At 46.9% G+C, this 243,793-nt stretch overlaps 7 protein-coding genes, 1 long non-coding RNA gene and 1 other non-coding gene across 32 annotated transcripts; 4 read left to right on the top strand and 5 right to left on the bottom strand.

Moving 5' to 3' along the window:
- Window positions 1–252: 252 nt before the first annotated feature.
- Window positions 253–42,244, top strand: LOC105498124 (eukaryotic translation initiation factor 2 alpha kinase 1). 2 transcript variants are annotated; one of them, XM_071095334.1, is made up of 15 exons: window positions 253–412; window positions 6,082–6,240; window positions 12,531–12,664; window positions 14,079–14,116; window positions 15,853–15,952; window positions 17,104–17,184; window positions 18,700–18,799; window positions 20,409–20,466; window positions 22,210–22,537; window positions 24,813–24,924; window positions 25,954–26,054; window positions 36,996–37,110; window positions 37,332–37,414; window positions 39,112–39,345; window positions 41,599–42,244. In XM_071095334.1, the coding sequence occupies exons 1-15, from the start codon at window positions 295–297 to the stop codon at window positions 41,728–41,730; spliced, it is 1,893 nt and encodes a 630-aa protein (XP_070951435.1). In that variant the 5' UTR covers window positions 253–294; the 3' UTR covers window positions 41,731–42,244. The 2 variants fall into 2 exon arrangements, with proteins under 2 accessions (XP_070951435.1, XP_070951434.1); XM_071095333.1 differs by having other exon boundaries at window positions 254–412; window positions 20,406–20,466.
- On the bottom strand, window positions 27,836–33,367 carry LOC105497862 (ankyrin repeat domain 61). Its single transcript, XM_071095339.1, has 3 exons — window positions 33,152–33,367; window positions 31,504–31,601; window positions 27,836–28,942 (listed from the first exon to the last, which is right to left on the bottom strand). Exons 1-3 carry the CDS (start codon window positions 33,365–33,367, stop codon window positions 27,940–27,942), a joined length of 1,317 nt encoding a protein of 438 aa, XP_070951440.1. The 3' UTR covers window positions 27,836–27,939.
- A 638-nt stretch (window positions 42,245–42,882) lies between the features above and the next one.
- LOC105497877 (aminoacyl tRNA synthetase complex interacting multifunctional protein 2) lies at window positions 42,883–59,062 on the bottom strand. 4 transcript variants are annotated; one of them, XM_011769408.3, is made up of 4 exons: window positions 58,935–59,062; window positions 51,695–51,901; window positions 48,675–48,906; window positions 42,883–43,409 (listed from the first exon to the last, which is right to left on the bottom strand). In XM_011769408.3, the coding sequence occupies exons 1-4, from the start codon at window positions 58,947–58,949 to the stop codon at window positions 43,021–43,023; spliced, it is 843 nt and encodes a 280-aa protein (XP_011767710.1). In that variant the 5' UTR covers window positions 58,950–59,062; the 3' UTR covers window positions 42,883–43,020. The 4 variants fall into 4 exon arrangements, with proteins under 4 accessions (XP_011767710.1, XP_011767705.1, XP_070951441.1 ...); XM_011769403.3 differs by having other exon boundaries at window positions 58,815–58,949; XM_071095340.1 differs by lacking the exon at window positions 58,935–59,062 and adding an exon at window positions 58,577–58,594.
- Window positions 50,038–50,173, bottom strand: LOC112429510 (small nucleolar RNA SNORA42/SNORA80 family). Its single transcript, XR_003021810.1, has one exon. It is a non-coding gene; the product is annotated as a small nucleolar RNA SNORA42/SNORA80 family (small nucleolar RNA).
- A 35-nt stretch (window positions 59,063–59,097) lies between the features above and the next one.
- Window positions 59,098–99,802, top strand: LOC105498115 (PMS1 homolog 2, mismatch repair system component). 2 transcript variants are annotated; one of them, XM_071095318.1, is made up of 15 exons: window positions 59,098–59,315; window positions 62,616–62,755; window positions 64,595–64,681; window positions 64,860–64,962; window positions 66,048–66,231; window positions 69,680–69,847; window positions 71,516–71,613; window positions 74,088–74,187; window positions 77,910–77,994; window positions 80,608–80,763; window positions 82,907–83,768; window positions 87,887–88,054; window positions 92,215–92,315; window positions 93,120–93,289; window positions 97,234–99,802. In XM_071095318.1, exons 1-15 carry the CDS (start codon window positions 59,110–59,112, stop codon window positions 97,375–97,377), a joined length of 2,772 nt encoding a protein of 923 aa, XP_070951419.1. In that variant the 5' UTR covers window positions 59,098–59,109; the 3' UTR covers window positions 97,378–99,802. The 2 variants fall into 2 exon arrangements, with proteins under 2 accessions (XP_070951419.1, XP_070951420.1); XM_071095319.1 differs by lacking the exons at window positions 87,887–88,054; window positions 92,215–92,315; window positions 97,234–99,802 and having other exon boundaries at window positions 93,120–93,266.
- Window positions 99,803–99,850: 48 nt separating this feature from the next.
- Window positions 99,851–144,561, top strand: LOC105498107 (radial spoke head 10 homolog B). 14 transcript variants are annotated; one of them, XM_071095320.1, is made up of 21 exons: window positions 100,039–100,109; window positions 103,160–103,280; window positions 103,397–103,735; window positions 105,336–105,411; window positions 106,485–106,553; window positions 110,170–110,343; window positions 112,082–112,167; window positions 113,287–113,407; window positions 114,813–114,989; window positions 117,604–117,748; window positions 119,367–119,488; window positions 122,261–122,450; window positions 125,474–125,588; window positions 126,670–126,749; window positions 127,187–127,335; window positions 132,161–132,268; window positions 133,049–133,192; window positions 136,334–136,462; window positions 137,808–137,901; window positions 142,497–142,695; window positions 144,301–144,561. In XM_071095320.1, exons 3-21 carry the CDS (start codon window positions 103,482–103,484, stop codon window positions 144,479–144,481), a joined length of 2,613 nt encoding a protein of 870 aa, XP_070951421.1. In that variant the 5' UTR covers window positions 100,039–100,109; window positions 103,160–103,280; window positions 103,397–103,481; the 3' UTR covers window positions 144,482–144,561. The 14 variants fall into 14 exon arrangements, 12 of the variants coding, with proteins under 12 accessions (XP_070951432.1, XP_070951424.1, XP_070951421.1 ...); XR_011622616.1 differs by lacking the exon at window positions 142,497–142,695 and adding an exon at window positions 140,311–141,048 and having other exon boundaries at window positions 100,043–100,109; window positions 144,301–144,377; XR_011622615.1 differs by lacking the exon at window positions 144,301–144,561 and adding an exon at window positions 140,311–141,048 and having other exon boundaries at window positions 100,043–100,109; window positions 142,497–142,631.
- A 295-nt stretch (window positions 144,562–144,856) lies between these two features.
- LOC105497847 (vacuolar fusion protein CCZ1 homolog B) lies at window positions 144,857–173,565 on the bottom strand. 4 transcript variants are annotated; one of them, XM_071095335.1, is made up of 15 exons: window positions 173,351–173,565; window positions 171,886–171,983; window positions 171,700–171,793; window positions 171,331–171,408; window positions 170,570–170,617; window positions 168,911–168,994; window positions 166,391–166,566; window positions 161,175–161,256; window positions 159,391–159,452; window positions 158,334–158,445; window positions 151,868–151,905; window positions 150,806–151,009; window positions 147,289–147,447; window positions 146,856–146,983; window positions 144,857–145,201 (listed from the first exon to the last, which is right to left on the bottom strand). In XM_071095335.1, exons 1-15 carry the CDS (start codon window positions 173,468–173,470, stop codon window positions 145,146–145,148), a joined length of 1,539 nt encoding a protein of 512 aa, XP_070951436.1. In that variant the 5' UTR covers window positions 173,471–173,565; the 3' UTR covers window positions 144,857–145,145. The 4 variants fall into 4 exon arrangements, with proteins under 4 accessions (XP_070951436.1, XP_070951437.1, XP_070951438.1 ...); XM_071095336.1 differs by having other exon boundaries at window positions 150,806–150,923; window positions 151,872–151,905; window positions 173,351–173,563; XM_071095337.1 differs by lacking the exons at window positions 158,334–158,445; window positions 159,391–159,452.
- LOC139362953 (uncharacterized) lies at window positions 173,510–192,178 on the top strand. Of its 2 annotated transcripts, none has more exons than XR_011622617.1 (3): window positions 173,510–173,644; window positions 190,067–190,116; window positions 192,043–192,178. It is a non-coding gene; the product is annotated as an uncharacterized lncRNA (long non-coding RNA). The 2 variants fall into 2 exon arrangements; XR_011622618.1 differs by lacking the exon at window positions 173,510–173,644 and adding an exon at window positions 173,654–174,195.
- Window positions 189,967–195,943, bottom strand: LOC105497839 (putative oncomodulin-2). 2 transcript variants are annotated; one of them, XM_011769295.2, is made up of 4 exons: window positions 195,881–195,943; window positions 193,880–194,012; window positions 192,175–192,284; window positions 189,967–190,102 (listed from the first exon to the last, which is right to left on the bottom strand). In XM_011769295.2, the coding sequence occupies exons 1-4, from the start codon at window positions 195,939–195,941 to the stop codon at window positions 190,077–190,079; spliced, it is 330 nt and encodes a 109-aa protein (XP_011767597.1). In that variant the 5' UTR covers window positions 195,942–195,943; the 3' UTR covers window positions 189,967–190,076. The 2 variants fall into 2 exon arrangements, with proteins under 2 accessions (XP_011767597.1, XP_011767586.2); XM_011769284.2 differs by lacking the exon at window positions 189,967–190,102 and having other exon boundaries at window positions 192,068–192,284.
- Window positions 195,944–243,793: the final 47,850 nt, after the last annotated feature.

Raw genomic sequence — 243,793 nt, 5'->3', positions numbered from 1 at the left:
GAAGCTAGGCCAGGCTTCACCTGGGCGCCCCTTAAACCCCGCCTCCGGCAGATGAGCCCACTAGACCGCATGCGCAGGGGGTGCGCCCGCGCCGGACTCGCCCAACTCTTCCAATCCGAAAAGGGCGGAGTCTGTTACAGGCCCCGCCCCCTAGTTAAGGTGTGCGCGTGGCTGGGGCTGGTCTTCCGCCTGGTGAGGGGCTACTTCCGGGTCGGACGGCGCTAGGTGCAGCAGCCGAGTGTGGTAGTGCTTGGCTGGCCGGCGGGCTGGGCTGCGGCCCGCGCGCGCTCGGCGATGCAGGGGGGCAACTCTGGGGTCCGCAAGCGCGAAGAGGAGGGCGACGGGGAGGGGGCTGTGGCAGCGCCGCCGGCCATCGACTTTCCCGCCGAGAGCTCGGACCTCAAATATGACGGTGAGGGATCGGATTGCGGTGTCGCCGCTCTGCTCTCTCTGTCCACCCGCGTTTGCGGGCGGTATAGGCAGCCCTGAGGTTTGCCTGAAGACCCGGGTGAATTCGGCTGCCTCCAGGGTTGAACCGGGGGACCAGCCGCGCAGTGCTGGGGGGCGGCGGGCGGGCCGTCGGGGTAAGGTAAATATTGTTTGAAAAGGACGTCTGCTTCTCGCTCCTTTGTTTACATTTCTGTTCCTTGGTTTCCTCTCTGGGGACTGAGGCCATCGGACGGCTGGGGGCATCCCTGAGGTCACCGTCCTGCCCCCAAGCCCTGGGTTTTGTCATTGGTTGAGAACGATCTTCTTTCGTTGCAGCGAGAATTTGCAAACTGTAAGCTGAATAGTTTGGGTTAAGAGTTGTAATTTGTAACTTTTCTTGTCTTTTGCTTAATTGGAAGGAGAACTAAAGATTTCTCATAGTGAGGCAGCGTGGAAATAAATAAACGTCTTTGGTTTAAAGAATAAAAAGGCCCCAATTTTTTTTTTGGAGACAGTCTTGCTCTGTCACCCAGGCTGGAGTGCAGTGGCACAATCATAGCTCATTGCAGCCTCCAACTCCTGGGCTCAAGTGATCCTCCAGCTTCAGCCTCCCGAGTAGCTGGGACCACAGGTGCACACCACCATGCCCGACTAATTTTTAAATTTTTTTTTTTTTGCAGAGATGGGGTCTTGCTGTGTTCCCCAGGCTGGTCTCGAAAGCCTGGCCTCAAGCGATGCTCCCGCCTCGGCCTCCCAAAGTGCTGGGATTATAGATGTGAGCCCCCACTCTCAGCCCCCAAGTTTTCTTGAGGCCTTTGATTACTGGGAGATATGGGGTAGCTAAGTTACTTAGCATAGAGTAAGAGATGCTTAACATTGACTCTAGGTAAAAGTGTCCACTATTTTGATGAAAGTGAAATACAGTCTTTAGTTGCTGCCAGGTGTTTTAGCAATATTAAATATTAAATTGTGCTATTGCAAGACTCCGTCTCAAAAAAAAAAAAAAAATAAATAAATTGTGCTATTAAGAATGAATACATTGGCCGAGTGGGGTCACGCCTGTAATCCCAGCACTTTGGGAGCCTGAGGTGGGCGGATCACCCGAGGTCAGGAGTTCAACACCAGCCTGGTCAACCCCCTCTCTACTAAAAATATAAAAATTAGCTGGGCGTGGTAGCGGGCGCCTGTAATCCCAGCTACTTTTGAGGCTAAGGCAGGAGAATCGCTTGCTTGAACCCAGGAGGCGGTGGTTGTAGTGAGCCGAGATCGCACCACTGCACTCCAGCCTGGGAGACAGGAAACTCCGTCTCAAAAAAAAAAAAAAAAAAGAATACATTGATTCAGGGATTTTTTTTTTTTTCTCTTTTTTATGGAATGCTTCAGGAATTTGTGTTTCATTCTTGTGCGGAAGCTGTGTTAATCTTCTCTGCGCCATTCCAGTTTTTAGTATATGTGCTGAAGTTTTTTTTTTTTTTTTTTTTTTTTTTTTTTTTTTTTTTTTTTTTTTTTTGAGACGGAGTCTCGCTCTGTCGCCCAGGCTGGAGTGCAGTGGCCGGGTCTCAGCTCACTGCAAGCTCCGCCTCCCGGGTTCACGCCATTCTCCTGCCTCAGCCTCCGGAGTAGCTGGGACTACAGGCGCCCGCCACCTTGCCCGGCTAGTTTTTTGTATTTTTAGTAGAGACGGGGTTTCACCATGTTAGCCAGGATGGTCTTGATCTCCTGACCTTGTGATCCGCCCGTCTCGGCCTCCCAAAGTGCTGGGATTACAGGCTTGAGCCACCGCGCCCGGCCTGAAGTTTTTAACTATATGGTAATTCCAACAGAATGACTGCAGAGAATACACATTGATTTGAAGCATGAAACAAAAAAAAATGTGTTGCAATTGAGTTAAAGGTACAAATTGTTTCTGTAAGAGAAAGCATATGAGAAAAAATAAAGATGCAAACTGAGTTGAAATGGTTTTGATTCAGATGGAATAAATACAAGGAAATGTTGTTGCATTTTTATCCTTAATACTACCTGTAATTTTTTTTTTTTTTTCTTAAAGAGATGGGGTTGTCTGGGAGATTGCAGTGAGCTGAGATCGTGCCATTGCACTGCAGCCTGGGTGACAGAGTGAGACTCTGTCTAAAAAAAAAAAAAAGATGGGGTCTTCTTTTGTTGCCCAGTCTGGTCTCAAACTCCTGGGCTCAGCGGATCCTCCTGCCTCAGCCTCCCGAAGTGCTAGGATAGGCGTGAGCCACTGTGCCCAGCCAAGCCTATAATTTTTGACCATAAAGAGAAACAAAAGCAGAGTGTGGTAGTAATTCCAGTAGGCTATTAACAGAAGAAAATTTTAAAAACTATTTTTTAATGGACAAACAACTTTTCTCCCACATATAAGGTGGTATATTATAGCCCAATAATATAGAAAGTGTTATGTCATGGGAAAAGTCCCAGCTGTAAACATGCAAGTGTCTTTTCTGTAACATTGTGATAAGGGTTTCTGCACACTAAAGATTATTCTTGAAGGGAGTGATCTTAGATAAGCTTTTAAAATTTTTCTTTTCCTGGGTTACCGATAATACTGTTGTGTTGACATATGGCCTTTTCTTCCAAAGAGGCCCAGAATGTCCAGCCAGAGTTTATGTTTTTTGGTTTTTTTTGTTTTTTTTTTTTGAGATGAAGTCTCACTGTGTCGCCCAGGCTGGAGTGCAATGGCGCGATCTTGCCTCACTGAAACCTCTGCCCTTCCAGGTTTAAGCAGTTCTCTGCCTCAGCCCCCAGAGTAGCTGGAATTACAGATGCCTGTCACCACACCCAGTTAATTTTTTGTATTTTTAGTAGAGACGGAGTTTCACCATCTTGGCCAGGCCGGTCTTGAACTCCTCACCTTGTGATTCACCTGCCTCGACCTCCCAAAGTGCCAGGATTACAGGCGTGAGCCACCGTGCCTGCCCTTTTTTTTTTTTTTTTTTTTTTTTGAGACTGAGTCTTACACCATTGCCCGGGCTGGAGTGCAATGGCTTGATCTTGGCTCACTGCAGTCTCCACCTCCTGGGTTCAAGCCACTCTCCTGCCTCAGCCTCCTGAGTAGCTGGGATTAGAGGCGCCCGCCACCACTCCTGGCTAATTTTTTGTAGTTTTTAGTAGAGACGGGGTTTCACTGTGTTGGCCAGGCTGGTCTTGAACTCCTGACCTCGTGATCCGCCTGCCTCAGCCTCCGAAATTGCTGGGATTACAGGTGTGAGCCGCTGCGTCCAGCCCACAGTTTATGTTTTTAAACTTATTTTAGAGGCAGAATCTCACTGTGTCACCCAGTGCAGTGGTATAATCACAGCTTAATGCACCCTTGTTTTCCCAGGCTCAAGCTATCTTCCTGCCTCAGCCTCCTGAGTAGCTGGGTCTACAGGTGCGTGCTACCATGCCCAGTGAATTTTTTGTAGTTTTTTTTTGTAGGGACAGGGTCTCAGTATGTTACCCAGGCTGGTTTTGAACTCCTGGGCTCAAGCAGTCCTCATGCCTTGCCCTCTCAAAGTGCTGGGATTACAGGTGTGAGCCCCCGCACCAGGCCCATTTCTTTTTTTTTTTTTTTTTTAGACGGAGTCTCGCTCTGTCGCCCAGGCTGGAGTGCAGTGGCCAGATCTCAGCTCACTGCAAGCTCCGCCTCCCGGGTTTACGCCATTCTCCTGCCTCAGCCTCCCAAGTAGCTGGGACTACAGGCACCCGCCACCTCGCCCGGCTAGTTTTTTTGTATTTTTTAGTAGAGATGGGGTTTCACCGTGTTAGCCAGGATGGTCTCGATCTCCTGACCTAGTGATCCACCTGTCTCGGCCTCCCAAAGTGCTGGGATTACAGGCTTGAGCCACCGCGCCCGGCCCATTTTTTTCCTTTTTATTTTTGCATGTATTTATTTTTAATTTTAGAACAGTAGAATTCATCTGATCGTTTTTCACTCGATGTAAAAATGAATAGGTAAATAATTTCTGGCAGGCAGTCTGCATGATTTGAAGAAGTCACTCTGCCGGCTAATGGCAGAGTCAGAAAATTCAAAACCTAAATGTAACTTTAACATTTTTGGCAATTTATTTGTTTATTTATAGAATGAAATGGAGTTTGGCTCTGCCACCCAGGTTGGAGTGCAGTGGCGCCGTCTCTGCTCACTGCAACCTCCGCCTCCTGGGTTCAAGCGATTCTCCTGCCTCAGCCTCCTGAGTAGCTGGGATCACAGGTGCACACCATCACGCCCAGCTAATTTTTGTATTTTTAGTAGAGACGGGGTTTCACTATGTTGGCGAGGCTGGCCCCAAGCTCCTGACCTCAGGTGATCCGCTTGCCTCGGTCTCTCTAAGTACTGGAATTACAGATGTGAGCCACCACACCTGGCTGGTTTTTTTTTTTTTTTTTTGAGACAGAGTTTCACTTTGTTGCCCAGGCTGGAGTGCAATGGCACGATCTCAACTCACCCCAACCTCCACCCGCCTCCCGGGTTCAAGTGATTCTCCTGCCTCAGCCTCCCGAGTAGCTGGGATTACAGGCATGCGCCACCACGCCTGGCTAATTTTGTATTTTTCGTAGAGACAGGGTTTCTTCATGTTGCCCAGGCTGGTCTCGAACTCCTGACCTTAGGTGATCTGCCTGCCTCAGCCTCTGAAAGTGCTGGAATTACAGGCATGTGCTACTGCGCCCAACTATTTTTTTTAAACCTGTTTAGTAATGTCTTAAGCAGTAAGTGAGAACTTATGACCTTCAGCCTTAGTGCCAACTCGTCTGTCTGTATGGTCTCATACGGCGCAAAGAGGATGGGGTTGGGAGTCAGTCTGATCTGCCTGGTTCACTGGTTCCTCAGCCGCTCTGAGATCAGTGTTTTCATCTGTAAAATGGGAATGAACACGAACACTTACATTATATTATTTTTTGAGCACTGAAGGAGATTGTGCATGTACATAAGTAGCACTGCTCAACAAGAACAGTTTCTATTTTTCCTATCTTTCCCTCTCTCATCTGCCCAACTTCTTTTTTTTTTTTTTTTTTTTTGAGATGGAGTTAAACTCTTGTTGCCCAGGCTGTAATGCAATGGCGCGATCTGGGCTCACCACAACCTCTGTCTCCCAGGTTCAAGAGATTTTCCTGCCTCAGCCTCCCTAGCAGCTGGGATTACAGGCACCCGCCACCACACCTGGCTAATTTTGTATTTTTAGTAGAGACCGAGTTTTACCATGTTGGTCAGGCTGGTCTCAAACTCCTGACTTCAGGTGATCCACCGGCCTTGGCCTCCCAAAGTGCTGGGATTATAGGCGTGAACCACTGTGCCTGGCCGTCTTCTGCCTAACTAATTTCTTTATGCCTGTGTCTTGGCTGTCTTCTCAAAGGAAGGAATCCATTCTAGTCCCACTTCCTTGCGTATTGATTTATTTCTACTGTTGGACACATCAGAAAACTGTTTCTCCTCTGTCTCATGGCATCTTTCTGCTGATCCTCCAGCTTCCAGGATTCAATTCCAAACTCACTTCCAGAAAGCCTTTCTTGATAAACCCAACTCAGCATAACTATTCTTTCGGTTTTTATCTGCTTACATTTAAATAGTTTGTGTTTCATTAATTAGAATACTGTTTTGTCATTTTGAGACAGGTTTACCATTAACTTAAAAATATTTTCCTTTTTAATTTTTAGAATCTGATGTTCCTGCAGAACTCCAGGTGTTAAAAGAACCCCTACAACAGCCAACCTTCCCTTTTGCAGTTGCAAACCAACTCTTGCTTGTTTCTTTGTTGGAGCACTTGAGCCATGTGCATGAACCAAACCCACTTCGTTCAAGACAGGTGTTTAAGTGTAAGTAAGAATAAATTAATCTTGCTTGATAAAGCTTGTAAAGGCTGGGATCTGTGGTTCATGCCTGTTATCCTAGAACTTTGGGAGGCCGAGGTGGGTGGATCACCTGAGGTCAGGAGATCGAGATCAGCCTGGCCAACATGGCGAAACCCCCTCTCTACTCAAAATATGGAAATTAGCCAGGTGTTGTGGCAGGTGCCTGTAACTCCAGCTACTTGGGAGGCTGAGGCAAGAGAATCACTTGAATGGGGGAGGTGAAGATTGCAGTGAGCCAACACAGTACCACTGCACTCCCGTCTGGGCAACACAGTGAGACTCTGTCTCAAAAATAAATAAATAAATAAATAAATAAATAAATAAATAAATAAAATAAATAAAGCTTGTAAAAATACTGTGTTGCTGTTCTCACTTACTTGTGGGAGGTAAAAATTAAAACAGTTTTTAATTTTTTTTTTTTTTTTTTTTTTTTTTTGAGACGGAGTCTCACTCTGTAGCCCAGGCTGGAGTGCAGTGGCCAGATCTCAGCTCACTGCAAGCTCCGCCTCCCGGGTTCACGCCATTCTCCGGCCTCAGCCTCCCAAGTAGCTGGGACTACAGGCGCCTGCCACCTCGCCCGGCTAGTTTTTTGTATTTCTTAGTAGAGACGGGGTTTCACCGTGTTAGCCAGGATGGTCTCGATCTCCTGACCTCGTGATCCGCCCGTCTCGGCCTCCCAAAGTGCTGGGATTACAGGCTTGAGCCACCGCGCCCGGCCAAAACAGTTTTTAATTAATGGAGATAGAGTAGAATGATGGTTACCAGAGGCTGGGAGGATAGTGGAGGATGGTTAATGGGTATAACAATATAGTTAGAATAAATCGAATCTAGTATTTGGTAGCACAACAGGGTGACTACAGTCAGCAATAATTTATTGTACATTTAAAAATAACAAAAAGACGGCCGGGCGCAGTGGCTCATGCCTGTAATCCCACCACTTTGGGAGGCCAAGGCGGTGGGATCACTTGAAGTCAGGAGTTTGAGACCAGCCTGACCAACATGGTGAAAGCCCGTCTCACTAAAAAAATGCAAAAGTAGGCCAGGCCAGGTTGCTCATGGCTGTAATCCCAGCACTTTGGGAGGCCAAGGTAGACAGATCACGAGGTCAGGAGATTGAGACCATCCTGGTGAGCACGGTGAAACCCCGTCTCTACTGAAAATACAAAAAAAAATTAGCCAGGCATGGTGGCAGGCGCCTGTAGTCCCAGCTTCTAAGGAGGCTGAGGCAGGAGAATGGCGTTAATCTGGGAGGCGGCAGAGCTTGCAGTGAGCGGAGATCACGCCACTGCACTCCAGCCTGGGTGACAGAGCGAGACTCTGTCTCAAAAATAAAAAAAAAAAATGCAAAAGTAGCCAGTAGCCAGACATCATGGCGCACAGCTGTAATCTCAGCTATTTGGGAGGCTGAGGCAGGAGAATTGTTTGAACCCAGGAGGTGGAGGTTGCGGTGAGCTGAGATCATGCCACTGCACTCCAGCCTGGGCAACAAGAGCAAAACTCCATCTCAAAAAAAAAAAAAAAAAGAATGGGCCAGGCATGGTGGCTCATACCTATAATCCCAGCACTTTGGGAGACTGAGGCGGGTGGATCATGAGGTCAAGAAATCGAGACCATCCTGGCCACCAAGGTGTAACCTTGTCTCTACTAAAAATACAAAAATTAGCTGGGCGTGGTGGTGGGCACCTGTAATCCCAGCTATTCAGGAGGCTGAGGCTGGAAAATCGCTTGAACCTGGGAGGCGGAGGTTGCAGTGAGCCGAGATCATGCCATTGCACTCCAGCCTGGTGACAGAGCGAGACTGTCTCAAAAAATAAAAATAATGAAGAGTATAATTGGATTGTTTGTAACACAAAGAAGGGATAAATGCTTTAGATGATGGATACCCCATTTATCCTGATGTAATTATTACACATTACATGCCTGTATCAAAATATCTCATGTACCCCCATAAATATATACACCTACTATGTACTCACAAAAATTAAAAATACAAAATAAAGTATGTTGTTTAATGCCAGGAGTCTGGAAAGCATCTGGTATACAAAAACTGGAGGAAATAAATATTAATGGTTTCCCCACTTCAATTCAGCTTACATTTTCCTTTGAGTAATTCCTTATGAATGTATTAACTGTGGATCCCATAATTGCATAAAATTGGATAAATGAAAGATAGTTCTTTTGTATCTATACTATGATAATGCACAAGTTTTTTTTTTTTTCCTCGAAATGGAGTCTTACTCTGTCACCCAGGCTGGAGTGCATTGGTGTGATCTCTGCTCACTGCAACCTCCACCTCCCAGGTTCAAGCGATTCTCCTGCCTCAGCCTCCCAAATAGCTGGGATTACAGGCGCGTGTCACCAAGTCAGGGTAATTTTTGTATTTTTAATAGAGATAGGGTTTCACCATGTTGTTCAGGCTGGTCTCGAACTCCTGACCTGATGATCTGCCTGCCTTGGCCTCCCAGAGTGCTGGGATTACAGGTGTGAGCCACCACCTGGCCCCTTTTTTTTTTTTTTTTTTAAGATGAAGTTTTGCTTTTGTCCGGGCTGGAGTGTGCAGTGGCGCCATCTCCGCTCACTGCAACCTCTGCCTCCTGGGTTCAAGCGATTCTCCTGCCTCAGTCTCCTGAGTAGCTGGGATTACAGGCACCCACCACTACGCCTGGCTAATTTTTTGTAATTTTTTGTATTTTTAGTAGAGACGGGTTTCACCATGTTGGCCAGGCTGGTCTCGAACTTTTGACCTCAGGTGATCCACCCACCCCTTCCTCCCAAAGTGCTGGGATTAGAGGCCTGAACCAGCATGCCCAACTAATTCATACAATTTTTGAAGCTCCGTTATGGTGAGCAGGTAAAAGAAAATCACATAAAACTCATTGTGAACCAATTCTCGACCAGAGAACTGGAACCAACTGCACATTGTGTGGTTGAAAATGTTTATTTTTATACCTGCTGTAGGGTACTTATATGAGAAACTTGAGCACAAAAGTGAGTAGAATCGTAGATAATGATGTTCATGGTTCAGTTTATTGACTGAGACCATTGTGGCTTCTTTAATAGTTCTGGTCACAAGTTGGGCATGGTGGCACGTGCCTGTAATCCCAGCTACCCGGGAGGCTGAGGTGAGAGGAGCACTCGAGCCTAGGAGTTCAAGGTTTCAGTGTGCTTTTTTTTTTTTTTTTTGAGACAGAGTCTTGCTCTGTCGCCCAGGCTGGAGTGCAGTGCGCAATCTCGGCTCACTGCAAACTCCGCCTCCCGGTTCAAGCCTCAGTCTCTCAAGTAGCCAGCCTTCAGTGTGTTTTGATCATGCCTGTGAGTAGCCAGTGCGCTCCAGCCTGGGTGACATAGTAAGAGTCCGCCTCTAGAGAAAAAAAAAAAAAAAAAAAAGAATAGTTTCAGCCAGAGATTCTGAGGTTCTTTTTTTTTTTACCAAAACAGTCTCAAACTTACACTTTTATGTGGTCTTAAAACTGAATGCGGTTTTTGGCCGGGCGCGGTGGCTCAAGCCTGTAATCCCAGCACTTTGGGAGGCCGAGACCATCCTGGCTAACACGGTGAAACCCCGTCTCTACTAAAAACAAAAAAAAAACAAAAAACTAGCCGGGCATGGTGGCGGGCGCCTGTAGTCCCAGCTACTCGGGAGGCTGAGGCAGGAGAATGGGGTGAACCCGGGAGGTGGAGCTTGCAGTGAGCTGAGATCTGGCCACTGCACTCCAGCCTGGGTGACAGAGCGAGACTCTGTCTCAAAAAAAAAAAAAGAAAAACCTGCGGTTTTAGTTAAAGATACATTATCATTTTGGCTGGGCACAGTGGCTCACGCCTGTAATCCCAGCACTTTGGGAGGCCCAGGCGGGTGGATCACCTAAGGTCAGGTTCAAGACCAGCCTGGCCAATGTGGTGAAACCCCGTCTCTACTAAAAATACAAAAATTAGCTGGGCGTGGTGGTGGGCGCCTATAATCCCAGCTACTCGGGAGACTGAGGCAGGAGAATTGCGTGAACCCCAGAGGTAGAGGTTGCAGTGAGCCAAGATTCCACCATTGCACTCCAGCCTGGGCGACAGAGTGAGACTCCATCTCAGAACAAAACAAAACAAAAAGATACATTATCATTTTGATAAACTTGACTGGACATGAAAAATGGTACAAATATCTGTACATTGTATACTTACTGTTTCTTGAATAAAGCAAATAATACACTCTGCATTCCAAGCAGTGGCATATGTGGTGGGAGGTGGGGTAAACAGGAAGTATGTTCCTTAGGTTCTGAAGCGTTGGTACCTGGGGATTATTGTATTAGTCTCATCAAATAGAGAAGCAGATTAGGATAATACAGCAATCTTGCACATAATTAAAGCAATCCTGTGAATTTTACTGATTTAATTTATTAGTAAAATTTACTGATTTACTTTAAGAGAACTTTTTTTTTTTTTTTTGAGACGGAGTCTCTCTCTGTCGCCCAGGCTGGAGTGCAGTGGCGTGATCTCGGCTCACTGCAACCTCCGCCTTCTGTGTTCATGCCATTCTCTTGCCTCAGCCTCCTGAGTAGCTGGGAGTACAGGCGCCCGCCACCACGTCTGGCTAATTTTTTGTCTTTTTAGTATTTTTAGTAGAGATGGGGTTTCACTGTGTTAGCCGGGATGGTCTCGATCTGGTGACCTGGTGATCCTCCCGCCTCGGCCTCCCACAGTGCTGGGATTACAGGCGTGAGCCGCGGCTCCTGGCCTAGATGACTGAATTTTAGAACAAGGTTATTTAAATAAATGTTTTTGATGTGATCAGTGAGTTAATAATCTAAATGGAGAATTTTCTTTTTTTTTTTTATTTTAAGCAACAAATTTGGCTTTCATAAATGTAGAGTTTTTGATGCAGAAAGAATATCCTTGGTGGGGCATGGTGACTCATGCCTGTAATCCTAGCACTTTGGGAGGCCGAGGTGGGCGGATCACAAGGTCAGGTGTTCGAGACCAGCCAAACACAAAAATTAGGCAGTTGTGGTGGCAGGCACCTGTAATCCCGGCTAGTTGGGAAGGTGAGGCATGAGAATCCCTAGAACCTAGGAGGCAGAGGTTGCAGTGATCTGAGATCATGCCACTACACTCCAGCCTGGGCAATAGGGTGAGACTCTGTCTCAAAAAAAAAAAAAAAAAAAAAATTAGCTGGGCGTGGTGGTGTGCATCTGTAATCCCAGCTACGCAGGCGTCTGAGGTAGGAAAATTGCTTGAACCCTGGAGGTGGAGGTTGCAGTAAGCCGAGATTTTGCTATTGCACTCCAGCCTGGGTGACAGAGCGAGACTCTGTCTTAAAAACAACAAAAACAAAAACAACAGCAACAATATCCTCTTTGGTATCTGTATTTGTTGAATGAGTAGGAGCCAAGACACCTTTGTGGAAACTTCTTTTTCTAAGGAGCTTGGTATTTGGTTTATACACGTGTGTACCATGGGCTCTTCGTATGTTGTTTCAAGGTATTTCATGATGACGAATGGTCACTTTTGTTGTAAGTTCTCCTCATATGTTTGCCCTCCTGCCCTTATTCTTCTCTTACTGACTAACAGCAAAGGGTAATGTGTGGAATGTCAGAAGACTTTGTTTACTCTTTTTTTTTTTTTTGCCCTTTTTTTAGAAACAGCTTGGTACTTTACTGACTAGTCTTGGTAAACAAGTGACTGTACAGGGTAAGAGAAGTCATTATAGTTGTGCTTTTCATGAATGCATGTAGCGTACTAGTTACTCCTTTTAGAGAATCATTCCCCAAATTTCTTCGCTTTTAAAAAAAATTCATCTAAGAGCTGGGCATGTTGGCTCACGCCTATAATCCCAGCACTTTGGGAGGTGGAGTTGGGCAGATCACTTGAGGCCAGGAGTTCGAGACCAGCCTGGCCAAACCCCGTCTTTACAAAAAATAGAAAAATTAGCTGGGCACGGTGGTGCATGCCTGTAATCCCAACTACTTGGGAGGCTGAGGCAGGAGAATCACTTGAAACCGGGAGGCGGAGGTTGCAGTGAGTCAAGATAATTGTCACTGCACTCCAGCCTGGGTGACAGAATGAGACTGTCCTCCCCCCCCAAAAAAATGTCTTTTAAGTTATTCTAGAGAACATTCTCAAGTTTAACGTGTTTATAAATATAGTATTTTTCCTATTGAGGTTTTTGTATATATTGCTGTTATTACACATTATTCTCTGTGTACGCTTTAAAATTGCCATTTTATTAAAGATGTTTCTAATAATAGTTTTTCATTTTCTTTTTATAGTACTTTGCCAGACCTTTATCAAAATGGGACTGCTGTCTTCTTTCACTTGTAGTGACGAGTTTAGCTCATTGAGACTACATCACAACAGAGCTATTACTCACCTAATGAGGTCCGCTAAAGAGAGAGTTCGTCAGGTAAGCCTTAAAAAATGTGCTTTGGGTATGACAAAAATATCCTTTAATTTTAAGAGAACATATTTTAAAGCACTATGTAATTCTAATTATAAAACAAGGTTTTAAAAGTATAAACTCTAGGCCAGGGGTGGTGACTCATGCCTGTAATCCCAGCACTTTGGGAGGCTGAGATGGGAGGATCATTTGAGGCCAGGAGTTCAAGACTGCAGTGAGCCGTGATCGTGCCTCTGCACTCCAGCCTGAGCAACAGAGTGAGAACCTGCCTTAAAAAAAAAAAAAAAAGAGAGAGAGAGAGGAGAGGCAAAGGAGAGGGCATAGATGGACTGGGATCTTGAGATGATTTTGTTTTTGTTTTGTTTTGTTTTGTTTTGAAACGGAGTCTTGCACTGTCATCCGGGCTGGAGTGCAGTGGCACAATCTTGGCTCATTGCAATCTCTGCCTCCCAGTTTCAAGCGATTCTCCTGCCTTAAGCCTCCCAAGTAGCTGGGACTCCAGGCACCTGCCACCATGCCCAACTACTTTTTTGTATTTTTAGTAGAGACAGGGTTTCTTCATGTTGGCCAGGCTAGTCTCAAACTCCTGACCTCGTGATTCGCCTGCCTCGGCCTCCCAAGTACTGGAAGTACAGGCATGAGCCACCGTACCCTGCCTCATTTATGGTTTTTACTTAGTAAGATGGGAGGTGGTACAGGATTTTGATTAGAGGAGTGACACAATCTGACTTACATTTTAGCAGGGTCACACTGGCTGCTGTGGTGAGAATGAACTGAGGGGGCACAGGCAGAAGCAGGGTGCCAGGTGCCACCATACACGCAAGAGAGGTGGGCAGGCAGGATGGGTGGGGAGCTCCTGCATGGATTTTGAAGGTGATGTCAGTCTTGTCTGCTTCCTGGTCAGTTCTCAGCTTTGAAATATTTTCATTTGTAAACTCTCAAGTAATGCTGAAAAAGCCAATGGTTTTAAAAATATTGTTTGGGCCGGGCGCGGTGGCTCAAGCCTGTAATCCCAGCACTTTGGGAGGCCGAGACGGGCGGATCACGAGGTCAGGAGATCGAGACCATCCTGGCTAACAAGGTGAAACCTCGTCTCTACTGAAAAATACAAAAAAAAAAAAAACTAGCCGGGCGAAGTGGCGGGTGCCTGTAGTCCCAGCTACTTGGGAGGCTGAGGCAGGAGAATGGCGTAAACCTGGGAGGCGGAGCTTGCAGTGAGCTGAGATCCGGCCACTGCACTCCAGCCTGGGCGACAGAGCCAGACTCAGTCTCAAAAAAAAAAAAAAAAAAAAAAAAAAAAAAATATATATATATATATTGTTTGTGTATTTGGGGTTGTTAATGTGATATTGAATTTTGATAGATTCTTTATTCCATGCAAGTTTTCCAAATGCTTTTAAAAAACAATTTTTTATTGTAGGATCCCTGTGAGGATATTTCTCATATTCAGAAAATCAGGTATGTGTGAGAAACTTTCTTGATTATGCAGACTATTGAAAAGAAATCAATATCAAGAAAATACTGGTTTGAGGTTGAAACATAATATCGTTAGTATTGTTTATAAACATGAAAAACTTGGTTCTCAGCAATTGAGTACTGCTCCAAGACTTACTTTGCTTCTCATTCCCTCCTCTTTGATCCTCTGCCTTTCAGCATTTAGCGTGGATTCCATGGTCACACTCTTAATTCAGATTCCTGATACCCAGGCTCTGCTGGGGGACCATTGAATTTTGGCTAGTTTAAATACTAGTTTAAAATCTAACTGGTCTGACCTAAATATTCATCAGCTCATGAATAGATAAGCATGTGGTCTATCCCTGCGATAAAGTGTTATTCATCTATTAAAAGGAATGAAGTACTGATTCATGCTACAATATGGATGAATCTTAAAAACATCCTACGTAAAAACAGCCAGTCATAAAAGGCCACATATTGTGTGATTTCATTTCTATGAAATGTCCAGAGTAGGTGAATCCATGGAGACGTAAATAGTGGTTTTATGTGGGGTGGTGGGTAAATAGTGGGGTAAGGGAAGGATGGGGAGTGAAAGCCAGTGGATATAGGGTTTATTTTGGGGGTGATGAAAATATTCTGAAATTAGGTAGCGGTGATGGTTGCACAACTCTATGTACTAAAAACCACTGAATTGTACATTCGAGAGAGGTGAATTTGACAATATGTGAATTATAGCTTGATAAAAATAAAGCACTCTACATTAAAAAAAAATCTAACTGGTCTACATCATTAAGAAATTTAAGTAGCTGCGTGTGGTGGCGCATACCTGTAGTCCCAGCTACTCGGGAGGCTGAGGCAGGAGGATTGCTTGAGCCCAGGAGTCCTGGGCTATAGTGCACTATGCCAGTCTGATGTCCGCATAAAGTTTGGCATAGTATGGTGACCTTGACTTCCCTGCAGCAAGGGACCACCAGGTTGCCTAAGGAGGAGTGAACTAGCTCAGGTTGGAAACAGAGTAGGTCAGTACTCTGGTGCTGCCTAGTAGCAGGATCACACCTGGGAATAGCCACTGCAGTCTAGCCTGGGCAACATAGCTAGACCCTGTCTTAGAAGAAAAATAAAAAATACATTTCAGTGATTTTTTTTTTTTCTTTTTTTGAGACGAAGTCTTTCTCTGTCACCCAGGCTGGAATACAGTGGCACAACCTTGGCTCACTGCAATCTCCGCCTTCTGGATTCAAGCAGTTCTCCTGCCTCAGCCTCCCGAGTAGCTGGGATTACAGGAACCTCCCACCACACCTGGCTAATTTTTGAATTATTACTAGAGATGGGGTTTCACCATGTTGGCCAGGCTGGTTTTGAACTCCTGACCTCATGATTCACCCTCCTCAGCCTCCCAAAGTGCTAGGATTACAGGCGTGAGCCACCACACCCAGGTGAAATTTCAGTAAATTTATTTCTGAGCTTAGCTAACCAACTGCGGGCTGTTAGTGATTCTTAGGATTTCTGCTGTACAAACCTGGTAATGATTTCTACTTGGAATACCAGTTACTGGTAAAACACTTGATTGTGTTTTCTTCAGAGGGATGAAAAATTTCATTTTAGCCCATCCTTTCCAAATCAGCACAACTTAGTGATACATGAGGTTTGTGAGGTTAGTAATCCCATGAGCATGAAGTATCCTAGAACGTTTTGATTCTCTCACGTTTTAATATTGATTGATTATATTTAACTTTCAGATCAAGGGAAGTCGCCTTCGAAGCACAGACTTCACGTTACTTAAATGAATTTGAAGAAGTTGCCATCTTAGGAAAAGGTGGATACGGAAGAGTATACAAGGTAGTCTTCCACGTACTTGTTTTGACCTAGTACCCTAAATAATTGTATTTTCAGACATTGTTTTCACTATTCTTTTATTTATTTATTTTGAGACAGGGTCTCGCTTTGTCGCCAGGCTAGAGTGCAGCAGCGCAGTCTCAGCTCACTGCAACCTCCGACTCCCTGGTTCAGGCTATTCTCCTGCCTCAGCCTCCTGAGTAGCTGGGATTACAGGTGCCCGCCACTACACCCAGCTAATTTTTGTTTGTTTGTTTGTTTGTTTTTTTTTGAGACAGAGTCTCGCTCTGTCACCCAGGCTGGAGTGCAGTGGCCGGATCTCAGCTCACTGCAAGCTCCGCCTCCTGGGTTTATGCCATTCTCCTGCCTCAGCCTCCCGAGTGGCTGGGACTACAGGCACCCGCCACCTCCCCGGCTAGTTTTTTGTACTTTTTAGTAGAGACGGGGTTTCACCGTGTTAGCCAGGATGGTCTCGATCTTCTGACCTCGTGATCCGCCCGTCTCGGCCTCCCAAAGTGCTGGGATTACAGGCTTGAGCCGCTGCGCCCGGCCAATTTTTGTAGTTTTAATAGAGACGGGATTTCACCATGTTGGCCAGGATGGTCTTGATACCCTGACCTTGTGATCCACCCACCTCAGCCTTCCAAAGGGCTGGCATTACAAGTGTGAGCCACCGTGCTTGGCCTGTTTTCATTATTATCATATAAAGTACTCAAAGGAAAATTCCAAGAAATCACGTATATTTACTTTTCTTTAACATTTGTCATTTACGGGGAAGTGGGCAGGTTGTAATGTTTTTCTAACTGTGTTGATTCTTTATGTGGGTTTTGGAAACTTTGAATTTTTGACCTATAGTTAATTTTAATTAAAAATGTGTTACTAAAAAAAGTTGTGCCACTGTGTTTTGAGCTTACATAGACCTTTTGCTAACATTCCCATTCTTCAGCCGAGAGCTTCTTCGGAGCTACACTCCCAACACTATCTGAAAAGCTCTTGATCTGGCTGACTTCCCTGAACATAGTAAGGAGACATGTCTTTAGCTATATTTTAACTCTTTGGCTAGTTTGGATTGTTTAAGCTCAGATTAAAAGAACTTCTTTATTCAGTTAAAGTTGAATGACACAATATACTTTGTCTTTTCTTCTACTTTTCAGGTCAGGAATAAATTAGATGGTCAGTATTATGCAATAAAAAAGATCCTGATTAAGGGTGCAACTAAAACAGATTGCATGAAGGTATGATTTTTAAAAATTACTTATTTTGAATAATTGTGTATTTAGTTCTTTTTGAAAGAGTTATACATGTATGTGTGTATATTTGGCAAAAATAGGCAGTGTGGATTTCCAGTTTACTAGGAATGGGGTTACAGTAAAGTGCCAAAATTAAATTATTATTATTATTATTTGAGATGGAGTTTCGCTCTTTTGCCCAGGTTGGAGTGAAGTGGTGTGATCTCGGCTCGCTGCAACCTCCGCCCCCCTGGGTTCAAGGATTCTCGTGCCTTCCAAGTAGCTGAGATTATAGGTGCCTGCCACCATGCCTGTTTAATTTGTGTGTGTATATATACATATATAATTTTTAAAATATATTAGTTTCTTAAAATAAATGATTGATATATAATATAGCTAGTTATGAAAATACAGGAGCCCAGTTCCAGTTCAGTCTTCTCCCTGACATGCTGTGTGGTTCTGGATGAGTTGCCCAGTCCTCTGAGCCATTTCTGTCACCTGCCCTGAAATAGTAGTGACAGTAGTGATTTTACTTACCTTGGAGGACTAGGGTAGGAATCAAAAGAGAGAATGGTGATAAGTGTGCCATAAAAAGTGTAAAGTACTGTATAAATATGTTATTTAGTTGCTATAACAATTGCCATTTGTCTCTCAAAAATATTTCCATTATATTGGCCAGGTGCAGTGGCTCACGCCTGCAATCCCAGCACTTTGGGAGGCCGAGGCAGGCAGATCACTTGAGGCCAGGAGTGTGAGACCAGCCTGGCCAGCATGGCGCAACCATGTCTCTACTAAAAACACAAAAATTAGCCGGGTGTGGTAGTGCATGCTTGTAATCCCAGCTACTCGGGAGGCTGAGGCACGAGAATGACCTGAACCCAGCAAGACTTGAACCCAGCAAGCAGAGGTTGCAGTGAGCCAAGATAGCACCACTTCACTCCAGCCTGGGCAATAGAGCGAGACTCTGTCTCAAAAAAAAAAAAAAATCCATTATTTTAACATAATGTAGATGCCTTGTACAGAGGAGTTTTCATTACAGATGTTCCTCCATCTTATGATAGGATTATGTCCTGATAAGCCCATCATAAGTTGAAAATATTGTAAATTGGAGACAGAGTTTTGCTCTGTCGCCCAGGCTGGAGTGCAGTGGCGCGATCTTGGCTCACTGCAGGCTCTGCCTCCCGGGTTCACACCATGGAGATGTATTTTAATATGCATAACCTACCGAACTTTGTAGCTTACCCTGCCTACCTTAAATGTGCTCCAAACACTTACATCACTCAATAGTTGGACAGAATCATCTAGCACAAAGCCTATTTTATAATAAAATACCACATATCTCATGCACCGCATATTGCAAGCCAGGGAAAAGATCAAAATTCAAAGTATGTCAAAAATTGTGATGTCTTCACACCATTGTAAGTCAGGGGCCATCTGTATTTTGCTCTGGAACAAGAAGTATTGCATAAACATTTAACAAGTTATCAGCGAAAGACAGATCTAATTCCATTTCTTTTCTAGGTCCTACGGGAAGTGAAGGTGCTCGCAGGTCTTCAGCACCCCAATATCGTTGGCTATCACACTGCGTGGATAGAACATGTTCACGTGATTCAGCCACGAGGTAAGCCGTTTTTGATGACGTGGTAGTTGAAGCATTGGCAAACTTCAGCCTGTGGACTAAATGTGGCCTGCCCTTGTTTTTGTACATACCACAAGGTGAGAATGGTTTTTACATTTATTTTTATTTTTATTTTTTTCGAGATGGAGTCTCGCTCTGTTGCCCATGCTGGAGTGCAGTGGCATGATCTCGGCTCACTGCAACCTCTGCCTCCCGGGTTCATGCCATTCTTCTGCCTCAGCCTCCTGAATAGCTGGGGCTACAGGCGCCCGCCACCACACTTGGCTAATTTTTTTTTTTTTTTTTTTTTGTAGTTTTTAGTAGAAATGGGTTTCACTGTGTTGGCCAGGATGATCTCAATCTCCTGACCTCGTGATCTGCCTGCCTTGGCCTCCCAAAGTGCTGAGGTTACAGGTGTGAGCCACCGCACCCAGCCAGTTTTTATATTTTTAAATATTTGAACAAAATCAAAAGATTTTGTGAAATTAATTTCTTTTTTTGAGACAGAGTCTTGCTCTGTCACCCAGGCTGGAGTGTAGTGGCGCGATCTTTGCTCACTGCAACCTCCACCTCCTGGGCTTAAGTGATTATTCTGCCTCAGCCTCCCAAGTAGCTGGGATTATATGTGTGCACCACCATGCCTGGCTAATTTTTGTATTTTTAGTAGAGACGGGGTTTCACCATGTTGCCCAAGCTGGTCTCGAACTCCTCACCTTGAGTGATCCATGTGCCTCGGCCTCCCAAAGTGCTGGGACTATAGGCATGAGCCTCTGTGCCTGGCCCAAAATTTAAATGTCAATAAATAAAGCTTATTAGAACACAGGCTCATTCATTTCTATATTGTCTATGGTTGCTTTTTACATTTATATTTAGCCAGGTGCGGTGGCTCATGCCTGTAATCCTAACACTTTGGGAGGCCAAGGCAGGCGGATCACAAGGTCAGGGGTTCGAGACCAGCCTGGCCAATCTGGTGAAACCCCATCTCTAATAAAAATACAAAAATGAGCTGGACATGGCGGTGAGGACCTGTAGTCCCAGCTACTCAGGAGGCTGAGGCAGGAGAATCACTTGAACCCAGGAGGTGGAGGTTGCAGTGAGCTGAGATCATGCCACTACACTCCACCCTGGGCGACAGAGCGAGATTCTGTCTCAAAAAAAAAAAAAAAAAAAAAATTAATTTTGTTTTAAAAATAGAGATCAGGAATCTCACTGTATTGTGCATGCTGTTGTTAAACACCTGAGCTCAAGTGATCCTCGAGCCTTGGCCTCCCAAAGAGTTGGGATTACGGGCATGAGCCACTGGGCCTATGGCTGCTTTTATACCATAACAGAATTGATCAGTTACAGCAGGGTCCCAGAGGGCCCTAAAACCTAAAATATTTACTATCAAGCCCTCGGTAATGTTTGCCGACCCCTAATGTAGTTGCATGGCTTTGTTTTGATGGTTCCTAACACGCGCCATTTGAATAAACTTTTTGTATTTTGCCAGAAGGTCATGACAGTTTTAGACTTATAGTCTCATTTGACACAGTTTGTATATTTTAACTCAGTCTTTGACTACAAATTGAAAAACTGGGCTGTTTGAAGATGATTGTTTGTTTTTGTGCAGCAGACAGAGCTGCCATTGAGTTGCCAACTCTGGAAGTGCTCTCCGACCAGGAAGAGGACAGGTATGTGAATGGGTATGTCCTGTTATATATTAGGACATTACCTCTTGTCACCTGCATTGGGTTTTGTGTGTGTGACACAGTCTCGCTCTGTTGCCCAGACTAGATTGCAGTGGCGCAATCTCGGCTCACTGCAGCCTCCGCCTCCTGTGTTCCAGCGATTCTCCTGCCTCAGCTTCCCAAGTAGCTGGGACTATAGGCGCCCACCAGCACACCTGGTTAATTTTTTGTATTTTTAGTAGACACAGGGTTTCACCATATTAGCCAGGGTGGTCTCGATCTCCTGACCTTGTGATGCGCCCGCCTCTGCCTCCCAAAGTGCTGGGATTACAGGTGTGAACCATCGCACCTGGCCTGCATTGAGCTATCTTTGTCTTTTGCTACAAGGACCTCAGGAGGAGTGTTTTCGACTTTGCTTATTTTCATTACAAAATGTTAAGTTATTTCTTCCTTTCAGATATTTCCTGTCAGTTTTTTTTTTTTTTTTTTTTTTTTTTTTTTTTTTTTAAATGGATTCTTGCTCTATTTCCCAGGCTGGAGTACAGTGACATGGTCTCAGCTCGCTGCAACCTCTGCCTCCCAGGTTCAAGCGATCCTCCTGACTTAGCCTCCCCAGTAGTTGGGATTATAGACCTGTACCACTATGCCTGGCTAAGTTTTGTAGTTTTAGTAGAGATGGGGTTTCACTGTATTGGCCAGGCTGGTCTCGAACTCCTGAACTCAGGTCATCTGCCTGCCTTGGCCTCCCAAAGTGCTGGGATTACTGGTGTGAGCCACTGTGCCTGGCCTATTTTTTATTATTTTTGTTGAGACAGGGTCTCGCTCTTTTGCCTAGGCTGGAGTGCAGTGGTATGATCTCAACTCACTGCAACCTCCAACTCCTAGACTCAAGCAATCCTCCCATCTTAGCTGCCTCAGTAGCTGGGATTACAGGTTTGTGCCACCATGTCTGGCTAATTTTTGTATTTTTTGTAGAGATGGGGTTTTGCCATGGTGCTCAGGCTAGCCTCCAACTCCTGGGCTCAAGTGATCCTCCCACCTTGGCCTACCAAAGTGCTGGGATTACAGGCGTGAGCCACTGTGCCAGACCTGTACATTGACTTTTTTTTTTTTTTTTTTTTTTGAGGCGGAGTCTTACTCTGTTGGCCAGGCTGGAGTGCAGTGGCGCGATCTCGGCTCACTGCATCTTCTGCCTTCCAGATTCGAGCGATTCTCCTGCCTCAGCCTTCTGAGTAGCTGGGACTATAGGTGCACGCCACCACGCCTGGCCAATTTTTGTATTTTTTAGTAGAGATGGCGTTTCACCATATTGGCCAGGCTGGTCTCGAACTTCTGACCTTGTGATCTGCCTGCCTTGGCCATCCAAAGTGCTGGGATTACAGGTATGTGCCACTGCACCTGGCCAACTTTTGTTTTTTTTTTTTTTGGAGACGGAGTCTCACTTACTTCGTCGCCCAGGCTGGAGTACAGTGGCACGATCTTGGCTCACTGCAACCTCCACCTCCTGGGTTCAAGTCATTTTCCTGCCTCAGCCTTCCCAGTAGCTGGGATTACAGGCGTATGCCACTATACCCAGCTAATTTTTGTATTTTTTAGTTGAGATGGGGTTTTACCATGTTGGGTAGGCTGGTCTCTAACTCCTGACCTTAAGTGATCCACCCGCCTTGGCCTCCCAAAGTATGGGATTACAGGCATGAGCCCCTGTGCTCAGCCCATTGACTTTTATGTTTACATTTTTTTTTTCAGAGAACAATATGATGTTAAAAATGATGAAAGTAGCAGCTCATCCATTGTCTTTGCTGAGCCCACCCCAGAAAAAGGAAAACGCTTTGGAGAATCTGACACTGAAAATCAGAATGACAAGTCAGTGAAGTATACCACCAATTTAGTCATAAGAGACTCCGGTGAACTTGAGTCAACCCTGGAGCTCCAGGAAAATGACTTGGCTGGTTTGTCTACCAGTTCAATTATGGAACAGCAGCTGCCACTCAGGCGTAATTCCCACCTAGATGATAGTTTCACATCCACCGAAGAATCTTCCGAAGAAAATGTCAACTTTTTGGGTCAGACAGAGGTAGATTACTTTCCTAGACCTTCCTAGTTCGTCCAGTAGTGATTGTATTGAGGACTGTGCAGGTGTGTGGCCTTCTCTCACCCACTCTCACCTCCGGCACTTCTGCCCTGCGTTCGGTCTCTTTTACTGGCCATGTTCCCCTTGCCATGTGACCTTTGTGTTCGGTTCTCCCTTCTTCACTTAGTTAACTCCTCCACATCCCTTTCTGGCCTCTCCCCCGGCCATTTTCAGCTCCAGATCATCTTGAGTGTGTACTCTGGAGTTAGTGGCCTCACTCACACTCTGTTTCTGTTGTATGTTAGCATCATGCTATAAAGATATATTTATGCAAGAAAGATTTTGTAGCATGACTTTAGGTGAGTCCCAGTAGGATTACCAGGTCAGTATTCAGGATACTCTTTTTCATTTTAAAATTGATTTTATTTTAGTTGTAGTTTTCAGGATGCTCTTGTTGAGGGTTATACTGATATAACCCTCTTTCCATGGTCATGTTGCCACCATGCTTTCACGAGTATTTTAAGTAGTAGTATTAAAACCATGAACATTGGGCCGGGTGTGGTGGCTCACGCCTATAATCTCAGCAGTTTGGGAGGCCGAGGAGGGCAGATCACCTGAGATCAGGAGTTTGCGACCAGCCTGGCCAACAAGGTGAAACCTCGTGTCTACTAAAAATATAACGATTAGCCAGGCGTGATGGTGTGTGCCTGTAGTTCCAGCTACTCAGGAGGCTGAGGCAGGAGAATCGCTTGAACCTGGGAGGTGGAGGTTGCAGTGAGCCAAGATTGCGCCACTGCACTGTGGCCTGGGTGACAAGAGCACGACTCTGTTTCAAAATAAATAAATAAATAAAAAAATAAAACTAAAAACATGAAAATTAACAGGGTCTACACATAATCTGTCTTGTTAGGATTATAAAACTGTGTATACCATCTACATAGACACAGTGCAGAATTAATTCTTGTCCCGGAATATGTGTTTCTGAGCCTGTGTTTTTTTTTTTTTTTTTGAGACAAAGTTTTGCTCTTGTCACCCAGGCTGGAGTACAGTGGCATGATCTCAGCTCATTGTAACCTCTACCTCCTGGGTTCAAGCGATTCTCCTGCCTCAGCCTCCCGAGTAGCTGGGATTACAGGCACCCACCACCTCGCCCAGCTAATTTTTTTGTATTTTTAGTAGAGACGGGGTTTCACCATGTTGGCCAGGCTGGTCTTGAACTCCTGACCTCAGGTGATCGCCCGCCTCAGCCTCCCAGAGTGCTAGGATTACAGGCATAAGCCACTGCACACGACCAAGCCTGTGCATTTATTTTATTTATTTATTTTTTTGGAGACGGAGTCTTGCTCTGTTGCCCAGGCTGGAGTGCAGTAGTGGGATCCCTGCTCACTGCAACCTCCACCTCCCAGGTTCAAGCGCTTCTCCTGCCTCAGCCTCCTGAGTAGCTGGGACTACAGGCGCCCACCACCATGCCTGGCTAATTTTTTTGTATTTCTAGTAGAGACGAGGTTTCACTATGTTGATCAGGCCGGTCTTGAACTCCTGACCTCATGATCTGCCCGCCTTGGCCTTCCAAAGTGCTGGGATTACAGGTGTGAGCCACTGCGCCTGTCTGAGTCTGTGCTTTTTTATGAAACATAGAACTTTGAACACTTTCACCTGAATCTGGATGATTTGAGTTTGGGGGACTTTTAATCAGAATTGATTCATTTCTCTGTATTTTATTTGGAAAATTTTGTTAGGTGCCTCAATCAGATGGTATATACAGTGGGCTACAGTAAGCTTAATGTTTGCTTACCTTTTTATTGAATAAGTTATTAGTTGTGTACAATGTGAAGCCAGACAAAGTATATATACTTTGTAGAAATATATAGAGTAGTAGAATATCATACAGCCATTCTTTGTTGCTTTCTCTTAGCTTTAAAAACTGTTTATGTAGCAAGCAGCCCAGTTTCAGGACCAGTTACTCCGGGTCACAGTTGAGAGTTTCTGCCAGTGGACTCCTGCCTGACTTCAGCCTGACCCCCCCTTCTGCTGGTATTACAGCACCCTGTTTTAATCATCGCCCTCTTTATCTGTTGCTTTCATTAGACTTTGGCCTTCTTGGGTAGGCCTGTGTCCTCAGCAGTTCTGTCTTGCAAAGGGAAGTCCACACAGGTTAAATGACTTCCCTAGAGGCCTACCGTCTTGGCCCAGAATAGGCAGATGAGTATTTGTTGGCTAAATGAATAATGCGAGTGAATCGTGCAAAGATGGGAGCCGGCACTACCTCCTCTCCTAGGCCCAGTACCACCTGATGCTGCACATCCAGATGCAGCTGTGTGAGCTCTCGCTGTGGGACTGGATAGCCGAGAGAAACAAGCGCAGCCGGGAGTGTGTGGATGAGTCTGCCTGTGAGTACCATCTGGGTCTGCCGGGCCAGGAAATAGACACAGTCACATCTTCCCCATCTCATGTAGGAGTTGCCTCCAGGTGCTTTGTTTTTCTTTTTTATTTATTTTGTTTTATTTTTTTGAGACAGAGCCTTGCTCTGTTTGTTGCTCAGGCAGGAGTGCGGTGGTGCATTCACTGCTCCCTATAGCCTTGGCCTCCCGGGCTCAAGCGATCCTCCCACCTCAGCCTCCTGAGTAGCTGGGACTACAGGTGCATGCCACTATGTCTGGCTGATTTTGAAAAAAAAAATTTTGTAGAGACAAGGTCTCATTATCCTGCCCAGGCTGGTCTCCAACTCCTGATCTCAAGCAATCCTCCTGTCCCCGCCTCCCAGAGTGCTGAGATTATGGGCGTGAGCCTCTGTGCTTGGCCAGAATTTTTTCTTTACCAATTTTTGTGTGAGTCCTATAAAACCTCTCCATCCTCTAAATGTATGTCATCATATTAATAGATGAATTAATGTACTTACATTTTTGCGGCCATATGCCGTGTCATTTTTGGACAGTGAGGCATTCCAGATGATTGACTTGTACTCCTGGAGCTAACATATTTTATCTTTTTTCTTTCTCCATTATTTGTAATAATATCTTTAATCATCTGTGGTTAGGATACCAGATTTATTAGCATTAAATCCCAGAATGTCAAGAGTTGAAGGGAACCTAAACTTTATCAAATCTAGTTGCCTGATACCCAAGAATTGTTTAAAAAGTCATCAATACAGGGGAGGGCTCTGAGTGAAGTTAGAGGTACTTTCTTTCTGGTTGACAGAGTCCATCAACTGTTGAGTGCTGCTTTGTGATGGTTTGTTTGCTAGCTGAGGAACCCTTTCTGCTTATTTCTAGGTTTTAGACCATTCTGCCTTGACTTTGTTGAAAATCTGATTGTTCTTAAGTGTCAGATGTTAATGTATTTAGAACGACATTAATATTTAAATGCCAACGTAATGAGTAAAAAAATTACAGAAATAAAACTATTTTTTTTACTTCAAGGTCCTTATGTTATGGCCAATGTTGCAACAAAAATTTTTCAAGAATTGGTAGAAGGTGTGTTTTACATACATAACATGGGAATTGTGCATCGAGATCTGAAGGTAAGTGGGGGCGATGAAATCATTGAAAGCAGTGGTAGCTTTGTATCAGGGATGACTTGACGATGGTTCATTGAATTAAATAAGATTACATGTCCTAGTTCATTTGTTTAGGAGGTTATAATTACTGTCAGACAAATCATTGTTCGATAGATCCAGAGTGAGAAAACATTAGGTTGAAATTTTTTTGTTTTTTGAGACAGCGTCTCGCTGTGTCACCCACGCTGGAGCACAGTGGCGCGATGCCTAGGCTCCAATGCCTAGGCTCACGCGATCCTCCCACCTCAGCCACCCTGGTAGCTGAGACTACAAGCATGCCCAGCTAATTTTTAAATTTCTTTTTTTGAGATGGAGTCTTGCTCTGTTGCCCAGGCTGGAGTGCAGTGGCACAATTTCGGCTTACTGCAAGCTCTGCCTCCCGGGTTCACACCATTCTCCTGCCTCAGCCTCCCAAGTAGCTGGGACTACAGGCACCTGCCACCATGCCCAGATAATTTTTTGTATTTTTAGTAGGGACGGGGTTTCACTGTGTTAGCCAGGATGGTCTCGATCTCCTGACCTCGTGATTCGCCCGCCTCGGCCTCCCAAAGTGCTGGGATTACAGGCGTGAGCCACTGTGCCTGGCCAATTTTTTTGTAGAGATAGAGTTTTGCTATGTTGCCCAGGTTGATCTTGAACTCCTGGGCTCAAGTGATCCTCCCATCTTGACCTCCCAAAGTGCTGGTATTGCAGGTGTGAGCCACTGCACTTGGTTGTAAGTTGACTTTTTTAAAGTAGTAATTTTTGGGCATTTGAAAATCCTCTGTGGAGTATAAGTACTTTTTTTCAGGTAGTAAGTGTGCTCTGAGTACTGATAAAATCAGTGGTGCTGAATGTTACTTAGTGCTGACAGAAGTACTCATTTATTGTTGCAGACTTAGAGGTAAACTCTATAATTACTCATCTTAAAGTTTAACAAAATGGGAAGTTTTTTTTTTTTTTTTTTTTGCTGTTTTAAAAAAGTCTGTAGGCCGGGTGCGGTGGCTCAAGCCTGTAATCCCAGCACTTTGGGAGGCCGAGGCGGGTGGATCACGAGGTCAGGAGATCGAGACTATCCTGGCTAACATGGTGAAACCCTGTCTCTACTAAAAATACAAAAAAACTAGCTCGGCGTGGTGGCAGGCGCCTGTAGTCCCAGCTACTTGGGAGGCTGAGACAGGAGAATGGGTAAACCCGGGAGGCGGAGCTTGCAGTGAGCCGAGATCAAGCCACTGCACTCCAGCCTGGGAGACACAGCGAGACTCCGTCTAAAAAAAAAAAAAAAAAGTCTGTAATGACTATTTGGTTCTCATCCACAAAAGACTATCAAGAAAGAGAGAAGGCCGGGCGCGGTGGCTCAAGCCTGTAATTCCAGCACTTTGGGAGGCCGAGACGGGCGGATCACGAGGTCAGGAGATCGAGACCATCCTGGCTAACACAATGAAACCCCGTCTCCACTAAAAATACAAAAAAAATTAGCCGGGCGTGGTGGCGGCGCCTGTAGTCCCAGCTACTCGGGAGGCTGAGGCAGGAGAATGGCGGGAACCCGGGAGGCGGAGCTTGCAGTGAGCCGAGATCGCGCCACTGCACTCCAGCCTGGGCGACAGAGCGAGACTCCGCCTCAAAAAAAAAAAAAAAAAAAAAAAAAAGAAAGAGAGAAAATACATTTGTGTCTTTGGCTGAAGAGATTGACATTAATTTGCTTACTTTTCAGCCCGAAGTTAAATCATGGAAAGGGCATGAAAAAACAAATCTAGAAACAAAAATTTTAGTAGGCAAATCACTTTATTTTTTGGAAAGTGTTCAAGAACCAGTAGTTTGTACATTTGGGATGTCAAAGGTGATAGGTTAAGCATTTTCTGGGACATGTCTAGCCAGAAAATGCAGTTTGAGTGGCTGGAAGTCCCTGCTGCTGTGAAGCTGGGAGGTCTTGTTTCAGGAGGTATGCCAGGTCGTAACAGCAGTAGACAGAATTCCATATCGTCACCGGGAGAAGTTGCTTCAAGTGCTGTTTGTATTTCTCCCCGTAAATATTCCTGATGTTTCTTTTGCAGATACCCTGTAGGGATAAAGGTTTTTGCGATTGCTTTATTAGGGTGTCCCTTAAGAGGCGGAATTCTGGTAGCATGATTCCTGCAGGGAGAATTCCTTGGTTATTGGTCATTCTCAGAGGATAAGTGTGATAAAGTAGCCTGGCCAGAAGTGCCGTATCTCTTACATTGAAACTGCGCTGAAGGTACATATAAATTGGAGATTCCCCGTTTCTTGTTAAAATGTTAACATTTGCTTCAAAGTCAAGCAGGAGATTGATGATTGCCTCTCTGCCTCCAAAGCATGCCTCGTGGATGGCTGTTTGGCCTTTGTAGTCCTGGGCATTGACTTTGGCTCCATGAGTGAGCAGCAGACGGATGCAGCTGACCCCCGCCCCGAGCAGTCGGCCTGCTTTGCTTGATGCGGTGCACACTGCAAGCTTCAGGGGCGTGTTTCCCGTGGAAGAGACAGCACAGTTGACGTTTGCTCCACAGGCAATGAGCATTTCCATCATCTCCTTATTCAGCATGTTTGCGGCCATGTGAAGGGGTGTCATGCTGGCTTCATTAATAGCATTGACATCGGCACCATTTTGGGCCAAAATGGAGAGAACTGGATAGCAACCATATGCTATGGCCAGGTGGAGTGGTGAACGTTTGTTGCTTTCCCCTTGAGCGTTAACTTGAGCCCCGTGTGCACACAAGATGCGGAGACACGTGATGGCATTATTCTGAATGTCTGTCAGGATCCTGTGCATTCTGTTGCCTGGTTTTGCCCACGTGGTGGAAGTGACTGGCCAGTGCAGTAGTATTAAGTTGAGTGTGGTGAGGCCTGTTGTGTCCCTAGAATGGGTATTGATTACACATTACACTGAATTCACAGTGGGAATGGCTCTACGTGAACAGTTAATGCTTAAGAAACCAATATTTATTTGAAGTCAGACCCTTTAGTTACCTTAAGGATGTGTTTCACAATCTGTATTGCTGGGTAGTTTCTCGCTATCCCAGGGTTTTTCGGGGGATGTGGTGGGATGTATCCCTATACAATGGGGCCTAGCTTCATTTTTTATATACATAAATTTTTTTTTTTTGAAAAATTCTTTTCACTTTTCTACAATGTCGTGAAGGAGGCCCAGCTTCTTGGAGCGGCCTATTTTTACCCGTGCTGCCCCCACTAGGGCTGTGTCCCTCCAAGGCTGTATCTTAGTGATTTCTGCAGCCTGGCACCTCACATAGTGCTGGGCTGGGTTACTGGCTTTCCGTGAAATTGTGTGGACTTGAGTGTGATCTGTTATCACCATAGAAGTGAGCCGTGAAGGCCCAAACTCCTGTTGACTCCTTTCTTAGTGGCTCTGTCTCTGCTCTCCTACCTGACATTTTTATGCGTGAGTGTGTAGGGAGCAGAAGAAGTGACAGGGGTTGAATCTGAAGACCTGTGGTCATTCTGAAGTTCATTCCCTGCTCCAAGCTAGGTGGAATGAGCATTTTACAACTTGGCCCTCATCACAGAAGCGCTTCCAAAAATTCCTTTGTTTTGGCAGAGAAAAGGGAAGGTTTATTATGTAAATCTAACTCCTCTGCTGAAATTAGAAAATGATTTTAGTTCACATATATCTGTTCAGCGTGAGGCCTTAGGCTATGGATATGGTGAAACAGCAGGTGGCCCCTACCTTTGTAGGGCTTACAGTCTAGCAGGGAAGATAGACGTGAAACAGTGAAACAGCTCAGTAAATACTGGAAGCTGGCAGAGTTCTAGAGGGGTGCAGAAGCCTCACATAGCGCATGCGGTATGCAGGGTAGGAAAGGGTCCCCTGAGGAGAATGGGGCGAGTCTGTGATGGTTGAGATGTGGAAGGGACTTCGAGAGGACTTGCAGAGCTGGGGTGGGGTGCTAAGGGAGAGTCTGGGAGCAAGACAGGTCGGGTGGGTTTTTCTGGAGCGTGGTAAGGATTTGGGGCAAGAAGTTCTATTATTATTATTATTGGGATGGAGTCTCGCTCTGTCGCCCAGGCTGGAGTGTGGTGGCGTGATTTCGGCTCACTGCAATTGCCGCCTCATGGGTTAAAGTGATTCTCTTGCCTCAGCCTCCCTAGTAGCTGGGATACAGGCGCCTGCCACCATGCCTGGCAAATTTTTGTATTTTTAGTAGAGATGGGGTTTCACCATGTTGGTCAGGCTGGTCTCGAACTCCTGACCTCATGATCCACCCACCTCGGGGTCCCAAAGTGCTGGGATTACAGGCATGAGTCACTGCGCCCAGCCTATATACTACTTAATTCTTTCATTCACTCAGATAGTATTACTGGGCACTTGCTAAGTAATTGATTTGGTTGAGGTGGTGGAGATACAGTGGTGCACAAGGTGAACTTGTCTTTCATGCGACTTACCTTCTAGTGGAGAGTAATAAACAAGAAAATCCATTATCAGCTGGGCACGGTGGCTCACGCCTATAATCCCAGCACTTTGGGAGGCTGAGGCGGGTGGATCACGAGGTCAGGAGATCGAGACCATCCTGGCTAACATGGTGAAACCCTGTCTCTACTAAAAATACAAGAAATTAGCCAGGCATGGTGGCGGGCGCCTGTAGTCCCAGCTACTTGGGAGGCTGAGGCAGGAGAATGGCATGAACCCGGGAGGCGGAGCTTGCAGTGAGCCAAGATTGCGCCACTGCACTCCAGCCTGGGCGACAGAGTGAGACTCCGTCTCAAAAAACAAACAAACAAAAAAGAAAATCTATTGTCTACCTATATTTTATTTTTCACACCTAACTTTGGTGGTTAAACTTATTGAGGGCTATGGCAAGGACTTTACTGCATTCCTCACAACACCACCATTGAGCACTTAATCCTCAGAATGTGCATTGATTTGGCAAAATGTTTGTGATGTTGGATTTTTCTCAGTGTTTCAGATTATCTCATCTACTCAGTAAAGACATTGGTTCATTCATAACATGATAATGTGTAGTCTGTCACCTTGAAGAACGAACAAGTCCAAACCTAAGTGGAAAAAAATGTATGAACTGAAAAAAATCTATATCAGGTATATCCTCACTTAGAAATGATTGCCAGTGAAGCTGGGTGCTGTGGCTGAAGGCTGTAATCCTAGCACTTTGGGAGGCCGAGGCAGGTGGATCATTTGAGGCCAGGAGTTCAAGACCAGCCTGGCCAACATGGTGAAACCCTGTCTCTACTAAAAATACAAAAGTTAGCCGTGCATGGTGGTGCATGCCTGTAGTCCCAGCTACTCGGGAGGCTGAGGTGGGAGAAGCTCTTGAACCCAGGAAGTAGAGGTTGCAATGAGGCAAGATTGTGCCACTGCACTCCAGCCTGGGCGAAAGAGCGAGAGCCCTGCCTCAAAAAAAATAAAGAAGAAAAAAAGACATGATTTTCGGTGGAGTTAACTTACCTGACTTCTGGGTCAGCGCCATGCCGTAACAGGCAGAGCAGACTCTGGGCCTTGTGGTACTTGGCAGCCAGATGGATGGGGATGATGGACTCTGTCTGCTTTGGAGGGAAAACAAAACACATTGTGTGGTTAAAAATACTGTTTGTGTTAGCTTGCCATTTCAAAGGCAATACATTTATTTACTGTCTCATTGGCTTACTCTTTTTCTGGTATGTGCATTGAAAGTTTCCTTTTCTACTACCTGTTTTAAATGATCAAAACTCAGTGGATTCCCTACTATAAAATCTGTGTTTTACAGAAACGCACATTTACTGAGGCAACAGAAATAACACTCGAAAGCTCTGGAAAGTTTTGAAAGTTGATTCTTCCAGAGAGCCTGTGGTGTGATATTAATGGTACTTGCTATGAAGTCACTTAGTCCTTAAATTAACCCGCAGGGTGATGGACAAGTAGGTGCCGTGTTGTTGCCAAAAGTCGTATTATCAGCAGTAAAACCTGAATCTTAAGGGTTTTCAAATATAACGCAGCATATGTTCTGTCTATGATTAGTAGAGCTGTTTGTGCCAACTCTCTTTTTTTTTTTTTTTTGAGACGGAGTCTCGCTCTGTCGCCCAGGCTGGAGTGCAGTGGCCGGATCTCAGCTCACTGCAAGCTCCGCCTCCCGGGTTCACGCCATTCTCCTGCCTCAGCCTCCCGAGTAGCTGGGACTACAGGCGCCCGCCACCTTGCCCGGCTCGTTTTTTGTATTTTTTTTTAGTAGAGACGGGGTTTCACCGTGTTAGCCAGGGTGGTCTTGATCTCCTGACCTTGTGATCCGCCCGTCTCGGCCTCCCAAAGTGCTGGGATTACAGGCTTGAGCCACCCCGCCCGGCCGCCAACTCTTAAAATACACACATGTAAGTAGTGGTTTTACACCATGGCTATAAGATAAGACAGTAGGGTACAAGAGAGGGTGACTTCCTTTTTGGAAAAAAAAAATTTAATTGTAAAGGTAATAATCATTGTATAAACATTTAGAAACTGAAAATGTATATATTAAAAGGGAAAAACTATTTTTTGTTTGTTTGTTTGAGATGGAGTCTCGCTCTGTCATCCAGGCTAGAGAGTGCAGTGGTACGATCTCGGCTCACTGCAACCTCTGCCTCCTGAGTTCAAGCAATTCTCCTGCCTCAGCCATCTGAGTAGCTGAGATTACAGGCTCCTGCCACCGTGCCCGGCTAATTTTTGTATTTTTAGTAGAGACGGGATTTTGCCATGCTGGCCAGGCTGGTCTCAAACTCCTGACCTCAGGTGATCCACCCACCTCGGCCTTCCAAAGTGCTGGGATTACAGGTGTGAACCACCGCGTCTGGCCAAAAAAGGGAAAAACTAATTTGACCACTCGGAGATTAGCACCATGGGTATGTTTGAAAGATGACATGAATGGTCTTCCAGCCACACAGGATCTGGTGTTTTCTCGTGTTGGTTTGTGTGTGACATGTGCAGGGGAGGCTTTGAGGGCTTTGGGGAGCACTGCAGTGTGTGTGGAGTGAGCTGGGGTCGTGCCTCGTAAGGGCTGTGAGCTTAGCAGGTTCACCAGCTTTAGATGATGCTCGTTTCTAAGCAGCCTGACTTTTTTCCAGAAGTGACCGAGCAGAAAAGAGGGTACCTGGCTCAGAAGTAATCTGCTGCTGGTGGAGTTGGGCAGAATGGTGATGGGCTGGTTGACAGGGTGATTTCTCAGGAGTACCTCGATCGTAGTGCAGTCTTCTCTCATGATGGCTTCATAGAGTTTCGAGTGAAGTGCTGCGGATGGGCCATCTTCCAGGGACGTGGCACTGTCAACCACCAGGTCTCTGCTTCCTTTCCTGGGTATATTCCCCATGAGAAAAACGTTAAGACTTCAGGGGAAAATGTTGTTATGGAATTGGTCAGTTTCAGTCTCTTTATGATGATTCTTTCAGTTCAGTTCTATAACTGTTCTAGAATTTGTCAAGAATTGTATCTGTGAAGGCAGTCCATCAAAGTTTGGAACCAAGCTTTGGTCCTTGATCCAGACTTTGTTCCTTGATCATATAATGTCAAATGTCAGCAGTTTTTAGGGTTTTCTACTCTATCATAAAGACATATCCAAGCTATTATCTTACACCTTTATTTCTGATTTCTCTCCAGTTCAAGTGTAGCTGAAACAATGATCAAAGCTAAAAAAGAGGAATTTATACATTAAAATACAAAGTTTAAATTATTACTTTTAAAGTAAGAAAAGTTTTAACCTATTTTTTAGTTTTTATTATAATAGAATCTTCCCTCTCCCCATTACAGGTTCCGTTTTTCTCTGGCATAGGAATAGTTTGAGAGATGTTTTGGGTCTGCACTCGTTGCTTAAATAAAGCCATTTAGTGTGATTTATTAGTTCCTAACCCTGGCTAATACATATGAGTTATCTGGGAGCTTTTAAGAAATATTCAAGTTGGCTGGGCGTGGTGGTTTATGCCTGTAATCCCAGCACTTTGGGAAGCCAGGGCAGGCAGAACACGAGGTCAAGAGATTGAGACCATGCTGGCCAACATGGTGAAACCCCGTCTCTACTAAAAATACAAAAATTAGCTGGCTATGGTGGCGTGCGTCTGTAGTCCCAGCTACTCGGGAGGCTGAGGCAGGAGAATTGCTTGAACCTGAGAGGCGGAGGTTACAGTGAGCCAAGATGGCGCCACTGCACTCCAGCCTGGCAACACAGTGAGATTCTGTCTTTAAAAAAAAAAATCGGCCGGGCGCGGTGGCTCAAGCCTGTAATCCCAGCACTTTGGGAGGCCGAGACGGGTGGATCACGAGGTCAGGAGATCGAGACCATCCTGGCTAACACCGTGAAACCCCGTCTCTACTAAAAAAATACAAAAAAATAGCCGGGCGAGGTGGTGGGCGCCTGTAGTCCCAGCTACTTGGGAGGCTGAGGCAGGAGAATGGCGTGAACCCGGGAGGTGGAGCTTGCAGTGAGCTGAGATCCAGCCACTGCACTCCAGCCTGGGCGACAGAGCGAGACTCCGTCTCAAAAAAAAAAAAAAAAAAGGCCGGGCGCGGTGGCTCAAGCCTGTAATCCCAGCACTTTGGGAGGCCGAGGCGGGCGGATCACAAGGTCAGGAGATCGAGACCACAGTGAAACCCCGTCTCTACTAAAAATACAAAAATTAGCCGGGCGCGGTGGCGGGCGCCTGTAGTCCCAGCTACTCAGGAGGCTGAGGCAGGAGAATGGCGGGAACCCGGGAGGCGGAGCTTGCAGTGAGCCGAGATCGCGCCACTGCACTCCAGCCTGGGCAACAGCGTGAGACTCCGTCTCAAAAAAAAAAAAAAAAAAAAAAAAAAATCAAAGTTTTTTCATAGTGTAAGAAGCATGCTCACCCATCCAAACCCAAAGAATGAACTTGGAGGCACAAAGAACAGTGAAAGTCAGACTTTTAATAGCAGTCTTGTAAAGTCGTGTGTCTGGTAGGCAGGTACACCCAGGGCAGTTACAATAGGTAATTTATCTCCTAGCTTGCAAGTCCGTACCTCGGTTCCTCATTGGTCAAGGACTACAGGGTTACGATCTTCCCGGAAGTCGCCTGAGTTGCATTATCCCCTTAGAAGGTTATACCCTGGTCCCTTCCCCACTTAAGTTTGGATTTCCCAGTAATGAAACTGTCTTCCCTTTTATGGGCTGACTTCTCCTTTACATCCTGTTTGCTTATTGTGATCTTCTAGGTGGATGAGCCATGCGGTTTGTTACATTCACAGGCTAGCTGCCAGTGCTTAGATTTATCATGCCTTGAAAAAGCCATTTAAAATGTTTTCTCACACATAGAAAATCACATCTCTGGATGCGACAAGACAGTTCTTTTCCTTTCCTTCCCTTTCTTTTTCCCTTACCTTTTTTTTTTTTTTCTGTCTTTGAGACAGTCTCATTCTGTTGCCCAGGCTGGAGTGCAGTGGTGTGATCTTGGCTTGCTGCAACCTCTGCCTCCCAGGTTCAAGCAATTCTGCCTCCACCTCCCGAGTAGCTGGGATTACAGGCATGCACCACCACACCTGGCTAATTTTTGTATTTTTAGTAGAGGCGGGGTTTCACCATGTTGGCCAGGCTGGTCTTGAACTCCTGACCTCAGGCGATTCACCCACCTTGGCCTCCTGAGGTGCTGAGATTACAGGCGTGAGCCACCATGCCCGGCCGAGGACAGTCATTTCTAAGAGCTTCTTGGGTAATGATGTGCAGTAAGGGTTGGGAGGCATTTGTGTACAAAGCATGCTCTACATTAATATTCTCCAAATTTAGAATAGCCTTGGGACTTTTAGGAATACTGATGCTTGTGTCCACCCCCAGGAGTTCTGATGCAGTTGGCCTGGGGAATGGGTTGAATGTTGATTTTTTTTTTTTTTTTTTTTCCTTGAGGCGGAGTCTTGCTCTGTCACCCAGGCTGGGGTGCAGTGGTGCAATCTTGGCTCACTGCAACCTCTGCCTCCTGGGTTCAAGTGATTCTCCTCCCTCAGCCTCCTGAGTAGCTGGGACTACAGGCGAGCACCACTATGGCCAGCTAATTTTTGTATTTTTAGTAGAGATGGGGTTTCACCATATTAGCCAGGCTGGTTTTGAACTCTTGACCTCAAGTGATCTACCTGCCTCGGCCTCCCAAAGTGCTGGGTTTACAGGCATGAGCCACCGCGCCTGGCCGAGGTTTTTGTTTTTTTTTTTTTTTTTTTTTTTTTTCTTTTTTTTTTTTTGAGACGGAGTCTCGCTGTGTCGCCCAGGCTGGAGTGCAGTGGCCGGATCTCAGCTCACTGCAAGCTCTGCCTCCTGGGTTCACGCCATTCTCCTGCCTCAGCCTCCCGAGTAGCCGGGACTACAGGCGCCCGCCACCTCGCCTGGCTAGTTTTTTGTATTTTTTAGTAGAGACGGGGTTTCACCGTGTTAGCCAGGATGGTCTCGAACTCCTGACCTCGTGATCCGCCCGTCTCGGCCTCCCAAAGTGCTGGGATTACAGGCTTGAGCCACCGCGCCCGGCAAGGTTTTTTTTTTTGAGACGGGGTTTTGCTCTTGTCGCCCAGGCTGGAATGCAGTAGCATAACCTTGGCTCACTGCAGCCTCTGCCTGCTGGGTTCAAGCCATTCTTCTGCCTCAGCCTCCCCAGTAGCTGTGATTACAGGCACGTGCCACCACGCCTGACTAATTTTGTATTTTTTAGAGATGGGGTTTTACCATGTTGGCCATGCTTGCCTCGAACTCCTGACCTCAGGTGATCTGCCTGCCTCAGCCTCCCAAAGTGCTGGGATTACAGGCATGAGCCACTGCACCCGGCCGGATGTTGAGATTTTTAAAACTCCTGGATGATTCTGATGTGCAGGCAAATTTGGGAACTATTCCTCAAATATTTAACTTTTGAGGGGCTGCTTGCTCCTGAGTTCCAAACACTGAAAAACATTTACAAGTTTTTACTATTTGTTTTAAGAAAGCCAAGGAGTTGACTTGTTTTGTTTGTTGATAGCCAAGAAATATTTTTCTTCATGGCCCTGATCAGCAAGTAAAAATAGGAGACTTTGGTCTGGCCTGCACAGACATCCTACAGAAGAACGCAGACTGGACCAATAGAAACGGGAAGAGTAAGTTTTTTGTTTTGTTTTGTTTTCTTTGCATAAGCAAAAGACATGGTTGCACATGTTAGTATTTAAAGAGAATCATAAAGATTTAATAGCAAAGGTGAGATAAAGATAAAAAGAACCGTCGTTACCTTAGGAGCTACACTGCTTGCTCATAGTAAATGTTATTTAATGTTGACAATGCTAACACTGCAATGTTTAATATGTGACTTTTGAAATGATAGGAACACCAACACATACGTCCAGAGTGGGTACTTGTCTGTACGCTTCACCTGAACAGTTGGAAGGATCTGAGTATGATGCCAAGGTAGTATTTGTTGCTTTCTGTCCTTTCATCCAACTTATTTGGCAGTCGTAAATAACAAACAGTACAGGGCCGGGCGCAGTGGCTCATGCCTGTAATCCCAGCACTTTGGAAGGCCGAGGTGGGTGGATCACCAGAGGTCAGGAGTTCAAGACCAGCCTGGTCAACATGGTGAAACCCTGTCTCTACTAAAAATACAAAAATTAGCTGTGTGCGATGGCACATGCCTGTAGTCCCAGCTACTCTGGAGGCTGAAGCATGAGAATCGTTTGAATCCAGGAGGCGGAGGTTGCAGTGAGCCCAGATCGTACCATTGCACTCCAGCCTGGATGACAAGATCAAAACTCCGTCTCAAAAAAAGAAAAAAAACAAACAGTACAATGAAATGCAGAAGCTCTGTCATAGAGATGTTTTTGGAGATAACCAAGTACTCTAGATTATTAAGTGGCTCAAATTGCCCTAAGAAGAAGCCTCACTTTTCAGTAGAGTCTGTGTTGCCTACTTTACCATTTCAAAATCCACAGGTGTCACACATTGTTTTTGTTTGTTCATTTGTTGTTTTTGAGACAGGGTCTTACTCTGTTGCCCAGGTTGGATTGCAGTGGTGTCATCATAACTCATGGCAGCCTCCAACTCCTGGGCTCAAGTGATCCTCTCACCTCAGCCTCCCGTGTAGCTGTGACTTCAAGAGTTGTTCCACCACACCCAGCTAATTTAAAAAAAAAAAAAAAAAAAAAAAAAAATATATATATATATATGTAGAGATGGGGTCTTGCTTTGTCCAGGTTGATCTCAAACTCCTGGCCTCAAATGATTCTCCTCCCTTGGCCTCCCAAGTGCTGGGATTACAGGCATGAACCACTGCACCTGGCCTAAATCGATTTTGAAATGAGCTTTCCCTTTAAAACATCACTGTTCACCTCAGGAAGCTAGAATTCATGGAAGCCTGTGTTCAGCCTTTCTTCTAATTGTTTTTTTTTTCAGGCTTCGGTGAATAAACGCCGAGGGGAAGCCTGCCCCTTGACTCCCCTTGAAATAGAATGAACATGCTGTAAAGTTTGAATCCCCATTGTTCCTTGAAGAAATGCTAAAATCCATTTTTCAAAACAACAGCCTAGTAAAATTTTCTTCCTTTTGATGGCTCCTTGAGCTTTTTAGTGATTGGGAAAGAGCTGTCAGAAAAAATGATGGCCGCCCCTAAAACTTGTCTAGTGAAGACCTTTCTAAAAAAATCTGTTTTTAGGAGTAGTATCACAGATTTTATGCGGTTTGTTAAATGTCACCAAGGACACTTGGTAAGTATGAGTGGAGGCAGAGGTGAGACTGGAGGAGAACCCGCGACCCACTATGGCTTCCCCGCAGCTGACACTAGCAGGCGTGAGCTCATGTCCCTCTCCCTGGGTCAGGCCTGGATTGTTACGGGGTGCTGAAGACAGTTGTATGGTCGTGACTGCTGTGGGTGGGGATTATCCCTGCCCTCCACCTGACCATCCATTCTGCGTGCCCACGGATGCCCCTTTTTGGGGTTGTGAAAGTCCCTGTCTCTGATGAGCCATCCTGCTCTGTTCCCTTCCTTGTGGGTGACTGTATATCCTCATTCTTAGAAACCCTCTCCTGTTTGGAGGGTGGAACACGGAAATGGAAACGTTCTTCTCACTCTGTATTTCACTACTGAGTTCCCCCTTTTTTTCTTTTTCCAGTCAGATATGTACAGCTTGGGTGTGATCCTGCTAGAGCTCTTTCAGCCATTTGGAACAGAAATGGAGCGAGCAGAAGTTCTAACAGGTTTAAGAACTGGTCAGTTGCCGGAATCCCTCAGTAAAAGATGTCCAGTGCAAGCCAAGTATATCCAGCACTTAACGAGAAGGAACTCATCGCAGAGACCATCTGCTGTTCAGCTGCTGCAGAGCGAACTTTTCCAAACTTCTGGAAATGTATGTGCTTTTGTTTTTCTTGGACCTGGAGTGAAGGTGGTTTTTATTTCCTCTCTTGGGGAAGGAAGGGGTGGGTGGTGCCCCTGGAGGCTGGGGGTGGAAGAGGCAGATGATGGTTCTGGAGGCGGGGCCTATTTGTTCTCATCCACTTGCTGCTACTCAACTGCAGGGTGTGCTCGCAGGACTCACTCCCCTTAGGGTAGCAGCTCTGGCCCCAGCAGGCACAGGAGGTATCTGCTGGTGTTCACAAAGAGGAGTGGAGGGCCGGGGGCCAACCCCACAGCTAAGGCCGGGTAGGAAAGCTTCCTGAGGCCTGGTGGGTGTGACTCTTCCCCAGAAAGGCCGGAGGGGCCCGTCGGGTTTGCCCCTTCTGATGGCTGGGCCTTTAAATGTCCATGTCAAAGTCTGACTCTTCACCACCTGCCTGCTGTTATGGGCTGTCTAGGTGTCTGTCGGGGGCTCATCACTGGCAGGGCTGGTGAGTGCTGAAGTGGTGGGCGGGTCCCTTGAGGGTGTTTTGGTCACTGATGAGTTTATCACTCTCAGAATTTCGGGTTGTAGAAAATCCTGGCACCTCCCTGGGTCGTGCTGAAGAGTGTGCCCCAGGGGGGCTGCTGCCTTCCCTGTGCAGTACACAGCCACTGCAGACCACCCAGGAGAGGCAGGGGTGGCCTGGTGTGGGGGTCTGGCTGCAGCTGCTGCCCTGGACATGGTCTCTGTACATGTTTTTCTTTTTAATGCTGAGGAAAATATGAAGCTTAAAATAGAATTTGTTTAAATTGTGAATCCTGGCCAGGCGGGGTGGCTCATGCTGTAATCCCAGGCATGGGATTTTGGGAGGCCGAGGTGGGAAGATTGCCTGATGTCAGGAGTCCTGGCCAACATGGTGAAAGCCCCTGTCTACTAAAAGTACAAAAATTAGCCGGCCATGGTGGTACACACCTGTAATCCCACCTCCTCAGGAGGCTGAGGCAGGAGAATCACTTGAACCCAGGAGGTGAAGGTTGCAGTGAGCCGAGATCACACCACTGCACTCCAGCCTGGGCGACAAAGCGAGACTCCGTCTCAAAATAAATAGTGAATCCTGTTTCAGTGAATAGTTGAGCTTAGACTCCTATTGGTGCAAACAAAATATTTAAACCCATTCTCAGAGTTCCCTGACTGTATCAAGCACTAGGTTGAATGCCAGTAGCACGCTTGTATTCACTGTCCACGTAAGCAGGTTGACTCCCTACCACCTGTCTACTCTAAGAATTATAAGCACCAGGCGCGGTGGCTCACGCCTGTAATCCCATCACTTTGGGAGGCCGATGCAGGCAGATCATGAGGTCAGGAGTTCAAGACCAGCCTGACCAACATGGTGAAACCCTGTCTCTACTAAAAATACAAAAATTAGCCAGTTGTGAGCCACCACGCCCAGCTACAGATGTGGTTCTTAAAACTAAGTATAAACATTTATCTTCACACATGAAGGGGATTTTCTAATGCTCAGTTAAGACAGCTATTAGAGACCATAGTTATTTAGTATTTATAACCATAGTTATTTAGGATTTCTACTGTCTTGCAAAAGTTTTTTGTGTAAAATGAAACCTTGGCTGGGTGTGGTGGCTCATGCCTGTAATCCCAGCACTTTGGAGGGTTGAGGCAGGTGGTAATTGAGGTCAGGAGTTCAAGACCAGTCTGGCCAACATGGCGAAACCCCATCTCTACTAAAAATACAGAAACTAGCTGGGCTTGTACGAGAGCGCCTGTAATCCCAGCTACTTGGGTGGCTGAGGCATGAGAATAGCTTGAACTGGGGAGGCACAGGTTGTAGTGAGCCGAGATCATGCCACTGTACTCCAGCCTGGGCAACAGCAAGATTGTCTCAAAACAAAAAACAGGTCTGGGGGGGAAAAACAGTCCAGGCACGGTGGCTCACGCCTGTAATTCCAGCACTTTGGGAGGCTGAGGTGGGCAGATCACTAGGTCAGGAGATTGAGACCATCCTGGCTAACATGGTGAAACCTTGTCTCTACTAAAAATACAAAAAATTAGCCAGGCATGGTGGCGGGCGCCTGTAGTCCTAGCTTCTCTGGAGGCTGAGGCAGGAGAATGGCGTGAACCCGGGAGGTGGAGCTGCAGTGAACCGAGATCGCGCCACTGCACTCCAGCCTGGGCGACAGAGTGAGACTCTGTCTCAAAAAAAAAAAAAAAAAAAAAAAAATAGTAGTAAGTTATTTTAATGGAGTTTAAAATATTTTCTCCTTACAGGTTAACTTCACTCTACAGATGAAGATAATAGAGCAAGAAAAAGAAATTGCAGAACTAAAGAAGCAGCTAAACCTCCTTTCTCAAGACAAAGGGGTGAGGGATGACGGAAAGGATGGGGGCGTACCTGTCTAACCTTCCTCAGGCTGTATCTGTAGGATGAAAGTGGACTTAACTTTTAAGGTAGTTAACTGGAATGTAAATTTTTAATCTTCATTAGGGTATAGTTGGTATAATTCTTAGTTGTATTTAGTAAGCCTTTACAAGACTTTTTAAAGATGTCAGAGTGCCCCAAGCTGGTGCTCCTTCCTTTCCTGCCTCACAAGCTCCTTTTCCTGAATTTCCTACCTAAATGGTCTATGAAACAAAAAACTTGGACCTTATCCTCAATTATTTTTTCCTTTCAACTCTGTTGACCCTCTGTCTGGTCTTTCTCTAGAAGGTTCTACCACAGAAATTGACGTGTGCCCCTGTCACTGCCCAAGCCCAGGCCTGCACATACTCACTGGACTGTTCCAGTTTTGACAGCTGCCGGTCTTCCTACCCCTTTCACACTGCAGCCAAGTTCATTACCTGAAGGACGCCTGATCATTTCATTCCTTGGCTCCAAACCTTCTGCTGCCTCTAAGATAAAAGCTCAACTTCTTAACAGTGTACAGTGTGCAACTTCCAGTGTTTTTTTTTTTGGGGGGATGGAGTCTCTGTCGCCCAGGCTGGAGTGCAGTGGCGCGATCTCGGTTCACTGCAAGCTCCGCCTCCCCGGTTCATGCCATTCTTCTGCCTCAGCCTCCCGAGTAGCTGGGACTACAGGCGCCCGCCACCACACCCGGCTAATTTTTTTGTACTTTTAGTAGAGATGGGGTTTCACTGGGTTAGCCAAGATGGTCTGGATCTCCTGACCTCGTGATCTGCCTGCCTCAGCCTCCCAAAGTGCTGGGATTACAGGCGTGAGCTACCGCGTCCGGCCGCAACTTCCAATCTTTTTATCTGTTCTCTCCACCTTCAATTTAGCGTCATTCCAAAACCACACCCTTGCAAAGCTTTGTACTCCTCACCCCAGGTGATCTCCAGGCAGCTCAGATCTCTTTCCCACCTTTGCCCTGCACTGTTCCCCGGTACTTCTTCCTTTATTGTAGCATTCAACTCCCCAGCCAATCTGTACATCCATCAGAGGCAGCGATCTGAAGTGGTTTTTGAATCCCAGAAAGGGTCTGCCATGGAGTTGGCAGTCATCACGGTAGATGGCATATGATTTTGCTGAATTTTAAATAAAATGAAAACCACAAATTACATGATGCTTTTATTGACATTTGACAACTGGCCTAAATAAAAAGACTTTGACTCTAATACAAGTCCCCTTACTGATAATAGGCATGAAAGAGCACCATTCTTAAAATCTAAACTCTTTAAAATCGGTAACCGAATTCACTTAAGGAGCTTGAGGGCCGTGTTAAAAGGAGCCAGGTTTTCACAAGACCTCATCCACCTCTGCACGTTGGCTGGCACTGTCACACTGCAGCCTCCGGTCTGCTGGAGCACAGACCACAGCACCACGTCTGCTACGGTGAGTTCATTCCCAGCGAGCCAAGGGCTCTTCCCAAGAGCTGAGTTCATAGAACGGAAAACAGCGGCTTTTTCTTTACTGCTTCCCTCTTTTAACTGAAAAATCGCGATATCTACCCAGCTATCTATAAGGGTTGCGTTGACAGCATTATGCTTCTGGCCAAACAGAGAGAACAAGAAACGTGCAATGTTCCCTTCTCCTTCGATGGGGCACATCGTCTGGACGCTGAATTTCATCTGCGTCTTCGTCACTGAAAAGAAAAAACACACGCAAGGTAGCATCACCAGAGCAGCCGTGTGAGGGAAGTACTCGCACAATGGGGAAGGGGACAGTCACCAAACACCACAGACTGATGACACGGGAAAGGGTGTTTTCAAGAAGAACATCACATTTTCAGTCAGTCTCTTAAGATGCTTAATACTGAAAAAGGTTTAAGTGCAAACTATGTTAAAAAAGTAACCAAAGAGCCATTCCTGGTATTTGATTATGACAGTTCTGAAGCTGGAAGGGACCTCAGACCACCTGCTCCAATCCCTGCTGCCTAAGGATTTGGGGGCTGAGGGCTGGAAACACAGGAGTTGCATCTCCCAGGCTCTTGGCCTCATAATCGCTTTCTGTGAGGCTGAGGGCAGTTAAGGTATGAATGACATGAACTCGCTTCCTTCCATATCAGCATAACCAGAAGGGGCATACATCCGTGGGATAGTGAGTACATGACATCCTATCTTTATGTGGCCATATGAGAAGATAATTTCAATGTCCCTATGATAGTAAGTTCTAGAATGTGAGGGCAAGATGGCTGTGATAGCCATGACTCCCCTGCTTTGCCTGGTTGGACAGAACCCCCTTCCTCCAAGGCTCACAGTCCCAACTTGAGCTGTGTCTCACTCAGAGACCCTAAACTTTGCAGAGGAACAAGGGCATCTTTGCAGTGCTTCATCTCTGCTCCTCCTCTAGAACTACCCCACAGGCTTCTTAGACTTAGAATATCTGACCTGATGCAAATCGCTGTATGGCCGGTATGCCACACAATGTCCTAACCCCTTGCTGCCTCGTATCAAAACCATGTTGCACATCTCATCATATAGTACAGCTGACCCTTGAACAGTGTGGGGGTTAGGGGCACTGACTCCCCACTGCTGTGCAGCGAAAATCCACATAAAACTTTTGACTTCTCCAAATCTTAAGCACTAACAGCCTACTACTGATGGGAAGCCTTACCTATGACAGTTGATTCACACACTTTGTATGGTCTATATATCATATGCTATATTCTTACGATAAACTTGAGAAAATGTTAAGAAAATAATAAGGATGCTGGGCATGGTGGCTCACACCTGTAGTCCCTGCTGCTTGGGAGGCTGAGGTGGGAGGATCACTTGAGCCCAGAAGGTTGAGGCTGTGGTGAGCTGTGACCGTACCACTGCATTCCAGCCTGGGTGACATAGCAAGACCCTGCCTCTTAAAAAGAAAAGGATAATTAATTTACTATTCATTAAGTTGAAGCGGATCATCTTAAAGGTCTTCATCCCACTGCCCATGTCGCTGAGGAAGAGGGGTTGGTCTTGCTGTCTTGGGTGGCAGCGGTAGAAAGGGAGGCAGGAAAGGAGGAGAGGCAAGCACGGTGTAGCTTTAGGGAAATACATCATAATTTGTCTGACTGTTTGCCTTTTGATTTCTCTAAAAATAGTTCCATGCAGCATGAACCCTTCCACCGTTTGCTTTAGTTTCACTGCTTGTATCATAGAAGACAAAAAAGAAGTCAAAAGCAGCCTCGAATGATCAGAAGCCTTCTCCCAGACTGTCTAATGGAAATCTGTTTTCCAGCCTGGCTTCTCCTAGGTCTTCTTCCTCAACATCTGGCACTGGCTTGGAAACACTTCTCCCCATTAAGCTGTCTTATGTTAACTCTTCTGTGCAGTGTCTGTCAGCCCTTGAATTTCTCCAAGATCTGTACCCTGAAACTCTTCACCACCCACTTTTGCCCCATCTGTGATCTATTTCTTGGTTTCCTTGGCTGTCGTAGATCCTATGAAGTCACGCACATCTGGACACAGGTTTCTCCAGCAGGAATGTACTGTTTCACCGTGATGGCTTTCACAGCTTTGTATACAACGATGTCCTCTTCAATGATGTAATCCTTCCAGACTCTTCAAGATGTTCTATCAGGGTTCTCTCTCTTTTGCTTTTTGTTTTGAGATGGAGTCTTGCTCTGTCACCCAGGCTGGAGTGCAGTGGCACGATCTCAGTACAACCTCCACCTCCCGCGTTCAAGCAATTCTCCTGCCTCAGCCTCCCAAGTAGCTGGGATTACAGGCATGTCTAGCCAGGGTTCTCTTTCATAGCACTGACAATTCTTTCACAGAATACTGTGTGTAATGAGCCTCAAAGGTTCTTACGACTTTTTGATCCATGTTGTGTTAGGGGGCAAGTAGATGGCTTTGACACCCTTGGTGTTAACTCATGGGGCTCTGAGTGACTGGAGCACTGAAGAACTTTCAAAGGTGTCCCTTACTGGCAAGGTACATCCTGACTTCAGGGACAAGGCATCAATGGAATTAATCCAGAAAAAGGGTTCTTGTCCAGGCGTACGACCAAAAGACGAGCAGCTGTGTTTATCTTTTCCCGTGAAGTCTTGGGTGTTAGCAGCTTTACAGGTAAGAGGTCTCCTGATCATAAACACAGCTGCACCTGCACAAAACAGGAGGGTTAGCCTAGCCCTCCCTGCCTTCAATTCTGGGACTCACTTCTCTTCTTTACTAATAAATGTCCTTTGTGGTTCCCCGCCCCCACCCCAGATTAGGGCAGTTTTGTCTGCATTAAAAACGTGTTGACACAGGTATCCTTTCTCCTCCATGATTTTCTTAATGGCATCTGGGAACTTGTCTGCTGCCTCTTGGTTAGCAGAAGCTGCTTCTCCTGTTATCTTGACATTTTTAAAAGCCAAACCTTTTCCTAAAATTATCAAACCATCGTTTGCTGGCATTAAACTCTCCAGCTTTAGATCTTTCACCTTCCTTTGGCTTCAAGTTGTCATATAATGACTTTGGTTTTTCTCAAATCATATGAGAGTCTATAGGTATGCCTTTCTAACAGGAATCCTGCACCCCACATAAAAGCTGCATTTTCTTTTCTTTTTTTTTTTGAGATGGAGTCTCACTCTGTAGCCCAGGCTGGAGTGTACTGGCACGATCTTGCCTCACTGCAACCTCTGCCTCCTGGGTTCAAGCGATTCTCCTGTCTCAGTCTCCCAAGTAGCTGGGACTACAGGTGAAGGTCACCATGCCAGGCTCATTTTTGTGCTTTTAGTAGAGATGGGGTTTCACCGTATTGGTCAGGCTGGTCTCGAACTCCTGATCTCAGGTGATCCACCCACCTTGGCCTCCCAAAGTGCTGGGATTACAGGAATGAACCACCGTACCCGGCCAAAAGCTACATTTTCAATACAAGATAAATAGGTATTTTGCAAAAAGTGCAAGGTTTTTGCACCTCCTGGTGCAGCTATAGTGATGCCTTCATGAATTTCCCTTTTTTTTTTTTTTTTTGAGACGGAGTCTTGCTGTGTCACCAGGCTGGAGTGCAGTGGTGCAATCTCGGCTCACTGCAACCTCCACCTCCCAGGTTTAAGTGATCCTCCTGCCTCAGCCTCCTGAGTAGCTTGGACTACAGCCACACACCACCAAGCCCAGCTAATTTTTGTATTTTTAGTAGAGACAGGGTTTCACCATGTTGGCCAGGATGATCTTGATCTCTTGACCTCGTGATCCGCCTGCCTTGGCCTCCCAAAGTGCTGGGATTACAGGCGTAAGCCACTGTGCCTGACCAAAAATTTCCCTTTTTTTAAAACAATGGTTCTTACACTGAATTCATTTATCTTGAAGAGGCAGCTGCAGACCTCTGGTACATATCAAGCAATTCAACTTTTTCATGTAATATCATGGCTTTTCTCTGCTTCTTGGGAGCACTTTCAGTATCACAAGAGACACTTTGTAAGTGCCCCACAGTGTTAGTCAAGGTTTATGGCAATGCACGATGGAAATATACCCAAAACATGATGAAAAATACCCAAGAACCTCAAGAGATCACTTTTTTTTTTGAGACGGAGTCTCGCTCTGTCGCCCAGGCTGGAGTGCTGTAGTGCAATCTCGGCTCACTGCAAGCTCCGCCTCCCAGGTTCATGCCATTCTCCTGCCTCAGCCTCCTGAGCAGCTGGGACCACAGGCGCCCGCCACCACGCTCGGCTAATTTTTTTTGTATTTTTTAGTAGAGACGGGGTTTCACCGTGTTAGCCAGGATGGTCTCGATCTCCTGACCTCGTGATCCACCCGCCTTGGCCTCCCAAGAGATCGCTTTTGACTGCAACATGCAATTTCCTGGAGAGGTGAATTAGCTGCTCACACCGAGATGACTGGTGTCACGGGGTGTCTGAAGCAGAATGAAGCAGACACTCCCCACGCTTGAGGTGGCTGTTAAATTATTCCAGCAGTACAGTATGTTTGTTCTGTAATGTTAATGTTACGCAGTTGGGATTTCATGCTCATCTTCACGTTTGTTTACATTTCTCTCAACTGCAGGTGGTGCCATGTATAGTGTGTGTGTAAGTTTTGATACATTTTAACTTCTTAAAATAGATTTGTGTACATTTTGTGGTAGCAAATTAAATAGACTAGTATGTAAATATTTTATGCCTCATAGCTTTTTCTTGTTTTGATTTTTTTTTTTTTTTTTTTTTTTGAGATGGAGTCTTGTTCTGTCGCCCAGGCTGGAGTACAATGGCGTGATCTTGGCTGGCTGCAACCTCCACCTCCTGGGTTCAAGAGATTCTCCTGCCTCCACCTCCCGAGTAGCTGGGATTACAGGTACCCGCTACCACACCTGGCTAAGTTTTGTATTTTTAGTAGAGACGGGGTTTCACCATGTTGGTCAGGTTGGTCTCAAACTCCTGACCTTGTGATCCGCTTGCCTTCACCCTACAAAGAGCTGGGATTACAGGCGTGAGCCACCGCGCACAGCCTTGATTTGATATTTCTAGGCTATGTGGTTTGTCTGCCAGTATTTTCAAATTGTTGCAAATCTCCAAAAAATTTTCCAAGATAGTTATTTGAAAAAAAATCCACGAGGCCCAGGCACGGTGGCTCACGCCTGTAATTCCAGCACTTTGGGAAGCCAAGGCAGGTGGATCACGAGGTCAGGAGTTTGAGACCAGCCTGACCAACGTGGTGAAACCGTCTCTACTAAAAACATGAAAAAAATTAGCTGGGCATGGTGGCACGCGCCTATAATGCCTGCTACTCAGGAGGCTGAGGCAGGAGAATCGCTTGAACCCAGAGGTGGAAGTTGCAGTGAGCCAAGATTGTGCCACTGCACTTCAGCCTGGGTGACACAGTGAGACTCTGTCTCAAAAAGAAAAGAAAAGAAAAGAAAAAAATCCACATGTAAATGGACTCATGCAGGTCAAACTCGTGGTGTTCAAGGGGCAGCTGTGTGTAAGTTTGACTCAGTCCCATCTACTTACCATTCTTCCAAATTAAAGTGAATCCCAGCTGATACTCTTGGCGGGGCTGTTTTTTATTCTGTTCTCCAAAGCACTTGAGAAGGTTTTCAGGCACACTCTTGACTGAGGAGTGCGTGTGCACCGTGGACAGGACCCTGAAGTGCTCACAGAGCAGCCTGTGCAACACGAGCAGGGAGAGGGGAGGGGAGGCCGGGTTCGCGTTGATCACGATGTCTTTCAGCGCCCCATAATCCTGGGGAAAGAGCAAGACAATGTACGAATAACAGTAATCAGAGAGTGCCACTGTGCCGGGTGCGAGTCTAAGAACCTAACCAGGGTTATCTGACTCCTCCACTTCCATGAAGAAGGCACTAGCATCTTCTCCAGGTTGCAGCCAGTAACTTCTCCAAGGCCACTCGCTCAGGATGGAGTGGAGCTGGGATATGAGCTGACTCCACCCCCTTATCCCCAACGAATAAAAAGTTGACTCCACTGTCAAATAAAACAGCGTATCAGAAATGACACTCTTTTTTTTTTTTGGAGACAGAGTCTCACTCTGTCACACAGGCTGGAGTACAGTGGATGATCTCTGCTCCCTGCAACCTCTGCCTCCCCAGGTTCAAGTGATTCTCCTGCCTCAGCTTCCTGAGTGGCTGGGACTACAGGTGCCTGCCACCACGCCCAGCTAATTTTTTTTTTTAATTATTTTTAGTAGAGATGGGGTTTTGCCATGTTGCCCAGGCTGTTCTCAAACTCCTGACCTCAAATGACCTGTCTGTCTTGGCCTCCCAAAGTGCTGGGATTACAGATGGGAGCCATGGTGCCTGGCCTAGGAATGACACTTCTTTTTTTTTTTTTTTTTTTTTTTTTTTTTTTTTTTTTTTGAGACGGAGTCTTGCTCTGTCGCCCAGGCTGGAGTGCAGTGGCATGATCTCAGCTCACTGCAAGCTCTGCCTCCTGGGTTTATGTCATTCTCCTGCCTCAGCCTCCCAAGTAGCTGGGACTACAGGCGCCCGCCACCGCGCCCGGCTAGTTTTTTAAAATTTTTTAGTAGAGATGGGGTTTCACTATGTTAGCCAGGATGGTCTCGATCTCCTGATCTCGTGATCCGCCCGTCTCGGCCTCCCAAAGTGCTGGGATTACAGGCTTGAGCCACCGCGCCCGGCCAGGAATGACACTTCTATTTGTCCCTTTTAACCTGCAATTATTCCAGCTACTGAATCTTTCCAACAGCTGACCACAGCCAATTTGTGTTAAGATGTTTCCATGAAGAACCCCTTAAGAAGGGGTGTTGGCTCAAGGTATCATTGGTGATGAGGGATGGGGAGATTCTAACATAGTAGGCGTTAACTGAAGTGCTCAGACTCATAGCTTTGTTTTTTCCCACTGGGTAACCCTCCTCAGTGCCAGTGGCCCATGGGTACAGAGGCCAAGCAATGGTTCGGGGCCACAGTTTGCTCTGGCATGGGGCACTATGAGAGGTCCAGGGGGATGGGCCTGTTATAAATCCAAACCCAGGCATGACAGCCTTTTTAGATAAAGACTTTCTTATTTCTTCTACACTTTCACTTGTAATAACGAATGCACTGATGTGAACACTCACAGCCAAACTCCTTGGCTTTCTGTACCCCGCCTGCTACTCCTGACCAATGTCCCCCACGTCAGCCTACGCGGAATGCCTTGCAGTTCCCTGAACATATTGTATTACTTGACACTGGGTCTTCTGAGGTATCAAAATTCATCTTGCGCACCACGTGCTCTGAGACGCCTCCCCAGCACCCTGAGAAATGACTGTTATGGCTGCTCATGCTCAAAAACTCATCTGCTAGGCTCCGGCTCCCTGAGGGCCTGGTTGCGCCTCATCTGAGTCCTCAGTGCATGCCAACAAGTACTGGATGAATGAGGGAGCAGTGGAAGGAATACATGAATGCAGAGGTACTGAGGTTACCAAATATCCCAGCCCTGGGTGAGACACCACAATGCTTGCATTTTTTAGGGCTTTTAAGTCGTGCTATTCTATCACCCATTCTAGAGGAGGCTATTGGTAGGGATTCTTGGGACAAACCCTTTTTGCATCCTCAAATAAATACCACTTCGTTGTAACAAACGAGATGGTCTTTCTTTGCATATCAGATTCTCCCCTAAATTAGCTGAAGCCTGTAAACTTCAATCATGAGAGCCGGCTGATGCAACTTACTTGTAATACAGCAAACTGAATTCAAGCAAAATGCACTTGAAATATGAGACTATGACTGGCCTGAGCAATACATTTCAAAAGGACGGGTAGGATTTTTGTGCTTGGGCAGTCACGGTTCTGAAAGTTGGCCTGCTATCAAAGAGAGTCTGGGCTGCCTCTGCTGAACCTCTGGGGAACACTGAGCAAACAAGCTGAGATCTGTTCTTCCAGGGCTCGGAGGCTGCTGGACCCATGCCTGGACTGGCAGAGGCTGTAACTTTCCTCTACTCCTCCTCTGCCTACACATCCTCCCTGCCCTCTACTTGGTCTGAGAAGTCAAGAAGAGGCTTTAGAGCTTGTTTTGACTTCACTCCTGCCTTGGGAATCTGTTCTGTGCAAAGGCACACTCATTTAGAGGAGAAAAAAATATGAATATGCTCTTGGCTCTGCCTTTGAAAATTAGAAAGCTAAGCCTTTTTTTTTGTTTTTTTTTTTGAGACGGAGTCTCGCTCTGTTGCCCAGGCTGGAGTGCAGTGGCGCGATCTCCGCTCACTGCAAGCTCTGCCTCCCGGGTTCACGCCATTCTTCTGCCTCAGCCTTCTGAGTAGCTGGGACTACAGGCGCCCGCCACCATGCCCAGCTAATTTTTTGTATTTTAGTAGAGATGTGGTTTCACCATGTTAGCCAGGACGGTCTGGATCTCCTGACCTCGTGATCCGCCTGCCTCTGCCTCCCAAAGTGCTGGGATTACAGGCGTGAGCCACCGTGCCTGCCCTGAAAGCTAAGGCTTTAATCACAGTAGCACAATTTCCCTGTACTAACCACTCAGCACCTACTAACATTTCAGCTTTCAAAACGAACTTACCTTCCCAAGCACTGAATTCAAGTCCAGCACATTGGTGGTTAAGGTCATGGGCTCATCCGCTTGGATTATGTTGGTTACATCCAAGTCTGCATCTGGTGTTTGAATCATCTTGGAGAGACCATCAACTGCAGCTTTCAACTCATACAGACGTTTTAAAATATCATCTTGGCGGGACTCAAGAGCTTGCAGAGATGGGTTAGACTCTTCCTAAACAAACCAACAGCCAAATGTTCATTTCCTCTCCCATCAGAACAGTGTTGTTTAAGTTTGATCACTTGTCTTACTTTGCCATGCACTCATCAAACCTCCCACCCTTTAAAAGAAGACATTATGGGCTGGGTGTGGTGGCTCACACCTGTAATCCCAGCACTTTGGGAGGTCTAGGTAGGCAGATCATCTGAGGTCAGGAGTTCAAGACCAGCTTGGCCAACATGGTGAAACCCTGTTTCTACTAGAAATACAAAAATTAGCTGGGCGTGGTGGCGCATGCCTATAATCCCAGCTACTCGGGAGGCTGAGGCAGGAGAATGGCTTGAACCCAGGAGGTAGAGGTTGCAGTGAGCCGAGATCACACCATTGCACTCCAGCCTGGGTGACAGAGCAAGACTCTGTCTCAAAAAAAAAAACAAAAATAAAAACAAACAAAAAAAAACTTAAAAAAAAGTTGTGGCTGAAAGCCACTCTGAAATTGTATGGTTCCGATTTCACGTAATTTAGTCTAAGAACAGGGAAAGATAGAAAATGAACACAATTTTTAGTTCTTTGTTCTTAACTAAGAATACTTTGCTTAAATAAGTAGCAATGAGAATGTAACTCAGTAATTTATACAAATAGGGAAAAGGGAACACGGGTTGAAACAGTTTTTTAGCTTGGAAGCATACCCATGGAGCTAATCAATTCCCCAAATCATTTTCTTGGCTTTTCTTTTGTCCTGGAGACAGGGTCTCACTCTGTTGCCCAGGCTGGAGTGCAATAGTGTGATCATGGCCCACTGCAGCCTTGACTTCCTGGGCTCAACTGATCCTCCTGCCTTAGTCTCCTGAGTGCCTGGGACTACAGGTGTGCACCACCAAGCCTGGCTAATTTTTAATTTTTTTTTTGTAGAGACAACTGTGCTATGTTGCTCAGGCTGGTCTCAAACTCCTGTCCTCAAGCCATCCTCCCACCTCAGCTCCCAAAGTGCTGAGAAGACAGACGTGAGCCACCATGCCCAGCCAGGCCACCATTTTTCACCTAGCCTATTCCACCTTGCACCTTTCTAGTTCACCCTGCAATCCATCCTTTAAGATGGCAGCTAGAAAGATTTTTAAAAGAAACTCAGGGCTGGGTGCAGTGACTCATGCCTGTAGTCCTAGCACTTTGGGAGGCCGAGGTGGGCAGATCACCTGAGGTCAGGAGTTTGAGACCAGCCTGGCCAATATTGTGAAACCCCTGTCCCTACTAAAAGTACAAAAACTATAGCTGGGTGTGGTGTGGGTGCCTGTAATCCCAGCTACTCAGGAGGCTGAGGCAGGAGAATTGCTTGAACCTGGGAGGCGGAGGTTGCAGTGAGCAGAGATCGCGCCACTGCACTCCACCCTGGGTGACAAGAGCAAGACTCCGTCTCAAAAGAAAAATTTCTGATATTGTCACTGTCTCCCCCTTGCTAACCTCCTAGGTGCTTAGGATAAAATGTCAAACATTTAACATGGCGTCACAGACATCTTGTATCATTTGGCCTCTGGCTACCTTACCTCACCCAATTTCCTCCTTTGCTCTGTGCTCTAGCTACACTGTCCTACGAGTTCCTAAAACACCACGCTGGCTCGGACCACAGGATCTTCACATGCCGTTTCCTCTATCTGCATTGCTCTTCCCTCTTCTCTTGTTTGCTTAACTCCTATTTACCCTCGGGCTTAATCAGCACTTTCTCACCTCTCCTAGTTTGCTGCTCTTATTTAAGATCAAACAGCAGAGCAATGTGAAGTCCACTGACTTCTGGGTGGAACAGAGTTCAGTATGCCAATTAAATTATTGGATGCTGGCCGGGCATGGTGGCTCACACCTATAAGCTCAGCACTTTGGAAGGGGCAGGCGGGTGGATCACTTGAGGTCAGGAGTTCAAGAGGACAGCATGATGAGACTCCATTTCTACTGAAACACAAAAATTAGCTGGGCTTGGTGGTGGGCACCTGTAGTCCCAGCTACTCAGAGGCTGAGGCAGGAGAATCACTTGGACTCAGGAGGTAGAGAGTGCAGTGAGCCGAGATCGCACCACTGCACTCTAGCCTGAGCAACAGGGCGACTCCATCTCAAAAAAAAAAAAAAAAAAAATTAGGTGCTGACTGAAAATAAATTTGAAAGCAAGATGTGTAACAGGGAGGGCTACTACCTGTGTAATATTCTGTTACTTAATGGTAAGTCCTGAGTCATATTTCCAATCTCTCTTTTTTTTTTTTTTTTTTTTTTGAGACGGAGTCTCGCTCTGTAGCCCAGGCTGGAGTGCAGTGGCCGGATCTCAGCTCACTGCAAGCTCCGCCTCAGCGTTCACGCCATTCTCCTGCCTCAGCCTCCCGAGTAGCTGGGACTACAGGCGCCTGCCACCTCGCCCGGCTAGTTTTTTGTATTTCTTAGTAGAGACGGGGTTTCACCGTGTTAGCCAGGATGGTCTCGATCTCCTGACCTCGTGATCCGCCCGTCTCGGCCTCCCAAAGTGCTGGGATTACAGGCTTGAGCCACCGCGCCCGGCCTCCAATCTCTCTTAACCAACCTATATCTGTACATTGTTTGTGTATAATTTCCACAAATGGCAGTAGGGTGTCTACTCCAATAGGGCCAAAAATGCACCTACTGGATTCAAAGCTCAGTCAGGGCCGGGCGCGGTGGCTCATGCCTGTAATCCCAGCACTTTGTGAGGCCAAGGCAGGCAGATCACTTGAGGTCAGGAGATCAAGACCAGCCTGGCCAACATGGTGAAACCCAGTCTCTACCAAAAATACAAAAAATTAGTCGGCCGTGGTGGCGGGCACCTGCAATCCCAGCTACTGGCGAGGCTGAGGCAGGAGAATTGCTTGAACCCGGGAGACGGCGGCTGCAGTGAGCCGAGATCGCGACACTGCACTACAGCCTGGGCGACAGAGTGAGATTCCGTCTCAAAAACAAAACAACTCAGTCAGGAATGAAGAATGTCTGAAGTACTATACGTGTAATGTGGCTTGTGATTTTTAAGCCCTGAGTGCAGCTTGATCTAGTCCTTCATGATCTGAGTAATACCAAAATGTTCAAGATCTGTTTTATGTCATTGGTGCCTTGTAATGTTGGCCTGCTGTTTTCCTTGCTGAGACTAGATTGTGATGTGGTATATTGTTTTTATCAATTTGTTTCAATTTATATGTATTTATAAACAGCTTATTCTTCATGTTGCTCTCCTTTACCCTGGAGATGCTTGATTGCTTTTCTTGACACGGGGCTTCACTCCGTTGCCCAGGCTGGAGTGCAGTGGCCGATCACAGCTCAATGCAGCCCTGACCTCCTGGGATCAAGTGATCCTCCCACCTCAGCCTCCTGAGTAGCTGGAACTACAGGCACATGCTACCACACCTGGCTAAGTGTTGTACTTTTTGTAAAAATGGGGTTTCACCATGTTGCCCAGATTGGTTTTGAACTCCTAGGTTCAAGTGATCCTCCTGCCTTGGTCTCCCAAAGTGCTGGGATTACAGATGTGAACCACTGCGCCTGGCCAAGATGTTTTATTGCTAATTATTTGTACACATTGTTATCATCTCCTAGAAAAATTGCTGGAAAAGTGACATTACGTGTCCTCTAAGTTGTAAGTTCGCAAAAGGCCACAAGAAGTTAGGCAGCAGACTTAAACACAAGTAAAACAGACTCTGCAAAACTTGGCCTTCAATGAAAGGTGACATTCTCCAACCTGGGTTGTCTTTCTGGTTTCATGGGACTGTGTAGTTGGAGGGTGACTGGGCCCTGTTTCCATGGCACTCTCTAGGTGCAGGGACCATTGAACCATGTCTGCTATTTCTGTCTCAGCTCTGTACTGAAATAACACGTTGTGTTACTGGGTTTCAAAAGAAAGTCCGTCCCTCCTGATCTAGGCAGAAAGCCATTAAAGAAAGCAGAAGGATAACAAGCAGTGGGAAAACAGACCAAAAAAGTTACCGATTCACCCATCTTGTGTCAGAATGGACAGGTCTGTTTCTCCTGCTGGAAACCTAGGATGTATGTTTGCAATGAGAAAAGAGTGAAAGACTTGAGCAGGTACATTAACAAAAGAGCAACCACAGCGGCCAGTGAATATGAAAAGGTCCTCAACTTAGAGAAGTCTGGAGAAATCCAAACTAAAACTACCCTAGGATACCACGCTACACCCACCAGTTTTGGGCAGGGTGCAAATATCAGGAATTCTTCTACCCAGCCGGTGGGTGGTGAGCAAGCGTGTAAAACAGTATAACAACTCTGGAAAACAATTTAGTAGAGTGGAAAGCCAGGTGGGCCACTGAGCCGGAGTCCCGTTCATTAGTACATACCCCATGCCTGCTGCTCTGTATAAGAATATTCACTACAGAATTGTTCATAGCAGGTTAAAATGGAAAACAATCCAGTGTCCCTGAGCAAGTAGGATGGATAAGTATATGGTGGAGAGCCATGCAATAGAACAGTATACTACAGAGAAGAAGAATACTTCCGATGTTACAATAAAATGACTCCTAAAATAATGTCTACAAAAAAGAAGCCAGGGCTGGGCACCAGTGGCTCATGTTTGTAATCCCAGCACTTTGGGAGGCTGGGGTTAGAGGATCACTTGAGGCCAGGAGATGGAGACCACCTCCGTTCTTTTTTTTTTTGAGACGGAGTCTCGCTCTGTCACCCAGGCTGGAGTGCAGTGGCCAGATCTCAGCTCACTGCAAGCTCCGCCTCCCGGGTTCACGCCATTCTCCTGCCTCAGCCTCCGGAGTAGCTGGGACTACAGGTGCCCGCCACCTCGCCCGGCTAGTTTTTTTGTATTTTTTAGTAGAGACAGGGTTTCACCGGGTTAGCCAGGATGGTCTCGATCTCCTGACCTCGTGATCCGCCCGTCTCGGCCTCCCAAAGTGCTGGGATTACAGGCGTGAGCCACCGCGCCCGGCCCACCTCCGTTCTTGATAACCACCTTTTAGGTAGAGATAGGGTGAGATCCCATCTCTACATTAAAAAAAAAAAAAAGCCAGACACATCAGATTATATGCTGTATGCTTATATATATATATATATATCAATTGTTTAGCGGCCAGGTGCAGTGGCTCACGCCTGTAATCCCAGCACTTTGGGAGATTGAGGCGGGTGGATCACTTGAGGTCAGGAGCTCGAGACCAGCCTGGCCAACATGGTGAAACCCCGTCTCTACTAAAAATACAAAAATTAGCCGGGTCCAGTGGATGGTGCCTGTAATCTCACCTACTCAGGAGGCTGAGGCGGGAGAATTGCTTGAACCTGGGAGGCAGGGGTTGCAGTGAGCTGAGATCACACTACTGCACTCCAGCCTGGGCGACAGAGCAAGACTCTGTCTGAAAAAAACAAAAAAACACAAAAAACCAGACTATATTGTTTAGGGATAAATACTGAGTTGACAAAATAAGAGAGACAAGCAGGACATAATTACCATAAAAAATCAAGACCTGGGGTTGGGGGTGGGGAGGGAAGGTTGAAGTGGAAAGAATGGAGGGGTGACAATGTGTGTCAACCTGGGCCGTCGTGACCCTGGGGTTCGCTTTGTAATTCCTGAAAATGAGCATTTATGTGCTATTCACTTTTCAGAAGGCAGAATCTCTGAACTAAAATGTTTGAGCAACCATATATATATATAAAAAGGACAGATTTTTATTTTAATTAAAACATTTAATTTTTTTTTTTTTTTTTTGAGACGGAGTCTGGCTCTGTCGCCCAGGCTGGAGTGCAGTGGCTGGATCTCAGCTCACTGCAAGCTCCGCCTCCCGGGTTCACGCCATTCTCCTGCCTCAGCCTCCCGAGTAGCTGGGACTACAGGCGCCCGCCACCGCGCCCCGCTAGTTTTTTGTATTTTTTTAGTAGAGACGGGGTTTCACCGTGTTAGCCAGGATGGTCTCGATCTCCTGACCTTGTGATCCGCCCGTCTCGGCCTCCCAAAGTGCTGGGATTACAGGCTTGAGCCACCGCGCCCGGCCAAAACATTTAATTTTTTAAAAAAATTTTTTGAGACGGAGTCTCGCTCTGTCGCCCAGGCTGGAGTGCAGTTGTGCAATCTCAGCTCACTGCAAGCTCCGCCTCCTGGGTTCACGCCATTCTCCTGCCTCAGCCTCCCGAGTAGCTAGGACTACAGGTGCCCGCCACCTCGCCTGGCTAGTTTTTTGTAGTTTTTAGTACAGACGGGGTTTCACCGTGTTAGCCAGGATGGTCTCGATCTGCTGACCTCGTGATCCGCCCGTCTCGGCCTCCCAAAGTGCTGGGATTACAGGCTTGAGCCACCGCGCCCGGCCTAATTAAAACATTTAAAAAATAGAGACAAGGGTCTCGCCATGTTGCTCAGGCTGGTCTCATACTCTTGGGGCTCAAGCGATTCTCCCACCTTGGTCTCCCAAAGAGCTGAGATTCCAGGCATGAACCACCGCGCGCGACCTGGAAAGATATATACATATATATATATATATTTTCTTTTTTTGAGACAGTTTCGCTTTTGTTGCCCAGGCTCGAGTGCAATGGCTCGATCTCAGCTCACTGCAAACCCCGCTTCCAGGGTTCAAACGATTCTCCTGCCTCAGCCTCCCGAGTAGCTGGGATTACAGGCGCCTGCCACCACACCCGGCTAATTTTTGTATTTTCAGTAGAGCCGAGGTTTCACCATGTTGGCCAGGCTGGTCTCGAACTCCTAACCTCAGGTGATCCGCCAGCCTCGGCCTCCCAAAGTGCTGGGATTACAGGCGTGAGCCACACCGCCCGGCCTGGATAAATCCTTTAAAAGAGAAAAGTTTGGGTGAGTCCCTGGCTGGCCGGCACAGAAGCGGGGTGGGGCCGTGAAGCGGGTGGGATGCATTCGCTCCGGCCTGCGGGGACCCGGTCCGGCAGCCGGCCGCCGCGCGTGCGCACTGGGCGGGGGACCCCGCGCTCCTACCTGCACGTGGCCAGCGCCGGGCGCTGGGCCGCCGCTCCTGCAGTGCACGTTGGGGAGCCGGTACATGCAGGTGGGAAGCTCCACACGGAGAGGCGCGCCACCCCCGTGATAGGGCTTTACCTGGTACATCGGCATGGCGGAACCAAAGCAAGAGGGGCTAGCGCGTGCCAGACACCAACGCTCAAAAACCGTCAGAGGCCACGACGGAGGGCGGCCACCTCCCTTCTGACCCTGCTGCGGGCGTTCGGGAAAACGCAGTCTGGTGTGCTCTGATTGACCCAGGCTTTTTGACGTCATGGACTCGACCTTTGAGAGAGCCAATAGGCGAAAAGGAGAGACGGGAAGTATTTTTGCCGCCCCGCCCGGAAAGGGTGGAGCACAACGTCGAAAGCAGCCAATGGGAGCCCCGGAGGCGGAGCGCCTGTGGGAGCCGTGGAGGGAACTTTCCCAGTCCCGAGGCGCAACCGGGGTTGCATCCATGGAGCGAGCTGAGAGCTCGAGGTGAGCCGGGCTCGCGGTCTCCCCTCTCGCGCGCCCTCTTTGACACCCACGGCGTTCCAGCCTCCCTGGAAATGCGGGAAACATGGCCGAGGCGCGTGGCGAAGCCGCCGCGTGGAGGCCCCGGAGCAGCGACCTCAGCGCCCGAGCGATCCGGTGCCCCTTGGGTGCGCCTTGAGGCCGAGGCAAGCTCCTTCGGGGTCTTGGGCTGCGGGCAAAGGATTCGGCCCTGTAAGGAGTTGGGTTCGGCCCGTCCCAGACAGGCTTTGCCCACATCCCATCACAGGGCCGTGGACTTGAAGCCGGAGCGTGAAATCCGCATAGACTGAATGCATTTTCTTTCTACCTGTTCTCTCTCCACTTTTATTTTTATTTTTGTATTATTTAATTTTTAATTTTTTTTTTTTGTAGAGACGGGGATTTCTCTATGTTACCCAGGGCTGGTCTCGAACTCCTCAGCTCAAGCAATCCGCCCGCCTCCGCCCCCCAAAGTGCTGGAATTACAGGAGTGATGCACTGTGTCTGGCCTTTTTAAAAAATTGAGGTTATTTTGGGGACGGTAGAGCGTCCAGACACATCCTAATTTGCATAGCCGCGCAGTTTTAAAAAATGCAATGCATTTCTACCTTTTAGAGTATGTGATTTCTGCCTATTAGGGTATGTGATTTCTGGCTGGTAAGCTACACCGAATCTTGGCTAGCGCAGTTGCATTCCGTGTCAGATTTGTAAACGCAAATTTGCTTTCTGTATTTAAATATATTAGATATATTTAGTTAACTACATTTAAATGTATTGAGACATTTAAATAAATCTGGGGTCTCTATCTAAATGCGCTCTCTCCTCAAAATAAGTATCTGAAGTGGGCTGGGCGCGGTGGCTCACCCCTGTAATCCCAGCACTTTGGGAGGCCAAGGCGGGTGGATCATGAGGTCAGGAGTTCATGACCAGCCTTGCCAACATGGTGAAATACGGTTTCTACTAAAAATACAAAAATTAACCGGGCGTGGTGGCGGGAGCCTGTAATCCTAGCTACTTGGGAGGTTGAGGCAGGAGAATCTCTGGAACCCAGGAGGCGGAGGTTGCAGTGAGCTGAGATGGCACCACTGCAGTACCGCCTGGGCGACACAGCAAGACTCCGTCTCAAAAAAAAGAAAAAGTGGACCTGTAGCCTATAGTGTGTTGCCAAATAAACTTATTTTTAGAGATACTTTCCATTTTCTGTGGGGTCATCTGCAGTTTCACATGGTAGACAGACTTGGGTGAGATTCTTAGCAGGGTAGAATGAAGAGTAAAGAGGTTTGTTTATTTCACAAGGGTTTATTGAAGGCCTACCATGTGTTAAATGCTGTAGGAAATACCCAGTGATTTCTCTTTCATGGAGGTTTCCTGCCTTCTCTTAACAAGTTAATCAAACTGTTTACTGGAAATTGCTAAGTTAGTGAACACACAGGATACATTCTTTGGATGAGCAGACATTGGTTGGGCAGAGGAGGAAGAGGAGAGCAGTTTAGACAGAGACCTGCTTATACACTGTAGTGTCTAAAAGAGCTTGTGATGTTCAGGAAGTAATTGTTCAGTGTGGTACAATGTAGGGCACGGCCGGTTGCGGTGGCTCACGCCTGTAATCCTAGCACTTTGGGAGGCTGAGGCAAGCGGATCACCTGAGGTCAGGAGTTCAAGACCAGCCTGGTCAACATGGTGAAACCCGGTTTCTACTAAAAACACAAAAATTAGCCGGGTGTGATGGTGGGCGCCTGTAATCCCAGCTACTTGGGAGGCTGAGACAGGAGAATTGCTTGAACCTGGGAGACGGAGGTTGCAGTGAGCTAAGATCATGCCATTGCACCCCAGCCTGGGTGACAGAGTGAGACTCTGTCTCAAATAATAATAATAATAATAATAATAATAATAATGTAGGGGACTTGATGAAGGGAAAGGATTAGAGAGATTCTGAAAAGAAGGTAGTTTTGGGCGCAGTGAGGACTAGATTTTAAATTTCGTATAGTAGGAAGTGGGGCACTTGTAAATTTTTTTTTTTTTTTTTTTTTTTTTTTTTTTTTTTGAGACGGAGTCTCGCTCTGTCGCCCGGGCTGGAGTGCAGTGGCCGGATCTTGGCTCACTGCAAGTTCCGCCTCCCGGGTTTACGCCATTCTCCTGCCTCAGCCTCCTGTGTAGCTGGGAGTACAGGCGCCCGCCACCTCGCCCGGCTAGTTTTTTGTGTTTTTTAGTAGAGACGGGGTTTCACCGTGTTAGCCAGGATGGTCTTGATCTCCTGACCTCGTGATCCACCCGTCTCGGCCTCCCAAAGTGCTGGGATTACAGGCTTGAGCCACCGCGCCCGGCCCACTTGTAAATTTTTAAGCAGAAAAATTATTTGACCAGATCTGTGATTTCAAAAATAGCTCTGGTGATAGAGTGGAGGATGGATTGGAGCAGGTAATGAGGGGAGATGAAACCGTTATAAAACTCTTAAAGCTCGTACAGCAAGAACTTTGAGGGTCTTTGCTGAGACAGCAGCTGGCAGCTTCAATTTGGAGTAGGGTATCAAAGGCAACTGTGTATAAGGAATCGTTATATAACTGGTACCCAATTTCCGAGATGATTTTGACTTAAACATTGTGTATTTCCCAGCATACTGTTGGTTTTTCTAATTATGTGGGAAATTATGTTGCTTTCACTTTGTTTGTTTTTTTTTGCTCTGTCGCCCAGGCTGGAGTGCAATGCCGCAATCTCGGCTCACTGCAACTTCCGCCTCCCAGGTTTAAACGATTCTCCTGCGTCAGCCTCCTGAGTAGCTGGGATTACAGTTGCCCACCACCATGCCTGCCTAATTTTTTGTATTTTTAGTAGAGATGGGATTTCACCATGTTGGCCAGGCTGGTCTCGAACTCCTGACCTCAAGTGACCCACCCACCTCTGCCTCCCAAAGTGCTGGGATTACAGGCATGAGCCACGGCAGCCAGTCATGGTTTCACTTTTCAAGAAAGAAGACACCATTGTTGCCAAAGATTTTGGTAATTTGAGAGATACAATGTATGTTTTCTCCATGTGGATCCTAGTATAATTAGATAGTAAGGATGTGTTTAATTTGAAGTATCTATCCAGAAGTATTTTGGGTACATGTTTAAGGATTGTAAAACAGTGTTTCTATTTCTGGATATAATAAATGTATTTGCTAATATAATAAATGATTAGATTAGACCCATAAACTATTTACAGTGTTGAGTCATTTCCCACAGTGAAAATCAGGATGAAAATATATAGCTGAATATTTGCTTTGTTTCTTGTAACTGATTTCTTTAGTACAGAACCTGCTAAGGCCATCAAACCTATTGATCGGAAGTCAGTCCATCAGATTTGCTCTGGGCAGGTGGTACTGAGTCTAAGCACTGCAGTGAAGGAGTTAGTAGAAAACAGTCTGGATGCTGGTGCCACTAATATTGGTAAGTTTGGGAGAGTTTTAAGCCACAAGAAATGATCAGTGAATGTTGTAGTCAAGAAACATTTGTTATTGAAACACGACTGTCAAGTGTTGATGTAGTAATAAAGTATTATTTTTAAGTTAAAATTAGTACCTATTATGTGCCTAGTACTTAGCTAGGTAGTAGTAACAGCTTTTATTGTGTTCTTATGGTGTGCCAGGCAGGTTTTATGCTAAGAATTACACAGAAATATTTAATATTCAAAATAGCTGGGCGTGGTGTCCCATGCCTGTAATCCTAGCCCTTTGAGAGGCTGAGATGGCGGAATTGCTTGAGGCCAAGAGTTCAAGACCAACCTGGCCAACATGGTGAGACCTCATCTCTATTAAAAAATAAAGTAGGCCGGGCGTGGTGGCTCACGCCTGTAATCCCAGCGCTTTGGGAGGCCAAGACGAGTGGATACCTGAGGTCAGAAGTTTAAGACCAGCCTGTCCGAAGTGGTGAAACTGTCTCTACTAAAAATACAAAAATTAGCTGGACCTGGTGGCAGAAGCCTGTAATCCCAGCTACTTGGGAGACTGAGGCACAAGAATTGCTTGAACCCGGGAGGCGGAGGTTGCAGTGAGCTGAGATCGTGCCACTGCACACCAGCCTGAGGACAGAGCAAGACTCCGTCTCAAAAACATAAAATAAAATAGGCCTGGAATAGTGGCTCACATCTGTAATCCCAGCACTTTGGGAGGCTGAGGGGGGCTGATCATTTGAGGTCAGGAGTTCGAGACCAGTGTAACCAACATGGTGAAACCCTGTCTCTACTAAAAATACAAAAATTAGCCAGATGTGGTGGTGCATGGCTGTAATCTCAGCTCCTCAGGAGGCTGAGGGAGGAGAATTGCTTGAACCTGAGAGGTGGAGGTTGCAGTGAGCCAAGATCATGCCACCGTACTCCAGCCTGGGTGATGAGCAAAACTCCATCTCAAAAAAAAAAAAAAAAAGACAAGGAAAAAGAAAATAATAAAATAAAAAAACATAAAAAGTTAATCTGCAGAATAACTTTATGAGATAGAACTTATTATCTCCATTTTACAGATGAGGAAATTAAGGGACAGCAAGTTTCCTTCTTTTGAGATTATAAAGCTAATAAAATAGGATCCAGGAAGTCTGATTCCAGAACCCATTCTCTCTTTTTTTTTTTGGAGGTGGAGTTTTGCTCTTGTTGCCCAGGCTGTAGTGCAATGGCACGATCTCGGCTCACTGCAACCTCCGCCTCCTGGGTTCAAGCGATTCTCCTGCCTCAGCTTCCCGAGTAGCTGGGATTACAGGCATGCACCACCAAGCCTGGCTAATTTTGTATTTTTAGTAGAGACAGAATTTCTCCATGTTGGTCAGGCTGGTCTCCAACTCCTGACCTCAGGTGATCTGCTCGCTTTGGCCTCCCAAAGTGCTGGGATTACAGGCATGATCCACTGTGCCCAACCCCTGTTCTCTTTACTGGGTATGTTAAAATTATTTCTTTCAAAAGAAAAGGCTGGTCAAAGTGCAACGGTTTTACAACTAATTGATCACAACCAGTTACAGATTTTTTTTTTGTTCCTTTTCCACTCCAACTGCTTCACTTGACTAGCCTAGGGAAAAAAAAAAAAAAAGAGGAAAGAAAGAAAAAGCTAAACTATTTAGTCTAGGCTAGTAAATAACCAGAAAGGACTTTATAAAAATGAAATATACAAAACGACACTAGTACATGTAACTAAAGGTATTGTTATGACTCTTAAATTTGCATATGTTATAAATAATGTCAATGTAAAAACTTATAGCATGGGTCCATTTTTAATAAATATGTAAATATTTTAAACTTTCTAGATCTAAAGCTTAAGGACTATGGAGTGGATCTCATTGAAGTTTCAGACAATGGATGTGGGGTAGAAGAAGAAAACTTCGAAGGCTTAAGTAAGTTGACTTTTTCTGATCCTATTATAAAATAATTGGGCCACACGTCCCAGCATTGTGAGTAACACTGTCTTGGGAAACGCAAAAGCAGTTTTTTAAAGCCAGTTACTAGATACCATGTATATTTGTTGTTATAGCACTTGAGATATCTTAATCCTTACTTTACACTGTCTTTCAGCTCTGAAACATCACACATCTAAGATTCAAGAGTTTGCTGACCTAACTCAGGTTGAAACTTTTGGCTTTCGGGGGGAAGCTCTGAGCTCACTTTGTGCACTGAGGTGATACAATATTTTTATCCATTCACTTGACCCCTTAGAAAAACCTCTCTGAAAATTAATTGGAATCATTATTCTTTACAATTTTCTATCTCAACATCTCAACTTCTAGCTTCTGAATTCTGTTTTGTCTCGCTGCCAATCTAAGTCATAGTACTTCTGAAATGTGAGCAATAAATAAATGAAATGAAGCAAATAGTATTGTTTAAAAAAATGGTTACCCTTATTAAAACAGTAACTTCTCAATTTTAACATAACATATAGATAATAAATGATAGTTACCATTGGTTTTGATTATCAGTTTTTAGGGAAACATTTAACCAAAGCACTATTTAATTATGGCACAGATACTAAATTTTCATAATTATATACAAATATATATATATGTATGTGTATATATGTGTGTGTATATATATATATATATGTTTTTTTTAGAAAGAGTTTTGCTCTGTCACCCAGGCTGGAGTGCAGTGGCACAGTCTCGGCTCACTGCAATCTCTGCCTTCCAGGATCAAGTGATTCTCGTGCCTGAGCCTCCTGAGGAGCTGGTACTATAGGCATGCACCACCACTCCTGGCTAATTTTTGTATTTTTAGTAGAGATGGGGTTTTGCCATGTTGCCCAGGCTGGTCTCGAACTCCTGGCCTCAAGTGATCTGCCTGCCTCGGCCTCCCAAAGTGCTGGAATAACAGGCATGAGCCACTGCATTCTGCCCTACATACACATTTTAATTATAATGTATTTTAGATTCTTTTAAAAAAATTTGTTCAAAGAGTAATAAAACAAATCTCTATTTGTGAATAAATGAATCTTGAGATCATTGACGGTTTTGCAGTTCAAGCTGAAAAACAAAATCAAAGCTCTTATCAAAACAAAGCATGTTTAGTGCTCTCTGTCTCACTGTCTTTTAGATGCCAAACCTTAGATTTTATGATGACTCCTCAACCGTTTAGATCTTGATGATCTCAAAGGGATCATCAGCTTTTTTTAGGAAAGTTTTGAGGGAAAAGCAAGCGAAGGAAAGAGTAGTCAGTGCCCAACATCATGGGCCTCTCACTGAACACACCATGCCTGGTATTCTCTCACAGTGACGTCACCATTTCCACCTGCCACGCATCGGCGAAGGTTGGGACTCGACTGGTGTTTGATCACAATGGAAAAATCATCCAGAAAGCCCCCTACCCCCGCCCCAGAGGGACCACAGTCAGCGTCCAGCAGTTATTTTCTACACTACCTGTGCGCCATAAGGAATTTCAAAGGAATATTAAGAAGGTACAGCAAATTAATCCTGGTTTTCAAGAGTATTGGTTAATGCACGTGAGCAAAAGATTTACTAAAGATGTTTATTCTGCTGTTGATTCTCTTCCCGTAATTTACTGAGACATGATTTATTTGCATTTCTCATTAAAGACTTAAAGACTTTAGGATGATGTACTTTTTTCTTTTCATCACATAGTGTTTATTAGGCCTGGGCAACATAGTGAGACCCTGTCTCTAAGAAAAATTAAAAAAAAAAAATTGACTGGGCATGGTGGCATGCACCTGTAGTATCTAGCTACTTGGGAGGCTGAAGTGGGAGGATTACTTGAGCCCAGGAACTCGAGGCTGCAGTGAGCTATGACTGCACCCCTGCACTTCAGACTGGGAGACAGAGTAAGACCTTGTCTGGAAAAATACATATACGTATATATTTATTTTTTATTTTTATCTTTTTTTGAGATGGAGTATCATGTTGGTGCCCTGGCTGGAGTACCGTGGCCAATCTCGGTTCATTACAACCTCGACCTCCCGAGTTCAAGCAATTCTCCTGCCTCAGCCTTCTGAGTAGCTGGGATTACAGGCGTGTGCCACCACGCCTGGCTAATTTTTGTATTTTTAGTAGAGACGGAGTTTCACCGTGTCGGCCAGACTGGTCTGGAATTCCTGACCTCAGGTAATCCACCCACCTCGGCTTCTCAAAGTGCTGGGATTACAGGCGTGAGCCACCAGGCCTGGCCTTATGTACTTACATTTTAATAAGAATATTTCTTGGCCAGGCGCCGTGGCTCATGCCTGTAATCCCAGCACTTTGGGAGGCTGAGGCGGGCAGATCACGAGGTCAAGAGATCGAAACCATCCTGGCCAAAGTGGTGAAACCCTGTCTCTACTAAAAATACAAAAATTAGCCGGGCCTGGTGGCGTGCGTCTGTAGTCCTAGCTCCTGGGAAGGCTGAGGCAGGAGAACCACTTGAATCTGGGAGGTAGAGGTTGCAATGAGCTGAGATCACGCCATTGCACTCCAGCCTGAGCACAGAGCCAGAGTCCGTCTCAAAAAAAAAAAAAAAGAATATTTCTCTTGGTTTTCTGAGAAACGAGTTATTGGAACCCTTATGAATTTGAATGCAAATGAAAGCAGCTAAATGTTATATAATTGTTGTGTTTAAAAAGCAGATTATAAAACTGTCTGTATTACATGATTACAGTTTTATAAAAACAAAACAACAGGCCTAGATGTGTATAGTATAAAGGCTGGAAGAGTCAGCACTTTCATGTTCTCAGCGGTTATCCTTGGATGTGAGATCCCATGCAGTTTTTGCTGTCTTCTTTGTGCCTGTTTTGTATGTGTATTTTTTATAATCTAAAAAGTTATTTAAACATATGCAGCTAAAAACTTTTTTTTACCTGTAAAGCATTTGGTGCTAATTTTAACTTTTTTTTTTTTTTTTAGATGGAGTCTTCTCACTCTGTCACCCAGGCTGGATTGCAGTGGTGTGATCTCGGCTCACTGCAACCTCCGCCTCCTGGGTTCAAGTGATTCTCCTGCCTCAGCCTCCCGAGTAGCTGGGATTATAGGTGTGTGCCACCACGCCCAGCTAATTTTTGTGTTTTTAGTAGAGATGGGGTTTCACCATGTTGGCCAGGCTGGTCTTGCACCCCTGACCTCAAGTGATCTGCCTGCCTCAGCCTCCCAAAATGTTGGGATTATAGGCCACTGCACTCAGCTGCTAATTTTAACTTTATTACATTTTTTCAAAATTGAAATTTTTTAAAATAGAGAAAACTTACTCTTTTTTTGTATTTTATGGTAAAAAAGTTAGTGCCTTAGCAAAATACAGGAATGTAGAACTTACGTTTGTTAAAGATAACCATTACTTACAGTTTGTATATCTTTTCAGACTCCTTTTAATTTCATGTGTTTGTAACTGTTGGAATAATTTTCAAGATACATTCATAAGTTAATGAAAGCAAGTAATACAGAATGTACAGCATGCAAGTAATACAGAATTGTATGTGGTTGAAAGTTTTTTTTGCTTTTTTTTTTTTTTAAATTGAGACAGGGTCTTGCTCTCTCACCCAGGCTAGAATGTAGTGGCACAATCTCAGCTTACTGCAGCCTTGATCTCCCAGGCTTAATGGATCCTCCCACTTTAGCCTCCCAAGTAGCTGGGACTCCAGGCCCGTGCTACCATGCCCAGCTAATTTTTGTATTTTTTGTAGAGATGGGTCCATCTGTGTTGCCCAGGCAGGTCTCAAACTCATGGGCTGAAGCGATCCTCCCGCCTCAGCCTCCCAAAGTGCTGGGATTACAGCTGTGAACCATCATGCCTGGCCGTATAACTGACTCTTTTTTTTTTTTTTTTTTTTTTTTGAGACGGAGTCTCGCTCCGTTGCCCAGGCTGGAATGCAGTGGCCGGATCTCAGCTCACTGCAAGCTCCGCCTCCCGGGTTTATGGCATTCTCCTGCCTCAGCCTCCCGAGTAACTGGGACTACAGGCGCCCGCCACCTTGCCCGGCTAGTTTTTTGTATTTTTTAGTAGAGACGGGGTTTCACCGGGTTAGCCAGGATGGTCTCGATCTCCTGACCTCGTGATCCGCCCGTCTCGGCCTCCCAAAGTGCTGGGATTACAGGCTTGAGCCACCGCGCCCAGCCATAACTGACTCTTTACTTAGCATATTGTGATTGTCTTCTTTAGTCGGTGTGCACTGCCTTATGCTTTGTCATTCTGCTGCAGTATGGCTATACCATAATTAATTAACTAACTCCTTGATGATGCTTGCTTAGGTCATTTCTGTTTTTTCATAGAGATTGTTTCAGTGAACATTTTTGTGTATCTCTTTGCATATCAAAATGCTTGTGCCAGTCTTTCTATTATACAAAGATACATTTTAAAAGGAGAGATTATAAAATCAAACACAATGTACGTTTCAGTTTTTAAATTTTCATTTTTAGAGATAGGACCTCTCTCTGTCAGCCAGGCTGGAGTGCAGTGGTGCAATCATGGCTCACGGCAGCCTCGAACTCCTGGGCTCAAGTGATCCTCCCACCTCAGCCTCCTGAGTAACTGTGACTACAGGCGCATGCCACGACGCCCGGCTAATTTTTTTTTTTTAAATTTTTTGTAGAGACAGGGTCTTGCTGTGTTGCCCAGGCTGGTCCTGAACTCCTGGTCTCAAGTGATCCTCCTGCCCTCAGCCTCCTGAGCAGCCGGGATTGCAGGCTGTACTTTTACCAGGACACATGGCACATTGGGAAGTGAGAGGACTGTGAGCAGGAGCCAAAAGCTCTGCGTTTCTTCTGTAGAATATAGGAAGATACCTCTTTACAGCTCATTCTGTCAACAGTGCTTCCCTTGATTTGTGCGATGATGTGAGAACCTTGCATTGGATGTTATAACTTGAGCTGTGTAATTCCTATAATATTAAAGTAACGTAGAATATTGTGTTTGTGTTTTTTAAACAGGAATATGCCAAAATGGTCCAGGTCTTACAGGCCTACTGTATCATTTCAGCAGGCATCCGTGTAAGTTGCACCAATCAGCTTGGACAAGGAAAACGACAGCCTGTGGTGTGCACAGGTGGAAGCCCCAGCATAAAGGAAAATATCGGCTCTGTGTTTGGACAGAAGCAGGTAGTGTTGGCTGGTTACTTCAACGCCTCTTATTGCTCTAGATATTATGGCAGGTTTCCATTGTCTCTTCCAGTAGAATGGAGAATAAAATCTAAGAATTTATTTTTTTTTTTTGAGACAGAGTCTCGCCCTGTCACCCAGGCTGGAGTGCAGTGGTGCTCTCTGGGCTCACTGCAACCTCTGCCTCCCAGGGTCAAGCAATTCTGCCTCAGCCTCCCGAGTAGCTGGGATTACAGGCGCGTGACACCACGCCCAGCTAATTTTTTGTATCTTTAGTAGAGACGGGGTTTCACCATGTTGGCCAGGCTGGTCTTGAACTCCTGACCTCATGATCCACCCGCCTCGACCTCCCAAAGTATTGGGATTACAGGTGTGAGCCACTGCGCCCGTCGATTTTTTTTTTTTTTTTTTTTTGAGATGGAGTCTTGCTCTATCACGCAGGTTGGAATGCAGTGGCGTGATCTCGGCTCACTGCAACCTCTGCCTCCTGGGTTCAAGCAATTCTCCTGCCTCAGCCTTCTGAGTAGCTGGGAGTACAGGCACGTGCCATCAGGCCCAGCTAATTTTTTGTATTTTTAGTAGAGACGTGGTTTCATCTTGTTGGCCAGACTGGTCTCGAACTCCTGACCTCCAGTGATCAGCTTGCCTCAGCCTCCCAAAGTGCTAGGATTACAGACGTGAGCCACTGCGCCCATACTAAGAATCGATCTTTAAAGCGCCTACCAGCGCAGTGGCTCACGTCTGTAATCCCAGCACTTTGGGAGGCCAGGGTGGGCAGATGATGAGGTCAGGAGTTTGAGACCAGCCTGGCCAATATGGTGAAACCCTGTCTCTACTAAAAATACAAAAATTATCTGGGCATGGTGGTGGGCGCCTGTAGTCCCAGCTACTCGGGAGGCTGAGGCAGGAGAATTGCTGGAACCCAGGAGATGGAGGTTGCAGTGAGCTGAGATTGCACCACTGCACTGCAGCCTGAGCCACAAAGCGAGACACCGTCTTAAAAAAAAAAAAGTACCTATCACAAAATTAATGTTTAAGAGCTGAATGTGTTCCATTTTATTCTTCCAGAGACACTCATATACTGCATCCTTTCACTGTCTCTCTGAAAAAAATGTAAGTTATTGTGGGCAGTGTGTGGGTTATGAATAAGTAGCCACTTGTTTCGTCTTTCTTGTATCATAAAATCAAAAGTGTCGTCCCGATGGCTCACACATGTAATCCCAGCACTTCAGGAGAAGAAATGGTTGGGATTATGTGTTTGAACCGCCCGGCCAACAATTCTGAGGTGGGAGAATCGCTTGAGCCCAGGAATTTAAGACCAGCCTGGATAACATGGCAAGATCCCATCTCTACAAAAAAATAAAAAAATTAGCCAGGTGTGGTGATGTGCACATGTAGTCCCAGCTGCTCACTCGGGAGGCTAGGCAGGAGAATGGCTTGAACCCACGAGTTTGACGCTGCAGTGAGGTAGGACTGAACCATTGCACTCCAGCCTGAGCAATAGAGGGAGAGACCCTGTCTCAAAAACCAAAACAAAAAAAAAGATTCTTTTAATTTTTTTGTGCTTGTAGTGCGGATAGCTTGACTAAGAAAGAAAACAGATAAGTCCACTCTGTCTTTATTAGGAAGTAACTGTAGTAACTGTGAATTTTTTTTTTTTTTTTTTAGGTGCAAAGCCTCATTCCTTTTGTTCAGGTGCCCCCTAGTGACTCCGTGTGTGAAGAGTATGGTCTGAGCTGTTCGGATGCTCTGCATAATCTTTTTTAGTAAGTATTGCTGGCAAGAGAACTACAAGTGAACATTTTATCCTGAGAGGTTTTTTTTTTTTTTTTTTTTTTTTTTTTTTTTTAAGATAGTGATTTTAGGGCTAATAGTTTCATGGATTTTTTTTTTCTTTTTTTTTAGAGACAGAGTCTCACTCTGTTGCCCAGGCTGGAGTGTGATGGCGCTGTCTCGGCTCACTGCAACCTCTGCCTCCTGAGTTCAAGCAATTATCCCGCCTCAGCCTCCTGAGTAGCTGGGACTACAGCGTGCACCACCACGCCTGGCTAATTTTGTATTTTCAGTAGAGACGAGGTTTCACCATGTTGACCAGGCTGGTCTCAAACTCCTGACCTCAGATGATCCGCCCACCTTGGCATCCCAAAGTGCTGGGATTACAGGCATGAGCCACCACGCCTGGCTAGGGATAATAGTCTTTTATGTCCTTTATAAAACTGTGAGCAGTGCTATTGCTAAGAAGGATGATTTATACAAGGGACTCAGTTACTTAATTCAAACCATGTTCCCAGTAACTGGTACATTTCAGGTGGTTTTCTGTTGAGTTAGTCTTCTTTAAGGCTCTGGTTAGTTAGACTAACTTTTAAATTATTGTATCATTTTAAATGATTTTAACTTTTTTGGCATCTGATGAAGGCAGTTCAGTGTCATTAGTTTTAGTGTAAGAAAATAGACACTTCCTGGCCAGGCGCGGTGGCTCACGCCTGTAATCCCAGCACTTTGGGAGGCTGAAGTGGGCGGATCATAAGGTCAGGAGATCGAGACCTTCCTGGCTAACATGGTGAAACCCCGTCTCTACTAAAAATACAAAAAATTAGCTGAATGTCGTGGCGGGCGCCTGTAGTCCCAGCTACTCGGGAGGCTGAGGCAGGAGAATGGCATGAACCCAGGAGGCAGAGCTTGCTGTGAGCCAAGATCTTGCCACTGCACTCCAGCCTGAGCGACAGAGGGAGACTCAGTCTCAAAAAAAAAAAAAAAAAGAAGAAAATAGACACTTCCATAAATGGGATTGGTCCTGTAAAGATCTCTCTGTCTCTCTCCGTCTCTCTCTCTCTATATATATAATATATATAAAATATATATTTATAAAATATATATAATATATACTATATGTTATATATATTATATATTGTGTATAATATATAGTATACAACATACTATATATTGTATATAATATATATTATATATTGTATATTGTATATTATATATATATGTTGGGTTTTTTTTTTTTTGAGATGGAGTCTCACTCTGTTGCCTAGGCTGGAGGTCAGTGCCGTGATCTTGGCTCACTGCAACCTCTGCCTCCCGGGTTCAAGCGATACTCCTGCCTCAGCCTCCTGAGAAGCTGGGGCTACCAGGCCTGGCTGATTTTTTGTATTTTTAGTGGAGACGGGGTTTTACCTTGTTGCTCAGGCTGGTCTTGAACTCCTGACCTCAGGTGATCTGCCCCCCCTTGGCCTCTCAAGGCTCTGGGATTTCAGGCATGAGCCACCGCACCCAGCCTAAGATCTGTATTTCTTTTTGTTTGTTTTTTTGCGTTTAGATCTATATTTCTTATTCCTCGTCCACTTGCTTTTGGCCTATGCCTGAGCTTGTAAACACGGAGCTTCGTGTCTTCGTGTGAAGGTGGTGTTCTTCCGGAAACGCCGGTGTCCCCGGGGTGGGTCTCATGTGAAGCAAGCGCTTTACTAAGATGTGAGATACAAGCTTCCTAACCGGGAGATTGTGAAAGGGGAGGGAATGTGGGCAGAATCCTGAGCACAAGTGGTTAGACTTCATTGACAAACCAGGGGCGGCAGTACGGAGGTTCTGAGAATGCATGTGAAGCGAGACCCACTCCTCTTACGGAGGATTTATCAGGAAGGATAAGGAGAGCTGCAACACATCAGTGTTGGACCCACTGCATCGCCTGTGGTGCATTGCTTGACTGTAGGAGCTTCAGAGCATTCCAGAAGGTCTGGTTCTTTGATGACTCATCAAGATTTGGAGCACAGATACCCATGCACTGCAATAGTGATACTTATCAGCACGTCACCTGGGGTTTTGTTTTCATTTCACTTTAAGAATGTGCCATGTTGGCCAGGCATGGTGGCTCATGCCTGTAATCCCAGCACTTTGGGAGGCCGAGGCGGGCGGATAACAAGGTCACAAGTTCAAAACCAGCCTGACCAACATGGTGAAACACCATCTCTACTAAATATACAAAAAAGGTCAGCCAGGCGTGGTGGTGCATGCCTGTAATCGCAGCTACTGGGGAGGCTGAGGCAGGAGAATCGCTTGAACCTGGGAGATGGAGGTTGCAGTGAGCCGAGATCGTGCCATTGCACTCCAGCCTGGGCAATAAGAGTGAAACTCCATCTCAAAAAAAAAAAAAAAAAAAAAAAAAAGAATTTGCCATGTGATCGTATTTCTAATCCTTTTCACTCTGGAATCCTGTCCTCACCATATTAATGTTGAATAGCATCTCAGGTTTCATTTCACAATGCGCGCATGGAGTTGGAAGGAGTTCAACAGACAGACAGTTTTTCTTTATCAACCGGCGGCCTTGTGACCCAGCAAAGGTATTTACAATTTTTTTGTATTAGTTTATTCTTTATGCCTTTGACTTTTAATGGATAACTTTTTTTCTGATAATAGGCAGTTTACATGGAACTTGGGACTTTGAGAAACATGGCTTTAACATTAACTAATTTTGGGCATTTACAGAATTCTACTGCAGATGGCCCCCAACTTAAGATATTTCAAGGCCGGGCGCGGTGGCTCAAGCCTGTAATCCCAGCACTTTGGGAGGCCGAGACGGGCGGATCACAAGGTCAGGAGATCGAGACCATCCTGGCTAACCCGGTGAAACCCCGTCTCTACTAAAAAATACAAAAAACTAGCCGGGCGAGGTGGCGGGCGCCTGTAGTCCCAGCTACTCCGGAGGCTGAGGCAGGAGAATGGCGTGAACCCAGGAGGCGGAGCTTGCAGTGAGCTGAAATCCGGCCACTGCACTCCAGCCTGGGTGACAGAGCGAGACTCCGTCTCAAAAAAAAAAAAAAAAAAAAAAAGATATTTCAACTAAAAAAAAAAAAAAAGATGTTTCAACTGAAGATTTTTCTGGCCGGGAACAGTGGCTCATGCCTGTAATCCCAGCACTTTGGAAGGCCAAGGCGGGTGGATTGCTTGAGGCCAGGAGTTCGAGACCAGCCTGGCCAACATGACAAAACCCCGTCTCTACTAAAATACAAAAGATAGCCAGGCCTGGTGCCGCATGCCTGTAATCTTAGCTACATGGGAGGCTGAGGCAGGAGGATCGCTTGAACATGGGAGATGGAGGTTGCAGTGAGCCGAGATCGTGCCACTGCACTGCAGCCTGGGTGACAGAGTGAGACTGTGTCTCAAAAACAAATTCTTTTTCTTTTTTTTTTTGAGGTGGAGTCTCACTCTGTCACTCTGGTGCGATCTTGGCTCACTGCAAGCTCCGCCTCCCAGGTTCACGCCATTCTCCTGCCTCAGTCTCCTGAGTAGCTGGGACCACAGGCGCCCACCACCTCGCCTGGCTAATTTTTCGTATTTTTAGTAGAGACGGGGTTTCACCATGTTAGCCAAGAAGGTCTCGATTTCCTGACCTTGTGATCCGCCCGCCTCGGCCTCCAAAAGTGCTGGGATTACAGGCATAAGCCACCGCGCCTAGCCAAAAAAAAAATATTTTTCTACTACTTTACCTTGTTGCAGAAGTTATTTTTGCAGTAGATACCATCCTTCAAGTACCTATGGAACCATTGTTTTTCGGTATAGTATTCAATAAATTGCAGAAGATACTCAACATTTTATTATAAAATAGATATTGTGTTATTTTGCCTATAGACTAATGTAAGTATTCTGAGGCAAGGCTGAGATAGGACATTCAGTAGGTTAGGTTATCACAAAGGCATTTTTGACATACAATATTTTCAACTTACGGGTTTATCAGGACATAACCCTATCATAAGTCAAGGAGCGTATCTATCTGTGTACAGTTTTTTTGTTGTTGTTTTTTGGGTTTTTTTTGAGGCAGAGTCTCACCCTGTCGCCCAGGCTGGAGTGCAGTGGCGTAATCTTGGCTCACTGCAACCTCCACCTCCTGGGTTCAAGCGATTCTGCTGCATCAGACTCCCAAGTAGCTGGGATTACAGGCCTGCGCCACCGCGCCTGGCTAATTTTTTGTATCTTTAGTAGAGACAGAATTTCACCATGTGGCCGGGATGGTCTTGAACTCCTGACCTCGTGATCCGCCCGCCCCACCACGCCTGGCCTCTGTGTATAGTTGTTTAAATTGCATATACGTGAGTGTGTTTGTATGTGTACATATACATTATATATGTTGTGTGTACATATACATAAATATATAAACACATATTAATTACCAGTATATTTATTATTATAAAAACTAAAACTATTTGAAGAAACTAAACATTTTATAACATTCTGTGTCACCTTTCAGTATAAACTGATTACATGGTTTCTATATTTTCTACAGATTTCTATATTTTCTCTTCCTTCTTTCTATTTTCCTAGGAAAATAAGGGTTCAGATTGCTTCTGCCTCAAATTTAAACAGATCATCTTGATATGATTACAGCACAACATTGTACCTCAGTAATATTTTTTGTTTCTCTTTTTCTCTTTTTATTTTTTTTGAGATGGAGTCTCGCTCTGTCGCCCAGGCCGGAGTGCAGTGACGTGATCTCGGCTCACTGCACCCTCCACCTCCCAGGTTCAAACAATTCTCCTGCCTCAGCCTCCCAAGTAGCTGGGATTACAGGTGCATGCTGCCATGCCCGGCTAATTTTTTGTATTTGAGTAAAGACGGGGTTTCGCTGTGTTGCCTGGGCTGGTCGAGAACTCCTGAGCTCAGGCAGTCCACCTGCCTTGGCCTCCCAAAGTGCTGGGATTACAGGCATGAGCCACCACTCCCGGTCCCTGTATTTCAGTGATGCTTTAGAGTTCGCTTGTAATCTGCCAGATGTGGTTGATCTTCTAAATTTTTTAACCTATAGTGTGATGGATTCATAATTATTAATTGTAACTATTAATAATGTGATATTTTGGTTTATTTCTAATGACATTTTAATGCCATAAATACGTTTCTATGTACATTGAATGTGTTTTATGAATATTTCAGCTGTGCCCGCATTTCACTAGAATTTCTCGTAGAGCAACTTTAGGTTGGAAAAATTCAGTTTTAGGGATCTATGATTAGTGAAATATCACTTCATGAGTTGTGAGGAAATTTTTGGTGATGGATATATTCATTATCTTGATTGTGGGGATAGTTTCACAGGTGTTTGTGTATATGTCAAAATTTGTGAAATTGCACACTTTAAATATGTATAGTTTATTCCATGTTAGTCATATCTCAGTAAAGCTATTAAAAAATGTATTCTTGGCCGGGCGCGGTGGCTCAAGCCTGTAATCCCAGCACTTTGGGAGGCCGAGACGGGTGGATCACGAGGTCGGGAGATCGAGACCATCCTGGCGAACACCGTGAAACCCCGTCTCTACTAAAAAAATACAAAAAACTAGCCGGGCGAGGTGGCGGGCGCCTGTAGTCCCAGCTACTCGGGAGGCTGAGGCAGGAGAATGGCGTAAACCTGGGAGGCGGAGCTTGCAGTGAGCTGAGATCCGGCCACTGCACTCCAGCCCGGGCTACAGAGCGAGACTCCGCCTCAAAAAAAAAAAAAAAAAAAAAATGTATTCTTAGGCCAGGTGTAGTGGCTCACGCCTATAATCCTAGCACTTTGGGAGGCCGAGGCAGGCAGATCAACTGAGGTCAGGAGTCCGAGACCAGCCTGGCCAACGTGGTGAAACCCCGTCTCTACTAAAAACACAAAAATTATCTGGTTGTGGTGGCGTGTGCCTGTAATCCCAGCTACTCTGGAGGCTGAGGCAGGATAATCACTTGAGTCCTGGAGGTGAAGGTTGCAGTGAGCCAAGATCGCACCATTACACTCCAGTCTGGGTAACAAGAGTGAGACCCCATCTCAAAAAAAAAAAAAAAAAGAAAAAAGAAATCCTGCCTGTAGTCCAAGCTACATGGCAGGCTGAGGCAGGAAGACGACTTGAGCCTGGGAGGTTGAGGCTGCAGTGAGCCATGATTGCTCCACTGCACTCCAGCCTGTGACAAGGCGAGACCTTGTCTCATTAAAACAAAAAAAATTCCCTTCTAAGAACATGCTGGTTGGTTAGAATAGTGTGTTGTTAGAATGTGGGGGGGCCGGGAACATTTGTCATATATTCTTTTCTCCTTGTATTTTGTGCAGGTCTCCAGACTTGTGAACGAGGTCTACCACATGTATAATCGACATCAGTATCCATTTGTTGTTCTTAACATTTCTGTTGATTCAGGTAAGTTCCATTGGCATTTCAGTAGAACTAGTGACTAATGCCTCAAAGAATACAATGAAATTATATAGCTCTGTTCTGACCGGAATGAGATAACAATTTATAGTCATGTAAGTTTTTGGTTTTCTTTTTTTTTCTTTTTTGAGACGGGGTCTTGATCTGTCGCCCAGGCTGGAGTGCAGTGGCACAGTCTCGGCTCACTGCAAGCTCTGCCTCCCGGGTTCAAGCGATTCTCCTGCATCAGCCCCCCAAGTAGCTGGGACTACAGGTGTGTGCCACCACACCTGGTTAATTTTTTGTATTTTTAGTAGAGATGGGGTTTCATCGTGTTAGCCAGGATGGTCTCGATCTCCTGACCTTGTGATCTGCCTGTCTGGCTTCCCAAAGTGCTGGGATTATAGGCATGAGCCACCATTCCTGACCCCGTAATTTTGTTTTTCTTAAACAGAGTTCCCGCTTTCTACTTGAGACTATGTTAATTGTATTATTAGGAAGATGTAATTTTTTTTAATGCCAACCAAGGGAGAAAGTAGACTAAATGTTCTTCCTAATTTCACAAATAATTCATTTCATGTAGATTTTTTTTCTGATTGTTAAAATTTTGGTTTATTGTCATTGAGTATTTTTTCTAGATACTTAGAAATACATATGTACATACCTTAAAAAATATCTTCTCTCCTCTTTCTCTTTCTTTCTCTCTCCCCTACTCCCATATTCTTTGGAATGAAAAAATAACTTTGTATACTGTGCTTTATCCTTAGATTTGAATGTTTTCTCTTCCATATTATTAAAACTTAATCAGAAATGTGATTTTAATAAGTGAATTATATTCCAATGCATGGTTATAGTTTGGTATTTTAATTTTTAAATTTTTCAAAATTTAACTTGTTTTTAGTTTTTGGAAATTACAAATACTTTCCTTATAATTAAATCATTATCTGCATCTTTATTATTGTATTTTTTTTGAGACAGAGTCTTGCTGTGTCTCCCAGGCTGGAGTGCAGCGGTATAATCTCAGCTCACTGCAACCTCCACTTCCTGAGTTCAAGTGATTCTCCCACCTGCGCCTCCTGAGTAGCAGGGATTACAGGCGCCCGCCACCACGCCTGACTCATTTTTTTGTATTTTTAGTAGAGACGGGGTTTTGCCATGTTGGCCGGGCTGATCTTGAACTCCTTACCTTAACTTATCTATTCGCCTCAGCCTCCCAAAGTACTGGGATTACAGGGCATGAGCCACTGCACTTAGCCTACACCTTTAATTATTCTTAAGATAAGTTGCTAGGAGTAGAATTACTGGGTCCGTGAATATGATCATTTTAAGGCTTTTTCTATATTGCATTCTAGATGTACCAATTTACACATCTACCTATAATGTATTAGGTATTATAATGGTTAAGCTAAATTCAGTAGGGGATTAAAATACCTTATTTTAGTTTGCATATTTAAAATTATTTTTATGTGTTTATTTGCTTTTCCTTTAACAATTCAGCTTTTCAAGCCCTTCTATATTGTGTCTATTCAAAAATTGTCTTTTGCTCATTTATTTGAGAGATGGAGTTTTGCTCTTGTCGCCAAGTCTGGGGTGCAATGGCACAATGTCGGCCCACTGCAACCTCTGCCTCCCGGGTTCAAGCGATTCTCCTGCTTCAGCTTCCCAAGTAGCTGGGACTACAGGCATGCGCCACAACGCCCAGCTAATTTTTGTATTTTTAGTAGAGATGGGATTTCACCATCTTGACCAGGATGGTCTCAAACTCCTGACCTCGTGATCCACCCGCCTCGGCCTCCCAAAGTTCTGGGATTGCAGGCATGAGCCACTGTGGCCAGCATGAGAAATGATTTCATAATTTATGAATATTAACCTGGACACTGTATTTTTTTCATAGTACTTGTGATAAATACAAGTGAATGAAATAATAGATGGGGAAATTTCTATTGTTAAAAGTGAATTTGGGCCGGGCGCGGTGGCTCAAGCCTGTAATCCCAGCACTTTGGGAGGCCGAGACGGGCGGATCACGAGGTCGGGAGATCGAGACCATCCTGGCTAACATGGTGAAACCCCGTCTCTACTAAAAAATAAAAAAAACTAGCCGGGCGAGGTGGCAGGCGCCTGTAGTCCCAGCTACTGGGGAGGCTGAGGCAGGAGAATGGCGTAAAAACCCGGGAGGCGGAGCTTGCAGTGAGCTGAGATCCGGCCACTGCACTCCAGCCTGGGCGGCAGAGCGAGACTCCGTCTCAAAAAAAAAAAAAAAAAAAAAAGTGAATTTGGCTGGGCACAGTGGCTGATGCCTGTAATCCCAGAACCTTGGGAGGCCAAAGTGGGTGGATCACTTGAGGTCAGGAGTTCGAGACCAGCCTGGCCAAAATGGTGAAACCCCGTCTCTACTAAAAATACAAAAATTAACCAGTGTGGTGGCACTCGCCTGTAATCCCAGCTACTTCAGAGGCTGAGGCCGGGAGAATCACTTGAACCCAGGAGGCAGAGGTTGCAGTGAGCTGAGATTGCGCCACTGCACTCCAGCCTAGGCGACAGAGTGAGATCCTGTCTGAAAATAATAATTAATAAATAAAAGTGAATTTAAACATAATAAGTGTGTTTTCTTTTTTTCTTTAGAATGTGTTGATATCAATGTTACTCCAGATAAAAGGCAAATTTTACTACAAGAGGAAAAGCTTTTGTTGGCAGTTTTAAAGACCTCTTTGATAGGAATGTTTGATAGTGATGTCAACAAGCTGAATGTCAGTCAGCAGCCACTGCTGGATATTGAAGGTAAGAAAAATACTTTGTACAAACAGCTTCTAAAGCTTTCAGCTAATGTGTTTCCTTATTTTTTCCAAGGTAAGCTTTTTTTTTTGACATGAAACAAAGTCTCTTATACTATCATTTTTAATTTTTTTTTGAGACAGGGACTTGCTGTGTCACCCAGGCTGTACTGCAGTGGCGCCATCGTAGCTCACTGCAGCTTCAAACTCCTGGGCTGAAGCCATCTTCCTGCCTCAGCCTCCCAAGTAGCTGCCTCCAAGTACCTCTAGTTTTTTGTAAATTGTAAATGGATGATGTAATATAAGATATATGATTGGAAGAAGTCTACAGTGACTGCATTTTTAACTCCCTTGTCATGCTTGTTTTTTTGAGATGGAGTTTCGCTCTTGTTGCTCAGGCTGGAGTACAATGACGTGATCTCAGCTCACTGCAACCTTGAAGCCTCCTGGGTTCAAGAGATTCTCCTACCTCAGCCTCCCGAGTAGCTGTGATTATAGGCGCCTGCCACCACACCTGGCTAATGTTTGTATTTTCATTAGAGATGGGGTTTCTCCATGTTGCCCAGGCTGGTCTCGAGCTCTTGAGCTCAAGCGATCCTCTAGCCTTGGCCTCTGAAAATGCTGGGATTTCCTGACTTCTAACAGAATTTAGGCCGGGCGTGGTGGCTCACGCCTGTAATCCCAGTACTTTGGGAAGCCGAGGCGCGCAGATCACGAGGTCAGGAGATCGAGACCATCCTGGCTAACATGATGAAACCCTGTCTCTACTAAAAATACAAAAAATTAGCCCGGCGTGGTGGCGGGTGCCTGCAGTCCCAGCTATTTGGGAGGCTGAGGCAGGAGAATGGCGTGAACTCGGGAGGCAGAGCTTGCAGTGAGCTGAGATCCTGCCAACGCACTCCAGCCTGGGCGACAGAGCGAGACTCTGTCTCAAAACAAACAAACAAAAAAACTGTAACAGTATAATCTGTTTTTAATTTGAGGTTATTCAGTCTGTCCTTCTCTGTGATTTGTTGCTTTCTCTCATTATTTCGTTTGTGAGATTCACCCAAGTCATGTGGCAAAATTCATTTATTCATTCGCTGTACAGTGTTCCATTATAGTCAGATACCGTAATTTGTGAATATTGGAATTGTTTCCAGTTTGGAGCTATAATGAAGAATGCTGTCATGAACATCCTTATCCATGTCTTTTGACGAACATGCATAGGTAGTTCTTCTTTTTTTTTTGCGAGGGAGTCTCACTCTGTCACCCAGGCTGGAGTGCAGTGGAGTGATCTTGGCTCTGCAACCCCCGCCTTCCAGGTTCAAGTGATTCTCCTGCCTCATTCTCATCCTCCGTAGTAGCTGGGATTATAAGTTTGTTCCACTGTGCCCTGCTAATTTTTTTTTGTATTTTTAGTAGAGACGAGGTTTCATCATGTTGGCCAGGCTGGTCTTGAACTCCTGACCTCAAAGGGCGAGGATTACAGGCGTGAGCCACTGTGCCCAGCCAATAGGCACTTCTGATAGGAGTACTATGCTGGGTTGCAGGTGTGCATCCATTCAGATTTAGGAGGTATTCCCAGAGAGCTTTTCAAAGCAGCTGTACCAGGTTCATTCCTACCAGAGGTATTCAGTCATTCCACTCCATCCTGATCTTTGTGAGAATTTGTTGTTTTTAAATTTTGCCCATTCTGGTGAGTATATGGCCACATCGTATTGTGTTGGTTTTTTTTCAGACAGAGTCTCGCTCTGTCACCCAGGCTGGAGAGCAGTGGCGACATCTTGCTCATTGCAACCTCTGCCTCCCGGGCTAAAGGGATTCTCGTGCCTCAGCTTCCCAGGTAGCTGGGATTACAGATGTGCCCCACCTCACCCGGCTAATTTTTGTATTTTTAGTAGAAACAGGGTTTCGCCATGTTGTCCAGACTGGTCTTGAACTCTTAGCCTCATGTGATCCACCTACCTTGGCCTCCCAAAGTGCTGGGATAACAGGCGTGAGCCACCACACCTGGCCCATATTATAGTTTTATTTTGAACATTGAACCGTGTTCATCTGTGTAATTAGCATGCGGATCTCCTCTTTTGTGAAGTATCTGTTCACATAAGCACGTCCTCTCACCATTTTGGGATAGTCCCTGACCCTCTTCTCCGTTCACGTTTGCTTAGGTAACTTAGTAAAAATGCATGCAGCGGATTTGGAGAAGCCCTTGGTAGAAAAGCAGGATCATTCCCCTTCATTAAGGACTCGAGAAGAAAAAAGGGACGTGTCCATATCCAGACTGCGAGAGGCCTTTTCTCTTCGTCACACAACGGAGAACAAGCCTCACAGCCCAAAGACTCCAGAAGCAAGAAGGAGCCCTCCAGGACAGAAAAGGGGTACGCCATCTTCTAGCACTTCAGATGCCATCTCTGACAGAGGCTTCCTGAGACCTCAGAAAGAGGCAACGAGTTCCGGTCAGGGACCCAGGGACCCTACGGACGGAGCGGAGGTGGAGAAGGACTCGGGGCACGGCAGCACTTCCGTGGATTCTGAGGGGTTCAGCATCCCAGACACGGGCAGTCACTGCAGCAGCGAGTGTGCGGCCAGCTCCCCAGAGGACAGGGGCTCACAGGAACACGCGGACTCTCAAGAGAAAGCGCCTGAAACTGACGACTCCTTTTCAGATATGGACTGCCATCCAAACCAGGAAGACACAGAGTGTAAATTTCGAGTTTCGCCTCAGCCAACTAGTCTCGCATCCCCAAACACAAAGCGTTTTAAAAAAGAAGAAATTCTTTGCAATTCTGACATTCGTCAAAAGTTAGTAAATACTCAGAACGTGTCAGCCTCTCAGGTTGATGTAGCTGTTAAAATTAATAAGAAGGTTGTAGCCCTGGACTTTTCTATGAGTTCTTTAGCTAAACGAATAAAGCAGTTACATCGTGAAACACAGCAAAGTGAAGGTGAACAGAATTATAGGAAGTTTAGGGCAAAGATTTGCCCTGGAGAAAATCAAGCAGCTGAAGATGAACTAAGGAAAGAGATAAGGTAACGTTTTAATTTTTTACTTTTTTATTTTTATTTAAATTTTTTTTTTTTTTTTTTTTTTTTTTGAGACAGAGTCTCGCTCTGTCGCCCAGGCTGGAGTGCAGTGGTGCGATCTTGGCTCAATGCAGCCTCCACCTCCCGGGTTCAAGTGATTCTCCTGCCTCAGCCTCCTGAGTAGGTGGGATTACAAGTGCGCACCACCATGCCTGGCTGATTTTTGTATTTTTGGTGAAAACAGGGTTTCACCACGTTGGCCAGGCTGGTCTCGAACTCCTGACTTCAGGTGATCCACCCACTTCGGCCTCTGAAAGTTCTAGGATTACGGGCGTGAGCCACCGCACCCGGCCAGGTAAAGTTTTTTTCTTAAGAGTATTTGGAAGCTGGGTGCGGTGGCTCACGCCTGTAATCCCTGCACTTTGGGAAGCCAAGCCGAGGAGGGAGGATCACTTGAGCCCTGGAGTTCAAGCCCAGCCTGGGCAACATAGGGAGACCCTGTCTCTACAATAAAATTGGCCGGGCACGGTAGTGCACAGTTGTAATTCCAGCATCTGCACCTGGCCAGATACTCTTCTCTGTGGCAGGACATAGACTCCAAAGACATGGAAGATTTGGGTCTTTTAGGCCAGCACCAGCTTTTGAGCAGATTATCTGTGTACTGAGAACCAGGGCATATTCAGACAATTCCCGGGAGAGCCTGGGATCGGCACCAGGGGAGGTGGTATTTGTGCTGGTATCTGGGATGCTTCTGGGATGTCCTTTCCCTTCCCTCCTGCGGTGCAGGAGTTCCTGCGTCATCACTCACTCTGGCAGCTTCTCTTCATCCAGCAGGCTGCAGCCACTCCTGCTCTGAGGAGATCTGAAACTCAGCCTGAGTGGGGAGGGGCCTCTTACAAGAGTTCCTTTTCTGACGGGCACGGTGGCTCATGCCTGTAATCCCAGCACTTTGGGAGGCGGAGGCAGGCGGATCACCTGAGGTCGGGAGTTCGAGACCAGCCTGACCAACATGGAGAAACCTTGTCTCTACTAAAAATGCAAAGTTACTGGGATGTGGTGGTGCACGCCTGTAATCCCAGCTACTCGGGAGGCTGAGGCAGGAGAATCACTTGAACCCGGGAGGTGAAGGTTGTGGTGAGTCGAGATTGCACCACTGCACTCCAGCCTGGGCAACAAGAGCGAACTCCATCTCAAAAAAAAAAAAAAAAGAAAAGAAAAAAAAAAAGAGTTCCTTTTCTGAGGACTCTCCCTCTTCCCTAGAGGTAGTAGCATTTTCCATTCCTGTATTTATTAACATAGTAGTTAATCACTTTTTACTAGTTTGTGTAATGCTTTATTATAAATTTTTCCTCCTCAGGCCTGGCATGGTGGTGCCATGTAATTCCAGCACTTTGGGAGGCTGAGGCAGGGAGTTTGAGAACAGCCTGGGCAATATAATGAGACCCCATCTCTGAAGAAAAAAAAAAATTAGCCAAGTACACTGCTGCATGCCTGTAGTCCCAGGTACTCAGGAGGCTGAGGCGGGAGGCTCACTTGAGCTCAGGAGTTTGAGGTTGCAGTGAGCTATGATCATTCCATTGTGTTGCAGCCTGGGCGACAGAGCAAGACCCTGTCTTTAAAAAAAAAACAAACAGAATCCCTGTTAAAATCACTGGTGTGGTTTTTGTCTCTTGATTGTACTCTGACTGATATGGCATTGGTACCAGGAGACAGACCCTCGAAGATAAGATTTGGGGATTGGTTTGGTTATGACTTGGATTTGAGCTCTGTATGGAGCCCCTCACAATAGGAAATGTGGGCTCAGTAATCCATGCCATGTGGAGGTCTCACAGTTCACCTGACTCTCCCCTGTGGTTGATTGTGATGGTGATGAGCATGGTGGCATGGGACTGGGTCTTCCTGGAGCACTTATAGAAAGAAACAACAATATCAGCTCCTTTATTTTTTTTATTTTTATTTTTATTTTTTTTGAGACGGAGTGTTGCTCTGTCACCCAGGCTGGAGTGCAGTGGCGCGATCTCGGCTCACTGCAAGCTCCGCCTCCCGGGTTCATGCCATTCTCCTGCCTCAGTCTCCGGAGTAGCTGGGACTACAGGCGCCCGCCACCTCACCCGGCTAATTTTTTGTATTTTTAGTAGAGACGGGGTTTCACTGTGTTAGCCAGGATGGTCTCGATCTTCTGACCTCGTGATCCGCCTGCCTCGGCCTCCCAAAGTGCTGGGATTACAGGCTTGAGCCACCGTGCCCAGCCCTTTATTTTTTTTTGAGACAGAGTCTCGCTCTTTCACCCAGGTTGGAGTGCACTGGCATGATCTCAGCTCACTGCAACCTCTGCCTCCTGGGTTCAAGCGATTCTTCTGCCTTAGTTTCCCAAGTAGCTGGGAGTACAGGGGCCCACCACCACGCCTGGCTAATTTTTTGTATTTTTAGTAGAGATGGGGTTTCACCATGTTGGCCAGGCTGGTCTTGAACTGCCAACCTCAAATGATCTGCCCACCTTGGCCTCCCAAAGTGCTGGGATTCCAGGCATGAGCCCCCGTGCCCAGCCTAATCTCAACTCCTTTCATCCTCAGCTCAGGCCACCAGGTGAGAACCAGAAAACGTCCATGGTTTAACAGAGTCTGCTTTAAAACGTCTGCTTTAACAGAGTCATTTCTTACAGTTACAGCACTGGTACTGCGGAAAATCCGTTTTCACCGCGTTTACTTGTGTGGGACTGAGAGTGACAGTGTCAGTTTCTCGTGTGAAGGTTAGGGGTGGTGTCTGTCTTTTGTCCGGATTGACTAAGATAGTATCTAATGACATTAGATGTTGAAGTCACCCAGCAAAGGGCCCAGGGGTCGGCCTGGCAGAGATTAGAAGGGTTGATATCCAGTATTGGCAAAAGGTACTCTTAGACACCATTGGCGGCAATGTGCATTTTCTCAGATTTCCCATCAAAAAGTACATATGTGACTCTGCCTCTAGCGTCTGTCTTCCGGAAATGCACCCACAGATGAGCAGGTTTATGCACAGAAGTCTTTGTTGCAGCTTTGAGTGCACGATTGAAATTGGAAACAACCGAAATGTGCTTTAGTTGGGAATTTGACAGACAAATTACTGTACATCCGTGCAGTGACTTCCTATGTGGCCATTAAAAAGAATGAAGTAGGCTGGGCGCGGTAGCTCACGCCTGTAATCCCAGCATTTTGGGAGGCCGAGGTGGGTGGATCACTTGAGGTCAGGAGTTCAAGACCAGCCTGGCCAACACGGTGAAACCTCGTCTCTACTAAAAAGAAAAAAATTAGCCGGGTTTGACGGTGCATGCCTGTAGTCCCAGCTACTCGAGAGGCTGAGGCAGGAGAATCGCTTGAACCCAGGACCGTAGGTTGCCTTGAGCCAGGGTCGTGCCACTGCAGTCCAGCCTGGGCAACAGAGTGAGACTCCGTCTTAGAAAAATAATAATAATAAAAAAATGAAGTAGATCTATGTGTACAGATCTACAAACATCTTTCAGATGCATTAAGTGATGACAGTGGAATGGAGAATTAAGGTTCCATTTTTGTTTTTTAAAATTAAAAAAAATTTATATAGAGAGACAAGGGACTAGAAGGATATATTCCATTTAAATTGTTAATAGTAGCAACTGATGCCTTCTCCGGAGACTTGGATGAATGAATAATTAATGTTATCTTTAGAAAGTGGGATGGTTAAGCTAGGTGTGGTGACTCATGCCTGTAATTCCCAGCACTTTGGGAGGCCAAGGCGGGCAGATCATGAGGTCAGGAGTTCGAGACCAGCCTGACCAACATGAGGAAACTCCTGTCTCTACTAAAAATACAAAAATTAGCTGGGCATGGTGGCATTTGCCTGTAATCCCAGGTACTCAGGGGGCTGAGGCAGAAGAATCACTTGAACCTGGGAGGTGGAGGTTGCAGTGAGCTGAGATTGTGCCATTGCACTCCAGCCTGGGTGACAGAACGAGACTCTGTCTTTAAAAAAAAAAAAAAAGAAAGTAGGATGACTGGGGACTTTATTATTTTGTGTTTTTGTATTGTCTGACTTTTTTTTATTACAGTCATCTATAACATAATCAGAAAAATAATCTTGTACAGTGTCTCATAATTAACATTTTCTACCTGCAGTAAAACGATGTTTGCAGAAATGGAAATCGTTGGTCAGTTTAACCTGGGATTTATAATAACCAAACTGAACGAGGATCTCTTCATAGTGGACCAGCATGCCACGGATGAGAAATACAACTTTGAGATGCTGCAACAGCACACCGTGCTCCAGGGACAGAGGCTTATTGCGTAAGTGTTTTTTAGTGTTGATTCCCAAACTCCCCCTCAAATTTAAGATCTAACAGAGGCCGAGGCAAGAGGATCGCAAGAGACCAGCAGTTTGAGACCGGCCTGGGCAACATAGCAAGACCTCATATCTACTAAAAAAGGAAGAGATCTAGGAAGGAGGGGTGTAAAAAATAAAAAAGATCGAACTGGCCAGGTGCAGTGCCTCACACCTGTAATCCCAGCACTTTGGGAGGCCGAGGCAGGCGGATCACCTGAGGTCAGGAGTTCGAGAGCAGCCTGGCCAACATGGTGAAACCCCACCTCTACTAAAAATACAAAAAGGCCGGGCACAGTGGCTCACACCTGTAATCCTAGCACTTTGGGAGGCTGAGGCAGATAGATCACTCCAGGTCCGGAGTTCAAGACCAGCTTGACCAACATGGTGAGACCCTGTCTGTAGTAAAAATACAAAATTAGCCGGGCATGGTGGCGGGCACCTGTAATCCCAGCTACTTGGGAGGCTGAGGCAGGAGAATCGCTTGAACCCGGGAGATGGAGGTTGTGGTGAGCCGAGTTCGCACCATTGCACTCCAGCCTGGGCAGCAAGAGTGAAACTCCATCTCAAAAAAAAATAATAATGATAAAAAGTAAAAATACAAAAAATTAGCCAGGCATGGCAGTGCACGTCTGTAATTCCAGATACTTAGGAGGCTGAGGTAGGAGAATCGCTTGAACCTGGGAGATAGACGTTGCAGTGAGCCGAGATCCACCACTGCACTCCAGCCTGGGCGACACAGCGAGACTCCATCTCAAAAAAAAAAAAAAAAAAGAGATCTACTAGTTTATATGTGTGTCTATATGTATATATGTATTTTTCCATAAGTATTCGTATAGCAGATTTTTATACTTTTTACCTAATAATAGTGATAGTTACCATTTATTGAATGCCTAGTATCTGCCAGGCACTGTTGAAATAATGTGTGTGTATTAGTTCATTTAATCCTCAAAAACCAATGAGGTTGTTACTGTTACCATCACCATTCCACAAGTGATAAAACTGAGGCACACAGAGAGGTTGAGTAACCTGCCCAAGTTCACACAGTTAACATGTTCTCTAAGTATCAGACCTTTTTAGCTATTAAAAATGTTGATCACTGGTTAGCCAGAAGCTCCTTTTGATGAGGGCCATTTTTAGTACCCAGGATTAGTATGGATAGTGTATGGAATGTGTGTGTTCAGAAAGCCTGTGCGCCGGTCTTGATTTACAGTAGAGTAATCGGGAGTCAGATGGTCGCTGCAGGTTGAGTGCAGGGGCACACGCCTATGATCCCAGAGCTTTGGGAGGCTGAGGCAGGCAGATCCCTTGAGCTTAGGAGTTTGAGACCAGCCTGGGCATCATGGTGAAACCTTGTCTCTACAACAAATATAAAAAATTAGCCAGACTTGATAGTGTGTGCCTGTGGTCCCAGCTATTCAGGAGGCTGAGGTGGGAGAATCATTTGAGTCCAAGAGATTGAGGCTGCCGTGGTTGTGCCACTGCACAGCACTCCGGCCTGGGAGACAGAGTGAGACAGTGAGACTCTGCCTCACAAATAAATAAATAAAATATAAACATGCCACTGCACAGCACTCCGGCCTGGGAGACAGAGTGAGACAGTAAGACTCTGCCTCACAAATAAATAAAATAAAATATAAACATTATTTTAAGATAGTCACTGCAGAATTTGGTATTTCTCTTTCCTCGGCCAAACTGGGATGTTTTACCCTGATCACTTTACAAAGGCCAGGTGTGATAGTGTATAGTATAAAACCAAAGTCTTGTCTTGAGCAAAGTTGTAAGAAGAGGTCATGGATTTTCATGCGGGAAATTAAACCACACAGAGAAGTGAACTGAGATCCCAACAAGTAGATCCCACATGGAGAAATGTATCCCTGAACAGCTGGAAAAAACCTATCTAGTTTACTGCGTACTCTCCTGTGGAATGCATGAATTGTTTTTATTCTCAGTAGGAGGCAATGGTAATAATAAAGACATTTAGTAAGCTACTTTATAATCCTGAGATATCCCTTCCCTGTTCCTCTTAATGGAGGTTTTTCTTTTTTTTTTTTTTTTTTTGTTTTGTTGACAGTGTTTCGCTCCTTTGCCCAGGCTGGAGTGCAGTGGTGTGATCTTGGCTCACTGCAACCTCTGCCTCCCGGTTCAAGTGATTCTTGTGTCTCAGCCTCCCGAGTAGCTGGGACTACAGGCGCCCGCCTGCCACACCTGGCTAATTTTTGTATTTTTAGTAGAGAGGGGGTTTTGCCATGTTGATCAGGCTGGTCTCGAACTCCTGACCTCAGGTGATCCACCCGCCTCAGCCTCCCAAAGTGCTGGGATTACAGGCATGAGCCACCGTGCCCAGCTGAGGTCTTGCATTTTTTAGCCATTCGGCAAAGATAACCTCTCGTCTGTGACATCTCAAGTTGGCCCAGGTAATCACAGACCACTTTGGGTCCCAGATGGACCACACTTCAAGATTAAAGGATAAAGGCCCAGTTCCACCCTGCCCTGCCAGCCCCTGTGTAGGGTGGCCCCGTTGACCTCTGTAGCTTTTCCCGTTCCTCTTCCTCTTGTTCCCTGTACTCGAGCCTCTCTGGCCATCTTTCTTTTTCCCTTGGCAGGCCTGATGAATCCCTGTGTGGCCACTAAGCAGAATGAAGGATATCTTTATGTGTGGCTCTGCAAACATCAGCGGTCCATCCCGAGGCTTGGCACACATTGTTTTCTCTGCCTAGAGTACTTGTCCTGCCCCCTGCACCCACTTCTCCCCCATTACCTGATTAACTCTCTCTTATCCCCAGACTCAGCTCAAAGGTCACTTCCTGACCCCGGGTGAAGTCTCATTTATGACACTGGGTGCTTTTTCTTCCTGACCTTTCTGTCGTTTGTCATCATAATCGACTTGCATGAGTATCTGCTCAACGTCTTTCTTCCCCAGTAATCTGTTAGCTCCAGGACCACGCCTGTGTTTGCTCACTGGCTGTCTCCTGCCTTTAGCAGTGTTTGTCTTATCCAGCACTCAGAACTGGATGCAGTGGCTCACACTTGTAATCCCAGCACTTTCAGAGGCCGAGGTGAGAGGATCGCTTGAGCCCAGGAGTTTGAGACCAGCCTAGGCAACATAGTGAGATCCTGTCTCTATCTTTGAAAAAATAACAAAAAGTTAAAAAAAAAAAAAAAAAGCACACACTAAATCCAGGAGAAGGATGGAGATATAATACAGGCAGAGGATGGAACAGGATAGCAAAATAAATTCTGTCTGTTCATTCTGTTTACAAATGCTGGCAATGACCTAACCCAGTGTTTCAAATTCTCTATTAGAAGGAGGAAAAATAGCATTTTTGTGATATTGTTATCCTTAAGGAAAGGATTCAGAAAAAGTTGGAGTCATTGGGGTGGCAGACTGAGGAAAAGGCAAACTACTTTTGTAGGTACTTTAACTTTTCTTTTTTTTTTTTCGAGACAGAGTCTTGCCCTGTTGCCCAGGCTGGAGTGCAGTGGTGCGATCTCAGCTCACTGCAACCTCCGCCTCCTGGGTTCAAGCAATTCTAGTGCCTCAGCCTCCCAAGTAGCTGGGATTACAGGCATGAACCACCACTTCCAGCTCATTTTTGTTTTTGTGGGTGTTTTTTTAATTTTTTTATTTTTTGGAGATAGTCTTGTGTCTCCGAGGCTGGAGTGCAGTGGCGTGATCTTGGCTCACTGCAACCTCTGCCTCCTGGGTTCCAACGAATCTCCTGCCTAAGCCTCCCAAGTAGCTGGGACTACAGGCACGCGCCACCATGCCTGGCCTAATTTTTATATTTTTAGTAGAGAGAAGGTTTCACCATGTTGACCAGGGTGGTCTCAAACTCCTGGCCTCAAGAGATCTGCCTGCCTTGGCCTCCTAAAGTGGTGAGATTACAGGTGTGAGCCACTGCACCTGGCCTGTAGCTACTTTATCTTCTAAAAAGAACTTTAAGAAAGAGAGAATTAAAAGGAACTTCTCAGGAAGTTTTATGACACTTAGCTGAATAGTGTTGTTATTCATGTTGCTATTTTGACATGAATTCAAAATACAGTATTGTTTTCATTTCATTTCTGCTGTAAAGCAAAATGTTTGGCTTCAGGATACAGTTTGCATCATTTTTGTGTTTTTCAGACCTCAGACTCTCAACTTAACTGCTGTTAACGAAGCTGTTCTGATAGAAAATCTGGAAATATTTAGAAAGAATGGCTTTGATTTTGTTATTGATGAAAATGGTAAGTCATTAATTAGAACCATAGTGGCTGGGTGTGGTGACTCAAGCCTGTAATCCCAGCACTCTGGGAGGCCAAGGCGGGCAGATCGCCTGAGGTCAGGAGTTCGAGACCAGCCTGGCCAGCGTGGTGAAACCCCATCTCTACTGAAAATAGAAAAATTAGCCTGGTGTGGTGGCGGGCGCCTGTCATCCCAGCTACTCAGGAGGCTGAGGTGGGAGAATTGCTTGAACCCAGGAGACAAGGGTTGCAGTGAGCCGAGATCATGTCACCGCACTCCAGCCTGGGTGACAAGAGTGAAACTCTGTCTCAAAAAAAAAAAAAATTAGAACTATAGATTCTTGTCTTTTTAGAGCTGGGAATAATCTTTCAGGTCATACAGACCAGTTTTTTAATTTTATAAAAGATGAAAAAGCCTCCCCCAAAAAGCATTTTGTGACTGTCCTCTCTCTTTCAGATGTTCATTCTTTTTTTTTTTTTTTTTTTTTTTTGAGATGGAATCTCAATCTCGGCTCACTGCAAGCTCCACCTCCCGGGTTCACACCATTCTCCTGCCTCAACCTCCTGAGTAGCTGGGACTACAGGCCTGGCTAATTTTTTCTATTTTTTAGTAGAGACGGGGTTTCACCATGTTAGCCAGGATGGTCTGCATCTCCTGACATCATGATTCGCCCGCCTCGGCCTCCCAAAGTGCTGGGATTACAGGCGTGAGCCACCGCGCCCAGCCTCAGATGTTCATTCTAAGTAGCTTTCAAGTGAAATGTGTTTCTCAAGTCATGGATTTTTCTCAAAATTGTATTCTTTTAGCTCCAGTGACTGAAAGGGCTAAATTGATTTCCTTGCCAACTAGTAAAAACTGGACCTTCGGACCCCAGGACATCGATGAACTGATCTTTTTGCTAAGCGACAGCCCTGGGGTCATGTGCCGGCCGTCCCGAGTCAAGCAGATGTTTGCCTCCAGAGCCTGTCGGAAGTCGGTGAGTAAAGAAAGCCCGGCTGTCAGCTCAGCTGCTCAAGCTTCAGTCTGAGGAAGGTCTCAGCCCAGCTCCTGAGTTGGTCAAGGCTGTTAAACGCCCTTGTGATTGCCAGGGGTCATTTTACACAGAGCTATGTGGAACATCATAGCTGAGCATCTATGTAGTCTGCATTCTCTGGGACCTTGAACTCATAGTTATTGCTCTTTTGTTACCTCAGTTAAACAGTATTCCTGGCCGGGCGCAGTGGCTCAAGCCTCTAATCCCAGCACTTTGGGATGCCGAGGCGGGAGGATCACGAGTTCAGGAGATCGAGACCATCCTGGCTAACACGGTGAAACCCCGTCTCTACCAAAAAATACGAAAAAATTAGCCGGGCATGGTGGCGGCCACCTGTAGTCCCAGCTACTCGGGAGGCTGAGGCAGGAGAATGGTGAGAACCCGGGAGGCGGAGCTTGCAGTGAGCCGAGTTCACACCACTGCACTCCAACCTGGGCGACAGAGTGAGACTCCATCTCAAAGAAAAAAAAAAAAACAGTATTCTTTTTTTTTTTTAAGATGGGATCTCCCTCTGTCGCCCAGGCTGGAGTGTAGTGCCACAATCACAGCTCACTGTAACCTTGACCTCCCCGGCTGAAGCAATCCTCCTGCCTCTGTCTTCCAAGTAGCTGTGACTACAGGCATGTACCACCATGCCCAGCTAATGTTTAAATTTTCTGTAGAAACATGGTCTCCTTTTGCCCCTTGCCTCAGCCTCCCGAAGTGCTGGAATTACAGGCATGAGCCACCGTGCCCGGCCAGTATTCTATCTCAGAGCTTTTGTTGACTCCAACGCAGTTAGTGGTTGAGGCACCTTGTTCGTCTATGGACCTTATGGGTCCTAACAACACTGGTAGATAAAGATTTGCTGCTGCCAGGACTCGGAGGCGTTAGACAAGGTTCTGCAGAGTCATCGAGGCAGCGGGTGCTTCACGGGGTGCTGTGGGTGTCGTTGCACGTGGCACCACTGCCGCTGCTCTGGTTGGTGTTGGAAGGTGGTAGCAGGGGCTATGCCTGCAGTGGGGAGTAGCCTGATATCCAAGAAAAGTGACTCTGTATCAGCTGGCCATTGGGAAAGGCCAGGATGCCATTCCTTTACTTATTCAGCAGATGCTCCTTGAGCCCCTGCTGTGGGCCCGCCCTGCTCCAGGTGCTGGGGACATAGGGGTAACAAGGCGGCTGCGGCCCCTTCCCCTGTGGAGCGGACAGTGGGGAGAAACAGACATCACCACAAATAAACGACACCCATTAGATGCCAGTGAGTACAGCCAACAGATTCAAACAGTGCTTTTGTTTGTTTGTTTGTTTGTTTTTGAGACAGAGTCTTGCTCTGCTACCAGGCTGGAGTGCGGTGGCGTGATCTCAGCTCACTGCAACCTCCACCTCCCAGGTTCAAGCGATTTGCCTGCCTCAGCCTCCAGAGTAGCTGGGACTACAGGCGCGTGCCGTCACACCTGGCTAATTTTTATATTTTTAATAGAGATGGGGTTTCACCATGTTGGTCAGGCTGGTCTTGATCTCCTGACCTCGTGATCCGCCCGCCTAGGCCTCCCAAAGTGCTGGGATTACAGGCGTGAGCCACCATGCCCAGCCTAAAACAGCATTTTGGGACAGGAAATGACTACAGAAAAACATGGTGACCAGGTGAGATGGTGGTCAGGGAATGGCATCTGGGCAGGTGGCATCTCAGCTGCCATCTAAAAGGTGGGGAAATTAAAAGATTAGCCAGGCGTGGTGGCAGGTGCCTGTAGTCAGCAGCTACTCAGGAGGCTGAGGTGGGAGGATCACTTGAGCCGGGGAGGTCGAGGTTGCAGTGAGCCAAGATCACGCAACTGTACTCCCGCCTGGGTGACAGAGTAAGACCTTGTCTCAAAAAAAAAAAAGTAGGCTGGAGCCCTCTTGGGTAAGAACTTTCCAAGTGGAAGAAGTAGGAAGACTGAAGCCAGAGGCCGATTGTGTCCCTGGAGAGGGGAAGGGAGTGAGCAGAGCGGCGACCAGAGGACAGCCACGTAGAGTATTGCTGGTCATGCCTAGACCCTGGGGTCTGTGCTGTGTGTGGCGGGAGCCACTGGAGAGAATGGACTAGGAGTCCCATGATTGCAGCTGCTGGAGAGAGAACAGACTGGAAGGAGGTGCCTTGACTGCCACAGCTGGGGAGAGCAGCAGCTGGGGGCCACGTGGGGAGTGGGTGGGAGGGAGCCTGCTGTGGGAGCATTAGGTGCAACTTACAGCCATGAGATTAGATGAAATGACTCAAAGGCAGAGTTTAATTAGAAGAGGGCCCAGAGTCTGAGTTCTAGCCACAGTGTTGCTTTGATAAAGACCTAATATGGGCTGGGCGTGGTGACTCACACCTGTAATCCCAGCATTTTGGAAGGTGGAAGTGGGTTGATTACCTGGGGTCAGGAATTTGAAACCAGCCTGGCCAACATGGTGAAACCCCACCCCAACTAAAAGTACAAAAATTAGCTGGGCGTGGTGGCGGGCGCCTGTAATCCCAGCTACTCGGGAGGCTGAAGCGGGAGAATTGCTTGAATCTGGGAGGCGGAGGTGCAGTGAGCTGAGATCGCACCGGTGCACTCCAGCCTGGGAGACAGTCTCCTCACCACCCCCTGCCTCGCAAAAAAAAAACAAGACCTAATATGGACCTTCCATTCTTGGTGTCTGTGAGTGAGAGTGTGGAGGTGAGCTCACAGCTGGTCAGTTTTGACGTCCTGAGTCTTTAGTGTGACTCAGGGGCCCGGGGAACCACAGGCTGCTCCTTCCCTCCCACCCTGGCCTACTCCTCCGTCTCCAATGTTGTCACTGCCTGCCCACGAGGCCCCTGCTCTGAGCCCTGCCCACCCTTCCAGCCCCATCTCCTCCCGACCACGCTTCCAGCCATGTAGCCGCCTTCCAGTTCCACACTCGCCCAGTCTCCTCCCCGCCTTACACCCTACGCTCCTCTCTACCTGGGTTTGCCACCTTCACCCTTCACCCCCTCCCCACACCTGAGCAGGCCCCCTCTCCTGGGCGCCATCTGTCTTGGTTCTCTGTTGACTTGTTGATTATCTGTCCTCCTCTGACCTGGTGGAACCCTGCCGTCACTGCTGTCACTGCTGTCGCCGCTTTCCGACTGTGCTTGGCACATGGCGAGCCCTCGGTGCTACAGGAAGAAGGGAGGCGACAGAGCGCTTCAGGCTTGTCTCCTCTCCTTCCTGTCAGAGGACCCATGGCAGGGAGGCAGCAGGGCCAGGGCTGGAGTACCCTGCCAGGGCAGCAGGGTGGAGCTCAACAGAGGGGGAGTGACGCCTGCACCCACTGGGGGAGAGGGTCCCGGCAGTGCCGCAGCCCTGAGGCAGGTGTTTGCTTGATGTGCAAGAGGAAGGGAGTAGCAGTGCAGCTGGGGTGAGGAGGGGAGGCATTCGTGCTTGGAGGTGCGGGTGCAGGCACAGCCCAGTGAGGGCCAAGTCAGGGACAGACGGGGGCTTTTATTCAGGTGAGGGGAAAGCTGTGGAGCGGAACGACATGACCTGACAGCGCTTTAGATGTAATCACTGGCTGCTGAGTGGAGAGCAGCTCGGAGCGCTCGCAGTGGGGCGGGGAGCCCAGCCGGGAGGCTGCTGCACCTGCCAGGGTGAGAGGGCAGGGTGGCCGCTGAGAGTGGCTGCGTTCGGGACAGGTGTGGTCGCGTCTGGAGTGGAGGCAGTGCCACCTCGAAGCAGCCACAAGGGACCTGATGTCACAGAAAGGTGGAGGGCTGAGATCTAGAACCTAGGCTTCTCTGGGGGAAGGTTTTTCAGGGAAGGTGGTTTTTTTGAGCTGTAATCTTGTCCAGTCTCATTTTAGACAACAGTGCTTCTGAAGAGCTGCCATTCTGATGTCAAAAAAACCTATTAAAACGTTGAACCATTGTGTCTGGTCCTCAGGTGATGATTGGAACTGCTCTTAACACAAGCGAGATGAAGAAACTGATCACCCACATGGGGGAGATGGACCACCCCTGGAACTGTCCCCATGGAAGGCCAACCATGAGACATATAGCCAACCTGGGTGTCATTTCGCAGAACTGACAGTAGTCACTGTGTGGAATCATCGGTTTTATTGCAGATTTTTATGTTTTGAAAGACAGGGTCTTCACTAACCTTTTTTGTTTTCAAATGAACCTGCTACTTAAAAAAAATACACATCAGACCCATTTAAAAGTGATCTTGAGAACCTTTTCAGACCAGATGGAGCGCTACTTGCAAAAATTTTTTTTTCTCTGTTTGCATGCGCTCGTGTGTGTGTGTGTGTCTGTGTGTCCAGGCAGGAACATATTTTATAAAAATAAGAACACTTGGGCTGGCCGTGGTGGCTCATGCCTGTGATCCCAGCACTTTGGGAGGCTGAGGCAGGCGGATCACCTGAGGTCGGGAGTTCGAGACCAGCCTGACATGGAGAAACCCCACCTCTACTAAAAATGCAAAATTAGCCAGGCGTGGTGGTGCATGCCTGTAATCCCAGCTACTTGGGAGGCTGAGGCAGGAGAATCTCTTGAACCATGGAGACGGAGGTTGTAGTGAGCCGAGATCGCACCATTGTACTCTACCCTGGGGGATGGAACAAGACTCCGTCTCAAAACAAAACAAACCGCTCTGGAAGTCACTCAGCCCTCTGCTCTGGCTGGACATAGTTTAATCTATAACTTTCAACCCTTAATAATTAAATTCTTCTTTAATTTCATAAATTTAAAATTAGGGTCCTTTTGGGTTAGTGATTCTCAGTCCTGATTCACATTAAATTTTTAAACAAGGGGGATTCTCTGCCCGGCTGGAAGAAAATGACTGGATGGGACAGGGGTCACTATTTTTAAACATTCCTCTGTGCGGCCAAGGTAGCAAAGTGCTGTCCTCGCAGGGGAGCAAAAAGAGTTTGATTTTCCCATAATTTGATGCTGTGATTTGGTTCCTCAGGGTGTGAACTGTAGAACATTCCAGTTACTGGCTTTGAGTGGTTCTGGGAATATAAGAATCCCTGTCTGTCTTTTCAAGTCGTTTTCATGGAACCTTGTCCTGTTTGGGCTGAAAATGGAAGTAAAGATGTCCTCTTGGGGGCCCAATGAGGACGGATGTGACTCCCCTGCTGCCCCACCCCTTCCCCAGATTGGGCTTCAAGGAAGAGAGGGCTCCTGGATGGAGGAGGCAGTACAGTAGTAACTGTGCCATCGTGTCTGGCACTGTGCTGGCGTCTGCAGGATCCCACTTACGAACTCTGCAGACTGGCAGCTGTGGCAGGATAATAGCCCCCAAGACAGCTGTGTCCTAATCCCCAGAACCTGTGACCAGGCTGCCTCACATGGCAGAAGGGACTCGGCAGGTGTGATTGAGTGAAGAATTTTTTTTTTTTTTTTTTTGAAGTTTCACTCCTGTTGCCCAGGCTGGAGTACAATAGCCTGATCTCAGCTCACTGCAGCCTCTGCCTCCCAGGTTCAAGTGATTCTCCCACCTCAGCCTCCAGAGTAGCTGGGATTACAGGTGCCCACAACCACAGCCAACTAATTTTTGTATTTTTAGTAGAGACAGGGTTTCACTATGTTGCATGCTGGCCAGGCTGGTCTCGAACTCCTGACTTCAGGTGATCCACCTGCCCCGGCCTCCCAACGTGCTGAGATGACAGGTGTGAGCCATACTGCCTGGCCGAGTCAAGGATCTTGCAGTAGAGAGATTATCCTGGATTGTCTGGGTGGGCCCAGTCCATTGGGTGAGTCCTTCAAAGGTGGAGACCTTTCCCTGCTGGCCAGAGAGAAGCTGCCTTGCTGGTTTTGGAGATGGAAGGAGGTACCACTAGTCAAGGATTGCAAGCAGCCTCTGGAACAGGGATTCCAGCACTCCAGCCACACACCAGTAGTGGTCCATGGCCTGTTAGGAACCAGGGTGCACAGCAGGTTAGGGGCGGGCAAGCCAGCGAAACTTCATCTGTATTTAGATCCAGTCCCCATGGCTGGTGTTATCACCTGAGCGCCACCTCCTGTCGTATCAGCGGTGGGCATTAGATTCTCATAGGAGCACAAACCCTATTGTGAACTCTACACACGAGGGATGTAGGCTGCACACTCCTTATGAGAATCTGATGCCTGATGATCTGTCACTGTCTCCCATCACCCCCAGATGGGACCGTCTAGTTGCAGGAAAACAAGCTCAGGCTCCCACTGAGTCTATGATGGTGAGTTGTAGAATTATTTACTTATATATTACAATGTAATAATAATAGAAATAAAATGCACAGTAAATGCAACGCGCTTGAATCATCCTGAAACCATTCCCTACCCCCATCCGTGGAGAAATTGTCTTCTGCGAAACCGGTCTCTGGTGCCAAAAAGGTTGGGGACCGCTTCTGGAAAAGCTGGAAAAGGCAAGGAAACGGATGCTTCACCGCAGCCTCTGGAAGGAACCAGCACTGTGGGCCTAATTTACAGACTGTAGGATAATAAATTTGTGTTGCTTCAAGCCACTAAATTTATGGTAATTTGTTTACAGCAGCAATGGAAAAACTAATGCCTGCGTTATTCCTATTTTATGATGAAGCAGTTAGCAGAGCTGGGAAACCCTTGGCCTGCTGCCTCCAGCGCCCAGCCTTTCCCCCTGGCCTTCAGGACCAGCAAGGGCGGGACACCTGCTTGGCGCTGGCGCGCGGCCCCTTTAAGAGCACAGGGCGGGCCAGGAGGCGTCCGCGGTTGCCTGGAGACCAGAGCCGGATCTGGGACGCGGAGAGCCCTGCAACACCTCGCCCGAGCCCGGCGAGGTCTCTGGGCTCCTGGAGCGAGGTGAGCGCCCCAGGACGCGGTCATGCGTAGCCGGGACAGCGGTGGCGACCGGGTCCTGCTCCTTCCCGGCCGGCCGGACTGACGCGGCCTCCCAGGAGCAGAGCACGTGCGTGATGGGCGAGGAGGGCCTAGGCCGGGCCGACCAGTGCAGGGAGCCCGTTCTTCCCGCCTCACCGTAGACACGGGAGAGAGATGGCCTCTCCTTAAGCCCGGGAGAACAGAGGAAACATTAGGAAACACGCACTGAGAAACGAAATTGGCTTGATTTGTAGTTCACTTATTTGTAGGTCACTGACAGAGGACCGTAAACCTCGTAGTAAAGGCCCCTTTAAATTTAGAGGTGAGAGCAGCTTGGGCTAGGTGACCCAGGGGCGGCTTCGCTGAGACAGTGGTCGGGCGTGTGAAGGAGCAGGGTAGTGTTTGAAGGAAGAGAGAAAGCTTGGCCGGGCGCGGTGGCTCAGGCCTGTAATCCCAGCACTTTTGGGAGGCCGAGGTGGGAGGATCACCTGAGGTTAGGAGTTCGAGATTAGCCTGACCAACATGGTGAAACCCCGTCTCTACTGAAAATACAAAAATTAGCCAGGAGTGGTGGCGGGCGCCTATAATCCCAGTTACTTGGGAGGCTAACGCAGAAGAATAACTTGAACCCGGGAGGCGGAGGTGGCAGTGAGCCGAGATCGCACCACTGCACTCCAGCCGGGGGACAGAGCGAGACCCTGTCTCCATAAATAAATAATGGAGGAAGAGAGAAGGCTGGAGGTGGGTTCAGCTGGAGGCTGGGGTGGCCAGAGGATGGCATCCAGGAAGAAGAGGGCAAGAAGGGCTCACTGCAGCCGTCGGGCCTATGAAAAGGGACCAGACCTGGCCTTCACCACATGGCTCACCTATGCATCCTGCTTGATGGACCAGGGTGCTTTCGGTGGGGCCAGATTAGGAAAGTCGTGAACTATGGCTTTGAAACCCTGCACCGCAGCTCATATGCCAGACAAGCAAAGATATGAGCTGGAAACGGAGCTGGAGCAACGACGCGCTGGAAATACAACTCAAGCAACGATGCGCTGGAAACGCCACTCCAGCACACGGTTCCTTGCTTGTCTCGCATATGAGAGGCGCTCAATCGATGGCAGTGCTAGAGGGAGTAGGAAACCAATGATTTCAAGTTTGAAAACAGGAAAGGGACGAGATAATCACTCAATTTATTGACTTTACTCTGTACCCTGTACTTAGGGATTTTTCTGTGTGTCATCGATTTAATTCTTATGATACAAGGTACTGTTATTTCTATTTCTGAGACAGAGGAGATTAAGCAACTTGCTTTAGAACACAGCACTTGACCGAGCTCAGTGGCTCATGCCTGCAATCCTAGCACTTTGGGAGGAGAAGGTGGGAAGATTGCTTGAGGCCAGGAGTTCAAAACCAGCCTGGGAAAAACATAGCAAGACCCCCGTCTCAAAAAAAAAAAAAAAAAAGAAAGAAAGAAAACCAGCGGGGTGTGGTGGCTCACGCTTGTAACATCAGCACTTTGGGAGGCCAAGGTGGGCAGATCACAAGGTTGGGAGTTCGAGACCAGCCTGGCCAATGCAGTGAAACCCCATCTCTACTAAAAATACAAAAATTAGCTGAGTGTGGTGGCAGGCGCCTGTAATCCCAGCTACTCAGGAGGCTGAAGCAGGAGAATCGCTTGAATCCGGGAGGCGGAGGTTGCAGTGAGCTGAGATCCTGCCACTGCACTCCAGCCTGGATGACAGGGCTAGACTCCATCTCAAAACAACAACAACAACAACAAAACTCAAAAACACAGAACTGGGCCAGGCACCCACGCCCAGTGGCTCACGCCTATGATCCCAGCACTTTGGGAGGCCGAGGCAGGCGGATCACCAGGTCAGGAGATCGAGACCATCCTGGCTAACACAGTGAAACCCTGTCTCTACTAAAAATATGAAAGAAATCAGTCAGGCTTGGTGGCAAGTGTCTGTAGTCCCAGCTACTCAGGAGGCTGAGGCAGGAGAATGGCGTGAACCCAGGAGGCAGAGGTTGCAGTGAGCTGAGATCGCGCCACTGCACTCCAGCCTGGATGACAGAGTGAGACTCCGTCTCAAAACAACAACAACAACACAAAACCCACAGAACTGGTAATGGACAGTGCAGGACCCTGAATCCAGCTCTTGCACACTTTACAATGCTGACCTATAAGGAGAGGGTTTTTTTTTTTAAGACAGAGTCTCGCTCTGTTGCCCAGGCTGGAGTGCAGTGGTGCAATCCCAGCTCACTGTAACCTCTGCCTCCTGGGTTCAAGTGATTCTCCTGCCTCAGCCTCCTAAGTAGCTGGGATTACAGGCATGTGCCACCACGCCTGGCTAATTTTTTGTATTTTTAGTAGAGACGGGGTTTCACCGTGTTAGCCAGGGTGGTCTTGATCTCCTGACCTCATGATCTGCCCACCTCCTAGAGGTTAAGTAGCCTTTTTCATGTGTAGGGATACCTTTCAAGAAACCATGCTAGACAATGGTTGCAACTTAAATAATTTTTAGGGCCAGGTGCAGTGGCTCACACCTATAATCCCAGCACTTTGGGAGGCTGAGACAGGCGGATTGCTTGAGCTCAGGAGTTCCAGACCAGCCGGGGCAACATAGCAAGACCCTGTCTCTAAAAAAAATTAGCCAGGTGTGGTGATGCATGCCTGTGGTCCCAGCTACTTGGGAGACTGAGGTGGAAGGATAGCCTGAGCCTGGGAGGTTGAGGCTGCAGTGAGCCGTGATTGTGCCACTGCACTCCAACCTGGGTGACAGAGTGAGACTCTGTCTCAAAAATAAAACAATTTTGGGAACAACCAATGCAGTGTTGAGGTTATATATTTATAAACTGATGGTGCTTGAAACTTGTAATTATTATTATTTTTGAGACAGAGTCTTGCTCTGTTAGACTGGAGTGCAGTGGTGTGATCTCCCGACCTCCCAGGCTCAAGCAGTCCTCCCACCTGAGCCTCTCTTGTAGCTGGGACTACAGGCATGTGCCACCACGCCTGGCTAATTTATTTGTATTTTTTTTAGAGAGGGGGCGTCTCACTACGTTGCCTAGGCTGATCTCGACCTCCTGGACTCACATGATCCTCCCGCCTCGGCCTCCCCAAAGTGCTGAGATTGCAGGTGTGAGCCGCCACACCCGGCCGTGGTAACTAATTTTTCAGACTTTGGCAGGAGAATGATAATGACATTGTGTTGTAAAACTGAAATTTTAACTACAAATGAAAACCCCAAGTGTTTGGAGACGTAATTTTTATTTTTCAGATAAAACTCATCAGTGCTTTGAAACAAGCAGCTCTGAACCAAAGGAACCATTTGATTCAAGTAACCATTGGATCTTCCCAAGGCAATGGTGAAAGAAAAGAAAAAAGCAGACAAAAGAGGGGACAAGTCGGCCCGCTCTCCCTCATCTCTCTCTGATAATCTAGACTTTTCCAAACAAGATGGCAACACCACTAGGCAAGAGATGTCCCCAGCTGGCGTCCCGTTGCTGGGAATGCAGCTTAACGAAGCGAAACCCAAAAAAGACCCCCGAAACGGTCAGCAGAATGAAGACGCCACCCAATACGAAGAGTCCATTCTGACCAAACTCATCGTGGAGAGGTGATTTTAATGGGGGTGCCACAGGGTATCACACTGCCAGTCAGGCGGTGTATTTTATTTTATTTTGAGACGGAGTTTCACTCTGTCGTTCAGGCTGGCGTGCAGTGGTGCGATCTTGGCTCACTGCAACCTCCGCCTCCCGTGTTCAAGCAATTCTCCTGCCTCAGCCTCCTGAGTAGCTGAGATTAGCCCGCCACCACACCCAGCTAATTTTTGTACTCTTAGTAGAGACGGGGGTTTTACCATGTTGGCCAGGCTGGTCTCGAACTCCTGACCTCAGGTAAGCCACCTGCTTCAGCCTCCCAAAGTGCTGGGATTACAGACATCATCTGTGCCTGGCCTGAAGGTAATTTTATGTATTTAAAAAAATTATTGGGCTGGGCATGGTGGCTCAAGCCTGTAATCCCAGCACTTTGGGAGGCCGAGACGGGCGGATCACGAGATCAAGAAATCGAGACCATCCTGGCTAACACGGTGAAACCCCGTCTCTACTAAAAAATACAAAAAAACTAGCCGGGTGTGTTGGCGGGCACCTGTAGTCCCAGCTACTTGGGAGGCTGAGGCAGGAGAATGGTGTAAACCCAGGAGGCGGAGCTTGCAGTGAGCTGAGATCCGGCCACTGCACTCCAGCCTGGGCGACAGAGCGAGACTCCGTCTCAAAAAAAAAAAATTATTGTATTTTAGATTTAGGGGGTTACATGTGTAGGTTACAAGGGCATGTTGTGTGATGCTAAGATTTGGGCTTCTAGTAAGCTCATCACTCAAGTGGCAAACGTAGAGCCCCATGGTGTATATATATAGAGAGAGAGTTTATTGTGGTGAAACATATATAACAAAATGTACTATCTTAATTATTTTAAGTGTGCAATTCAATGGCATTAAGTACATTCACAGTGTTGTACAACCATCTATTAAATAGTAACTCCAGGCCAGGTCCAGTGGTTCAAGCCTGTAATCCAAGCACTTTGGGAGGCTGAGGCGGGCGGATCACTTGAGGTCAGGAGTTTGAGACCAGCCTGGCCAACATGGTGAAACCCCCTCTCTACTGAAAACACAATAATTAGCTGGGCATGGTGACATGCGCCTGTCATCCCAGCTACTCAGGAGACTGAGGCAGGAGAATCACTTGAACCCGGGAGGCGGAGGTTGCAGTGAGCCGAGATCACACCACTGTACTCCAGCCTGAATGACAGAGTGAAACTCCGACTCAAAATAAAACCCAAAAAAACAAAACAAAACAAAAAACCCCGAACTCCTTCATTCCTCATCCCACCTTCGAACCCCTGGTGACCTATTCCACTTTCTTTTTTTTTTTTTTTTTTTTTTTTTAGTAGAGACGGGGTTTCATCGTGTTAGCCAGGATGGTCTCAGTCTCCTGACCTCGTGATCCGCCCGTCTCGGTCTCCCAAAGTGCTGGGATTACAGGCTTGAGCCACCGCTATTCCACTTTCTAGCTGTGTGTGTGTGTGTATATATATATATATATTTTTTTTTTTTTTCGACTTCATTCTTCCCATTACGTAGTTATATATTTTAACCCACTGTCACCTGGGTGTATTCACATTGTTCATTACCTTGAATTCCCTTTATTTCTCTGTAGCTATGAAGGGGAGAAAATTCGTGGGCTGTACGAGGGAAAAGGCTTCGCAGTCTTTCAAGGCGGTTGTACCTATCGTGTGAGTTGTGCGTTTGAGAACCTGCAGGAGGGGGAGGAAGGTGTGGGGTGATGGTCAGAGATTTGCAAATCTTCAGTAAAATCCACTGACGCTTCAAAAGAAATTGGAAGCTCTTCATGCTGATTTTATTCTGAACCCTGATTACCTATTTAAGGTAAAAATAATGCTCAGTATAATACAAGTTATTTTAGATTTGTTTCTTTTCCTGATTATTTTATTTTATTATTTCTTGAGACACGGTCTCACTGTCACCCAAGCTGGAGTGCAGTGGCACAGTCATAGCTCATTGTGGCCTTGACCTCTCAGAGTCAAACGATCCTCCCTCCTCAGCCTCTTAAATAGCTGGGACTACAGGCGTGCGCTACCACGCCTGGCTAATTAATTTTTTTTTTTTTTTTTTTGGTAGAGACAAGGACTTGCTGTGTTGCCAGGGCTGGTCTTGAACTCCTGGGCACAAGTGATCCTCCTGCCTCAGACTCCTAAAGTGCTGGGATTGCACGTGTGAGCCCCCACACCCAGTTGAGAACGTATTTTTGTAGATGAGGTCATCCTTAGGTCATGAAGATGAGGACCTCTTAGATCCTTTTTAGAGAAGGATGGATCCCAGTGTGGAGCCAGCTCAAAGTAGGACTCAGTAGGACGCAGCTGCTGCTGAGTGCACAGACAAGCATCTTCACACACGAGAAACTGGGATAAGGCAGCTGTGGGAGACCATCATCAGCGGCCGGCCAGGCGCGGTGGCTCCTGCCTATAATCCCAGCACTTTGGGAGGCCAAGGTGGGTGCGTTGCTTGAGCTCAGGATTTCAAGACCAGCCTGGCCAACACGGTGAAATCCCATCTCTACAAAAAATACAAAAACTAGCTGGGCATGGTGGTGGATGCCTGTAGTCCCAGCTACTCGGGAGGCTGAAGTGGGAGGATTGCTGGAGCCTGGGAGGTCGAGGCTGCAGTGAGCTATGATCACACCACTGCACTCCAGCCTGGGTGACAGAACCAGACCCTATCTTAAAGATATATATATATATGTCAGTTGCATTCCAAGCGTTTGTCATTGCTTTGTTTTGTTTTGAAGGGTATGTTTTCAGAAGGACTCATGCATGGACAAGGGACTTATATTTGGGCCGATGGATTAAAATACGAGGTGAGGCATATAACCAGTTATAGTTCTAAACTGTGATTGTTGGATGGAACAATCAGTTTCCCACAATTGAACAGCCTGTTTTTGTAGATGTAATTCAGCATATGGGTTAAGAGAAATTCACAGAACCAGAGGATCTAGTAACTCATGATTACACTGGACCCAGGAGGAATTGTTATTGGTTTCATTTGTGTGTTTTAGAGGTATTCCACGCCTTCTCAGCACAGAGAGCACACAAACATGTATGCAGCTTGTCCTACCTCTTTTTTTTTTTTTTTTTTTTTGGAGACAGGGTCTTGCTCTGTTGCCCAGGCTGGAGTACAGTGGTGCAATCATGACTCACAGCAGCCTGGACCTTCTGTAGCCTGTCTTGCTTTTCACACACACACACAGTTTAGTACACACTCTCTTTGGCACATTTACTTAGTTAGTTAGTCTGACATGGGGTCTTGCTCTGTCACCCAGGCTGAAGTGCAGTGGTGAGATCATGACTCACGGCAGCCTCAAACTCCCAGGCCCAAGCGATCCTCTTGGCTCAGCCTGCTGAGTAGCTGAGACTACAGGTGTGCTCCACGGCGCCCAGCTAATTTATTTTTACTTTTTTTTTTTTTTTTTTTTGTAGAGACAGGGTCTTGCTGTGTTGCCTAGGCTGGTCTTGAACTCCTGGGCTTAAGCGATCCTCCCACCTCAGCCTCCCAAACTGTTGGGGATTATAGGCGTGAGCCACCGCACCTGGCCTGTACCTTTAATTTTGAGATGAAACCATATCCATGGATGCAGATCTGTTTTTACTGGCTGCGTGTATTCCATTATGTGGCGTTCATTTCACCTGTCTTGCGGGGTTGAGGAGAATGTGTATTTTTAAACTGATTGCAAGGACCAAATTGTTCTCCAAGGGATTGTACCAGGCTCAATTCCCACCCACAAAGTGAGTGAGCGCCTGAAATGCTATTCTAAAATTCCCAAATGCAGAGTTGCTAACAGATGGTGTTTATAAATGGTAATGATGACATTTAAAACACATGAGCATAATGCACTTATTCAAATAACACCCAGGCAATGATGGAGTCAAGTTTGGGCAGGGAAGCCAACTGCAGCTGGGCAGTGAGAGGAGCAGGGAGAGAGAGGGAGGGACTGGCCCTCACTGGCGGGGCGAGGAGGATCTCCAAGTTCCAGGGGAGCCTGAGGATTGGGCCCCCACCTTGGATTCATGCCAGCTCCCTTCCCATGCGACAGCGACTGACATGCAAGGTTTCTGGTCCTTATTTTATTCTATTTATTTTATTTTATTTTTGAGACAGAGTCTTGCTCTGTCGCCCAGGCTGGAGTGCAGTGGCGGGATCTCGGTTCACCGCAACCTCCACCTCCTGGGTTCAAGCAATTCTCCTGCCTCAGCCTCCAGAGTAGCTGGGATTACAGACATGCGCCACCACGCCGGGCTAATTTTTGTATTTTTAGTAGAGACAGGGTTTCGCCATGTTGGCCAGGCTGGTCTCAAACCCCTGACTTCAGGTGATCTGCCCACCTCAGCCTCCCAAAGTGCAGGGATTACAGGCGTGAGCCACCGCGCGGGGCCAATTTCTGGTCTTTAAATGGCGATTTACCAAGAACCCCCCTGTGCCTCATTGTCTCGGGAAACTCTCGGCAGGTGGGGAGGTCGTTTTTTGCAGGCTCAGATCCCCACTCCAGCCCAGTCGGGGGCTTCTGGGCAGGACTCCGGGGTCTCCTAGAAGCATCCTCAGAGAGAGGCCGGCTGGCCTCATGGGTCCTGGCTAGTGGTCAGGCCAGGCTGTGCTGCCCCTCTTCTCTGCTGACTTGGCTGCATCCAGGGAGTTCGGGTTCCTGGAAGAGGACCCGACGCTGCTGCGTGGTGTGCAGGTGCTGCCTGCTGCCCACTCAGACGTCCTGGGCAGAGCGGGTTCCCTAGCAGGTGCCCCTGGGGCAGGCTGTTGACTGACTTGTTTACAGAATATTTTGATGACCTGTGGCAGAAAGAGGGATTGTCTGACCGGGCGCGGTGGCTCATGCCTGTAATCCCAGCACTTTGGGAGGCCAAGGCAGGTGGATCACCTGAGGTCAGGAGTTTGAGACCAGCCTGGCCAATATGGTGAAACCCCGTCTCTACTAAAAATACAAAAATGTGCTGCGCGTGGTGGTGGGCGCCTGTAATCCCAGCTACTCGGGAGGCTGAGGTGGGAGAATTGCTTAAACCTGGGAGGCAGAGTTTGCAGTGAGCCGAGACTGCACCATCGCACTCAGCCTGGGCAACAAGAGCAATCCTCCCCCTTGGGGGGAAAAAAAAAAGGAAAAAGAAAGAGGGACTTCCCCAGTCATCACTAAGCCTGGAGGGAACAGTGAATTCACCTCCTTCGAGCGGGGTTTTTTGTTTTTTGTTTTTCTCAATTAGACACAGGATCTTGCTCTGTCGCCCAGGCTGGAATGCAGTAGTCATAGTTCACTGCAGCCTCAACCTCCTGGGCTCAACAGATCCTCTCACCTCAGCACCCCCAAAGTGCTGGGATTATAGGCGTGCACCACTGCACCTTGGTGGCATGCACCTGTAGTCCCAGCTACTTGGGAGGCCAAGGTGGGAGGATCACTTGAGGCTGGGAGTTTGAGACCAGACCAGCCTGGGCAACATAGAGTAACCCCATCTCCACAAAATATTTAAAAATTAGTGAGGCTTGTGGCACACACACACCTGTAGTCTCAGCTATTTGGGGGGCGTGGCGGGAGGATCACTTGAGCCCGGGAGGTCGAGGCTGCAGTGAGCTGTGATTGTGCCGCTGCACTCCAACCTAGGTGACAGAGTGAGACCGTGTCTCAAAAAAAAAAAAAAGCCAGGCATGATGGCTCACGCCTGTTAATCCCAGCACTTTGGGAGGCTGAGGCGGCTGGAACACCTGAGGTCAGGAGTTCGAGACCAGCCTGGCCAACATGGCAAAACCCCATCTGTAATAAAAATACAAAAAAATTAGCAGGGCGTGGTGGTGGGCGCCTGTAATCTCAGCTACTTGAGAGGCTGAGGCAGGAGAATTGCTTGAACCTGGGAGACAGAGGTTGCAGTGAGCCGAGATGGCGCCATTGCACTCCAGCCTGGGCAACAGAGTGAGACTCTGTCTCAAAAATAAAAACAAAAACAAATTAAATAAATAAAATATTTTTCTAGAGACAGGGTCTCCCTAGGTTGCCCAGGCTGGCCTCAAATTCCTGGCCTCAAGCAATCCTCCCACCTCGGTCTCCCAGAGTGCTGTGATTACAGGCGTAAGCCACTGCGCCCTGCCAAGGTGAGTTCTAAGATTCTGAAGTTCCCCGGGTCAGGATTGGAAGCCAGCACTTTCCAACGTCACCTGCTCGCTCCTTCGAGCTCGGTCGACCTGCAACCTCCCAGATATTTCCACCTGCCTGAACTTCCACCCAGTGGTTGGGTGGGATGAGAGGATGGGAAATGCAGACAAGGAAGAGAGAGAATGCGAGGGGGATGTTCAGTGCGTGTCCACAGGAGAGGCAAGAATAGAGTCAGAGGTCAGGCAAGCTCCTGGAACCGCCCACAGGACTAGGGATTCTCGCCCCCGCCCCCAGCGCTTCCTTCTGTCACCCCATGGCCGCTCTGCTTCAGGGCGACTTTGTGAAGAACGTCCCGATGAACCACGGCGTGTACACGTGGCCGGACGGCAGCATGTACGAAGGCGAAGTGGTCAACGGCATGAGGAACGGGTTCGGGATGTTCAAGTGCAGCACCCAGCCCGTGTCCTACATCGGCCACTGGTGCAATGGCAGGCGGCACGGGAAGGTGGGCGGGGTGGCCCCCGTGGAGGGCGGTGGGGGGAGGGCGGGGGGGGGAGGGCGGGGGGGAGGAGGGCGGGGGGGGCGGGGCAGAAAGGGGGTGGGGTGGCCATGTGGAGGGCAGGGGAGGGGCTGGGCGGCCATATGGAGAGAGAAGGGGGTAGGGGCTAGCGGCACTGTCCAGGGCATATTCACTTTTTGTTTATTGAGGTGAAATTCACATTGTGTAAATTAAGCATTTTATTATTATTATTATTTTTTTTTTTTTTTTGAGACGGAGTCTGTGGCCCAGGCTGGCATGCAGTGGCGCCATCTCGGCTCACTGCAACCTCCGCCTCCTGGGTTCAAGCAATTCTGCTGCCTCAGCCTCCCGAGTTGCTGGGACTGCAGGTGTGCACCACCACACCCAGCTAGTTTTTGTATTTTTAGTAGAGACGGGATTTTGCCATGTTGGCCAGGATGGTCTCAAACTCCTGACCTCAAGTGATCCACCCACCTCGGCCTCCCAAAGTGCTGGGATTACAGGCGTGCGCCACTGTGCCTGGACATATGCAGGCTTTAATAGGCTATTTATTGAGTTGTGTTGTTGTTTTGTGTGTGTGTGTGTGTGTGTGTGTGTGTGTGTGTGTTTTAGCTTACAGCATATTGCTTGAGACATTGGAGGGATTGGGCACGGTGACTTCCAGACAGCAGCATCTGAATGGCTGTTTATTGAGTTGTGTTGTGTGTGTGTGTGTGTGTGTGTGTGTGTGTGTGTGTTAGCTTACACAGATTGCTTGAAACATATTGGAGGGACTGGGCACGGTGACTTCCAGACAGCAGCATCTGAATGGCTGCAGGAAGGAATGAGTTTGCCTGATCATGAGAGAGAAGATAGAAAAATTCTCTCTCTGTTTCTGTCTCTCACACACACAGATAAACCTGTGAAAAAGCGTTTTGAGGCTTTTCAGTGTAGATCAAACAAAGGGTACACTATGCTCACTTACACTTGGAGGCAGTAAAATGAATAGGATGTCCAAATGGGTAAAACAATAATGGTTCTGGTGCCTAGGAGAGAGTGACCTTCCGTTACATGGAAGGCTCAACTGTTCACTCCAAGTGGCAACAGACAGGATTTCTTTAGGTACTTAATTGACTAATAGTTACTGGATATAATGAATAGACTTGAATGTGATGAGTGCAGTCATTCTGTGCCTTAATATGACACTTTTTATTTTATTTTATTTTATTTTGAGGCGGAGTCTTGCTCTATTGCCAAGGCTAGAGTGCAGTGGCACGATCTGGGCTCACTGCAACCTCTGTCTCCCAGGTTCAAGTGATTCTCCTGCCTCAGCCTCCCAAGTAGGTGGATTACAGGCGCGTGCCACTACACCCGGCTAATTTTTGTATTTTTAGTAGAGACTGGGTTTCACCATGTTGGCCAGACAGATCTCGAACTCCTGACCTTGTGATCCGCCCACCTTGGCCTCCCAAAGTGCTGGGATTACAGACATGAGCCACTGTGCCTGGCCAATAAGGCACTTTATTAAGGAGAAATTGATTTGTGACATTATCTCACTTCCCCTTGTGTAGCAGTTTTACCATTTTCTTGACAGCAAAACAGAAAAATAACAGGTTATATGTCTTGGTTACATATGGCATTGGCCTCTGTGTAGGTTCTAGTTTTTAAGTTGATATCCTTACATTTGACAAAGCGTTTGTGTCATGAGGTTTGATGGTTATAAAGATGACATTATTTGTTTCAGGGCTCCATTTATTACAATCAAGAGGGTACGTGTTGGTACGAGGGAGACTGGGTGCAAAACATCAAAAAGGGCTGGGGAATAAGATGGTAGGTATGACCATGGCCGTGCTTGGGGTGTGGGCAAAGAAGTGTTTGTGGGCCCAAATAATGTTCACTTCAGATATTTAAAAGTAAGGTGCAGAAGTTGCACAGAACATTTTCTCTCTAAGCAGAGTGGATTTTTTTTTTTTTTTTTTTTTTTTTTTTTTTTTTTTTTTGAGACGCAGTCTCGCTCTGTCACCCAGGCTGGAGTGCAGTGGTGCCATCTCGGCTTACTGCAACCTCCACCTTCTGGGGTTAAGCAATTCTCCTGCCATGATCGCACCACCACGCTCCAGCCTGAGTGACACAGTGAGATCCCATCTCAAAAACTGGCCAAGTATTAACTAATCATGATACAATAGGGAATTATTAAAAGATTTTAAAAACCTGGCTCTTACCCACTTTGTCACCTTATTAAATAGTCAGAAGGTTTAATAAAGTGACTCATTCTGCTCCCTTAGGACCTCATGCCTACCTATCTATCTATCTATCTATCGATCTATCTATCTGCCTACCTATCTGTCTATTTATTTGACAGTCTCTGTTGCCCAGGCTCGAGTGCAGTGGCATGATCTTGGCTCATTGCAACCTCCACCTTCTGAGTTCAAGCGATTCTCCTGCCTCAGCCTCCCGAGCAGCTGGGATTACAGGTGCCCACCACCATGCCCGGCTAATTTTTGTTTTTTGTTTTTGTTTTCGAGATGGAGTTTCGGTGTTGTTGCCCAGGCTGGAGTGCAGTGGTGCAATCTCAGCTCACGGCAACCTCCACTTCCTGGGTTCAAGCGATTCTCCTGCCTTAGCCTCCCGAGTAGCTGGGATTACAAGCATGCACCACCACGCCTGGTTAATTTTGTATTTTTAGGATAGATTGGGTTTCTCCTTATTAGTCAGGTTGGTCTCAAACTCCTGACCTCAGGTGATCCTCTAGCCTCGGCCTCCCAAAGTGCTGGGATTCCAGGCGTGAGCCACCGCGCCCAGCCTGAATTTAAATACAGAGAAGATTGTATAGGTACAAGGGGTAGATTTCTTCAAAGGAGCTCAAGGGGAGTGTTTAAAAGAATGTCTTAAAGGTAAACGTTGTGTAGGAGGTAACTGATTGCTTTTCTTCGGTTTCTTTCATCCTAGTTATAAATCTGGAAATATATACGAAGGCCAGTGGGAAGACAACATGCGCCACGGGGAGGGGAGGATGAGGTGGCTGACCGCCAATGAAGAGTACACCGGACGGTGGGAAAGGGGCCTCCAGGTACGCCCGGGCGGGGGAGCAGTTTATACCCAGAGGCAGACGCTCCACCGATTCTCAACACATGTATTATGTCTTTTCTTTTTTTTTTTTTTTTGAGATGGAGTCTGTCTCTCTGTCACCCAGGCTGGAGTGCAGTGGCGCAATCTCAGCTCACTGCAGCCTCCACCTCCCAGGTTCAAGCAGTTCTCCTGCCTCAGCCTCTGGAGTAGCTGAGATTACAGGCACCCGCCACCAAGGACGGCTAATTTTTTTTTTTTTTTTTTGTATTTTTAGTAGAGATGGGGTTTTACCATGTTGGCCAGGCTGGTTTCGAACTCCGACCTCAAGTGATCCGCCTGCCTCGGCTTCCCAGAGTGCTAGGATTACAGGCGTGAGCCACTGCGCCCAGTCTGCTTGTTTGTTTTTAGAGACAGAGTCTTGCTCTGTTGCCCAGGCTGGACTGCAGTGGTGCAGTCATGGCTCTCTACCTCCCTGGCTCAAGCGATCCTCCCACTTCAGCCTCGCCTGTAGCTGAGACTACAGAAGTGCCCACGGCCACTGTGCCTGGGTAATTAAAAAATAATTTTTTTTTTTGTAGAAACGGATTCTTACTTTATTACACAGGGTGGTCTTGAACTCCTGGGCTCAAGTGATCCTCCTACCTCTGCCTCTCAAAGCGCTGGGATTACAGGCATGAGCCACAGCACGCAGCCCAACTTGTATCTTTAGAAAGTAAAAATTTAGGCTGGGCGCAGTGGCTCACAGGTGTAATCCCAGCACGTTGGGAGACCACTTGAGGATTGAGGCCAGGAGTTTAATACCAGCCTGGGCGATATGGTAAAACTCCATCTCTACTAAAAATACAAAAATTAGCCGGGAGTGGTGGCTGGTGCTTATAGTCCTGGCTACTTGGGAGGCTGAGGTGGGAGGGATCACCTGAGTCTTGGAAGTTGAGGCTGCAGTGAGCCAAGACTGTGCCGTCATACTCCAGCCTGGGTGATGGAGTGAGACCCTTTCTCAAAAAATAAAAATATATAAAAGCAAATAAACCCCAAAATTTAAAATAACAGTGAAACCCGTCATGATCAAGCCAGGCACTTTATATACACTTATCTTCACTTTTTAGTAGAGATGGGGTTTCACCATGTTGGCTAGGCTGGTCTCGAACTCCTTTGTATCTAAGCTGAGGGGCAGGTGTTATTTCTGTTTTACGGATGAGGAACTTACAGGGCTTAAATCATCTGCCTTAGTTCGAAAGACTCGTTAATAAGCAGCTGAGCTGAAATTGAACCCAAGTCTGTGCGGCTCCAGAGTCCAAGTTCTTTGCCTTTTCCAGTTTTCATTGTATTTATCCTAATTTTGAGGGGATTCGGGTAAAGACAGAAACTGCTTTGCGCATGTCTCATGGCCGTCTGCTTTTTTTCAGAATGGCTTTGGAACACACACGTGGTTTCTAAAGAGAATCCCCAGTTCCCAGTATCCCTTGAGAAATGAATACATAGGGGAGTTTGTAAACGGACATCGTCACGGACGTGGCAAGTTTTATTACGCCAGTGGAGCCGTGTATGACGGAGAATGGGTTTCCAACAAGAAACATGGCACGGTGAGTACAGACCTGGGAAGATCCCATTTCAAACAATGATGGAAAGCCATTGAAATGCTGTAAAGCCATTGACATGTCCCAGTATAATTGCAGATTTGTCTATTTCTGCTTTTGGTTCTGTCAGTTTCGCTTCATATATTTGAAGTTTGTTGTTCGGGGCACACACGTGGAGGGTCATTATGCATTGGTGCTCTGGCTCTTTTGATCATCACGTAATTTCCTATTAACCCTGCTAATTTTCTTTCTTTCTGAGACGCAGTCTTGCTCTGTTGCCCAGGCTGGAGTACAGTGGTGTGATCTCAGCTCACTACAACCTCCGCTTCCCGGGTTCAAGTGATTCTCCTTCCTCAGCCTCATGAATAGCTGGGATTACAGGTGCGGGCCACCACGCCCGGCTAATTTTTGTATTTTTAGTAGAGACAGGGTTTCGTCATGTTGGCCAGGCTGGTCTCGAACTCCTGGCCTCAAGTGATCGGCCCACCTCAGCCTCCCAGAGTGCTGGGATTACAGGTGTGAGCCACCACACCTGGCCAACCCTGGTAACTTTTATTTCTCTGAGGTCTATTTTGTCTGTGGTAAATATAGGCACTCTAGATTTCTTTTTGATTGTGGTAAAGTACACATAAGATTTGCCGTCTTAATTTCTAAGTGCACAGTCCAGTGGCATCAAATACATTCGCATTGTTGTGCAACCATCACCATCCATCTACAGAACTCTTTTAGACAAAAGGCATGTCATTCTCTATTAAATTGCATTATCTATTTTGTATAGGATAACTTACTGTTTTGCTAAGGTGATTACATGACTCTTTTTTTCTTTTTGACAGAGTTTTACTCTGTCACCCAGGCTGGAGTGCAGTGGCGTGATCTCGGCTCACTGCAACCTCTGCTTCCCAGGTTTAATCGATTCTTGTGCCTCAGCCACTCGAGTAGCTGGGACTACAGGTGTGCACCACCACACTCAGCTCATTTTTTTTTTTTTTTTTAAAGTAGTGATGCAGGTTTTACCATGTTGGCCAAGCTGGTCTCAAACTCCTGGCCTCAAACAATCCTCCTGCCTCAGCCTCCCAAAGTGCTGGGATTATAGGCATGAGCCACTGTGCCTGGCAAAATAGTTTCAGTGGTCATTGATTTCCTGCGTATTTAGTGGTTATTTAGTTTTTGGTGGGTGTGTGTGTGTGTGCATGTGTGTGTGTGTATGTATGATGGTGGTTTGGTTTGCAAGTAACAGACAGTCTAGTGTTGTCTGCCATGTATAATACAGAATACTGTAGGCTTCAGCAACTCATTGCTGTCAGAATTTCTATTCCATTTATCCATAGTATCTCCCACCATGTCACTTTCGCCCTTGTGTTTTTCCTCCCTCATGATTGCAAGTCGGCTGCTGTGGTTCCAGCCTTCACATCCGCATACCATACTAAGTAGAAGAAAAGGAGGAACTTTTGATAGAAGCTCTCTAAAAGGGTCTTTTGTTTCACAGAGCCAAACAGGGTCATTTGCCCACTTCTGAATCAGTAACTGACTATTGACCTGGGTTTGACAAATCTCAGGGAGTCTTGGCCGGGCATGGTGGCTCACGCCTGTAATCCCAGCACTTTGGGAGGCCAAGGTGAACAGATCACTTGAAGTCAGGAGTTCAAGACCAGCCTGGCCAACATGGTGAAACCCCATCTCTACTAAAATTACAAAAATTAGCCAGGTGTGGTGGCGGGCACCTGTAATCCCAGCCTCTTGGGAGACTGAGGAAGGAGAATAGCTTGAACCCAGGAGGTGGAGGTTACAGTGAGCCAAGATTGTGCTACTGCACTCCAGCCTGGGTGACAGCAAGGCTCCGTCTCACAAAAAAAAAAAAAAAAAAAAAATCAGGGAGTCTCTATTGTATGATGGGCATTCTGCTGGTCACTAGCCTAGTTTAATAAGACACATTCTGTGGCCTAGAGGTGCTTAAAGTTGGAGAAAGATTGTGGGGGAGATAGATAGAGGGGAGGAGGAGGAATAGAAGAAGGAGGAAGAGAGAGAACTTATACAGTGCATGAGACCCAGGAGCCTGACTGTATGTGGAGTAAGTGTGTATTTTCAAAACAAGTGAAAAGCTCCAAAACCTTGAAAAAACTATCAATGTACATTTACTCACATTTCCCTTCCCTTTCCCTTCCCTTTCCCTTCCCTTTCCCTTCCCTTTCCCTTCCCTTTCCCTTCCCTTTCCCTTCCCTTTCCCTTCCCTTTTCTTTCCCTTTCCCTTCCTTTTCCCTTCCCTTTCCTTTCCTTTCCTTATTTCCTTTTTTGAGGCAGACTCTCTGTCACCCACGCTGGAGTGCAGTGGTGCAATCTTGGCTCCTCCGCCTCCTGGATTCAAGCGATTCTCCTATCTCAGCCTCCTGAGTAGCTGGGACTACAGTACACGCCACCACGCCTGGCTAATTTTTGTATTTTTAGTAGCGATGGGGTTTCACCATGTTGGCCAGTCTGATCTCGAACTCCTGACCTTGTGATCCGCCTGCCTCAGCCCCCCAAAGTGCTGGGATTACAGGTGTGAGCCACCATACCCAGCCTTACCAGTGTTTTTCTAAGAAAACTTTTCCTAAACTGCACAAAGTTGTTTTTCTGTCTGCAGGGCCGATTAACTTTCAAGAACGGGCGTGTGTACGAAGGCACATTCTCCAATGACCACATAGCCGGGTTTCCAGATCTTGAAGTTGAATTCATCGGCTGCCTGGACCTGTCTTCAGGAGTTGCCCAAAGATTGTCCAGGAGTGCTGGTAGGAAGCATTCACCTGTTGAAATAAAATTCATCTGTTTCTATCCATGGTGTCCACTCGTGAAAATACACTGAACACTTCAGAAAACAGAAGTCCCCTGTGAGCAACTCCCTTAAAAAAAAAAAAAATTTGGCCGGGCGCGGTGGCTCAAGCCTGTAATCCCAGCACTTTGGGAGGCCGAGACAGGCAGATCACGAGGTCAGGAGATCGAGACCATCCTGGCTAACACGGTGAAACCCTATCTCTACTAAAAATACAAAACACTAGCTGGACGAGGTGGCGGGTGCCTGTAGTCCCAGCTACTCAGGAGGCTGAGGCAGGAGAATGGCGTAAACCCGGGAAGTGGAGCTTGCAGTGAGCTGAGATCCGGCCACTGCACTCCAGCCTGGGCGACAGAGCGACACTGCGTCTCAAAAAAAAAAAAATTTTTTTGAGGCAAAGTCTTGCTCTGTCACTACGGCCTCAGACTCCTGGGCTCCAGTGATCCTCCCACTTCAGCCTCACCTTTAGCCCGGGAATACAGATGTGCACCACCATGCCTAGCTAATCTTTTTTTTTTTTTTTTTTTTTTTTTTTTGAGATGGAGTCTTGCTCTGTCGCCCAGGCTGGAGTGCAGTGGTGCAATCTCGGCTCACTGCAATCTCTGCCTCCTGGGTTCAAGCGATTCTCCTGCCTCAGCAACCTGAATAGTTGGCGTTATAGGTGCGTGCCACCATGCTTGGCAAATTTTTGTAATTTTATTAGAGACAGGGTTTTACCATGTTGGCCAGGGTGGTATCTGACTCCTGACCTCGTGATCTGCCTGCCTTGGCCTCCCAAAGTGCTGGGATTACAGGTGTGAGCCACCGCACCTGGCCATGCCTACCTAATTTTTAAACTTTTTGTAGAGGCACGGTCTCACTATGTTGCCCAGGCTGATTCAAACTCCTGTCCTCAATCAATCCTCCTGCCTCGGCCTCCCAAAGTGTTGAGATTACAGCTATAAGCCATTGTGCCTGGCTTGCAACTGCTTTTAAAAAAATGTTTTTTAAGAGACAGGATCTCACTCTTTTGCCAAGGTTGGAGTGCAGTGGTGTGATCATAGCTCACTGCAACCTTAACCTCCCATTTAGGCTTCCCAAAGTGCTGGGATTACAGGCATGAGCCACTGTGCCCAGCCTGCATTCTTAGTAGGTTTTTGGAATATTCTTGTATCACATTTTGGTAGAAAATCATTGTGACATAACATTAAGAAATTTTAACATTGCTTTTCATAATTATCTCCAAGGATGGGTGCAGTGGCCCATGCCTATAATCCCAGCACTTTGGGAGGCCAAGGCAGGCGGATCACTTGGGCTCAGGAGTTTGAGACCAGCCTGGGCAACGTGGTGAAACGCTGTGTCTACAAAAAGTACAAAAATGAGCTGGGCCGTGTCGGTGCATGTCTGTAGTCCCAGCTACTCAGGAGGCTGAGGCGGGAGGATCGCTTGAGCCTGGGAGGCAGAGGTTGCAGTGAGCTGAGATCATGCCACTGCACTCCAGCCTGGGCGACAGAGTGAGGCCCTGTCTCAAAACAAAACAAAACAAAAAAACACCAAACAAACTGTAATTATCCCCTGTATTTGCCTTCCTTCATTAGAACTGATCAGAAAGCTTGATGGCAGTGAAAGTCATTCTGTGTTGGGGTCGAGCATCGAGCTGGATCTAAATTTGCTCCTGGACATGTACCCTGAGGCAGCCCGACCTGAAGAAAAGAAGCAGGTAAAATCTTTTTTATTGGTATCAATTGCATCCTGGGGTAATATAGCTGGTGACTGCTGTCACGTGTTGAATGTCTTTTTTTTTTTTTTTTTTTTTGAGACTGAGTTTTGCTCTGTCGCCCAGGTTGGAGTGCTATGGCGCAATCTTGGCTGACTGCCACCTCTGTCTCCCGGGTCCAAGCAATTCCCCCACTGCAGCCTCCCGAGTAGCTGGGATTACAGGCGTGCGCCACCACACCTGGCTATTTTTTTTGTATTTTGGTAGAGACGGGGTTTCACTATATGGGCCAGGCTGGTCTGGAACTCCTGACCTCAGGTGATCCGCCTGCCTCAGCCTCCCAAAGTGCTGGGATGATTGGGTGTGAGCCACCACGCCCAGCCTAGAACAGTGCTTTAGATCGGGCAGACGATACATGTTTATTCAATTGAACTGCGTTTTCAAAAGCAGGAATTAATGCTCAGCGTAACAGATGCCTGAAGCCACCCCGGCAGGGCTTCCTGTCTCCCTTGGGACCCCGAATCCTGTTCTTCGCGTTCTCTGAGTGTCTCATTGAAGAGGGTAGGGCAGGGGTGAGTGGTTCTGGAGAACAGGATGCTGTGCGGAGGGCAGGGCTGCCTGTGTGGGGAATTTGGAGCAGCTTAAGGGCGTGAAGGGTCTGGTGAAAATCCTAAAAGGTGAAATGTGACAGAGAGGGAGGTGAGTAAAGCAACCAGCATGAATATTGCTGCTTTTTTTTTTTTTTTTTTTGAGATGGAGTTTCCCTCTTGTTGCCCAGGCTGGAGTGCAATGGCATGATCTCGGCTTTTGGGTTCAAGCAATTCTCCTGAGTAGCTGGAATTACAGGCACGCACCACCACGCCTAGCTATTTTTTGTATTTTTAGTAGAGATGGAGTTTCACCATGTTGCCCAAGCTGGTCTCCAACTCCTGACCTCAGGTGATCCTTCCGCCTCGGCCTCCCAAAGTGCTGGGATTACAGGCGTGAGCCACCGCACATGGTGGAATTTTACTTCTTTCAGACTTTCAGCCCTACAGGTGATGTGAGTTGCATGTTTCGTACATGCTGTTGATCAGGCTGAGGGATTCCTTTCTATTCCTAATTTGCTGAGGGTGCTTATCATGAATGGATGTTAAATTCTGTGAAATGCTTCAGCTGATAGAATCATTTGGTTCTTCTCCAGTCTGTCAATAGTGTGAATTACATTGATTGATTTTTCAAATGTAAACCAACTTTGCAATTCTAGGCTAAACCCTACTTGGTGTTGCTGTATTATCTTTTTTTTTTTTTTTTTTTCTTTTCGAGATAGGGTCTTGCTCTGTCACCCTGGCTGGAGTGAAGTGGTGCGATCTCAGCTCACTGCAGTCTTGACCTTCTGGGCTCGAGCAATCCTCCCGCCTCAGCTTCCTGAGTAGCTGGGACTATAAGGGCACTTGCCACGGTGCCTGGTTAATTTCTTTAATTTTTAATTTTCAGTCGAGACACGGTCTCACTGTGTTGCACAGGCTGGTCTCGAGTTCCCAGGCTCAAGCGATCCTCCTGCCTTGGCCTCACAAGGTGCTGGGATGACAGGCATGAGCCAGCACGCATGGCTACTATTCTTTATATATGGCTGGATTCCACTTACTTTGTTGAGGATTTTTGCACATGTGTTGATGAGGAATAAGGATCTGCAGACAGTAGAATTTTGTTGCCGCCACTGAGAGCGGAAGCCAGCACATGCCGTGTGAAAGGAAGTCTGTTTTCCAGATAACTTGTATGTTTTGTTTTGTTTTTACTGTTGGTCGGAGATGGCATTTTATTGACCAAGACGGGTGGGTGGAAAGAATAAAATGCTTCTTGGCTGGGCACCGTGGCTCATGCCTATAATTGTGACACTTTGGGAGGCCGAGGCAGGCGGATCGCCTGAGGTCAGGAGTTCAAGAGCAGACTGGCCAATATGGTGAAACCCCATGTCTACCAAAATACAAAAACTAGCCAGGCATGGTGGTGTGCACCTGTAATCACAGCTCCTCTGGAGACTGAGGCATGAGAATCGCCTGAACCCAGAAGGCAGAGGTTGCAGTGAGCCAAGATCTTGCCACTGCACTCCAGCCTGGGTGACAGAGCGAGACTCCATCTCGTAACAAAACAAAAAAACACTTCTTAAGTCTTTACAGTGGAAAGAGCTAAATGCCATTACTTTACTTGTATTATCGCATTTAATGTAGGACACAGGTGTTGTGTCTTTTGTTCTTTTTTAATTTTTTTTTTTTTTTTTGAGACAGAGTCTTGCTCGCCCGCTAATTTTTTGTATTTTTAGTGGAAACGGGATTTCACCCTGTTAGCCAGGATGGTCTCGATCTCCTGACCTCGTGATCCGCCTGCCTCAGCCTCCCAAAGTGCTGAGATTACAAGTGTGAGCCACCGTGCCTGGCTGTTCTTTTTATACTTTTTAAATTTTATTTATTTATTTTGAGACAGAGTCTCACTCTTGATGCCCAGGCTGGAGTGCAGTGATGTGATCTTGGCTCACTGCAACCTCCTCCTCCTGGGTTCAAGCAATTCTCCTGACTCAGCCTCCTGAGTAGCTGGTGTTATAGGTGCCCGCCACCATGCCCGGCTAATTTTGTATTTTTGGTAGAGATGGGGTTTCACCATGTTGGCCAGGCTGGTCTGGAACTCCTGACCTCAGGTGATCTGCCTCGGCCTCCCAAAGTGCTGGGATTATAGGCGTGAGCCACCGTGCCTGGCCGTCTTTTGTTCTTAATCCACGCATGACTTTCTTCCTTTCAGGTAGAATATGCTGTGTTAAGAAATATTACAGAATTAAGAAGAATCTACAGCTTTTATAGCAGCCTGGGATGCGACCACTCTCTGGATAATACCTTTCTGATGACAAAGCTTCACTTCTGGAGATTTCTAAAAGATTGCAAATTTCATCACCACAGACTAACTCTTGCTGATATGGACAGGATATTAAGTGGTGAGTATTCCAGATCCTTCACAACTTTTGGTTTAAAGCAGGGGTGCAGGCTGGGTGCAGCGGCTCATGCCTGTAATCCCAGCACTTTGGGAGGCCAAGGCAGGTGGATCACAAGGTCAGGAGTTCGAGACCAGCCTGACCAACGTGGTGAAACCCCATCTCTACTAAAAGATACAAAAAATTGTCCAGGCATGGTGGTGCATGCCTGTAATCCCAGCCATTTAGGAGGCTGAGGTGGGAGGATCGCTTGGACCCAGGAGGCGGAGGTTGCAGTGAGCCAAGATCACGACATTTCACTCCAGCCTGGGTGACAGGGCAAGACTCCATCACACACACACACACACAAAAGGCAGGGGTCCCCAACCCCCAGGCCATGGATCAGTACTGGTCCGTGGCCTGTTAGGAAACTGTGCACAGTGGAAGGTGAGCCGTGGGCAAGCAAGTGAACCTTCATCTGTTTTTCTTGTTTTCTTTTGTTTTGAGACAGAGTTTCATTCTTGTTGCCCAGGCTGGGGTGCAGTGGCAGGATCTCGGCTCACCACAACCTCCGCCTCCTGGGTTCAAGTGATCTCCTGCCTCAGCCTCCATAGTAGCCGGGATTACAGGCATGTGCCACCATGCCCAGCTAATTTTTGTGTTTTTTAGTAGAAATGGGGTTTTTCCATGTTGGTTAGGCTGGTCTCAAACTCCTGACCTCAGATGATCTGCCCGCCTCGGCCTCCAAAAGTGCTGGGATTACAAGCATGAGCCACCGCGCCTGGCCTACCTTCATCTGTTTTTACAGCCATTCCCCATCGCTGGCATTACCTCCTGCAGATCAGCAGGGCGTTAAGATTCTCACAGGAGCGCAAATCCTCCTGTGAACTGGCACGCGAGGGATGGAGGTTCACGCTCCTTAGGAGAATCTAGTGCCTGATGATCTGTCGCTGTCTCCCGTCACCCCTAGTTGTAGGAAAACAAGCTCAGGCTCCCACTGAGTCTATATGATGGTGAGTTGTAGAATTGTTTCATTATGTATTACAGTGTCATCGTAATCGAAATAAAGTGTGCAGTAATTCGAATGCGCTTGAATCATCCTGAAACCAACAGTCCCCCCACCCCTTCCCACCATTCATGGAAAAATTGTCTTCCACGAAATCGGTCCCCGGTGCCAAAAAGGCTGGGGACCGCTGGTTTAAAGGACAGTATGACAGTGTCACCTAGAAAGCAGTTGGAAATGCGGAGGGAGTGGTGAAGGCCCAGGTTGGGAGAAGAGTGTTCCAGTAATCAGCACGTGGTCTTGTTCCCCCCGTGATTACAAGGTACTTGAAGAGACAGTCTCGTGACGTAACAGCAACAGTACGAGGTCACCTACAAAAGCAAGGCCAGCCATGCATGGTCCCAGGGTGAAATCCAGTCCGCCCCGGTTCCCCTAAATCATGCTTTACTGGAACACAGACATGCCCATTTGCTCACATGTTTGTGGCTGCTTTACCCCAAAGCACCACCGCGGAGGGGTTGTGGTGTAGACTGTCTGGTCCACCAAGCCTAAAATACTTACTCTCCGGCCCTTTACAGAAAGTTTGCCTCCCTCTCTCCCCCCGACCACCGATCTACAGTGAAAAAGCACTGACTTGTCAGGTCAGAGATGGGGAGACAGCCAGGCCTCGCGGCGCACGTCTGTAATCCCAGCTCTTTGGAAGGCCGAGATGGATCACTTGAGTCCAGGAGTTTGAGACCAGCCTGGCCAATGTGGTGAAACTCTGTCTCTACTAAAAACACAAAAATTAGCCAGGTGTGGTGGTTCATGCCTGTATTCCCAGCTACTTAGTGGGAGGCTGAGGCAGGAGTAGAATCGCTTGAGCCTAGGAGGTGGAGGTTGCAGTGAGCCAAGATTTCCATCCTCGGTGACAGAGTGAGACTGTCTCAACAACCAAAAAAAAAAAAAAGAAAAGGCTGGGCGCAGTGGCTTACGCCTGTAATCAGCACTTTGGGAGGCTGAAGTGGGCAGACCATGAGGTCAGGAGTTCGAGACCATCCTGGCTAACACGGTGAAACCCATACCAAAAATACAAAAAATTAGCTGGGTGTGGTGGTACATGCCTGTAGTCCCAGCTACTCGGGAGGCTGAGGCAGAAGAATCGCTTGAACTCGCAAGGCGGAGGTTGCAGTGAGCCGAGATCGCGCCACTGCACTCAGGCCTGGGAAACAGAGTGAGACTCTGTTCTCAAAAAAAAAAAAAAAAAAAAAGAAATGGGGAGAATCAGCAATGGCTTGGAAGAGTCTAGAAAAGGCCCTAAGTAGTCTTAGGATTGGTCTTGATTTCAAATTAGGAAATTGATGTGATAAATTTTAACAACTTTGGAAGTTTGACTTCTTTCAGCCAAATTCTGGGAAGCAGAGCTGCAAGCTTCAAATTATCCACTTGAAAAATAAAGTATTAGAAAAAATGCCCATTTACGTCAAAGTTTAGTGTTTGAAACATACTTAAAATCCATTTAGAATTAGCAGCATTCATCAGATTGTGTCTCAGACTACTCTGGAAAACATTGGGACAAGATACCTCATCTTGTAAAGGAACCAGGTTGATTTTTTTTTTTTTAGACGAAGTCTCGCTCTGTTGCCTGGGCTGGAGTACAGTGACTCAATCTTGGCTCACTGTAAGTCCTGCCTCCTGGGTTCCAGCAATTCTCCTGCCTCAGTCTCCAGAGTAGCTGGGATTACAGGTGCACACCACCACACCTGGCTAATTTTTTGTATTTTTGGTAGAGACAGGGTTTCACCATGTTGCCCAGGCTGGTCTTAAACTCCTGACCTCAGGCAATTTGCCTGCTTCAGCTTCCCAAAGTACTGGGATTACAGGCGTGAGCCACTGTGCCTGGCTTTTATGGAGTTTTAAATTTTTAGTTGGATGCTTATACATGTTCAGAGCATTTTGAAATAAGTACTCTCTCATATTCAGTTCCTCAAATTGTATACCAGGAACAAATAAAATGGAAGCTTCTAGCAAATATCAGACATCCTCTCCAATTTTCTTATTTTAGCCAACAATGACATACCAGTTGAAGAAATTCATTCTCCATTTACAACAATACTTCTGAGAACATTTTTGAATCACCTCCTGCGTTTGGCGTACCACATTTATCACGAAGAATTCCAGTAAGTACTATTTCTGGACCCTCATTGGGGGACGGAGCACAGCTAAGTTGTACTATTGTCATAATGCCTTCTTTTCTTCAGCAGTCATTTTAATTTTTTTGGAGACAGAGTCTTGCTCTGTTGCCCAGGCTGGAATGCAATGGCACAATCATGGCTCACTGCAACCTCTGCCTCCCAGGTTCAAGCAATTCTTCTGCCTCAGGCTCCTGGGTAGCTGGGATGACAGGAGTGTGCCACCATGCCTGGCTAATGTTTTTGTTGTTGTATTTTTAGTAGAGATGGGGTTTCACCATGTTGGCCAGGCTGGTTTCGAACTCCTGACCTCAGGCGATCCACCTGCCTCAGCCTCTCAAAGTGCTGAGATTACAGACGTGAGCCACTGTGCCCAGCCTCAGCAGTCTCTTTTTTTTTTTTTTAACATACCCTTGAAATGAAGGACTCAGAACACAACCTTTCCACAAATATTAACCGCAAAGCCATGAGATACTTGATCAAAACTTTGAAAACCCTTCATATTTGAATCTGTTCAATACTGCAAATGTCTCTTGGGGTTTTTAATGCAGAAACAAATAGTCACAACCAACTCTTCTTTCTTATGTCAGAATTTCTTGTCTTTCTTACAGCAAAAGTGGTTTTATATCTTTTTTCAAAAAAACTTTTATTTATGTATTTATTTTTTTGAGATGGAGTCTTGCTCTGTCACCCAGGCTGGAGTGCAGTGGCGCAATCTCGGCTCACTGCAACCTCCACCTCCCGGGTTCCAGTGATTCTCCTGCCTCAGCCTCCCAAATAGCTGGGATTACAGGTGTCTGCCACCAAGCCCAGCTAATTTTTTGTATTTTTAGTGGAGATGGGGTTTCACCATGTTGGCCAGGCTGGTCTTGAACTCCTGACCTCGAGTGATTCGCCTGCCTTGGCCTCCCAAAATGCTGGGATTACAGGTGTGAGCCACTGACTCCAGCCTTCCCTTTCTATACTCTATACATTAGAAGCAAAGTATTAAGTCTAGCCTGTGCTCAAGGAGAAGGGAATTTCCCTCTTTTAGAGAAGTAATTATCGTATCTTTTGATCGTTATCACAGAAAGAGAAGCCCATCGCTTTTCTTGTGTTTTACAAAACTGATGACTGAGAACATTCATCCAAATGCCTGCCAGATAAAAGGTAAATACAAAACCAACAGGATTCTATTTACTGCCCCATTTTTTTTCTCAAAATATAAATCTGGGCTGGGCGCAGTGGCTCACTCTTGCAATCCCAGCAGTTTGGGAGGCCGAGGCGGGCGGACCACCTGAGGTCAAGGAGTTCAAGACCAGCCTGGCCAACATGGCAAAACCCTGTCTCTACTAAAAACACAAAAAATTAGCCGGGCGTGGTGGTCCATGCCTGTAATCCCAGCTACTCGGGAGGCTGAGGCAGGAGAATCGCTTGAGCCTGGCGGGCGGAGGTTGCAGTGAGCCAAGATCGTGCCACAGCACTGCAGCCTGAGCAACAGCAAGACTCTGTCTCGGAAAAAAACAAAAACAATAGGATTGTATTTACCGCTATTTTTTTTCTCAAAATATAAATCTGTAATCATTTTTCGAACATTGTATTTTTAGGCAATTTATTCCGTGAGCAACAGCGGACGCTCTACTCTATGAATTACATGAATAAATGCTGGGAGATTTATCTAGCTTACTGCAGACCCCACGCAGCACCTCCCCACGAGCCTACGATGAAGATGAGACACTTCCTCTGGATGCTGAAAGTAACCACCTAAGTTCAATACTGGCTTTCTATTTACAGGCACTTTGATTTTAATTAAAGAGAGGCAAGATATTCCAGCTATGATATGCAAATAATCAGGTGAAGATCTGGGCTGGATTTTCAGAACCATTGAATGTTTACGGAGTCTCTTGGCAGAACAGTGGTCTGTGGTCGTGGAAGGAACAGAAACAGCTGTCACCTGCCCAATGTACTCACAGATTAGGGCACGACAATGGCCTATGGCCTATAACAATGCCCCATGGTGCATATATATATATATATATATTTTTATGCTGCAATCCCAGCCTTTGAGAGGCCAAGGCAGGTGGATCACCTGTGGTCAAGGAGTTCAAGACCAGCTTGGCCATATATATTTATATATACCATTGACCATTGTCTTAAAATAAATATATATATATATATTTTATATATATACACTGGCCATTGTCTTAAAATAAATATGTATATATTTTATATATATACACTAATATATTTTTTATATATATATATAATTTTATTTTTTTTGAGATGGAGTTTTGCTCTTATCACCCAGGCTGGAGTGCAATGAGGCAATCTTAGCTCACTGCAACCTCCACCTCCTGGGCTCAAGCAATTCTTCTGCCTCAGCCTCCTAAGTAGCTGGGATTACAGGTGCCTACCATCATGCCTGGCTAATTTTTGTATTTTTAGTAGAGACAGGTTTTCACCATGTTGCCCAGGCTGGTCTCGAACTCCTGACCTCAGGTGATGCACCTGCCTCGGCCTCCCTAAGTGCCGGGATTGCAGGCGTGAGCCACCGTGCCTGACTGGCCTACGGTATGTTTATTCACGCAGATCCGGTCATTTAAAGGAAGATGGGGCCGAGCGCGGTGCTGCATGCCTGTAATTCCAGCACTTCGGGAGACTGAGGCAGGAGGGTGACCTGAGCTTAGGAATTCAAGACCAGCCTGGGCAAAACAGTGAGATCCCCCTCTCTACAAAAAATTAAAAAAACATAGCCGGGCGTGGTAGTGCACACCTGTAGTCCCAGCTACTTGGGAGGCTGTAGTAAGCTGTGATCACGCCACTGCACTCCAGCCTGGTTGACAGAGGGAGGCCCTGTCCCAAAAAAATCCCCCAATAAACAAAAAAGGAAAATGGAGGAACACCTTACTCTTTTTGATGGACCAACGTGTTGCCTGATCCTAGAACAGCAATAAAGCCAACTGAAATCTTTTAGCAAAGGAAGGACTTTGGAAGGCTGAGGCGGGTGGATCACCTGAGGTCAGGAGTTTGAGACCAGCCTGGCCAACACTGTGAAACCCTGTTTCTACTAAAAATACAAAAAAAATTAGCCAGGTGTGGTGGTGGGAGCCTGTAATCCCCGCTACTTGGGAGGCTGAGGCAGGAGAATTGCTTGAACCCGGGAGGCAGAGGTTGCAATGAGCTGAAATCGTGCCACTGCACTCCAGTCTAGGCAACAAGAGCAAAACTCTGTCTCAAAAAAAAAAAAAAAAAAAAAAAAAAAAAAAAAAAGGAAGTGGGAAGGATGAATGTCATTTAAAACAATTATAGTTTATTGAAAATGGAATTTTCAAAAGTTATTACTTGGGAAAATAGTGACATCTTATTTATACAATGTTCTCATACTATTGGTTGTTTTTGTTCCATGATACCTTTTTTTTCTTTTTTTAAGACAGAGTCTCGCTCTTTCGCCAGGCTGGAGTGCAGTGGTGCGATCTCGGCTCACTGCAACCTCCGCTTCCTGGGTTCAAGCAATTCTCCTGCCTCAGCCTCCCAAGTAGCTGGGACTACAGGCGTGCATGACCATACTAAGCTGATTTTTGTGTTTTTAGTAGAGACGGGGTTTCACTGTGTTAGCAAGGATGGTCTTGATCTCTTGACCTCGTGATCTGCCCGTGTCGGTCTCCCAAAGTGCTGGGATTACAGGCGTGAGCCACTGTGCCTGGCCTGTTCCATGATACTTTTAATTTGTACTTGTGGGAATACAAATGATTAAACAGAATCAAATACTAATGCTAAGGAGTTTTTACAAATTTCGTAACGTCGTATACATAAGAAAAATGGATGGTAACCTAGTGTGTAACTGTGGGAAAATAGTTTGTTGTTTTGAGCGAGGGTCTCGCTCTGTCACCCAGGCTGGAGTGCAGTGGTGCGATCTTGGCTCCCAGCAGCCTCGACCTCCTGGGTTCAAGCGATCCTCCCACCTCAGCCTCCTGAGTAGCTGGGACTACATGTGTGCCAACATACCCAGCTAATTTTTCTATTTTTTGTACAGACGTGTTATTGCCATGTTGCCCAGGCTGATCTTGAACTCCTGGGCTCAAGCAGTCCTGTTGCCTCGGCCTCCTGAAGTGCTGGGATTACAGGAGTGAGCCAGTACACCTGGCCCTTTTCAGTTTTTCGTTTGTTTCAAGCATGTTTGCAATTGCCCATTGAATAATTTTTTTTTTTTTTTTTTGACAGAGTCTTGCTCTGTTGCTCAGGCTGGAGTGCAGCGACATGATCTGGGCTCACTGCAACCTCCACCTACCAGGTTGAAGTGATTCTTCTGCCTCAGCCTCCCGAGTACCTAGGATTACAGGTGCTCACCACCACGCCCAGCTAATAGAGACAGAATTTCACCATGTTGCCCAGGCTGGTCTCAAACTCCTGAGCTCAGGTGATCCACCCATCTCAGCCTCCCACAGTGCTAGGATTAGAGGCATGAGCCGCCGCACCCAGCCTCATTGAAGCGTTTTTGTGATGACTGTCTTACAGTCTCTGTCCGTCAATTGTAACATCCCTGTCGTCTTGGTGATGGCATCTGTGGACTCTCTTTTTTCATTCAGTTTGAGATCTTCCTGGTTCTTGGTATGAGTGGTTTTGTTGTTGTTGTTGTTGTTGTTTTCTTTTTTTTGGAGGCGGAGTCTTGCTCTGTCTCCCAGACTGGACTGCAGTAGCATGATCTCGGCTCACTGCAACCTCTGCCTCCTGGTTCAAGCGATTCTCCTGCCTCAGCCTCCCAAGTAGCTGGGATTACAGGTGCCCACCACCATGCCAGGCTAATTTTTATATTTTTAGTAGAGACGGAGTTTCACCATGTTGCCCAGGCTGGTTGGTATGAGTGATTTTTTAAAAAATATTGAAACCTGAACATTTGAGTACAGTAAGTCCTCACTTAACTTTTTTTTTTTAATTTTTTATTTTATTTTATTTTTTTGAGACAGAGTCTTACTCTGTCGCCAGGCTGGAATGCAGTGGTGCAATCTCAACTCACCGCAACCTCCGCCTCCCGGGCTCATGTGATTCCCTGCCTCAGCCTCCCGACTAGCTGGGATTATAGGTGCCTGCCACCACACCAGGCTAACTTTTGTATCTTTAGTAGAGATAGGGTTTCACCATGTTGCCCAGGCTGATCGATATGAGTGATTTTAAAAAAAATATTGAAACCTGAACATTTGAGTACCGTAAGTCCTCACTTAACATTATTATTATCATGATTTTGAGACGGAGTCTCACTCTGTCACCCAGGCTGGAGTGCAGTGGCGCGATCTCAGCTCACTGCAACCTCCACCTCCTGGGCTCACGTGATTCCCCTGCCTCAGCTTCCCGACTAGCTGGGACTACAGGCACCCGTCACCATGTCTAGCTAATGTTTTTGTATTTTTAGTAGAGATGGGGTTTCCCCATGTTGGCCAGGATGGTCTCGGACTCTACCTCCTGATCCGCCTGCCTCAGCCTCCCAAAGTGCTGGGATTACAGGTGTGAGCCCGGTCCCACTTAACATTATTGATAGGTTCTTGGAAACTGTGACTTTAACCAATGCGAAGAGCGTAACTCTTCTTCATGTCAATTACTCTGTGGTAAAACCGGTTTTGTTGTGCAGTACGTTGTTTCCCCAGGTGCTTTTCAGCCTACAGCATTGTGTTCATATTTCACACCTGGACCGTGTTCTGTTCTCCCATGTTCTATGTCTTGTTCTGATGCCAAAAAATACTTTACTGTTATTTTGGAGGTGCTAGAGAAGGGATAGAGAGAGGGGGGTGTGTGTGTGTGTGTGTGTGTGTGTGTGTGTGTGTGTGTGTGTGTGACAGGGTCTTGCTCTGTCACCCTGGCTGGAGTGCAGTGTTGTGATCACAGTTCACTGTGGCCTCAAACTCCTGGACTTCAGTGATCCTCCCACCTCAGCCTCCTGAGTGGCTGGGACTGCAGGCATGCACCACCATGCTCGGCCTACATTTTTAATTTTTATAGAGACAGGGTCTTGTTATGTTGCCCAGGCTGATCCCCAATGCCTGGGCTCAAGTGATCCTCCCACCTCAGCCTCACAAGGTTCTGGGATTACAGGTGTGAGCCACCATGCCTGGCCGTACATACCAATGTTAATCCAGAATGCTTTTCAAAATTTTCAGTCTTTAAGATATTAATTTATGGCTGGGCGCAATGTCTCACGCCTGTAATCCCAGCCCTTTGGGAGGCCGAGGGAGGTGGATCACTTGAGGTCAGGAGTTTGAGAGCAGCCTGGTCAACCTATAGTGAAACCCTATCTCTACTAAAAAATACAAAAATTAGCTGGACGTGGTGGTGGGCGCCTGTAGTCCCAGCTACTTGGGAGGCTGAGGCAAGAGAATCACTTGAACCCAGGAGGTGGAGGTTGCAGTGAGCTGAGATTGCACCACTGCACAGCAGCCTGGGCGACAGAGTGATTCCGTCTCTCAAAAAAAAGAAAAAAGATATTAATTTCTGGTACACTTTCTTAATTATTGTATTGATATAAATTGACATTAAAATATGTAGCTGTTTACAATTTATAGGCAGTTATGGTTTGATTTTCTTTTTTACAGGACTTTAAAATGATAAATAAAGAATTAACAGCAGCTATATTTATGGAGGTCATAGCAGAGGATAATCCTTTCATATATGATGGAATTGACAGCAACTTTGAACCTGAGGTTTGTAAAGAGCTGTCACAAACGGTACAGATCCAATTCAGGCGTTGGTTTTGCCGTGGATACCAATAACAAAGAACCAAGATTTTTTTTCTTTTTTTCATTAGCCTTTTCGTTGACACTTTTTTTTTTTTTTTTTTGAGACGGAGTCTTGCTCTGTCTCCCAGGCTGGAGTGCAGTGGCGTAATCTCGGTGCACTGCAAGCTCTGCCTCCCGGGTTCACACCATTCTCCTGCCTCAGCCTCCCGAGTAGCTGGGACTACAGGCGCCGCCACCACTCCTGGCTAATTTTTTTTTTTTTTTTTTTTTGTATTTTTTTAGTAGAGATGGAGTTTCACCATGTTAGCCAGGGTGGTCTCGATTTCCCGACCTCGTGATCCGCCTGCCTTGGCCTCCCAAAGTGCTGGGATTACAGGTGTAAGCCACCACACCCGGCCTTGAGCTGATTTTTTAAAAACAATTTTTTGTACAGAATGGGTCTCACTGTGTTGCCCAGGCTGATCTCAAACTCCTGGGCTCAAACGATCCTCCTGCCTCAGCCTCCTAACGTGCTGAGATTACAGATGTGAGCCACTGTGACCAGTCTAAGAACCAAGATTTGATTGAAAGCAGTCTGAACACAAGTACAGAATATATGTGTGTGTGTCTGTGTGCACGTGTCTGCATGTCTGTGTGCAAACGTGTGCGTATTCAGATGTCAGGAAATAATGAACGCCAGTCTATCAATGCTCTGTCTCCAGGTGTGTCCGAATGATGGAAACTCTGTGTTTTCTTTTATTTCAGCTGGTTTTCCTGGAATTCTTTGAAGCTCTCTTAAGCTTTGCATTCATCTGTGTTACTGACCGAATGACTAAATCCTATGCGAATGTTCCAACTGATGATGTGTCTGGAAATAAACAGGAAACTATTTATACAATACTAAATCAGGTAACACAATGTCTTAGAATTAGGTAATCTTAGAATTACAGAGCAAGGAGGGCCGGGCGCGGTGGCTCACGCCTGTAATCCCAGCACTTTGGGAGGCCGAGGCGGGCAGATCACGAGGTCAGGAGATCGAGACCATCCTGGCTAACACGGTGAAACCCCGTCTCTACTAAAAATACAAAAAAATTAGCCAGGCGTGGTGGCGGGCGCCTGTAGTCCTAGCTACTCGGGAGGCTGAGGCAGGAGAATGGCGTGAACCCGGGAGGCGGAGCTTGCAGTGAGCTGAGATCGCACCACTGTACTCCAGCCTGGGTGACAGAGCGAGACTCCATCTCAAAAAAAAGACAGAGCAAGGAATGACTTTATTCTGGAATGGTTAAACCATCATCAAAACTATCTTGGTTTTACTAACCCTTCCAGAAAGTAATTTAAGGAGTCTTTCCTTTTTCCTTTTGAAATTTTGTTTTATGTATTTTGAGACAGGGATTCCCTCTGTCATCCAGGCTTGAGTGCAGTGGTGCAGTCACGGCTCACGGCAGCCTTGACCCCCTGAGCTCACGCGCTCCTCCCACCTTAGCCTTCTGAGTAGCCAGGACTACAGGCTTGTGCCACCACACCCAGCTAATTTTTTTTTTTTCTTTTTTTTTTTGAGACAGAGTCTCACTCTGTTGCCCAGGCTGGAGTGCAATGGCACCATCTCAGGTCACTGCCACCTCTGCCTCCTGGATTCAAATGATTCTCATGCCTCAGCCTCCCAAGTAGCCAGGATTACAGGCTTGTGCCACCTCACCTGGCTAATTTTTTGTATTTTAGTAGAGACGGGGTTTTGCCATGTTGACCAGGCTGGTCTTGAACTCCTGACCTCAGTTGATCCACCCGCCTCGGCCTCCCAAAGTGCTAGGATTACAGGCCTGAGCCACTGTGCCTGGCCTTTTTGTACTTTTTTTGTAGAGATGGGGTTTTGCCATGTTGCCCAGGCTGGTCTCAAACTCCTGAGCTCAAGTGATCCTCCTGCCTCAGCGTCCCAAAGTGCTGGGATTACAGGTATGAGCCACCGTGCACGGCCAACATGTCATGTCTTTTTCACATTTTGGAAGTGTGTATAGATTTTTTTTAAGTTTGGGAAAATGAGTTTCCTGGCCGTGACCCAGAAAGTGGACTCCTAGCCACAGCAGATTTCATAATGAAGGTCACAGTGCATACCGACATGCTGGGTGGGCCACTAGACCACACATGAGAAAATCGGAGGTATTGGCCGGGTGTGGTGGCTCACGCCTGTAATCACAGCACTTTGGGACGCTGAGGCCAGCAGATCATGAGGTCAGGAGATCGAGACCATCCTGGCTAACATGGTGAAACCCAGTCTCTAATTTAAAAAAAAAAATATATATATATATATATATAATATATATATATAAAATATATATATATATATATATAATATATATACACACACACACACACACACACACACAAAATTAACCGGGCATTGTGGCAGGTGACTGTAGTCCCAGCTACTCAGGAGGCCGAAGCAGAATGGCGTGAACCTGAGAGGTGGAGCTTGCAGTGAGCCAAGATCGCGCCACTGCACTCCAGCCTGGACGACAGAGCGAGACTCCGTCTCAAAAGGAAATCAGAGATATTTTACTAGGAGATGTTGTGTTACATGGATCTGGTGTTTCTAACAGTGGACGGCCTGCTTAAGAGCAGATCTGTCGGGGAACAGTTCCTGAGTGTGCGTGGGATGCTAAACAGGTCCCCAGGGCTTGCTCACAAGGATGGACACCCAGGCCAGGCGCGGTGGCTCACGCGTGTAATCTCAGCACTTTGGGAGGTCAAGGTGGGCGGATCACTTGAGGTCAGGAATTCGAGACCAGCCTGGCCAACCGTGGCGAAACCCCGTCTCTACTCAAAGTACACTGGAACCTGAACGTTCATGTCATGCTCCAAGGCAATCACTGCTCCCTTTTGACCAACAGTTTGGGAGAGTGATTTAGAGATCATAGAGGCTCAGCTTCAAACTTACTAAAGCTGATCCTTCTTGCTCAGCTCACGGTAGCTTCGCACACTCCGGTCGTGGGGAGGCAGAGGTAGAATTTTGTCCCACAGAGGAAAGTGTGCTGTGCAGAGGGACAGCAAGCTCCAGAGACGGGCAGAAGGCTGTCCTTGAGCCGTCAGCTGAGTGCGCGCGCGTGTGAGGGAACAGCTGGGACCTAAGGGAAGGGCCGCCGGGAAGAAGGGGAGGAAGCTCAAGCACTCACACAGGGCTGGGAGTAGTTTGCATTCCCGGTCGCCAGCGTGGAGGAGCCTTCACGTCCACGACGGGCGTCGGGCTGGGTACCTAGAAGTTCACTGTGTGGGTGTATGTGTGTGTGGGAATGTGTGGCGGTGTGGGTGTGAGTAGGGGTGTGTGTGAGTGTGGGTGTGTGGGGTGTGCGTGTTTGTGGGTGTGGGGTGTGCGTGTTTGTGGGTGTGGATGTGTGTGTGGGTGTGTGTGGGTGTGTGGGTGGTTTGTGTGTGTGTGGTTTTGAGACAAAAATCTTGCTCTGTTGCCCAGGCTCGAGTGCAGTGGCACAATCTTGACTCACTGAAGGCTCTGCCTCCTGGGTTCAAGTGATTCTCCTGCCTCAGCCTCCCAAGCAGCTGGGATTACAGGTGCGCACTGCCAAACCCGGCCAATCTTTGTATTTTTAGTAGAGACAGGGTTTCACTGTGTTGGCCAGCCTGGTCTCGCACTCCTGGCCTCAAGTGATCCACCCGCCTCATTCTCTGAAACTTCTGGGATTACAGACATGAGCCAACACGTCTGGCCTGTTATTTATTTTTTTAGAGATGGGGTCTCACTATGTTGCCCAGGCTGGTCTCAAACTCCTGGGCTCAGGTGATCCGCCCACCTTGGCCTCCCAAAGAGCTGAGATTACAGGCGTGAGCCACTGTGCCTGATTCTGTTCAGGGTCTTGACTGAGGCGATGGTTTCACAGGTATAGACATGTGAAAACACATCCAAGGGTACACTTCGTGTGTAGTTCATTGTAAATCAGTTACACCCCATTAACATAATGTGTGTGTGTGCACATGTGTGTGCCTGTGTGGATCTCTGTGGAAACTAGAAGCCCTCTGACGCGTGTGTTTGTTCTTGCTTAGGACGCCCAAAGCAAGAGTCCCAGCGCGGTCCTGAGCCACGAATCGGATGCTGCTCACTCTGACAGTGCCAGGTCATCTTCCAGCAAGTTAGAGCTCTGGCCTGATGTTAACAAAATAAGGAAATCAGAGGTTTGTCTTGGCAACTAACCGTGTAGAGACAACCGCGACCGAGTGCCTGCTCTGCGAAGAGCTCTTTTCCACCCGCGACCGAGTGCCTGCTCTGCGAAGAGCTCTTTTCCATGCACTGAGGGCCTGGCACCGAACAGAAACCCACGCCCTCATGGACACTACGTTCCAGTGCGGAGGGGACACGGCAGGGAGGAGGGGACACGGCAGGGGGGAGGGGACATGGCAGGGGAGGGGCACGACAGGGGGGAGGGGACACGGCAGGGGAGGGGCACGACAGGGGGGAGGGGACACGGCAGGGGGGAGGGGACACGGCGGGGAGGGGGCACGGCAGGGGGAGGGGCACGGCAGGGGGAGGGGGCACGGCGGGGGGGAGGGGGCACGGCGGGGGGGAGGGGGCACGGCGGGTGGAGGGGACACGGCGGGGGGGAGGGGACACGGCGGGGAGGAGGGGCACGGCAGTGAGGAGGGGCACGGCAGTGAGGAGGGGGCACGGCAGGGGGGAGGGGCACGGCAGGGGGGAGGGGCACGGCAGGGAGGAGGGGACACGGCAGGGAGGAGGGGACACAGCAGCAGGTGAACAGCGCTAATAGGGTTTTTGGGTGTTTACCTGGCGCCGAGCCGTCCCCAGGGACCAGCTCAGCGTCCCGATGACCTTCAGGTACTGCGATTCTCTCTAGGAGGGAAGCCAGGCCCAGGAAGGTTAAATAACTTGGCCACAGCTGCATTAGCAGTAAGTCGTGGAGCGGGGGTTTGTGCCCAGGCAGTTTGACTCCAGAATTAGCACCGGTTACCGCAAGCGCTGCTTCTTCCCACTTATGAGGTCTAAGTGACAGGAAGGGCATCTGGCCAGGGTGGGGCCCTGGCGTTTATTCTGGGTGAGGTGGGATGGGATGGGACAGCGTCTGAGCAGAGGCGTCAGGAGGCTCTGTGGCTTCACTGTTGAGAAACCAGTGTGGAAGCTCTTGGAACCATCCCAGTGGGAGGCGATGGTGACTGGGACTAAGGTGGGCTGAGGTCTGAGGTGTTTTGAAGGCTGCGGGGGTTGAGAGGGAAGGAGAAGGCAAAGATGAGTCCACAATGTTTTGGCTGAGCATTGGAAGAATAGAGTGGCCATTTAAGATGATGTGGAAGACGGAGGCAGGGGGCTGAGTTTGGGGAGCAAAATTAAGTGGTTGATTTTGGACAAGTTAAGCTTAAGGTGCCTGAATTGAGGCCCAAGTAGCACGGCCAGAGGCAAGACTGGAGTTCAAGGACTGCTGGAGGTGGAAATGTGGGAGTTACGGCATACACGTAATTAGAGCCATTAGGTAACATTTTGCTTCATGATTTTTTTAAAATGTAAAAGCCCAAGATCAAGAAGTCTCTAAGTGATGAAAGAGTCTCCAAAATGAATTTTCAATCTACTGGAAAAGGGGTCACCTTTTTTTCATCTGAGAGCGGTGAGTGTTTTAATGATAGAACCTTAATATTTACAAACTGTTGCTTATGAATTATATAATGTCTAGACAGTTTTACAACCATCTTTTTAAAATTTTTATTTTCTTAGAAGCAGAGTCTCGCTATGTTGTCCAGGCTGCTCTTGAACTCCTGGGCTCAAGCGATCCTCCCACCTGGGCCTCCCGAGTAGCTGGGATTACAAGTAGGCGTCACCACACCCAGCACAACTGTCTTTTTAAACAATGAGGCTGGTATAGCTGCTTCCATTTCTCCTCCCTGGTTTGGAGTTCAAGTTTAAGGCGTGACCTTGCGGTGCTGACTCAGTCTGTGAGGGCAGAGGCGGGGATGGGACCCTGGGCCTCCCCTGGGCCCCGCACGCCCATCTCAGAGTCTGCTGCTGTTGACTGTATTGTTTCTTCCAGGCGACTTTTCTCTCTCCAGGGTCTCATTCTCTTTGAGTTTTAAAGGTGCTCAAATTAAAACCAACAAACAATTCTTATTCACTTCCTCATCCTCCTCTTTCATTATGTTTTCCTTTATCCTGGGAGGATGGCTCTCGAGGCCTCTCTCTCTGCTGACTGCACTTCCTCCCTTCTGGTTTGATTCCTCAGCCCTGTCTGCGTGAACTTCCAACCTCACGCCTCTCCTTTCCTCAGGGTCATCCAATGATGATCAATGTCATGGGAATTTTCCGCTGTCACTTTGCTGGCCTTGCCAGTTGCATGTGGCCTTGTTTCCATGATTAAACAAGCCCTGGTGTTTCCCCTTTTCTTTTTCTTTCTTTTGGAGACAAGGTCTTACTTTGTCACCAGGACGGGAGTGCAGTGGTGCCATCATAGCTCTGCAACCTCCGCCTCCTCGGTTCAAGCAATTCTCCTGCCTCAGCCTCGCTAGTAGCTGGGATTATAGGCACCCGTCACGGCGCCTTGTATTTTTAGTAGAGAAGGGGTTTCATCATGTTGGCCAGGGTGGTCTCCAACTCCTAACCTCAGGTGATCTGCCCACCTCGGCCTCCCAAAGTGCTGAGATTACAGTTGTGAGCCCAACCATGCCTGGCCTTTTTTTTTTTTTTTTTAAAGAGGTGAGGTCTTGCTATGTTGCCCAGGCTGGTCTTGAACTCCTGGATCCAAGAACTCCTGGGTCTGAACGCCTCGGCCTCCCAAAGTGCTGAGGTTACAGGTAGGAGCCCAACCGCGCCTGGCCTTTTTTTTTTTTTTTTTTTTAAAGAGGTGGGGTCTTGCTGTGTTGCCCAGGCTGGTCTTGAACTCCTGGGCCCAAGTGATCCTCCCGCCTTGGTGTCCCAAAGCCCTGGGATTACAGGTGTGAGCCACCGTGCCTGGCCTTCCCCCTTTTCTGACGGTGTCTCTCTCTGGCCGGCCACCCACTCAGTGGTGAACTTTTAAAGGCTCCATCCCAGGCCCTTGTCCTCTCTGAGGCCTCCCCTGTGTATCGGCTCTACAGTGCCTGTCATTTCCCGTCACTCCTCCTCTAATGGATTGTTCCCGTCGGCACACATGTGCTCCATATGCCCAGTTAGGAAAATCTCTTCTCTTGGCCGGGCACCGTGGCTCATGCCTGTAATCCCAGCACTTTGGGAGGCTGAGGCGGGTGGATCCCAAGGTCAGGAGTTCGAGACCAGCACGGCCAACATAGTGAAACCCCATCTCTACTAAAAATAAAAAAACTAGCCGGGTGTGGTGGCGCTCGCCTGTAGTCCCAGCTACTCAGGGCTGAGGTGGGAGAACTGCTTGAACCCCGGAGGCAGAGGTTGCAGTGAGCTGAGACCATGCCACTGCACTCTAGCCTGGGCGACAGACTGAGCTGAGACCACGCCACTGCACTGCAGCCTGGGCGACAGAGTGAGCTGAGACCACGCCACTGCCCTCCAGCCTGGGCGACAGAGTGAGCTGAGACCACGCCACTACACTGCAGCCTGGGCGACAGACTGAGCTGAGACCACGCCACTGCACTGCAGCCTGGGCGACAGACTGAGCTGAGACCACGCCACTCCCCTCCAGCCTGGGCGACAGACTGAGCTGAGACCACGCCACTCCCCTCCAGCCTGGGCGACAGAGTGAGCTGAGACCACGCCACTGCCCTCTAGCCTGGGTGACAGACTGAGCTGAGACCACGCCACTGCCCTCTAGCCTGGGTGACAGAGTGAGCTGAGACCACGCCACCGCACTGCAGCCTGGGCGACAGAGTGAACTGAGACCACGCCAGTGCACTCCAGCCTGGGTGACAGAGTGAGAGTCTGTCTCAAAAAAAAAAAAAAAGAAAGAAAAAGGAAAATCTCTTCCCTCACCTTCCCCTCTAGATCCCACTTTCCTTCCCTGCTCCCTTTGCTGATGCATCTTAGGGAGCTGTATACATGCAACGCCTTCTCCAGGACCTCTCCTGTGTCTTCTTAGCTTGCTCCACGTGGCACTGCCCTCCCCAGGCCACTGAAGGCCCCTCTTCATCAGCAGTGCCTCCATGTTGCCATCCCAGGAATCCTGCCGTCACTTGAACCGATCTCTCCATAGTCAGGAAAACCGTCAGCTTCTTGAAACACTCTTCGCGTTTGGCCTCTGCGACCCCTCAACGTCCTTGGTTTCTTCTCCATCTGGCGCGAATCTGTGGGTTGTCATTTTCTCCCGCAGAGCTCGGCATCCCAGCAGAGACAGAGCATTCCTGCAGTGACGTAACAAGATGCACAGTTCCTGGAACAGAACTAGAACTGGAAGTGGAACCCCAGCTAATGTGCTTTCCTGTTGATCTGATTATCTCTAGTCCCAGCTCCAGCTGGATTTTGCCCTGGATCTCTCTGGTCATTCCTTAAGTCTGGTGTGCCATTCACCAGGCCTGTGGCTCCTGCCCTGTCTCCTGCCAAGGGCCCCTTTGACCCACGTGGCATCTCTTCCAGTACCATTTCATCTGATTGTTGCATGTGGCAGCCGTGACCTACTGTCCTCCGGCTTGTAGGTGTCTAGTTGAGAGTTCATGAATGAACATAAGACAATGTTGCTGCCAGGTGCAGTGGCTCACAGCTGTAAGCCCAGAACTCTGGGAGACCACGGCAGGAGGATCACTTGTGCCCAGGAGTCTGAGACCAGCCTGGGCAACATAGCAAGCCCCTGTCTCTACAAAAAAAAAGCAAAATTCACCAGGTACGGTGGCACACTCCTGTACTCCCAGCAGCTTGGGAGGTTGAGGTAGGATTCTGTCTTGTTCCGACCTTAGAGTCCTGGATTGCATATAATGTGATTTATGAATTTTAAAATCTTCCAAGTGACTGGATAACCAAAATTGCTTAAAAAGATGGAAAAAATTGTGGTAGTTTAAGATTTAGAGATTCTTTAGCCTAGACAAGAAAGATAGAGAGGGGTAACTGTAACTACTAGGAACTTCCTTTTGCGAGAGTGACCGGTTGTCTAGTTCTCCAGGAGAGAGGATTCACTCAGGTACACAGCTATCCTTGTCTTAAAGGGGTTTCAAACTCTGAATAAATACAAGATGTCGAATATTTTGTCCCCAAGACCTAGACCCAGTGCGGTGGGTCACGCCTGTAATCCCAGCACTTTGGGAGGCCCAGATGGGAGGATCACTAGAGCTCAGGAATTTGAGGCCATGGGCAACATAGCGAAACCTTCTCTCTACAACAAAAACAATGATTAGCTGGGCGTGGTGGCACCCGCCTGTGGTCCCAGCTACTTGGGAGGCTGAGGTGGGAGGATCATTTGAGCCCAGGAGATGGAGGCTGCAGTGAGCCATGATGGTGCCCCTGCACTGCAGCCTGGATGACAGAGCGAGATCTTGTCTCACAACTAAAAAAATTAGCCTTGTGTGTGGCGCATTGCTCCATTCTCAGCTATCAGGGAGGCTAAGATGGGAGGATCACTTGAGCCCAGGAGTTCCTCCAGGCTTCGGTGAGCCATGGTCATGCCACTGTACTCCAGCCTGGGCAATAGAGTGAGACCTTGTCTCCAAAAAAAAAAAAAAAAAAAGCAAGAAACAAGGGTTTATTATTCTTGAAAACATGGAAAATTAAAATATCAGAAAACCCACATTCTTAAGGTATTTAGAAAAAAAAAAAGAGGTGGCCAGGCGCAGTGGCTCATGCCTGTAATCCCAGCACTTTGGGAGGCTGAGGTGGGTGGATCACCTGAGGTTAAGAGTTCCAGACCTGCCAGGCCAACATGATGAAACCCCATCTCTGCTAAAAATACAAGTATTAGCCGAGTGTGATGGTGCATGCCTGTAGCTACTCGGGAGCTTGGGAGGCTGAGGCATGAGAATCACTTGAACCCAGGAGGTAGAGGTTGCAGTGAGCTGAAATCACGCCACTGCACTCCAGCCTGGGCGACAGAGTGAGACTGTCTCCAAAAAAAAAAGGGCAGCAGGAAACTCAAAGGGAAGGTTGATAATCCCAGCCAGGGTCTACTGAGCCCCTGCCTTGTTCCAGGCAGTCATGGGAGCAGCGTCCTTTCTCCTCTCCCCTCTCCTGGCTGAGGAGCAGGGGGCCCACCGCAGGGAGGCCAGAACGAGAAAAAGCACGCAGACTCCCAGTTTACAGCAGGATTGCATTCATGTTCAGCTTCATGAAACTCTATTCCAGAGAAATACGAGAGACCCAAGGATGATCAAAAGGAAGAGTTCAACACGTGGGTCAATAGTATGTACGTCTTCTTTGTGAACACGCTCTTTCACGCGTATAAACGTGAAGAAGCTATCAAGGAGAAAATAAGGGAAGAGAGGTTACACAGCACAGCACGGGCCCAGCAGCGGAAGATGGAAGATGATGAACTGGAAGCAAGGTAACTTACGAGGTCCCTCCGCTCCTTCCCGAGCTGCTCGCTCTCCATCCTGTGTTCTGTAGCTGCCAGAATGCATCAGGACCAAGTGCTTTCCGGACAAGCCTACAATTTCCTAAGGGCGTCTTTGACATAAAAAGGAATGAGTATTTGGTCTCTGTTCCTGGCAGAGCACCTGAAGCCTTTGTAACTTCCTGAGTAAATGGGGTAATGGGAGCATCTTTGGTTCTAATATTTGGTCTTAGTTTCTAGTTTTTAATTTTTTTTTAGACAGGGTCTCACTGTCGCCCAGGCTGGAGTGCAGTGGTGCGATCTCAGCTCACTGCAGCCTCTGCCTCCTGGGTTCAAGTGATTCTCCTGCCTCAGCCTCCCGAGTAGCTGGGATTACAAGCATGCACCACCACGCCTGGCTAATTTTTGTATTTTTAGTACAGACGGGGTTTCACCAGGTTGTCCAGGCTGGTCTTGAACCCCTGACCTCAAGTGATCCGCCCACCTTGGCCTCCCAAAGTGCTGGGATCACAGGGGTGAGTCACTGCATGCAGCCGTTTTCTAGTTCTTGCCCCAAGAGCTTCAAAAGCTGTGGACTGTCGGGGTAATGACTGGCTTTTGTATGATGAGATGACTGGGGGCCAGGGGCCCTCGATAGCTTCTTGCTGGAGCTGGTTGCCAGGGAACCAACCAGGAGATTACAGGATTGGGACTTTCAGCTCCAGCCCAACCTCCCAGGAAGGAAGAGGGGCTGGAGCTTGAGTTCAATAACTGATAGCCAGTGACTTACTCGGGTCTACATATTGGACCCTCCATAAAATCCCCAAACGAGCTGGGCATCATGGCACATGCCCGTAACCCCGGCACTTTGGGGAACCAAGGCAGGGGAATCACTTGAGTTTGAGACCAGCCTGGGTGATACAGCAAGACCTCATCTCTACAAAAAATACAGAAATTAGCCAGATGTGGTGGCAGGCGCCTGTAGTCCCAGCTACTTTGGATGCTGAGGCAGGAGGATTGCTTGAGCCTGGGAGTTGAGGCTGCAGTGATGTGTTTGTGCCACTGCACTCCAGCCTGGGCAACACAGCAAGACCCTATCTCAAAATTATATATATTATATATGTATACACACACACACGCACACATATGTAACTTTGGGAGGCCGAGGCAGGTGGATCATCTGCGGTCAGGAGTTTGAGACCAGCCTGGCCAACCTAGTGAAACCCATCTCTACTAAAAATACAAAATATTAGCTGGGCGTGGTGGTGGAAACCTGTAATCCCACTACTCAGGGGGCTGAAGCAGGAGAATCACTTGGACTCAGGAGGTGGAGGTTGCAGCGAGCCGAGATTGCACCATTGCACTCCAGCCTGGGCAACAAGAGTGAAACTCCGTCTCAAAAAGAAAATTTTTCTTTTCATAGATACATGAAAAGTTTACTTTGGACTGTGTTGACATGGCATCAGTTATTTCAGGCAAAGCGTAGCAGCTTAGTTCTGTTTAACACGCTGCTGAAATGCAGGTCTGAAGGGCTGTATACTACAAATAGCATCAAACTGTTTTTGCGGTTTTGAGGGGGATTGAAAAAAGCTCCCACCTTCTCATGTTTGCTTTCAGGCTGAATATGTTTATCTTGAGAGAGGAAGAAGCCAAGAGACAAGACTATGAGGTGGACATCATGGTGATCAAGGAGCCGGTGGACGTGTCATCCTCTTATCTCATACTGGACCCTCCCAAGGAGGACGTGACCGTGTCCCCGTCCAGCAAGACCATCACCAGCAAGAAGAAGAAGAAGTAGCGAGCCACGAGGACACACACAGAGGCTTAGGACGGCACGTGCTCTAAGATTTCCTGAGCATTACAGTTCTTAGCACTGTACTCATTGCAGTGTTTTAAAATACCGCCTGGCCCGCTGCATCTCAGGTTTCCTACATGGCTGGATTATGGGAGTTCGAGACCAGCCTGGGCAACATAGTGAGACCCCATCTCTGCAACATTAAAAAATTAGCCGAGCGTGGTGGTGTGTACCTGTGGTTCTAGCTTCTTGGGAGGCTGAGGCGGGAGGATTGCAGATTGAGGGTGCCGTGAGCCACTGCATTCCAGCCTGGGTCAAGGACCTGGTGGCTGGTATAATCTACAAATAGGCAGCAGGAGACTCAACATAAAACCAGAATTTTAAAAACTTTAACAATTTATTAATCTTATTTTCCAGTAAAATATTCACATAATGTCAAAAGAATGGAATGATAGAGATATACTCAACTACCTTTAATTAATTCCACATAAATATTTAAAATCTAAAAACCTCAGGAGATCAGGAGACCGAGTAGAAATGTGATTCTTCAAAGCAAGTATTGCTTTTCCCTTGTCCTGAATGCAGTCCGTCATATGACCAGTAACTTGCATATGCCCAAATGTTTGCCGAGTGTCTTTTAAACATGCTTTCGGTGAGCCGTCATCAGTCAATCCAAGAAGAAGATGTTGTTGAACTGCGTTGCACAGAGTTTCTTGACCTCTTCTGCAAAACCGACAGACAACAGTGAGGAGGGAAGTGGCAGCCACTTAAAAGGTTATGTGACATATAATTAAATTCTTCTTGGGTAAAATTAGCAATAGATATTTGCATTGATTTTGACCTTAAATCCCAGAAGACTAGGCAAGAATTTTTTTTTTTTTTTGGAGACAGAGTTTTGCTCTGTCACCCAGGCTGGAGTGTAGTGGTGTGATCTGGTATGATCTTGGCTCATTGCAGCCTCCACCTCCCAGGTAGCTGGGACGACAGGTGCACACCACCACGCCCGGCTAATTTTTGTATTTTTGGGTAGAGACAGGGTTTCGCCAGGCTGGTGTTGAACTCCTAACCTCAGGTGATCCACCCACCTTCGCCTCCCAAAGTGCTGGACTGCAGGCATGAACCACTGTGCCCAGCCAAGAAATGTTAACAAGACGGGAGAAAACCACCTAAGAAAGCTACCAGGCCTCAGTAGTTCTGAGCATATAACACTGCTGCCCAGCCTGAGGAACTGCAAGCAAAGTGCCCAGGACACCCGGGGAGGGGGTTAGAAGCACGAGGCTGGCGCTGTCGTCATCCTGGGAGAACTGATGGAACAACAGAGAAACTGACAGCGCCCCTGAGCTGCAGACCCAGCGCCCCGCAGACGTGTTGGGATTTTGGTCTTATTGAATTCAGTTTGGATCAGGCTTGTATTAACTGATGTTTCTAATGCACACAATTACTAATGCAAGTGTTAATAATAGAAAAATGTAGTATGCCCGAGAAGATACAAGGGGAAAAAAAAGACGCTTACACTGAATTTCCACACAGTGTACATGTGGGGTATCGCCCAAGGGGGCAGCTCTGCTGAGGCGAGGTCCCCTCTCTCCAGGGCAGCCGAGCTGTCAGCAGAGCAGCTGCCGGGTCACCCCGTGCGGTGGGCACGGCTGGCCACTTTGGTGGGAGGGCAGGAGAAAATGCCTTATCATGCTGCCGGTGTTCAGAGGGATCGTTGTAAACGGCCACATGAACCTGGCAGCTTCTCCCTACAAAAGATACGTTTGTATCACAGGATATTGAAAAAGGACATTTGGGGCTGGGCAAGGTGGCTCCCGCCTGTAATCCCAGCTCTTTGGGAGGCCGGAGGATCGCTTGAGGCTTGGAGTTTGAGCCCAGCCTGGGCAACAGACCAAGACTCCGTCTCAAAAAAAATAAATAAATAAAATAAATTAGCGGGTATGGTGACACATGCCTGTGGGCTCAGCTACTCGAGAGGCTGAGGTGGGAGGACTGCTTGAGCCTAGGAGTTGGAGGCTGTGGTGAACTATGATTGCACCACTGCACTCCAGCCTGTGTGACAAAGTGAGACCCTGTCTCCAAAAAGGGGACATTTCTTAATGCACAGTAAAATTATTATTATTATTTTTTAGATTGTAGAAAATAATTTTCTTTGGGCCACTGTCAAGTTTCCTGTGCTACAGGAAAGTCCCGTCAGTTTTCCAAGAAAGAGAAAAGGGACCAAATGTTGAAAATGTTGAGAGGCACCTGCTTACAATCTCAGCAGACATTTGTTCTATTTCTCATGTTTCTGTTTTTTAACCAGGTTTAATACAGTGAAAAAACAACTTTTCCATATCAGCAGCATTAAAATTCTCCTGAAATACCAAATCCTACTTACCGTTTACTTCAATCAGGTTTGCATTTTTTTGATTCAAAATAACATAGAGCTCCCGCCGATCAGACTTCTTTCCAACAACCCAGTAATCACTCATGGCCTTCACGATGATCTCCTCATCCTCATCCACTCTGCAAGAGAAGAGTTTCAGAACGCGTCGTTCGTTATTCACATGGCTAGACGGGGAAAGCAAGCATTCCAAAACGAGAACAGGAAATGGAATGGGCGCACGTGGCATTTAAAAGGCTCAGGGAGTCCTGGGCGAGGGAACCGGTGAGTTAGGGGCTCCCAAGTGTGTGTCTGGAAGTGGCGCCCATGAAGGTGGTTCAAGCTTGAACCCCATGGAAAGGGCTCTGGGTCATTTGGCTTTGAAGGGACTTTCCGTGTCTTTTTTCTTAGAAAGGGGACACCTGATTGGAGAAGTGGCTGGAATCACCTGGTGAAGTCACTGTTGATGTCACCGAGAATCTTCATTAAATCCGGGTGCACGGAAGTGAGTGACACACTGGGCGTTTTCCTCATGTGAACTGTGCTCTTCTCGGCCAGATTCATGTGGTTGAAGTAAATAAACTTAAACTGGGGTTCTTTCTCAGACCTGTACAAACATGTCACAAAGACGGTAATACCCTGGATGGATATAACCAAACGATACAACTAGATTATTTTTTTAAAATTTTTTTGAGATGGAGTCTCACTGTCACCCAGGCTGGAGTGCAGTGACGCAGTCTTGGCTCACTGCAATCTCCACCTCCCGGGTTCAAGCGATTCTCCTGCCTCAGCCTCCTGAATAGCTGGGATTACAGGCATGCGCCACCACGCCCAGCTAAGTTTTGTATTTTTAGTAGAGACGGGGTTTCACCATGTTGGCCAGGATGGTCTCGATCTCCTGACCTTGTGATCTGCCCGCCCCGGCCTCCCAAAGTGCAGGGATTACAGGCTTGAGTGCCCGCGCCCGGCCCAGCCCTCTTTTTCTAAACAAAATTTCACGGGAGCATCGCCATCGCCACACGTTCATGTGTTGTCTGCTTTCCCACCAAAATGACACTTGAGTAGTTGTAACACATACATCTACATACAGCCCGGGACGTCTGAAATGCTTCTTATTTGGTCCTTTACCGAAAAAGGCTGGAGCGTCCCGTGGAAGTGAACCTGCCTCGTGACCGAAGCCTACGACAATATGTATGTAACAAAGCTTTTCCTCCTATCATCCCCAGTGGAAATCATCGTAAAACACAGTCGCCTTTTCCACTGCAGTCTAATGAACATTTTAAATGGGATACACCTTTTTATTTCCTAAACTGACTAGACAATGCTGTGACACTGCCTCCCAGGTCAGCATCTGTGACCTCCTCCGGGACCTAATGGGAAAAGCTGAGCCTCACCCCTCCCAGGGCCCCTCCCCTCCCCTCACTGCACCCTCAATGCGCACCCTGGGCCTGGGATGGAGCCGAGCACAGCCCCGCCCCGGGCTCAGAAGCCGCCTCTGCTTGCTTCGGGGTTCGCGGCCATGTTCTGGAGGGCTGGGGGTGCCGGAAATCCGACCTCCGGACAAGTGGGGTACTACTGAAATACTCTACATCTAGGCAAAGAAAGAACGTGGAGGATTTAGTTTCCAGGAACATGAAAAGAAACTTCTTATAAAACCAGATTTTGTTTTCAGTAGCTCCCTAAGGCTAAGGAAAGTAAAATGACAAGAAAAACTGGAAAGAGTTGCAAATTTAGTCGTCTGCATAGACAAGGAACTTAAATCGGGTGTAAGCTTCTATCCTCAAAACACTCTGTGGGGCCAGGAGCGGTGGCTCACGCCCGTAATCCCAGCACTTTGGGAGGCCAAGGAGGGAGGATTGCCTGAGCCCAGTAGTTCAAGACCAGCCTGGGCACCATGGCGAAACCCCGTCTCTACCAAAAAATACAAAAATTAGCCAGGCATGGTGGCCCACACCTCTAGTCCTAGCTCTACAGCCAGGAAGCTGAGGTGGGAGGATCACTTAGAGTGTGGGAGGTCAAGGCTGCAGTGAGCCATGATTGCGCCACTGCACTCCAGCCTGGGCGACAGCAGGAGACCCTGTCTCCAAAAACCCACAAAAAAAACAAAAAGAACAGGTGACGCGTTCTCTATGGTCACTACACTTTGTCACTTTCCATCTGTTAGTTGATAACCTGCATGATCCAAATCGATTTAACTCACTTATGCCTCCTTCACAAAGGAAAACCTGGTATTTTTATGGCCAAATAATTTAATGATTCAGTAGCACTGTCAACGTGTAAGCTACTGGCCAGGCGTGGTGGCTCATGCCTGTAATCCCAGCACTTTGGAAGGTCGAGGTGGGTGGATCACCTGAGGTCAGGAGTTCAAGACCAGCCTGGTCAACATGGCAAAACCCCATCTCTACTAAAAAATACAAAAATGAGCTGGGCATGGTGGCACCTGCCTGTAGTCCCAGCTACTTGGGAGGCTGAGGCAGGAGAATTGCTTGAACTCAGGGGCTGAAGGTTGCGGTGAGCTGAGATCGTGCCACCGCACTCTAGCCTGGGTGAAAGAGTGAAAGAAACTCTGTCTCAAAAAACAAAAACAACCAAAAACCAACGAAAATGTAAGCTGTTGACAGCAGTAATCCACACACCAAAATCTACACGTGCTTTCACCTTCGCTCGCTTCTGCACTCTCAGAGGCCCACGCTTATACAAGACCACACAGAAATAACATATGGGCCGGGTGCGGTGGCTCACACCTATAATCCCAGCACTTCGGGAGGCTGAGGCGGGTGGATCACAAGATCAGGAGTTCGAGACCAGCCTGACCAACACGGTAAAACCCCATCTCTACAAAAACACAAAACTTAGCCAGGCATGATGGCATCCAGCTCCTCAGGAGGCTGAGGCAGGAGAATCGCTTGAACCTGGGAGGGCGGAGGTTGCAGTGAGCCGAGATCATGCCATTGCATTCCATCCTGGGCAACAGAGCGAGACTCCGTCTCAAAGAAAGCCCAAAACAACAACGTATGAACACTAAGAACATGAGCTTATGCAGAAATGCACAGCATTTTAGTAACTTCTCCAATGTGTAGAGAGCCCATTTAAAAGCAGGACTCAACTTCGCAAAGGGCTTTCCATGACCTCACTTTTCACTTTATAATAACTATTTTATATTGAGAAAAGATAGGGAAGGCCGGGTGCTATAGCTCACACCTGTAATCCCAGCACTTTGCAAGGCTGAGGCTGGTGGATCACTTGAGGTCAGGAGTTCAAGACCAACCTGGCCAACATAGTGAAACCCTGTCTCTACTAAAAATATAAAAATTAGCCCAGCATGGTGGTACATGCCTATAATCCCAGCTACTCGAGAGGCTGAGGCATGAGAATCGCTTGAACCTGGGAGGCGGAGGCTGCAGTGAGCTGAGGTCAGGCCACTGCATAGTCCAGCCTGGGCGACAGAGTGAGACTTTGTCTCAAAAGCTAAGGAGGAAGAATTTAAGGACGTTTCAGTGTCTAGAGAGTTGGAGGAGCGAATCCCGCCTCTCTCACTCAGTGTAGACCCTTCAGGCTGTCACATTGAGTACCCAGGCCCAATGCCCCACATCCCAGCCAGTTTCCCCTACACATTTTCACACAACGAGAGGCAAAATGCTTTCAGTCTGCGCACACCAAAACCATGCTGACTACTGCCCAGGTGAACGTAACCATCTGGGCCAGTGAAATGGGATGTTCCAATCAGCGGGGAGCTGAGAGAAGGTATTTAACGGAAGACCCAGCCCCAGCTGCCATCACGGGGCAGAAAAACTCAGGTCGGCTTCCCCAGGACCCTTTCCGACAGGCCTGAATGGCACGTATCACCGTTCTCTAGATTCCACGAGAGCACAGGACTGTTACCACCACCCACATCTGTAAGAAAAACTACGCGTGTTTTAAAAGCCGCTCAATGCATGAACGTGTACAGAAAGCCAAGTACAAACCCAGACATCCTCTTGTTGATGTTAAACTGCTCGCAGATGTCAGAGGCCAGCACCGTGAGCTGGGGCCCGACGACGCTGTCCAGTCTTCGGCAAAAATCCAGCGTTGGCTGGATAGAGGCTGGCAAGTCATGACAAAACAAACCGGTAAGATTCATGTGACTGTCTGATGCTGAACAACTGTATTCAAACGAAAACGTCACTGATCTGGGAAAGCAAACGATGAAACGCTCAGGCCCCTCCTGCTCCTCAAATACAAGAGAAACAGAAGATGGAAAACCGCTTACGTTTCAGATGGAAAAAGGCAAAGACCTCTCACTGTGGAAAGGTGACTGAGGTGCACCCTGTGGGGTGGTAAAGGGCTGCCGACCCCAGAAACGCCTCAGAAGGTCGTGTGTTTATTTAACAAACATTCCACAGCACTCACGGGCCAGGTGCTATTTGGTGCTTCACACACACGACCTCATTCCATCCTCAGAGCCCCCCGGGAGAGGTGCCACCGCTGTCTCCAGCTCGCGGTCGGCGGGGCACAGAAAGATGCCCACATTCTGCTGACAAGTGGGACGACTAGGACTTAAAAAATACGAGCAATGGCTAGTTCAGGAGCCAGGGGGGTCCCAGATGGGGAACAGGCTCCTCTCTGTGCCTCTACATTGCTGACGACAACACATTTATCATTTAATGGGCTGGGTGTGGGGGTTCCCGCCCGAAATCCCAGCACTTTGGGAGGCTAAGGTGGGGGGATCACTTGAGCCCAGGAGTTTGACACTAGCCTGGCCAACACAGCGAGACCCTGTCTAAATAACAACAACATTAGCTGGGTGCGGCTGTGTGGGCTGGCAAGTCCCAGTGACCCGGGAGGCCCAGATGGGAAGATCACTTGAACGCAGGAGGTCGAGGCTACAGTGAGCTACGATCGTGCCACTGCGCTCCAAGAGTGAAACCCCGTCTCAAACAAAAAACCCCCAAACAACTGAAACCCCCAAAACATATTTATCATTTAAGAACAGGACGCAGCAAAGTACAAAAAGCCTAGTCAGGCTGAAATCAGATGAAGGCGCGTACCCACCGTCGATCATAAAGCACACAGCCGCACTCATGGCCTGGGAAGAGAACAAACCTAAGGTTATGAAACGGTAGAAAAAAGGAGACTTTCATATAATCACAATCTGTTCAAAGTCGACGGGGACAAATCAATGGTAAAAAGATGTTTTTCAGTCAACCAGAGCCATCTGGACGCAGGCTGCCCATTCCGTGATGCGAGAGGAGCGCTGTGCACCTTGTCAGGTGTGACGGTGCCTGTGGGGAGGTGACCACAGACATCCTCCTCAGAGAGCACAGGGAAGTGTCCGTGACTGACGTGAGGACTTAAAATGCTCTTGCAAACCCAACAACACAACACAGAGAAGCAACAAAACCAGAATCTTATTCACTTGTGTGATGGAGACTTAGGGGTTCATAGTTTTCATCTGTGTATATTCCAGAGAGAGAATTGGCAGAAACTGTCAATTATTCTGTGATGATTTCCACTGACACAAGTTTACAAAGACAGTAAATGGATATCATCTTGTCTCACTTTATTATAGCAAATAATTGCAGTTATGACATAGACATAGCAACCTACAACAACCAGGACCACAGATAACCAAAAATGTTTAAAATTTATCAAAGCAATTATGGTAAAAAAAGGCTCAACAGGCCAGGTGCGGTGGCTCACACCTGTAATCCCAGCACTTTCAGAGGCCGAGACAGGCAGATCACGAGGTCAGGAGATCGAGACCATCCTGGCTAACACAGTGAAATCCCGTCTCTACTAAAAATACAAAAAATTAGCCAGGCATGGTGGCGGGTGCCTGTAGTCCCAGCTACTCAGGAGGCTGAGGCAGGAAAATGGCATGAACCTGGGAGGCAGAGCTTGCAGTGAGCCAAGATCCCGCCACTGCACTCCAGCCTCGGCGACAGAGCGAGACTCCGTCTCCAAAAAAAAAAAAAAGGCTCAAAAGAACATCAAGCCTATCAAGCCTGACGATGAAAGCCACAGACTTCCTTCTCTGAGCTCTCCTCCCTGGCAACCACTTTAAACTGTTATTAGACAACGAGCTTATCCTAACTCTTTAGTGTATCCTCTTTAGACATCGTATTGACTTCCTGCTCATGTCATGACGCGTGTCACCCCTCATCTGCCTTCCCCCCTCCTCCTCTATGGTTTACAGCCATTCTATTTCCTCCGCTGGCCGCCTTCCACCAGCCACAGGCCTCCGCTCCTGAAATCACATTCCCACCTGCTCCAGTACCTCTTCCCACTTCAGAGAGCGAGATCCTGTCTCAGAGATGAAAGATCTCAAATCAGTGACCTGACCTTTCGTCTTAAGCTCCTGGACAAAGGAGTCAACTAAACCTAAAGCAAGTGGGGCTGGGTGCGGTGGCTCACATCTGTAATCCCAGCACTTTGGGAGGCCGAGGCTTGTAGATCACCTGAGGTCAGGAGTTTGAGACCAGCCTAACATGGTGAAACCCCATCTCTACTAAAAGTACAAAAAAATTAGCCGGGCGTGTTGGTGTGCACCTATAATCCCAGCTACTCAGGAGGCTGAGGCAAGAGAATTGTGTGAACCTAGGAGGCAGAGGTTGCAGTGAGCCGAGACTGTGCCAGTGCACTCCAGCCTGGGTGACAGAGTGGGACTGTCTCAAAAAAAAAACAAACCTAAAGCAAATGGAAGGCAATACTAAAAGGTGAGAGCAGAAACAAACTCGATAGAGAAAAATCATAGAGAAAATAAATGAAACCAAAAGTGAGTTCTGTGAAAAGACCAACATTGAAAACCTTTTCCTTTTTTCTTGTGAAGATTCCAGAAATATGAAGAACCTTCAGCTAGACTGTAGAACAAGAAACAAACAGAGAAGACTCAAATTACTAAAACCAGGAATGAAAGAGGAGACATCACTACTGACTTTACAGGAAAAATGAAGGCGTACCCGGCTTTACCTATAATACCATGAAAACCCGTGTGCTGACAAATCAAATCAAATTGAAGCAGACAAATTCCTAGAAAGACACAAACTACCAAAGCTGACTCAAGAAGAAACAAAATCAAACCTCTAACAAGTAAAGAAATTAACTTACTTATGCTGGAGGTTGTAAATCTTTTCTGTGAAAAATGAGACCTTGGCGATGACCTTCAGCAGGATATAAATAACTCCCACAAGCTTAGTATTCCAATAATGGAACACTACGCACAGTTAATTAACTTTAAAACTTCCCACAAAGAAAAGCCCAGATGCAGAGAGCTTGATTGTGAATTCTATGAAACATGTAAAGAGGAATTAACACCAGTGCTTCACTGTCTTCCAAAAAAATAGCAGGGAACACTTCCCAACACATTCTATTGGGCCAGCATTGCCTAAAGATATCACAAGAAAACAAAACTACAGGCCAATATCCCTTACAGCCCAAGCCCGTACAGCACCCGCTCCACCTCTGGAGGGCTGGAGACTAAGGCCGGCCACACGGGGCCAGCTGTGTCTCTGTGGCCAATCCCCAGTAAAAACTCTGGATCTCGAGGCTCAGGTGAGCTTCCCTGGATGGCAGCACTCCATAGAGACTGCCATACATCCTTGATGGGGAAACAGGCACTGTGCTGTCCGCATGACCCCAACGGGAGAGGACAGCTGGAAGCTCACACCGGAGCGGGACTCCATCTCAAAAACAAAAACCAAAAACCAAAAACCCAGAAACCCAAAAAACCAAACAAACCTAAAGCAAATGGAGTCCTTCCATTGGTGGCTCCTGGGCCCTGCCCCATGTGCCTCTTCCCCGGGCTGATTTTAACCTGTATTCTTCTTTCACTGTAATAAACCACAGCTGTGCGTATATTCTTCCTTATCCCTGGTTTTGCTTCCCGTGGTTTCGGTCATGTGAGGGACAGTGTAATAAAATACTGCGGTAAGGGGGAAGCAAACCACATTCTCATGACTTTTATTGCAGTGTATTGTTATTGTCCAATCATGATTACTATCACTTTTTGTGAGATGGGGTCTCACTCTGTTGTCCAGGCTGGAGTACAATGGCACTATCTTGGCTCACTGCAACCTCCGCCTCCCAGGTTCAAGCGATTCTCCTGACTCAGCCTCCTGAGTAACTCGGATTACATGTGCATGCCATCATGCCTGGCTGATTTTTATATTTGTAGTAGAGGCAGGGTTTCACCATGCTGGCCAGGCTGGTCTCAAGTTCCTGGCCTCAAGTGATCCACCTGCCTCGGCCTCAAGTGCTAGGATTACAGGTGTGAGCCACTGTGCCCGGCCTTATTATTGCTATTAATCTCTTACTGTACTGAATGTATAAATTAAACATTATCGCAGGCATGTATGTACAGGAAAAACACAGTATGTGAAGGTTTGGTACTGTCCCTGGTTTCAGGCACCCCCTGGGGGTTCTGGAACACATGGCCTTTGCCTCGGGCGTACTGCTGTAGAAAGCCTTTTCTGAGTCCTGTAGTACTTCTAGTGAACTCTTACCCTAAAGGTGGTCATGGGGACTCCCAAACTCGCAGCTGGTGTCAGAAGTGAGGATGGTCTTGGAGACTCATGAACTTTGCAACTAGAAATCACTAAATTGTACATTTTAAGTGTACAAGGGTGAGTTGTATGGTACGTGCACTGTATCTCAAAGTCATTAAGAAAAACGTAAGGGCCCTTTAACACAGCCACAATCCCATTATCACACCCCAAATTACGTCTATAGATTGACTTTAAAAACAGAAATGCAATCAACAGCATATTACACACCAGGCTTATGGAGATTTCAGAGTCATTACCTGGGTCATTCAAAGGGGAATGATTTTTTTCTTGAGATGGGGTCTCAGATTTTCGCCTGATCCACAAATGGACATTCTTCCTACTCCAATTCCTGCTCTAAATTACACCTCCAACATTTTGGTTTGCTTTTTCGACCACATCTTTTTGTAGGCTCTTCCTGGAATCTCCCCTTCCCTGCCTCTGTCACAGCCCAACTTTGACTCTCTCAAGCACACCACGTGATGAACGAAACATCTTTTTATTTTGGCAGCTTGAACCCTGGAGCCCTCCCTCCTCCTGCTTGGTTACGGAGCTGCTGGAGGCGGGGTGTCGCCAGCAGACCTTAAGAGCCTGATCACCCCAAGATTTCCTTGTACCGTCTCATGCGTGAGAACTACTGCTCTGGATTCCCAACTGTTCTTTCCTGGTTTGTTCACTTATTCTGCTAATGGATGACCCTGTGTCACACCCTGAGGAAGGGTGCATGAGGGTAAACTTTTTGAGGCTTTTTTTTTTTTTTTTTTTTTTGAGATGGAGTCTCCCTCTGTCGCCCAGGCTGGAGTGCAGTGGCCGGATCTCAGCTCACTGCAAGCTCCGCCTCCCGGGTTCACGCCATTCTCCTGCCTCAGCCTCCCGAGTAGCTGGGACTACAGGCGCCCGCCACCTCGCCCGGCTAGTTTTTTGTATTTTTTAGTAAAGACGGGGTTTCACCGTGTTAGCCAGGATAGTCTCGATCTCCTGACCTCGTGATCCACCCGTCTCGGCCTCCCAAAGTGCTGGGATTACAGGCTTGAGCCACCGCGCCCGGCCGAGGCTTTTCATGTTTAACGTTTTTTTTGAGAGAGTCTTGCTCTGTTGCCCAGACTGGAGTGCAGTGGCGTAATCTCAGCTCACTGCAACCTCCGCCTCCCGGGTACAAGTGATTCTCCTGCCTCAGCCTCCAGAGTAGCTGGGATTACAGGCGTGTGCCACCATGCCCAGCTAATTTTTTGTATTTTTAGTAGAGATAGGGTTTCCCCATGTTGGCCAGGCTGGTCTCGAACTCCAGACATCAGGTGATCTGCCCACCTCGGCCTCCCAAAGTGTTGGGATTACAGGCGTAAGCCACCGTGCCTGTGCTAATGTCTTTTGTCTCATCTGTGGTTGACAGCTTGGCGTGGCAAAGAACTCTATGCTCAAATTCAAGAGAGAAAATCTCTCTTCCACTGTCACATAATGTCTGGTGCTACATAAGAAACTGTTGATGCCAGTTTCATTATTTTTGAGACAGGGTTTCACTCTGTCACCCAAGCTAGAATGCAGTGGTGTGATCATAGCTCACTGCAGCCTCCAACTCTTGGGCTCAAGTGGTTCTCCTGCCTCAGCCTCCTGAGCAGCTGGGACTACAGATGAGCACTACCATGCCTGGCTAATTTTTAAACATTTTTCTTCGACACAGGGTCTTACTATGTTGCCCAGGCTGGCCTCCAACTCCTGGCCTCAAGTGATCCACCGTGGCCTTCCAAAGTGCTGGGACTGTACCTGGCCCATTTCCATTTTATATTAATAGATACAACTCTTCTAATTAGTGGATACTAATTTTTTAAAGTTCTTGTCTGTCCTCGGAATCATTTTTGTTTCTTTTGAGACCTCTACTTTTGTTTTTGCAGCCATATTTAACAATGAGGGAACGAGAAGGCTCACCAGGCTTCACTCAGAGTAGGATGAAGGTCTCAGTTCCGTCTGGGAGACAGAAATGCCAGAATGAGCAGGGCCTCATTCTCAGGGGCAGACATCCACGTTAGCCACTCGGGGTCTCTTCAGACTGTTTCCTTTCTTTAAACAGACCCTCACTTGTCACCCAGGGATGGATGCTCAGCCGCGGGCCTATCTGTGCAAGGATGGGGGAAGGGGAGGCTGACTGGCCTCTCTGCCATACTTCACTTCACTTCCCCACCTTTCCAGGCCCAGTCCCCACTCTGACAACTCAGGTGACCCCTCCTCCAAGTCAGGAGCTTCTCTGGGCTTCCGCAGGGCTGTGGGTCCTTTGCCTTAGCACAGGGTTGCCACTTGTATTCCAGGCCTGTTCCGGCACCGCCCTCCATCAGGCGTGGCTGACAAGTCCCGTCTACCTTCCAGAGACGGACAGGACTCCCTCATCCTGACACACCCCGCTCCTTCCTGTTCCCCAACAGCATCATTTCTGAGCCTTTATGAATGAAAACTTCTCCGCAGCCTCAGGCAGGAAAGAAGAGAAGCACATACACATGCCCGTCTTCTTTCTTGAACCAAAAACTGCCTTTAATTAGAAACACAACCTGGGTATATATCCTTACAAGATGATGTCCTGACAGAAACAAATACGATCCTTATGGAATTAGCAAGCCCATAGCCTTAAAATCAGAGCAAAAGCAACATGCACAGACACGTGGCCACGGCCCCCATCTAGAGCCATTTCGAGAACAGGGAGCACCAACCTCTGACAGCCTTTGGTTTGAGAGCACGTGGGACTTCACACGTTTATGAATCACCATCTTAAACAGTTCCTCTTTCACTAATAACAAAACTGTTTAAAAGGAGCTGAAAATAAACTTATTACTCTAGAAGAACACCCATTTTGAGTTTTACCATAATCAGAACTTCCAACATCTTTTCCAAGAAACATTTAAGAGGTTTGCATACGCACTCGTGTACACGTGCAAGAAAGATCGACTTCAGTATTAATCAGTAACGCCGGAGGGAAAAAAGTTGTTACCTTATAAACAATTAAATGGAGCTCTTCATAAGCGTCATCTGTATTTACAAAAATTTTGGGGAATCTGCATTTTGCATCTGGATCATTAAGGTTCAAGGGTCCGGTAAGAAATCTTAAAAGCAAGAACAGACATGACTTGATTCAATGAGGTGAATTAGAATCAGGAATCTAGAAACAGAACACATCCCTGCTTAATATTCACCAGTTGCTTTCGATGCCAGGTGCTATTTGGATAACACCGTATCAGAATATGCTGGCTGGGCATGGTGGCTCACGCCTATAATCCCGGCACTTTGGGAGGCTGAGGTGGGTGGATCACCTGAAGTCAGGAGTTCAAGACCAGCCTGGCCAACATGGCAAAACCTCATCTCTACTAAAAACACAAAAATTAGCTGGGCCTGGTGGTGGGCACCTGCAATCCCAGCCACTCGAGAGGCTGAGGCAGGGGAATTGCTTGAACCCGGGAGGCGGAGGCTGTAGTGAGCTGAGGTCATGCCACTGCACTCCACACTCCAGCCTGGGCGACAGACACTCCATCGGAAAAAAAAAAAAAAAAAAAAAAAAAAAAAAAAGGATATGCTAAAGTAAGTTTTAACTCACTAGAAACAATAAACTTTCCTTTGTTGATTACTGTCAATCAGATGGCACAAAGATATTTCAACGTCCATATTATCTTTACCAAAAAAGATAACAGGCCAGGCATGGTGGCTCATACCTGTAATCCCAGCACTTTGGGAGGCCAAGGTAGGCAGATCACTTGAAGTCAGGAGTTCAAGACCAGCCAGGCCAACATGATGAAATCATGTCTCTACTAAAAATACAAAATGAATTAGCCAGGCATAGTGGCTTGTGCCTGTAGTTCCAGCTACTGGGGAGGCTGAGGCATGAGAATCGCTTGAGCCTGGGAGGCAGAGGTTGCAGTGAGCCGAGATCTTGCCACTGCACTCCAGGCTGGGTAACACAGCCAGACTCTGAGTCGAGAAAAAAAAAAAAAAAACAAGAAAGGAAAAGGAAGAAAGAAAACCCAGTATCTTAAATCAAAGAACAGAAGTCCTACCTTCCATAGTGCTGAAGATTTCCTGGCATTTCTGCTCTTATTGGAGAATCCCTTCCTGCTAACTGCAAATAAATTTAATGTTGAGAATGACTTATCAGACTTTTTATTTATTTTCCAAGCTTTGAAAAACAGCATTCATTATCTACTAGTTGGTTCCATACTATTTGTCTTTTTCTTTTAGAGACAGGATCTTGTTCTGTTGCCCAGGCTGGAATGCAGTGTGGCATGATAATGACTCACTGTAGCCTTGAACTCCTGAGCTCAAGCAATCCTCCCACCTCAGCCTCCTGATATAGGCATGTGTGACCACACCCGGCTAGGTTTTAAATTTTTGGCCGGGTGAGGTGGCTCATGCCTATAATCCCAGCACTTTGGGAGGCCGAGGCAGGCAGATTACTTGAGCCCAGGGGTTTTGAGACCAGCCTGGGCAATATGGCAAGATCCCATCTCTACAAAAAAACATAGCCAGGTGTGGTGGCATACACCTGTAGTCTCAGCTACCTGGGAGGCTGAGGTGGAAGGACCGCTTGAGCCCAGGAGTTTGAGACCAGCTAAGTCAACACAGAGAGACCTTGTCTCTAAAAAAAAAAAAAAAAAAAAAAAAAATTGGAGAGAGGGAGGACAAGAGGGAGGGAACGAACAAGCGGAGAGAGTGAGTTCAGCTGAGCCCAATGATTTTTGTGTGTTAAGCTCTGAAAACACTTTCGGGAGAACACAGTGATATCATTTACAAGTTCTCTGGGAAAACCGGGAAATTCAGTACTACAGTGGAAAGCCAGGTCGGCACTAAAACATCTACTGAAAATTAGGTCTCATGTTGACAGAGGAGAAGACGACACAGGTCGACTGTTTTAAAGATCACTGGCATTTTAACCTGATCTAAACCTGATTTTAGAACCTGATCTAAAATCCAATTTTTCGGCCAGGAGTGGCAGCTCACACCTGTAATCACAGCACTTTGGGAGGCTGAGGCAGGTCAATCACCTGAGATCAGGAGTTCGAGACCAGCCTGGCCAACATGGTGGAACCCCATCTCTACTAAAAATACAAAAATTAGCTGGGCGTGGTGGCGGACGCCTGTAATCTCAGCTACTCGGAAGCCTAAGGCAGGAGAATTGTTTGAATCCAGGAGGTGGAAGTTGCAGTGAGCGGAGATTGCACCATTGCACTCCAGCCTGGGCGACAAGAACAAAACTCTGTCTCAATAAATAAAATATATAAATTAAAAATAAAATGAAATCCAATTTTTCCTCTACTCCTCTTAAAAACATGCTTTCTGGACTGGGGGCAGTGGCTAACGCCTATAATCCCAGCACTTTGGGTGGCCAAGGTAGGCAGATCACGAGGTCAGGAGTTCGAGACCAGCCTGGCCAACATGGTGAAACCCATCTCTACTAAAAAATACAAAAAAATCAGCTGGGCGTGGTGGCGGGCGCCTGTAAATCCCAGCTACTTGTAAGGCCAAGGCAAGGAGAGTCGCTTGAACCTCTCCATCCCGGGCAAAAGTTCAAGACTCCGTCTCAAAAAACAAACAAACAAAAACACACAAAACCAACACACACACACATGAAACGATGCTTTCTGCGTCACATCGGAATGTCACACACTGGAGAGCTGCATGTGGTTTTCTGTGCTAACATACACAACGACATAAATATCACACTAAGTCAAAATATACATCAGCAATGATCAGAAATGCTCTCACGCACCACCATCGCACTCCACCCGCCCCCTCTGTGTCCCTGGATGTGAGTAAGTGTGTGCAGCGATGGTCCCCATCATACCTCAGGCTCCATGTGCCTTGGAAAAAGGGAGGTGGTAAGGTATTTGTATAAAATTCTCATGTCATCTTGTTCTAATCCACTCCTGGAACATCAGAAAAGCACTGGGTTAAACGTTTTGGAATTGTCTTCCGTCTTTCCACTGCTGTGATAAAGTTCATTTAAAAAAATTTTTTTTTTCTCAAGTCATTTTTAGTGACACAGAATAAATTCTAACTTTTTAAAGTCTAAAGCTACATAAAACTCAAAACAATCTATTTTTCTACCTGAGATCAAAATGAGTTTCCTTTTTCCTAAACATAATTCTTAGCACTGAGGTAAATCTGAATTTATGTGGTATACTTTGTCAAACTTTTCCAAAAAAATTTAAGCCCTGGATAAAGCTCATTTTTTATTTAAAAAAACAAAAAAAAACAAAAACAACTTTGAGACAATGTCTTGCTCTGTCACCCAGGCCGGGTGCAGTCGTGCAATCACGGCTCACTGCAGCCTCGGCCTCCAGGGCTTAAGCTGTCCTCCCATTTCAGCCTCCGGACTAGCTGGGACTACAGGCGTGCACCACCATGCCCAACTAATTTTTCTACTTTATGTAGAGATGGGGGTCTTGCTATGTCACCAGGCTGGTTTCAAACTCCTGGACTCAAGCAGTGTTCCTGCCTCAGCCTCCTAAAGTGCTGGGATTACGTATGTGAGCCACTGTGCCTGGCCTCATCTTTTTTCAGTTTTCAAGAGATGAGTCTCGTCTGTCGCCCAGGCTGGATTACAGTGGTGTGCCCACAGCTCGCTGCAGCCTCCAATTCCTAGGCTCAAGCGAACCTCCCACCTCAGCGTCCTGAGTAGCTGCGACTACCGGTGCTTTTTTCTTTAACATTAGATCAAGAGGCTCACCTCCTGACTGCGAAGTTCAGGAAGGCAAAGAGTTAAACTGGAGTCCAGGCACTGGAACTTCATCCTGACCTGCAAAAGGCTACTCCTACGTAGTCTTGTATTTTACAAGCCATTTGAGATAAAAAGTCACAAGGGATCGGACTGGTTGAATTCCATGTAGGATTATGCAGGAAACCTCCAAAGCCACACTGTTTCATTTTAGCAGCAGATGTCTCTTAGCTTCCTGGGTTTTACGGTAACCCCACATTCTCTCCCCTAGTTCCCCGGGAAAATATGGGTGTGCTGTAGACAGGGAACGTGATCCTAGGTCTCAGAAATGTACATGGATTTTAATTCTCCGCATCTCGGTGTAGAAAAAGGAGGAGGAGGAGAAAAACAAGCTTCAGGCAAACCGTCTAATCTGAAATGAGGCAGGAAGGAGCAGCACGTGGAGAAAGCACAGAAACGAGCCGGCATCAGACTCTGGAATCAGTTTTTTAAAAGGAGAGAGACAGACAGACAGTGAGGCTGGATCTGGGGGTTTTCTATTCAAGATCACTGAAATATCCTGAAGGTGCCCAGGCGCGGTGGCTCACACCTGTAATCCCAGCAGGTTTTGGGAGGCCAAGGTGGGCAGATCACCTGAGGTCAGGAGTTCAACACCAGCCTGGCCAACATGGCAAAACACCGGCTCTACTAAAAAACACAAAATTTTGCTAGGACTGATAGCACACGCCTCTAATCCCAGCTACTTGGGAGACTGAGGCATGAGAATCGCTTGAACCTGGGAGGCGGAGGTTGAAGTGAGCTGAGATCACGCCACGGCACTAGAGCCTGGGCGACCGAGCAAGTGAGACTCTGTCCCAAAAAAAAAATCAAAACAATATACTAAATAAATACATAAGGGTAATATTTACTCTGCTTGTGACAAATTCTTTTATTTCCCCCTTTTTGGTGGAGACAGAGCCTCATATTGTCCAGGCTGAGACAACATAATGACAATATAATGTCCAGGCTGAGACAACAGAGCCTCATTATATATTGTCCAGGCTGGTCTCCAAGTAACTCCTGGCTCAAGCGATCCTTCTGCCTCCTCCTCCCCAGTAGCTGGGACCATAGGTATGTGCCACCACACCTGGTTTAAAAGTCTTTCTTGGCATTTAAATACAACAGCTTCGGAATGAGCAATTCTGTCAAAACGTGCTGTTTTTTTCTTCGACAGGGTCTTGCTCTGTCACCCAGGCTGGAGTACAGTGGTGCTATCATAGCTCACTGCAACCTCAAACTTCCGGGCTCAAGTGATTCTCCGGCCTCAACCTCTATAGTCTCTATAGCTGGGACTGTTAAGTGTGCACCACAGTGCCCAGCTGATTTTTTTTTTTTTGCATTTTTTGTAGAGATACAGTCTATGTTGCCCAGGATGGTCTTGAACTCCTGGTCTCAGGTGATCCTCCTGCCTCAGCCTCCCAGAGTGCTGGGATGACAGGTGGAAGCAATCGCAACTGGAGTAACATGCTGTTTTTCTTGAAGGTTCTTTTTGTTGCTACTTCCTGGGACTGACCTCTCCCCCACGAGCACACTGGAGGTGACAACAGAACAGTTCTGTGCAGCCACCAGAGCTGTGCCCTGCTCTACCCCTCGGATGCTATTCGAAGATGATGATGCCAGCAGGATCCCTGGAGCTGGGCGCCAGATTGTCCTGTGACTCCAGGCTTCCAAGGGCCAATGCTGCTGGTCACTCTGGCTCCAGCGTCTCCCAGAATGAGCTCCTGGAGGACCCTCTGCTCTTTCGTTCTTCCTCACTCTCAGGAGGTTGCACCCACGGCAAGGCTTGTGTCCGTCCCAGAGATCAGAATCTCAGCTGCTCTTCTCTTTTCGGTGGAGACAAGGCCATGGGCCACTGCTGCTGGATTCCGGCTTCTCACACTACATCTCCCTATCACCGTGGATGCATGTCACTTGCAAGCACCTCCTGTCATTTTCATCTGGGGAGGAGCCACTCCCTCTGCAGACCTGATGCTACAGGAGCACAACTATCCTCCCATCTCCTACATTCCACGGCAGTATTTCACTTACTAACATCGTGTGCGTATCACAGAAAGCAACTACAGCAGAGTCAGTACAGTGGAAGGTTGCCTCATATACAATTTGTCAAATTAAAAAATAGGTGGAGGCTGGGCACGGTGGCTCACGCCTGTAATCCCAGCACTTTGGGAGGCTGAGGCAGGTGGATCACTTGAGGTCAGGAGTTCGAGACCAGCCTGGCCAACATGGTGAAACTCCATCTCTACAAAAAAATGAGCTGGGTGTTGTGGTACGCACCTGTAATCCCAGCTGCTCAGGAGGCTGAGGCAGAATTGCTTGAACCCAGGAGGCAGGGGTTGCAGCAAGCCAAGATCGATCATGCCACTGCACTCCAGCCTGGGCAACAGAAAGCGACTCCACCGCAAAAACAACAACAACAAAAAAAGTAGATGGGTTTTCACCAGAAATTTGTGTTGTCTTCCTAGGAGATAACAAAGTTCATGTGGAAACCCACCAAGTTGTTTATTAACTGGATTCAAATTTCTTTACAGTAACTTGTTTCTCTTCTTAAAATGGAGCCACAAGATTTTGGCAGGGAAGGTAAATTTCAGGGGAACTAGTTTTGCCTTTTCTATTAGCTGAACTCACGTTATAGTAGTAAGATATGGCCACACCCCTGATTAAGAAACTGGGCTGGTCGGGCGCGGTAGCTCAAGCCTGTAATCCCAGCACTTTGGGAGGCCGAGACGGGCGGATCACGAGGTCAGGAGATCGAGACCATCCTGGCTAACACGGTGAAACCCCGTCTCTACTAAAATATGAAAAAACTAGCCGGGCGAGGTAGCGGGCGCCTGTGGTCCCAGCTACTCAGGAGGCTGAGGCAGGAGAATGGCGTAAACCTGGGAGGCGGAGCTTGCAGTGAGCTGAGATCCGGCCACCGCACTCCAGCCTGGGCGAGAGAGCGAGACTCCGTCTCAAAAAAAGAACCTGGGCTAGGCCAGGTGCGGTGGCTCACACCTGTAATCACAGCACTTTGGGTGGCCAATCCAGGCAAATCACCTGAGGTCAGGAGTTTAAAACCAGCCTGGCCAACATGGGGAAACCCTGTCTCCACTAAAAATACAAAACAGCTGGGCATGGTGGCACATGCCTGTAATCCCAGCTACTCAAGAGGCTGAGGCAGGAGAATCGCTTGAACCCAGGAGGTGGAGGTTGCAGTGAGCCAAGCAAGATTGTGCCATTGTACTCCGGCCTGGGCAAGAGAGTGAGACTATGTCTCAAAAAAAAAAAAAAAAGAAAGTGGGCTATAGTCAATGGGAACATAAAACCTGAGGGTCCTGGAACAGCTGCGGGAGGCCCGGCCACTCCCTGCTATGCCTCCACGGCTTCTGTCCACCTACTCTAGGCCAAAAGTGCGCGGCCTCGGTTGCCATCCAGCTCTCAGGGGTCACGTATGCTGGGCAGTCTTGTGACCACCTTGTTCCTACTGCAGGACACAAACAGTTTGACGATAGCAGGTAATTTCCTGGTTTGTATAACACTTTGGATTTCTTGGATTAAAAAAAAGAACTCTAGCTTCTTTAAAAGAAAGCAGGTGCAATGGCTCATGCCTGTAATCCCAGCACTTTGGGAGGCTGAGGTGGGTGGATCACTGAGGCCAGGAGCTTGAGACCAGCCTGACCAACACAATAAACCCCGTCTCTAAGAAAAGAAAAAGCTATAAAAATTCCGCTTCTCACATTCGTCATTTTGGAAAAAACTCCAAAAGAAAAATAGGATTCCTAAACCTTACTTGATAGGAACATTTTTTTTTTGGAGACTGAGTCTCTCTCTGTTGCCAGGCTGGAGTGTAGTAGCGCCATCTTAGCTCACTGCAACCTCTGCCTCCCGGGTTCAAGCGATTCTCCTGCCTCAGCCTCCCGAGTAGCTGGGATTACAGGCATGAGCCACCACGCCCGGCTAATTTTTGTATTTTGAGTAGAGACGGGGTTTCCCCATGTTGGCCAGGCTAGTCTCAAACTCCTGACCTCAAGTGATCTGCCCGACTCGGCCTCCCAAAGTGCTAAGATTACAGGCGTGAGCTACTGCGCCCAGCCTTTCATCTTTCATGCAACCAGTTTTAAACTCCTCTGCTTGGAAATTTTAACCCAAATCACCCTAGTTCTGCTTTAAATAATCACTGCTTTATTTTGACAATATCTATGAAGATGCTTCCTACCCAGCCTCCCCCTACAAGTTCCTGTTTGACAACCTGCCATCAATCCAGTCACTGCTGTTTTTATTATCTCAATTTCTTCTTTTAATACCACGCCTTGGGGTGTACCTACCAGATGAGCTGATCGTTATAGAGAAACGCAGTGTATTTGACTATATTCAGGCTTTCCTCCACTCTATTAACAAAGGACTGGATTTTCAAATAAGTCATTTTATCCAACGGGAAGAAGCTGATTCCACCAAAAATGTCAAGTAGGTCACATGACTGCAAATGTAGCGTTTGCAAATACTGTGGAAAAAAAGTAAGGCATAAAATTTACTAATAGTACACTGAATATAATGCTCCTTGATAACTGAAAATAATCTTATGTCAGACTCTTATTTATGGTACAATTACACACTAGCAAACAGCACAACAACGAGGCCATGGCGAAAACATGGGTAACCGAGTGTGAACTCAGTACCAATTCCAAGATACAAAGTTCAAACATATCTAGTTAATGTTTATTCAGTATTGTGTTTTACCTCTTTTTAAAGTTAAATTTTTTTTTTTTTTGAGATGGAGTCTCACTCTGTCACCCAGGCTGGAGTGCAGTGGCGCAATCTCAGTTCACTGCAAGCTCCGCCTCCCAGGTTCACACCATTCTCCTGCCTCAGCCTCCCGAGTAGCTGCGACTACAGGCACCTGCTACCACGCCCGGCTAATTTTTTGTATTTTTTAGTAGAGACAGGGTTTCACCATGTTGGCCAGGATGGTCTCGATCTCCTGACCTCGTGATCCATCCGCCTCAGCCTCCCAAAGTGCTGGGATTACAGGCCTGAGCCACCGCGCCCGGCCCAAAATTTTTTTGTTTTTTTTTGGTATAGATAGGGTCTTGCTATGTTGCCCAGGCTGGTCTTGAACTTCCAGCCTCTGTGATTCTCATGTCTAGGTGTCCCAAAGCGCTAGGAATACAGGCATGAGCCACTGTGCCCAGCTAGCACTTTAAAGTACTTAATTCTTGGCCGGGCGCGGTGGCTCATGCCTGTAATCCCAGCACTTCGGGAGGTCAAAGCAGGCAGATCACTTGAGGTCAGGAGTTTGAGAACAGCCTGGCCAACATGGCAAAACCCCGTCTCTACTAAAAATACAAAATTAGCCAGGCGTGGTAGCCTGTAATCCCAACTACTTGGGAGGCTGAGAGACAGGAAAATCACTTGAACTTGGGAGATGAAGGTTGCAGTGAGCCAAGATCACACACTGCACTCCAGCCTGGGTGACAAGAGTGAGACTGTCTCAAAAAAAAAAAAAAAAAAAAAAAAGTAATTCCTTATAGTAGTGCCCTTCAAATTAGATTAGCCTAATGAGGGATCTATCCATTAATACTACAGACAGTGCCATCTTTCTTTCCCCCGGAGATGGAGTCCTGCTCTGTCGCCCAGGATGGAATGCAGTGGTGCAATCTCGGCTCTCTGCAACCTCTGCCTCCTGGGTTCAAGCGATTCTCCTGCCTCAGCCTCCAGAACAGCTAGGATTACAGGCATGCGCCACTACGCCCAGCTAGTTTTTTTGTATTTTTAGTAGAGGCGAGGTTTCACCTTGTTGGCCAGACTGGTCTTGAACTCATGACCTCATGATCTGCCTGCCTCGGCCTCCCAAAGTGCTGGGATTACAGGTGTGAGCCACCACGCCCAGCCGAGAGTGCCATCTTATACTAAAATCAGGTCTAAATGATATGTAGTCAGGACAACAGTTGTATCCATATGTTGATGGGTAAGAGAAATGAGGACAAGAACAGAAACCAGGAGATAATATGCGAGTGGATAATTGTGGTCATTAAAATGACAAAACAAAGAAAAGTAATTCAGAGAAACAAAAAAATTCAAAAATAGCTATGAAAACTGTTTTAGAGAGAAAAGTTGAACTCAACAATAGACACAGAAGGTATTTTCAGAAGAAAATAGATTGAGAATTGTTTCTTCAAGGGAAACTGGGCTGGGCGAGTTGGCTCATGCCTTTAACCCCAGCACTTTGGGAGGCCGAGGAGGGAAGATCGCTTGAGACCAGCCTGGGCAAAACAGCCAGGACAAGACCCTGTCTCTTTGTTTCCTTTTAAAAAAAAGATAAACTGAGCTTGACAAGGTCGGGTGAAATATGCACAATTCCATTACAATGGAAGAACAGCACTTGGGACAAATGTCCCTAATGGCTCATCTGACAAAGTCCCACAGCCAGTAACTCTTCCTGCATCGACACAGCTTATGTCTGTTCAGTGAACAGAGCCCATCCCTAACAATGTGCAACTCCAATAATCACGTTTTCCTTATCAACTGATCCATCACACAAAAGACGGCTGTTGAGTAAGCCCAGGACAGACGCAGGTAAAACACAAGGAGGCCAAACGATGACTCCAGGACTCTTTAAGAGCCCTGGGCGAACGCAGGAAGCTCTGCCTTACAGCTGGAGGGAGGGTCCAGAGCGCACGCCTCACGCGTTTCCTTGCTGCTCCAGTTTTACAACGGTCCGTCTCAGGCTCTTTGCCACTTTCAAGTTCTGGGTTTTTTGTACATAAGAAACAAACTTGTCTGTCCATATTTCTCTAAAAATCTGCTGAATGCTCACTAAAGTTATAAACGAAATTCAAAGTACTTACTCGATGGAAGAATTTCTCTAATCTTTCTTTCAGAAGCTCGATGCCTCCATCTTCCATGGCTTTCAGAAATGTTCCATTAAAAAGCTAATGAGGTAAAAGACCACAGGAAAAAAACAATCAATTTCCTACGCTCACTTTTTCAGCAGAACTAGAAGAAGTTCTTTTTTTCCTTTAGATTATTATTATTATTTTTTGAGACAGAGTCTCACTCTGTCACCCAGGCTGGAGTGCAGTGGCATGATCTCGGCTCACCGCAAGCTCCGTCTCCTGGGTTCACGCCATTCTCCCTCCTCAGCCTCCTGAGTAGCTGGGACTACAGACGCCTGCCACCATGCCTGGCTAATTTTGTTTTTGCAGTTTTAGTAGAGATGGGGTTTCACCGTGTTAGCCAGGATGGTCTCGATCTTCTGACCTCATGATCCCCCCATCTCGGCCTCCCAAAGTGCTGGGATTACAGGCGTGGGCCACCGCGTCCGGCCTTTCCTTTAGATGATTAATTCAGCTCATTAAATCTCCCAGTTCTTTTCAATAGAGAAAATATTTAAATGAGAAAAGTTGAGTTAAAAATGTAAGTTACAAAAAATACTGTTAAGTGATGCTGTCTTTTTTTTTTTTTTTTTTTTTTTGAGACGGAGTCTCACGCTGTTGCCCAGGCTGGAGTGCAGTGGCGTGATCTCGGCTCACTGCAAGCTCCGCCTCCTGGGTTCACGCCATTCTCCTGCCTCAGCCTCCTGAGTAGCTGGGACTACAGGCGCCCGCCACCGCGCCCGGCTAATTTTTTGTATTTTTAGTAGAGACGGGGTTTCACTGTGGTCTCGATCTCCTGACCTTGTGATCCGCCCACCTCGGCCTCCCACAGTGCTGGGATTACAGGCTTGAGCCACCGCGCCCGGCCAATGCTGTCTTATTTATGAAACCACCTAAATTGCTCTAGGCATCTTTCAAAAATTTCAACTTACCCTGAAGTTTCAATTTACATAAGTAATATCACCCAAATTTTTATTTTTTATTTTTCAGTTTTCTTTCAATGAATGGAATCACCATTTTTATCCTTTTTTTTTTTTTTTTTTGAGATGGAATCTCGTTCTGTCACTCAGGCTGGAGTGTGGTGGCGCAATCACAGTTCACTGCAGCCTCGACCTCCCAGGCTCAAGCGATCCTCCCACCTCAGCCTCCCAAGTAGCTGGGACTACAGGCATGCACCATGACACCTGACTAACTTGTACAAACATTTTTTGTAGAGATGGGGTCTTGCTATATTGCCCAGACTGGTCCTGAACTCCTGGGCTCAAGCAATCCTCCTGCCTCAACCTCCCAGAATGCTGAAATTACAGGTGTGATACACTATGCCCTGCCTCACTGAAATGTTTAAATCATGAACTTATCTGCATTCTGTACGTTCCTTGAGGACAGAGGCACACTTTTTCATCAGTGGGGGACACATTCCCACTATGAGGCTGAGAGAGAGAAGGGAGTTCAATACTCGCTGAATAAATGTGGGCATAAACCTCACTACCTGTTTCCAAGGCCTCATTATTTTCTTCTCTAAGATAAATACACAGTCACTTTGCAGTCATTGAAAGATTTCTCTTTAAACAACCCTGGAGCCTATAAATAGGGGTAACTGGTTGGACTCTCAGAAACGAATGCCAGGCTTACCTTGTACATGCTGTAGCACTGCTGTAGCACTGAACTATAAACCTTGTCCTGCAAACACAAAAACAGCACAGATCTCAATTCAAGGGAACACAATGTCTACTGGATAGATGGCAAAGCTACACTGACTCTTGACGTAACGGTATAATGTTTATGAACTTGGTCCCACAATAGTTGTGTGCTGAAAAAAAGTGTTTACTTTTTTTTTTTTTTTTTTTTGAGATGGAGGCTCACTCTGTTGTCTAGGCTGGAGCGCAGTGGTATAATCTTGGCTCACTGTAACCTTTGCTTCCCTGGTTCAAGCGATTCTCCTGCCTCAGCCTCCTGAGTAGCCGGGATGACAGGTGTGTGCCACCATTCCTGGCCAATTTTTATAGTTTTAGTAAAGACAGGGTTCCACCATGTTGGCCAGGCTGGTCTTGAACCCCTGACCTCAAGTGATCTACCCGCCTCGGCCTCCCAAAGTACTAGGATTACAGGTGTGAGCCACTGTTCCCAGCCAGAAGTGTTTAAATTCTAATTTGTGACTCAGTAAGCCTTACTCTGGGAGGGCTTTCAATGTAGATGAAGAGCAGAAGGTATTAGTGAGAGAGGGCGCATATACATTTTAAAAAGACCGTGCTCATGTAAACGATAAACATAAACCTTTGCTATATACCCCGAGAAACCTCCGCAAAAGCCACCGAGTTTCAATCCGACCAATTGAGGGATTCAACATACTCAGTAATACATCTAAAATAAATAAATAAATAATGACACATTACCAACAACTCCTCCTCTTGATATTCAATAACTGGTTTTCCATCTTTACTCTGTTTTTCAATTATAGGATTCCGAACAACCTGCAAAGTTTGATAAACTGAAATTATACAATGAATTCATTATACCATGGTTTTTATTTTGCCTTAATTTAAAAACTTTGAACATGCTATAGCACCAGAAACACAACTTCTTAAAACAGCCCCAAGAACAAATAAAGCAAATAGGAAGAACTTGACTTTAAAATTCCAACTAATTTTATTTTAATGTTACTTGGATGCAACAGCCAGAGAACTTTCCCAAACTCTGAATAGTAAAGATCACCCATAACTTCACCGTACAATTTCAGAAAGATACACCGTGTATGTAAATACCATGACCATCCAGAAATGTTCTTCTGGTTCATTGAAGAACTGTCTATTCTTCTGGGTATGTAAAGATTTTGCAGGTTTTGATGGGCTAAAGGTCCTACAAAGGTTAAAAAAATACGTTTGGGACAATTCTCCAGCAGAAGTTTTAAGAATTCACTGAACTCTAAAAGACACACTTAAAGGTATTACCTTGTGAACTGTACAATGGCTTCACACAATCCGACATTTCTAATCTTTTCATTCTTTTCTACCTCATTTGGATGATAAAATAAAATCTTATTTTCCTCCTGAAACATGAAGAAACAGAAGCACATTAATATAAACATTTCATCTTAGCTACTGAAAACGCTAAGTTCATTGTCGACCTCTTGTGTTACACATGCTAATGACAAAACAAAACAAAAACGTTTTAGAAAAACAGGAATTGTAATCCTAGCACTTTGAGAGGCTGAGGTGGGAGGATCACTTGAGCTCAGGAGTTCAAGACCAGCCTGGGCAACACAGTGAGACCTTGTCTCTATTATTTAAAATAGTAAGAAAAACAGGAATTATCTCGTCATGTGCAAATACTGCCTACCAGCCAGAAAGGCTGTTTTGATATTCAGTTAGTCACGTTATATCTGAAGCAGCACCAGGCAATTTCTATGAAAACTCAGTCTCTAGATTTCTTTCCTGGTGGTAATTTGTAATACACCAAGGCTTATAAGAAATAAAAGTGTGCACATCTGCAGACACACAGCTCCCTGAAAATTAAATCCAGTCAGTTCCCAGGCATTTGAACTGACAAGTTTTTTTTTTCTTTTTCTGAGATGTGGTCTCTGTGGCCCAGGCTGTAGTGCAGTGGCACAATTACAGCTCTCCTGCAGCCTCAACCACTCGGGCTCAAGTGATCCTCTGGCCTCAGCCTCCTGAGTAGCTAGAACTACAGGTGCGTGTCACCACGCCTGGCTCATTTTTCGATTTTTCTTTAGGGGGGGGTAGGTAAGAGATGGGGGTCTTGTTATGTTGCCCAGGCTGGTCTGGAACTCCTGGCCTCAAGCAATCCTCCTATCTCGGCCTCCTAAAGTGCTGGGATTACAGGCGTGAGTCACGGAGCCCAGCCTGGACAGTCTTTAAAAGAACTGTGACTTGCTGGTAATGAAACACAGCTCCGTACATCCTTTGAGAAAGTCGCCGTCCCCACCTCAGAAAAACAAAACGCACACACATACACACCCTCCCGGAATTAATTTATTTCCTCATTTGGCCGAAAACTTTTACAGGGTCCTCCAGGCTTGCATCATTTGAGGGCTAGCGTCTGCCACTCTGCTTCCACGCTTCTAGCTGGGGACTAACCACTTAACAAAGCCAAGTTCAATTTTAATTTCCCAGAACTGAGGCAAAGCAAAGCGCAAACAGCCTCAACCTGGGGTGTGGAGCGATAGACCCAACGGGGCTTTATTCCATAGACAGGCATCGACCCAGGACCTGAAGCGGTCCCTGCCTGCTGTCAGGTCCCCGCCGCAGTCCCCGGTCCGTACTCGCACCTGGCGCAACGCAGGCTAGGTCTGTGCCGCTCGAGGTGGGCAGAACCACAGGGCCGCCTCCCCGGGGGGGTACCGACGCCGCCCGCCCCTCGGGCCCGTTGACTCCGCGCGCGGCCCCCTCCGCATACCTCTCCTTCGCGCGGCCCGAAGCGCGGGTTGTAAATGAAGAAACTCAGCAGCGCCGGCGGGAACTGCTTCTCCTGGGTCGCCCAGGGCCCGCTCCCGGCCCCAGCCGCCGCTACAGCCATCCCGACCGGGCCCCCACCTCAGGAGCCTCCCACGGCCCGCCCAGCTACAGCAGCCACCTGCCAGGACACTGCACTTCCACCTCCCTCGCCGCCGCCCCGGAAGCGCTCGCCGCCGGCCCGGAAGAAGAACCCGCGGCGCAGCGTTTTCTTCTGGCTCCTCCGGGCGGGCTTGTGGTCCGTTTCCTGGCCGAGTTTGTGTTTTGCTGGCTCGCGGAGTTCTCTCCTGGCTACAGGCGTAGGGCTGCGCATTTCAGGAAAAACTGAGCAGGGCGCCTTTTTTTTTTTTTTTTGATAGGGTCTCAGTTTGTCATCCAGGCTGGAGTGCAGTGGCGTGATCTCAGCTCACGGCAGCCTCAACCTCCGGGACTCAAGCGATCCCCCTGACTCAGCCTCCCAAGTAGCTAGGATTACAGGCGCGCGCCACCAAGGCCAGTTTTCTTTTTTGTAGAGGTGGAGTGTCACTATGTTGCCCAGGTTGCTCTCGAACTCCTGGCCTCAAATGGTCTCCCACTTGGGCCTCCCAAAGTGCTCCGATTACAGGCGTGAGACACCACCGCCCAACCTGTTGTTGTTTTGGTGATATTGTTTTTAATTTAATTTAGAGATAGGATCTCGCTTTGTCACACAGGTTGGAGTGCAGTGGTGCCATCATAGCTCACTGCAGCCTCAACTCCTTGGCTCAAGCGATCTTCCCACCTCAGCCTGAGGAGTAGCTGAGACCACAGGTATGCATCACCATGCCCACATAATTTAAAAAAAAAAAAAAAAGTGAGACAGGGTCTCACTTTGTTGCCCAGGCTGGTCTCGAACTCTTGGCAGCAAGGGATCCTCCTGTTACTAGACGTAAGGTCTTGACCGTGGATTGTCCAGGTTCTTGGCGTGTTGAACAAAGAATTGAACAAAATGCACAAAGTAACAAAAGAACAAAGCAATGAAAACAAACAAAACAAAACAAAACAAAAACCGGAGTAAGGAAGAGACAGTTATTAAAGAGAAAGTATAATTCACAGAGCAGGAGGGGGATAGAGCAAACGGCTCAATAGCTGCCATTAGGATTTTTATTAAGCTGGAAGAATTAGTTAACGCCCCTAGGTTCCCGTTAGAGGCCTCCAATTGGTTACACCCTCTGAAGGATTGGCCTGTGACCAATCAGAGGCTGAAGTGGAGCTGCGCCCCCTCGTCCCCCCTCCCTCGCTGCCCCCCCGTCAATCATAGGCTGACACCCCCCCAACACACACCCCGGGTCAATCAGCCTCTGATTGACGGGATGAACACGTGGCCTCTATGAAGCCTAATCTTGCCTAGAACTGGCTGCACCTGCTATTCTTTTGTTTCTGCCTTAACCCTTGGTTACCCTCATTCCCTATTCTGCTTCACCTGGCCTCCCAAAGTCCTGGGATTACAGATGTGAACCATCCACACCTGGCCCATTGAGTTTTTAGTTTATTTTAAAAGTATTTTATTCTGAGACAGCTCTTTGCTCTGTTGCCCAGGCTGGAGTGCAGTGGCCAGATCATACCTCACTGCAGCCTGGAACTCCTGGGCTCAACACATCCTCCCACCTCAGCTTCCCAAATAGCTGGGACCACAGGTGCGTGCCACCATGGCTGGCTAATTTTTAATTTTTCATAGAGCTGGGGTCTCACTATGTTAACTCAGGCTGGTCTCGAACTCCTGGGCTCAAGTAATCCACTGGCCTTGGGCTCTCCAAATGCTGGGATTATAGGCGTAAGCCCCTGTGCCCACCATGCCAGTTTTTTTGTAGAAGGAAATGTAAAAATACAAAGGAAGCCTCATTTAGAAAGAAACAAGGCTGGGCACGGTGGCTCATGCCTGTAATCCCAGCACTTTGGGAGGCCAAGGTGGGTGAATCATTTGAGGCCAGGAGTTCGAGACCAGCCCTGTCTCTACTAAAATACAGAAAATTAGCCAGGCGTGGTGGCACATGCCTGTGGTTCCAGCTACTTGGGAGGCTTGAGGCAGGAGAATTACTTGAACCCAGCAGGTGGAGGTTGCAGTGAGCCAAGATTGCACCACTACACTCCAGCCTGGGCAACAGAGCAATACCCTGTCTCAAAAGAAAGAGAGAAAGAAACACATTTAGGGGCAGATGTGCATTCCGTTTGGTCCATTAACATCATCTACAGAGTCCCTGTTTGAGAGGCCTCAAGTGACCATTGGATCACCTACATTTACAAAGTTTGCCTCTTCCCCTTATTCCTTCAGCGCAGGTCTGGAGGCAGATGGGGCACTGTGTGTGCCACAGGAGCAGGATCAGAGGTGGCAGACTCCCCAGAGTGCCTGTTCCTGGACTTTGTTGCCTGGGATTCCCTTGCCTTTGAGTCATGTAGGTTGTGGCATAGTTGGGACGGCTTGTTATGGTTATTTGGATTCAAGCCTTGGCAGCATATGGTTTGGCCAAACTCAAGAAGACTTTGGTTTAGGTTGCCTCATCTGTCACGTATTTTTTTTTTTTTTTTTTTGAGATGGAGTCTCGCTGTGTCACCCAGGCTGGAGTGCAGTGGCGCGATCTCAGCTCCCTGCAAGCTCTGCCTCCCGGGTTTACGCCATTCTCCTGCCTCAGCCTCCCGAGTAGCTGGGACTACAGGCGCCCGCCACCTCGCCCGGCTAGTTTTTCGTATTTTTTAGTAGAGACGGGGTTTCACCGTGTTAGCCAGGATGGTCTCGATCTCCTGACCTCGTGATCCGCCCATCTCAGCCTCCCAAAGTGCTGGGATTACAGGCTTGAGCCACCGCGCCCAGCCCTCTGTCACATATTAAGTTTGGAAGCAGAACCACTTCCCTTATCCAGCCTGGCAGAATAGACCACATTTAGGGAAGTGATGAGTTGGAATCTGGACTTGAGATAGATCTGGGGGCATATCCACTTCTGCCGTTCACCGACTGCACCAATCTCCTTGCACCAAAGAAGAGGTAGAGACTCTCTCGTCTCTCTTATTTGGAAAATGGCTCATAGTAAATTCCTCCCAAGTGGGAATTTCACTTGAAAAATTAAGTGGGACTATGAGTGTGCATCAGCTGCCAGCACATCATGATTTCATAAACGATTACTACTGCTCCTTGCCATTGACGCTCCCAATTAGCTTGCTTTAGTGCTTGAAATTATCCCATTAGACATCCCTGTTTTGGCTGGGTGTGGTGGCTCACGCCTGTAATCCCAGCACTTTGGGAGGCCAAGGCTGGCAGATCACCTGAGATCAGGAGTCTGAGGCCCATCATGGTGAAACACTGTCTCTACTAAATAAATAAATAAGGCCCGGAGCGGTGGCTCAAGCCTGTAATCCCAGCACTTTGGGAGGCCGAGACGGGCGGATCACAAGGTCAGGAGATCGAGACCATCCTGGCTAACACGGTGAAACCCCGTCTCTATTAAGAAATAAAAAAAACTAGCCGGGCAAGGTGGCGGGCGCCTGTAGTCCCAGCTACTCGGGAGGCTGAGGCCAGAGAATGGCGTGAACCTGGGAGGCGGAGCTTGCAGTGAGCTGAGATCCGGCCACTGCACTCCAGCCTGGGTGACAGAGCGAGACTCCGTCTCAAAAAAAAAAAAAATAAATAAATAAATAAATAAATAAATAAATAATAAATAAATAAATAAAATAGCCGTGCGTGGTGGGCCACCTCTACTCCCAGCTACTCGAGAGGCCGAGGCAGGATAATTGCTTGAACCCGGGAGGTGGAGGTCGCAGTGAGTGGAGGTTGCACTACTGCACTCCAGCCTGGGTGACAGAGTGAGACTCTGCCTCAACATAAATAAATAAATAAATAAATAAATGAAAATAAAGTACAAGGTGCTATAGAAGTGAGTGAGATTCATATTTTATAGTAAGAGTCACAGTTTCTCCCAGGATACCTCTGTGTCCTCGTACATGTTTGCCTCTCCCTTCCTCCCACATACAATTCATTGCATGAGGCATCGAAAGATGGAGATGACAAAAAAACAAAATGAAACATCCAGAGATCAAAGAAAAGAACATGCCTTTCCGGTTTCCAAGTTAAGGATGCAAGAACGCTTAGACATCAACGCATCCGCCTCTCCTGACACAGTCCTCGGGTGTGCACGAGTACGAGGCAGGAGTGGTAGTTATGACAGACACCCACACAGGTTTGGAGGTCTCAGAGGAGAGGGTACGTGTGTCCTTCTCCCTTGGGAAGCTTGGGGAGGTGGTGAGCTTCGCAGAGTTCCCCTCGGGGTCAAGCATGGTGCAGTAACAGTCGAGTAACCATGGAACAGGAGTACCTGGGCGAGAAATCCTTATTGGTTCAGGAAGAAGCTGAATGATTCACTTGTGCACAGAAGGAATTCAGAGAAAGTCAATGCTGAGAAGCCTCAAGGTCAGGACCAGGAGGAGGTAGCAGTGGCCCCTCAAGACCACGAGAATAGAGAGGATTGAGGGTGACTCTGTGTTCACTGTTCGGACTGAGAATACTCCAGTCCCATCTGGGGCCTCGACTCTCTCCCCCAGTCTATGGTAAGAAGGGAGAAGAGGTTGCTTAATTACCTGACATAATTAAGATTCTGACACCCAGCACAATGGGAATTGAAATCAAGTTCAGTTACAGAAATAGAAGTTAGATGTTTTGCACAAAGAATTTGCGAACTCGAAATTCCAACGGAATGAGCTGTGAGAAAGACACATTTTGGTGTTGGAAAGGAAGCTCAGTTCCAAGTAGAAAGTCACAGTTCCGGCCGGGCACGGTGGCTCATGTCTGTAATCCTAGCACTTTAGGAGACCGAGCCGAGTAGATCACTTGAGTTCAGGAGATTGAGACCAGCCTGGTCAGCATGGTGAAACCCCATCTCTACTAAAAAAAAAAAAAAAAAAAAAAAAAATACAAAAATTAGCTGAGTATGGTGGCAAGCGCCTGTAATCCCAGCTTCTTGGGAGGCAGAGGCACGAGAATCCCTTGAACCTGAGAGTCAGAGGTTGCAGTGAGCCGAGATTGTGCCACTGCACTCCAGCCTGGGCTACAAAGTGAGACTCTGTCTACAAAAAAAAAAGAGAAAGTCGCAGTTCCAAGCTAGGTGGTTCTGGACATAGGTTGTCACATATGTCTGTCTCCTCCCTATCAAGGGTGTGTGTGTGTGTGTGTGTGTGTGTGTATATACACACACACATATATACACACACACATATACACACATATATACACACATATATACACACATATATACACACACACATATATACACACACATATATACACACACATATACACACACATATATACACATACACATATATACACACACATATACACACATATACACACATATACACACACATACACACACATATACACACATATACACACACACATATATACACACACACATACACACACACATATACACACACACATACACACACATATATACACACACATATATATACACACACACATATACACACACATATACACACACATATATACACACACACATATATACACACACATATATACACACACATATACACACACATATACACACACATATACACACATATATACACACACATATATACACACATACACACACATATATACACACACATATATACACACACATATACACACACATATACACACACACATATACACACACACACATATATACACACACATATATACACACACATATATACACACACATATATACACACATATATATACACACATATATATAGGTTTGAGACAGGGTCTTGCTTTGTTGCCCAGGTTATAGTGCAGTGGTATGATCATAGCTCACTGCAGCCTCTAACTCTTGGGCTCAAGAGATCCTCCTGCCTCTGCCTCCTATATAGCTGGGACTATAGGTGCGGGCCGCCATGCCCTCCTTGCTATCAAGGAAAGTGAACTTCTTGAGGCCAGGACTCTGTTGGAGTCATCTTCTGGTTCCTGTTGTCTAACACAGTGCCTGTGTCACAGGACACAGTAAATGTGTGTTGAATGAATGAAATGGAGGAGGGAGGGGATGGGGAGGAGAGGGCAACAGACATCAGAGATGGGCTTTCATCATTCAGAGCTCAGCTACTGCATATCCTATGAATGGAGCTCAGTCCACAGGCTGATCTGACATTCAAGTGAGTTCTCTACTCTGCTCAGCATTGAGCTCTAAGAAGCAGCTGCGGGGTAAAGTTTGGGTGCAATGTACATCTCTGAGACAAAGGGCCTCTTCATCCTATTCTGTTGGCAGAAATACCAGACCAGTGAGTCGAGTGACCAATCTTTTCTCTGTTGATTTAGAGCCCAGAGACACTGTGTCAGTCAGAGGTGACCTCTACTGTGAGGGTACATCTTTCTCCTGCAGTTAAAATTGTCCTTGACTTCCATCTCCTCCTGAGATCACTTGTGAAGGAGCTTCAAAAAACCGGTTTTTTTTTTTGTTTGTTTTTTGTTTTTTTTTTTGAGACAGGTTCTCACTCTATCGCCCAGGCTGGAGTGCAGTGGCGTGATCTTGGCTCACTGCAACTTCTGCCTCCCAGGCTCGAGTGATCCTCCTGCCTCAGCCTCCTGAGGAGCTGAGACCACAGGTGTGCGTCACCATGCCCACATTCTTTGCATTTTTGGTAGAGATAGAGTTTCTCCATGTTGGCCAGGCTGGTCTCAAACTCCTGGGCTCAAGTGATGCTCCTTCCTGGGCCTCCCAAAATGCTGAGATTACAGGTGCGAGCCACCACGCCCGGCCTTGTGACTTTTTTTTTTTTTTGAGACGGAGTCTCGCTCTGTCACCCAGGCTGGAGTGCAGTGGCGCGATCTCGGCTCACTGCAAGCTCCGCCTCCCGGGTTTACGCCATTCTCCTGCCTCAGCCTCCTGAGTAGCTGGGACTACAGGGGCCCGCCACCACGCCCGGCTGATTTTTTTGTATTTTTACTAGAGACGGGGTTTCACCATGTTAGCCAGGATGGTCTCGATCTCCTGACCTCGTGATCCATCCGCCTCGGCCTCCCAGGTTGGGATTACAGGCTTAAGCCACAGCGCCCGGCCTTTTTTTTTTTTTTTTTTTTTTTTGAGATAGAGTCTCATTCTGTGGCCAGGCTGGAGTGCGCAGTGGCGCGATCTTGGTTCACTGCAACTCCGCCTCCCAGGTTCAAGCGATTCCCCTGCCTCAGCCTCCGAAGTAGCTGGGACTACAGGTGCGTGCCACTCTGCCCAGCTAATTTTTGTATTTTTAGTAGAGACAGGGTTTCATCATGTTGGCCAGGATGGTCTCAATCTCTTGACTTCATGATCCACCTGCCTCGGCCTCCCAATTGTGACCATTTTTATTCACAAATTTCAAATGGGCACAATTTCTATCAATCATGGTTCAATTGGAGAAGAACCACTAGAAAATATATATTTATATACATATATTATATATGAGAATGTAATTTTAGATGTTAATTTCAGATATTGTGCAATTATGTAATCCTGTAATACACGTCAAGAATTGCAGGTCTTGGCTGGGCACAGTGGCTCATTCCTGTAATCCCAGCACTTTGGGAGGTCGAGGTGGGTGGATCACCTGAGGTCAGGAGTTCGAGACCAGCCTGGTCAGATGAATGGCCACCAGCACTGGCCTCCCAAGAGTAAAGTACTATGCCTACTGCTTCGTGCCACCCTTCAAGTCCCAGGCCAACTGGCTCATGGCCCATCCTAACTACATATCTAAAACCTAAGCAAGTTGACATATGAAAAAGCCATCACACAAGTAATACCACAATTTGATAAAGTGAGGTGGCAGGTGCACAGGTATTATAGTGCTCAATATTCTCCTTATGTTTGAAATACTTTATGATTTAAAAATAATTTAAGAGCCAGGCAGAGTGATTCACACCGGTAATCTTAGCACTTTGGGAGGCTGAGGCAGGCAAATCGCTTGAGCCCAGGAGCTGGAAACCAGCCTGGGCAACATTGTGAGACCCCATCTCTACAAAAAAAAATAAAAATAAAAAAAGTAAAAAGAAAGAAAGAAATGAAAAAACCTTAGCTGGGCATGGTGGCATGCACCTATAGTCCAAGCTACTCAGGAGGCTGAGGTGGGAGGATCACCTGAGCCTCGGGAGGTCGAGGCTGCAGTGAGCCGTGATCACTCCCCTGTAGGCCAGCCTGGGCAACAGAGCAAGAGCCTGTCTCAAAAACATGATAATTTAAGGTGAATAGGTTTACATTCATTGTAGAACCCCTAGGAAAACAATGTCAAAATCTATCCCCCCACCACCAAAAAAAAGTTGACTTTGAAACCCATGAAAACATATGCAAATGAAGAGTCTTTCCAGTGAATCAATTAGCAGGCCAGGTGAAAACCATCCTGGTGATTCCAATTTCATCTGTCTTCTTAGTGTTTGCAAAGTAACCCCACACCTTAGCATGAGCAGAAGATATAAGATAGGTTTTTGCTTGCAATTGGATTCCTGAGTGCTCATCACATAAAATTAAACTGCAGTCATGGCACAGAATTAACTATGTAGCCTGTAAACCTGTACAAATAGACAAGTATTTCCTGTCTTCACTGTTTTGCTATCCTTTGCTTATGAGCTAGAAAGAACTACTTTGTAAATACCGCTACTAAGTCTTTACTAAGTACTACTACTTAGTAAACAACTACTTACAAAATACTAAAGCATTTAACTGAGTATCAGTACTCAGCAAATGACTACCTGCAAAATACTAAAACATTTACTGAATAACTGTACTTAGCAAATGACTACTTACAAAATATGAAAGTGTTTACTGTGTAGCAGTACTTAGCAAATGACTACCTGCAAAATACTAAAACATTTACTGAATAGCCATACTTAGCAAATGACTACTTACAAAATATGGAAGTGTTTACTGTGTAGCAGTACTTAGCAAACGACTACTTACAAAATAGGAAAGTGTTTACTGTGTAGCAGTACTTAGCAAATGACTACTTACAAAATGCTAACATATTTACTGAGTAGCAGTACTTAGCAAATAACTATTACAAAATACTAATTAATTACAGATTTGTGCAATTATGTAGTAGTGCTAAATAGTAAAATACTTAGTATTTACAAATGACTGAAGTATTTACTAATTAGTAGTACTTACAAAATAGTATTTACAAAAAAGTATTTACAAAATCCTACTTCATAGTATTTTGTAAATACAAAATTTTATAAATGCTTCATAATGTACAGATGCTAAAGCAAAATACTAGATAATGTTTGAAGTATTTTAATAATTCTTATTAGTCTCAACCACTAAACATTCACAAAGCTGGTTTTTCAATTTTTATTTTTTTATGCCAATCTCTGTATTGTTCCAATTTTAGTATGCGTGCTGCCAAAGCAAACACACAAAGCTGGTTTTAAGATCGTGTTCTGGACGGGCGCGGTGGCTCACGCCTGTAATCCCAGCACTTTGGGAGGCCGAGGTGGGTGGATCACCTGAGGTCAGGGGTTCAAGACCAGTCTGGCCAAAGTGGTGAAACCCCATCTCTACTAAAAATACAAAAATTACCCAGGTGTAGTGGCAGGTGCCTGTAATCCCAGCTACTTGGGAGGTTGAGGCAGGAGAATTGCCAACCCAGCAGGCGGAGGTTGCAGTGAGCCGAGATTGTGCCACCACACTCCAGCCTGGTGACAGAGTGAGACTCCATCTCAAAAACAAAAACAAAAACAAAATCACATTCTACCAAAATATGAACTACTCTCCCAAACTATAAGGCAAAATTATAATTAAGTAAAAATAGTCAAAATAAAAGCCACCGTTCCAGTCCTGTTTTATAAGCAATTAGGGAAAATAACAGGATGCTTGTTTTTTCAGCTCTATGACCTACGTTGCAATCTAGACCTTCATTTCTTTCTTTTTTCTTTCTTTTTTTTTTTTTGAGATAGGGTCTTGGTCTGTCATCCAGACTGGAGTGCCATGGTGCGATCACAGCTCATTGCAGCCTCCACCTCCATGGGCCAAGGCGTCCTCCTGAATGGCTGGGACTACAGCTGCGCCACCACACCCAGCTAACTTTTACATTTTTTGTAGAGACAGGATCTTGCTATGTTGCCCAAGCTAGTCTCAAACTCCTGGGCTTAAGTGATCCTTGAACTTTGGCCTTCCAAAGTGTTGGGATTACAAGTGTGAGCCACCACACCTGGTCATAGACTTTCATTTCAAAGTCAGCATATGCCCGGGTGCGGCGGCTCCCGCCTGTTATCCCAGCGCTTTGGGAGGCCAAGGTGGGCGGATCACCTGAGGTCGGGAGATGGGGACCAGCCTGACCAACATGGAGAAACCCCGTCTCTACTAAAAATACAAAATCAGGCAGGCGTGGTGGCGCATGCCTGTAATCCCAGCTACTCGGGAGGCTGAGGCAGGAGAATCGCTTGAGCCCGGGAGGCGGCGGTTGCAGTGAGCTGAGATTGCACTGTTGCACTCCAGCCTGGGCAACAAGAGCGAAACTCTGTCTCAGCAACAGCAAAGTCAACATGCATCGTTTGGGTGCTGAGAACAAGCTCTCTTGAGGCAGACCTGTGGTCATCTGCAAATTAGGTAAAAATAGAGAAGGCAAGCACAAAGATAAAGTTGGCTGTATGTTTGTCAATCCCTTTTCTGGATTGTCAGAATTTTCTCTAGAGTTTTGATATCATTTGGGGTATGTTATATTTAACATTTTCCTTCAGTACATAAAAAGACATACAAACGAGTCAAACAATGAACAGAAATTTTGGGAACAGAACGGCGTGCCAAGCTTTCCTTACTTTGCGTGTGGGACACACTCGTGGCATGACAGATCTTTTTGAAATCAGAATTTATTACTACTTTGGGCCAGGTGCGGTGGCTGATGCCTGTAATCTCAGCACTTTGGGAGGCTGAGGGGGGTGGATCACCTGAGATTGGGAGTTTGAGACCAGCCTGGCCAATATGGTGAAACCCCAACTCAAGTAACAATACAAAAACTAGCTGGGCATGGTGGTGGGCGCTTATAATGCCAGCTACTTGGGAAACTGAGGTGGGAAGATCACTTTAACCTGGGAGGTGGAGGTTGCAGTGAACCAAGATCACGCTACTGCACTCCAGCCTCGGGGCAACAGAGCGAAACTCTGTCTCCAAAAAAAAAAAAGAATTTATTACTACTTTGGTTTAGTGATAATAATTGGGCAAACTCTGCATCTCTTTTCATTTTATTTATTTTATTTTATTAATTTATTTTTGAGACAGGGTCTCTCTCCGTCACCCAGATTGGAATGTAGTGGAGTGATCATGGCTCACTGTGGCCTCAACTTCCAGGTTCAAGGGATCCTCCCACCTCAGCCTCCCGAGTAGCTGGGACCACAGGGGCATGCTACCACACTCAGCTAATTTTTAAGTTTTTTTTAGAGACAGGGTCTCCCTATGTTGTCCAGACTGGTCTTTTTAATTTTAATGTTTTTCCTTCATTTTCTCTAGTTACCATGTTGCTTTTTCTTTTTTTCTTTTTCTGAGATGGAGTCTGTCTCTGTCACCCAGGCTGGAGTGGCAGTGGTGTGATCTCAGCTTGCTGCAACCACCACCTCCTGGGTTCAAGCGATTCTCCTGCCTCAGCCTCCCAAGTAGCTGGAATTACAGGTGCTTGCCACCACACCTGGCTAATTTTTTGTACTTTTAGTAGAGACGGGGTTTCACCATGTTGGCCAGGCTGGTCTCTAACTCCTGGCCTCAGGTGATCCAGCCGCCTCAGCCCCCAGCACTTTGGGAGGCCGAGGCGTGAGCCAATGCACCTGGCCCATGCTGCACTTTTATAAAGGCTCCAGTCTTACCTCACTGTTCTGTACTCCTCCCAGCTGGCGATAACTAGTATTACCATTTTACTACATCTCCTTTTATTCTTTTCATTGTGAGATACATGTTCAATAGGAAATTTGTATGAAATTTATGTAATGACTCAACTCAGGTAACTTAAAAAAATTATTTTCAAATTATACTTCCCATCAAATACTTGGAAATGCTAATTTTTTAAAACAAAATGCAAACTTAGAAAAATAACAACTAAATAAAAAAGTGCTAATTAATGAATATGCTCAGATGTGCAAAGAGGTTGGCCATGGTGGTTCATGCCTGTGATCTCTGCACTTTGGGAGGCTCAGCTGGGAGGATCACTTGAGGTTAGGAGTTCCAGACCACCCCTGGCAACATAGCAAGACCCTGTCTCTATAAAAAATTCAAAACTTAGCTGGGTGCAGTGGTGACCACCTGTAGTCCCAGCTACTTGAGAGGCTAAGGCAGGAGAATCATTTGAGCTCAGGAGTTGGAGGCTGCAGTAAGCTATGGTTGCATCACCACACTACAGCCTGGGCAACATAGCAAGACCCCATCTCTAAAAATTTTTTTTTCTAATCCCCAAAGAGTTTTACTTGTATGCACAGGTGGAGTAAATCCCCCCTCAACCCCAGCAGAGCATACTCAGAATCCAAATAACATAATTAAAATTCGGTATGAGTAAAGACGAGATTATCAGGTTTCATGTAAGCGTACCACCTGGCACTTCTTGGGTGTTAGAGACAGTGCTTCATTATTGCTGCTTATTGGCTGTTGACAGAGACTCTGAAATGAGTCCCTAAGATCGGGATGGAAGAATGAAAAAGTAGTGTACTGTTATTTGAAATGGACAAAAATAATTGTCCATTTGAATTGTACTTTTGAAACAGTAGAATAAAATTTATGAATAATCAACTGAAATTCTACCTATAGAAAATCCGGCTGGGCACAGTGGTTCACGCCTGTAGTCTCAGCGCTTTGGGTAGGCTAAGGCAGGTGGATCAATTGAGGCCAGGAGTTTGAGACCAGCCTGGCCAACATGGCAAAACCCTGTGTCTGCAAAAAATACGAAAATTACCTGGGTGTGGTGGCGTGCACCTGTAATCCCAGCTCTCGGGAAGCTGAGGCAAGAGAATTGCTTAAACCCAGGAGGTGGAGGTTGCATGAGCTGAGATTACACCACTGCACTCCAGTCTGGGCAACAGAGCGAGACTCTGACTCAAAAAAAGAAAAGAAAAAGAAAATTTCTGGCTATTTCTCCCTTTGTATACATCTAAGCATTTTCCCTAAGACAGTCAGGCCTAATAGTCTTGACCTAATCCAATCCTAATGAGCTTGGCTTTACTCACAGCAGTTTTTAATTGTGTTGTTTGGATTTGGGGAACTCTCTTGGAGCATTTAATTCCACCTGTGACTAGGAGGAAACCTCTTGGGGCACTAGTTTATTTTTGTAGAGATGGGTCTTGCTATGTAAGACTTAATGACACAGTGTCCCCTGGGGGCTCCATAAAACCCTCTTTAGTCATTTTTCCTATTCAGGTGCCCTCCTGATTGACAGAAAAGAAATAAGAGAAATTAGGCCGGGCGTATGGCTCATGCCTGTAATCCCAGCATGTTCAGAGGCCAGGTGGGAGGACTGATTGAGGCCAGGAGTTCAAGACCACCCTGGCCAACATAGTGAGAACCCCCCCCCCACCGCCATCTCTATTAAAAAAAAAAAAAGAGAGAGAGAGAGAAATCCATGCTCTTAACCTAGATTAGGGTAAGGAGTCCATGAAAGTCCATGAAAAACTCACAACTGTGATTTAAAAAACGTTATCATCCACGTTGTTTCTTTGAGGTGTCTGTGGTGGTCAGAAGCCCCATGGAACGACAGAATCACCCATTTAGAACTGTTGATGAGACAAAGAATCCTTAGCTGGGGACGGCTGGTGCAGTGAAAAGAAAATAGCAGATCAGAATATACCAGTGTATGGTGTGGCGGTGAAGGCAAAATGTGGATTGTTTTAAGAATCAAGGCTCAGCCAGGTGCGGTGGCTCACGCCTGTCATCCCAGCACTGTGGGAGGCCAAGGTGGGCGGATAACCTGAGGTCAGGAGTTCAAGACCCGCCTGGCCAACGTGGTGAAACCCCTTCTCTACTAAAAATACAAAACTTAGCTGGGCGTGGTGGTGCATGCCTGTAATCCCAGCTACTCAGGAGACCGAGGCAGCAGAATCGCTTGAACCTAGGAGGCGAAGGTTGCAGTGAACCACTGCACTCCAGCCTGGGCAACAGAGCGAGACTCTGACTCAAAAAACAAAACAAAACAAAAAGTCACTATGCTGAGAGTGATACTGTAAAAATAAATAAATAAATGTTTGTCCCTGTCCCCCTAAAGTCATCCTGAGGCCCCCTACTAGTATGTGCCCCATACTTTGAGGAACTACATTTAACATGACCCTCCGGAAAACAGAGTTCAAAAACCACTAAGCTGGTTAGTGTGCCAGAAGCAATCCGGAAGAGCCCCGGACCTCTTGTGAGGTGGAGGGTTTAGTAAAAAGTGTGAGCTTTTACACCAGCTCTCCAGAAAATGCCTCAATTGTTCCCAGGAGTCCTCCACTTGCAGGGTTAGCCAGAGAGAAGAGCTTTCATGTGCCACCTGGAAACCAGCCTGGTGAGAATTTCCTGGCTTGAGACTGCCCAGCCCTCATGACAGCCTTGTAACAGAACCCCGGAGGCTAGCCTCAAATGCCAAGGCGAGTCTAGGTGTACTGGGCTCAGGTGAATTGCCTTAGAGCCAGGAAACCAGTGGCTGAGAAAGAGAAGGGGGAGCTGTCAAAGGATGGGTGAGAGCAGGTGAGCCTCTCTGAGAGCTTGTTTCTCTCTCTCTCTCGCTAGCTTTTTTTTTTTTTTTTTTTTTTTTGAGAGCTTGTTTCTCGAAGAAGAAGAAGAAGATGGCCGGGTATGGTGGTCATGCGTAAGATTGGGTTGGAATCCTTTGGGAGGCCTAGGCGGGTAGATCACCTGGGATCAGGAGTTCGAGACTAGCCTGGCCAACATGGTGAAACCCTGTCTTTAAAAATACAAAATTAGCCGCACATGGTGGCAGGCACCTGTAATCCCAGCTACTCGGGAGGATGAGGCAGGAGAATCGTTTGAACCTGGGAGGCAGAGGTTGCAGTGAGCCAAGATCATGCCACCGCACTCCAGCCTGGGTGACAGAGTGAGACTGTCTCAAAACAAAGAAGAAAAAAGACTTGAAAATGAGTCTGTGGTGGCTCACACCTGCAATCCCAGCAATTTGGGAGGCTGAAGTGGGAGGATGGCTTGAGACCAGCAGTTCCAAACCAACCTGAGCAACATAGCGAGACCCTCCCCCACCATCTCTAATACATAAACAATGAAAAGTAAGGCTGGGTGCGGTGGCTCATGCCTGTTATCCCAACACTTTGGGAGGCTGAGGTGGGAGGATGGCTTGAGCCCAGGAGTTTGAGATCAACCTGAGCAACATAGCAAGACCCGCCCCCACCATCACTAATAAATAAACAATGAAAAGTAAGGCCAGGTGCGGTGGCTCACGCCTGTTATCCCAACACTTTGGGAGGCTGAGGTGGGAGGATCGCTTTAGCCCAGCAGTTCGAGATCAGCCTAAGCAACATAGCAAGACCTCACCTCTACCAAAAATACAAAAGTTAGCCGGGTGTGGTGGTGCATGCCTGTAGTCCCAGCTACGCAGGAAGCAGAGGTGGGAGGATGGTTTGGGTCCAGGAGGCAGAGGTTGCAGTGAGCTGAGATCATGCCACTGCACTACAGCCTGGGCGACAGAGCCGGACCTTGTCTCTAAATAAATAAATAAATAATAAAGAGGAAATGGGTCTGTTTGTACTAACCTGGAAATGCAAGTCTCTCCTGAGCTTTACAGACCACTACAGACACGTGTTCTGTTTTGTATTGTACCTTTTGCTTTTAATTAAAAGCAAAGTGGCTTTCTAACTAACACATGGCAGAAAACACACTGGTAAGAGTGATTGGCCGGGCGCAGTGACTCGCCTGTAATCCCAGCACTTTGGGAGGCCAAGGTGGGCGGATCACTTGAGGTCACGAGTTTGAGACCAGCCTGGCCAACATGGTGAAACCCCATCTCTACTAAAAAGACAAAAATTAGCCGGGCGTGGTGGTGTGCACCTGTAATCCCAGCTACTTGGGAGGCTGAGGCAGGACAACAGCTTGAACTCGGAAGGCAGAGGTTGAAGTGAGCCAAGATTGAGCCACTGCACTCCAGCCTGGGTGACAGAGTGAGACTCCGTCTCAAAAAAAAAAAAAAAGAGTGATTTTATGCTGGCTAAAATCCCTTTCTATTAATTTCAGTGTCAGAAGATTTGCTGAGAAAAATCCTAGCATGACAATGGCATTTATTTGTAACTTTAAAGAAACAACCAAAAAAATCCTCCAAAACCTGATTTCCTTGTTTGCTCAAGTGTAACACCAGCATGGCCCGCTTCAGGCTTGATGGGACCAGAAATCTGATGAAAAACCCTTGGTCCCAGCTTGCTTGAGTGTGGTGCTGAGAAAAAAACACGCCCACACATCGGCAGATGATGAGAAGCCTGTCTTTATTGGGTGATTTTTAGAGGCATTGCCAGTTGGGGGAAGGGGGCTTACAGAAGTCGTCAGGGCACATCCAACACCGAGAACGTCGTGAGTGACTCATGACCTCGCTGAAACGATTAGCAAACTGCAGAAGGTTTCCAGGGAAATTAACAAATTAAGTAGGGGTAGGATGTGGGGTTCCCCATTCCCAGGGCTTTGGAATCCTTCCAGGTGATCATTCCTTTCTCTCTTTTCTGCAGACACGGGCTTTTAAGAGTGCACCATTTCCTGGAATTCTAGAACAGAAGAGGTGAGAACAGGGTCAGTGGAGGTGGCTTGGTTCTTTACAGACATGCTGTGGCCAATGAGAATTCCAAAGAGGGAAGGAAGTGAAGAAAATTGTCAGATGATGGGCATGGCCCCCTTGGAGGGGACAAAAGAAAGAAAAACCGGCTGGGTACAGTGGCTCACGCCTGTAATCCCAGCACTTTGGGAGGCCGAGGCAGGTGGATCATTGGGTCATGAGATTGAAACCATCCTGGCCAAAATGGTGAAACCCTGTCTCTACTAAAATACAAAACTTAGCTGGGCGTGGTGGCGCACGCCTGTAATCCAAGCTGCTTGGGAGGCTAAGGCAGGAGAATCGCTTGAACCCGGGAGACGGAGGTTGCAGTGAGCTGAGATCGTGCCATTGCACTCCAGCCTGGACGACAGAGCCAGACTCTATCTCAAAAAAAGGAGAGGGGAGAGGAGAGGAGACCTGGGTGTCAATGACTATATCTCGAGGGAGTCCACAGGGTTCCCTTTCTCTGAATAATCTTATTTAACAAACATCTTCAGCTTTGCAATAGAGGCCTTTGAATTAGAACTTGTCAAGCCCATCACTTCTATTCGTTCATTTTGAATGAATGAATGAATTCAGTGTAATTACCTGTGACCATCTGTGAACATTTAACTTATCGTCTGGTCAATTTCAGACAGAAAGGGGAGGTTTTCTTTCTCTATTCTGTAGCTGGGTATTGCATTTTTAGGATATATTTGGTAGGGTGGGACTTTGAACTGACTCTCCTCCAGTGAACCTACCTCCAAAAGTTTCTGTTACTAAAAGAAGGATAATAGTAATAATAACAAGGTATGGACGTTACAGATTGATATAAAAAACTGGGGATTTGCTTTATATTTATTGATAAGCTTTGTTTATTTGGAAATCTTTCATGGTTATGTTTATCTTTTTTTTTTTTGAGACAGAGTTTCGCTCTTGTTGCTCAGGCTGGAGTGCAATGGTATGATCTTGGCTCACTGCAACCTCCGTCTCTTGGGTTCAAGCGATTCTCCTGCCTCAGCCTCCCGAGTAGCTAGGATTACAGACGCCCACCACCACGCACGGCTAATTTTTTATATTTTTAATAGAGATGGAGTTTCACCATGTTGTTCAGTCTGGTCTTGAACTCCTGACTTCAGGGGATCTGCCCGCCTTGGCCTCCCAAAATGCTGGGATTACAGGCTTGAGCCACCACGCCCAGCCCGTGGTTATGTTTAAATAAGTCAATCCCCCCCTTACCTAATCTGTTTTTATGAGCTATCTATCTGCATTAACTCCCGTGTAGTAAGTGATAGTGGTATAATTTTGAACAGGTTTTTTTTTTTTTTTTTTAAAATAAGCATCTAATGTAGCAGTTTTAAATTTCAAATTGGCACCACCAGAAGGACCACCATACGTTCTGCTGAGTTGGCAGGCACAAAGTAGCTCAAAAGCACGCTAGCAACGTGACAAAAGCAAGTGAAAATAGTCCTACAGCTGTGCTAGTGTATGCTAAAGCTCAAACCTAGGATTCTGCCTACGGAAGATGCAGTAAATGAGGTTGGCTTATTTGTTCTCAGTTTAATATTATCCACTTGGCGGGCTAATGTCCAATAAAACATATTTGTCTAAACCCTTGAAAACAAAGAGGCCTTCCTACGCACACCAATGGACCCTGGTCTGAGGATGTAAATCTTCCCCTTATTCTGAGGGGTTCAAACCCCACTGGTGGAAATTCCTTGTGCTATATGCAGGTGCATTATGGCATCTTGCGAATAACTGGCCAGGTGGCTAGCTAGTCCTCTAGTCAGGTGAAGGATATTTTGCAGCTCCTAGACAATGACCAGTGTGACCAGCTTCTACAGCACCTGCCGAGCATTATGCCAGGGTTTTTACACACATCATTTGCATCCTTACTTTAGTCCCATTTTACAGATGAGAAGACTGAGGCTCGTTAAGGTTAAAAAAGGGAGATTTTAAGCCACATCGGTTGGATCTCACAGCCCAAGCTCTCACGGATGCTTCCTGAGCTAGAGTGTTTTATGCTACGTACAGGCGCGGACGTACCCTCTGCTCCAATTTTTCCATCTCCATCATTATCTGCAGCAGCCATCAAGGACTTGGTTTCTGACTCGGTCAGTTCTCTGGCACCACTCTCAAACTTCTGGAGGAAAAACCTACAGGAGAATAAAGATCCATGGGGATTTTCTGAAAGATCATGCATCTCTGTGTTTACACTTGTGTTTTTCCTTTAAGTAAATCATCTGTTTCCAGCACTTGCAATAATTAGCCAAGGTCTTAGCAAGCAGAGGTTTCCTTAAGCTGTAGAAACCAATGGTGGGCATTTCATTTTTAAGGGTTTTTTTTTTGTTTTGTTTTGGTTTTTGGGTTTTTCTTGAGACAGGGTCTTGCTCTGTTACCCAGGCTGGAAGGCAGTGACACCATCATGGCTCACTGCAGCCTCCACTTCCTGGGCTCAATGAATCCTTCTGCCTCAACCTCCCAAGGAGCTGGGACGACAGGTGCTCCCCACCATGCCCCACTAACATTTTTTTTGTTTGTTTGTTTTTTGAGACAGAGTCTCGCTCTGTTATCCAGGCTGGAGTGCAGTGGCCTGATCTCAGCTCACTGCAAGCTCCACCTCCTGGGCTTACGCCATTCTCCTGCCTCAGCCTCCCGAGTAGCTGGGACTACAGGCGCCCTCCACCACGTCCGGCTAGTGGTTTTTGTTTTTTTTTTGTATTTTTTAGTAGAGACGGGGTTTCACCGTGTTAGCCAGGATGGTCTCGATCTCCTGACCTCGTGATCCGCCCGTCTCGGCCTCCCAAAGTGCTGGGATTACAGGCTTGAGCCACCACGCCCGGCCAACATTTGTATTTTTTTGTAGAGACAAGGTTTTGTCATGTTGCCCAGACTGGTCTTGAACTCCTGGGCTCACTCAAGTAATCCGCCCACCTCAGCCTCCCAAAGGGCTGGAATTGTAAGTGTGAGCCACAGTGCCTGGCCCATTTTTAAGCTTTTAGTGTTTTAAATTTTTATTTATTTATTTATTTGAGACAGAGTCTCTCTCTGTCACTCAGGCTGGAGTGCAGCTGCACGATCTCGGCTCACTGTAACCTCTGCCTCCTGATTTCAAGCGATTCTTGTGCTTCAGTCTTCTGAGTAGCTGGAATTACAGGCGTGAGCCACCACGTTTAGCCAAAGTTTTAGTTTTTTAAAGTCCATTTGCCATAGGAAATCCCTTACACCAAAGAATCTTTGCGGCAGCGTGTGGTAGCTCACACCTGTAATCCCAGCACTTTGGGAGGCCAAGGCAGGAGGATCACTTGAAGCCAGGAGTTTGAGACCAGCCTGGGCAACATGGTGAAACCCCATCTCTACTCAAAATACGAAAATTAGCTGGACGTGGTGGCATGCACCTGTAATCCCAGCTACTTGGGAGACTGAGGCATGAGAATCACTTGAACTTGGAAGGCGGAGGCTGCAGGGAGCTGAGATCATCCCACTGCACTCCAGCCTGGGTGACAGAGCGAGACCCTGTCTCAGAAAAAAAAAAAGAATCTTTGCACCTGCAGTCTTCACTGCCCGTGTTGAGGGCTTTGCCTGGGTAGATGTGTGGTCAACTGACTCATGTCCTTTACTTTAATGATGCTTGGCTGAATGACCAACACTGAGGCTGGCCATTGAAGAAATACCGAGCATCCTGGCCCCCATTGCACCCCAGGGCCACCCAGCAGTGCTGGGTACCAGACAGACTCAGGACAAAGCTTACTTAAGCTCCTCTTCATCCAGGTACCCGCTCTGGTCGTTGTCTATGAACCGGAAAACGTCCTTCACCTGACTGGCTGACATCTTGGAGAGGCCTGACGTCTGGAAGAATTTTTGGGGTTCAAAAGTGTCTGGGTCTGAAGAACAGAGAATGGGTTATTCTGACACTCATTGGATCACATTCTATAGTGGGGCCAAGGTAGTGAAAACACAGATGATTAAAAGTACTTCAACAATATCCCTGAGCTACGGGGATGCTCAACTGGTTCAAGATTTTGGAACAGCCGAGACTTGATGGCTCTGTGATGGCATCCCATGTCCCCTCTGCCCCAGCCTTCCCTCCTCCACTTGGTTTTGTCCATTTCCCTTTTCCCTCCTCCTCTCCTCTGTGCCTCCCCCTCCCCCTGGCCCACTTCACAGGCTGTGTAGCCGAGCCCCCCACATCCCTGGTCTAATTGGTAGGGGGAAATGCAATCACTGGATTTCAACAGGCTAAACAGCCTTTGGCGATTTCTTTCTCTCTTTTTTTCTTTTCTTTCTTTTTTTTTTGAGACAGAGTCTCACTCTGTCACCTAGGCTGGAGTGCAGTGGCATGATCTCGGCTCACTGCAATCTCTGCCTCCCGAGTTCAAGTGATTCTCCTGCCTCAGCCTCCTGAGTAGCTGGCATTACAGGCGTGCACCCCCATGCCCAGCTCATTTTTGTATTTTGGATGGAGACAGGGTTTTGCCATGCTGGCCAGATTGGTCCTGAACTCCTGACCTCAAGTGATCCACTGGCCTTGGCCTCTGGAAGTGCTGGGATTACAGGTTCCACACCTGGCCCTTCAGTGATTTCTTGCTTTCATGTTTTGTAGGTTTCTTTTGTCTTACAGAAGTGTAATTGTGTGCTCAGATCCCAGATCTCTATAATTTTAGTTATCTAATAAATAGTAGTTTTCTTCTCCAATTCCACGAACTTTTCAGCCAAGCTCTTATTTATTTATTTATTTATTTATTTATTTAGAGACAGAGTTTCACTCTGTCGTCCAGGCTGGAGTGCAGTGTAGTGATCATAGCTCACCACAGCCTCAACCTCCTGGGCTTGAGTGATCCTCCTACCTCAGTCTCCTGAGTAGCTGGGACCACGGGCGCATGCCATCATGCCCTGCTAGTTTTTATTTTTATTTTTATTTTTATTTATTTATTTTTTTTTGAGACGGAGTCTCGCTCTGTCGCCCAGGCTGGAGTGCAGTGGCCGGATCTCAGCTCACTGCAAGCTCCGCCTCCCGGGTTTACGCCATTCTCCTGCCTCAGCCTCCCGAGTAGCTGGGACTACAGGCGCCCGCCACCTCGCCCGGCTAGTTTTTTGTATTTTTAGTAGAGACGGGGTTTCACCATGTTAGCCAGGATGGTCTCGATCTCCTGACCTTGTGATCCGCCCGTCTCGGCCTCCCAAAGTGCTGGGATTACAGGCTTGAGCCACCGCGCCCGGCCTTTATTTTTATTTTTATTTTGTAGAGATGGAGCCTTGCTATGTTGCCCAGGCTGGTCTCAAACTCCTGGGCTCAAACAGTCCTCTCACCTTGGCCTCCAAAAAGTGTTGGGATTACAGATGTGAGCCACCATGCCTGGTCTACATTTTTTTTTTTTTTTTTTTTGGAGACAGAGTCTTGCTCTGTCTCCCAGGCTGGAGGGCAGTGGTGCGATCTCAGCTCACTGCAACCTCCGCCTCCCGGGTTCAAGCAATTCTCTGCCTCAGTCTTCCAAGTAGCTGGGATCACAGGTACCCACCACCATGCCCAGCTAATTTTTTTGTATTTTTAGTAGAGATAGGGTTTCACCATCTTGGCCAGGCTGGTCTCGAACTCCTGACTTTGTGATCCACCCGCCTCGGCATCCCAAAGTGCTGGGATTACAGGTGTGAGCCACTGCATCTGGCTGCCTGGCCTATATTTTGATTTTGTGTTGCTTTGCTGAGGTGCAAAGCTGTGAAGAAATCCCATCCCGCCCCACGTCCCCTCTACCTTGGCATTCCTGGAGGGCTGCTGCAATGTCGTCAGCACTGAGCACGTCCGTGATGCTCATTTTCTACCTACTCACACAGAACAAACGAGATGTGATAAGCCAGAAGCAGGGACATGCACATCCAGGGGAAACACATCTCAGGCCCACTGAAACTGCCTGTGTGTCTAGATTTTTTTTTTCAATTGAAATGGAGTCTGGGCCGGGCGCGGTGGCTCAAGCCTGTAATCCCAGTACTTTGGGAGGCCGAGGTGGGTGGATCACGAAGTCAGGAGATCGAGACCGTCCTGGCTAACATGGTGAAACCCCGTCTCTACTAAAAATACAAAAAACTAGCCGGGCGTGGTGGCGGGCGCCTGTAGTCCCAGCTACTCGGAGGCTGAGGCAGGAGAATGGTGTAAACCCGGGAGGCGGAGCTTGCAGTGAGCCGAGATCGCGCCACTGCACTCCAGCCTGGGTGACACAGCGAGACTCCGTCTCAAAAAAAAAAAAAAAAAAAAAAGAAATGGAGTCTGACTCTGTTGCCCAGGCTGGAGTGCAGTGGCACCATCTTGGCTCACTGCAAACTCCACCTCCTGGGCTCAAGTGATTCTCCTGCTTCAGCCTTCCGAGTAACTGGGATGACAGGTGCTCACTATCACGCCTGGCTAATTTTTGTGTTTTTAGTAGAGACGGGGTTTCTCCATGTCGGCCAGGCTGGTCTTGAGCTCCTGACCTCAGGTGATCTGCCTACCTTGGCCTCACAAGTTGCTGGGATTACAGGCGTAAGCCACCAAGCCATGCCTGTCTAGAATTTTTAAAATGTGATAAGCATGGTTTTGTATTAAGTGACGGGACAAAATATCCAAATTAAAACCAGATACCAAAAAGACCCCAGCCCTTTTTATCTCAGAACCTTCTTTTGAATATATGCCAGAAATGAAAAAAAAAATACATGACCTAAAGAAGGATTCAATTGTTTTCTTATAAAAATTATACTGACATAATCAGTCATTTCCACAGGCAGCTACAAACCATGCTACAAATGCACTGGCATTTTCCTACACCAGCCCGAGAGATGCAATGTTGCAATTTCCACGGGGGAAGGGATACAGTTCGGCCGCTTGCAGACATTCTGCGGAAGAAGGCCTGCTATCTGTCCTGAAAGGCGGAAGCAGATGGAGGAAAATCCCGTCTCCCAGAGACTAAAATCCTTCCAAGTGTCAAAGCCACGGGAAAAGAGGAGTCTAAGCACCTAAGCCTAACACGAATGCACGCAGTGAAGAAGAGTCTGGGGTCTGGTGGGCCCACCAGTTACTCACCGTTTTAGGTTCCCCCCCAGGAAGAATCAGGAAAAAGAGCTGAAGGAGCAAAACAACAGATGGGCTTTTGCTACCTTGCTGACCTACCTTATATAGGCTAGAAAAAGTGATAGTTACAACCTCTTAGATTTCCTTTTCAAGGATCAAGTGGATGTAGCTCAAATGTCTTGTCTTACTCATGAAACCTCCTTTTTTTTTTTTTTTCTATTTATATCTCAAGGGAATGTGGGCGGGAACAAACAACAAACCTCAACATACCTTAACTAAGGTCTCAATTCTGCCAATGAACTCTGTTGGCAAAGTGTGGAGAAGGTTCTAGATGCCTGATAAGGTGGAGATGGCCTGAACTAAGACAAACACATACAGGGGTGCTCCGTAAGCTGAAAAGGCTCCCCAGATGTTAGCAGGTACCGTTTGAGGCAGGCCTGTTTTCAGCTTTGGGATCTATGGGTGTGTAAAGCTGACCTCAGTCTGGAGTTGACAGACTCAAAGCCAAGCGCACACACAGGACTCGTCCGGCACAGGAGATGGGGCTAAGTGATGTGATTTTCCTACAAATGTCTTGACTTTGACATTTCCCAGCTATACCATAAATTGCACACACTCAAAAGGCAAAAAGGAGGAAATCAAGCCATCATTCCCAACCCACAAAACTAACATGTTTGGAAAAAAATATTCTGAGGCTGAGGCCAGGACTAGACAACTCAAGATTTTGTTTCTGTTGTGACGGGGTCTTGCTCTGTTGCCCAGGCTGGAGTGCAGTGGTACGATCTCAGCTCACTGCAGCCTTGACCTCCCAGGCTCAAGGGATCCTCCCACCTCAGTCTCCCAAGTAACTGGTACTACAGGCACACACCACCATGCCGGGCTAAATTTTTTTTTTTTTTTTTTTTTGAGACGGAGGCTTGCGCTGTCACCCAGGCTGGAGTGCAGTGGCCAGATCTCAGCTCACTGCAAGTTCCGCCTCCCGGGTTCACGCCATTCTCCTGCCTCAGCCTCCCGAGTAGCTGGGACTACAGGCGCCTGCCACCTCGCCCGGCTAGTTTTTTGTATTTTTTAGTAGAGACGGGGTTTCACCGTGTTAACCAGGATGGTCTCGATCTCCCGACCTCGTGATCCGCCCGTCTCGGCCTCCCAAAGTGCTGGGATTACAGGCTTGAGCCACCGCGCCCGGCCTAAATTTTTGTTTGTTTGTTTTTTTGTTTTTTTGTTTTTTGAGACGGAGTCTCGCTCTGTCGCCCAGGCTGGAGTGCAGTGGCCAGATCTCAGCTCACTGCAAGTTCCGCCTCCCGGGTTCACGCCATTCTCCTGCCTCAGCCTCCCGAGTAGCTGGGACTACAGGCGCCCGCCACCGCGCCCAGCTAATTTTTTGTATTTTTAGTAGAGACGGGGTTTCACCGTGGTCTCGATCTCCTGACCTTGTGATCTGCCCGCCTCGGCCTCCCAAAGTGCTGGGATTACAGGCGTGAGCCACCGCGCCCGGCCTAAATTTTTTAATATACATTTTTTTTTTGAGAGACAGGGTTTTGCCACATTGCCCAGGCTGGTCTCGAACTCCTGGGCTCAAGTAATTCTCCCATCTCAGCCTCCCAAAGTGCTGGGATTACAGGTGTGAACCACCGCGCCTGGCCTTTTTTTTTTTCTTTTTAAATTTTCAGCAAACATTTATTGAGCCTTTATATGGCCAGCACTGTGCCAGGCTCTTCTTTTTAATTATTGTGGTAAAAACCACATTCCATAAAATATATAATCTTAACCATTTGTAAGTGTATGTATTGTACAATAGTGTTAACTCTTGGTGCATTATTGAGAGAGAGATCTCTATAATTTATTCAGCCGGAAAAACGGAAACTCTGTATCCACTGAACTGCTACCACTCCCCTGTTCCCCCACCTCCCAGCTCCTGGTAAACATCATTGTATTTTCTACTTCTAAGAGTTTGACTACTGGCCCACACCTGTAATCCCAGCACTTTGGGAGGCTGAGGCAGGCAAATCACGAGGTCAGGAGTTTGAGACCAGCCTGACCAATATGGTGAAACCCCATCTCTACTAAAAATACAAAAATTAGCTGGGTGCGGTAGCCTGTAATCCCAGCTACTTGGGAGGCTGAGGCAGGAGAATCACTTGAATCTGGGAGGCGGAGGTTGCAGTGAGCTGAGATCGCGCCACTGCACTCCAGTCTGTGTGACAGAGCGAGACTTTGCCTCAAAAAAAAAAAAAAAAAAAAAAAATTTAAAAGTTTGACTGCTTTATCTAGGGACATCATATAAGTGGAATCATATAGTATTTGTCTTTTTCAGACTGGCTTATTTCACTGAGTATAATGTCCTCAAGTTTCATCCATGTTGTGGCATGTGTCAGGATCTCCTTTTTTTTTTTTTTTTTTTTGAGACGGAGTCTTCCTCTGTCACCCAGGCTGGAGTGCAGAGGTGTGATGTCGGCTCACTACAACCTCCACCTCCCGGGTTCAAGCTATTCTCCTGCTTGAGCCTCCCGAGTAGCTGGGATTACAGGCACATACTACCACACCCGGCTAAATGTATTTTTAGTAGAGATGGGGGTTTCACCATTTTGACCAGGCTGGTGTCGAACTCCTGACCTCAAGTGATCCACCTGCCTCGGCCTCCCAAAGTGCTGGGATTAAAGGTGTGAGCCGTCGCGCCTGGCCTAGGATCTCCTTTCTAAAGCTGATTCATGTTTTTTGTTTGTTTGTTTTTCATTTTTATTTTTATTTGTTTTTGAGATGGAGTTTTGCTCTTCAGGCTGGAGTGCAGTAGTGTGATCTCAGCTCATTGCAGCCTTGACCTCCTGGGCTCAGGCAATCCTCCTAGCTCAGCCTCCTGGGAGGCTGGGACTACAGGCACACACCACCACACCTGGCTAATTTTTTGTATTTTTTTTGGTAGAAATGGGGGCCTCACGATGTTGCCCAGGCTGATCTCAAACTCCTGGACTCAAGCGATCCGCCCTGCTCGGCTTCTCAAAGTGCTGGGATTACAGGCGTGAGCCACTGTGCCCAGCCTCAAGTTTTTAAAAAGTGCAAAAATAGATCCCATGTCGCAATCAGAAACATACAGTGGCTTAGAAGCAGACAATTGAGGCCAGGTGCGGTGGCTCACGCCTGTAATCCCAGCACTTTGAGAGGCCAAGGCAGGTGGATCACCTGAGGTTGGGAGTTCGAGACCAGCCTAACCAACATGCAGAAACCCCGTCTCTACTAAAAATATAAAATTAGCCAGGCGTGGTGGCACATGCCTGTAATCTCAGCTACTCGAGAGGCTGAGGCAGGAGAATGGCTTGAACCAGGGAAGTGGAGGTTGCGGTGAGCCGAGATCGTGCCACTGCACTCCAGCCTGGGCAACAAGAGTGAAACTCCATATCAAAAAAAAAAAAAAAAAAAAAGAAGTAGACAATTCAGGATACCTAGAGCAGGACCTCAGACTGTTTCCTTAGTAAAACAGTGGGCATCTTCACTTTGCCCCAAATATATCCTCCTACCAGGATGGTATGCACCCTAGTGTCATCAGTGAACAGTTTCTCTCAGGGATACCTGCAGCCTCTCTTAAACGACCAAACCTCCAGCTGGCACCCTATCTCTCTTGTCCACATTTTATTCCCCAGTGCCTAGCCCAGGACTGACCTAGATTTAGGTGCTCAGCAGTTATTTGATGAATGAATAAATAAAAATAGCAAAAATAAGTTGAAAATATGATTTCCAACCAGCATCACCTCGCCCAGACCCTTAAAGAAGTTTCTGAAGATTGGGTGGTGGCTCATGCCTGTAATCTCAGCACTTTGGGAGATCAAGGTGGGAGGATTGCTTGAGCCCAGGAGTTCAAGACTAGCCTGGACAACATGACAAGGCCCTGTCTCTACAATAAAATAATAATCATAAACCAGCCCCAGCTGGGTGTGGTGGCTCACGCCTGTAATCCCAGCACTTTGGGAGGCCAAGGCTGCTGGATCACCTGGGGTCAGGAGTTCGAGACCAGCCTGGCCAACATGGTGAAACCCCATCTCTACTAAAAATACAAAATTAGCCGGGCATGGTGGTGCACGCCTGTAATACCAGCTACTCCAGAGGCTGAGGAAGGAGGATCACTTAGAACCCGGGAGGCGGAGGTTGCAGTGAGCTGAGATCATGCCACTGCCCTCTAGCCTGGATGACAGAGGGAGACTCTGTCTCGGAAAAAAAAAAAAAAAAAAAATCAGCTAGGCATGGTGGCGCACGCCTGTGGTGCCAGCTGCTCAGGAGGCTGAGGTGGGAAGATGGATTGAGGCCGGGAAGTAAAGGCTGCTGCAAGTTACAATTGCACCACTGCACACCAGCCTGGGCGACACAGCAAGACCTTGTCTCAAAAAAAAAAAAAAAAAAAAAAGTTTCTGAAAATAAGTCTTAAGAGTTTTGAATTAGGTTTCTGACATTAAGTTGCCATAGAAACTAGCTAAGCCCTTTCTTTTTCTTGGGAGTGTTTACAATTGTCCACAGAGATACAACATTTTTTAAAAATCTGCTCATTTAAATCAAAGTAGCATATGGGTTAAGCCAAGATACTTTTTCTGTTCAAGCTATTTTTCTGATAGAAAATAAAGATACCAGAGACCAGGCCAGGAGTGGTGGCTCACGCCTGTAATCCCAGCACTCTGGGAGGTCGAGATGGGAATATTGCTCGGGCCCAGGAATTCGAGACCAGCCAGGGTGATGTATTGAGACTCTCATCTCTATAGAAAAATACTATATTTATTTAAATTTTAAAAAGATAACATATTCACTGAACATGTTTTCTGAATCAATGAGGCACTTAAGATGATAACTTGAATTCCAGTATGTGCAATCTGAGCATCAAATATTGATTCAGGCCAGGCACGGTGGCTCACGCCTGTAATCCCAGCACTTTGGGAGGCTGAGGTGGGCGGATCACCTTATGTCAGGAGTTCGAGCCCAGTCTGGCCAACACGGCGAAACCCCGTTTCTACTAAAAATACAAAAAAATTATCTGGGCATGGAAGCAGGCATTCCAAACTACTTGGGAGGCTGGGGCAGGAGAATCGCTTGAACCCAGGAGGTGGAGGTTGCAGTGAGCCAAGATCGCACCACTAAATTCCAGCCTGGGTGACAGAGCGAGACTCCGTCTCAAAAAAAAAAAAAAAAAAAGATTCACACAAAGAGACAATATTGTATAATTCCACTAATATGAGGTACCTAGAATATTCAAATCGACAGAGACAGACAGAATGGTGGTTAGCAGGGCTGGGGGGAGGGGTAATGGGAGTGAGTGTTTAATGGGGACAGAGTTTCAGATTGGGAAGATGAGAAAGTTCTGGAGATGGATGGTGGTGACGGTTGCACAATGTGAATATATTTAATGCCACAGAACTTCAAAAGGGTTAAGATGGGTCCGGTGCGGTGGCACACGTCTGCAATCCCAGCGCTTTGGAAGGCCGAGGCGGGAGAATTGCTTGAAGCCAGGAGTTTGAGACCAGCCTGGGTTACAAAGCAAGACCCCATGTCTACAAAAAAATAATAAAAAAATTAGCCAGGCACTGTTGTGTGCACCTATGGTCCCAGCTACTCAGGAGGCTGAGGTGGGAGGATCGCCTAAGCCCAGGAGTTTGAGGCTGCAGTGAGCTGTGATCATACCATTGCACTCCAGCCTGGTTAACAGAATGAGACCCTGTCTCTCCGAAGAGAAAAAAAGAAAATGATTAAGATGGTAAATTTCATATTATGTATTTTATGTTGCATATCATGTTATGCATATGACATATGTTGCATGTGCATAATGATATGTTGTTTATCATATTTGCATATTTATGTCATGTAATGTATATGTATATCATGTATATGTATATATTAACAATTTGTAAACGGTGATTCCGTAGTCTTCATTATTTTGGCCACCAATTCCTAATTGCTCCCAGGAAAGAATAGGAGGAAGATGTAGAAGTAGATCTTTTTTTTAATTTTTGAGACAGAGTCTCACTCTGCCACTCAGGCTGGAATGTAGTGGCGTGATCTTAGCTCACTGCAACCTCCACCTCCCAGGTTCAAGCGATTCTCCTGCCTCAGCCTCCCGAGTAGCTGGGATTACAGGTGCCTGCCACCATGCCTGGCTAATTTTTTTTTTTTTTTTTTTTTTTTTTAGTAGAGACGGGGTTTCGCTGTGTTGGCCAGGCTGGTCTCCAACTCCTGACCTCAAGTAATCTGCCCCCCTCAGCCTCGCAAAGTGTTATGATTACAGGCGTGAGCCACTGCACCCAGCCTGGCTGCCACTGTGGGGATGAAACTGTTGAATGCATGGGAGACCCTCCTTCCATCATGTATGATGGGCTAGTTGAGAGCACAATGGACCCACTTCTATGTTCTCTCAACAGATGTCACTTCCTAAATATCTCTCAACTTCATCTTCTCTTCACGGACCAGTCACTACCCGAGCCCAAGCCTCCAGCATCTCTTTTGGGAAGGGAAACAACTATGGTGGACTCCTAACCTTTATCCACTTGGGGTCACCTCCAACCTAGCCAGGTGGGTTTTCAAAAAACCCAAGCATGGCTGGACTCGGTGGCTCATGCCTGAAATCCCAACATTTTGGGAGGCCGAGGCAGGAGCATTGCCTGAGCCCAGAAGTTTGAGACCAGCCTGGGTCACATAGCAAGAACCCATCTCTACAAAAAATGGAAATAACTAAATAATTATCCAGGCTCCTGGGCTTGAGCGGTCCTCCTGCCTCAATCTCCTGAGTAGCTGGGACTAGAGGCACGTGCCACCACCCCAGGCTAATTTCTGAATTAAATTAAATTAAAAAAAAAATTTTTTTTGAGATGGAGTTTTGCTCTCCATCTGGAGTGCAATGGCAAGATTTTGTTTCTCTTCGCAATTGGAAATCACCTCAATGTCCAATGTGTGGGGATTTGTTAATTGATGGGCCATTAAAAACAAAAGGATAGTCTAGAAGTCTGTTTAATGATATGGAAAAATATCCACGATATAGTGTAAAGTGAAACAGGCACTATGCTCAATGTATTTTGTAAATTGGAAAATATATATTTATAGACACAGGACGGCGGTTACAGTGACTGGACCTTACACAACTGTGGGAGCGGGTTACATGGTAGCCAGTGCCAACCTCCACCCTCCACAGATATGTCTTCTTGCCCACAATAAACTGGAACTAGGCAGGGAGGGGAATTTTAGGAAATGCAGTCCCAGTTTTGCTAAATTGACACAATACAAATTCACCACATATCAGTAAAAGGCTACAGAGAAATTCACCCAAATGGTTTTAGCAGTAATTACTGGGAGTTGAGTGGATTTAAATTCTCAGTACACAGGTCAGATGTGAGAAAATCAAACAATACATTTGGTTTTTTAATATAATAAGTCAACCTAATTTTCACTCCAATCCCTCCCATCCTGTCAAGGAGGTAGGAAATTCACCTTCCTCCCTCCCTCCCTCCCTCCCTCCCTCCCTCCTTCCCTTCCTCCCTTCCTTCCTTCTTTCCTTTCTTCTTTCCTTCCTCCCTTCTTCCCTCCCTCCCTCCCTCTCTCCCTCCGTCCCTCCCTTCCTTCTTTCCTCCCTCCCTCCCTCCCTCCCCGCTCCTCATTCCTTCTGTCCTTCATCTCACTCTGTTGCCCAGGCTGGAGTGTAGTGGCACAATCATAGCTCACTGTCACCTTGAAATCCTGGGCTCAATGGCTCCTTCTCACCTCAACCTCTCAAGGACCTGGGACTACAGGTATACAACACACACCACCGCACAGAGCTAATTAATTTTTTTTTTTTGGTAGAGACAGGGGTCTTGCTATGTTGCCCAGGCTAGTGTTCAACTCCTAACCTCAAGTGATCCTCCTTCTTCAGCCTCCCCAAACACTAGGATTGCAGGCATGAGCCTCTGCACCCAGCGGAAAAATACTGGACTTTTGTACAAATACCTATACTATTCATGAATAGCCTTTAAACTGCCCTGAAATTATGGGACTGAAGTGATTAAATCTTTATCCAAATGAAGACAATTATATTATTATCAAGAGTGTGGCATATTTGACCTACATCTAGATGTGTATATGCATTTTCTTTTCCGAAAATGAATAAAACAACAAAATATTTCAGTATTGTTGTTATCTATTTATTAAATACCCAGTTAAACTCACTGTTTCTAAATGCACAGGGTATGTGTTGCCCAAGTCCAGAACAGTCCAGAAGAGTCCAGAACAGTCTAGAACAGTCCAGAACAGTTCTCTGGGGCTTCTAGGTCACAGTTGAGCATGTTGTATTTCCTGAATTCAGTGTCCTCCATCGCGAGAGGTGATTAATGTTTATTAATTAGGTTGGTGCAAAAGTTATTGTGGTTTTTGCAATTGCAACCATAATATAATTTTGCAATTATAACTTTTGCACCAGCCTAATATAAAACCACCTTGGCTGACAAGCTGTGGGAATGGTATGGCCGCCAGAAATGACCTTCACAGTGTTCTAAAAAGCAGTGGCTTCCAGTTCAGAAGGGGTTTGCTGCTCTCTGTCTAATGAGTTGGGGTTCTCTTTTCTCATCCACGTTCTAGGGTTTTGATACCTCTTAGCATCACCAGCTCTCATTTAGGGAGCAATTATGAATCGTTAGTAAAAGCTCAACTTTTTAAAGATGCAAAACCAGCAAGAAAATTCAGCATGTCCCGGTTTTCTAGACAGCATGCTCGAAGACCACACCCTCGCGCTTAATAATTTAGCCTTTTGGGCAAAGTTCTCATTAGCATAGATCAAAAACATGAATAATGCAAGCATTTGTGAATCACACTGCTCGGTGGTGCCGCACTGGCCAGGAAACACCTGAAGCAGTTGCAGAGGGGCTCAGGGTGACCAGATCCGGTGACTGGGTCATGATGACACCAAATTTGGTTAATGGGAATCCCAGGTCATGTCCGATGGTATCAAACCACAGCCGCTGCCTGCTGCCTTCTGCAGGTCTTTCAAGTCAAATGTCTCATGCCAGTCAAAATGCCCGCCAGGAAATCAGACTCTATTTCCCTAGTTCTCTCTCTCTCTTTTTTTTTTTTTTTTTTTTTTTTTGAGAGGGAGTTTCGCTCTTGTTACCCAGGCTGGAATGCAACGGCACGATGTCGGCTCACCGCAACCTCCGCCTCCCGGGTTCAAGCGATTCTCCTGCCTCAGCCTCTCGAGTAGCAGGGATTACAGGCTTGCGCCACCACGCCCGGCTAATTTTGTATTTTTAGTGGAGATGGGGTTTCTCCATGTTGGTCAGGCTGGTCTCAAACTCCTGACCTCAGGTGATCCGCCTGGCTCGGCCTCCCAGAGTACTGGGATTACAGGCGTGAGCCACTGTGCCCAGCCTATTTCCTTAGTTCATTTTTCCTCCTTTTTCTTTTTATTTTTCTTTTTTTATTTTCTTTTTTGTTGAGACAAGGTCTCCCTCTGTCACCCAGGCTGGAGTGCAGTGGTGCGATCACAGCTCACGGAAGCCTCAACCTCCTGGGCTCAAGTGATTTCCCCCACCATAGCATCCCGCATCACCAGTAGCTGGGACCGCAGGTGCGCACCACCATGCCTGGCTAATGCTTTATTTTTTGTAGAGATGGGGATCTCATCATGTTGCCCAGGCTGGTCTTGAACTCATGGGCTCAAGTGACCCTCCTGCCTCGGCTTCCCAAAGTGCTGAGATTTCAGGCGTGAGCCACAGCACCTGGCCCCCTCTTTTCCCTCCTTGTTCCCCAGATCATTCTTGCATTCCTGATCTCCTCAAACCCCAACACGTCTTCATCCTCAGCCGATGACCTTGCCTTCTCCTTAAGTAAGAAACTAGTAACGACCGGAGGAGAGTGTCCCCAAGTTCCCTAGACGACATCGTCCCTCTCCCAGCCTCCGCGTCTACTCACTCTGCCTTCCTCCTTTAGCTATAAAATGAATCAGCAGGTCGGGTGCGGTGGCTTATGCCTGTAATTCCAGCACTTTGGGAGGACGAGGCAGGCAGATCATGAGGTCAGGAGTTTGAGACCAGCATAGCCAACATGGTGAAACCCCGTCTCACTAAAAATACAAAAAATAGCTGGGCATGGTGGTGCATGCCTGTAATCCCAGCTACTCAGAAGGCTGATGCAGAATAGCTTGAACCCAGGAGGTGGAGGTTGCAGTGAGCTGAGATCGTGCCATTGCACTCCAGCGTGGGTGACAGAGTGAGACTCCGTCTTGAGAAAAAAAAAAAAAAGAACCATCCACATCCTATCTAAAGCCAGCCCCTCCACCATCTAAACTGGATGCCATTCCTGCCACCCTCTCAAGCACATCTCTCCACGTACTCTTCCCCTCCCTCTCCTGTGCCATCAATTTCTCTCTCCCTAATAGATCTTTCCATTAACATAATATAACCAAAAAAGGGACTGAGGCAGGAGTCCCCATTGACTGAGGTTGATGCAGCAGTTTGAGGACACGCCAGGGAGGAACACCAGCCACAGAAGCATCTGTGACCTGTGCGTTTTCAAAGAGGGTTTGGGAACTTCACTCTTTAAAGGGGAAAGAGCAAGCAGGCGGGATAAAGGAAGGGAGGGTAGGCAGAGAGGCAAATGGTCACATTCTCTCAAGGCTCTGATTGGCGATCAATAAATCTACATTTTACATGTCAACGAGGCATTTGTCTCCAGCTCATGAAATCTACATTTTACATAAAGTAAAGTAAACACGTGAAAAAAGGAGTAAAAAGTCAATGACACATTCATCTTGAGGTCAGTAAACCTATATTTTACATAAGGTAAACAAGTGAAAAGAGGGAGTGAGGAGTCCATGGTGCGTTCATCTCAAGCCCAGTAAATCTACATTTTACATAAGATAAAGTAAACATGAAAAGAGGGAGTGAGGAGTCCATGATGCATTCATCTTAAGCTCAGTAAATCTGCATTTTATGTAAGATAAACATGTGAAAAGGAGTAAATACTTTATGCTGCATTCATCTTGAGCTCGGTAAATCTACATTTTACATAAGATTAAACATATGAAAAGAGGGAGTAGAGGAGTCCATGGTGCGTTCATCTGAAGCCCAGTAAATCTACATTTTACATAAGATAAAGTAAAGGTGAAAAGAAGGAGTAAAGAAAAGACTCCGTGATGCATTGATCTCAAGCCCAGTGAATCTACATTTTACATAAGATAAACATGTGAAAAGAAGGAGTAAAGAGTCCATGATTCATTCATCTTGAGCTCAGTAAATCTACACAGGATAAACATGGGAAAAGAGGGAGTAGAGGAGTCCATGATACACTCATCTTGAGCTCAGTAAATCTACATTTTATGCAAGATAAAGTAAACTTGAAAAGAAGGAATAAAGAGTCTGTGATGCCTTCATTGTAAGCCCAGTGAATCTACATTTTATGTAAGATAAACATGTGAAAAGAGGGAGTAAAGCGTTTATGCTGCATTCATCTTGAGCTCAGTAAATCTGCATTTTACATAAGATAAAGTAAACATGTGCAAAGGGGGAGTAGGGGAAAGGGGCCATGCTGCATTTATCTCAGGGTAGGTGGAAGGATGATTTCTGGTCCTGTCTTTGTCCTATCTATGTGAAAATAAGCTGGTAATCGACATCGTCCGTGTAAGATTTAACAGAACTTGCTTTCAGGGCTAGTTTATAGGGGCAGATGTATCGTGAAAGAATTAGGGGCTCACTTTGTGAGCAACTTGTAAGGGAGAACATCTGGAAAGATACGTAACCTTCTATCATGGTGGGCACCTGGCTTACGCATGAGGCTAGAACATGGGGTTATGAAAATATAGCTCTCCGCTTGGGAACAAAAGGGAAGCCAGTATTGCATGACTCAGTTTCTAAGCTTGACTTTCTCTTTGGCAGAGTGAGTTTGGGGTCCTGAGACTTTATCTTCTTTCACAATACAAACATGCTGGTGTATGGATCCTATCTTTAAAACAAATTTTCAATATGGGTGGCAAACACAGGAAAAGATGCTTAACGTTATTCATCGTTAGAGAATGCAGATTCAAGCCACCGTGAGGGCCCAGTGGCACACGCCTGTAGTTCCACCCACTCAGGAGGCTGAGGCAGGAGGATCACTTTAGCCCAAGAGTTTGAGGCTGTAGTGTGCAATGTTTGTGCTTGTGAATAGCCACTGTACTCTAGCCTGGGCAACATAGCAAGACCCTGTCTCTAAAATTTTCTTTTAATTAAAAAAATAGGCCGAGTGTGGTGGCTGATGCTTGCAACTTCAATGCTTTGGGAGGCTGAAGCAGGATGATCACTTGAGCCCAGGAGTTTGAGACCAGCCTGGGCAACATAGTAAGACCCCAACAACAATAAATTACAAACAAATAAATAAAACCACAATGAGATGCCAATACCCATTAATGAAAGTGCCCAGAATGAGAAAGGCTGACCCATGCCAGGCATTGGCGAGGGCATGGGAGGAACTGGAACCCTCCTTCCCCGCTAAACTCACTTTCCTCGGAATAACAAATGCATTGCTCAAGTACTGAGCAACTCTCTTGGCTCTCCTTCCACTCTTCAACATGTTTTCCTTCCTGAATGTAAATTTCCTTTGGAAAACACAGTGGAAGTGTCGATCACATGACCCAGATGGTTCTATGCCAACTTCCTCCCCAAGAACTGGGTTTTTTTTTTCCTTCTTTTTTTTGAGACAGAGTTTTGTTCTTGTTGCCCAGGCTGGAGGGCAATGGTGCAATCTCGGCTCACCGCAACCTCTGCCTCCTGGGTTCAAGCCATTCTCCCGCCTCATCCTCCGGAGTAGCTGGAATTACAGTCATGTGGCACCAAGCCTGGCTAATTTTGTGTTTTTAGTAGAGACGGGGTTTCACCACGTTGGTCAGGCTGGTCTCGAACTCCTGACCTCAGGTGATCCGCCCTCCTCGGCCTCCCAAAGTGCTGGGATTACAGGCGTCAGCCACCACGCCCAGCCAGAACTGGGATTCTTAAAGCCCACCTGCGTCCCATCCTACTAAAAACCAGCCACAGCTATAACCACCACCACCTGTGGCGCACACATTTGGTGTCAGCATTAGTGAGCCACCTCCAGGCTACCACATTTGAGGACTTCTTGCCAAGAAGTTCTCCAGCAGTTTTCACTCAAAACCTGTTCTTGCTGTTTTTGCTATCTGGCCAACCCTGTGGTCACTAAATCAATGTTTCAATGTCTGAGCAGGGACAAAAAAAAAAAAAAAAAAAAAAAATCGGGAGAGCCCCAAACTGCTTAGGCACGTGTGAAATGCTATAGCAGAAAAGAAACAAAATGCTACAGGACGCTGATTTTTTCATGAACAAGAAATGTGAGCGGCTCCGTCTCAACTTACGGATGAGCTGGAGGCAACATTTAATGAAGACTTAAGTGAGTTAATTAAGGAGAAACTGCAACTAAACCGCACATAATAAGAGAACAAGCATCTCTGGCTCCAGGGTCCCGTATTTTATCTGTCTGCACTTGTCCATGATGTGGGTTCTCTGGCGGGGCGGGGGTCTCCCTGTATTGGTCAGAAGTCCCCATGAGATTCAGACCCCAGGAAAAACCATCCAATTAAAAAAAACACTGGCCGGGCACGGTGGCTCAGACTGTAATCCCAGCACTTTGGGAGGCCGAGGCGGGCGGATCACGAGGTCAGAGACCATCCTGGCTAACACGGTGAAACCCCGTCTCTACTAAAAAATACAAAAAACTAGCCGGGCGAGGTGGCGGGCGCCTGTAGTCCCAGCTACTCGGGAGGCTGAGGCAGGAGAATGGTGTGAACCCGGGAGGCGAAGCTTGCAGTGAGCCAATATCGCGCCACTGCACTCCAGCCTGGGAGACAGAGCGAGAACCTGTCTCTAAAAAAATAACAATTAAAAAAAAACCCTCATGTTCTTATCTAGATATGACCTTGAATGGACAGAAAGAAGCTCAGGAGACAGGAGATCCCGTTCTATCTTTGGCTTTTCTAGCTGTCTGCCCTTGGGATATTTGCTTAATCTCTTAGAACATCAGTTTTCTTATTTTCATTTTATTTATTTATTTTTTGAGAGACAGAGAGTCTGGCTCTGTCGCCCAGGCTGGAGTGCAGTGGTGCAATCTTGGCTCACTGCAACCTCCACCTCCTGGGTTCAAGCAATTCTCATGCCTCAGCCCCCCGAGTAGGTGGGATTACAGGCCCATACCACCATGCCCAGCTAATTTTTGTATTTTTAGTAGTGATGGGGTTACACCATCGCTACATTTCACCTGGCCATCGTTAGCCAGGCTGCTCTTGAACTGCTGACCTCAAGGGATCCACCCACCTTGGCCTCTCCAAGTGCTGGGATTACAGATGTGAGCCACCATGCCCAGCCTGATGTCAGTAAATTCTTTTTACCAACCCTGCAATCAACCACTTCCTGGTGCTGGGGCTCTGAGACCTTGCTCACCTCAAGTGATCCACCTGCCTCGGCCTCAGGAAGTGCTGAGATTACAGGTGTGAGCCACCATACCCAGCGAGTTTTCTTTTTCCTTTCTTTATTTTTTTTCTTTTGAGATGGAGTTTCGCTCTCGTTGCCCAGGCTGGAGTGCCATGAGGCGATATTGGTTCACTGCAACCTCCGCCCTCCAGGTTCAAGTGATTCTCCTGCCTCAGCCTCCTGAGTAGCTGGGATTACAGGCATGTGCCACCATGCCTGGCTAATTTTTGTATTTTTAGTAGAGACGGGGTTTTACCTTGTTGGTCAGGATGGTCTCGAACTCCTGACCTCATGATTCACCTGCCTCAGCCTCCCGAAGTGCTGGGATGACAGGTGTGAGCCATCATACTTACCCATAACGTGCTCACATTTTCATTTACCTTCTTGAACATATCAAACAGTTATAGTAGCTGTTTTAATCTCTTTATTAATTCTATCTTTGTCATTTCATTTCATTGGTTTTTCTCCTCTTCCTGGGGTACAATCCTTGCTTCTTGGCATACCTGGTGATTATTATTTTTTAGAGACAGGATCTTGCTGTGTTGCCCAGGCTGGAGTGCAGTGGCGCCACCATAGCTCCCTGCAGCCTCAACCTCCCAGGCTTCAGTGATCCTCCCACCTCAGCCTCTCAACTGGCTGGGCCTATATGTGTGCACCATCTCCCCTGGCTAATTTTTTAGTTTTACTTTTGTAGAGGTGATGTTGTCCAGTCTGGTCTTGAACTCCTGGCCTCACTATGTTGCCCAGTCGGGTCTTGAACTCCTGGCCTCAAGCTGTCCTCCTGCCTCAGCCTCCCAAAGTGCTGGGATTATAAGTATGAGCCAATACTTCCTGCCATGTCTGGTAATTTTTTACTGGACACCAGATATTGTGAATTTTACCTGGTTGGGCGCTGAATATTCTTCTGTTTAAAAAATATATTCTTGAGCTTTGTTCTGGGACATGGTTAAGTGACTTGGAAATAGCATAATCCTTTTTCTTTCCTTTTTTTTTTTTTTTTTTTTTTGAGAGGGAGTCTCAGTCTGTCACCCAGGCTGGACTGCAGTGGCACAATCTCGACTCACTGCAACCTCTGCCTCCTGGGTTCAAGCGATGCACCCACCTCAGCCGCCCGAGTAGCTTGGACTACAGGTGCGCACAACCACGCCTTACTAATTTCTGTATTTATAGTAGAGAAGGGGTTTCACCATGTTGGCCAGGCTGGTCTCAAACTCATGACCTCAGGTGATCCGCCCGCCTCAGCCTCCCAAAGTGCTGGGATTCCAGGCATGAGCCACCGTGCCCAGACGTGTGAGCCTTTTGAGACTTGCAAAACTAGAGCAACCCTTAGTCTGGGGCCAATTCTGCCGCCCCACGAAGGCAATGCCCCTCTGAACGCGTGACTCAATGCCCCATGTATTATGAGGCTTTTCACTTTGCCTGCTGGAAACACGAACGGTTCCCAGCTTTTTGTGGGCTTTGGAATGATTCTGCCTGTTTCTATTGTGTGATTCTTTCCCCTGGCCTTGCTTGGGTAATTTCCTCCCGTGCATGAGCTGACCCAACTGAGCTCCAGTCAAGAGGTATCCTTCGCAAAGCGCCAGAGTTTGTTTTTTTGCACATCTCTCCCGCGGGATTCCATCCTGCAAATTCCAGCTGCTTTGGCCTGCTCCAACTTTTTAATTTTTTTTGGAGACGGGAGTCTCGCTTTGTGGCCCAGGCTGGAGGGCAGTGGCGCGATCTTGGCTCACTGCAACCTCCACCTCCCAGGTTCAAGTGATTCTCGTGCTTCAGCCTCCCGAGTAGCTGGGATTACAGGCATGCACCACCATGCCCAGCTAAATTTTCTGTATTTTTAGTAGAGACAGGGTTTCACCATGTTGGCCAGGCTGGTCTCGAACTCCTGACCTCTAATGATCCACCCACCTCAGCCTCCCAAAGTGCTGGGATGACAGGTGTGAACCACTGCACCTGGCCAGGCCTGCTCACACTTTCAGCTCTGTCTCCTGCACTCAGGGAGACCACTGGGCTCTGCCCGGCTGCCCTCCTTCCGCGGCACCTGGAAACATTTGCCTCATTGGTTTCTCCTGTGCCAGGGATCACAGTCTTTTTTTTTTTTTTTTTTTTTTTTTTTGAGACGGAGTCTCGCTGTGTCTCCCAGGCTGGAGTGCAGTGGCGCGATCTCGGCTCACTGCAAGCTCCGCCCCCTGGGTTCACGCCATTCTCCCGACTCAGCCTCCCAAGTAGCTGGGACTACAGGCGCCCGCTACCACGCCCGGCTAATTTTTTTGTATTTTTAGTAGAGACGGGGTTTCACCGTGTTAGCCAGGATAATCTCGATCTCCTGACCTCGTGATCCACCCGCCTCGGCCTCCCAAAGTGCTGGGATTACAGGCTTGAGCCACCGCGCCCGGCCGGATCACAGTCTTTAGTGCTGCCTATTGACTGTTATCTAAAAACTCCCTTTTCGTATGTATTGTACAGTTTTGTAGGTATTTAAGGCCAGAGGGTTAATCCATCTTGGCCATAAATTGGGGAAGTCTCCACAATTTTTAAAACAGTTTGGGAGGCTGAGGTGGGAAGATTGCTTGAGGCCAGGAGTTTGAGACCAGCTTGAGCAACTCAGCAAGAACCCCCATCTCTACAAGGAAATAAAAATACTAAAATTAGCCGGGCGTGACAACGTACGCCTATAGTCTCAGCTACTCGGGAGGCTGAGGTGGGAGGATTATAGTCTCAGCTACTCAGGCGGCTGAGGTGGGAGGATCGCTTGAGCCCAGGAGATCAAGACTGCAGTGAGCCATGTTCACACCACTGCACTCCAGCCTGGGTGACAGACTGAGACCTTGTCTCAAGAAAAAAATAAAACTTTTTAAGTTCCTGGAAGGGTGAGTTAAAGGCTATATAAAGAATTAAAGCTTTTTTAAAATCACATTCCCAAATTATTGGTCAAAAGGGAGCAGTTGGCCAGGTGTGGTGGCTCATGCCTGTAATCCCAGCACTTTGGGAGGCTGAGGTGGGCAGATTGCTTGAACTCAGGAGTTCAAGACCATCCTGGGCAATGTGGTGAAACCCCATCTCTACAAAAAATATAAAAATTAGCCAGCCATGGTGGCTCACACCTGTAGTCCCAGCTACTCAGGAGGCCAAGGTGGGAGGATCGCTTGAGCCTGGAAGGTTGAGACTGCAATGAGCCCTGATTGTGCCACAGTACTCCAGCCTATACAGCAGAGCAAGACCCTTCCCAAAAACGAAAACAAACTGCTGTTTCACGTGTTTTGTACAGTTGTAGGTATTTAAGGCAAGAAGGGGAGGTGTCCACAGTTTCTGTAAACGTTTCAAGTTCCTGGAAGGGGAAGTGTGGGTTAGAGGCTATAACAAGTATTAGGGTTTTTGATAATAAGAAAATATGGGCTAAGCATCGTGGCTGTAATCCCAGCACTTTGGGAGGCCGAGGTGGGTACATCACTTGAGGTCAGGAGTTCGAGACCAGCCTGGCCAACATGATGAAACCCCATCTCTACTAAAAATACAAAAGAAATTAGCCAGGCGTGGTAGTGGGCGCCTGTAATCCCAGCTACTCAGGAGACTGAGGCAGGAGAATCGCTTGAACCCAGGAGGAGGAGGTTACAGTGAGCCGAGATCATGCCATTGCACTCCATGCCATTTGCAACAAGAGCAAAACTCCATCTCAAAAAAAAAAAAAAAAATGTGCATATATGTGTGCATGCAACAGAATACAGAATATTTATTTCCAGAGGAACCCTGGCTGCTCCAGGCTCCTCGGTTTGTCCTGTTTTGTGGGCATGAATTACGCAGCTGCCTATAGATGTCACCAGAGGAAGGCACGTTGGAGGGAATAAAAATCCCAGAATGAGAACCACAGCACCACGGCAGAGGGCCAGAGCATGAGTGAAAGGCCCCATGTCAAATGCAGAAGCGGGTTTTGTTTTAAATCACGACATCTAATGGCTCACACCTGCAATCCCAGCATTTTGGGAGTCTGAGGTGGGAAGATGGCTTGAGTCCAGGAGTTGGAGACCAGCCTAGGCAATATAGCGAGACCCTGTCTCTACCAGAAATAAAAAAAAAACTTGGGTGTGTGGCATGCATCCATGGTTCCAGCTACTCGGGAGGCTGAGGCAGGAGGATCGCTTGATCCCAGGAGTTTGAGGCTGCAGCGAGCTCTGATCCCACCACTGCACTCCAGCCTGGGTAACAGAGTGAGACCCTGTCTCAAGTAAAAAATTAAATTAAATTAAAAATAAAATAAAAATAAATAAATAAAATGAAATAATAAAATAAAAATAACATCAACCCACAGAACCCAAATCTTCCCCCAGGGTAGAGTGACACCCTCACTGAAACAAACATGACCATCAGCAGCCAAATTAAACATGGGCCAAGGGGAGAGTGCATGAGGAAAGATTCGGTTATGCTCAGGGATTTGGACCAGTTTAGTTGAGGTCAATTTTTTCAGATTTTTCTTTTCCAAAGCTGGTTCTGAAGCGGAGTTCAGGAGCACGCTCTTCACAAAGAGGCTCTCTGTGGGTCGGCCCTGCTGGGTGAGATTTCATTAACTACACGAACCTCATTCTCCAAGATGCTGAATATGCAGCGTCGATCAGCGAATGAGATCCGCGGTCTCGTGAAGTCAGCTTTCTGGTGAAGGAGAAAAGAAACACAAATAAACAAGCAAATAAACGCCCGGGGCGGAAACAAGATGGCGTGAGGGTCAGGTTCCTTAAACTCACGTTCTTTTTTTTCTTTTATTTTCCTTTTATTTTCTGAGACAGAGTTGCACGCTGTCGCCCAGGCTGGAGTGCAATGGCACGATCTCAGCTCACTGCAAGCTCCGCCCCCCAGGTTCAAGTGATTCTCCTGCCTCAGCCTCCTAAGTAGCTGGGATTAGAGGCACCTGCCACCATGCCTGGCTAATTTTTGTATTTTTAGTAGAGATGGGGTTTTACCATGTTGGTCAGGCTGGTCTCGAACTCCTGACCTCAAGTGACCCACCCGCCTTGGCCTCCCAAAGTGCTGAGATTAGAGGCGTGAGCCACCACACCCGGCCAAGTTCACATTCTTGAGTCACCATCTGTCCTTTATAGAGAAGCAGTTTGGAGATTTCATCATATGTGTCTGAGGCCAGGTGCTGTGGCTCACACCTGTAATCCCAGTAATCCCAGCACTTTGGGAGGCTGAGACGGGAGCACTGCTTAAGCCCAATAGTTTGAGGTAAGCCTGGGCAACACAGTGAATCTCTATCTCTTAAAAAAAAAAAAAATTAGCCAGGTGTGGTGGTGCATGCCTGTGGTCCCAGCTACTTCGGAGTCTAAGGCAGGAGGATCACTTGAGCCCAGGAGGTCGAGGCTGCAGTGATCCGTGATTGCATCGCTGCATTCAGTCTGGGCAGCAGAGCAAGACCTTGTCTCAAAATAAAATAAAATAAAATAAAATAAAATAAAATAAATTGTCTGAATCTCTTTTTGGCAAAGCAATCTGACAATGTTTCTTGTTTCAGAGAATCAAGATATTCTCTGAAAGAATCAAGCTTATTTTCAACCTAAAAGCCAACTAACTCTCTCTCACAGGGGAATACTGTGCGTGATGATCACTGCAGTGTGTGTTTGTGTGTGTGTGTGTATGTGTGTATGTGTGTATGTGTGTGTGTATGTGTGTATATGTGTATGTGTGTGTATGTGTGTATGTTAAAGACTGCTTTGTCATGCAGACTACAGCTGCAGCCTCACCTCTCTGTAATTTACTGTGGATATTTTGCATTATGTAGGCAGCACCTTGTACCCAACAGGAGATTTGCGGGGTTGAGGGGTGGAAATCCAGTCCCAACTCAGGTGTGCTATAAACTGGCTGACCTCAGAGGAACCTTGTTATCTTGCTGAGCCCAGGTTTTCTCAACTACAACCATAATAATAAGACTTTGCCTCTAAGTTCAGCATGGGGAATAATGGCTGTATGAAAATATAGACTCAGCCTGGGCAACATCGTGCGACACCTGTCTCTGCCACAAATTTAAAGATTAGCCAGGCACAGCGGCTCACGTCTGTAATCCCACTGCTTTGGGAGGTAGAGGCAGGAGGAATGCTGGAGGCAAGGAGTTTGAGACCAGCCTGGGTAACACGGCGAGACCCCATCTCTACGAAAAAGTTACAAAGTTAGTGGGGCGTGATAGTGTGCACCCGTAGTCCCAGCTACTTGGGAGGCTAAGGCAGGATTGCTGGAGCCCAGAAGTTCGAGGCTGCAGTGAGCTATAATCGCACCACTGCACTCCAGCCTGGGTGACAGAGCAAGACTATGTTGCCTCTGCTGGTCTCGAGACACCCATGTAGTCTGCTGTCCACTCCATGTAGGATGCAGTCACATTGATAATCTTGTTTTACAGATGGGGAAACTGAGGCTTGAATGATTTACCCAAAGTTAGCAAATGTAGAGCTGAGACTTGAAGCAAGCTGACTCTGGCATGTTCATCTTAACTCCCTGGAGACAAGGAGCTCAGAACCCAGTGGCCTGGCTGCCGCCAGGAGTGAGGAATGGGAAAAAAAAATTGCAAGCTGGCTCACTCTTTTGTTGCCAGTGGGAAGAAAGAGGCAGAAATGGATGTTTCAAGATGTTGTTGTTGTTGTTATTATTATTACTGAGGCAGCATCTCACTCTGTCTCCCAGGCTGGAGTGCTGTGGTGCAATCTTGGCTCACTGCAACCTCCACTTCCCAGGCTCAAGCAATCCTCGCACCTCAGCCTCCTGAATAGCTGGGACTGCAGGCACGTGCAACCATGTCTGGATAATTTGTTTTGTAGAGATGGGGTTTCACCATGTTGCCCAGGCTGGTCTCGAACTCCTGAGCTCAAGTGATCTGCCTGTCTCGGCCTCCCAAAGTGCCCAGCCAAGACATTATTCTTTTGTAAAGTAAACATAGTTAGTTGCTCTTAGCATATGGTTCTCAATTGATGGGCCTGTGTGTGTGTGTGAAGTTCCCTCTGGAAAACTTTTCTCTGGGAGAAAATTCTAGATTTCACTGTTTTACATTTCAAAGTTGCCAGTTTGTTAAAAAAATCAGGCTGAGAAGGAACACATTAGGACAAACATGTGACAGACTGTCATTAAAGCAAGCAAGACCAAGGATGGAATTTTACAGACTTTGCAGAGAATTCTTGGATCAACCCATGGACGCGGCGGCTGATTTTAACAGGAGCTGCAAAGAGTCTAATCCCTTTTGTCACAAATGCATCTGGGGCCAGAGCCCGATTTCCTGCTGCCCTTGGGGGACTTTTTAAACATTTTTTTCCTCCAAGCTTAGAGTATACATCAAATCCCAGGTCCACGCTGACCCCCACTCTGGGCTGGAAGGGCCTGACCTCTCCCAAGAGAGTGGGGGTGGAAGAGAAGCTGGGAAATACAAAGTCATTTGATGGGTGTGACACCGGGCACAGGTTGACCATCAAGCCAGGGAGGGGGCCTTTATGCCCGAAAGTGTCTGAGCCTGTTCCAGGGATGGGGTGAACCACCCCTGTACCCACCCAGGCTTGCCTAGGTGTGCTGTGCGCCGAGGAAGCTTCAGGGAAGAGAGACGGAGGACAGAGAGAGTTTGGATGTCCAGGAGTTGTTCAGTAAAGCGAACAGAAAGCGAATGTTCCAGTCTGACACAGTCAAATCACATGAGAGAGGAAAGCCGATTGTCATGGAAGGTTGAGGGCCAGGGCTATGGAAGGGAAAACCACATGCTCAAAATCCTGGTCAGTGCGTGTCCACCTTAATGAGTGCGTGTCCACCTTCCTCCACTGTGGGGCCAGCGCAGGGCCAGAGCCCCGGCTGGGAGGGGATCCTACACTTACATTTTTTAAAAATTGTGGTAAAATATGCGTAACATGAAATTTGCCATTTTAGCTATTTTTGAGGGTACAATTCAGTGGCATTTGCTACATCAAAAATATTGTGCAACCGGGCTGGGCATGGTGGCTCATGCCTGTAACACCGGCACTTGCCTTGACCTCCCAAACTGCTGGGATTACGGTGTGAGCCACCACACCCGGCCATATTTGCCTCTTTGTGACTGACTTATTTCTTCCCCTCCCCGCCTTCCTTCCCTTACTTTCTTTTCTTCTTCTTCTTTTTTTTTCTTTTTTTGGTTCTTTTTTTTGAGACAGGGTTACCTTTGTCCCCCAGGCTGGAGTGCAGTGGCATGATCTCTGCTCACTGCAACCTCCGCCTCCCTGGCTCAAGCAGTCCTCCCACCTCTGCCTCTCTAGTAGCTGGGACTACAGGAACACACCACCACACTTGGCTTTTAAATTTTTTGGTAGAGATGAGGTCTCACTGTATTGCTCAGGCTGGTCTTGAATTCTTAGGCTCAAGTGATCCTCCTACCTCAGCCTCCCAAAGTGCTGGGATTACAGGTGTGAGCCACTGCACCCAGCTGTGACTGTCTGATTTCACTGAGCATGATGTCCTCAAGGTTCATCCACACAGCAGCAGGTGTCAGCATTTATTTCCTTTTTAGGGCTGCATAATATTTCATTGTGTGGATAGACCACATTTTGTTTATCTATTCATTGGTAGGTGGACTCCTGGATAGCTTCCACCTCTTGGCTATTGTGAATAATGCTGCTATGAACATGGGTGTACAAATATCTGTTAAGGACGGGTACAGTGGCTCATGCCTGTAATCCCAGCACTTTGGGAGGTCGAGGTGGGAGGATCGCTGGAAGCCAGGAGTTTGAGACCAGCCTGCCAACATAGCAAGACCCCATCTCTATAAAAAATAAAAAACTTAGCTGGGTATGGTGAGGAATGCCTGTAGTCCCAGCTACTTGAGAGGCTGAGGCAAGAGGATTGCTTTAGCCTGGGAGGTTGAGGCTGCAGTGAACTATGATCTCACCACTGCACTCCAGCCTGGGGGACACAGTGAGATCCCATCTCAAAAACAAACAAAAAAAAGGTTAAAAAAAATCCCACAAATATCAGCTGGAATCCCTGCTTTCAGTTCTTCAGAGCGTCTACCCAGAAGTGAAACTGCTGGATCTACTTTTTTTTTTTTTTTTTTTGAGACAGTCTTGCTCTGTCACCCAGGCTGGAGTGCAGTGGCGTGATCTCAGCTCACTGCAACCTCCGTCTCCCAGGTTCAAGCAATTCTCATGCCTCAGCTTCCCGAGTAGCTGGGACTACAGGTGCCCACCACCACGCTTGGCTCATTTTTGTATTTTTAGTAGAGACAGGGTTTCACCATGTTGGCCAGGCTGGTCTCGAACTCCTCACCTCAAGTGATCCACCCCGTTTGGCCTCCCAAAGTGCTGGGATTACAGGCATGAGCCACTGTGCCTGGCCTACTTTTGTTTTTGAAGTGCGTTGGGGTGGGTCTGGGTTGCTCAAATCCCAGTATAGCACTGGCATAGGATATATCACTGTCCTCAGTTCCCAGCACCTGGGTCTCCTCGGCTGTGAAAAGGGATAGTGATAATAGTGGCAATCACAGGGTTGTTGTGAGAGATACTTAAGATTTTGTAGAAACACCCACGCAGGCTGGGCGTGGCGGCTCACATCTGTAATCCCAGCACTTTGGGAGGCCGAGGCGGGAGGATCACTTGAGCGCAGGAGTTCAAGACCAGCCAGGGCAACACAGTGAGATCTTATCACTACAAAAAATGTATAAATTGGGCGAGCGTGGTGGTGTGCACCTGTAGTCCAAGCTACTCGGGAGGCTGAGGTGGGAGGACTGCTTGAGCCTGGGAGGCGGGAGGTCGAGGTTGCAGTGAGCTGTGATTGCGCCACTGCCTTCTAGCCTGGGCGACAGAATGAGACTCTGTCTCAGAAAACGAAAAAGAAATTATGATTTCAAGACCCAAGGAAATTGCCTGTTAATTTTTAAAAATAATCTCTTAAATAAACAATTTAAAAGCGAAACACCCACGTATTGTGCACATTGAACGGTGCCTGGCACCTGCTCAGCTTTGAATCATTTCTGCCATGATGGTGCCATCAAATCCCCAGGGAAGGGGAAGCAGGCGTCCTCACGGCCACCAGGGGGCGCCGCTGCCACAGCTCTGAGTCCCAGCTGGGCCAGGCTGGCATCTCCACTGCTCATCACCTCCCACCATTGTCCCCCTCCGTCTTTAGGCCGGGCCTCCACTTTCTCCTCTCACCCACTCTGCTATTACTCCACGCTCCCATCCTTCCTACGTCCTTACTTTCACCCAGGATCAGAAAGTGCCCCACAGTGTCCAGGCCACATCACCTTGTCACATGACCTATGTCCCTTCCCTCCCAAGGGAAGCTTCAGCCCATACCTTGCGCCATTTATCCGGCCCAAGGGCTCTCCCTCCGCAGGTAATGACCTTGTCCCTTCTATCTCTGGATGGTTTCTCTGAGGGTCAGGTGAGGTCATGTGTGGGGAAGTCGCTCATAGAGACACACCAGGGTCTGGTGCAACGGCTCACACCAGTAATCCCAACACTTTAGGAGGCCAAGACAGGAGGATCACTGGAGGCCAGGAGTTCAAGACCACCCTGGGAACAATGGCAAGATCCCATCTCCACAAAGAACTTAAAAATGAGCTAGGTGTTGAGGCATGAACTTGTAATCCCAGCCACTCAGGAGGCTGAAGTGGGAGGGTCGTTTGAGGCCAGGAGTTTGAGGCTGCCGTGAACTATGATCGTGCCACTGCGCTCCAGCCTGGGTGACAGAATGAGACCATGTCTCAAAAATAAATAAATAAATAGGCAAATAAAAATTAGCCAGGTGGGGTGACACAAGCCTATAATTCCAGCACTTTGGGAGGCTGAGGCAGGAGGATTGCTCGGGGTCAGGAGTTCGAGACCAGCCTGGGCCAGATCTCTATAAAAAAATTTAAAAATGAACCAGATGTGGTGGTGTGCACCTATAGTCCCAGCTACTCAGGAGGCTGAGGCGGGAGGATCACTTGAGGCCAGGAGTTCAAGGCTGTAGTGAGCTATGATTGCACCACTGCACTCCAGCCTGGATCTCAGAGTGTAACTGTGTCTCCAAAACAAAACAAAACAAAACAAAACAAAACAAAACAAAACCACAGCCCAGAGGTGGTGGCAGCGTTGGGACAGCTGCAGTGAGCCTCAGGCCAGAGGCCCATGCCTTCCTCGGGAGCTCTGAGGAGTCCTTCCTGGTCAGAACGCACTCCGGGAATTGCACTTCTCCAGCAGGGCTGGTGAGGTGTCCACAGGCCTGAGCAGACCCGGCCCCTGGGAGAGAGGCCTGTGGGCATCGAGGCCAACTCTAAAGGGGGTAGCTGCATTTGTAGCCCAGCTCCTGGGCACTTACTAGGCCCGAATGTGGGCTCCGTGTGGCCAGAGAACAGGAAAACGCAGATTGTTTTTTCCACAGGAAATCTCCAAATGTTTGAATATTGGCAGTTAGTTACAATTATTTTCAAACTCTTCATGGGCCAATCAAGGCAATCTACAGCCGGACTTGGCCTGTGGGCACCATTTTGCAGCCTCTGATGGAAGCTTCTTGAAGACACTGGTCAATGCTAATGGTCAATGCCTTGTAGCACTGGCTACAGAGATAACCTGAGTTTTAAGCTGCTCAGTGATCTTTATTTTTATTATTAATGTTTTAATTTCTTTTTTTTTACAGGCAGGGTCTTGCTCTGTTGCCCAGGCTGCAGTGCAGTGATGTTATCATAGCTCACTGCAGCCTTGACCTCCTGGGCTCAAGCAATCCTCCCGACTCAGCCTCCTGAGTAGCTGGGACCACAGGAACTTGCAAACATGCTAGGCTAATTTTTTAATTTTGTGTGGGGGGGAGGGTAGGGGGGGCTGGGTCTCACTGTGTTGCCCAGGCTAGTCTCGAACTCCTGGCCTCAAGCAATCCTCCCTCCTCTGCCTCCCAAAGTGCTGGGATTATAGAGCTGAGTCACTGTGCCTGGCTGAGCCTCACTCCTTCTCATGGAAGACTTTTTGTCCGAGCACTGATAGACACTTGGTAACCCCATTATAGCGTGGGCACTGGGCTCTTATAAACAGAGGGCATCACATTCTCTCCTTGGTCACCAGGATGACATTTCTGGGTGCACACAAGAAATGTCAACTGTGCTGGGTGTGATGGCTCATGCCTGTAGTCCCAGCTCCTTGGGAGGTTGAGGTGAGGGGATCGCTCGATCCCAGGAGTTTGGCATTAATTGGTGACCTCCCAGGAGCAGGGGACCACCAGGTTGCCTAAGGAGAGGTGAACCGGCCCAGGTCAGACACGGAGCAGGTCAAAGCTCGCGAGCTGATCAGCAGTGGGATGACACCTGTGAAGAGCCACCGCCCTCCAGCCTGAGCCACACAGTCTCTACTGAAATTCAATTAATACAATTATGCTTTAATATAATATAATAATGTCAACTCGCACAGATTCTTCAACCACCCAGGAAAGGCTGACCTCACACTGCACGTGGATGGCGTGACAGTCCTGTATGCGGGGAGAGAGAGCTTGTCCTCGCAGCCACATTAACAGAAGCCAGAGACTGGGGCCAAGAAGAAAGACCCTGCGGGGTTGGGCTGGAAAGTCCTGGACGCCCAGCTCTTCACACCCACTCAGTGCGTGTGATCACAGCTGTAGGATCTAGAATAGATGCGCTTGGCAGATGGCCTCTGAAGGTGGTGAAATGGGGCTTCACGTGGCCAGCTGATATCTGCATGCAATAAGAAGCCAGGTGCTGCCACCGCCCTCCCCGTTTGTATCCAGGGGACGGGACTTCTTGTGGAGGTCCCGGTTAGTCTTTACTTCTGACCCCAAGCAGGCAGCTGGATCAAGTTGTCCTGAGAAGGTGATCCATTTCCCTAGTTGGGGGTGTGCAATGCTGAATGCAGCTATCCCAGACACATTTATTCCATATACACCCCCTTCCCAAATTCCATGGAATGAATGAAGTCAGATTCCAACAAGGATGACTACAGCCCAGGGTGAAATAACTCTGGTATCCTCTCTCTGTAGCTTCCCAAAGTCTTTCTTTTATTTTCTTTTTTCTTTCTTTTCTTTTTTTAAATGGAGTCTTGCTCTGTTGCCCAGGCTGGAGTGCAGTGGTGTGATCTCGGCTCACTGCAACCTCTGCCACCTGGATTCAAGCGATTCTCCTGCTCAGCCTCCCAAGTAGCTGGGATTACGGGCGTGCATCACTATGCCCGGCTAATTTTTTGTATTTTTAGTATAGATGGGGTTTCACCATGCTGGCCAGGCTGGTCTCAAATTTCCGACCTCAAGTGATCCACCTGCCTCAGCCTCACAAAGTGCTGGGATTACAGGTGTCAGTCACTGTGTCTGGCTGCCAAACTCAATCTCTCTCTCTCTCTTTCACACACACACACACACACTCTCTCACACACACACACACACACATGATATACACACAACCCTCCTTTTTCACCATTTGGAAGTTCGATGTCCAATTGAGAGCAGTGACTCCCCTTGCCAATTCCAGGAAATAAAGCTAAGCACGGATTGCCAGCTCACTGCCTGTCTATGGCCTCATATCTTTTTGGGAAGTGGCCTCTGTCTCTGGAGCAGGGAGAGCATACGAAGTGCTTTGCTTCACTGGGCATGGTGGCTCATGCCTGTTATCCCAGCACGTTGGGAGGCCAAGGTGGGTGGACTGCTTAAGGCCAAGAGTCTGCGATCCACCTGGGCAACATAGTGAGACCCCCATCTCTACAAAAAAAAAAAAAATTAGCTGATCATGGTGGCACATGCTTGTTGTCCCAGCCACTCGGAAGGCTGAGGCGGGAGGACTGCTTGAGGCTACAGTGGGCTATGATGGCACTGCTGCACTCCAGCCTGGGCAACAGAGAAAGACTGTGTTTCAAAACACAGACAAAAACAACCCCAAAGTACAAAAGGACATCCATACTGGGAAAAAGATGTAATAAAGACGCTTGGATTGGGAAAAGCCCATACCCCTCAGCTTCACCGGAATATCAAGTGAGTGCAAACTTCACGGAGTGTAAACTTGAAAGTGCTTAAACATTTGAGCCTGGGAGTGGTGGCTGATGCCTGTAATCCTAGCACTTTGGGAGGCCGAGGCGGGTGGATCACTTGAGGTCAGGAGTTTGAGACCAGCCTGGCCAACATGGTGAAACCCCATCTCTTACCAAAAATACAAAAATTGGGCCGGGCGCCGTGGCTCACACCTGTAATCCCAGCCCTTTGGGAGGCCGAGGTGGGCGGATCACAAGGTCAAGAGATGAGATCATCCTGGCTAACACGGTGAAACCCCGTCTCTACTAAAAATACAAAAAATTAGCTGGGCGTGGTGGCAGGCACCTGTAGTCCCAGCTACTGGGGAGGCTGAGGCAAGAGAATGGCGTGAACCTGGGAGGCGGAACTTGCAGTGAGCTGAGATGGCACCACTGCACTCCAGCCTGGGCGACAGAGTGAGACTCTGTCTCAAAAAAAAAAAAAAAAAAAATCAGCCAGGTGTGGTGGTACATGTCTGCAGTCCCAGCTGCTCGGGAGGCTTGAACCTGGGAGGCAGAGGTTGCAGTGAGCTGAGATTGTGCCACTGCACTCCAGCCTGGGCAACAGAGCAAGACTCTATCTAAAAATATATATATATATATATATACACACATAAATAAAAATGCTTAAACATTTGAGAAGAATCAAGCCCTGAAGTGACCATAAGGACTCCCTACACAGGAGGACACGTGCCTCAGGGCACTGCAGAATCAGTACTGCAGTGACGTCTAAATCTGTGGTCAGGAAGCAAGTCAGTCCAAACACCAGAACAGCTTCGGATTAGAAAGTACAAATCAAATGGGCGCGGTGGCTCACATTTGTAATCCCAGCACTTTGGGAGGCAGACGTGAGTCGGCTGCTTGAGCTCAGGAGTTTGACACCAGCCTGGGCATCATAGTGAGCCTTCATCTCTCTGAAAAGAAAAAAATAAAATAAAATAAAAGAGCCAAATGTGGTCCCAGCCACTCAGGAGGCTGAAATGGGAGGATCACTTGTGCCCAGAAGTTGGAGACTGCAGAGAGCTATGACTGCGCCACTACACTCCAGCCTGGATGACCGAGCAAGACCCTGTCTCTAAAAAAGTAAGAAAGAATAGGCTGGGCGCGGTGGCTCACACCTGTAACCCCAGCACTTTGGGAGGCCGAGGTGGGCAGATCATAAGGTCAGGAGTTCGAGACCAACCTAGCCAATATGGTGAAACCCCGTCTCTACCAAAAATATTAAAAAAATCAGCCAGGCATTGTGTTGGGTGCCTGTAGTCCCAGCTATGCAGGAGGCTGAGGCAGGAGAATTGTTGGAACCCGGGAGGCAGAGGTTGCAGTGAGCTGAGATCGCGCCACTGCACTCCAGCCTGGGTGACAGCGAGACTCTGTCTCCAAAAAAAACAAAATCTTTTTTGTGGAAATGCAGAAGCATTCGAAGAAATCATAAGAAAACATAAAAAGAAAAATAATTATCCATAATTCCTTCAACTAGGTAAAACCACTACAAATGTTTGCCTAGCGCCTTCCAGTGTTTTTCTGTACACACACAAATATGCACAAACCGAAAAACAATATACTTTTAAAATGTAAAGACTTTGACTATATTTGCCAGGCAGGGTTTTAGAAAGTTGATACTAATTCATTCTCTAACCGTGTATGAGAGAATGTTCCTCCTGCACCTTCATCAAATATTCTTGTTCCTTTTGTTAAATTATGCATACGTTTTCCTAGTGCAATTTCCCTTTTCTAGCATTAAGTGGCAGTTCTCTAACACTTTTTTTTTTTAAGAGAGAGGGTCTTGCTGTGTCACCCAGGCTGAAATGAAGTGGTGAGATCATAGCTCACTGCAGCCTTGAACTCCCTGGCTCAAGCCATCCTCTAGCGGCAGTCTCCTGAGTAGCTGTAGTGTGTGTCACCAGGCCTGGCTTCCTGATACTTTGTCTGCTTTCCTGCCCCAGATTTGCCATCCAGGCAGAAACAAAATCTCCACTGGATCCCACAGATAAAGACGCTCCATCGTGGGGAGCTGGAGTCATAAACATCAGCATACACACACACACACACACACACACACACACACACACACACACACACAGAGAGAAAGCAAGAAAGAGAGAGAAGTAAGGAAGGAAGGAGAGAGCAAGAAAGAGGAGAAAGACAAAAGAGAGAAAGAGACAAAAGAAAAGGGAAGAGAAAGGGACAGAAAGGAAGAAAGGAAAGAAAAAAGAGAAGAGGGGGCAGAAGGAAGAAAGGGGAAAGAAGAAAGAAAGAAAGAAAGAAAGAAAGAAAGAAAGAAAGAAAGAAAGAAAGAAAGAAAGAAAGAAAGAAAGAAAGAAAGAAAGAAAGAGAAAGAAAGAAAGAAAGAAAGAAAGAAAGAAAGAAAGAAAGAAAGAAAGAAAGAAAGAAAGAAAGAAAGGCAGGCAAGCAAGCAAGGCGTGGTGGTTCACGCCTGTAATCCCAGCACTTTGAGAGGCCGAGGCAGGCAGATCACAAGGTTAGGAGATTGAGACCATCCTGGCTAACACAGTAAAACCCCATCTCTACTAAAAATACAAAAAATTAGCCAGGTGTGGTGGTGGGCGCCTGTAGTCCCAGCTACTCGGGAGGCTGAGGCAGGAGAATCACTTGAACCTGGTAGGCAGAGGTTGCAGTGAGCTATCATGCCACTGCACTCCAGCCTGGGTGACAGAGCAAGACTCTGTCTCAAAAACAAAACAAAACAAAACAAAACAAAACAAAACAAAACAAAACAAAACAAAACAAAACAACCGAGTCTCAGAGGGATTAGATTGCCTGCCCTGGGCCACAGAACTAGCTGTAACCATGGTCCCTTGTCTTTGTGTTGGGAGAAATATCACTTTGGAAGTTCAGTCTCCCCCTCTGCCCCCCAGGTGGACCTGACCTGGCTCAAGTGTGCAAATGAAGGCATCTCCCTGGGTGCCCACATTTGTCTGGCCCTTTCTTTCCCTCCCCCTTCCTTTTAAAGATGTCTTTTCTTGGGCTGGGTGCAGTGGCTCACGCCTGTAATCTCAGCACTTTGGGGGGCCGAGGCGGGTGGATCACTTGAGGTCAGGAGTTCGAGACCAGCCTGGCCAAAAGGGTGAAACCCCATTTCTACTAAAAATACAAAATTAGCCGGGCATGATGGCGCATGCCTGTTATTTCAGCTACTCAGGAGACTGAGACAAGAGAATTGCTTGAACCCGGGAGGTGGAGATTGCAGTGAGCTGAGATCACGTCACTGTACCCCAGCCTGGACAACAGAGCAAGACTCTGTCTCAAAAAAAAAAAAAAAGCTATTTTTGAGGAAATGCAGAAGCATTGGAAGAAATTATAAGAAAACATAAAAAGAAAAATAATTATCCATAATTTCTTCAACTGGGTAAAACCACTATAAATGTTTGCCTAGCACCTTCCATTGTTTTTCTGTACACACACAAATATGCACAGACCAAAAACAATATACTTTTAAAATGTAGAGACTTTGACTATATTTGCCAGGTAGAGTTTTAGAAAGTTGATACTAATTCATTCTCTAACCGTGTATGAGAGAATGTTCCTCCTGCACCTTCATCAAATATTCTTGTTCCTTTTGTTAAATTATGTATATGTTTTCCTAGTGCAATTTCCCTTTTCTAGCATTAAGTGGCAGTTCTCTAACACTTTTTTTTTTTTTTAAGAGACAGGGTCTTGCTGTGTCACCCAGGCTGAAATGAAGTGGTGAGATCATAGCTCCCTGCAGCCTTGAACTCCCCGGCTCAAGCCATCCTCTAGCGGCAGTCTCCTGAGTAGCTGTAGTGTGTGTCACCAGGCCTGGCTTCCTGATGCTTTCTCTGCTTTCCTGCCCCAGATTTGCCATCCAGGCAGAAAGAAAATCTCCACTGGATCCCACAGACAAAGACGCTGCATCATGGGGAGCTGGAGTCATGAATGTCAGGACACACACACACACACACACACACACAGAAAGCAAGAAAGAGAGAGAAGGAAAGATGGAGAGAGAAAGAAAGAGGAGAAAGACAAAAGAGAGAAAGAGACAAAAGGAAAGGAAAGAGAAAGAAAGGAAGAAAGAAAGGAAAGAAAAAAGGAAAGGGGGCAGAAGGAAAGAAGAAGGTGAAAGAAAGAAAAAGAAAGAGGGAGAAAGGAAGAAAGGAAAAAAGGAAGAAAAGAAAGAAAGAAGGAAAAGAAAAGAAAAGAAAAAGAGAAAAGAAAAGCAAGAAAGCAAGCCGGGCACGGTGGCTCACGCCTGTAATCCCTGAAATCCCAGCACTTTGGGAGGCCGAGACGGGCGGATCACGAGGTCAGGAGATCGAGACCATCCTGGCTAACACGGTGAAACACCATCTCTACTAAAAAAATACAAAAAGCTAGCCGGGTGAGGTGGCGGGCGCCTGTAGTCCCAGCTACTCGGGAGGCTGAGACAGGAGAATGGCATGAACCCAGGAGGCGGAGCTTGCAGTGAGCAGAGATGGCACCACTGCACTCCAGCCTGGGTGACAGAGCGAGACTCCGTCTAAAAAAAACAAAAGAGAGAGAATGAAAGAAGGGAATGAGGGAGGGAGGGAGGCAGGAATCTTCTTGTGGACTGTTTTTTTACTTGGTTGGTTTTTTCCACCAGAATACTGCATTGTGGGTTGCCACAGTTACTCACCTTTGGCTCTGCCTCAGTGGTGACCCCATGGTGTGATGTCCCAAATGCCTACTTGGCAAACAGTCCTGATTGTGCAGTGAGCAGCACTACAACGACAACAGTGTAGTTGATTGACGGATGTCATTTAAAGACAGAAATGTGTGCAGAGGTGAGTGCAGAAGGGTGAAAAGGACTTCCAGGGACAAAACCTTGAGATCCGTCCTAATCTTTGACCAAGGCCTCAAATTTTTTTGTTTTTTGTTTTTGTGGGTGCCTCGTAGGTGTATATATTTATGGGGCATATAAGATATTTTGATACAGGCATGCAATGTATAATAATCACATCGAGGGGCCAGGTGCAGTGGCTCACACCTGTAATCCCAGCACTTTGGGAGGCCGAGGTGGGTGGATCATGAGGTCAGGGGTTCGAGACCAGCCTGACCAACATGGTGAAACCCTGTCTCTACTAAAAATACAAAAATGAACCGAGTGTGGTGGCACATGCCTGTAATCTCAGCTACTCGGGAGGCTGAGGCAGGAGAATTGCTTGAACCCGGGAGGCAGAAGTTGCACTGAGCTGAGATAGTGACACTGCACTCCAGCCTGGGCGACAGAGCGAGACTGTGTCTCAAAAAGAAACCACATCAGGATAAATGGGGTATCCATCTCCTCAAGCATTTATCCTTTGTGTTACAAACAATCCATTTATACTCTTTTCGTTATTTTAAAATGCACAATTAAATTCCTATTGCCTATAGTCACCCTGTGGTACTATCAAATACAAGGTCTTATTCATTCTTTCTAACTATTTTTTGCACCCGTTAACCATCCGCTCTTTCTCCCGGCCCCTGCCACCTACCCTTCCCAGCCTCTGGTAATCATCCTTCTATTCTCTGTCTCTGAGTTCAATTATTTTATTTTGTTTTAATTAATTAATTAATTAATTAATTAGATGGAGACTTGCTCTGTCACCCAGGCTGGAGTGCAGTGGCACGATCTCGGCTCACTGCATCCTTCACCTCCCAGGCTCAGGCCATTCTCCTGCCTCAGCCTCCCAAGTAGCTGGGATTACAGGCTCCAGCTACCATGGTCAGCTAATTTTTGTATTTTTAGGAGAGATGGGGTTTCACCATGTTGGCCAGGCTGGTCTTGAACTCCTGACCTTAAGTGATCCACCTGCCTCAGCCTCCCAAAGTGCTGAGACTACAGGTGTGAGCCAACACACATGGCCTGAGTTCAATTATTTTAATTTTTAGCTCCCACAAATAAGGAAGAACATGCAAACTTTGTCTTCCTGTGCCTGGGTTATTTCACTTGACAGAAAGAACTTCGGTTCCATCCATGTTGTTGCCAATGACAGAATCTCATTCTTTTTTATGGCTGAATAGTACTCCATTGTGTATAACTACCACATTTTCTTTATCCGTTCATCTGTCGATGGACACTTAAGTTGCTTCCAAATCTTGGCTACTGTGAACAGTAGTGCAATAAACATGAAATGCAGAGATTTCTTTGATAGACTGATTTCCTTTCTTTTGGGGATAAATCTAGCAGTGGGATTGCTGGATCGTGTCATAGCTCTATTTTTAGTTTTTTGAGGAACCTCCAAACTGTTCTCTATAGTAGATGTACTAATTTATATTCCTACCAAGAGTATATGAGGGTTCCCCCTTCTTCACATCCTTGCCAGCATTTGTTATTGCCTGTTTTTTGGATAGAGCTGGAATTTTTTTTTTTTTTTTTTTTTTTTTGAGGTGGAGTTTCACTCTGTTGCCCAGGCTGGAGTGCAGTGACACGATCTCGGCTCACCGCAACCCCTGCCTCCCAGGTTCAAGCAATTCTCGTGCCTTAGCCTCCTAAGTAGCTGGGATTACAGGCATGTGCCACCACGCCTGGCTAATTTTTGTATTTTTAGTAGAGACAGGGTTTCACAATTTTGGTCAGGCTGGCCTCGAACTACTGACCTTGTGATCCACCCGCCTTGGCCTCCTAAAGTGCTGGGATTACAGGCGTAAGATACTGTACCTGGCTGGGATTAGGGTCTTCTTTCTTTCTTTCTTTCTTTCTTTCTTTCTTTCTTTCTTTCTTTCTTTCTTTCTTTCTTTCTTTCTTTCTTCTTTCCTTCCTTCCTTCCTTCCTTCCTTCCTTCCTTCCTTCCTTCCTTCCTTCCTTTCTTTCTTTCTTTCTTTCTTTCTTTCTTTCTTTCTTTCTTTCTTTCTTTCTTTCTTTCTTTCTTTCTTTCTTTCTTTCTCTATTTCTCTCTTTCTTTCTTTCTGAGACAGAGTCTCGCTCTGTCACCCAGGCTGGAGTGCAGTGGCACAATCTTGGCTCACTGCAAGCTCTGCCTCCCGGGTTCACACCATTCTCCTGCCTCAGCCTCCTGAGTAGCTGGGACTACAGCTACCTGCCACCATACCCGGCTAATTTTTTGTATTTTTAATAGAGACCGGGTTTCACCATGTTAGCCAGGATGGTCTTGATCTCCTGACCTCATGATCCGCCCACTTCACCCACCCAAAGTGCTGGGATTACAGGCGTGAACCACCACGCCTGGCCGGGTTTTTTTTTTCATAGGGTAGTTTATGTATATTTATTCAGGAAGATATAATATCAAATATCCTCTCCCATTGAAGTAAAGTATGTCTAGAATAGTCATCACAAATAGGCTTTTTTAAAAAGAAAGAAAGAAAGAAAGAAAGAAAGAAAGAAAGAAAAGAAAGAAAGAAAGAAAGAAAGAAAGAGAAAGAAAGAAAGAAAAAGAAAGAAAGAAGGAACGAAGGAAGGAAGGAGAGAGAATTAAAGAAAAGAAAGAGAGAAAGAAAGAAAAGAAAAAGAAACAGGGTCTCACTATGTTGTCAGGCTGGTCTCAAACTCCTGGACTCAAGTTGTCTTCCCACCTCAGCCTCCCAAAATGTTGAAATTACAGGCGTGAGCCACGACACCTGGCATAAACAGGCTTTTAAAAATTTATGCAGTATCTCTAGGCGCAACTGAATGCTAATAGCAAACCAAAGCAACCCTTCAGATTTACAAGCCTGGCCACAAATAGGGAAGAAGTGCTCTCAATTTCTCCCCCAGCCTATAAGCTTGCTGTAATTCACAAAGAGAATCCAATGAAAGATGTCAACATTAATAACAATAATATCTAGAATTTATTGAGTGCTTCACTGCATGTCAGATATCGGGCATCTATTGTATGAAACAGCTTCTATTTTTATCTATTTTATGAATGGACTCTCTGAAGCTCAATAGCTATTAAAGAGGAGTTAAATGTATTTTTAGTAGACACTGTATTTGGTGTCCTGGGGTTGGTAAGTGACTGAGCAGAGGCTAAGCCTGGGCAGTGAGAGCCCCGGGCCTGCGCTTTTAACCACGTCCCTGTGCTGTCTGTTGAGGTGATCCATTCCCGGGTATCCTGTGGTCTTTGCACTAGGGAGGAGGACCTGGGAGTTTGGAAGCCCTGCTGTGGCCCCGGATAGGCTTACCTGCCTTCTCAGCCTCAGTTTCCTCATCTGAAAGGAAGAGGGTGGGTCAGAGTGACCTTAGAACACATCAGCCCTGACACCCCAGAACCCTCCAATTTTTTGCCTTTTTTTTTTTTTTAAGATATGGGGTCTGGCTGTATTGCCCAGGATGGTCTCAAACTCTTGGCCTCAAGCGATCCTCCTGCTTCGGCCTCACAATGTACTGGGATTACAGGAATGAGCCACTGCATCCAGCCAACCCTCCACATTTTGGGGTGAGAGTCAACCCCTCACTTTGCAGCTGAGTAGCCTTCATACATTTTGGGGAGACAATATGGGTCATGGCCATGGCTGGGCTGAAATGTAACTAAGGAAGAGGGAGTCTCTGTCCTGGAGTCCCCAGTCTGCCTCTGGTGACACTTAAAACTCAAACGAGGCGGGGTGCGGTGGCTCACGCCTGTAATCCCAGCACTTTGGGAGGTTGAGGTGGGCAGATCACCTGAGGTCAGGAGTTCCAGACCAGCCTGGCCAACATGGTGAAACCTCGTCTCTACTAAAAATACAAAATTTAGTTGGGCGTGGTGGCGTGAGCCTGTAATCCCAGCTACTCAGGAGGTTGAGGCAGGAGAATCGCTTGAACCTGGGAGGCAGAGGTTGCAGTGAGCTGAGATCACACTACTGCACTCCTGCCTGGGCAACAGGGTGAGACTCTGTCTCAAAAAAGAAAAAACAAAAACAAACAAACAAAAACAAACAAAACACCAAAAACCCAAACCAAGCTGGAGAGGCATCCTTGGGGTCTGGGGATGAGGGAAGCATCCTTAGATACAAGCCAGGGAAGGAGGGAAGGAAGCCCCGCAGTCACGGTGTGGACCGATTTGCCAGCCTGTGTATCCATGCACTGGACCTGGGGACAGGAAATGTAATCTTGGCCCCACACCAGGTGCTGACTTGCGGTGCTGCCCTGCCCAGGAGGCCCCCCAAGCCTGAATCGAGCCCAACACTCTGTCTGGAATGGTACCTTCCAGAAGGCAAAGCCATTCTTGGTTTAATCAAGAAAAGTGGATACCTGGACCTCACTGCCACCTCATTGAGCTAATGCTTTAAAAATAGGAGTGAGGTTCATGGCCAGTCCTTGGGGAGGGTTGGGCAAAGGCTTCCTGCCTCATCATTGTAGCTCTTTTCAAATGAAGCTTGGGATATTCACTCCAGGAAGGAGTCCCGCCTGGAAATAGGAGGAGTGCTTCAGAAAGCAGTTCTCAGGGTCAACGGGGGCCCCTTCTGTGGAACTCAGAAATAATGCATCTGGTCGGGCATGGTGGCTCATACCACCTGTAATTTCAGCACTTTGTGAGGCCGAGGCAGGTGGATCTCTTGAGGCCAGGCGTTCGAGAGCAGCCTGGGTAACATGGTGAAACCCTGTCTCTACTAAAATACAAAAATTAGCAGCGTGTGGTGGTGTGTGCCTGTAATCCTGGCTTCTTAGGAGGTTGAGGCACAAGAACCGCTTGAACCAGGGAGGTGGAGGTTGCAGTGAGCCAAGATCATGCCACTGCACTCCAGCCTGGGTGACAGAGTGAGACCCTGTCCTGAAAAAAAAAAAAAAAAAAAAAAATGCTTCTAAGCATCTAATCAACAGGACGGAGAACTTACAGAGAACCCTCATTTGTGATGTTTCACATTTTGTTAAAAAATTTTTAATCAATTTTATGTTTTCTTGAGATGGAGTCTCGCCATGTTGCCTAGTATGGCCTCAAACTCCTGGGCTCAAGCGATGCTCCTGCCTCAGCCTCCCAAAGTGCTGGGATTACAGGCATAAGCCAGTGTGCCTGGCCACATGTATCATTTCTTCATGTTACAAACATTCCAGTTATACTCTTTTAGTTATTTTTATTTTTATTTTTTGATGGAGTCTTGTTCTGTCATCCAGGCTGGAGTGCAGTGGCGCAATCCTGCACAGTGGGACTCAGCCTCCTCAGTAGCGGGGATTACAGGCGCACACCACCACACCCGGCTCATTTTTGTATTTTTAGTAGAGATGGGGCTTTGCCATGTTGGTCAGGCTGGTCTTGAACTCCTGACCTCAGGTGATCCACCCGCCTCGGCCTCCCAAAGTGCTGGGATTACGGGAGTGGACCACCATGCCCAGCCTCTTTTAGTTATTTTAAAATGTATGGTAATTAATGTTGACTGTAGTTACCCTGTTGTGTTACCAAATAGTAGATCTTATTCATCCCACCTAGCTATATTTTTGTACCCATGTTGCTCAAAGAAATCATTGTCTCCCCTTCCATGTTTCTGGAACACTTGAACTTCATGCTCCCTTTTAATTTTTTTCTTTTTTTTTTTTTTTTTTTTAGAGAAACAGTGTCTTGCTCTGTTGCCCAGGCTGGAATGCAGTGGTGTGATCATGGCTCACTGCAGCCTCGAACTCCTGGGCTCAAGCGATTCTCCCACCTCAGCCTCCTGAGTAGCTGGGACTACAGGCATGTGCTACCATACTTGGCTAATTTTCAAACTTTTTTTGTAGAGATGGGGTCTCACTATGTTGCCCAGGCTGGTCTTGAACTCTTGGGCTCAAGCGATCCTTCCATCTCAGCCTCTCAAAGTGTTGGAATTACAGGCGTGAGCCACTGCACTCGGCCTAGGCTCCCTCTTGAGATAGGCAGTTGGAGCTCCAAGCTTAGCTTTGGGAGCCAAGTGGGTCCCTGAGGGTGGCCAGGAAGTAAGTACTGCCTCCTGGGGGACATGCCCGCTTTTATCTACCCCATGTTTTGTCCACACACAGCACCCCAGACTCAGCATCTGAATGGATCTGGTGTCAGATGAACCCACCAAATCATCCCTTCGTGCTGTTTATATCTCAAGAGAATAGATAAGATATTTGCTATCGAAACAAGAAAAGTGGCTAAATCTGGGGAAAGTGCTTGGCCAGATCCAGTTTCTTAGGATTTAAGCAGAAAGTGTAAACGTTTCCTGGAGCCCAGGGCCAAGGGCAAAGACAAGCGCTGGGCTCTGCCGAGGACGCAGGATGAGCCAAGCCGACACATGGGCAGCGCCGGGGAGCAGCATTTGCATGTGCTAACTCGTTCCTGCTGTGTGCAGACAGCACCCGCAGACAGACCAGGCCCGTCCGGCCAGCATGTTGGCGAGAGATGAATCCTGCAGAATGAAGATGATGTTTCGAACGAATAGGAACAGTGTATTGTGTCAGGGTTCTTTAGAGAAACCGAACCAACAGGAGATTAGATAGATAGACAGATGATAGATAGATAGATGATAGCTAGCTAGATAGATGATAGATAGAAGATAGATAGATAGATGATAGATAGATAGATAGATAGATAGATAGATAGACAGATGATAGATAGATGATAGATGACAGATAAATAGATAGGCAGATAGATGATTGATAGATACATAGATAGATAGATAGATAGATAGATAGATAGATAGATAGATAGATAGATGATAGATAGATGATAGATGATAGATAGGTGATAGATGATAGATAGCTGATAGATAGATGATAGATGATAGATAGGTGATAGATGATAGACAGCTGATAGATAGATGATAGATAGGTGATAGATGATAGCTAGATAGGTGATAGATAGATGATAGATGATAGATAGATAGGTGATAGATGATAGATAGATAGATGATAGATAGGTGATAGATAGATGATAGATGATAGATAGATAGATAGGTGATAGATGACAGATAGGTGATAGATAGATAGAGGACGAATAGATAGATGATAGATAGATAGATAGGTGATAGATGATAGATAGATGATAGATAATAGATGATAGATAGATAGGTGATAGATGATAGATGATAGATAAAAATAGATGATAGACATAGATAGATGATAGATAATAGATAGATGATAGATATAGATAGATGATAGATAGATGATAGATGGATAGATGATAGGTGATAGATGATGGATAGATAGATGATAGATAGATGATAGATATAGATAGATGATAGATGATAGATGATAGATAGATAGATGATAGATATGGATAGATGATAGATAGATAGGTGATAGATGATGGACAGATAGATGATAGATATAGATAGATGATAGATAGGTGATAAATGATAGATAGAAAATAGATAGATGATAGATATAGATAGATGATAGATAGATAGGTGATAGATAAATGATAGATAGATGATAGATAGATAGGTGATAAATGATAGGTGATAGATAGATGATGGATAGATAGATGATATAGATAGATGACAGATAGATACATGATAGATAGATAATGATATAGATAAATGAGAAGAGGATTATGATGGAAATTGGCTCACAAGATTATCAAGGCTGACACTGTCACCCACCCTGTGCCATCTACAAGCTGGAGAACTGGTGAAGCCAGCAGCATGGCTCAGTCCAAGTCCGAAAGGCCAGACAACCTGGCATTCTGATGTCCTAGGGTGGGAGAAGATGGGTGTCCTAGGTCCAGGAGAGAGAGAGAATTCACCTTTTCTCTGCTCTTTTATCCTCTCCAGCCCCACTGACAATTGGATGGTGCCTGCCCAGATTGGGAGAGGGCAGAACTCCCTGACACAATTAACTGATTCAAATGCCAGTCTCGGCTGGGTGTGGTGGCACACACCTGTAATCCCAGCACTTTGGGAGGCTGGGGTGGGCAGATTGCTTAAACCCAAGAGTTCGAGACCAGCCTGAGCAACATGTCGATACCCTGTCACTACAAAAAATCCAAAAATTAGACAGGTGTGGTGGTGTGTGTCTGTAACTCCAGCTATTCAGAGGGCTGAGGTGGGAGGATCACTGGAGCCCAGGAGGTTGAGGCTAAAGTGAGCCCTGTTCATTCACACCACTGCACTCCAGCCTGGGTGTCAGAGTGACACCCGGTCTCAAAAAACAACAAAAACAAAACCCACAAATGCCAGTCTCTTCTGAGATGACTCTCACAAGCACACCCAGAAATAATGCCTTAACAGCTATCTGGACATCTCTTAACCTCAAGTCAACACCTAAAACAGGCTGACTCTGATGTTTAAAAGAGAAGGGAGCCTGGTGCGGTGGCTCACACCTGTGGATCACCTGAGGTCAGGAGTTCGAGACCAGCCTGGCTAACATGGTGAAACCCTGCCTGTACTAAAAATACAAAAAATTAGCCGGGCATGGTGGCACGCACCTGTAATCCCAGCTACTTGGGAAGCTGAGGCAGGAGAATTGCTTGAACCTGGGAGGCAGAGGTTGCAATGAGCCGAGATCGCACCATTGCGCTTCAGCGTGGGCAACAAGAGCAAAACTCTGTCTCAAAAACAAAAAAAAAAAAAAAGAAAGAGAAGGGGGTTGGATTGGATTTCCATTGTTTGTTTCCTCCTTATGAGCTCAGGGAGCCTGGATTCTGGGCAATTAGGGATGACTTGTGGATGTCTGACCCTGAAGTTGCTCACTCAACCATAGACTGGCAAATTTCTAGATGTTTCCTGAATTATGGAAGGGAATCTTGTGCTTTTTAAAAAAATTTTAGTTCAGTAGTTATTAAAACATGTTTATTTTATTTATTTAGCAATTATTTATTTTACTTATTTATTTTTTGAGACGGAGTCTCACTCTGTCACCCAGGCTGGAATGCAGTGGCATGATCTTGGCTCACCGCAACCTCTGCCTCCTGGGTTCAGGTGATTCTCCTGCCTCAGCCTCCCCTGTAGCTGGGATTACAGATGTGTGCCATAATGCCTGGCTAATTTTTGTAATTTTAGTACAGACAGGGTTTCACCATATTGACCAGATTGGTTTTGAACTCCTGACCTCAGTTGATCCATCCCCCTCAGCCTCCCAAAGTGCTGGGATTAGAGGCGTGAGCCACCGCACCCAGCCTTAAAACCTTTTCAAAAATAGTTTTAAAATATCCATAACATAAACCATGCCATGTTAACCATGTTGAGGCGTACGGTTCAATGACATTCAATACTTTCACACTGTGACATAACCGTCATCCACCTCCATCTTCAGAACGTTTTCATCTTTCCATACTGAAGCTCTGTCCCCGTTAAACACTCACTCTCCATCCGCCTCCCCCCACCTCCTGGCACCCGCTGTTCTACTTTCTGCCTTTATAATTTTGAGACTTTGGGTAACTCATATCAGTGGAGTCAGGCAGTATTTGCCCTTTTGTGATTGACTTATTTCACTTAACGCAATGTCCTCAAGGTTGATCCATGTTGTAGCGCGTGCCAGGTCGATTTGTTTCCTTTGTAAGCTGAATCATCTTCCGTTGTAATGGATAGACCACATTTGGTTTACCCATCCATCTGCTGGTGGACAGTTGGGCTGCATTTGTCTTTTTTTTTTTTTTCCAAAACAGAGCATTGCTCTGTCGCCCAGGCTGGAGTGCAGTGGCACGATCTCAGCTCACTGCAACCTCCGCCTCCTGAGTTCAAGTGATTCTCCTGCCTCAGCCTCCTGAGTAGCTGGGACTACAGGCGCCGGCCACCACGCCCGGCTAATTTTTTTGTATTTTTAGTAGAGACGGGATGTTTCACTGTGTTAGCCAGCATCTCTTGATCTCGTGATCCGCCCGCCTCGGCCTCCCAAAGTGCTGGGATTACAGGCATGAGCCACTGTACCCGGCCGGGTTGTATTTATCTTTTAGCTATTGTGAATAATGCTGCTGTGAACGTGGGTGTGCAAATATGTTTGAGTTCCTGCTTTCAGTGCTTTGGAATGCTAGCTCATAAGGTAATTCTGTGTCACCCAGGCTGGAGTGCAATGGCACAATCTTGGCTCACTGCAAACTCCACCTCTGGGTTCAAGTGATCCCCCTGTCTCAGCCTCCTGAGTAGCTGGGATTACAGGCACATGCCACCAGGCTCGACTAATTTTGCATTTTTAGTAGAGATGGGGGTTTCACCATGTTGGCCAGGCTGGTCTTGAACTCCTGACCTCAGGTGATCCACCTGCCTCAGTCTCACAAAGTGCTGGGATTACAGGTGTGAGCCACCACACCCGGCCCAAAAAAGTTGTTTTTTAGAGACAGGACCTCACTATGTTGCCTAGGCTTGAGTGCAGCTCCCTGCAGCCTCCAGCTCCTGGGCACTAACGATCCTTCTGCTGCAGCCTCCCAGTAGCTGAGACTACAGGTACACACAACCAATTTTTGTATGTTTGTATTTTTTTTTTTTTTTTTGTAGAGATGGGGTCTCACTATGTTGCCCAAGCTTGTCTCAAACTCCTCGGTACAAGCGATCCTCCTGCCTCGGCCTCCTAATGCGTTGGCATTATAGGCATGAGCCACTACACCTGGCCCTATGTTTTACTTAATTTTTTGAGGGGCTGTCAAACTGTTTTTAACAATAGCTGTGCTATTTCCCATTCCCACCAGCAGTGGGAAGAGTTCCGATTTCTCCACATCCTCACCAACACTCATTTTCAATTTTTTCTTGAGTGACCATGCTAAAGGGTAGAGTGCTATCTCATTGTGGTTTTGATTTGCATTTTCTTAATGATTATTGAAGGTGAACATAGTTTCATGTGCTTATTGGCCATTTGTATACTTTTGGACAAATGTCTGTTCAAATCCATTTTTATCAGATTTCAGAAAAATTATTGAATTGTAGGTGTTCTTTATGTATAATATGGATATTAACCTCTTATCAGATATATGACTTGCAGGCCAGGCTCGGTGGCTCACGCCTGTAATCGCAGCACTTTGGGATCACTTGAGGTCAGGAGTTCAAGGTCAGCCTGGCCAACATGGTGAAACCCCTATCTCTATTAAAAATACAAAAATTAGCTGAGGATGGTGATGGGTGCCTGTCATTCCAGCTACTTGGGAGGCTGAGGCATGAGAATCACTTGAACCCTGGTGGCAGAGGTTGCAGTGAGCCGAGATCTCACCACTGCACTCCAGCCTGGGTGACAGAGCGAGACCCTGTCTCAAAGAAAGAAAAGAATATATATATATATGACTTATAAATATTGTCTCCCGTTCTCCTGGGTTGCCTTTTTGCTGTGACAATAGTATCCTTTGATGCACAAAAGTTTTAAATTTTGATGTAATCCAATTTATCTATTTTTTTCTTCTGTTGTCTGTAGCTGTGCTTAATTTGTAAAAAGCCGTTTACTTGGAAACCACCATGGCTTTGCTCCCACGAGCCTTAGAAACATCCTGCTATGCAGATCACTGTGTTTCTGCAGTCAGATCTTCCTTCCAAGTAATCGCTGTGGCTTCTGCCTCCAGTTCATCCCGGGAGATGGGGTTTTTTTAAAAAGCCAGGCCATAGGGTGGGCTTCTGAATGAAGGGGGAGGTTCGTCTGCATCCCGCAAGGGGCCCGTGCGATCCTGAAGTCCTCCAGGTACCCCCGGTTGCAGATCGAATGCTGGTGTGCACCCTAGAAAGCCTCGAAACTGGCTCGTTTTGGCCACTTTTCTCCATTCTGGCACCAGGTCATTTTCTGCTGTAGACAGAATCTATTTTGAGCTGCTTTTTTTTTTTTTTTTTTTTTTTTTTTTTGTCTCCTGCTTCATACGTGTGGGTCTACCGTGGGCTTCACATCTGAGAAGCTTCTTTCTCTTGCCGAAATAGAGCCAGCCACGTGGAGAGAGCGGTTCTTGGGCACAGATGGTACCGTGGGGGAGAGGAGCCTGCTCTGGTTCTCCCACCCGTGCCCGAGGAACGAAGCCAGCTTCTTGGCCACCCTTTGGAATCAGAAAGAGCTGGCTACAGGGTTCCTTTTGTTTTATTTATTTATTTATTTTTGAGATGGAGTCTTGCTCTGTCGCCCAGACTGGAGTGAAATGGTGTGATCTCGGCTCACTGCAACCTCCGCCTCCTGGGTTCAAGCAATTCTCCTGCTTCAGCCTCCGGAGTAGATGGGATTACAGGCGCCTGCCACCATGCCTGCCTAATTTTTGTATTTTTAGTAGAGATAGGATTTCACCATGTTGGCCAGGCTGGTCTCTGACTCCTGACCTCAAGTGATCCACCTGCCTTGGCCTCCCAAAGTGCTGGGATTACAAGCCACTGCACCTGGATCCTTTTATTTTTTTAATTAAATTTTTTTTTTTTTTTTTTTTTTTTTTGAGACAGAGTCTAACTCTGTCATCCAGTGGTGTAATCACAGCTCACTGTAGCCTCGACCTCCTGGGCTCAAGCAATCCTCTTGCCTCAGCCTCCCAAATAGCTGGGACTATAGGAGCATGCCACATGCCCTGCTATTTTTTTTTTTTTTTTTTTTTTTTTTGAGACAGAGTCTTGCTCTGTTCCCTAGGCTGGAGTGCAGTGATGTGATCTCAGCTCACCACAACCTCCGCCTCCTGGATGCAAGTGATTCTCCTGCCTCAGCCTCCCAAGTAGCTGGGACTACAGGCACATGCCACCATGCCTAGCTAATCTTTATATTTTTAGTAGAGATGCAGTTTCACTATGTTCGCCAGGCTTGTCTCGAAGTCCTGACCTTGTGATCTGCCTGCCTTGGCCTCCCAAAGTGCTGGGATTACAGGCGTGAGCCACCACATCTGGCCCAATTTTTAATTATTATTATTATTTTTTTTTTTGTAGAGATTGGGTCTTGCTATGTTGGTCTTGAATCCCTGGGCTCAAGCAATCCTCCTGCCTCGGCCTCCCAAAGTATTGGGATTACAGGTGTGAGTCATTGTGCCTGGCCCCGAAGTTCCTTTTAATGCCCATTGCTGGGAGCCCTGCACCTTGTAAATATGTCATACACTTGCTGTCTGTTCCCTGGGCTGAGATTTTGATTGTTTATGGACAGAAGGCTGTATAAATTTGGATTTCTACAGGTGTACGCTCTTCTTAACTAGTATCACTTAGTGATCCTGCTCAATGGTCAATTGACTTGGCGGGAGTTTCAGAAGCAAAAGTAATTTGCTCTGTCTGGGGTGAGGATTTGGGGGAAGTCAAGGGGTAGTTGAGCTCGAGATTGTTGGCCACTCATGGAAATTTACCATGGCCCTCTTTAAGGGGCTACCACCCTCCCAGGGACCTTGGGGCTCCATGACTCCTCCTCACCCTGCAGTCATTGTTTTATTTTATTTTATTCTACTGTTTGTTTGTTCGTTTGTTTGTTTTGAGACAGGGTCTCACTCTTGGCCCAGGCTGGGGTGCAGTGGGGCTATCACGGCTCTCTG

The sequence above is a fragment of the Macaca nemestrina genome, chromosome 4 (genome assembly GCF_043159975.1).
Source record: "Macaca nemestrina isolate mMacNem1 chromosome 4, mMacNem.hap1, whole genome shotgun sequence".
Taxonomy (NCBI): Eukaryota; Metazoa; Chordata; class Mammalia; order Primates; family Cercopithecidae; genus Macaca; species Macaca nemestrina.
The sequence above is the reverse complement of the archived record's forward strand: the minus strand, read 5'-3'. Positions and strand labels throughout refer to the sequence as shown.

Coding starts and splice junctions, on each gene's coding strand:
- LOC105498124 (XM_071095333.1), top strand. CDS start 295: ATGCAGGGGGGCAACTCTGGGGTCCGCAAGCGCGAAGAGGAGGGCGAC. Junction 20,467..22,209: donor TCCGACCAGGAAGAGGACAG/GTATGTGAATGG, acceptor TTTTTTTTTCAG/AGAACAATATGATGTTAAAA. Junction 39,346..41,598: donor TTTTCCAAACTTCTGGAAAT/GTATGTGCTTTT, acceptor TTCTCCTTACAG/GTTAACTTCACTCTACAGAT.
- LOC105497862 (XM_071095339.1), bottom strand. CDS start 33,367: ATGGGGAATATACCCAGGAAAGGAAGCAGAGACCTGGTGGTTGACAGT. Junction 31,602..33,151: donor GCAGATTACTTCTGAGCCAG/GTACCCTCTTTT, acceptor TTCCCTCCAAAG/CAGACAGAGTCCATCATCCC. Junction 28,943..31,503: donor GGCGCTGACCCAGAAGTCAG/GTAAGTTAACTC, acceptor TACCCATTCTAG/GGACACAACAGGCCTCACCA.
- LOC105497877 (XM_011769403.3), bottom strand. CDS start 58,949: ATGCCGATGTACCAGGTAAAGCCCTATCACGGGGGTGGCGCGCCTCTC. Junction 51,902..58,814: donor CCGGCGCTGGCCACGTGCAG/GTAGGAGCGCGG, acceptor TGGTTTGTTTAG/GAAGAGTCTAACCCATCTCT. Junction 48,907..51,694: donor TGAATTCAGTGCTTGGGAAG/GTAAGTTCGTTT, acceptor CTCTTTCCCCAG/GATTATGGGGCGCTGAAAGA.
- LOC105498115 (XM_071095318.1), top strand. CDS start 59,110: ATGGACTCGACCTTTGAGAGAGCCAATAGGCGAAAAGGAGAGACGGGA. Junction 83,769..87,886: donor GAACTAAGGAAAGAGATAAG/GTAACGTTTTAA, acceptor TTCTACCTGCAG/TAAAACGATGTTTGCAGAAA. Junction 88,055..92,214: donor CAGGGACAGAGGCTTATTGC/GTAAGTGTTTTT, acceptor TGTGTTTTTCAG/ACCTCAGACTCTCAACTTAA.
- LOC105498107 (XM_071095323.1), top strand. CDS start 103,482: ATGGTGAAAGAAAAGAAAAAAGCAGACAAAAGAGGGGACAAGTCGGCC. Junction 112,168..113,286: donor AAGGGCTGGGGAATAAGATG/GTAGGTATGACC, acceptor CTTTCATCCTAG/TTATAAATCTGGAAATATAT. Junction 142,696..144,300: donor GATGATGAACTGGAAGCAAG/GTAACTTACGAG, acceptor GTTTGCTTTCAG/GCTGAATATGTTTATCTTGA.
- LOC105497847 (XM_071095335.1), bottom strand. CDS start 173,470: ATGGCTGTAGCGGCGGCTGGGGCCGGGAGCGGGCCCTGGGCGACCCAG. Junction 171,984..173,350: donor TCGGGCCGCGCGAAGGAGAG/GTATGCGGAGGG, acceptor TTCATGTTTCAG/GAGGAAAATAAGATTTTATT. Junction 145,202..146,855: donor AAACCTGATTGAAGTAAACG/GTAAGTAGGATT, acceptor TCGGTTTTGCAG/AAGAGGTCAAGAAACTCTGT.
- LOC105497839 (XM_011769284.2), bottom strand. CDS start 195,941: ATGAGCATCACGGACGTGCTCAGTGCTGACGACATTGCAGCAGCCCTC. Junction 194,013..195,880: donor AGCCCTCCAGGAATGCCAAG/GTAGAGGGGACG, acceptor TCTGTTCTTCAG/ACCCAGACACTTTTGAACCC. Junction 192,285..193,879: donor CTGGATGAAGAGGAGCTTAA/GTAAGCTTTGTC, acceptor ATTCTCCTGTAG/GTTTTTCCTCCAGAAGTTTG.